The 276,205-nt window shown below is 49.5% G+C and overlaps 14 protein-coding genes, 3 non-coding genes and 2 pseudogenes across 32 annotated transcripts in view; 11 read left to right on the forward strand and 8 right to left on the reverse strand.

Annotated features, from left to right (window-relative positions):
• The first annotated feature begins 12,203 nt into the window (after positions 1 to 12,203).
• Positions 12,204 to 21,993, forward strand: LRRC23 (leucine rich repeat containing 23). Of its 3 annotated transcripts, none has more exons than XM_003944863.4 (8): positions 12,204 to 12,454; positions 13,074 to 13,248; positions 13,334 to 13,443; positions 13,893 to 14,146; positions 14,796 to 14,926; positions 17,285 to 17,421; positions 20,539 to 20,824; positions 21,649 to 21,993. In XM_003944863.4, exons 2-7 carry the CDS (start codon positions 13,123 to 13,125, stop codon positions 20,810 to 20,812), a joined length of 1,032 nt encoding a protein of 343 aa, XP_003944912.1. In that variant the 5' UTR covers positions 12,204 to 12,454; positions 13,074 to 13,122; the 3' UTR covers positions 20,813 to 20,824; positions 21,649 to 21,993. The 3 variants fall into 3 exon arrangements, with proteins under 3 accessions (XP_003944912.1, XP_010331178.1, XP_074259547.1); XM_074403446.1 differs by having other exon boundaries at positions 12,364 to 12,454; positions 21,363 to 21,691; XM_010332876.2 differs by lacking the exon at positions 21,649 to 21,993 and having other exon boundaries at positions 12,362 to 12,454; positions 18,618 to 20,611.
• A 254-nt stretch (positions 21,994 to 22,247) lies between these two features.
• Positions 22,248 to 31,277, forward strand: ENO2 (enolase 2). Of its 2 annotated transcripts, none has more exons than XM_039461716.2 (12): positions 22,248 to 22,418; positions 23,505 to 23,604; positions 24,035 to 24,130; positions 24,287 to 24,345; positions 24,653 to 24,722; positions 25,147 to 25,280; positions 25,507 to 25,729; positions 26,583 to 26,780; positions 28,899 to 29,100; positions 29,677 to 29,785; positions 29,962 to 30,020; positions 30,337 to 31,277. In XM_039461716.2, the coding sequence occupies exons 2-12, from the start codon at positions 23,520 to 23,522 to the stop codon at positions 30,404 to 30,406; spliced, it is 1,305 nt and encodes a 434-aa protein (XP_039317650.1). In that variant the 5' UTR covers positions 22,248 to 22,418; positions 23,505 to 23,519; the 3' UTR covers positions 30,407 to 31,277. The 2 variants fall into 2 exon arrangements, with proteins under 2 accessions (XP_039317650.1, XP_039317649.1); XM_039461715.2 differs by having other exon boundaries at positions 22,249 to 22,418; positions 23,508 to 23,604.
• Positions 31,278 to 35,176: 3,899 nt separating this feature from the next.
• On the forward strand, positions 35,177 to 49,927 carry ATN1 (atrophin 1). Of its 2 annotated transcripts, none has more exons than XM_039461718.2 (10): positions 35,177 to 35,786; positions 41,195 to 41,377; positions 41,527 to 41,664; positions 41,813 to 41,926; positions 42,921 to 44,911; positions 45,156 to 45,378; positions 45,757 to 46,453; positions 48,430 to 48,573; positions 48,925 to 49,105; positions 49,341 to 49,927. In XM_039461718.2, exons 2-10 carry the CDS (start codon positions 41,351 to 41,353, stop codon positions 49,372 to 49,374), a joined length of 3,549 nt encoding a protein of 1,182 aa, XP_039317652.1. In that variant the 5' UTR covers positions 35,177 to 35,786; positions 41,195 to 41,350; the 3' UTR covers positions 49,375 to 49,927. The 2 variants fall into 2 exon arrangements, with proteins under 2 accessions (XP_039317652.1, XP_039317651.1); XM_039461717.2 differs by having other exon boundaries at positions 35,178 to 35,786; positions 42,918 to 44,911.
• A 1,205-nt stretch (positions 49,928 to 51,132) lies between these two features.
• On the forward strand, positions 51,133 to 51,194 carry LOC120360811 (U7 small nuclear RNA). Its single transcript, XR_005577228.1, has one exon. It is a non-coding gene; the product is annotated as a U7 small nuclear RNA (small nuclear RNA).
• Positions 51,195 to 51,263: 69 nt separating this feature from the next.
• C7H12orf57 (chromosome 7 C12orf57 homolog) lies at positions 51,264 to 53,739 on the forward strand. Its single transcript, XM_003944885.4, has 3 exons — positions 51,264 to 51,524; positions 51,801 to 51,977; positions 53,501 to 53,739. Exons 1-3 carry the CDS (start codon positions 51,473 to 51,475, stop codon positions 53,650 to 53,652), a joined length of 381 nt encoding a protein of 126 aa, XP_003944934.1. The 5' UTR covers positions 51,264 to 51,472; the 3' UTR covers positions 53,653 to 53,739.
• Positions 52,447 to 52,555, forward strand: LOC120360799 (U6 spliceosomal RNA). Its single transcript, XR_005577218.1, has one exon. It is a non-coding gene; the product is annotated as a U6 spliceosomal RNA (small nuclear RNA).
• A 1,137-nt stretch (positions 53,740 to 54,876) lies between the features above and the next one.
• PTPN6 (protein tyrosine phosphatase non-receptor type 6) lies at positions 54,877 to 72,940 on the forward strand. Of its 4 annotated transcripts, none has more exons than XM_074403445.1 (16): positions 54,877 to 55,053; positions 63,224 to 63,346; positions 63,586 to 63,780; positions 66,308 to 66,497; positions 66,637 to 66,753; positions 66,859 to 66,972; positions 67,148 to 67,244; positions 67,636 to 67,715; positions 67,911 to 68,060; positions 69,093 to 69,224; positions 69,366 to 69,520; positions 71,618 to 71,685; positions 71,777 to 71,928; positions 72,025 to 72,116; positions 72,446 to 72,585; positions 72,750 to 72,940. In XM_074403445.1, the coding sequence occupies exons 1-15, from the start codon at positions 55,040 to 55,042 to the stop codon at positions 72,558 to 72,560; spliced, it is 1,794 nt and encodes a 597-aa protein (XP_074259546.1). In that variant the 5' UTR covers positions 54,877 to 55,039; the 3' UTR covers positions 72,561 to 72,585; positions 72,750 to 72,940. The 4 variants fall into 4 exon arrangements, with proteins under 4 accessions (XP_074259546.1, XP_074259545.1, XP_003944917.1 ...); XM_074403444.1 differs by having other exon boundaries at positions 54,878 to 55,053; positions 72,446 to 72,576; XM_003944868.4 differs by lacking the exon at positions 54,877 to 55,053 and adding an exon at positions 62,380 to 63,135.
• A 3,882-nt stretch (positions 72,941 to 76,822) lies between these two features.
• PHB2 (prohibitin 2) lies at positions 76,823 to 83,080 on the reverse strand. The gene is made up of 8 exons (XM_074403449.1): positions 82,767 to 83,080; positions 82,537 to 82,621; positions 81,838 to 81,917; positions 80,715 to 80,899; positions 80,029 to 80,158; positions 79,813 to 79,916; positions 79,307 to 79,384; positions 76,823 to 77,959 (listed from the first exon to the last, which is right to left on the reverse strand). Exons 1-8 carry the CDS (start codon positions 82,891 to 82,893, stop codon positions 77,879 to 77,881), a joined length of 870 nt encoding a protein of 289 aa, XP_074259550.1. The 5' UTR covers positions 82,894 to 83,080; the 3' UTR covers positions 76,823 to 77,878.
• On the reverse strand, positions 79,474 to 79,743 carry LOC120360822 (small nucleolar RNA U89). The gene has a single exon (XR_005577239.1). It is a non-coding gene; the product is annotated as a small nucleolar RNA U89 (small nucleolar RNA).
• Positions 82,586 to 87,060, forward strand: EMG1 (EMG1 N1-specific pseudouridine methyltransferase). Of its 2 annotated transcripts, none has more exons than XM_074403450.1 (6): positions 82,586 to 82,664; positions 85,447 to 85,548; positions 85,641 to 85,782; positions 86,177 to 86,235; positions 86,314 to 86,463; positions 86,776 to 87,060. In XM_074403450.1, exons 3-6 carry the CDS (start codon positions 85,650 to 85,652, stop codon positions 86,887 to 86,889), a joined length of 456 nt encoding a protein of 151 aa, XP_074259551.1. In that variant the 5' UTR covers positions 82,586 to 82,664; positions 85,447 to 85,548; positions 85,641 to 85,649; the 3' UTR covers positions 86,890 to 87,060. The 2 variants fall into 2 exon arrangements, with proteins under 2 accessions (XP_074259551.1, XP_003944932.1); XM_003944883.4 differs by lacking the exon at positions 82,586 to 82,664 and adding an exon at positions 83,138 to 83,441.
• A 207-nt stretch (positions 87,061 to 87,267) lies between these two features.
• Positions 87,268 to 133,786, reverse strand: LPCAT3 (lysophosphatidylcholine acyltransferase 3). 4 transcript variants are annotated; one of them, XM_003944876.4, is made up of 13 exons: positions 133,515 to 133,779; positions 95,403 to 95,510; positions 94,634 to 94,740; positions 93,447 to 93,540; positions 93,242 to 93,279; positions 92,614 to 92,792; positions 90,504 to 90,612; positions 89,663 to 89,749; positions 89,401 to 89,567; positions 88,676 to 88,823; positions 88,445 to 88,603; positions 88,214 to 88,342; positions 87,268 to 87,984 (listed from the first exon to the last, which is right to left on the reverse strand). In XM_003944876.4, the coding sequence occupies exons 1-12, from the start codon at positions 133,663 to 133,665 to the stop codon at positions 88,226 to 88,228; spliced, it is 1,464 nt and encodes a 487-aa protein (XP_003944925.1). In that variant the 5' UTR covers positions 133,666 to 133,779; the 3' UTR covers positions 87,268 to 87,984; positions 88,214 to 88,225. The 4 variants fall into 4 exon arrangements, with proteins under 4 accessions (XP_003944925.1, XP_074259549.1, XP_010331188.1 ...); XM_074403448.1 differs by having other exon boundaries at positions 88,214 to 88,603; positions 133,515 to 133,783; XM_010332886.3 differs by having other exon boundaries at positions 88,445 to 88,823; positions 133,515 to 133,781.
• Positions 133,787 to 162,794: 29,008 nt separating this feature from the next.
• LOC120360771 (large ribosomal subunit protein uL13-like) lies at positions 162,795 to 163,635 on the reverse strand (annotated as a pseudogene).
• A 17,487-nt stretch (positions 163,636 to 181,122) lies between these two features.
• On the forward strand, positions 181,123 to 192,716 carry C1S (complement C1s). Its single transcript, XM_003944878.3, has 12 exons — positions 181,123 to 181,296; positions 182,669 to 182,834; positions 183,511 to 183,718; positions 183,926 to 184,103; positions 185,211 to 185,336; positions 186,047 to 186,246; positions 186,786 to 186,939; positions 187,910 to 188,025; positions 188,445 to 188,523; positions 189,046 to 189,174; positions 190,185 to 190,259; positions 191,543 to 192,716. The coding sequence occupies exons 2-12, from the start codon at positions 182,830 to 182,832 to the stop codon at positions 192,337 to 192,339; spliced, it is 2,067 nt and encodes a 688-aa protein (XP_003944927.1). The 5' UTR covers positions 181,123 to 181,296; positions 182,669 to 182,829; the 3' UTR covers positions 192,340 to 192,716.
• Positions 192,717 to 205,814: 13,098 nt separating this feature from the next.
• On the reverse strand, positions 205,815 to 216,685 carry C1R (complement C1r). Of its 2 annotated transcripts, none has more exons than XM_003944871.3 (11): positions 216,513 to 216,685; positions 215,587 to 215,815; positions 214,194 to 214,386; positions 213,426 to 213,572; positions 213,131 to 213,327; positions 212,676 to 212,823; positions 212,447 to 212,568; positions 209,910 to 209,988; positions 209,392 to 209,547; positions 207,418 to 207,492; positions 205,815 to 206,701 (listed from the first exon to the last, which is right to left on the reverse strand). In XM_003944871.3, coding segments are annotated over exons 1-11 (2,127 nt in total). In that variant the 5' UTR covers positions 216,515 to 216,685; the 3' UTR covers positions 205,815 to 205,922. The 2 variants fall into 2 exon arrangements, with proteins under 2 accessions (XP_003944920.1, XP_003944921.3); XM_003944872.4 differs by lacking the exon at positions 216,513 to 216,685 and adding an exon at positions 215,908 to 216,031.
• Positions 216,686 to 219,376: 2,691 nt separating this feature from the next.
• C1RL (complement C1r subcomponent like) lies at positions 219,377 to 231,089 on the reverse strand. Of its 4 annotated transcripts, XM_074403451.1 has the most exons (8): positions 231,041 to 231,089; positions 230,655 to 230,934; positions 230,476 to 230,548; positions 229,329 to 229,557; positions 226,285 to 226,474; positions 223,447 to 223,572; positions 223,242 to 223,316; positions 219,377 to 221,459 (listed from the first exon to the last, which is right to left on the reverse strand). In XM_074403451.1, coding segments are annotated over exons 3-8 (1,395 nt in total). In that variant the 5' UTR covers positions 230,478 to 230,548; positions 230,655 to 230,934; positions 231,041 to 231,089; the 3' UTR covers positions 219,377 to 220,686. The 4 variants fall into 4 exon arrangements, with proteins under 4 accessions (XP_074259552.1, XP_039317712.1, XP_039317711.1 ...); XM_039461778.2 differs by having other exon boundaries at positions 230,655 to 231,080; XM_039461777.2 differs by lacking the exons at positions 230,476 to 230,548; positions 230,655 to 230,934; positions 231,041 to 231,089 and having other exon boundaries at positions 229,329 to 230,440.
• Positions 231,090 to 232,808: 1,719 nt separating this feature from the next.
• LOC120360774 (small ribosomal subunit protein eS28-like) lies at positions 232,809 to 233,207 on the reverse strand. Its single transcript, XM_039461709.2, has one exon. It carries the CDS (start codon positions 233,180 to 233,182, stop codon positions 232,973 to 232,975), a length of 210 nt encoding a protein of 69 aa, XP_039317643.1. The 5' UTR covers positions 233,183 to 233,207; the 3' UTR covers positions 232,809 to 232,972.
• An 8,485-nt stretch (positions 233,208 to 241,692) lies between these two features.
• Positions 241,693 to 241,787, forward strand: LOC120360805 (U6 spliceosomal RNA; annotated as a pseudogene).
• A 5,757-nt stretch (positions 241,788 to 247,544) lies between these two features.
• RBP5 (retinol binding protein 5) lies at positions 247,545 to 253,071 on the reverse strand. Its single transcript, XM_003944884.4, has 4 exons — positions 252,726 to 253,071; positions 252,263 to 252,441; positions 248,494 to 248,595; positions 247,545 to 248,032 (listed from the first exon to the last, which is right to left on the reverse strand). The coding sequence occupies exons 1-4, from the start codon at positions 252,796 to 252,798 to the stop codon at positions 247,979 to 247,981; spliced, it is 408 nt and encodes a 135-aa protein (XP_003944933.1). The 5' UTR covers positions 252,799 to 253,071; the 3' UTR covers positions 247,545 to 247,978.
• Positions 253,072 to 254,178: 1,107 nt separating this feature from the next.
• The window catches only part of CLSTN3 (calsyntenin 3), a 29,350-nt gene continuing 7,323 nt past the window's right edge, over positions 254,179 to 276,205 (forward strand). The window contains exons 1-16 of the mRNA XM_003944867.4: positions 254,179 to 254,754; positions 257,010 to 257,132; positions 257,575 to 257,770; positions 259,880 to 260,088; positions 260,359 to 260,508; positions 260,759 to 260,944; positions 261,376 to 261,657; positions 262,832 to 262,944; positions 266,424 to 266,586; positions 267,250 to 267,303; positions 268,008 to 268,165; positions 268,299 to 268,447; positions 273,098 to 273,324; positions 273,649 to 273,819; positions 274,958 to 275,103; positions 275,344 to 275,479. Coding sequence (XP_003944916.1) covers positions 254,691 to 254,754; positions 257,010 to 257,132; positions 257,575 to 257,770; positions 259,880 to 260,088; positions 260,359 to 260,508; positions 260,759 to 260,944; positions 261,376 to 261,657; positions 262,832 to 262,944; positions 266,424 to 266,586; positions 267,250 to 267,303; positions 268,008 to 268,165; positions 268,299 to 268,447; positions 273,098 to 273,324; positions 273,649 to 273,819; positions 274,958 to 275,103; positions 275,344 to 275,479 — 2,527 coding nt within the window. The 5' untranslated portion in view covers positions 254,179 to 254,690. The remainder of the gene's footprint in view (positions 254,755 to 257,009; positions 257,133 to 257,574; positions 257,771 to 259,879; positions 260,089 to 260,358; positions 260,509 to 260,758; positions 260,945 to 261,375; positions 261,658 to 262,831; positions 262,945 to 266,423; positions 266,587 to 267,249; positions 267,304 to 268,007; positions 268,166 to 268,298; positions 268,448 to 273,097; positions 273,325 to 273,648; positions 273,820 to 274,957; positions 275,104 to 275,343; positions 275,480 to 276,205) is intronic.

The raw sequence follows: 276,205 nt of genomic DNA on the forward strand, positions 1-276,205 counted from the left end.
AAATTAGCTGGGTGTGGTGGCTCACTCCTGTATTTTTAGTAGAGGCGGGGTTTCTCCATGTTGGCTAGTCTGGTCTTGAACTCCTGATCTCTGGTGATCTGCCTGTAGTCCCAGCTACATGGGAGGCAGAGGCAGGAGAATTGCTTAAATCCAGGAGGTGGAGGTTACGGTGAACCGGGATCGCACCACTCCTCTCTAGCCCAGTGACAGAGCGAGACCCTGTCTCAAACAAACAAACAAAAACAAGAAAAAGAAGGCCAGTTGTGGTGGCTCACACCTGTAATCCCAGCATTTTCAAAGGTTGAGGTAGGAGGGTCTCTTGATCCCAGGTATTGGGGAGTAGCCTGGGGAACACAGTGAGACCCCATCTCTAAAAAGAAGAATAAAAAAATTATCCGGGAATGGTGACATGCACCTGTGATCCTAGTTACTTGGGAAGCCAAGGCATTACTTGAGCCCAGGAGTTTGAGGCTTCAATGAGCCATGTTCATTGCAGCAAACTGTGCTCCAGTCTGAGTAACAAAGCAAGACCCCGTCTCAGGCCAGGCACAATGACTAACATCTGTAATCCCAGCACTTTGAGAGACTGAGGCAGATGGATTGCTTTAGACCAGGAATTTGAGATTAGCCTGGCCAACATGTCAAAACCCCGTCTCTACTAAAAATTTAAAAATAAATAAATGACCGAGCATCGTGGTGCGTGCCTGTAGTCCCAACTACTCAGGATGCTGAGGCACGAGAATTGCTTGATGGGAGTGGAGGTTGCAGTGAGCTGAGGTTGCACCACTGCACTCCAGCCTGGGCAACGGAGCGAGACCCTGCCTCAAAACAAACAAACAAAAAGACCCTGTCTCAAAAAGAAAAAAAAAAAAAAAGTAACACTTTTACACTGGTGGGAGTGTAAATTAGTTCAACCATTGTGGAAGACAGGGTGGTGATTCCTTAAGGACCTAGAAATAGAAATTCCATTTGACCCAGCAATCCCATTACTGGTTATATATCCAAAGGTTTATAAATCGTTCTACTGTAAGGACACATGCACACGAATGTTCACTGCAGCACTGTTTACAACAGCAAAGACCTGAAACCAACCCAAATGCCCATCGATGATAGACTGGACAGGCAAAATGTGGCACATATACACCATGGAATATTATGTAGTCATCAAAAACGATGAGTTCGGGCCAGGTGCGGTGGCTCACGCCTATAATCCCAGCACTTTGGGAGGCAGAGGCAGGTAGATCATGAGGTCAAGAGATTGAGACCATCCTGGTCAACAAGGTGAAACCCCGTCTCTACTAAAAATACAAAAAAAAGTAGCTGGGCATGATGGCGCAAGCCTGTAGTCCCAGCTACTCGGGAGGCTGAGGCAGGGGAATTGCTTGAACATGGGAGGCGGAGGTTGCAGTGAGCCGAGATCGCGCCATTGCACTCCAGCCTGGGTAACAAGAGCGAAACTCCGTCTCAAAAAAAAAAAAAAAAAAAAAAAAAAAAAAAAAGGCCGGGCGTGGTGGCTCAAGCCTGTAATCCCAGCACTTTGGGAGGCCGAGGCGGGTGGATCACGAGGTCGAGAGATGGAGACCATCCTGGTCAACATGGTGAAACCCCATCTCTACTAAAAAAATACAAAAAATTAGCTGGGCATGGTGGTGCGTGCCTGTAATCCCAGCTACTCGGGAGGCTGAGGCAGGAGAATTGCCTGAACCCAGGAGGCGGAGGTTGCGGTGAGCCGAGATCGTGCCATTGCACTCCAGCCTGGGTAACAAGAGCGAAACTTCATCTCAAAAAAAAAAAAAAAAAAAAAGAAAAAAATGATGAGTTCGTGTCCTTTGTAGGGACATGGATGAACCTGGAAACCATCATTCTCAGCAAGCTGACACAAGAGCAGAAAATCAAACACCGCATGTTCTCACTCATAGGCGGGTGTTGAACAATGAGAACACATGGACACAGGGAGGGGAGCACTACACACTGGGGTCTGTTGGGGGGAAATGGGGGAGGGACAGCGGGGGGTGGGGAATTGGGGAGAGAGAGCATGGGGAGAAATGCCAGATATAGGTGAAGGGAAGGAAGGCAGCAAATCACACTGCCATGTGTGTACCTATGCAACAATCTTGCATGTTCTTCACATGTACCCCAAAACCTAAAATGCAATTTAAAAAAAAGAAATAATAAGGTGGCAGAATATATGATATATAGAGAAAAATCAATACTAACATAAGATGAGATCGGGTGCATTCAGGGTGGTATGGCTGTAGACACTAAAATCAATTGTTATGACAGTGTGATGCTAGAGCAGAAATAGTTAGATATAGATCAATGGAAGATAATAGAGTCCAAAAATAAAACCATACATAGGATAAAGATGGCATTTCAAATCAGTAGAGAAGGATGGGATTAATGAAATGATGTAGAAAAAAATTGGCTCCCCTACCTCACACTATACACCCACCTATTCTAGATGTATTAAAGACTGAAAAATATTTAAATACCATCAAAATATTCAAGGGAATATTTTCATAACCTCAGAAAAAGGCTTTTGTGAGCCAGACCCACAATTCAGAAGCCTTATGGAAGAGACTGACAATTTGTACTGCACACAATGTCAAATTTCTATAGTGACACTCTATCAGCAAAGTGAGATGATGAGGTAGGAAAATATTTTCAACATGTATAAGAGACAAGAAGTTAATGTGTCTGTGTGGTGGTTTAAAAATACGTCCACGAATTCTGTGATACTCTTCTCTTCAAGAGGTAGACCTAATTCCCGTCCACTTGAGTGTGGATTGGATGTAGTGACTGACGTCTAAAGAATAGCATAAAGTGGTCACCTTTACACAGATTACTCAGAAGACAAAGGTGCTTTGGCTAAGCTGGTGGAAGCTATCCATTAATTAGAAAAGAAATGTTAAAAAAAAAAAAGAATAGCATGAAGTGGAAGTGATGGTATGTGACTTTGGAGACTCAGTTAAAGGCATAGTGGCTTTCATCTTGGTCTCTTTCTCTCTTGGATCACTTGCTCTGGGGGAAGCCAGCTGCCATGTTATGAGGGTACTCAGGCCCTATGGAGAAGTCCAGATGGTAAGGAACTGTCTTGCCAACAGCCATGTGAGTGAGCCATCTTGGAAGCAAATCCTCCAGCCCCGGCCAAGCCTTCAGAGAGCTGCAGCTCTAACCAACCGTTTGACTGCAACCCACTTGGGCCACTCTTGGATTCCTGACCCACAGAAACTGAGATAATAAATTTTTGCTGTTTTAAGCTGCTACATTTGGAGATAATTTGTTATTCAGCCTATAATATAGCACTTGGTTAGCTGGGCATGGTGGGGCCCGCCTGTAGTACCAGCTACTCAGGAGGCTGAGGTGGGAGGATTGCTTGAACCAGGAGGCCATGGGTGCAGTGAGCTATGATCACGCCACTGCACTGCAGCCTGAGTGACACAGTAGAGTCTGTCTCTAACAATAATAATAATGGTGTACCTATTTTCAAAAGTTTTTAAAGTCATGTTTATGGAGACAGCATGGTGGCTCACGCTTGTAATCTCAGCACTTTGGGAGGCCAAGGAAGGTGGATTATGAAGTCAGAGGTTCAAGACCAGCCTGGCCAAGATGGTGAAACCCATCTCCACTAAAAACACAAAATTAGCCAGCAAGGTGGTGGGTGTCTATAATACCAGCTACTCAGGAAGCCGAGGCAAATAATTGTTTGAACCTGGGTGGTGGTTGCAGTGAGCTGAGATCTCGCCACTGCACTCCAGCCTGGGTGACAGAGGGAGACTCTGTCTCAAAAAAAAAAAAAAAAAAAAAAGAAAGGTCATGTGTATTGAAGTATGAATTGACATTTAGTAAAATTCGCCCTGTTAGCTGGGCACAGTGGCTCACACCTGTAATCCTAGCACTTTGGGAGGCTGAGGTGGATGGATCACTTGAGGCCAGGAGTTCAAGAACAGCCTGGCCAAGATAGCAAAACCCCATCTCTACTAAAAATACAAAAAAATTAGCTGGGCATGGTGGCATGTGTCTGTAATCCCAGCTACTTGGGAAGCTGAGGACAGAGAATTGCTTGAACCTGGTAGGGAGGTTGCAGTGAGCCAAGATTGTGCCATTGCACTCCAGCCTGGGCAACGGAGCAAGATTCCGTCTCAAAAAATAAAAATAAAAAAATTACCCTGTTAAGTATAAACTCTGACAAATGCATAGTCATATCATAACCAAGACAGAGAACAATCGTAGAATCACTCTAACAGTTCCCTCAAGATCAAGATCAAGAAGTGAGCCTCTTCTTGATCCCAAGGAATTCATTGACCTGTTTTTCTGTCAAAATGGTCAAATCTAATCACTAAACTGATCTGCAGTACTATGAAAAAATTTGTAAGCATAGAAAACACACAAACCGGGCTGGGCGCGGTGGCTCAAGCCTGTAATCCCAGCACTTTGGGAGGCCGAGGTGGGTGGATCACGAGGTCAAGAGATCGAGACCATCCTGGTCAACATGGTGAAACCCCGTCTCTACTAAAAATACAAAAAATTAGCTGGGCATGGTGGCGCGTGCCTGTAATCCCAGCTACTCAGGAGGCTGAGGCAGGAGAATTTCCTGAACCCAGGAGGCGGAGGTTGCGGTGAGCCGAGATCACGCCATTGCACTCCAGCCTGGGTAACAAGACTGAAAATACGACTCAAAAAAAAAAAAAAAAGAAAGAAAGAAAAAAAAAGAAAACACACAAACCAACTTTTTTTAAATAAAAAAGTGAGATACTTAAAAAGTTTACCATAACCAACAAAATGAAAGTAGCTCCACATTTTACTACAGATGCACAGATATTCATCAAAGTCCACCATTGTCATATATCTGGCTCAACAGTAATATTTAAGAATATACTGGTTGGTTGTGGTGGCTTACACCTGTAATCCCAGCTACTCGGGAGACTGAGGCAGGAGAATTGCTTGAACCCAGGAGGCGGCGGTTGCAGTGAGCCAAAACTGGACTGTTGCACTCCAGCCTGGGCAACAAGAGTGAAACTCTGTCTCAAAAAAAAAAAAAAAAAAGAATAAAAGAAAAAAAAGAATATACTGTAAAATAACAATCTTTTTTTTTTTTTTTTTTTTTTTTTTTTCTTTTGAGACGGAGTTTCACTCTTGTTACCCAGGCTGGAGTGCAATGACGCGATCTCGGCTCACCACAACCTCCGCCTCCTGGGTTCAGGCAATTCTCCTGCCTCAGCCTCCTGAGTAGCTGGGATTACAGGCACGCGCCACCATGCCCAGCTAATTTTTTGTATTTTTAGTAGAGACGGGGTTTCACCATGTTGACCAGGTTGGTCTTGATCTCTTGACCTCGTGATCCACCCGCCTCAGCCTCCCAAAGTGCTGGGATTACAGGCTTGAGCCACCGCGCCCGGCTAAAATAACAATCTTAACAAGAGTCAAAATAATGTGATTTTTACTTTTTTTTTTTTTTTCTTTTGAGACAGGGTCTCGCTCTGTCATACAGGCTGGATGTGGTGCGATCTTGGCTCCCTGCAACCCTGTCTCTCAGCTTCAAGAGATTCTTGTACCTCAGCCACCTGAGTAGCTGGGATTACAGGCACATGCCACCACACTGGCTAAGTTTTGTATTTGTATTTATTTATTTATTGTTATTATTATTATTATTTTGAGATGGAGTCTAGCACTGTAGCCCCAGGTGGAGTGCAATGGCGCAATCTTGGCTCACTGCAACCTCCGCCTCCCGGGTTCAAGCGATTCTCCTGCCTCAGCCTCCTGAGTAGCTGGGATTATCTGCCACGACACCTGGCTAATTTTTTGTACTTGTAGTAGAGACAGGGTTTCACTATGTCAGCCAGGCTGATCTTGAACTCCTGTCCTTGTGATCCACCTGCCTTGCCCTCCCAAAGTGCTGAGATTACAGGCATGAGCCACTGTGGCCGGCCTATTTATTTATTTTTTGAGAAGGAGTCTTGCTCTGTTGCCCAGGCTGGAGTGCAGTGGGGCGCTCTTGGTTCACTGCAATCTCCACCTCCTGGGTTCAAGCGATTCTCCTGCCTCTCACCCTCTCCAGTAGCTGGAATTACAGGTGCATGCCAATATACCTGGATAATTTTTGTGTGTGTGTGTGTGTTTTTAGTAGACATGGGGTTTCACCATGTTGGCCAGACTGGTCTCTTAACTCCTGACCTTGTGATCTGCCCACCTTGGCCTCCCAAAGTGCTGGGATTACAGCCATGAGCCATCATGCCGGTTCAATTTTTGCATTTTTAGTAGAGAAGTGGCTTCACCATGTGGGCCAGGCTGGTCTCAAACTCCTGAACTCAAGTGATTGGCCTTCCTTGGTCTCACAAAGTGCTGGGATTATAGGTGTGAGCCACTGCACCCAGCCCTCAAGAACTATTTTTAAACATATTACAATTAGCAAAGTACACCCTTTGACCCAGAAATTCTACCTTCTAGGAATGTAGGCTGGGCATGGTGGCTCATGCCTGTCTGTAATCCCAGCACTTTGGGAAGCCGAGGTGGGCAGATGGCTTCAGCCCAGGAGTTCTAGACTAGGCTGGGCAACATGGAGAAACCCCCGTCTCTATAAAAAGCACAAAAATTAACCAGGGATGGTGACACATGCCTGTAGTCCCAGCTACCTGAGAGGCTGAGTTGGGAGGATCACCTGAGCTCAGGAGCTTGGAGCTGCAGTGAGCCATGATGATTGCACCCTGTACTCCAGCCTGGGAAAAGAAAAGAAAAAAGAATATATCCCACATAGTCATATTATTCAATGTGTGCTCCATGAATCAAGAGCATCAGTATCACTTGAGAGGATTACATTTCAATGAGATCCTCAAGCAATTTCTATACACATTAACATTTGAGGAATATTGTTCCAGAGTGCTCATGCAGGAGAGCAAAGATATATCTATGGGGATTTGAACAGTGTTATTTGTAATATTGACTTTTTTTTTTTTTTTTTTTTTTTTTGAGATGGAGTTTCGCTCTTGTTACCCAGGCTGGAGTGCAATGACGCGATCTCGGCTCACCGCAACCTCTGCCTCCTGGGCTCAGGCAATTCTCCTGCCTCAGCCTCCTGAGTAGCTGGGATTACAGGCACGCGCCACCATGCCCAGCTAATTTTTTGTATTTTTAGTAGAGACGGGGTTTCACCATGTTGACCAGGATGGTCTTGATCTCTTGACCTCGTGATCCGCCCGCCTCGGCCTCCCAAAGTGCTGGGATTACAGGCTTGAGCCACCGCGCCCGGCTGACTTTTTTTTTAAAAAAGTTAATATCCATCAATAAGGAACAGTTAAAAATCTAGCCAGGCTTGGTGGCACAGAGCTGTAGTCCCATCCACTTGAGAGGCTGAGGCAGATGGATGGCTTGAGCCCCGGAGTTTGAGGCTGTAGTGCACAATGATTGCGGGTAGGGGGCAGGGCCTCGACTTCGGATCAGATTCCAGACTGGCTGAAACAGGGAAGAGACACAGAAAGAAATTCTCTGTAAGACATGCCTGCCACAGTTTACCATTGCCATGGTGACATCCAGAAGTTACTGCCTTTTTCCATGATAACAACCTGGAAGTTACCACCCCTTCTCTGGAAATTTCCGAATAGCCTACCCTTAATTTGCATTTAATTAGCAGTCAATATAAATGTGACTGCAGAAGCTCCCCTGAGTTGCTGCTCTCCACACGCTGCCTACAGCGAGGGCTTGCTCTGTAGGAGCAGTCATGGAGCTGTAAAACTGCATCCTCAAGCTATTTCTTCTACCCCATGCTCAGGAAAGAACCACGAGTCTTATTGGGCTAATCGCAAATTTGGGAGCTCAACTGCCCGGCATCAATTGTCCCTGTGAAAAGCTATTGTACTCCAGTTGTTACCTTTTAGGGTAGTTGTCCAGGTTCTTGGAGTTTTGCACAAAGAATTGGACAAAACACACAAACAAAGCAAGGCAGTGAAAGCAGAGATCCCCTCCCCCGAGGCAGAGTCTTGCCCTGTTGCCCAGGCTGGAGTGCAATGGTTCGATCTCGGCTCACTGCAACCTCTGCCTCCCAGGTTCAAGCAATTCTCCTGTCTCAGCCTCCTGAGTGGCTGGGATTACAGGTGTGTGCCACCATGCTGGGCTAATTTTTTGTACTTTTAGTAGAGACGGGGTTTCACCATGTTGGCCAGGCTGGTCTCAAACTTCTTTTTTTTTGAGATGGAGTTTCACTCTTGTTACCCAGGCTGGAGTGCAATGGCGCAATCTCGGCTCACCGCAACCTCTGCCTCCTGGGTTCAAGCAATTCTCCTGCCTCAGCCTCCTGAGTAGCTGGGATCACAGGCATGTGCCACCATGCCCAGCTAATTTTTTGTATTTTTAGTAGAGACGGGGTTTCACCACATTGACCAGGATGGTCTCGATCTCTCGACCTTGTGATCCACCCGCCTCGGCCTCCCAAAGTGCTGGGGTTACAGGCTTGAGCCACCGTGCCCAGCCTAATCTAAAAATCTAATTAGATTTTTTTCTAATTATTAGATTCTAATATTTCATCTAATGAATAGATTTAAAAATCCAGCTGATGAACAATATTTAGGATTGATTCCACTTCTGTTTTAAAAAATGTATATCTGGCTGGGTGCGGTGGCTCACACCTGTAATCCCAGCACTTTGAGAGGCTGAGGAGGGTGGATCACGAGGTCAGGAGTTCAAGACCAGCCTGGCCAAGATGGTGAAACCCCATCTCTACTAAATATACAAAAATTAGCCAGGCGTAGTGGTGGGCGCCTGTAATTCCAGTTATTAGGGAGAGGCAGAGAATTGCTTGAACCCTGGAGGCAGAGGTTTCCGTGAGTTGAGATTGCACCACTGCACTCCAGCCTGGGAGACAGTGAGACTCTGTTGCAAAAAAAAAAAAATGAGACTGATGCTGAGGGAGTGTGTGGACTTCTGTGTTCCTTTACATATACTTCTCAATTATTTACTTTTTTTTTCACCTGGGTATAGGTGGGCTGAGGCTGAAAAGGGCGTCAGCCTATTATTTACATTTTTATATTAATTAAATATTACTTTTTTTTTTAGATGGATTTTCATTCCTGTTGCCCAGGCTGGAGTATAATGGTGTGATCTCAGCTCACTGAAATCTCTGCCTCCTGGGTGCAAGTGATTCTCCTGCCGCAGCCTCCCAAGTAGCTGGGATTACAGGCATGCGCCACCATGCCCGGCTAATTTTTTATTTTTAGTAGAGACAGGGTTTCTCCGTGTTGGTCAGGCTGGTCTTGAACTCCCGACCTCAGGTGATCCAGCCACCTCAGCCTCCCAAAGGGCTGGGATTACAGGGGTGAGGCACCATGCCTGACCGAAATATTACTTTTATAATTGAAAGAGACTCTATCTAGACCAACCAATGAGGGAAAAATATCAAGGATGTTGTGGAATATCTAGCTCTCATTACACACTGTAACTTCAGTCCTTGCCAACTAAACACAAAATAAAACCTTCAATGGCTCCCCACAGCTTTCGGATAAAGTCAAGATTCTTCAGTGTGATCCAAGTCTGTTTATTGCTTCTATCATATTCCCCCCACCCCACCTACTGTTCCAGCCAGCAGAACCACCTGCTTTCTTTGCCCAGGCATGGAGCTCTTTCTTCTCCAAGCCTTATCACAGGTGCCCCGAATACATAATATCATGCATATGCATGTTCTTTACAATGATCCCTAGCACTTAGTAAAACCTCTATAAATGTTGGGTAGCATTACTATAACATGTCTCATTATATTGAATTGCTTGTGTATTTAACCTTGTCACTGGACTGTACGCCCCTTGAAGATAAAAGACAAGGACTTCTGTGCTTACTGTCATGGAGTGCCAAGCATTTAGAGCTGTGGACAGATTAAGTGCTTAACAAAAGCGTAGCAGGGTGCAGTGGCTCATGCCTGTAATCCCAGCACTTTCGGAGGCCAAGGTGGGCGGATCGCTTGCGCCCAGGAGTTCGAGACTAGCCTGGGCAACACGGCAAAATCCCGCCTTTACAAAAACTACAAGAAAATTAGCTGGGCATGGTGGCGCACACTTGTAGTCCATCCTGGGTGGACAGAGGGAGACTGTTTCAAAAGAAAAATAAAAACAAAATAACAAAAGTATATGTTCAAGGAAACCTTCCTAACCCTTACATCACGCCTTTTCCTCCCATCTAATGTCTTCCTCTTTCTTCTTGGCCAAGGAAAATCATATCCATTTCTTTTGACTACATGAAACCACATGGATTTTTCCATTCTCCACACTGCAACAATACAATAACTTTCATTTGTTTAGCACACCTAACTCTTCAGAGTGCTTTCGGATTTATTATTTCTTTTTCCACATAACAACCCCAGTACCGAGGACACAGGCCAGGGGTGGGGAGGAGCAGGAAAATGTTTACTGAAGGTCAACTAAGTGCAAGGCGATTTACTCACATTATCTCTTTTAATTCCTTAACAATCCTTACAGGTGGACATTTTAATCCCCACTTCACAAGTGTGGAAATTAAACCCCAGTAGGATTACATAACCTGCTGAAGAACACACAGGTATTAAGTAGAGCTGGGTTTTGAAGCTGGTGTCTCTGACTTTGAAGTCCCTGCTGGTTCCATGACACCAAGTATACAGATTTGCCTATTAACCACATTCCTCCAAACTGGCCTGGGCAGGAGTTAATACATTCTGATTTCTTTGTGCTTTTCTTTTTTGAGATGGAGTCTCGCTCTGTCGCCAGTGGAGTGCCGTGGCACGATCTTGGTTCACTGCAACCTCCGCCTCCTGGGTTCAAGCGATTCTTCTGCCTTAGCCTCCCAAGTAGCTGGGACTACAGGCATGCGCCACCACATTCGGCTAATTTTTGTATTTTTAGTAGAGACAGGGTTTCACCATGTTGGCCAGGATGGTCTCGATCTCCTGACCTCATGATCCACCCACCTCGGCCTCCCAAAATGCTGCGATTACAGATGTGAGCCACCTTGCCCTGCTAATGCTTCCTGATTTCTTGCCCAGCACATCTTCCATCAGATCACTTTGGATTTTGTTTGTTGGTTTGTTTTTTTGTTTTTCGGAGACGAAGTCTCAACTCTGGAGTGCAGTGGCGTGATCTCAGCTCACTGCAACCTCCACCTCCCAGGTTCAAGCGATTCTCCTGCTTTAGTCTTTCAAGTACCTGGGATTACAGGCGCCCACGACCACACCCAGCTAATTTTTTCTATTTTTAGTAGAGACAGGAATTCACCATTTTGGCCAGGCTGGTCTCAAACTCCTGACTTGGTGATTTGCCCACCTCAGCATTCCAAAGTGCTGGGAACACAGGTATGAGCCACCACGCCCAGCCCACTTTGGATTGGATGTTATATAAAGTCTGTGGGCACAATTTAACAATTAATCAAATGGCATCTTACCTGGTTACCTGATTGTTTTAGTTACATTAGATTCCACAACAAGATTAACAACATCCGCCTTTGCCCAGGCAGGAATTGTGTCATCTTAACCTCCCTGAACCTCAGTATCTTCTTTCGAACGTCTGTCTCACAGGACTGTTGCGGAGATTAAATATCAGTTGTAAAGACGTTTGACCCAATGTCTCGCACAAACTCTCCAGCAGCAGTATGTATTGCATCTCAATCTCTTTTTCATATCCTTCAACAGGTCAGACAGCAGTGAGTGCCTGGGTCTGGCTGTGCCAGTTCCTGTGGATTATTAATATCACAACGTTGGATCAAGAGTATTTTAGTGGACAGATGTTGAATTTTCTGCCTTCCTGCCCACTAAAAGGTTTGCATCAAACCAGTCCAGGATAACTCATACTGGATCCCTGTCAGTTGATACAGTTAAGCTTATTCTACAGATGAGAGTCTTGGGTACGTTTAGCTAGTAAATGCAGTCTGCCAAGACTCCAACCCAGATAATTAGGCCTGGGCTCCTTCTGCTCCAAGTCACTCTCCAAAGGTCTACCTGAAAATAACGAATGAGCAGAAACTATAGGGGGAAGGGGAAAAGACCCCTTATCTTGGTGCTTCTTGTTCATCCTCGCCCCGCCTTTTTATCTTCTTGAGGATGTGTTTCTCCTGAATTCACAATACGTTTGCACTGAAGATGTTCGGTTCCTTTAGGTTCTCGAGTGACGTCATGGCTAGCCTCGCCCCCCTTCTCAGCCCTGCCCACTTTTTTTTGTCCTCCGCCAATTAGCGGCCCGACACCCTTTTCGCGCCTCATCCCGGTCCCCGGGATTGGGGAATTGGCCTCGTAACCAGGCAACTATTGATCAATCCCCTCCCCGGCGATCTGCGCCGTCAGTTAGTCGCCGCTCGGCTGTCCACGTTGGCAAGCGGCAGTAGCCAAGTGCCCCCCGGTTGCCATAGCAATAGTACACAACCCCTCCTTCCCCTTGCGCGCTTGCTCAACAGTCCTTCCCTCTCGGGACCAAGGGCCTGTCTGGAGCTCTTCTGGCTGAGCAGAACCAGGGTCTGAGCCCCTCTGCTCAGGGGAATTGAGTGGGAGGGTTGGGGACTGCGCTTTAGGCTAGTGTCAAGGAAATGGGCCCAGCTCCTACTAAGAGGAGAGAAGGAGGAGGAATTGGTAGGGAGGACTGGAGAGCGTGGCTTAAGTGGGAGGTGGGAATAGGGGAGAGGGAAGCCCAGGAAGCAGGGACACTGGGCTGCTGGAGGAGCCCAGTGTGAGGACAGGAAAGGCCTGGGGGTGTGGGGTGAGGATCCTCAGTGGAAAGTATGAAGTGGAGGTTGAGAGTCAAAATGAGATGTTCACAGGGATGAGGAAAGAAGCCTAGAGTTGGGTCAGGGGCGATGGGGTGAGGGAGAGTTGGTGGGTCAGGGGAGGTGGGTTTGATGGAGAGTTGGTGGGTCAGGGGCGATGGGGTGATGGAGAGTTGGTGGGTCAGGGGAGGTGGGTTTGATGGAGATTTGGTGGGTCAGGGGCGATGGGGTGATGGAGACATGGTGGATCAGGGGCGATGGGGTGATGGAGAGTTAGTGGGTCAGGGGAGATGGGGGTGATGGGAGTGGTTTGTTTCAATGACGATGAGGAGCTGAAGTCTTGGGAAAGCTGAGGAGACCTTCTTTCTCAGGAGGAGGACTGAGCTTATCTGACTCCAGAGCCTTCAGGAAGGAAGAAAGATGTCAGATGAAGATGATCTAGAAGACTTTGAGCCAGACCAGGACGATTTTGAGAAAGAAGACGACGAGAAGGAGACAGAGGAGGAGGAGGACTACAGAAAAGAGGAGGAAGAGTTCCCTGAGGAAGTGAGAGCCTGGACAAGGAGGGGTCCAAGGGCTGAGGGGCAAGGTTGGGCAGGGGAGAGATGCCTTACTCCACTTCCTCCTGCAGTGGCTGCCCAACCCCCTCTCGGAGGACATGATGAAAGAAGGGCTTTCTCTGCTCTGTAAGACGGGCACTGGGCTGGGTCATGCTTATGTCAAGCTGGAGGTTAAAGAGAGGTAAGTTTATGGCGGACCAGATGAGGACTGTGAGACTGTAGGGCCCCTATCTCCTTTCCCACTGCCATTCCTGAGTGTTCTGGCCGAGAGTTTGACCCTTCTCATGCCTAGTGGAAAGGGAAGGACAGAATTTACTTTTCAGGAGCTCTGAGACTTCCCCTGTCAAAGCTGACCCGGGAAATTGAAGGCTGAGAGTATATGGGGATTCCTGCTGGACTCCCTCATTTGTCTTTCAGAGTATGGTTCTCTGTCCTTCACAGACACAAGGTCTCTCTGCCCACTCTTAAGAACCCACCTACCTTCTCTTACCCTTCTCCCCTCCCATCGGTTGCCCATTCTTCTCCCCATTATAAGCCATCTCCATATTTCCTTCCGCCTTAGCAGCTCTGCCAGTTCTTGCTGGGTTCTTCACTCTAACCGTGGTTGCTTCTCCGCCTTCCATCGCCTAGGGACCTCACAGACATCTACTTGCTGCGCTCCTACATCCATCTGCGCTATGTGGATGTCTCTGAGAACCACCTGACAGACCTGTCTCCACTCAACCACCTCACCCACCTGCTCTGGCTCAAGGCTGATGGCAATCGGCTACGGAGTGCCCAGCTGAATGAACGGCCCTACCTGCAGACTGCTAGTTTTGCTTATAACCAGATTACTGACACTGAAGGCATCTCACATCCTCGTCTGGGAAGCTTGAATCTCAAGGGTGGGTCCTTAGGATGGGCCACACAAAATTCTTTCCTTCCTAACCTGCGGCCAACAGAAGTGGGCAGTATGATCCTTAGCTATGGCACATGGCCGTGTGCGTTCATTCATTCATTCATTCAGATACGCATTAGGATTCCTGATGACAGTTCTACATGCCAACCATATAGAAGTGAATAAGTCAAGGAACATCCCTAGTCTCATATAGCTCCTATTCTAGCTGGGGGAGACAGACAAGTAACAACAAACACAGTAAGTAAATTCATGTAGCGTGTTAAAAGGAGCCAAGTCCCTTGGAAAAAATAGATCAGAGTAAGAGGAATGGGGGACACAGGCGGTAATGCCAAATGGACTGGTTAGGACAAGCATCACTGAGACATTTGAGCAAAGACTTGAAGGAGAGGGAATTAGACTTTCCAACTGCTTCATTCACTCTTCAAAGGCCTGGGTGGAGATGTCCATCAGGACCCTGGACTACCACACCACTTGCCCCAGGGCTCTGGAGATGTTAAGACTGGAACTGTCCTTCCTCACTATGTACCCTGCTTTGAGGATGTCCAGGGTAGGATGATTTAGAGGCTCCCCAAATTCAGGCTCTCAGGCTGAACATTGGGAGTGGCCCTTTGAGCTCTTGAAACCCTCCTCTCCAGGGAACAGCATCCGCATGCTGACAGGTCTGGACCCCCAAAAGCTGATCAGCCTGCACACAGTGGAGCTTCGGGGGAACCAGCTGGAAAGCACCCTGGGAATCAACCTTCCTAAGCTGAAGAACCTCTACCTGGTAGCTCACTGGGCCATAGGGTGGTGTGGGGAAGAGGGCACTGTCCTGGGGGTGAGGATGTCTGGCTTCTTTTCTTTTCTTTTCTTCTTTTTCTTTTTCGAGACAGTCTTACTCTGTCGCCAGACTGGTGTGTAGTGGTGCAATCTCGGCTCACTGCAACTTCTGCTTTCCAGGGTCAGTGATTCTTCTGTCTCAGCCTCCCCAGTAGCTGGGACTACATGTGCCCGCCACCACACCCGGCAATTTTTTGTGTTTTAGTAGAGACAGGGTTTCACCATGTTGGCCAGGATGGTCTTGATCTCCTGACCTCGTGATCCACTCACCCTGGCCTCCCAAAATGCTGGGATTGCAGGTGTGAGCCACCGTGCCCGGCCAGGATGCCTGGTTTTCTAGTAGGCTCAGCTACTAACTTCATCATCATGATGCTAACTAGTATTATTATCAAGCCCATAGTTGGTGCCAGATGCTGTGGAGATACAGAGCCACCTAGCAGGGCTGATAATATATAATGTGTCGATAATACAGAGATAGTTTACTTTGTAATTAAGGTAGCAGCCAAATGGGCCATAACTGAGGTACCAACATCAGGCTATGGAAATGTTTTAGGAAAACTCTCCTCTCTAACTGGGTTTTTGCTTAGCTCTCTGACCACCACCACAATCATCAACATGAGACTTTCAGGACCAAAGGTGTGGGGGTTTCTCCCCATACACCAAGTAGTAGACACCGGCTGGATTACCTCAATTCAGTTCCGGCACCATCTATCCATCAGTTCCCAAGAGTGACCCCCACACCACCCACGGATACCAGCTACAAGTCCAAGTCTCTGGAACTTCTGACATATCAGCTTCAACTTGAAGCTGGTTCCCATGGATTTAATTAATTTGCTGGAGTAGCTTTTTACCAGTTTATTACAACGGCAAAGGATACCGATGAAGAGATGCGTAGGGCAAAGTATGGGGAAATGGGTGTGGTGCTCCATGCTCTTCCCGGATGCATCAGCCTCCAGGAGCTTGCCTACTTTCTTTCTTTCTTTCCTTTCTTTACTTCTTTTCTTTCTTTCTTTCTGGCGGACTCTTGCTTTGTCACCAGGCTGGAGTGCAGTGACATGATCTTGACTCACTGCAACCTGCGCCTCCCCGGTTCAGACGATTCCCCTACCTCAGCCTTCCGATTAGCTGGGACTATAGGCGCACACCACTACGCCTGGCTAATTTTTTGTGTATGTGTGTATTTTAGTAGAGATGGGGTTTCACCATGTTGGCCAGGATGGTCTGGATCTCCTGACCTCGTGATCTGCCTGCCTCGGTCTCCCAAAGTGCTGGGATTACAGGTGTGGGCCATGACACCTGGCTCCTCTAGGAGTTTTCACTACTCAGAAGCTCTCTGGATCCAGTCCTCTTGGGTTTTCATGGAAGCTTCAGGATGTTAGCATTCCTTCCCCAGGGGAACTGGGAGGTGCTCTCTGGGGAGGGTTTTAAGAACCACAATCAGAAAGAGGGGGAAAGATTAACGTCTTCCCTTGGGGCAGGTGAAAAGAGAGCAGGAGAAGGTTCCTGAGGCCTGCCCCTGAGGCCCAGCACACCCAACATCATAAGGAGACTGCAACAAGAGCTATGGGGGTTATAAGCTAGGGACTGTGGATGAAAACCTATACACACACACACACACACACACACACACACACACACACACAAGCCACAGAACCACTGAAATGTTTAGTCTTTTAGACTCTTTTTTTTTTTTTTTTTTGAGACAGAGTCTTGCTCTGTGGCCCAGGCTGGAGTACATGGTGCAGGCTCCTGGGTTCAAGTAATTTTTCTGCCTCAGCCTCCTGAGTAGCTGGGATTACAGGCACCCGCCACCACACCTGGCTAAATTTTGTATTTTTAGTAGAGACGGGGTTTCACCCTGCTGACCAGGCTGGTCTCGAACTCCTGACCTTGTGATCCCCCTGCCTCGGCCTCTGAAAGTGCTAGGATTACAGGCATGAGCCACCGCACCAGGCTAGTCTTTTAAACTCTTAAGCTTCATTATTCTGGGATGGTGCTGATGTCAATTCTCAGTGGTGGCATTGGGGGCTCCTGGGCCCGGTAGGGGGTGGGTTGGAGCATCCCCTCCATCCCAAGTGGCTTTGGTGGGATGAGTGGTAGGGGTTCCTGCTGACCTTTCTCTGGGATGGCAGCTTCTCCTGAACTTCTGTACTTTCTAAACTGATCTGCACTCACCCCACTCCCTTCTTCCACTCCTCCCGCTCTACCTCTTGGGTTTCCTCTTTTGCCTCATCTCATTCTGACCTCACTTTCTTCCCTATCCCTGCTCCCCTCTCAATCGACCCACGGTGTCCTGGGGGTCTAGGCCCAAAACTTGCTGAAGAAGGTGGAAGGCCTGGAGCACCTGAGCAATCTCACCACTCTGCATCTTCGAGATAACCAGATTGACAGTCTGAGTGGCTTCTCCAAGGAAATGAAATCCTTGCAGTACCTCAACCTGAGGTATGCACCCCCTCCAAGCCCCACCTTGCCTCTACCCCTGACCAGGTGCAGCTTTTGAGTCTGTGTTCCTCCCTGGCCCAATCCCCCAGTCCTAGCACACAGCCAGATCCTCACCTCATCCTCCTCTCTGATCCTCACCCCTGCCTCCCTTACTTCCTTCTGCACTGAGCCCAAATTGCAACACTAAATCCCTTATAGCTTGTGACCTCTGAATTCTTATTCATTATTGAAAATGTGCTATGTGCCAGGCCTTGTACTGTGTTTGGGGGACACTGAAAGGAATCAGAAGCCAGGCATGGTGGCTCATGCCTGTACTCCTAGCACTTTAGGAGGGAGGATCATTTGAGGCCAGGGGTTCAAGACCAGTCTGGGCAACATAGTGAGACCACGTCTCTACAAAAGTAAAAATAATGGCCGGGCATGGTGACTCATGCCTAGTAGTTCTCTAGCATTTTGGGAAGCCAAATTGGGCAGCCTGGGAGTTCATGACTAGTCTGAGCAACATTGCAAAATCCCATCTCTACCAAAAATACAAAAATTATCCAAGTGTGGTGGCAGGCACTTACAATCCCAGCTACTCAGAAGGCTTAGGCAGGAGGATATTGCTGGAACCTTGAGGTGGAGTTTGCAGTGAACTGAGATCACGCCACTGCACTCCACCCTGGGTGACAGAGCCAGACCCTGCCTCAAAAACAAAACAAACAAAAAATTAAAGTATTAAATTAAAAATAAAAGTTAACTGAGCCTGGTCGTGCACACCTGTGCTTTCAGCTACTCAGGAGGCTGAGGCAGGAGGATCACTTGAGCCTGGGAGTTCAAGGTTGCAGTGAGCCATGATCATGCCACTGCACTCCAGCTTGGGTGACAGAGTGAGCTGTCTCTGAAATAAATAAAGGAATCACAGTGATCCCTGTTCCTAAGGGGTTCACAGTCTGGTTCCAACTCTTTTTTCTTTGCTTTATCTCATGTAAGTTTCCACTGCCCTTCTCCATTTCCTGGGTCCCAATTCCCCTTCCCATTTCCTGCCCCTCTTCTCCTGAGCCCCACCTGTAAGGGATGGCCTTTTTACTGACATAAAACACAAGATGTGCTCAGATTTGAGGAGAGAAGGACATTTGTAAGAAAATCTTTTGGTAGAAAAGCACTGGAGATGAGCAACTTTTGTCTGATGGAGGATTTCATGTGTGTTTCTTTAGGCAAAGATGTAAGGAAACGGCCCCTTTCCTCAGTCAACAAGACCAGATTCTTGAGCCGGTAATGGAAAAAGCATCTCCGAGTAGGGAGAGGTGGTCGCATCTGGAAGCCCCAATTCTCATCCTGTCCCCCTAGGCAATCTCTCATTCATGAACTCTGCCACAGTGATCTGGTGGGGCATGTGTTGTGCCATGTTCCTGTTAATGGTCTAGACAGGCATGATGGACCCTTCCTGAGTGGCGATTAACTGGGGCTGTTTGAGAGTAAGTTGGGTGTGGATGTAGAGGGAGTGAGGGTGTCTTGATTGGGAGGTGCCTCTGGGGCTGGAGATGCTAAGCACCCTACAACAGAGTCCAGTACAAAGTGCCTGTAGCCTTCCTCACCTTTCCTGGTGAGAAACCTTCCTTTTCATAAAGGCTTACAGCCAGAACGTGAAAATAAAAGGCCAGACACGGCGACTCACACCTGTCATCCCAGCACTTTGGGAGGCCGAGGCAAGAGGACTGCTTGAGGCCAGGCGTTCAAGACCAGCCAGGGCAACATAGTGAGACCCAGTCTCTACAAAATATTTAAAAATTAGCCAAGTGTGGTGGCACACGCCTGGAGCTACTTAGGAAGCTGAGATGAGAGGATCGCTGGAGCCCACGTGTTGAAGGCTGCAGTGGGCTATATAATCATGCCACTGCACCCCCAACCTGGGTGACATAGTGAGACCCTGTCTTTTTTTTCTTTCTTTCTTTCTTTTTTTTTTCAAGATGGGGTTTCACCATGATGGCCAGGCTGGTCTTGAACTCTTTTTTTTTTTTTTTTTTTTTTTTTTTTTTTGAGACGGAGTTTCGCTCTTGTTACCCAGGCTGGAGTGCAATGGCACGATCTCGGCTCACCGCAACCTCCGCCTCCTGGGTTCAGGCAATTCTCCTGCCTCAGCCTCCTGAGTAGCTGGGATTACAGGCATGTGCCACCATGCCCAGCTAATTTTTTGTATTTTTAGTAGAGACGGGGTTTCACCATGTTGACCAGGATGGTCTCCATCTCTTGACCTCGTGATCCACCCGCCTCGGCCTCCCAAAGTGCTGGGATTACAGGCTTGAGCCACCGCGCCCGGCCCTGGTCTTGAACTCTTGACCTCAGGTGATCCACCCGCCTCGGCCTCCTAAAGTGCTAGGATTACAGGCATGAGCCACCGCGCCCAGCCGACCTTTTCTCAAAAAAATAATAAAAATAAATAAATACAGAGGATCATATTATGAGGCACATTAAGAGATACAGCTTATTCTTTATCTGGGAGGCTCCAACCCATCCCTAGCCCTAGGTTCCCTTTGCGGGGAGCCCCCACCCACCCTAAACTCCTGCTTAGATCCCAGTTCCTTGTCCACTGACCTAGCTCCTACAGGGTGGAGTACAGTGGCTCCAGCTAGGCTCACTGTAACCTAGAACTCCTGGGCTCAAGCGATCCCTCCTCCTCAGCCTCCCAAGTGGCAGGGACTACAGGTGTGTGCCACCACACCCAGATAATTGTTTTATTTTTATTTTTTGTAGAGATAGGATCTCACTGTGTTGCCGAGGCTGGGTCCTGCCTTCTACCCTCTGTTCAGGTGTGATTAATACAGAAAAAGACTCTCCCTGTGAGGAAAATTTGCCCCCTTCTCCCCAGCTAGTACAGTTCATGTATTCTCCAACATGAACACATTACAGAGTAGAATATGGCACTTAGGGATTCTTTGAAGGGCAGAAGTAGGAGCCGAGTGGGGTCGAACGGCACCTCTGCAGCACATCTGGCAAGGCTTGGCAGGCCAGTCCTCACAGTTAGTGTTTCTAGAAAAACTGGAACCCAGTAGGAGAGTCCCCTAGAGGCCCCCTTCTTAGCAACTGGCAACCAAAGCCCATTGTTCCTGTGTGAACCCCTCCTGATCACACTGGCAGGGGCAACTTGGTGGCCGACTTGGCGGAGCTGGCCAAGCTTCGAGACCTGCCCAAGCTGCGAGCCTTGGTGCTGCTGGATAACCCATGCACGGATGACACCAAGTACCGCCAGGAGGCCCTGGTGCAGATGCCCTACCTCGAACGTCTAGATAAGGAATTCTATGAGGAGGAGGAACGGGCTGAGGCTGATGAGATTCGGCAGAGGCTGAAGGAAAACCAGGAACAGGAGTCTGAACCCCAGCGTGATCTGGAACCGGAACAGTCTTTGATCTAGCCTCTAAAGATAGTAAGGAAGCCTGCGGGGAGGCAGTGGGAGGAGGTCAAGGGCTGGGCAGGTAGGGGAAGAAGCAAGAGGGGAGGAAGGCGTCAGACAAGCAGAACCCTTAAAGAGAGCAGGCTTAGGAGTCAAGGAGAGGAAAAGGGACCCCAGCGGCCTAGGACCAGCTGAGAAAGGGCTTAGGAAGCCAGAAGAGCAAGCAAAAAGAATTGGGGTGGCAGGCAGAGGAGTTGGTGGGGGGCGGGCAGCCATACCTGACACAGTGAAGTCTGCTGGGAAAGGACTGGTGTGGGTGCATAGTAGGGGCTGCAGGGGAGGGTTGGTGGTGTATGTAGCTGGGCCTAGGAGAGAAGGCAGGAGAGGAAGATGCTGCACTAAAAATCTGCAGCTAAAAATAGCAGGACACAGAGGTGGGGGAAGAAAAGAGGGCAGAGTGAGGCGGAAAGAGACTGAGAGAGGAGGATGGCCGCCAGGCGCTTCGCAGAGGGCACAGCTTTATTGACTTCTTTTTTTTTTTTTTTGATTCGAGCCTCTCTCTGCTTCCCAGGCTGAAGTACAGTGGCCTGATCTCGGCCCACTGCAACCTCCGCCTCCCAGGTTCAAGCATTCTCCTGCCTCAGCCTCCTGAGTAGCTGGGACTGGCCTGGATAATTTTTGTATTTTTAGTAGAAACAAAGTTTCACCATGTTAGCCAGCATGGTCTCGATCTCCTGGCTAACGTGGTGATCCACCTGCCTCTCCTGTGATCCACCTATCTCGGCTTCCCAGGGTGCTGAGATTACAGGCCTGAGCCACCCCTATCACCCCTATTTACTTCTGCCTTCTACCTCCAGGAGATCAAAGATGCTGGCCTTCAGACCTGATCAGATTCCCAGGGAGGCCAGCACATTCATACCTGCTCCAGGCGGACAGAGGATGCCTCTTTTTGCCCCAAAGTTGGAAATTCATCACAGCCTGAGGCCCAGGATCCCTCTCTGTACTGGTCCTCTGGGCAGTGTGGGCTGTAGAGTGGGGTGCCTAGGCCTGAGTACGGCCTGGAACGTAGGCCCAGGTTCGCCCTCGGGCAGGCGTGGGTGGGAGCCAAGCCCGCGTGGGCCACGGGGTGCTGGCAGGAGTGGCTGGAGAGGCCTGGAGGCGGCTGGGGTGTTTGGATTTCCAATAAAGAGGCGCGGTGATGCTCCTGTGTCTGACTGGGTTTGTGAGGCATTGAGGCTGCGCTGGGCTTCACTGGCACTGTGGGCCTTCGTACCCGGGCTACACGGGTGCGGCTCTGCCTGTTACTTTCGAGTGGGTCGGGCCATGGGTATGAGCGCGTGTGTGCGCGGGGGGCCAGGTCGTGGGTGCCCCCACCCTTCCCCATCCTCCCCCCTCCCCCACTCTACCCGCGTCGGTCCCCCACCGCGCTCGTACGTGCGCCTCCACCGGCAGCTCCTGACTCATCGGGGGCTCCGGGTCACATGCGCCTGCCCGGCCCTATAGGCGCCTCCCCTGCCCGCCGCCCGGGAGCCGCAGCCGCCGCCACTGCCACTCCCGCTCTCTCCGCGCTGCCGTCGCCACCGCCACCGCCACCGCCACCGCCACCGGCTGAGTCTGCAGTCCCGAGGTGAAGCCCCCGCCGGGCCCGGAGCCCCTGCCCCCTCTACTCGGTGCCGCTGCGCACCTCCCCGCATCTCTCGCCGCGTGCAGGCAGCTGCGCACCTGCTCTGTGGCCGGCGCCTGGGCGCCCTCCCTCCCGGGCCCTAGCGTTCTGGCCCTCTCCACCCTTGCCTGCCTCTCGCCCGGTGCTCCCCCTCACCTACGGTTCTGTCCATTGGTTTCTTAAGTTCGGAGTCCTCCCCAGCGGTGCATTTTTATCCTGGCGCGTACCTTTTGGTTTGCATTTGGGGAAATGTCTTCTCTCACCCTTCCTCAGCTCCTCCAGACTTTCCCTGGACTCCCCTCTCTACTGCTTTTCCCCACGCCGCCCCTCTCCGTTTGCGCTTCCTCCCCTCCGCTGCACGGGGGAGGGATGGAAGAAGTGGGGATCTATCGGGGCGCAGGGGACAGGCCCAGCTAGCCGCCACACCCCACCGGGTCTTATCCTCGTCGCTTCCCGCTGCAGCCCCCAGGGACTGCAGGGCCTTCCCCAGGACCCTCTCCCCCCACCGCCCCCCCATGCCCCCCCCAATGCCTCTACTTCGTGCGCCTTTCTCGGGAAGAGGAGGGACACACGTTTGGGAGAGAGTGGCACCTTGGGGAGGGGGCAGAGTTCTGGCAGCTGGGGTAAGTTGGGGAGGGATGGGGCTCTGGAAGAGAGGCCCAGGCAACCCATCCTCTTCCTGGCTCCCAGGAGAAATGCGAGCCTGGCAGCCATTCCGTTCTGAGGAGATCTGGGGGAACCCCACCGGCTGGCCAAGCTATAAAGAGGCGCGGGAACCACTGTCGTGCCCCTCCCCTCCCCACTGCAGTGTTCTCCCAGCCCCCCACTGCAGTGACCTCCCCTTCCTCACTGCATTGACCTTCTCCTCTTCCCAGGGGGGAGGGGGAATCCCTTCTACAGCCCTAGACTGCAGCCAGCGCCTCCCTTCCCACCCCCCACTCACTGCAGTAACCTCTTTCCCATCCCTCCCAGCCTCCTGCCCCGCCCATTGATCTCAGGCTCCACCCCTCTAAGCCTCTTATCTTTCTCCTTCCTTCCCTTCCACCCGAGGAGATCCCAGCCATCATGTCCATAGAGAAGATCTGGGCCCGGGAGATCCTGGACTCCCGCGGGAACCCCACAGTGGAGGTGGATCTCTATACTGCCAAAGGTAATGGGTGTGGCAGGGACCTTCCCACTGCCAGGCTGGGTTGGGCCCGGGGTTCAGGGGCCTTTTCTGATACCCAGGGGGATGGGGTGCTGGGCCAGGCTCACAAGCCTGGGTTGTGGGGGTTGGATCCTCCTTGTCCAGGGAGCCAGTGTAGGCGGGTGTGTGTTGGAATTGAGCGTGTGAGGCGTGCCCTGCCCCCGTGTGTCTGCCTGTGCACCTGCATGTGTGCAGAGGTGTGCTGCCCAGCATAGCTTCCCTTCCGCGGGCTCAGATGGGCGGATGTGGAGGCCACTCACAGTGTGCGTGCTGCGGCTGGGAGGTTAGGGAGCAGTGTAGGGGGAGAGCTAGATGTGGCAGGCAGGAGTTTAGAGCCGGAAGGCCCGGTCGCATAGTCCTCTTCACTCCCTCTCATTCCATATTCTTCCTTTAGGTCTTTTCCGGGCGGCAGTGCCCAGTGGAGCCTCTACGGGCATCTATGAGGCCCTGGAGCTAAGGGATGGGGACAAACAGCGTTACTTAGGCAAAGGTGAGGTCCTTTCTCTTTTCCAGACTCTCCCCCACCTCAGCCTTATCCCCCCACCTCACACCAGTCCCCAGTCCTCCTCTAGCATGCCTTCCCCTCCTCCCATCGTCCCTTCCGTCCCTCCTGGCCTGACCCAGTCCAGCCTCTTCCTCTCCCCAGGTGTCCTGAAGGCAGTGGACCACATCAACTCCACCATCGCGCCAGCCCTCATCAGCTCAGTGAGGCCCGCTCTTTGCTGGGGATAGCGGGGCCAGAGTTCTGGAAGGAATCCCGGAGCAGGGCAGGAGGAAAGGGAGAAAGAAGGCCCACTTTTAGGAATCACGGTTACAAGGGGAAGGGTGGGGAATAGCTTCCTTACTGCCCTCTGCTCCCACGGGGGCTCAGGCCCTCTCATCCAGGCAGGCCCCTGTCACAGGGACCTGGTTGGGCCCTGGCCAAATGTGAGCTTGGGTGTGAATGAGGGGACCCTCTGCCTTAGGGCTCAGCCTCCAGCCGGGCCCTGGGTGATGGAGGCTCTGCCCTCAGGGTCTCTCTGTGGTGGAGCAAGAGAAACTGGACAACCTGATGCTGGAGTTGGATGGGACCGAGAACAAATGTAAGCTGGGGCTGGGCGGCAGTGGGGAAGCGTCAGGGTGGGGCGGTGCGGAGCAGACAGAGAGCTGAAGGGCTGGTGCTGTAGGGGCTTCCTCAGGAATGACTGTCAGGGGCCTCCTCCTCCCAGAGCCAGGGCAAGGGGAGATGAGTTTAGCTGTAGAGGAGAGACCCACATTAGGCAGAAGGAAGACCTTTATAGCATACAGAGGAGGGGGCTGGCCTGAGAGAGTCTGTGGCCTCCTCCTCCCCACCCATTCTTCTCCCCTGCTGTTTTCTGGAGAGCATGGATGAGGGGTTGCTGGGGCAGGGGTGGGGAGGGAGGAGGGGGTCTCCTTTACTGGCTCCTTTTGGAGACTACAGATGGAGGCAGGAGCTAGAAGGAGAAGGGGACGTTGTGCTCAGCGCCTTCCTCTATAATCTCCCAGCCAAGTTTGGGGCCAATGCCATCCTGGGTGTGTCTCTGGCCGTGTGTAAGGCAGGGGCAGCCGAGCGGGAGCTGCCCCTATATCGCCACATTGCTCAGCTGGCCGGGAACTCAGACCTCATCCTGCCCGTGCCGGTGAGCACCGAGCCATGCCTGTGACTCTCCCAGGGGTGGGTGGGGGAGGGAGCATGCAACTCATGAGGAACGATGGGAGGAAAGTGAATTGGGGCAGGCAAAGAGGAAGGATGGGGACATGAGACTTAGTCCAGGAAGCTGGGGGAAGTTTGGGGTCTTGGGTTAACACTCCTGGGGCGGGCAGGGAGGAGCTCTTTGACCCTTCTGTCTTTCTGCGGTTCCCCAGGCCTTCAACGTGATCAATGGTGGCTCTCATGCTGGGAACAAGCTGGCCATGCAGGAGTTCATGATCCTCCCAGTGGGAGCCGAGAGCTTTCGGGATGCCATGCGACTGGGTGCAGAGGTCTACCATACACTCAAGGGAGTCATCAAGGACAAATACGGCAAGGATGCCACCAACGTGGGAGATGAAGGTGGCTTTGCCCCCAACATCCTGGAGAACAGTGAAGGTGAGGCCAAGAGTTCCACTCCCAGCTCTAAGCTACAATAGGGTAAGCTATTGTGGGACAGCAGAAAGGGCCACACACTTCACCAAGACCTGAGTAGGCGTGGAGGGTCCTCAGACTCTGCAGACTCCGGAAGGTTCCAGTTCCTAGAGTGGCTTGCAGAGGGCCTGCCAAATTCACATGCAGACCTAGGGGACAGTCTTTCACTTGCATTTCCAGATGTGTTAGCATCTGTTGTCACTGGAGCCCCTGGGAATACTGGGAGATGGTCTGGGTGATCTGGGAGTCATCCCATCATTCAGTTCTGTAGGCATCTCAGTTTGATGAGAGATCATAGTGTAGGGAATCCATTCGAAATCTATCCTGTCCCCACCCCAACCTCCTAGGCCTCTAGAATCCTTAATTTTTTTGTGACTTGGGAGAAACTGTATAAGAAATGGAAACAATATAGACAGTGTTTAAGAGTTAAGGTTCCGGTGCCAAATTACCTGGATTTATTTGAACCTTGACTTGTGGAGTTATTAGCTGGTGATCTTTCGTACTTAATTTATCCCTGGGAACAATAACAATCTCGCTCATGACATCAGTGTGAGGATTAAATGAAATCATATGTGTAAAATGCTTAGGTGACATGATGCCAATGAAAAGATAATAAATCTTATTAACAGAATTCCACCCTCTGTTCCTAGAAGATGGCCTCTCCTCCCAGACCTGGGGTTAAACCCAACAGCAGCCCCGACACACTCTTCTCCGGAACAGCCCTCCCACTCTGCCCTCACTGTCTTTCCTTTCCCTCCTCCTCCTCCTCGCCCATCCCTCCTGCTTGTACAATAATCTCCCTGTATTCCGTCCCCAGCCTTGGAGCTGGTGAAGGAAGCCATCGACAAGGCTGGCTACACAGAAAAGATCGTCATTGGCATGGATGTTGCTGCCTCAGAGTTCTATCGCGATGGCAAATATGACTTGGACTTCAAGTCTCCGGCTGATCCTTCCCGATACATCACTGGGGACCAGCTGGGGGCACTCTACCAGGACTTTGTCAGGGACTATCCTGGTGAGAGGAAGCGGTGTGAGGGGGAGGTCTGGGGGCAGGCAGGGACGTGTCCCAGCAACTCTGGCCATTATGGGGTGCTGACTCCGGCTCCAGGTGGAGGTGTCCTAAGGAGAACCTGAGAACCAGGGAGAGGGTGCAGGAGCCACCTGCAAAGACTGGGCTTTGTATGCAGTGTCAAAGTGCAGGTACCTGTGGCTAATCAGTTCTGCCTCAGATCCTGATGAAAGTCCTGGGTTCTGAAAGCTACTGGGGTTATGGGGTAGGCTCTGGAAGGAACCAGGAATGGTGAGAAGGTGACTGGATCTAGCAGAGGACTAGAACGTTTCAGTATCTTTGATTGATGAAATTGTGGGTGCTGGGACTGATGTATGAGTAGAAAGAAGGCTGAGGGGGAACTGAAATATTTTCTGCAAGTCTTCCCAGGGCCTCTACCCCAGGATGGAGGCAGTTGGTCTCCATCTTCCTGAAACAGAGCGGAAGAAAATAAACATAACTGCAGAATGAAGGATTTGGATTAGCACTGAGGAAGGGCTTTCTGGCAGTGAGAACAGGAAAATGCAAAAGCTAGGTTGTGAAGAAGGTTGTGAACCCTTGTTACTGGAAGGTTTGTTGGTTTGTTTTTAATTTAACTTTTTAAATTTTTGTAGAGGTGGGGTTTAGCCATGTTGCTCATGGCTGCTCTTGAATTCCTGAGCTCAAGTGATCTACCTGCATCAGCCTCCCAGAGTGCTGGGATTACAGGAGTGAGCTTCTGTACCCAGCCCATGGAAGTGGTGCAATTCCTGCTCACTGCAACCTCCATCTCCCAGGTTCAGGGGATTCTCTCAGCCTCCTAAGTAGCTGGAATTACAGGCGTGCACCACCACGCCTGGCTAATTTTTGTATTATTAGTAGAGATGAGGTTTCGCCATGTTGTCCAGGCTGGTCTCAAACTCCTGACCTCAGGTGATCCGCTTGCTTTGGCCTTCCAAAGTGCTGGGATTTCAGGTGTGAGCCACTGTGCTTGGCCTGTTTTTTTCTTTTTTGAGACAGAGTCTCGCTCTGGTGCCCAGGCTGGTGTGCAGTGTTCTGCCTCCCAGGTTCAAGTGATTCTCATGCCTCCACCTCCCCAGTAGCGGGGATTACAGGTGTGCACCACCATGCCAAGCTAATTTTTGTATTTTTAGTGGAAATGGAGTTTTACTATGTTGGCCAGGGAACGCCTGTCCTCAAGTAATCCATCCACTTCAGTCTCCCAAAGTGCTAGGATTACAGGCATGTGCCACCATGCCTGGCCTCTTCATGTAAGGCTTTATGAAATAAGAATCAGGGCCAGACGTGGTAGCTCATGCCCGTAATTCCAACACTTTGGGAGGCCAAGGCAAGTGGATCACAAAGTCAGGAGTTTGAGAACAGGCTGGCCAACATGGAGAAACCCCGTCTCTACTAAAAATACAAAAATTAGCCAGGCACAGTGGCAGGCACCTGTAATCTCAGCTACTTGGGAGGCTGGGCAGGAGAATTGCTTAAACCTGGGAGGCAGAGGTTGCCATGAGCCAAGATCACGCCACTGTACTCTATCTAGCCTGAGTGACAGAGCAAGACTCCTTCATGTCAAAAAATAAAATAAAATAAAAAAATCAGGAGCCAGGCGTGGTGGCCCATGCCTGTAATCCCATCACTTTGGGAGGCAGAAGCAGGAGGACTGCTTGAACCCAGGAGTTTGAGACCAGCCTGAGCAATACAGTGAGACTTCATCTCTATAAAAATTTAAAAAATTAGTTATCGTGCCACACACCTATAGTCCCAGCTACTCAGGAGGTTGAGGTGGCAGGATCACTTGAGTGGGGGAGGTGGAGGTTGCAGTGAGCCAAGATTGCCACTGCACTCCAGCCTGGATGACAGAGTGAGACTCTGTATCAAAAATAAACAACAGCAATAAAAAAAACAACTTAAGAATCAGATCAGTAGCAGAATGTAAGCCTACTGGGCAGGCTTAGATTCGGGGGATTTGTCTTAGCAAGGATGAACAGGTGTAGTTAACCAAAGGCCTGTTCATTTCAGGGAGTAAAGGGGTGTATTCCTGCCTGATGTAGAGACCAAGGGACTGTGAACACCCTCTCTGTGCTCTCTCTGCAGTGGTCTCCATTGAGGACCCATTTGACCAGGATGATTGGGCTGCCTGGTCCAAGTTCACAGCCAATGTAGGGATCCAGATCGTGGGTGACGACCTGACAGTGACCAACCCAAAGCGTATTGAGCGGGCGGTGGAAGAAAAGGCCTGCAACTGTCTGCTGCTCAAGGTCAACCAGATCGGCTCAGTCACTGAAGCCATCCAAGCGTGAGTGACTTCTGGCCTTGTCCTCAGTGCGCCCCGTTTCTATAAGACTCCTCTTGGCCGGGTGCAGTGGCTCACGCCTGTAATCCCAGCACTTTGGGAGGCCGAGGCGGGTGGATCACGAGGTCGAGAGATCGAGACCATCCTGGTCAACATGGTGAAACCCCGTCTCTACTAAAAATACAAAAAATTAGCTGGGCATGGTGGGGCATGCCTGTCCCAGCTACTCGGGAGGCTGAGGCAGGAAATTGCCTGAACCCAGGAGGCGGAGGTTGCGGTGAGCCGAGATCGCACCATTGCACTCCAGCCTGGGTAACAAGATCGAAGCTCCGTCTCAAAAAAAAAAAAAAAGCTCTTCTTGCAAGTGCTCTAGCCTAATTCTACCCAGGGATGCCAAAGAGAGCAGGGAACTGGGAATCATCATCACAGTTCTCTCACCTCTGCCCCTCCACACCTGAGTCTCTGCTCCCCTCCCAGATAGCTTTCCCCCAAGATGTTTCCTGATATAGACCAAGGCTGGGGCTGGGAAGAGAGTGCCCAGTGCGAGGGCTGCAGAATCAGTGCTGTGTGTGGATACAGGTGCAAGCTGGCCCAGGAGAACGGTTGGGGGGTCATGGTGAGTCATCGCTCAGGAGAGACTGAGGACACATTCATTGCCGACCTGGTGGTGGGGCTGTGCACAGGCCAGGTGAGTGGGGCAGCCTGGGGAGGGAAGGGAACTCTGTGGGATTGGTGGTTCTAGCTCACCCACCTGGTCCCTCCTTCCGGGTATTCGAGGGTGTCAGGGGAGTTCCAGAGAGCAGAAGTTTCCTCTCAGGGGTGAGAGGGCAGCCACTGAGCTGCAAATCCTTTTAAATGTTTCAGATCAAGACTGGCGCCCCGTGCCGTTCTGAACGTCTGGCTAAGTACAACCAGCTCATGAGGTGAGAGTCCCTGGGGAATGGGAGCCCCTGGCCCAGAGGGCTAAAGACCCCGTTTGCCTGCTGGACCATCTCTAGCACCCAGGGCCTGGATAATAGTTCATTCCCAGTTAATATTGGTTTTTGCTTTCTGGATTTACCGATGGCCTGATTGACAGATCCCAGAGATCACAGGGGAAAGCCAGGGAATGCTCAGCCTTGGGGCAGGACACAAAAGCAGGTGGTGGGGGCGGGGTGTTGGAGTCTGGGGGACCCCCAGAGAGAGAAGTAGGGTCCTCCTGCATCCCTGACCACTTCCTTTGTGGTTCATCTCTCTCAGAATTGAGGAAGAGCTGGGGGATGAAGCTCGCTTTGCCGGACATAACTTCCGTAATCCCAGTGTGCTGTGATTCTTCTGCTTCCCTGGAGACGTGGAACCTCTGTCTCATCCTCCTGGAACCTTGCTGTCCTGATCTGTGATAGTTCACCCTCTGAGATCCCCTGAGCCCCAGGGGGTCCAGAACTTCCCTGATTGACCTGCTGCGGCTGCTCCTTGGCTTACCCGACCTCTTGCTGTCTCTGCTCGCCCTCCTTTCTGGGCCCTACTCACTGGGGTTCCACACTTTCCCTCTTCCTTTTCTCTCTTCCCTCAAAAACGAGAAATGTGAATGAGGATTCTAAAGGGGGTCCATGGAAGAACGCTCAGCGTCTGTGATGGCATCAGGGTCGCCGTGTTGAGGTGTTAGTGCGGGACCACGTGTCCCTTGTGCTTTGCTCTTGTCCATGTGTTTTCTATGTTGCACATGAGCCATGACCTGTGTGCAGTGCTGGGGTGGAGGGGGGTGCTGGGTGTGATCGTGCCTGGCTAAGGCTTTCATGTATTTATTTGTTGTATTTATTTTTCATTCCTCCCGTTAATTCATCATTTCCCCATAACTCTATGGCCTAAAATTGGCCTGACTTGAGGGAACGATGTGTCTGTATTTCATGTGGCTGTAGATGCCAAGATGACTGGGGTGGGAGGTCTTGCTACAATGGGAAGGGTCATAGAAAGGGCCTGGACATCAGTTCCTTTGTGTGCACTCACCGAAACCTGCGTTGGTCCGGAGCGGAGGCTGTGCCTGGGGGAGTTTTCCTCTATACATCCCTCCCAACCCTGGTTTCCCTGTTCTTCCTCCAGCTGCACCAGAGCAACCTCTCACTCCCCATGCCACGTTCCACAGTTGCCACCACCTCTGTGGCATTGAAATGAACACCACCATTAAAGTCTGAATCCGTGCACTGTTGTCTGAGGAGTCTTACTCTAGTCCATATGAGGGGAGAGAAGATGGAGCACCTGGAAGCTGGTGAAACTGGATAGCAGAGCTGGGGAATCACAAAAAGAAGACAAACCGAACAAACAGGGCCAAGATGATGGCACTGCCTACCCTACTCTGGCTAGGTGGGGTACCTGTGGCCCCTGCTTTCTTAGCAGTAGGCTTGGCTCCCAGGCCCAGGTGAATTAAGGGGTTCAGGAGCCCCTAAAAGCATACAATAGTATGTGCGTGTGTGTGTATGTGCGCATTTTGGGGGAAAGGGGGTCTAAGGTGTTTTCATATCCAGAGGGCCTGTGGACTGGACCAGCTCCTGCACTGGGCCTCTGCCAACAAAATCCTGGCAGGTTCTGGAATGGAACAGGACTTCGTGGCCATCGACCACTGCACGATGGGAAAATGGGAGGGAAGAATGATTCTGGAGGTGGCATAGAGAAGGGCCTAAGGAAACAGAGTCCTCCCACAAACTGAAGATTTCAGGAACAAAAGTGCTTCGCAGACCCGTGGCTCGGTCAGACTAATAGTAGGGTTCCAGTACGGGGCTAGAGACCTTATTACTCCTTAGCTGTAGCTCGTTAACTCTTGTGAGACCTCAGCGTTGAGATGCTCAGCCTAGGTACCAGCTACGGGCACAAACCCCTTCCTCGAGGCCTGGATGCAAGGCTGCATCCCACAGGGAGGGTCTGCACATGGGCGATCTAGCCACTAGAGGGAGTGAGAGCTTTGCAGGACGCCATACTGGATGCCAAGCGGGAGGAATTTCAAGGCTGTCTCCTGTGGGCCTCCCACTCTGCTTCTGCTGTGGTCTGGTCCTGGCTCCCTCTGCCATCCTGCGCAGCTCGAGGGCTAAAAGAGGATTCTTAGATCTGTATGGACAGGCCCATTTCTTGCCCTCCTTCCTGGGTCCCTGACACCTCAGCCATTTTCAGTTCGAAGAGCTTCATGCCCCCTTTCCGTTTCTGTGCCTTTTAATTTCAGTGGGGGCATCTCATCTTTCCCTTTTCTCCTAGCTCCTGGCGTCCCTTTCTGCCTCCCTTGGGGTTTACCGTACTCTTGTCTGTGCCTCTCAGTTTTCTCTGAGGTCCATAGCCCATCCTACCTTAGTAACTCTGACTGACCCGGACTACTCTCGTTGGAGGCTAGTTCTTAACCTCTGTCCTTGCTTTCCTCCCTCCTCACCAGGTCGCCTTCTCTGACAGGCTGGGCCCCCACCCCCAAAGTACTGGGGTTGGATTGGGTTACAGCCAGCTCTGCCTGGGCCTCCCAGGCGTTTCTCTCCACTTTTCCTTTGTGCCGTTGCCTGGAGACCAGTGGGTTGTGGGGGGCTGAGCCAGAGAGAGAGAGAGCGAGCTGGGGTGAGGGATGGCAGGGGTGTGCCTGTGTGATGCTCCCTGCAGCTGGACTTTGAGCCTGGCCAACAGGTAGGGGAGGAGTGGGAGAGGGCAGACACTGGTTTCTTTTGTGACTCTCACCATGGCCTATCCCCACACATCCCTCAATTTTTCTTTTAAGTCTCCATCGTAGCCCATTTCTTAGTGATTGAAAAACAAGGGAGAAGAGCTCAGCCTGGAAGGGATTTGGAAAGGGCTTGGGCCAAGGCCCAGTGGGAGACTGAACCGAGTAGTACAGAAAGAGGAAATGAAATGGGGAGAGAATGTGAGGGGGAAGGGGGAATCCTGGAACAAAGCCGGGGGTGGGGAGAAGGAACAGGAGCTATCTTAGAGCAAGAGGAAAGGAGCTGGGGCGTCAAGGGAGACCAGGAGCTGGCCTGGTCTCAGAGAGGCCCTGGGAGGGGCAGGGAAGGTGTGCACGCAGTGGTAAAGTGAGTGCCAACCAATTCAAGGCACTTCAGAGTGATGACTCATTCCCAGGCCAAGGAAGTGTTCCCGCTCCGGTGCCCAGTTCCCCAGTGCTTTGGAATCTGTTTAGAGCTTTTGAGTATTCCCAGAACTTGGTTGAATCTGGCCCAAGGAACTGTGAGGCAAAACCTCCTGAGCTGCTCCAGAGCCAACCTCCTTCCTTCCCTGAAGGCAGGTGGGATCTTGTCAGTTCAGGGCCCACCCTTAGCCTCCAGCAAGACTGGCCCCACAAGTACCCGACCCCCACCCCAAATCTGGAGCGCTACTGAGGGCTCCCAATCCATACTCCAGCTCCAGCTCTTCCTGTTTGCCAGCTTGCCTCCCTCCCATTCTCTGGCCTTCCCAATTTCTGCTGCCAAAAAAATCACCCTGTGTCCTTTGTCCTGGGAGATGTTGCTGCTTGGTGTAGGGCCAGGAGGGAGCCCAGAAGGAACTGGTGGTGGACTGGCAGAGGTGCTGGCGGCAGACTGACTGCCAGAAGCTACCTGGAGAGAAGCGGAGGGAGAGGGAAGGGCTGGGAGGAGCCTGCAGTCTATAGTGGGGACTGTCTCTACCTTAGAACAAGTGGGATTGAGGAACAAGGACACCTAGGGATTTGGGTCCATATTAAGCTCAGTCCTCACCTGACTGCTTCCCTGTGACCCAGGGGATCTTCAGTGATGACTTTCAACACATTTGAGAAGGAAAATGGAGGTGCCACTAGATGGAAGGCTTGAGGATGGTGTCTCACTCCTCCAAGCTGTACCCCTTACCTACCCATGGGCTTGTCAGCACTCCCCGCCATCTGTCACTTCCTTCAACTGCCCTCCTTTCCAATCTCCATTTTCTTTTGTCGTCGTCGTTGTTGTTTTGAGATGGAGTCTTGCTATGTCACCCAGGCTGGAGTGCAGTGACAAGATCTCTGCTCACTGAAACCTCTGCCTCCCAGGTTCAAGGATTCTCTTGCCTCAGCCTCCCCAGTAGCTGGGATTACAGGCATGTGCCACCACGCCCGGCTAATTTTGTACGTTTAGCAGAGACGAGGTTTCACCATGTTGGCCAGGCTGGTCTCAAACTCCTGACAAGTGATCCGCCCACCTCAGCCTCCCAAAGTGCTGGGATCACAGGTGTCGGCAACCGCATCTAGCCCTATCTCTATTTTCTTTTCCAATCCATGATCTTTCCTCTTCCATACTGTGCCACCGAAGGCCTTGTTCAGCTTACATTCCCATCCAAACTTCTTATCCCCCATCTCCCATTCTGTCTGCTCAAGGAAAGCCTCCTCACCTATACTGAGAGCCCCACCCCCAGAATCCAGCCAGCCCCGTGTCTCCCACCCTCCTTTCCTGTCCAGAGCCCTCCTTTCTCACCCAGAACCCATTTCCCCTAGAATTGGCACCTGGGCCACCTCCTTCGTGCATTTTTAAGGTTCCTCGAGTCTCTTCCTCTCTCCTCACTGACATTTCTTCTGGAATTCTCTGTCTCTAGCTTTCTTTCAGGCTCCCACCCCCAATTCTTACATTTCTGATTCTTTTTCCAACACGAATTTCCCCCAAACGCCTTACTGTCTTCCAGAAGCCCCATCTTCCATACACGTCTTCATCTTTGCAATTTTGCTCCCTCTTTATGACCCCAAACTTCCATCTCATTCTCTCTGGTAACAGGCCCCAAACCCATCTGCCTCCATCTCTGCCAGAAACCCCTTCCCCCCAAGCTTCTCTCACTTCTCGCCAGGCACCCACAAAGCCCCCAGGCAGCTCCATCTTTCCAATCCAATCCCATTATCCCAGTCGCTACCCCAGGATCCCCAAAACTCCTCCCACTCCACCTCTGCCACAGACCCGGTCGCCCCCAAACTTCAGCCTCCCCTCATCTGCCCTCCCCACCCACCGCCCCTCCTACCCAGCCGTCTCCCGCGCCGGGCCCGCGGGCTCCCCACCTTCCGCCGCGGCGAGCCCGCCCCGCGCCCCGGCCCCCTCGGCCTCGGCCAACTCGCGCGGCGCCTCCCCCGCGCCGGCTCCCCTCCCCCTCGCGCTCGCCTCGCGCTCCCTCCCTCGCGCTCCCTCCCGGCCCCTCTCTCCTCCGTTCCTCCGCGCTCCCTCCTTCTCCCTCTTCCTCCCTTCTCCCATCCCCCCTCCCAGGCTCCCTCCCTCCGCCGTCCGCTTTCCTGTGTAGCCGCCGGACGCGTCGCCCAGCCCGTCCGCAGCCCCGCGCCGGGCCGGGGCCTCGGGCCGGGCCACCTCGGAGGGACCGCGGGCTCGGGGAGGGGCCGGAGGGGGGCGAGGGGCCGGCCGCCCGGGAAGGGGCGGGGGCCGCGGGCGAGGCGGCGAGGCGGCCGGGGGGCCCGGGATCGCGCGCGCGGGCGGGCGGCCCGGGGCGTTCCGGGCGGCCGGGGGGAGGCGGCGGCCCGGGGAGGCGGGAGCAGCGCGGGGATCCGGGTCTGCTCCGGGGGCCGGGCGGGGACGGGGGGGGATGGGGGCCGCCCTCCGGGGGTGTCGGGGCCGCCGCCGTCGTCGTCGCGGCTGCGACTGAAGCCGAGGAGAAGAGAGGGGGGCGGGGGAGCCGCCGCCGCCGCCCCCCGGAGGCGCCGGAGCCCGGAATCCCGCCCGCCGCCCGCCCGCCGCCCCGAGCCGGCCCAGGTAAGGTCTGCGGCCGCCCGGGCCCCGGGCCCGCGGGCTCCGGCCTGCGGCTCCCCGCCCCCACCCCGCCCGGTTCCCCCTCCCGCCGCCGCCGCCGCCGCCTCCTCCATTTGTTATTTTCCCAATCCCGTCCCCCCGCTGCGGGCTCTGCCTGGCCCGAGGCTGGGGGCTCGGGGGGTGGGGCCCGCCGAGCAGGGACCGGGGCCCGGGCTTTGGGAGGACCGGTAAGGTGGGGAAGGCGGGAGGGTTTCTGGAGGAGGGCTGCGGGGCCGGAGGGTGGCCGGGACCTGCGGACCCCGAAGAGGAGGAACGTCGAGGAGGGGGTTGGCGGAGGAAAACGGGGGATGCTGTGAGTGGGGTTTGGGGCGAAGGCAGAATGGATAGGAGAGATGGCAGCGAGGTGGGGCGTGAAGGCTCCAGGAAAAAGCTCCAAAGGCCCAGAACACGGGTTCCGTAGCCCGGGGTTGGGGGTGTTAGAATACACGAGAAGTGGGAAACGGGAAAGGGGTGTGGTAGGTGGAAAGAGAGGGATTGTGGCTGAGGAACCTGGGGAAACAGAGGCTTGGGCAAAGAGAGGTCCATCTTTGGGAAGAGCCGGAGGTTTTCCAGCGTGGAAGTGGGAAGGCCCTGTCTTTGTGACTCAGTTTTTATTCCCCTACTCCAGGTCACCTCTGACCCGATCAGACATAGTTACTTCTTGGAGAAGGGCACCGGGGCCCAGTATCGTGGGTTATCCCAAAACTAACGAGAGGGAAAACAGGAACACAGAAGGGGGAGTTGGGAAGAAAGGGTTTCTGGGAGGATGGAAACGAGAGAATTGAGCAACCTTAGAGGCACTCCAAGCAAGTTGCAGCCTCCACCTTCAAATTGCCTAGCATCTGTGGCCCCTGGAACTGTCATCTATATAGGGAGGCCTTAGTTACTGCTTTGAGCTCAAAGAGCCCCCTTTGTGCTTGAGCTTATTTCGACTAGGGCAGGTCCCTTTAAGCTCTCCCGAGGTGCTATAGGAGGGTAGGAGTTGCTTTGGCAACTGTGAGGGGTGGCTGCCAGATGGACCCCTGGAATGGTCTCTTGAGGGGCACCTTTTGCCACTGTGTTGCTATGGCAGTGATCCAGTGGGATGTCCAGTTTGTGGGGTGGCGGGGTTGGGGGGAGGCTTCAGAATGTTGATTGGACTTCAGCCTGTGGCTATGTCCTTGGGACTCTGGGCTGGGTTCTGTAAGATGTTTCTGGATCTGTTGGTGAATGGGAGTTTCCCCACGGTGTGCACCCTTTTATGTTGCAGTCTGTTGGAACAGGTAGATATGTCCCTTGCAGATCACAGGTGTTTCTTGGAGTCTGTCCACCTAGGCATGGTGGGAGGATGCAAATGCTCCTGTTCAAATTACACCATCTTTTGGCAGTTGGTTCTGACCTCTCCCTCCCTTACATTATTTTTTGTAGAGTTGTATTTTTGCGTCTTTGCACTTTTCTTTTTTTCTAAAACTTGAATTCCTCTTTGAGCCTCCCTTCTTGAGTAACCCTTTTCCTCCTTCCCTCAACTAACCTTTGGCCTTGTAGAAATGGCGGAGCTCTCAGGCCCATCCCAGGTGAGGGTGGCCCAGGGCAGAGGACTGTGAAACAGCCCATGCAGGGGAAATACTATGGAACAGGAGCCAGGAGACCTGGGTCTAGAACTGACTGGGCCTCTGTGACGCTGGGCAAGTCACTTCTCTTTGAATGTTGGGGCTTCATTGTTAGGAAGCGGTTAGGCCGGGCGCGGTGGCTCAAGCCTGTAATCCCAGCACTTTGGGAGGCCGAGGCGGGTGGATCACGAGGTCAAGAGATCGAGACCATCCCGGTCAACATAGTGAAACCCCGTCTCTACTAAAAATACAAAAAATTAGCTGGGCATGGTGGCGCGTGCCTGTAATCCCAGCTACTCAGGAGGCTGAGGCAGGAGAATTGCCTGAACCCAGGAGGCGGAGGTTGCAGTGAGCCGAGATCCGAGATCGTGCCATTGCACTCCAGCCTGGGTAACAAGAGGGAAACTCTGACTCAAAAAAAAAAAAAAAAAAAAAAAAGAGGAAGGGGTTATAGATGAGATGATCTCTGAGGCCCTTCTGAAGGTCCTGGATTCTCAGAAGGCTTAGGCCAGTGCATTGTTATCTGATGGTCTGGGCTGCATTGTTATCTAGGAGTTAACTTTGGACTGTTTTGTTAGTCTGGCAGGTCCAGAATAATGATGGGGGCTGGGCCAATAATCCTGAAATTTAGCCTTCGAGCCCTTCCCAGAGAGCTTGTGACTCACTGTATTCCTTCTGACGTTCCCATATTTCTCTCTTAATTTCTTTTCCTGTTCTTACTTAGGGGCTCTTTTTCTACTTCTCATTTCCCCCCGCAACCCAGTCTGGTTTTAATCATTTTCTTTTTGAAGGTAATGAAGGTGAATGTGCCTAGTGTGTGGTCAGATACAGAGTAGGTGCTCTGTAATACTAGTTACAGTGATTGCCGGCTAGGAGTGTAGGCTGATGCTAAAACATAACCCAGGTCTAGAAACACACCGTCCAACCCCAACTCCTTCCCTCCTCGGCCACTCCTTATCCCCAGGATTACTTGCTCTTTTATGACTGCTTTTCTCCTTCAAAGCTACTCATTGCTAGTTTTATCAGATTTCTGGTGATTAAAAAAGAAGGACATACTATAATTGCTGTGTTCTACAGGTACATTCCTGTGTTTCTCTGACCTTTGGGATCCCCTAGCCTAACTGACTTGGTGAACAGGTTCTGTGATGGGAAAGGGAGAGGGACACCCTTCTCTAGGAGGGCTGGCAAAGATACACCAGTCACAAATAGTCATTTTTGTTATGCTTTTTAAGATTGTTTTCCTCTTTTGCTATAGTGGGTGTTGTTCTTTTGAATTTTTTTTTTTTTTTTTTGGTTGATCGTATTTTAAAACCAGTCTACACAACAACAAAAAAATGTGGGAAAATAGCTGTAGTTGAAGAAAAAAAAAAAAAAGGCTGGGTGTGGTGGCTGACGCCTATAATCCCAGCACTTTTAGGAGGTCTAGGTGGGTGGATCATCTGAGGTCAGGGGTTCCAGACCAGCCTTGCCAACAAGGTGAAACACTGTCTCTACTAAAAATATAAACATTGGCCGGGCGCAGTGGCTTATGCCTGTAATCCCAGCACTTTGGGAGGGGGAGGTAGGTGGGTCAGGAGATGGAGACCATCCTGGCTAATACGGTGAAACCCCATCTCTCCTAAAAAATACAAAAAAATTAGCCGGGCGTGGTGGCATGCACCTGTAATCCCAGCTACTTGGGAGGCTGAGGCAGGAGAATCACTTGAACCTGGGAGCCAGAGGTTGTAGTGAGCTGAGATCACGCCACTGCGCTCCAGCCTGGGAGACAGAGCAGAACTCTGTCTCAATTTGAAAAAAAAAGGAAAAAAAAAATACAAAAATTAGCTGGGCATGGTGGTACATGCCTGTAATCCTAGCTACTTGGGAGGCTGAGGCAGGAGAATCACTTGAACCCTGGAAGTGGAGATTGCAGTGAACCGAGATCGATCTCCGGCCTGGGCAACAAGAGTGAAACTCTTGCCTCAAAAAAAAAAAAAAAAAAAAAAAAGACCAGTTTTTTGAGTAGAACATCAGTTGAAAGTTCAGAAGACATGCTCTGTCCCAGCAATTTTGTGATTCTAAGTAAATTGTGAAGTTTCCTGGAAAGATTAGACTCACCCCTTACTGCCTGCATCAGTATGGTTTCCGTGGAGGTGAGTGAGAATTATTGTGTTCCTTGGGAAAAATATACTATATAATATGGACGTGCTGTTTACCTAGCAGGCCTCCAACTCAGAATAGAATAGATGGGTAAGCTTAGTCTGTTCCTACTGGAGCTGGCAGCACTTAATTCAGGAAGAAAGACCTACTGAAGTTAGTGGGTTTAAAGGACATTCACAAGAAAAGCACACACATAACATCAGCAGAACATCATACATACATAACATCAGCAGAAAGGAAGAAAACAGTAAAAAAACTATTTTTGCTCTCAAAAGATCTTAGAGTCAGTAATATGGAGGGACTTGACAAAACGTGCAAATGAAAACAGCTGGCTATAGGGATATAGAGAAAGAGATACCTGCCTACCTACTGATAAATATGGATGGATTGGCTGTGAGGAGCTGTGAAACCCTGTCTAAACCAAGTAGGAGGACAGACATCAGAATTGGTAAATCTGTATTGTGTGCTCATGGTTATTTTGAGTCTTTAATCATTCCTGTGAAAGCCCTGACTTTTCCTCTAGCCTTAGGGATCTCAAGTACTAGAAAATGGGTCCTTTATGAGGCTCTAAAAAATGAAGTTCTACAATTTGGGGCTACCTAGGTTTAGTCTTGGGATTGGTAGGGCTGTATTCCTTTGTATTATAGAATGGGACATTCTTCTTCTACCTACTCTGATGTGAGAAAAGATTCTTTTCATATCCCTGTGACTGATCCAGGCCCTCTGAGAATTCTCCCTACCAACTTCTGAGGAGAATATAGCAAAGTGTAGAAGAAAGAGCATGGGCTTTGAAGTCACAGACATGGGTTTGATTCTCGTTGTCACTGGTTCCTCACTGTGTGAGGTTGGGCTAGTCACAATCACAATCTTTGAGCCTCAGTTCCCTCATTTATATAATGAGGGTAATAATGTTTACCTTTCAGGGTTGGTTGTAAATATTAAATGAAATCACGTATGTGAAGGGCTTGACGTAAAGTACTCAATAAATTAATACTTCAATGTCTTTTTTTTTTTTTTTTTTGAGACTGAGTCTCACTGTTTCCCAGACTGGAGTGCAATGGCATGATCTTGGCTCACTGTAACCTCTGTCTCCCAGGTTCAAGTGATTATAGGCGCACGGCACCATGGCTGGCTGGGTTTCACCATGTTGGCTTGGCTGGTCTTGAACTTCTGACCTCAAGTGATCTGGCCACCTTGGCCTCCCAAAGTGCTGGAATGACAGGCGTGAGCCATTGTGCCTAGCTTCACTTCTTTATGTTCCTGGTAGCTGGGATTATAGGCATAAACCACTATGCCCAGCTAATTTTTATATATTTGTAAGGCTCTGTGGAATGTGTATGTTCACAGATGTCCTTTAGGGATCATGAAAGGTAAAACAGTGTGATCTCCTGGATTGGGGCTTGTAGGTACATCTGAATTGTCTGCCCTCTACAGAGATGAAAGAGATTATACTTCGAGCAGAATCTCCCTCCCTCCTAGGTAGCTAAGGTCCATGGGGCAAGCCAGCAATGTCTTGTGGTATCTGTACCTCTTGGCCTAAAGGCTTAGGGCTGGGCCACTTGCTCAGTTCTCTGACAAGCACAATAGTATTCCCTTGTGACTCTGTTCTCCCAGTTGGAGACTGTGATGGTTTCCTTCTAACAGGTTTCAGTGAAGACAGATCCTGTTCCAGGTGCCTACACTGAAAACTTGGAGATCCTGCTTCCCAGACCACAGCTGTGGGGAACGTGGGGCGGAGCAGAGGAGTTTCTGTATTCAGCTGCCCAGGCAGAGGAGAATGGGGTCTCCACAGCCTGAAGAATGAAGACACGACAGAATAAAGACTCGGTGAGTAAGAGCTAAAATGAGAGACGAGAAAGATGAGGGGCGGGGCAGGCAAGCTAGTAAGAAGGGTCAGAGAAGAACAAATGATGTGCACCATACAGTTAGGGGCAATGTAAAGAACAGTGTTACCTGCCTCCTTCCTCCTCCCGCAGATGTCAATGAGGAGTGGACGGAAGAAAGAGGCCCCTGGGCCCCGGGAAGAACTGAGATCGAGGGGCCGGGCCTCTCCTGGAGGGGTCAGCACGTCCAGCAGTGATGGCAAAGCTGAGAAGTCCAGGCAGACAGCCAAGGTATTCTGTCCTCAGGTCTTCCCACAGGATGCCCAGGCACTGGGGCTGAGGGTGTGTGTGCTGTAGGGAAACTTCCTGTTTGGCAGAGGGTAACGACGGCGCCTGGGAGGTAGAGAAGAGACCGGCATTTTCTCTTTCTCTCTAACAGAAGGCCCGAGTAGAGGAAGCCTCCACCCCAAAGGTCAACAAGCAGGGCCGGAGTGAGGAGATCTCAGAGAGTGAAAGTGAGGAGACCAGCGCACCAAAAAAGACCAAAACGGAGGTGAGACACCCTTGCAGCCATTCTCAGTCATCTTGTGACCGTTCTGTTCTCAGACCTCCTTATGTTCACTATTCCCACCTTGATCTCTCCTGGGATATAAGAGAAAGGCCAGATCCTAGTGTTTATTAGAGCAGTTTTTTCTATAATATAGCACAGATAAGGCTGGACAGATCCTTAAAGCTTTGACAGACCACCAGATGACCAGGCAGGGCCAAAGTGGACCAGAAGAGTTGGGGGATTCTAGCCTCTGGGTGAGAAGTCTCAGTGGGAGGAAAAATAAATCTTAAGGAAAATGCAGAAGTGATCTTTCTTTTTTGTTGTTTTGTTTTTGTTTTTGTTTTTGAGACAGTTTTGCTCTGTTGCCCAGGGTGGAGTACAGTGGCACCATCTCAGCTCACTGCAACCTCTACCTCCCCGGTTCAAGCAATTGTTGTGCCTCAGCCTCCTGAGTAGCTGGGATTATAGGCATAAGCCACCATGCCCGGCTAATTTTTGTATTTTTAGTAGAGACAGGTTTTGCCATGTTGGCCAGTCTGGTCTGGAACTCGTGGCCTCAAGTGATCTGCCTGCCTCGGCCTCCCAAAGTGTTGGGATTACAGGTGTGAACCTCTGCCTGACCAGAAGTGGTCTAAGAACCAAGGGCTTAGCGGATGGAGGATGTTTGGTTAAAGAGGTGGTTATGAGAGAGTGGAAGACAGATTTGGAGTCTGATGTGGGTAGAGACAAGGTGCTTGAGATGGACCCTTGAGGAAGGAATAGAGTTTTACAGGAAGGAAACAAGACTGGCTGCTAGGGAGCAGTCAAAAATGTGAGGAAAGTGGGAAATCCCCAGGTGGCAAGAGGTGGGCTTGAGCAAGAGGACTCACCACATCACAGTCCAACAGTGTGCCGTGAGGGGAAGTGATTTTATGCCAGAAAGGCCCCAAATCTCAGGGATGCAGGAAAGGGAAAGAAAAAAAAATGAGCCCCCCCGCCCCCGCCTTTTCTGCAGCAGGAGCTCCCTCGGCCACAGTCTCCCTCTGATCTGGATAGCTTGGATGGGCGGAGCCTCAATGATGATGGCAGCAGCGACCCTAGGGATATTGACCAGGACAACCGAAGCACATCCCCCAGCATCTACAGCCCTGGAAGTGTGGAGAATGACTCCGACTCATCTTCTGGCCTGTCCCAGGGCCCAGCCCGCCCCTACCACCCACCTCCACTCTTTCCTCCTTCCCCTCCGCCATCAGACAGCACCCCTCGACAGCCAGAGGCTGGCTTTGACCCCCATCCTTCTGTGACACCCACTGGATATCATGCTCCCATGGAGCCCCCCACATCTCGAATGTTCCAGGCTCCTCCTGGGGCCCCTCCCCCTCACCCACAGCTCTATCCTGGGGGCACTGGTGGAGGAGTTTTGTCTGGACCCCCAATGGGTCCCAAGGGGGGCGGGACTGCCTCATCAGTGGGGGGCCCTAATGGGGGTAAGCAGCACCCACCACCCACTACTCCCATTTCAGTATCAAGCTCTGGAGCTAGTGGTGCTCCCCCAACAAAGCCACCTAACACTCCAGTGGGTGGTGGGAACCTGCCTTCTGCTCCACCACCAGCCAACTTCCCCCATGTGACACCAAACCTGCCTCCCCCACCTGCCCTGAGACCCCTCAACAATGCATCAGCCTCTCCCCCTGGCCTGGGAGCCCAACCACTACCTGGGCATCTGCCCTCTCCCCATGCCATGGGGCAGGGTATGGGTGGACTTCCTCCCGGCCCAGAGAAGGGCCCAACTCTGGCTCCTTCACCCCACTCTCTGCCCCCTGCTTCCTCTTCTTCTGCCCCAGCACCCCCTATGAGGTTTCCTTACTCATCCTCTAGTAGTAGCTCTGCAGCAGCCTCCTCTTCCAGTTCTTCCTCTTCTTCCTCTGCCTCCCCATACCCAGCTTCCCAGGCATTGCCCAGTTACCCCCACTCTTTCCCTCCCCCAACAAGCCTCTCTGTCTCCAGTCAGCCCCCCAAGTATACTCAGCCTTCTCTCCCATCCCAGGCTGTGTGGAGCCAGGGTCCCCCACCCCCTCCTCCCTATGGCCGTCTCTTAGCCAACAGCAGTGCCCATCCAGGCCCCTTCCCTCCCTCTACTGGGGCCCAGTCCACTGCCCACCCACCAGCTTCAACACATCACCATCACCACCAGCAGCAACAGCAGCAGCAACAGCAGCAGCATCACGGAAACTCTGCGCCCCCTCCACCTGGAGCATTTCCCCACCCCCTGGAGGGCGGTAGCTCCCATCACGCACACGCTTATGCCATGTCTCCCTCCCTGGGGTCTCTGAGGCCCTACCCACCAGGGCCAGCACACCTGCCCCCACCTCACAGCCAGGTGTCCTACAGCCAAGCAGGCCCCAATGGCCCTGCAGTCTCTTCCTCTTCCAACTCTTCCTCTTCCACTTCTCAAGGGTCCTACCCATGTTCACACCCCTCCCCTTCCCAGGGCCCTCAGGGGGCGCCCTACCCCTTCCCACCGGTGCCTACCGTCACCACCTCTTCGGCTACCCTTTCCACGGTCATTGCCACCGTGGCTTCCTCGCCAGCAGGCTACAAAACAGCCTCCCCACCCGGGCCCCCACCGTACGGAAAGAGAGCCCCGTCTCCAGGGACCTACAAGACAACCACCCCACCCGGATACAAGCCTGGGTCGCCGCCCTCCTTCCGAACGGGGACCCCACCGGGCTATCGAGGCACCTCGCCACCTGCAGGCCCAGGGACCTTCAAGCCAGGCTCGCCCACCGTGGGACCTGGGGCCCTGCCACCTGCGGGGCCCTCAGGCGTGCCGTCTTTGCCACCACCACCTGCGGCCCCTGCCGCAGGGCCGCCCCTGAGCGCCACACAGATCAAACAGGAGCCGGCTGAAGAGTATGAGACCCCCGAGAGCCCGGTGCCCCCAGCCCGCAGCCCCTCGCCCCCTCCCAAGGTGGTAGATGTGCCCAGCCATGCCAGTCAGTCTGCCAGGTGAGCGGCCAGCTGGGGCGGAGGTGGGCCTGGCAGGGGGACGACAATGCAGTGACGGAGTGGCAGGGAGTGGCCTTGCGCTGGTGTAGTGTTTTAGAAAACGCGGCCCGTGAGGCTGGCGACAGCTCAGTCTGCGGGGGTGGTTTTGAGGCGGGGAATGCAAGCGCTGGCTGGGGCTGGGGCACCGCGGGCTCAACTGGGCATCTCGCACCGGCTGAGCGCGCGCTGCTTCCACGCCCGGCAGGTTCAACAAACACCTGGATCGCGGTTTCAACTCGTGCGCGCGCAGCGACCTGTACTTCGTGCCGCTGGAGGGCTCCAAGCTGGCCAAGAAAAGGGCAGACCTGGTGGAGAAGGTGCGGCGCGAGGCCGAGCAGCGCGCGCGCGAAGAAAAGGAGCGCGAGCGCGAGCGGGAACGCGAGAAGGAGCGCGAGCGCGAGAAGGAGCGCGAGCTCGAACGCAGCGTGGTGAGTACGTCACGGCCTGCGCCAGCGCCTCCTTTCACTCCTTTACGCTGCGCTGCGCCGCGGGGCTGGGGCTGGGTGGGTGGCGAGTTGTATCGCCACCTGTCGGAGGGGAGGTACCACTGTAGCGCTGGAAATGAAGCCTAAAAGGATTTCGGCGAGAGTACTCCGCGTTCCTGGGTTGGGGGGGAAGGCGTGCACAGATGGGTCCAAAGAAGAGCAAATGTCCGGGAGGAGGGTCGCAGAGTTCTAGGTAGGCAGAGTTTTAGTGAGGTGAGGCGAGCATTTTGGCATTCAGCTGTCAGACAAATGGGCAGCTTGAAACCAGCCACTTCTTTCCAAAAGTGCCGCTTTGACTCCACTTTTCCCTGTACCCCGCAGAAATTGGCTCAGGAGGGCCGTGCTCCGGTGGAATGCCCATCTCTGGGCCCAGTGCCCCATCGCCCTCCATTTGAACCGGGCAGTGCAGTGGCTACAGTGCCCCCCTACCTGGGTCCGGACACTCCGGCCCTGCGCACTCTCAGTGAATATGCCCGGCCTCATGTCATGTCTCCTGGCAATCGCAACCATCCATTCTACGTGCCCCTGGGGGCAGTGGACCCGGGCCTACTGGGTTACAACGTCCCGGCCCTGTACAGCAGTGATCCAGCTGCCCGGGAGAGGGAACGGGAAGCCCGTGAACGAGACCTCCGTGACCGACTCAAGCCTGGCTTCGAGGTGAAGCCTAGTGAGCTGGAACCCCTGCACGGGGTCCCTGGGCCAGGCTTGGATCCCTTTCCCCGACATGGGGGCCTAGCTCTGCAGCCTGGCCCACCGGGCCTGCACCCTTTCCCTTTTCATCCGAGCCTGGGCCCCCTGGAGCGAGAACGTCTAGCTCTGGCAGCTGGGCCAGCCCTGCGGCCTGACATGTCCTATGCTGAGCGGCTGGCAGCTGAGAGGCAGCACGCAGAAAGGGTGGCGGCCCTGGGCAATGACCCACTGGCCCGACTGCAGATGCTCAATGTGACTCCCCATCACCACCAGCACTCCCATATCCACTCGCACCTGCACCTGCACCAGCAAGATGCTATCCATGCAGGTGAGACCCCTCCTTCCTTGCCCTGCCCTGCGGGACCACCTTCCCTGCTGTCATGACTGGGCTCTTCTCTTCTGGCCAAGACTTCCCTCCCCTAGCCTGGCATGAATCTTTCCTAACAGTGCTGCCCTGATATTTGCCTTCCTGACATTCTCTCAGCCTTCTCTCCTGGCATCACCTGGCCACAGAGCCTGTATTCCCCACGCCCCAGTCTTCTCTGTAGTCTAGTATCCTACCTGTGACAGGCCCAGGTGGGAGCCTTTGAAGGACACACCTTTTTATCCTCACAGCCCCATTACCCCAAGCCCTTCACAAACCTGTTACGTTTTTTGAGACATGATCTCACTCTGTCACCCAGGTTGGAGTGCAATGGCACAATCACGGCTCACTGCAGCCTCGACTTGCAGGCATAAGTATCCTCCTACCTCAGCCTCTGGAGTAGCTGGGACCACAGGCGCGTGCCACCAAGCCTGGCTAGTTTTTGTATTTTTGGTAGAGATGGGGTTTTGCCATCTTGGCCAGGCTGGTCTCAAATTCTTGAGCTCAAAGCGATCTACCCATATCAGTCTCCCGAAGTCCTGGGATTATAGACGTGAACCACCACGCCAGACCCACAAACCTATTTTCTCATTTCTTTGCATTCAATTTTTTTTATTTTTATTTTTTTGCCATTCGCTCCTTTCTTCCCAGTGGGAGGTCTTTCGTGTTCTTCTCCGTCTCTAGATCTGTAACTTTCTGGAAAGGGCCCTGCAGCTTTGGATTTGGGTGTCATCAGTGATAATGAGCTTTACTTACTGTCCTTTCACTGTATTTTTTTTTTCTTTTTTCTTTTTTTTGAGATGGAGTTTCGCTCATTACCCAGGATGGAGTGCAAAGGCACGATCTCGGCTCACCACAACCTCCGCCTCCTGGGTTCGGGCAATTCTCCTGCCTCAGCCTCCCGAGTAGCTCGAGTTTACAGGCGTGCACCACCATGCCCAGCTAATTTTTTGTATTTTTAGTAGAGACGGGGTTTCACCATGTTGACCAGGATGGTCTTCGATCTCTTGACCTCATGATCCACCTGCCTCGGCCTCCCAAAGTGCTGAGGCCACCGCACCCGGCCTTCACCGTATTTCTTTCTTTTTTTTTTTTTTTGAGACGGAGTTTCGCTCTTGTTACCCAGGCTGGAGTGCAATGGCACGATCTCGGCTCACCGCGACCTCCGCCTCCTGGGTTCAGGCAATTCTCCTGCCTCAGCCTCCTGAGTAGCTGGGATTACAGGCACGCGCCACCATGCCCAGCTAATTTTTTGTATTTTTAGTAGAGACGGGGTTTCACCATGTTGACCAGGATGGTCTCGATCTCTTGACCTCGTCATCCACCCGCCTCGGCCTCCCAAAGTGCTGGGATTACAGGCTTGAGCCACCGCGCCCAGCTCACCGTATTTCTTATAGTCGGTTGTCGACCTAGCCTTACAGTCATATTTATTCCAGGCCCCTTGTGTGCTTTCTCCTCTTAATCTCTCTTCCTTTTTTTTTAAATTTGAGATGGAGTCTCGTTCTGTTACCCAGGCTAGAGTGCAGTGGCATGATCTTGCTCACTGCAGCTTCCACCTCCCAGGTTCAAGCGGTTCTTTTGCTTCAGCCACTCGAGGATCTGGGATTACAGGCCTGAGCCACTGCACCTGGCTTCTTCCTGTCTTATTTCCTAAAATTCTATCTTCTACCTCCTTTAAGCAGTGTGTCTCTCCCTCTCTCTCCCCTCAGACCCTTCTGGTGACTGTAATCTCCTGTCCTCTGTCATCCATATGTCCTTACTCCAGTAGGGCTCAGCCTGTCCTACCCCCAGGCCTCTAGTTCTTCCACTCGGCCTTTGTTCCACTTTGGAGCTCCTTGTGTTTGTCCGTCTCACTTCCCAGGCTTGGAGCCCTTCACCCAAATGCATGGTTTTCCCTAAACCTGCCTTCTGGTGACGCCTTCCTCTTCTCTGCCCTCCAGCCTCTGCCTCGGTGCACCCTCTCATTGACCCCCTGGCCTCAGGGTCTCACCTTACCCGGATCCCCTATCCAGCTGGGACTCTCCCTAACCCCCTTCTTCCTCACCCTCTGCACGAGAACGAAGTTCTTCGTCACCAGCTTTTTGGTAAGAATGGAGGTTGGGGTAGGGAAGCTCTAATGAGAAGAGGATAGAAAGGAGGTCTTTGGGTGGGGGCATGGGCCTAGCTGGGCTTGGGGAGGGATGAGGAGGTGCCTAGAGGAGCTGGGCATGAGACTAGGAAAGCTGAAGCTCTGCCCAAGAGAAGCACAAGTTTTAGCGTCAGGCTAAGAAGTTCGAATCCCAGTTCCACTCTGCCACTGGCAACTTGGAAAACTCGTTGTGCTACCTAACTTTTTAGTTCATTACCTTTGTATGTAAAGGGGCTGGCTCTGCCCTGGTCCAGAGCAGGTACTTGGTATCCATCGGTCTTGTGCCCCTTGCCCTTCCTGCTCACAGCTGCCCCTTACCGGGACCTGCCGGCCTCCCTTTCCGCCCCGATGTCAGCAGCTCATCAGCTGCAGGCCATGCACGCACAGTCAGCTGAGCTGCAGCGCTTGGCGCTGGAACAGCAGCAGTGGCTGCACGCCCATCACCCGCTGCACAGTGTGCCGCTGCCTGCCCAGGAGGACTACTACAGGTACTCCAGGGGGCCCAGCCCAGGGGACAGGGGCTCATCCGGGGCGCCTCAGCCCAGGGAACAGGAGCCCAGGGAGCCTGGGGGGTGGGGGGTGGGGGCTGTGGCATGGTGTAGCTGGGCACCGTGCTCCTAGGGGAGGGAAACCTTCCTCTCCCAACCCCTTGGGTAAGAGGGAGCAACGTCAGGGTTGGTCTCAAGTCTCTTACCTCTCTGCTATGCACCGCCCCTTCCCTAGTCACCTGAAGAAGGAAAGCGACAAGCCACTGTAGAAGTTGCGATCAAGAGAGCACCACGGCTCCTACGTTGGACCTTGGAGCACCTCCCCGCTCCCCCCCACCCCACCCTTGGCCTGCCACCGAGAGCCAAGAGGGTGCTGCTCAGTTGCTGGACAGAGGGAGGGAGGGACGGAGGGACGGACAGACAGACAGACAGAAGGCCAAGGCCAGGCCCGGTGTGGTGGGTGTGGTGTGCAGAGGTGGGGAGGTGGTGAAGGTGGGGACTGAAAGTGCACAGAATCTTGGACCAGGTCTCTCTTACTTGTCCCCCCTGCTTTTCTCCTCCCCCATGCCCAACCCCCGTGGCCGCCGCCCCTCCCCCGCCCCGTTGGTGTGATGATTTCATCTGTTAGATGTGGCTGTTTTGCGTAGCATCGTGTGCCACCCGTGCCCCCCCAGTCCCTGTGTGCGCGCCCCCTCTGCAATGTATGCCCCTTGCCCTTTCCCCACATTAATAATTTATATATATAAATATCTATATGACGCTCTTAAAAAAACATCCCAACCAAAACCAACCAAACAAAACATCCTCACAACTCCCCAGGAACATGGCTGTGACTGGTTCTTTGCCGGACGTCGGGGTGAGGCTGGAATTCAGTTTAGCAGTGCCTAAAGAGAACTACGTAGCCAGGGTCTGGCAGGGAATTGGGAAGGGACCCGACCTCCCTAGGGAACTTGGTGTGGGGGCCGGAAAGAATTGGAGAGGGGATCTCTCAAGAGCCCAGAGCCTTGACTCAGCTGGAGGTGGTACGCCACGGGTGCTCGTGCTGCCTCCTGCCCCAAGGCTGGGAAGTCAAGATACTGGAGGCCTCGGCCGGGACCCTGGCTCATGCCTGTAATCCCAGCACGCTGGGAGGCCGAGGCGGGTGGATTGCTTGAGCCCAGGAGTTGGAAACCAGTTTGGGCAACAGAGAAACCCCGTCTTAAAAAAACAAGTCCGCCAGGCCTTGTGGCGCACATGTGGTCCCAGCTACTGGGGAGGCTGAGGTGGGAGCATCACCTGCGGGTCGAGGCTGCAGTGACTCATGGTCGCGCCACTGGACTCCAGCCTGGGCGACAGAGCAAGGCCCTGTCTCGAAACAAAAGAAACCCCAACCAGCCAAACCCTGGAGGCCGCAGACAGGCCCACCTCTGACGTGGTCAGGCGTAGGCGGCTATTCAGACGTTCCCGTTACGGGTCTTACTGCGGGGAGTCACCGGGCTCCTCTGGAACAAAGGCTTGAGCCCTGACTCCTTTCCGTGGAATACTTGAACGAAACGGTTATGAAGCGGGGGTGGGGGAGCTGGTTTCAGTAGGTCCCGGCGATTAGTACCTGGCAGCATTAACCATCCTACAGCTGGAGAGGGGAGCGGGTGATAATCTCGAGAGCCTGGGAGGGAAGGGAAATCGGGCCGGGCGTTACGCTCCGCCGCCCATCCGTAGGCAAGGCCATTTTGGGAGCGCGCGAGGACGCCTGCTGCCGCGGGCTTTCACAGCGGAATCCAGGTCTCCGGCTTCACCAGCGAAGGGGCTGCGACGGCCTCTTTTCTCAGCCAATCAGCATCGACTTCATTTGCATAGGCGGATAGCAAATGTTCGGGAATCTAGAATGATTTAAGTAAGTTCCTTAGAATAGTACTTTTTCCTAGTGAAAGTCACAACATGCATCGTCGTTTATACAGTAACGGGAACAAGAAAAACGCCACCGGAGCTCACCCTCACCAATTGTGGAGTTCCTGCATATCCCACCTTCTCTCCGGGCGCATGCCTAGCAGTGTTACAGCTCTTTTAGAATTTGTCTAGCAGGCTTTCCGGTTCCTGCCGGAAAGCCCTTTCACGCGGTCCGTTGGTAACAATAGAGTGCTTTGCGTGCGCATGCGCGTGGGCAGTTGTCGCTGTGCTTGCACGCCCGTGTGTAGTGCGCAATTGGCCCCGGCCCCAAAGCTTGCTGTAGTTCTCGAGTGCGGAGGTTCGGGCCGGCTGGAGGGCTTCCGGCTGCGCCTGATGCTGCTTCCTTTCCGGTCTCACTCGCTTTGGGGACTGTGCTAGGACGTGGCTCCTTCTTCCTGAGCGTTCCATTACTTCCCCTACACTTGCAGCCTCTACCTCCCTATGGCGTCCGCCTCGGCCCAGCCTGCGGCTCTGAGCGCTGAGCAGGCGAAGGGTGAGGAACAGCCTAGTCAAGGCGTGGGCTGCCGGACCCGGGAGGAAGCGGGCGGAGGATGTAGGGCGACAAACCTGGCCGTATTTGCCGGGGAAACGGGGTAGGGGTCGCCGGGTACCGTCCTGCTCTTTTAAGTGGGGCGCTTGCCCCCAGCTCGGGATCTTACTGGGTTACCTGCAACCTCAATCCACTAATTCCCTGCGTTCTCCGCTGGGCCCGCTGCCCCTGCTCCCACGCATGCCCGGGACGCCTCCCTGGGATGCTCCGGGCGCGCAGTGGTCCTGGCGGAGGTGATCCAGGCGTTCTCTGCCCCGGAGAATGCAGTGCGTATGGACGAGGCTCGGGATAACGCATGCAACGACATGGGTAAGATGCTGCAATTCGTGCTGCCAGTGGCCACGCAGATCCAGCAGGAGGTTATCAAAGCCTATGGCTTCAGCTGCGACGGGGAAGGTGGGTCAGACGCGGGCAGGCGGTAGGTTGGGGTCGGGAGAGGGCGCGGATCTGTGGACCCCTGAGCGGTTGTCCCCTTTCTCGCCACACGGAGGCAGCCACAGTCTGACTAACCGTGTTGGCATTCAGAGCCCGGGCTCTACCCTGTTTGTGCCTCCGAGTTGCATTTTGCACAGTAGAAGTCCCGTATCCGTTATCCGAAATGCTGGGGACCAGAAGTGTTTCGGGTTTTTTCAGATTTCTAATATTTACATATACATGAGCTGTCTTGGGGGATGGGACCCAAATCTGGACACGAAATTGTTTTGTTTCATATACACACACCTTAAGCGCACAGCCTGTAGGTAATTTTATGTAGTAGTCTGAATAGTGGCTCACGCCTGTAATCCCAACACTTTGGGAGGCCGAGGTGGGCGGATCATCTGAGGTCGGGAGTTCAAGACCGTCTCTACTAAAATTACGGTCTTGGGTGCTCGCTTCGGCAGCACATACACTAATATTGGAACGATACAGAGACGATTAGCATGATCCCTGCGCAAGGATGACACGCAAAAATTCGTGAAGCGTTCCATATATATATATAATTTAAATTACGGTCTTGGAGAAACCCCGTCTCTACTAAAAATATATAAATTAGCCAGCTATGGTGGCACATGCTTGTAATCCCAGCTACTCGGGGGCCTAAGGCAGGAGAATTGCTTGAACCCGGGAGGCAGAGGTTGCCGTGAACCAAGATCGTGCCATTGCCCTCCCACCTGGGCAACAAGAGGGAAACTCTGTCTCAAAAAAAAAAAAAAAAAAAAAGTCTGAATAATTTTGTCCATGAAACAAAAGTTTTGACTGCGTTTTACTACAGTCAGCTCCACCCCCACCGTGAAGTCAGGTGTGTAATTTTCCATTTGTGGCCTCACATTGGCACTCAGATGATTTCAGATTTTGGATTTTCTAATTAAGGATCATCAACCTGTGCTGTCAATCACATTATCATTCCATTTTGTGAAGAGGGAGCAAACTCTAATGGTGCAGACTAGTCGTAGCAGAGCTGGACTTAGACGCTGTTCTGCCACCTTTGAGTGAGATGTCTGCAGTCCCTCCAGGGTGCTTCAGCTAGTTTCTGTTCAGGGGTTGGTGGTTAAATTTTTGGTGAGATCCTGGTGTTCCCCAAAGGTGTTGACTGAGGCAGCTCTGCTGCCCCATAGCATTCCTGTATTCCAGCTACAGACGTGGGATCTCGTGGGTGTTCATACTTGGGGTTCTTGTGACGAAACTGCTAGAACTGTTCACTTGAGGGCGAGAAGCACACTGCTTTGGGACATCTTCATTCACTGCACCCCATCCAGTTGTGCCCAACGTAGAACAAGAAGTTGATCCAAACGACATGGGGCAGAGTCCTGCACGTGCTGTTTTGCAAACAGCTGCCCTGCCAGTGGGGAAGCAGCTCAAGCTCAGACTACCACCCCCTCCACCTATCTTAGGCATGCTGGTCCTTAGGAGACGCATTGACCCCTCATTCCCTCTTGCAGGTGTTCTCAAGTTTGCCCGCTTGGTCAAATCCTACGAAGCCCAGGATCCTGAGATTGCCAGCCTGTCAGGCAAGCTGAAGGCACTGTTCCTGCCACCCATGACGCTGCCACCCCATGGACCTGCTGCTGGTGGCAGCGTGGCTGCCTCCTGAGAGTAGTTGGCCCTCTCTTGTGCCACTGCCAGGGAAGGAAAGGCCTTGATGTTCCAGACAATAATAAACGTGTCTGCGACTCTGTGACTTAGCCTTCGTGTCAGTCTTTTTTTTTTTTTTTTGAGACAAGTCTCACTCTGTCACCCAGGCTGGAGTGCAGTGGCGCGATCTCAGCTCACTGCAACCTCTGCCTCCCAGGTTCAAGCGATTCTCTTGCCTCAGCCTCCTGAGTGGCTGGGACTACAGGCGCGTGCCACTGCGCCCAGCTAATTTTTGTATTTTTTTTTTTTTTTTGAGACGGTGTTTCGCTCTTTTTACCCAGGCTGGAGTGCAATGGTGCGATCTCGGCTCACCGCAACCTCCGCCTCCTGGGTTCAGACAATTCTCCTGCCTCAGCCTCCGGAGTAGCTGGGATTACAGGCACACGCCACCATGCCCAGCTAATTTTTTGCACCTTTAGTAGAGACGGGGTTTCACCATGTTGACCAGGATGGTCTCGATCTCTTGACCTCGTGATCCACCCGCCTTGGCCTCCCAAAGTGCCGGGATTACAGGCTTGAGCCACCGTGCCCGGCCAATTTTTGTATTTTTAGTAGAGACGGGGTGTCAACATCTTGGCCAGGCTGGTCTTGAACTCCTGACCTTATGATCCACCTGCCTCGGCCTCCCAAAGTGCTGGGATTACACTGTGCCCGTGTCAGTCTTTTGTGCACCTGACAACCCCCACCTCTCCTTCCCAGATTCACTCTGCCTGTCCAGGCCGCATCCCCCTGAACAGCTCTTTCCTATACTCCTGGCTGGGCCTAACCTTGCTCCAGTGAGGGCTGAGGCTCCTCCCCTTTCCCCAGGGCAGAGTAAGAGGTTGGACTGGGCCCCTCGGCGCCCTGGGTGGGTGGGCCTGCACAGGGCGCACCTCCTTCTCTGAGGAATTGGGCTGTCAGGGCTTTTCTCGGGCCCTCTGGTTTGCGCCTACTGAGAGATTTCCCCCATTGGTTGTTCTTCCCTCAGCCAGGGTTACTTCCTGGTCTTGGCCCCTACCCAACCTCCCGCCGCCTGTCAGCTTGAGCTCCAGGTGGCTCCTCCTCTCCCGAGGGAAGGCAGCCCTGGACCTGCAGGAGGGACTGCTGGACCCGGCACTGGGGCTGCAGGGAAGCTGGCTGCTGTGGGCGGTCTCAGGCCAGCCCCGCCCCACCTGTCCTTTTCCAGGAGACTATTAGTCCAGGGTTTGTCCCTGCGGTGCCATTGGCCTGGCAGGCTGGATTGAGGAGGAAGTGGCTGATTTCTGAGCGGTTCTTCCTCACCTGGCTTGGGCCAAGGTGCACAGCTGTGCCACCGGCTCAGCCCCGCCCCCTGAGGCCCTCTGCCTTGACTTCATCCCTCCAGAGAGATGCTGTCCCGTGGGTAAGTCGGTGCACCACCTGGGTCCCAGTCTCCTGTTCGTTTTGGAGGAAGGGAGGCCTTGTTCATGCTCACTGCAACAAGTGTGTGAGCCTGAGTGCGATCTGCCGCTGCCCTGCCCTGCGCCTGCTTCCTGTCCCTATGAACCTTCCCTTCCTGCAAGGTGTGAGGACCCCGGGCTCATTCGTGCCCCTCTGCCCCCTCTTTAACATTTTCCCCTGACAAGTGTGTATCTGTTCTCTCCATTGCATTTCTACCTCCAGCCTCTGGGCTCCTGCTTCTGCCTCCTGCTTGGGACCTGTCCCCTTGGGTAGCTCACATCACCTCAAACATAGCAGCAGTCAGAGGCCGCCCGCGAAGGCCTCCCTTGCCCAGCCAACTTCCCTGCTCTTCCCAGCATCTGACTTTGGTCCCATCTTCTTTCCGTTTCCTTTCACTTCCCTTTCCTTTGTATGATTCATTCAACAGATACGTGCTGAGCATCTATTGCGCACAGGGTGCTGTTTAAGATGCTGGTAATACTGGAGTGGACAGGACAGACATGGTCCCTGCTTTCACGGAGCTTATGTTCCAGTGGGAGGTTACAGACCGAACAAGTAACCCAATAAATTGGATCATTTCAGAGTCTCAGAAGTGTTATGCAGAAAATGAAACAGCCTCAGCTGGGTGTGGTGGTCCACGCCTGTGATCCCAGCACTTTGGGAGGCTGAAGAGAGAGGATTGCTCGAGGCCAGGAATTTGAGACCAGCCTGTCCAATATAGTGAGACCCTGTCTCTACAAAAAATAAGCTGGGTGTGGTGGCACACGTCTGTGTTTCCAGCTATGGAGAGGCTGAGGTGAGAGGCTTGCTTGAGCCCAGGAGGTCAAGGCCGCAGGGAGTGGTGATTGTACCACTGCACACCAGCCTGGGCAACAGAGTGAGACCTTGTCTCAAAGAAAAAAAAAAAAAAGAAGAAAATGAACCAGCTTCATGTGCTAGCAAGTGACTGCGTGTGCAGGTGACGTTACTAGCTGGAGGGATCAGGGAGGGCTTCTTGAGGAGGTGACATTTGACCTGAGACCTGGATGAGGAGGAAGAGGAGTGGAGAAAGAGAGAGAGGGAGGGAGAAAGGAAGGAAAGCGAGAGAGAGAAGGAAGGAAGAAGAAAGAAAAGACTGATACGGTGATCGAGAGTCCAGCATCTCTGGGCAGAGGAGATGGAGCGCACAAAGCTCTAATGTGGGAGCAAACAAAAAAAGGACAGTGTGCCGTGAAGCAGTGACAGAGGACCCTAGAGGAGCAGAGGCGGGGCCAGGGCAGGTTAGACTCTGTTGGACCTGGGATGGTGAAAGTGAAAACCTGGCTGGGCGAGGTGGCAAACACATGTGATCCCAGCAGTTTGGGAGGCTGAGGTGGGAGGATTGCTTGAGCTCAGTGATTTGAAACCAGCCTGGGCAACATAGAGAGATGCCATCTCTATTTAAAAATATATATATTTGGCCGGGCGCAGTGGCTCAAGCCTGTAATCCCAGGACTATGGGAGGCCGAGCTGTGTGGATCATGAGGTCAAGAGATCGAGACCATCCTGGCCAACATAGTGAAACCCTGTCTCTACTAAAAATATAAAAAATTAGCTGGGCATGGTGGCGCTTGCCTGTAATCCCAGCTATTCATGAGGCTGAGGCAGGAGAATTGCCTGAACCCGGGAGGCGGAGGTTGCGGTGAGCCGAGATCGCGCCATTGCACTCCAGCCTGGGTAACAAGAGCGAAACTCCGTCTCAAAAAAAAAAAAAAAAAAAAAAAAAAAAATCCAAGCACTTTGGAGGCCAAGGCGGGTGCATCACCTGAGGTTGGGAGTTCAAGAACAGCCTGACCAACATGGTGAAACCCCGTTTTGAAAAATAAAAAATAAACAAATAAAAAAAATATATATATAGGGTATGATGGCCCAAGCCATCATAGTCCCAGCAGTTTGGGAGGTGGGAGGATCACTTGAGCTCAGGAGTTTAAGAACACTCTGGGAAACACAGGGAGACCTCATTACTACTGCTACTACTACTAATAAATAGCCGGGTATGGTGACACACACCTGTGGTCTCAGCTCCTTGGGAGGGTGAGGCAGGAGGATCACCGGAGCCCAGGAGGTTAAGGCTGAAGTGAGCTGTGATTGTGACACTGTACTCCAGCCTGGATGACAGAGCAAGATTCTGTCTCAAAAAAAGAGAGAAAGGAGAGAAAGGAAGAAGAAAGAGAGAGAAAGGAAGAAAGAAAGAAAAAGAAGAAAAGAAAAGAAGAAGGAAGGGAGGGAGGGAGGGGCCAGGTGCAGTGGCTCACGATGTCCCAGTACTTTGGGAGGTCGAGGCAGGCAGATCACAAGGTCAAGAGATTGAGACCATCCTGGCCAACATGGTGAAACTAAAAATACAAAAATTAGCTGGATGTGGTGGCATGTGCCTGTAGTCCCAGCTATTCAGGAGGCTGAGGCAGGAGAATTGCTTGAACCAGGGAGGCAGAGGTTTTGGTGAGCCAAGAGCCAAGATTGTGCCCCTGCACTCCAGCCTCGTGACAGAGTGAGACTCTGTCTCAAAATTTAAAAAAATGAAAGGAAGAAAAAGTGACAGCCTGCTTATAGAGTACTGGCGAGATTGTGGGTGTGTGGCTCCCCAGCCCTACTGATTCTTGCTTCTCACACTCACCTCTGCTCCTGCCCCAGTGCGCATCTTGTCACTGTCTGCCCCACCGCCGGGGTTCCTACTGAGTCTTCTGGTCCTGAATCCCTTCCACGGCCATTTTCCTCCCAGGTAGCTTGGCCAGGCCTCCCCTTGTGCAGATTCCGTCCTTGGTTTCTCAGCCTGGCCTTGAATGACCCTCTGCAGCAGGGTCCCAACCTCTCAGAGCAACTTCGCTCCAGCCACACAGCTCTGCTCACAGCCAGGCACTGCGCACATGAGCTCTGTGAGCGCCACCTCTTTGCCTTGACACGTGCTGCCTCTGGGGGAGCACTTCTCCCTCCGCCTTCCATCACGGGCTGTGGCAGTGCCCATCCCGTCTGCCCCCTGATGCCGTCTGCAGCGGTGTGGTTGGTGGTGGAAAGGGCACCAGGCTCTGGCATCTCACAGCCTTGTTTTACCCGCCTTCCCATTCACTAGCTTGTGACCTTGGCCAGTTGCTTAACATCTATGAGTCTTAGTTTCTGTTTCTAAAATTGGGTAGATAACACCTACTAAGTAGGGTTGGCCTGAGGATTAATAGCATGATGTAAAAGCTGTTGGCACTGAAACCATGCCACTTAACAAGCTTCTCACATGCGCGGGTATTTGGGAAATACTGTTAAGTTCATTTGTCCGGCGGTGATACTGAGGCTCAGAGAAGTTAAAAAACTTTCTACAGGTTATTTTGCCTGGTTTGCTCTTCCAGACCGCATATCTTCTTCTTGTATCACCATTGATCTTGATCTTTACGATTCTTTTTTTTTTTTTTTGCAGATGAAGTTTCACTATGTTAGCCAGGCTGGTCTTGAACTCCTGACTTCAGGTGATCCCACCCACCTTGGCCTCCCAAAGTGCTGGGATTATAGGCATGAGCCACCGTGCCCAGCCCAATCTCTACGATTCTTAATTTTTTTTTTGGTTTTTTTTTTTTTTGAGACGGAGTTTCGCTCTTGTTACCCAGGCTGGAGTGCAATGGCGCGATCTCGGCTCACCGCAACCTCCGCCTCCCGGGTTCAGGCAATTCTCCAATTCTCCTGCCTCAGCCTCATGAGTAGCTGGGATTATAGGCACACGCCACCATGCCCAGCTAATTTTTTGTATTTTTAGTAGAGACGGGGTTTCACCATGTTAACCAGGATGGTCTCGATCTCTTGACCTCGTGATCCACCTGCCTCGGCCTCCCAAAGTGCTGGGATTACAGGCTTGAGCCACCGCGCCCGGCCGATTCTTAATTTTTAAAAAATTATTTAATTAATTTATTGTTATTATTATATTTTGAGAAGTCTTTCTCTGTTGTCCAGGCTGGAGTGCAGCTGTGCAATCTCAGCTCACCGCAACTTCTCCCGCCTCTGCCTCCCGAGTAGCTGGGATTACAGGCACCCACCACCATGCCTGGCTAATTTTGTTTTTTGTTGTTATTTTTGAAAAGGAATTTCACTCTTGTTGTCAAGGCTGGAGTGCAATGGTGTGATCTCGGCTCACTGCAACCTCTGCCTCCCGGGTTCTCCTGCCTCAGCCTCCTGAGTAGCTGGGATTACAGGCCTGCACCACCATGCTCGGCTAATTTTTTGTATTTTTAGTAGAGACGGAAATGCTGGCCAGGCTGGTTTCGAACTCCTGACCTTGTGATCCGCCTGCCTCGGCCTCCCAAAGTGCTGCAATTACAGGCGTGAGCCACTGAGCCCGGCCAGCCTAGTTAGTTTCTTCTGGGTGCTTAGTTAGTTCCTTCCCACTGAGTGGGTTTAAACCCTGGAAGGAGAATGTCTTGGGGCCATGGTGCAGTGGGCATTTGCTGCTGAGCATGGACCTGAAACTTCGTGTGTGGTTAAAATTGTGTGTCCATGCGTGGGGATGTGCACCGGCCCAGATATGTGTGTAGGTGGACGTGGATGAAGTACGTGTGGTGTGACTGTGTGTGTGCACCCTGGCCTGTGTATGACAAGCAGGCTTTGTGTGTAGGACCAGGAAGCTGTACTGTGGCCACGTGTGTGCCTGTGGGCTGACGAGTTTGTTTGTCGGACACTGCTCAGTGCCGGGCAACACGCTGGGCTCTGAACACTCAGAGATGAGGGAGAGTGCGCCAGCGTGCGCTCCACGCTGCAGACAGCATTGTGTGTGCTTTTCCTGCTCCTTGACATGGGGTGGGGGTTCAGTGGAGTTCCAGGTCTCCAGGGTGGTGTCCAAGCTGCAGGGGTAGTCAAAGGTGGACCATGTAATAAATATACCAGGCAGATTCCCCAGGGCACCAGTGAGAGAAGAAAACCAGAAACTAACAGAACAACAACAACAACAACAAAAAAAAAAAAAAAAAAAAAAAAAAAAAAAAAAAAGGAGAAGAAGAAAAAATAGAAAAGCCTTTTATTGGGGAAAAATTTGGATATTTTATGTTTCTAAAAATGATAAAGTTATGGGAAAATTAGACTTGTTGGGCTTAAAATTTTGTTTATTTATTTTTTTAGACAGAGCCTCACTCTGTTGCCCAGGCTGGAGTGCAGTGGCACGATCTCGGCTCACTGCAACCTCTGCCTCCTGGGTACAAGTGATTCTCCTGCCTCAGCCTCTCTAGTAGCTGGGATAACAGACGCCCACCACCACGCCCAGCTAATTTCTGTATTTTTAGTAGAGATGGGGTTTCACCATGTTGGCCAGGCTTGTCTCGAACTCCTGACCTCACGTGATCTGCCCACCTCAGGCTCCCAAAGTGCTGGGATTACAGGTGTGAGTCACCGTGCCCAGCTATTTTTTCTTCTTTTTTTTTTTTTTTTGAGACGGAGTTTCGCTCTTGTTACCCAGGCTGGAGTGCAATGGCGCGATCTCGGCTCACCGCAACCTCCGCCTCCTGGGCTCAGGCAATTCTCCTGCCTCAGCCTCCTGAGTAGCTGGGATTACAGGCTCGTGCCACCATGCCCAGCTAATTTTTTGTATCTTTAGTAGAGACGGGGTTTCACCATGTTGACCAGGATGGTCTCGATCTCTCGACCTCGTGATCCACCCGCCTCAGCCTCCCAAAGTGCTGGGATTACAGGCATGAGCCACCGCGCCTGGCTTATTTTTTCTTCTTTTAATTGAAGCATAACATGCGTAATATTCATAAATATTAAGCACAGAACCTGACTGACTTCATGTTTATACACACCCATGCAAAAAGCATCCAGGTAGAGACAAAGAGCCTTCCCTGCACCCTAAAATTTCCCCAGAAATTGCTCCCAGTTAGCATATTTATTTTTATAAAGGTAATGCATGCCCATCATATAACATTGAAAAAGATGGCCAGGCACAGTGGCTTATGCCTGTAATCCCAGCACTTTGGGAGGCCGAGGCAGTCAGATCACGAGGTCAGGAGTTTGAGACCATTCTGGCCAACATGGTGAAAACCCGTCTCTACTAAAAATACAAAAATTAGCTGTCATTGGTGGTGTGTGCCTGTAGTCCCAGCTACTCAGGAGGCTGGGGCAGGAGAATCGCTTGAACTCAGAAGGTGAAGGTTGCAGTGAGCTAAGATCGCACCACTGCACTCCAGCCTGGTGGCAGAGCAAGACTTCATCGAAAGAGAGACAGAGAGAAAGAGAGAAAGAAAGAAAGTTTTTTTTTTTTTTTTTTTTTTTTTTTTTTTTTTTTTTTGAGACGGAGTTTCGCCCTTGTTACCCAGGCTGGAGTGCAATGGCACGATCTCGGCTCACCGCAACCTCCTTCTCCTGGGCTCAGGCAATTCTCCTGCCTCAGCCTCCTGAGTAGCTGGGATTACAGGCACGTGCCACCATGCCCAGCTAATTTTTTGCACTTTTAGTAGAGACGGGGTTTCACCATGTTGACCAGGATGGTCTCGATCTCTCGACCTCGTGATCCACCCGCCTCGGCCTCCCAAAGTGCTGGGATTACAGGCTTGAGCCACTGCACCCGGCAGAAAGTTAGTTTTATTTTGAATTACAAGCAGGGAGCATCATATACCTTAGTGTTTAGGGCCTCTCAGGTCAGCCAGCCCTGAGAAAATCAGCCATGGCGAGGCCCTTCGCCCCCAGCCTCCAGTCCCGAGCCCCAAGGAGACAGGCCCCCTGGTCAGAGTCCCAGGGCAGGGCAGAGGCCTAGGGACAAGAATTAGAAAGGACCCAAGTCTGACGGGGCTGCTCAGGGTCATTTTGCCCATGCCTTTGCCACAGTGGCATGGACAAACCGCGTTATGTTGCTTAGAGGAGGGCACCCGTCTCTCTTGCAAGCGTTGACAAGGTCTTAACTATTAATATTCCGCTCTCATGGCAGCCCCTTTGGACAAGGAGGCTCTCAATCTCTGTTCTTTGAAGCCCTGAGGACTGGTGTATAGGAGTTAGAAGCATCGGCTTTGGGCCTGGCGTGGTGGCTCAAGCCTATAATCCCAGCACTTTGGGAGGCCGAGGCGGGTGGATCAGGAGGTCAGGAGATCGAGACCATCCTGGTCAACATGGTGAAACCCCATCTCTACTAAAAATATAAAACATTAGCTGGGCATGGTGGCGTGTGCCTGTAATCCCAGCTACTCAGGAGGCTGAGGCAGGAGAATTGCCTGAACCCAGGAGGCGGAGGTTGCGGTGAGCCGAGATCGCGCCATTGCACTCCAGCCTGGGTAACAAGAGCGAAACTCCGTCTCAAAAAAAAAAAAAAAAAAAAAAGAAGCGTCGGCTTTGGAACCGGACTGCCTGGGTTTGAATCCTAGCACTGCAGCTGACTCACTGATGGACTCAGGCAATGCCTTGAACTCCCTGGGCTTCAGGTTCCTTGTCTGTCAAATGAGGAGAAAGAGAGCCCCTGTTTCGTAGGGCTGTGGTGAGAAACCAATCAGACGAGGCACGTGAACGCCATTATAGCACAGCAGTATCCAGAAGGACTCACTCGATGACAGCTGTCACCGCCATCATTGTTATTAGTGTGGGCCAGGGAGGACCGTGTCAAAGCGGCAGGTGGAGGAGGAAGAGGTGCCATGTGACCGTGTAGGTTCACATGCGTGAAGTATGATCTGGGCCTTTAGTGTGCAAGCACATATGTGTCCTTACTGCATGTGGTGTCACATACGTGCAGGGTCATGCTCCTGAGCCTTTGATTGCAGACGTGTGGGAAGTGGGCCCCGTCCCCACCCCCAGTGCCACCATGCTCTGCTTCTCTTCCCTTGCTCTACTCTAAAACGAGAAGTACAAGTGAGTTCCCCCAAGGGGTCGGCCGCGCCTCTTCCTGTCCCCGCCCTGCTGGCTGCCCTAGGCCAGTGGAGTGGCAGCTCCAGAACGGGGACCACCGGGGCCGGTGAGGCAGCTTGGCACTGGGAGCCAGGCCTGAGGCTTAGTCCACGAGTTCTCTGCCTGCCCAGACTAGCTGCACCACCTCATTCCCTGCGCCCCCTCCCTCTCCGGAAGCCCCCAGGATGGTGAGGTAAGGGCCTGCCACCCTCAGTAGGCAGGAGGCAAGGGTGCCCGGTGCCCACGGGACCCCTCCTCACTGCCCTGCCTGGGCCACTCAGGTGGTTTCACCGAGACCTCAGTGGGCTGGATGCAGAGACCCTGCTCAAGGGCCGAGGCGTCCATGGCAGCTTCCTGGCTCGGCCCAGTCGCAAGAACCAGGGTGACTTCTCGCTCTCTGTCAGGTAGGTGGCCCTCCCCAGCGTTTGGCTGCTCTCTTGTGCTGTCCGGGCCCTGAACCACACATTCGGGTTCCCTGCAGCCCCCATGCCCGGTCTGTGCCCTCGCGCCCCGCCCCCCGCGCTCCCCGTCCCTGTCTGTGCCCACCCATGCCCATGTGTGCCCTCACCCAGGACCTCCGCCGATCCCTGCCCTCCTGCCTCTACTCCTGCACCTACTGGCCTCACCGCCTGGTGCCCCGCAGGGTGGGGGATCAGGTGACCCATATTCGGATCCAGAACTCAGGGGATTTCTACGACCTGTATGGAGGGGAGAAGTTTGCCACGCTGACGGAGCTGGTGGAGTACTACACTCAGCAGCAGGGCGTCCTGCAGGATCGCGACGGCACCATCATCCACCTCAAGTACCCGCTGAACTGCTCCGACCCCACTAGTGAGAGGTGAGCGCTCTGCACCCTGCCTCTCCCAAGCCAGGGCAAGCCGGCTCCCACCCCCAGTGGCCCGGGAGGCAGGGAGCCTGGCACCCAGCACCGCCTGTCCTCCCTCCTCTTCCCTCCCCGCACCGGCTGGGGCTCTCAGCGTCCTTCCCCTGCAGCCTGGCATCTCAGAACTGAACCTACCACCCTTTCCACCTAACCCTGAGGAAGCCAGAGAAGGCTGCCTTGCCCTACTCCAGGGGCCCTGGCCACTGCAACCCAGGTCCCACTGGAGACAGGGAGGCTACCACTGGCAGCTGGCATGCCGTGCGGGCCACCTCTGTTGTTAGAAAGTTCTTCCTCCTGTGGAAGCGAGAGTGCTCTCCTTCCTCTTCCCCTCTCCCGTGGCCAGCATGCGTTAGGGGCTGACACTAGGGATGAGGATGGGGACGAACGCTTGCCAGACACTTGACGCCTTATCTCAGCCACCCAGCAGCCGTGGAGCGTTCACATGTGGAAAGGGGCTTGCACTGTCCTGAGCACAAACACCCCAGGCATTTCCTTCCTGTCCCCTCTGCTCAAAGGTGTGGTCCCCAGAGCTGGGAAGGCCACTGCCCCTGTGGGCTCCCAAAGGCATGGGCAGGGGCCGGGGGCTCTGAAATCTCCTCAGGACACCCTGGCTCCTTTCAACGCCAGATCCTCTTAGAGTAAAGGGTGGTGGAATACACAAGGGGGTTTTCACATGGACCCCTGGGGCCGAGCCCACCTGCCCTTGCCCGGCGCTCGCGGATGGGCTGTTGAAGTGATGGGGACCTTGCTTCCGCCAGCTTGCAGCCTTTCTGGGATTCGGGCCTCCAAACTGCCGTCAGTATTTTTGGTGAAGTCACTGACTGAAACTTAGAGCTGAATGAGGTTGCGGAACTGCCCTGTGGCCCGCCTGGGAAACCTCCTTTCCCTGGTCAGCTTCCCGCCCGGCCTTCCTCCTCTCCATGAGCCTCACGTGGCTGGCTCCGTGTCTGCCCCTTGCCCTTCCCCTTCCCCACCGCAACACTCAGGGGGCCTCTGAAGCTCCTGTCCTTTCTCCTTGCCTCGAGCCAGGAGGAAGAGGATGGGCTGACCAGTGCCTAGAGAGGGAGAGAGGAGCAGGGCCCCAACAGGCCCCTGCAGAGGAGGCTGAGACCCGGGTTCAAAGAGAAGAGAGAAGAGAGACAGGGAGCGGAGGGCGGTGCTGGGGCGGGAGGTGAAGAGGTTAAGACCGGGGAAGCCACCCTGGAGGCCCTTTTGGGTAACCCATCCCAGGAGCCAGTGTCTCCCCTGAGCCTGGGAGTGTGAGAGGCTCTGTCTCGCCGGTTCTGTCTTGTCTGTGGCGCCTCCTTCTCTGCGGGAATTTGCATCTGTCCCTCGGTGGCTCTGTGCTTCCTGTGGTCAGCCTGACATTTGCATGGAGACTTCCTCATCCTGGGGCCTAAGGGAAGGGGCTCAGCCCCCTCCCCGCTGCCTGGGGTCCTAGCCTGTCCCCAAGTGGTGGGCTGAAGCAGCCCGGTAAGGTCTGGAGGTTCTGGGGGCGGGGTGTCTGTTGGCTGGAGTCACCTCTGGGCAGGGGTGAGATGGGTCGGGACAGGCTGGTCCTCCCCTCCTTCCCCCCAACCCTGCGGTTGGAAAATTTGCCCCTCCTCCCCTGGCCCCTGGGCTGAGGAAACCTCACAACCTCACTTCTCACTCTCTCCCCAGAAGGAGTTTTGTGTTTTTTCCATCACGTGGTTTCCTGTGGGGCTGGGCATTGTGGGGCTACAGTTTCCTCCTGAGAAAGGGGTGTGCTTTGGGGAAAGGGCCTAGTTCTGCTTTCTGCCCCGACAGCCCCTTTGAATCCCTTTGAACCCCTTTGAACCCTGGGCTCCCCTTCAGTGACATCATCCAGGGCACCCCCAGAGCCCCCACACCACTTTTTCCCCAGTGGGGTTGTCTTCCCCGCCTCCCTGGGGAAGCGCACCCTGTCTGCCTTCCCTGTGACTTGTGTCTCTGTCCGTCTCCCGCCTGTGATGTGGCCTCGATCTGCGTTTCTTTGTCTCAGGTCTCTGCCTGGCACAGCCCTATGCATCATGGAGACTCTTCCTTAGTTTCTCTCCTTTAAATATTTTGAATATCGACAGCCTTTCTGCCTTTCAGAGGTGGGCTCTGGGTTCAAAGCCTGGTTAGAACTCTGGAGGCCAGGACCGCTTAAGCCTGGGAGGTCAAGGCTGCAGGGAGCTGTGACCGCACCACTGCCTCTGGCCCGGGCAGCAGAGCTCTGGAGTCAGTCAAGGGCCCTAGGCCACTGTGCAACAGCTCAGCACGAGTGTCCTCCTCTGAGACGGGGGTAATATCATACCTCCCTCTCAGCTTGTTTGGGAGAGAGTAATGGACCTAAGTGTGGTGGTGGATTTGGAAGCATCTAGGACAGTGCCTGGCGCCCAGTAGGCGCTGGATTTCCTGCCTCCGCCCCGTGAATGTCTCTGCTCAGCACCTTCCCCTGTGGCCCGGGTCTCACCAGCCCTGACGCTGCCTCCTCTAGGTGGTACCATGGTCACATGTCTGGAGGGCAGGCAGAGACACTGCTTCAGGCCAAGGGCGAGCCTTGGACGTTTCTTGTGCGTGAGAGCCTCAGCCAGCCTGGAGACTTTGTGCTGTCCGTGCTCAGTGACCAGCCCAAGGCTGGCCCAGGCTCCCCGCTCAGGGTCACCCACATCAAGGTCATGTGTGAGGTAAGGCTGCCAGGCGGTGGGGGAGCCTGTTGAGGCTGCCGTCTGTGCCCACAGTGTGGGCGGTGGGGAGGATCTGCCTGGGGCCCAGGGAGGGAGACTCGGGCCCTGTGAGTGGCCTTATTTGGCACCCCCTCCCCAGGGTGGACGCTACACGGTGGGTGGTTCAGAGACCTTTGATAGCCTCACGGACCTGGTGGAGCATTTCAAGAAGACGGGGATTGAGGAGGCCTCAGGCGCCTTTGTCTACCTGCGGCAGGTGAGGGGTGGGCCCAGCTGCCTTCTCCCTGCCCCTGAGCCGCCCCCTAGACGTGAGCTTCTGGGATCTCTTGAGTTGCTGACTTCTCCCCGTCCCCCACTGCAGCCGTACTACGCCACGAGGGTGAATGCGGCCGACATTGAGAACCGAGTCTTGGAACTGAACAAGAAGCAGGAGTCCGAGGACACAGCCAAGGCTGGCTTCTGGGAGGAGTTTGAGGTGCTCGGTGGGGACCCGCAGGACTGGGGCAGTTGAGGCCGGGGCAGGCGGCATGGGGCCCCCAGCGGATACTTCCCCCTCCTCGCTTACCTCTGCTCCTGACCCACCCCGCGTGAGCTCCCCTGATGGATGCCGTCTCCAGGAGCTGATGCTCATTTCCCCGCCCACGTTTCAGAGTCTGCAGAAGCAGGAGGTGAAGAACTTGCACCAGCGCCTGGAAGGACAGCGGCCAGAGAACAAGGGCAAGAACCGCTACAAGAACATTCTCCCTTGTGAGCACCCAGGCCGCCCTCACCCAGGAGACCGCCCCTACCCCAGCCACCTCCCTTCATCTTACAGGTCTCCACCCTCCACTCCGGGGGGGCCCCTCTCCCCACACCCGCCAACAGAGCCTCCCCCTTCTGCAAAAGGCCTCTTCTCCTCCCAGAGGGGCCTCTCACCAGCAGCAGGCAGGTTCCCCTGCTCCCAACCTCCTTCTCGCGAACCCCCTCCGTCCCTCCATGCAGAGGACCCCCGAACCCTGCTGCCCGCAGCCCCCCCCAAGCCTCTCCCACAAGCTTCTGAGACCAGAATGGCCTGTTAGCTCAGGAGGGTGGTCTGACCCAGGCGTGGGGAGTCCCTGGCTGATCCAGGCCGTCTCGCCTCCTCTCCACCCACTCCCAGTTGACCACAGCCGAGTGATCCTGCAGGGACGTGACAGTAGCATCCCTGGGTCTGACTACATCAATGCAAACTACATCAAGGTCAGTGGCGTGGGTCCTGTGGGAGGAGAGGCTGGGCCCTGGGAATTCCCTGTCTGGTGAGGACCCCAGATCCAGAGACACCTGGGCAGCGCCGGAGCTGGCTTCCTGCATGGATGGAGGTGGCAGGGATTCAGGGCCCGTGCCGGGCCGAGGAGCTCACTGTCTTGGGGTGCATCTCTCCACGCTTGCACACAGAACCAGCTGCTAGGCCCTGATGAGAACACTAAGACCTATATCGCCAGCCAGGGCTGTCTGGAGGCCACGGTCAACGACTTCTGGCAGATGGCGTGGCAGGAGAACACCCGTGTCATCGTCATGACCACCCGAGAGGTGGAGAAAGGCCGGGTAGGGCACCCCACCCCGCCCCCACATCCCTCCCCAGTGCGTGTGGTCACACCATTAAGTCAAAGAACCATCAGATGCCAGGGCGAAAAGGGATCTCAGGGGTGAGGGGCCGGCCCTTGTTGGGAAACTGAGGCAAAGTCTTGACTGCACAATGTGACCCCTGTATCCCTGCATCCATCCCTGGGTTCTCCTGAGCTCCAGACCCAGGTTTTAGGCTGCCCTCCTTCCTTCTGCCCCTTCCCCACCTGTCTGCATCCAGGCCCCTCCTGTCCTCCCTGCCCCTTACCCTGCGGAACCCCCTGCACAGCACCCTCTGTGCTGCTGTTGAAGTGATCGCATTGGTGACACAAACTGAGTCAAGTTCCTTCCTCTCTGAAATCCCTTCCATGGCTCCTGGTCACCTTTGGGATAAAGTCGCACTGTGAGGCCTGGCATTGAAGGCCTGGTGGCTTCCCTCTGTCCCCTACGATTCCCTTTAAGGTTCACCGCCCCCAGCAGCCCCGGCTCTTTCGGGTTCCCAGCCTCTCTCTGCACAAGCTCCTTTTCTGCTAGGATATGGCTTTCTCCCCACACTATCTCTGCCTGGCAGATCCCTTGTTTTGAAGACACAGCCCAAGTGCTACCTGCCCCCTCTGTGAATCCACGTCCCGTTTCCTCCATGGCCGAGAGGGATAATTCGGCTTTCTCAGCCACGCTCTCAGTGCGTGTCTCCCCGCGCTCACCTGTCTCTGTGAGCTACTCCAGGCACAGGGCACAGATGGGGCCTTATTTGTGTCTGTGACTGCAGCCTGGTTTGCACAGCTTCAGGAACCACGCCTGCCCTGGTGACGTTTGTTGAATGTCAAATGGACGTCCCAGTAAAGTGCTGGCCAGGCCTCGTCACCTGTTGGTGGCTGCTCCGAGAGGGGATCCCAGGTCTCTTGCCTCTCGGCCAGCTCGTCTGTCCGTCTGACGAACGTGTGGGCCGGTGCCCTGGGATGGGCCACAGTGCCCTGCTCTGTGCCTCATCCCCACCCGACGCTGTCTTTCTAGAGCAAATGTGTCCCCTACTGGCCCGAGGTGGGCACTCAGCGCGTTTATGGGCCCTACTCTGTGACCAACTGCAGGGAGCACGACACGCCCGAATATAAACTCCGCAGCTTACAGGTCTCCCCACTGGACAATGTGAGCAGCCCCCACTCCCTGCCCTGCTCTGGGAGTCCCTCGCTGGACTTGTTCTCCTGTCTGGTTGGGTGGTTGGGTGGGGTGAGGCAGGTAGGGTGTTCCGAGGGAGCAGGGGGCATTGACCCTATGTCCTTGGCTCAGGGGGACCTGGTTCGGGAGATCTGGCACTACCAGTACCTGAGCTGGCCCGACCATGGGGTCCCCAGTGAGCCCGGGGGCGTCCTCAGCTTCCTGGACCAGATCAACCAGCGGCAGGAGACCCTGCCCCACGCGGGCCCCATCATCGTGCACTGCAGGTGAGAATGAGGATCCTGCTGGCAGCAGTGACCGCCAAGGAGCAAACGCGGCTGAGTGCCATGAGCTGTTAGAGGCAACATACACATCAGCACACACGTCTGTTGCCTTCCGCTCACCCCCGGCTTCTTCTGGGTACCCTCATGGCTCCAGACCCCAGGCTGGAACGTGGCTGGACCCAGTCCCATTTTGGCCCTGTGCCTGCGGGTGTCTTCCTCAGAGCCTTCCCCAGATGTGCCATCTCGCCCAACCCAAATACAGAGGAGGAACCCGGGCCCCAGCTGCTGGCCAGGCCCCAGCTAGTCAGGGTGAGGTGGGGCTAGGCCTGGGTCCCAGCTGCCCTGCTATCTCTCGAGGTCCCACTCTGCTGGTTTCTTCTCTCCTCCCAGGAATATCCACTGGGCCTGCGCTCCCCATTCCTCCTCTTTTTCCATCTGTAGCCCCAGGGTTTAGGCTTCTTCCTGATTCTGCCCTCTCTCCCTCTTTCCCTGGTAGTTCCCCATCCTGGCTGTTTGGGGATGGGCGATGCCTTTCTGGGGGGTACACATAGCTCCTCTATCTACCTTCGTGTTTGTGATCAGGAGACCCCTATAAGGTGCAGAGGTGGGGCTGCGAGGAGCAGGGGTCCCACCGATGAGCCCACCATGCCGGCCTGGCCTCAGTCAAACAGAGGCGGCGGGTGCAGGGCCCCTCCGCTCACCAGCTGTGTGATCTTGGACAAATTGCTTAACTTTTCTGACCCTCAGCTTCCTCATCTGTAAAACCAGGATCCTGTAAAACCAGGATCTCAGGGTTGTCGTGAGACCCTATCGCTGTGGCTGGAATTCCATCAGCCCTCAAACACCGGCACTGCTACTGGTTTAGTACTCATGCCAGAGAATGGGGGAAACACTCCCTCCATGGAACCCAGGCCTTTGGGGGCCTCTGGCTTCCTCCTCTTCCCCCCAGCAGCTGTTGGTTCATGGGACAGGGCCAGTTGGCTGAATCTAGAGCTGCCCCTGATGGGCTGTCTCGGGGCCGCAGCTCTGTCCTCTGCTCTCTCAGGGACAGGTCTATCCCCGAGAGCTACCCTTCTGCTCACCCACCGAACGTACATTCACACACTTCTTGAAAGCCCCATGGCCTTTATTTAGACGTTACAGGAAGGAAGTGGGTGAAGAGGGGTTATTTTTGACAATCCGGGTTTGAAATTAGACAGCGCGACTCAGGGCACCAGCCTGATGGGCCCAGCTGAGGGTGGGCCTGGGGTCTCCCTAGGGTCTGCTTGCCCAGGGGTGGGAAGGAGAGAAACTTCCTACTGCACTGCTCCTCTGAGTCCCTGATCCGGCGCCCCTGCACCCTGTCTCTGGGCTGCCCTTTCCCAGCTGTCAGGGTTTGAAGAAAAAGGGAAGTAAACCCCTGCAGAGAGAAGCTCCATAACTTTTTTTTTTTTTTTTTGAGACAGAGTCTCTTGTTGCCCAGGCTAGAGTGCAGTGGCATGATCTCGGCTCACTGCAACCTCCGCCTCCCAGGTTTAAGTGATTCTCCTGCCTCAGCCTCCTGAGTAGCTGGGATTACAGGTGCACGCCACCACCCCCAGCTAATTTTTGTATTTTCAGTAGAGACGAGGTTTCACCATGTTGGTCAGGCTGGTCTCGAACTCCTGACCTCTTATCTATCTGCCTCGGCCTCCCAAAGTGCTGGGATTACAGGTGTGAGCTACCACACCCAGCTGGAGCTCCCTAACTCTTGAAGGAAGAGGCGGGGAGGGATCAGGGTGCCTGGGAGCCAGCAGGACAGTGGTAGGATTTGGGGGTCCCATGTCTTTCGGGGTGGAGGCAGCCGCTCACCAGGAGTGAGGATTCGGTGCAGGGAGTGGAGGAGGGAAGGATGGTGGCAGCTGGGAAGCTGGCATCAGCACTGCAGAGCCAGAAGCGGAGCGCACCCACAGAGTCGGGCAAATCTTCACTGTCACTTGCCCAGTGATGCTGGGCACATTCCCTTCTGTTACTGGAGGCTCAGGCTGCTCCTGCAGTGCCCGGGGGTGGAGCTGAACACTGGTCACCCCCCTTCCCAGGAAGGGTTTGACTGGCCTCTGATGGCACCCCGTCTCTCCTCAGCGCGGGCATTGGCCGCACAGGTACCATCATAGTCATCGACATGCTCATGGAGAACATCTCCACCAAGGGTGAGGGGCACCTGGGGGCTTGGGGGCGGGGGTGAGCAGCCCCTTGGTGTCTACCTGTGCCTGGGCCTGAGGTTTGACTGCCCCCACCCAGGCCTGGACTGTGACATTGACATCCAGAAGACCATCCAGATGGTGCGGGCCCAGCGCTCGGGCATGGTGCAGACGGAGGCGCAGTACAAGTTCATCTACGTGGCCATCGCCCAGTTCATTGAAACCACCAAGAAGAAGCTGGAGGTCCTGCAGGTGCGTGCAGAGCAGGGCCTAGGGGGCTGCAGCGGGGGACGGGTACCACCTGGCCCTGCTGGGACCGCCGCCCTCCTACTATCCCTCTGCCCACAGTCGCAGAAGGGCCAGGAGTCAGAGTACGGGAACATCACCTACCCCCCAGCCATGAAGAACGCCCATGCCAAGGCCTCCCGCACGTCATCCAAGTGAGTGGCCCTGGCTGCCACCTCCTGGCATCCACCCCTTTGTCCCGCCCAGCCCGATCGTCGATTTCTGGAGAGGACAAGTGTTGCAGCTGGAGGGACCTGGCTTCCAAGTTCAAGCTTGGTTCTCACCCCTTCTGTGCACACGCGGGCCTCTGCGAGGCGGCCGCAGCGCACTCGCGTATGAGAGGTGGCCTCTGACCTCAAAGAACTTGGAGTCTAGCGCAGGGACAGTGGCTGGGCCGCCTGTGAGATGGGGCAGCCGGAGGGGGCTGCCACTGCCGGGTCCCCCGTGCTGTCTCCTGACCTGTGCCCCCCGCACCCTGCTGCAGACACAAGGAAGACGTGTATGAGAACCTGCAGGGGAAGAACAAGCGCGAGGAGAAGGTGAAGAAGCAGCGGTCAGCAGACAAGGAGAAGAGCAAGGGCTCCCTCAAGAGGAAGTGAGCGGCGCCGAGCTCAGGTGGCCGCGGTGCGGGGCTGTCCTCCCTGCCCTGCCCGGTGTCCTCGGCCCCGCTGCCTTCCCTGGGTGGATGGGGTGGCTGCAGCCTCACTCTGCCCTTCCCAGCTGCCCCAGACCTTGTCCCCCTCCGGGTTCCAGCCACCCTCTCACTCCCTAACTCCTTCTCTTGGCAGCCTCAGCTCAGACCCTGCGGAAGCCTCCCACCGCGGACAGACCCACAACCTGAACCTAGGAGCGCCCCATTCTGTTGTAATTTAAATGGCTGCATCCCTCACCCCTCTCCCTGATCCTGTATATAGCCCAGCCAGGCCCCAGTCAGGGCCAGCCCTTCTCCTTTTGTAAATAAAGGCCTGGGATTACTGTGTGTCGCCTCTAACCCAGCGCTTTGCTTGCCCCGGGAGTGGGCTCCGCCTCCCGTCAGACGGCCGTGGGTCCGGACTCCGCCTCACACGTGGGAGGGTGGCTGTGGGCAAAGCTTCCCAGTCTCCTTTAAAATGGAGGGCGATCATAACAGGGTGGCTGTGAAAAGCACAAGATGACGGCTGGTGATAAGACGGGCACAGTGACTCATCACACACTTGCCATGTGCCCAGGCATGGAGAGGCTACACGTTAGATCAGTCTAGGCACTTTGGTCATTCTCATTTTACAGTGCAGGAAACTGAGGCACAGAGAGACTAAGTAACTTGGTCACTTGCCCGAGGTCACAGGACTATGCAGCAGTGAAGCTGGGATTTGAACCCAGGCCTTCTGAGCCCAGAGCCTATACTCCTTACTCGGGAGTTGCAGCTGCCGCCCTCAGGGGTCCCCCATCACACTCCCCTGATGCTGACTTCCAGATCCCAGCTAAGAAGAGTAGTTAACAGCCAGAAGCACAGACCTGAGGCCAGCCACATTGTGTCCCCTCGGGCGGGAACGGGGACTGCAGACTGGCTCTCAGTGCACCCGGGAGCAGGCTGCGGCTGCCCATGTCCTCCGGGGCAGAGTTTGAAGAGCTGGCAGACTTGAAGGTTGCTTTGTTTTCTGGTCCCCTGTTCCTCCCCCCGTGCTGTGTCGGGAGTGGGGTTTCTCCTTCGTTTGAAACACTCGTCTCCTGGGGAGTGGAGCCGGTGCGAGCCATCCCTCAGGAAGGGCCGGCACGCACTCCTGGAAAGGCTGAGGCCGTACAGGTCTGGAAGCCCAGAGGCTGGGCAAGCATTATTCAGCAAATCCTTCTTAGAGAGCCCCTGGCACCACTGCCATTCACAGCCCCCTGGCCTCCTGGAACTTAGGGGGCTGGTCAGGGAGACAGATTCACAACACCGATCACCTGCATCAAATAATGGCAGGCCGGTATTAAGAAGGAAGCCAACAAAGACCAGGAGAGAGAGTAGCTAGGGACTGAGCAACACAATAGCTCCCTGGGGCTGTGGCCCTGGGGCGTGGGTGGGGCAACCTGTCGGGCTCAGGGCCCCTCTCCCAGCAACGCCCTTTCCATCCCAGCCGCACAAAGGCAAGTCCCACCTCCTCTAACCGCCCTTGGGCTACCTGCCCTTGGGGTGGGACTTGGACTCCGGTGAGGCTGTGCTGTGAGATGGGTCCGGGAGCAGTTTGGTCGGGAGAGCAGTAAGGGGTTAAGGCGGTAGGGGGGCAGCCTATGGAGATCGTTCCCTCTGCAGGCCCCCACTGAGGGGCAGGGCTGAGGCTCCAGGCCGGCTGGGGTCTCTGGAGAGCGGTGGGTACCTCCACACTAGGGGCACCCTGCTGGGACCCACCTGCCCTTCACAGGCCTGGCGGGGCCTCCTCCTGCCCCTGTCGCTCAGGGGACCCTAGCACAGGCCGGGCGCTGCGGCAACAGTCCCACTGCTGACCTCAGGGCTCTCTCTGGCCTTCCAGCTCCACTGTGGGCAGGGTCTGAGGTCACAGAGGAGGGGGCTAGGCCTGAAGGCAGCAGATGCTGTGGGGAGGGGACCCGAGGACAGCCCCTCCTTTTGTTCCTCTGGAGACAGGGGTGAGAATAGGCAGGTAGGAAAAAAGAGGCCCTGGGAGAGGGTGGGAGGCCTATCGGGGTGGCGAGGCCTTAGAGGAGGTGCCTGTGACTGACACTGGGAGGGAAGGGGTTAAGGCGGTGGGGGGGCAGCCTATGGCAGGAGGACACACCTGTGCGCAGGGCGGCGGGCGGGGCCCAGGTAAGGAGCCTGCGCTGCCGGGCGGGCGGAGAAGGAAGGAGGAAGAGAGGACGCCGGGCGGGCTCTAGGCCGTTGAATCTGGAGCCTCAAAGCCCCTTCGTCTCCCTGGCACCCACTCTCTGGGGGCAGGCGGGCCTGGTGACAGGTAAAGGCCACCAGGGGAGGGGTCCTGGGCTGAGCTAGGGACTGCAGAGGGTGGATGAGGGTGGGTGAGTCGGTGCGTGCTGCGGGCAGGGGCAGACTTCGGGGGTGGAGGAAGGTGGCTTGGGGTGGGGGGCGCCGACAGTGGAGGGGCTGCAGAAGGCTTGGGCCGCAGCCTGGGCCTATCGACCAGCGACCCAGGGTGGGGCTGGTGGCGGGCAGCAGGCTCACCCGGAAGTGTCCCCAGGGACTCGGGTGGTGGGGGGGATGGGAGCAGGGATCTGCAGCTTCTCCGCAGGGGACCTGGGCCTGAAGCTTCCTGACCCAAGGTGGGCAGGCTGGGTGGGGGCCCTCGTCTTACCCAGCAGTGTTTGGGTGCGGTTGGGAGTCTCTAATACTGCCGGGTAATGATGGAGGCCCCTGTCCCTGTGTCAGCGACATCCACCGAGTCAGGTCCCCAAGCCTTAGCTGGCTGCAGCCCCCTCCCCACTTCCCACGCCCCTCAGCAGCCCCTAGTCTGCGGCGGCGAGCGCGGCACCAGGGGTGGCTCTCGTTGGCTGGCTGCCACTCAGGGACACAATGGGCCCCGGCCCCTCCTCCCACCCAGTGCGATTTGTCACCTAGTGGATCCAGAACCCACAGTCGACCTTGAGCTTGGGATTGGCTCGCCCCCTCTCAGGAGGCCTCACCTGGCCTGTGGCCAGGGTCCCTGCAGCAGCTGGAGCATTCTCGCCGTAGCTCTCCATTGGCCGGCCCTGGGTCCATCTTCCAGTACAGTGTTGGATGGTCTAATTGTGAAGCTCCTAACACTGTCTGGTAAAGATGGCCCCCGGGTCGGTTCTTTCGGCAGTCTTTCAGGGAGCCCTGAAGACCATGGAGGCCTACTGACCAACGACCTCTGACCTTTACCCCTCCGGATGGGGGATGGGTCACTAGGCAAAGGGGAACAATGGGAAGGAGACAAAATGGCTGCCTCTACAGCTGCAGCAAGATTTGGAAACACTGGTTCCCCAGGCACCTCCACTGACTTCCCGCCTTGGGAATGTGAAATAAATAAAGTGTGACTAGGAACATGAGGAAGATTGATCCAGGTCACTTGAGCCGTCTTTTGTCCTATTGTTGATCTTAGCCGCACAGTAACTCAGGACTGGGGCTGCGGCATCGGCTTCGTCTTTCGTGATACTCAACCCTAAGCAGAGAAAAACATCCTAAAAATCGAAGCAGATTAACTCAGTCCCTCTGTTCAGATCCACCTGCGGCCCTATCTGCATTTGGTAGTTCCTGTACATACTTTGCCTCTGGGTTTCGTCTTAGAGTTCTAAACTTTCCTTGTCTCCCCGGAGGAATGGGAAATGGGCAATAGTGGGAGACTCAGGTATAAACGGTGACTTTGTTTCTTTGGTGCTTGAGACTCAGGAAGGGCTGTCTTGGTAAGAAGTGTCAGCTTATCTATGGGCTCAACAGGCACCTGTTCTGTTGGCCCCAGAGTGACAACCCCACCTCCACAGAGAGCCCTACTAGCAAGTAGCTCCTCACGCCTGGTGACAAATGGAGTCTGGTGGCCTACATCAGGCCGTGCGATCCACTGGGCTTCTAGGCACAGGCAGGCTCCCCAGAGCCACATGGAACCCTGCTACCAAGGAAGCAGATCCTGTTGGGGTCATCAGATTTTTAATCTGGCTCAGCAAAGCCACAGCTGCTCCCGCCCTAAAACGATGGGTGATGTGGGAGAATGGAGGGTGGGGTGAAGAGTGCAGCTGGGCCTCTAGCCCCCAGGGCCAGCCTTCCCGGCTTAGGTCGCTTTGGAGCCCAGGCCCTGCTTCCCCTTAGCTGCCCCAGCCAGAGTCTCTTGCGCCCTCTGCTGGCAGACACAGACAGCCCCAGTAGTGCCTATGTGACTGCGCATGCGTGCTGCTCATGACCATGTGAAGCCTTGACTTGAGCTTAAGTAATAAAAATTTATTGAGAATTCCTGGGTTGGTGGTATCTCCTCCCAGCCTCGAGGGAGGGAACAACACTGTAGGAAATCACAGAAATCACACGCTGTCCCCGGCCGACAGAGGGAGGAGGAAAGTAACTCCCCAGAAAAGGGGCTGGTCTTCAGTCTTCCTTAATCCAAGAGGGGTTTGGGGGATGGGTGCGGGGGACCATCGCATGATACTGGGGTGGGGTAGGGCTGTGCTGGACCCCAGGCTGGCTCCTCAAAAATAGGAGAAGCAGACCCACTTCCTCTGGGGATGGAGTTCTCGGTGCCTAGGCTCATTTCTTACCCTTGATGAGGCTGTCACTGTAGGAAAGACAGATGACATTATTAGGGACATAAATGTGAGAGGCAGGACGCTGGGCCATTCCCTCAACGACCCTCCTGCCCCATTGAGGGTTTGTCTGTGGGGAGGTGGGAAAGGCAGCGGGGTAGAAGGCAGATATTGGGAGAAGGTGGCCTGCAGGACCCCACAGGAACAAGGACACAGCAACAACTTACCTTCCTCTGTGGTGCCAGATCACCAGATGAACAGGAAACAGAGAAGAGAAATGCACATGTTAATTGACAGCTTCAGGCCCCACTCAGCTCTGAACCCTCCTTTGCTCCCAGGAGAAAAGACAAACAGGACTGGCAGCCAGGAATCTCAGGCTCATGAAAGGAGGCGGTGTGTTCTCATGGCCACTGCTATTTCTCGTCTCCTTCCCTAACATCCCTCCATGCATCTGAGCAGTTTTAGGGCTCTTGAGTAAGAAAACTGAGTACCACCTTTCATCACTTCTCGGGTAGATAAAAACTTTACGATTAAAGTGCTTCTTATGTGAATAATCCTATTCGATCTCATAAACTCAATCCTGTGCGATGCAGGATCAAAACCGCCAACCACTCCCTTTTCTCATTTTGGTTCAGTGTCTCGCAGAGCCTTATGAACAGCTGTGGCAGGCTCCAGAGCCCAAGAACGAGACTCAAGTCCCACGCTCTCCTTGTGACGCCCCACTGTGTGGCCGTATCTCTCACCGGGTGAAACTTTCATCCTGTAGGTTCAGCACAAGGTTGTCAGCAGTGAGATAGATGCGATTCTGTGATGTGGCGATCTACAGGGCGGGAGAGAAGACAGATGCTTACGTTAAGCAAAGACCTCAATTCCGATCCTTGCAATTCAGTAGCCACTTAATGGAACACATGTGGGCTGGGGCAGGGATACAGCCATGAATAAAACATGGTTTCTGCTCTTGTTCAGGGATCCAGAGTGGTGAGCAGCAGCTATGATTCTTAGCACCATAAAAGAGGCAAGAACAAAAGGTTAGGGAACTCAGAGGAATCATTCTTGATGAGGGGAAAAGATGCAGAGAAGCAGATTTTTTTTTTTTCACGACAGTATTGCTCTGTCACCGAGGCTAGAGTATAGTGGCACCATCTCAGCTCACTACAACCTCTGCCTCCCAGGTTCAAGTGATTCTCCTGCCACAGCATCCTAAGTAGCTAGCTGGGATTACAGCTGCATGCCACCACGCCTGGCTCATTTTTTTGGTGTACTTTTAGTAGAGATAGGGTTTCACCACGTTGGCCAGGGTGGTCTTGCGCTCCTGACCTCAGGTTATGTGCCGGCCTTGGCCTCCCAAACTGCTGGGATTACAGGCATGAGCCACTGCACCCAGCTAGAGATGCCAATCTGAGTAGAAACCCGAATAAGCAAGATTCGAATTCCCTCACTTCCATGTGCCTTAACTGAAAGCACTTTCTTTTTTTTTTTTTTTTTTTTTTTTTTTTTTTTTTTTCTTTTTTTTTTTTGAGATGGAGTTTCGCTCTTGTTACCCAGGCTGGAGTGCAATGGCGCGATCTCGGCTCACCGCAACCTCCGCCTCCTGGGTTCAGGCAATTCTCCTGCCTCAGCCTCCTGAGTAGCTGGGATTACAGGCACGCGCCACCATGTCCAGCTAATTTTTTGTATTTTTAGTAGAGACGGGGTTTCACCATGTTGACCAGGATGGTCTCGATCTCTCGACCTCGTGATCCACCCGCCTCGGCCTCCCAAAGTGCTGGGATTACAGGCTTGAGCCACCGCGCCCGGCCTAATTAACTGATTTTTTTTTTTTTTTTTTGAGACGGAGTTTCGCTCTTGTTACCCAGGCTGGAGTGCAATGGCGCGATCTCGGCTCACTGCAACCTCCGCCTCCTGGGTTCAGGCAATTCTCCTGCCTCAGCCTCCTCAGTAGCTGGGATTACAGGCACGCGCCACCACGCCCAGCTAATTTTTTGTATTTTTAGTAGAGACGGGGTTTCACCATGTTGACCAGGATGGTCTCGATCTCTCGACCTCGTGATCCACCCGCCTCGGCCTCCCAAAGTGCTGGGATTACAGGTTTGAGCCACCGCGCCCGGCAACTGAAAGCACTTTCTCTCACAAAGCAGCCCATCAGAGATGCCGGGCTGACACTCACCGTCTTGGAGATATTCTGGGCTGCCCGGATCTTGCGAAGTTTGATGTAGCCAGGGTTCTTGCTCAGAGCTTCTCCAAGGTGAGTTAGAGTTAAGGTTCACACAAGGGCAGGCCTCAATCCCTGGCCCCATCCTTACCACACTCCCTTGCTGCAGTCCTCCTCTGGGCTGTCAGATCCAAGGTTGCGCTCAGGTGACTTGTGCCCAGCTCTACCTTGGACCCCACCTGTGGGCCTCCCTGTAGGCTGCTGCCAGGAACTGGGGGCAGCAGCGGAAATGAAGGCAAGGCCAGCAATGCTATTGATCTGGCCTTACAGTGGGGAGTCAGGCCTCAGCTACCCCCACCAAGATTTCAGATCTCATCTGTAGTCCCCACCCCCGAGAAGGAGCCAAGGGCTGGAGGGCACGGAATCGCATTCGCCTTAGTCTCATCAGCCTGCCCATGAAGGAGGATGGGGAACGCAGGTGCCCTAGGGGCTGGGCTGAGATCTCTCCAGCAGAAAGATATCATCTTGGCTGCCTCGGCCTCACCCTCGGCCTGCACGATCTTCTGCCGCTGTTCCTGCTTCGCTTTTTCTACCAAGAACTGGGCCCGCTGGGCCTCCTGCTGGGCTGTGGTGGGAGAAAGACAGGTAGACCCAGTCCTGGGTCAGGAGCCCCCTTCATGGAGTCTCTCCTCCTCCTGCACCTTGGAAGCCCTCGCCCCAGTGCTCCTGCGACTCACCCACTTGTTTGGCTTCTACAGCAGCTGTGTACTCTCGGCTAAAGCTCAGCTCTGTGATGGCTACATCATCCAGGATGAGGCTGAAATCCTTGGCCCTCTCTGTCAGCTCCCGGCGGATCAGCAGGGATACCTGGGGGGAAGGGTTAGGAGGGAAAGGGCAGGGTGATTTGAGGGGACTGGAGAACTGAAAGGAAGGTTGTGTTGTGTGATCATCTGAACACCAGATCCTCTGAGAATGGCAGAAAACTCATCAACCCTTCCTCAGTGCTTTACCACAACATCTGAGTTGGAAGGGACTTGATTCAATCATTTCATGCAACAGATGAGACATCTTAGAGAGATGACAGGACTGTTACAGCTCACAGTGACCCCTAATCCTTCACTCTCCCCAATACAACACGAATTGCATTATCTTCCTGTTGGGCAAACCTGTAACATAAGCCTCTGCTGAAACAGGTGCAGGAAAAGCCAAGACTTGGCCATTTCCCTCCATGCTTCCTAACACCGAGTGCTATCGAGTTCTAACGCTGGCTCTCCTTATTTCACAGCGGCAATTAGCACAGCTTTTAGGTGGAAATGGCAGTAGGGTGACAATCCGTTGCTAATAAGCTGCCTTTCCTAATTCCCAATACCCTGGACCTAGGAGGGAAAGGCTGACACCATGCAGACGGTGGTGGAAGTCAGACCTGGGCGCGCTGGGTGATGAGCTGTGAGGCATTGAACTTGGCCACCACACTCTTGAGCACCTCGTTGACAATGGACGGCAACACTCGTTCCTCGTAGTCTAGCCCTAGGCGCTGGTACATGCTAGGAAGCTCCTGAGCATTGGGTCGAGACAGCACTCGCAGGGAGATATTCACCATCTGCAGGTCTGAGATTGAGGTCAGCAGTGGCTGGTCAAGGCCAAACACCCTTTCCCAAGCACTTTCTCCTCCATGTGCCTCCCTCTATGCCCTGTGCAATGAGGTACAGCCTGGCACTACCCTAGGGGGAGGAGAGTTAATCAGGTTGACACAAGGAAGACGTGACACAGCACGGATGAAATGCATCTTCACCTACTGTGAATCCTTGAACTGCAACCCTGTCACCAGCAGAGCTGACCCCTCTTTTCCCCTCTGTACTCTGTGCAACCTCTAAAGTGGGTGCTTTTATGTTGTACCATAATCATGTTTCCTGTAAGGATTTGGGGGACAAGAGCGTGTTCTATGAATCTTTTATTCCCAGCGCCCAGCCTAGTAAAATGAGTAAGTGACCAGCACTAGGTATAGTACAAAGAAGTACGTTATGGCCGGGCGCGGTGGCTCATGCCTGCAATCCCAGCACTTTGGGAGGCCGAGGCGGGTGGATCACGAGGTTAAGAGATCGAGACCATCCTGGTCAACATGGTGAAACCCTGTCTCTACTAAAAATACAAAAAATTAGCTGGGCATGGTGGCACGTGCCTGTAATCCCAGCTACTCAGGAGGCTGAGGCAGGAGAATTGCTTGAACCCAGGAGGCGGAGATCGCACCATTGCACTCCAGCCTGGGTAACGAGCGAAACTCCGTTTCAAAAAAAAAAACAACGTACATTACAGGTTACTGGTGAGCTACCTAACTCAGTGGGTGTGTGTGTGTATGTGTGGGTGAGAAGGAGGAAGAGGTCCGGGGAACTCAAAGCACAGCTTCTATGTATGGTCTAGGAGAACAGGTGAACTAGTCAAGAGTGGAGACAAACTTCTCCAGAACAGAATGTACTAGTGGATGCAACAGCAGATATAATTCTTTGATCATCCCACCTGCCATGTGATTACCAAGTGCTCAGACCTACCTTTGGAGCCTGTTGGGGAGGAGATTTTTCGAGGTCTGGCCCGAATGTCATAGATAATGGGGTACTGGAACCAGGGGATCCTGGAGGGGACAGAAATAGGTTTTAAGAGGCTGCAGTGGCTCACGCCTGTAATCCCAGCACTTTGGGAGGCCGAGGAGGGCAGATCATTTGAGGTCAGGAGTTCGAGACCAGCCTGACCTACGTAGTGAAACCCCGTCTCTACTAAAATACAAAAATTAGCCGGGCGTGGTGGTGGGCACCTGTAATCCCACCTACTCGTGAGGCTGAGGCAGGAGAATCATTTGAACCCAGGAGGCGGAGGCTGCAGTGAGCAGAGATGGCGCCACTGCACTCCAGCCTGGGCGATAGAGCAAGACTCCCTCTCAAGGGGCAGGTGGTGGTGGGGAGGGGAGAAAAAAAAGAGAGACCACAGTTTCACTAGCTTTGCCCGGTTTCCCCTCACCACGTGTTTTTTGGCCTGCTCCTCCCCATGACCACAGACAAGGAGAGATTCTCTTGGCCCTCTGGAAAGCAACAGTTTATGTACGGCTGGAGGTTGGCGCAGCACCCACTGTCCTGGGAGCCGGGATGAGGAGGGAAAAGAGCAGCGCTGAATCCCGTTGCACGTCCGACTATAGCCACTGCTGGGTCGGCGTCAAAGGTGAAAGGTCAGGGTCGGTCGGCTCTGGCCGCCATTACCTGAAGTGAAGGCCCTCGGCCAGGATAGTGTCCTGCTGCACTCCACCGATCCGATTGAAGAAGATGGCTCTGTGCCCGCCTTCCACTGTGGGGAGAGGGGTGGAGATCAGGCCAGGCCGCTGCTCAGAGTAAGTGCCGGACTCCGGTGGGGCGCGGGGACCGGGTAAGACACGGCAAGGGGTTTGCGGGAGGGACTGGAAGGGTCCGGCGAGCGGGCGAAGGTGGCTCACCGGTGAACACGGATTCGCGGACCCCATAGGCCACGGCGCCGGCCCCCAGCAGCAGCTTCAGCGCGGTGCCCATGCCCCGGGGCCCGGCGGGCAGCCGTCCCGCCAAGTCCTTCAAGTTCTGGGCCATGTCTAATCTTGAGGCTGGAGGCACCAGAAGTGAGAAGGGGGTGCCGGCCCGCCTCCACCCGCCTCCAGCTTAGGTACTGCACCCTTCACACGAGGGTTCGGACCCGTAATGCTGGGGAAAGAAAGGGCACCGGAAGTGCGCTCCCTTCCAAACCCTCCCCCTGAGCCCACTACGGACCCAAACTTCGCGCACAGGAATCGCGCGTCCGGAAGTTCCGCCCCTTTCTGGAAGGCTGCCCTCCCAGGGAGGGCAGCGCAAGACAGCAAGTCATCGCCATTTCCAAGCCCACTTTCAAAATGGCAGCCGGAAGGAAATTTGTGATTAAAACCCGCGGGGTTCTGCTTCACGAGTGCTAGCGCAACTTCCGGTCTGGTTGCAAGATGGCCGCGCCCAGTGGTGGATTCAAGCCTCGTGAACGAAGCGGTGGGGAGCAGGCTGACGACTGGGATGCTGTGGCCCCCAAGCGGCCCCGAGTCGGGGCAGGAAACAAGATCGGAGGCCGTAGGCTTATTGTGGTGCTGGAAGGGGCCAGTCTGGAGACAGTCAAGGTAGTTTGGGAAAGGAAGTGGAGAACTAGTAAATCGCAGGTTGGGACTCCGTGGAATGAGGGTGAGGGGCTCAGAGTGGATGGAGAAAGCAGAAAGGGGTGAAAAATGCTTTGGAGAAAGGTGGCTTGGTTGGCTGTCTGTTGATTTGATATCCTGGGATGGTAATACTCATTTTCTTTCTTTATTTTTTTTGAGACGGAGTCTCGCTCTGTCGCCTAGGCTGAAATGCAGTGGCGCGATGTCGGCTAACTGCATCCTCCACCTCCCGGTTCAGGCGATTCTCCTGCCCTAGCCTCCTGAGTAGCTGGGAGTGTAGGCGCACGCCACCACCATGCCAGGCTAATTTTTTTGTATTTTTGGTAGAGACGGGGGTTTCACTATGTTGGCCACTGTGGTGTCGATCTCCTGATCTCGTGATCCGTCCGCCTCGGCCTCCCAAAGTCCTGGGATTACAGGCGTGAGCCACTGCACCCAGCCTTTTTTTTTTTTTTTTTTTTTTTGAGACAGGGTCTTGCCCTGTCACCCAGGCAGGAGTGCAGTCGTGCAGTCTCCTCCGTCTCCAGGGCTCGAGCCATCCTTCTACCTCAGCCTCCCAAGAGGCTGAGACTACAGGCGTGCGCCACCATGCCCAGCTAGTTTTTGTATTTTTCGTATAGACGAGGTTTCACCATGTTGCCCAGGCTGGTCTTGAACTCCTGACCTTAAGTGATCTGCCTGCCTCAGCCTCCTAAAGCGCTGGTATTACAGGTGTGAGCCACCATGTCCCACCCTCATGCCAATCTTAAAACTGGGAGTGCGCCGGGCGCGGTGGCTCAAGCCTGTAATCCCAGCACTTTGGGAGGCCGAGGCGGGTGGATCACGAGGTCGAGAGATCGAGACCATCCTGGTCAACATGGTGAAACCCCGTCTCTACTAAAAGTGCAAAAAATTAGCTGGGCATGGTGGCACGTGCCTGTAATCCCAGCTACTCAGGAGGCTGAGGCAGGAGAATTGCCTGACCCCAGGAGGCGGAGGTTGCGGTGAGCCGAGATCGCGCCGAGCCGAGATCGCGCCATTGCACTCCAGTCTGGGTAACAAGGGCGAAACTCCGTCTCAAGAAAAAAACAAAACAAAAAACAACAACAAAAAAAAACTGGGAGTAACCCCTCATTTTACTTCTGAGAGTTTTTTTTTTTTAATTGCCTCCTGCATCATTAGTATTTTCACACTTCTTCCTGTTCAGATTTGCAGCTCTTCACTTAGTGCCATGTTTGATGTAAACAAATTGAGGGTAGTTACTATATTTTGGACAGTACATACATACTGCTCCTGCGATAAACACAGCATTCAGCCTTGCTCACTAACTACTAACTCCTGCTTGGTTCCAGGATGTCTCATTAGCTTTGCCTAACAGCCACAGGCTTTAAAAGTAAATCCAGAGCCGGGCGTGGTGGCTCAAGCCTGTAGTCCCAGCACTTTGGGAGGCTGAGGCGGGTGGATCACGAGGTCAAGAGATGGAGACTATCCTGGTCAACATGGTGAAACCCCGTTTCTACTAAAAGTACAAAAAATTAGCTGGGCATGGTGGCGCATGCCTGTAATCCCAGCTACTCAGGAGGCTGAGGCAGGAGAATTGCCTGAACCCAGGAGGTGGAGGTTGCGGTGAGCTGAGATCGCGCCATTGAACTCCAGCCTGGGTAACAAGAGCGAAACTCCGTCTCAAAAAAAAAAAAGTAAATCCAGTGTATTGGTAGATAATGTGAAGTCAAAGGTTGTGCCCTTCCTCCTGTTTCCCTCTAAGACCCATTTACTGGGGAGTGCAAATATAGCTGCACAGTAATCTCCTGAAGGACTTGCTGGGCCCCACCTCAAGTGTTTCTGGTTTAGTAGGTCTAGAGTGGGCCTGAGAATTTGCCTAACAAGTTTCCAGGTGCAAGTGCTGCTGGTGGTTTGGGTACCACACTTAAAGAATCACAGGGCTAGGTAACAAAGCTTATGCTGTTCTTTGGTCATGTCCCCTGTTCAGGTAGGGAAGACATACGAGCTACTCAACTGTGACAAGCACAAGTCTATATTGTTGAAGAATGGACGGGACCCCGGGGAAGTGCGGCCAGACATAGCCCACCAGGTAACTCCAGGGACAACGCTCACAACTGTTTGAGTCTCTGTATGGAAGGGTCTCTTCAGCCTTAACCATGCCTTGGTTTCTGCTTTGGTCAGAGCTTGCTGATGCTGATGGATAGTCCCCTGAACCGAGCTGGCTTGCTGCAGGTTTATATCCACACACAGAAGAATGTTCTGATTGAAGTGAACCCCCAGACCCGAATTCCCAGAACCTTTGACCGCTTTTGTGGCCTCATGGGTAAGAAGCCTTAGAACAAAGTTCAGAATGAACTTGGAGGTAGAGAAGAAGGGAGGAAGAGGAAAAGGGAGAACTAAATGTGGGCTTTTTTAAAGGGTGGAGATGGGAGGACATGATTAATACTAGGACAAGGACTCCTATTATTTTTGTTTATGGAAACTCCACTCTCCTGTTGTCGCAGTAGCTTCCCTGCGGAGTGAAAATGGGAGTCTGAACCTATCACTGTACAGCTAGCCATATGCCTGGCAGCTCTTCGTTCCTGACATTTCAGGAGTCCAGTCTGGATATAAAGCACACAGGGAACCCATCTTACCTATGGGGTTTTCCTTGTTCGATGACTGGACAGAAGGCCTGTGGTCTCCATCTAGCTCTGAACTCTTATTCTCCTTTCTAGTTCAGCTTTTACACAAGCTCAGTGTCCGAGCCGCTGATGGTCCCCAGAAGCTTTTGAAGGTGAGGTATTGAAATCTACTAGTTCAAGGTTGGTTCTGGGAATGTTTCTGAGGCTGACTTTTCTCTTTTTTACTTTAGGTAATTAAGAATCCAGTATCAGATCACTTTCCAGTTGGATGTATGAAAGTTGGCACTTCTTTTTCCATCCCGGTTGTCAGTGATGTGCGTGAGCTAGTGCCCAGCAGTGACCCTGTTGTTTTTGTGGTGGGGGCCTTTGCCCATGGTAAGGTAAGGTCTGGGCTCAACCCTGAGATTCTTGGTAGAGCTGTACTTAAGAATTCCCAGAGCAATAGGCATTTTAGCAATGCTTACAATGAGCTAGAAGACACATGACGGTTCCATACCCTACCCCAGGGTGCATCCTGAGGACTGCTGCCATGTTTGTGATAGTCACAGTTAGGACCTTCTTCATCCTTTGTAGGAGTTTGATATTACACAGCACAGCTCAAACATTAGGTTAGCTATAGTTTTCCTGCCCTAAGGAAGGGTCGAACAGCTGCTGAGTGACAGAGTTGGCTGACAAAACTGTTCTCTCCTTAGGTCAGTGTGGAGTATACAGAGAAGATGGTGTCCATCAGCAACTATCCTCTTTCTGCTGCCCTCACCTGTGCAAAACTTACCACAGCCTTTGAGGAAGTATGGGGGGTCATTTGACAGTAGTAGAACGTGTTCTGAAACCAGAAACTGTTGATGTCACATCCTTTGACCCGGGTCTGAGCTGACTGCTGGAAGATGATCTTTCTGCACTGAGACTGTGGAGTTTGGGGAGCCAAGGCTGTCCACTTGCTATTTGTTTATCCTATGAATACTGCTCTTGCAAACCTGGTTGTTTCGGGGATTCCTAAAGTATCTAACGGTGTAAAACTGTTTGTTCCCCTGGGACTTCAGGGACAGACATGAGGTTACACAGTTAGTTTGGTTCCATGCTTTGAAGGCAGGCTTTAGCTCCTAGATTGCTGTGTTCTGAAGGAGAGAACCCTGATTATCAGCCATGGCAGGGATGGAGAACTGTGAAAGAGCAGTCAGGAATGCTGGTGGTGAAAAACTGAACAAACAGAAGTGATTTTATCTAATACAGTTTCAAGGTAGAAAAAGTGGAGCAGGCAGGGCCTTGCACCCCTCTCCACCCCCCCATGGGGGGGGTGGCGGTAGCGGCACATATACAATCATAGTAAATTGGCAGAAGAAAAACACAACAGATTCCTGGCTAGAGGGGGAGAGATAAGGCAACCGTGCATGGGGGAGCCAGAGGGGAGATGTAGGTCCCTCCGCTCCTCCCACAAGAGTTTCCCCTTTGGGCCAGGCGCCGTGGCTCACGCCTATAATCCCAGCACTTTGGGAGGCTGAGGTGGGCAGATCACTTGAGGTCAGGAGTTCAAGAGCAGCCTGGCCAACATGGTGAAACCCCATTTCTACTGAAAATACGAAAAGTAGCTGGGCATGGTGGCGCGTGCCTGTATTCCCAGCTACTCGGGAGGCTGAGGCAGGAAAATCGCTTGAACCCGGGAGGTGGAGGTTGCAGTGAGCTGAGATCATGCCACTGCACTCCAGCCTGGGCGAAAGAGCGAGACGCCGTCTCCAAAAAAAGTTTCCCCTTTGGCCCCAAATGAAGACTTGGCTGGCAGCAGAGGCACAGCTGGAAGCATCAGATCTTCCGCCTCCCTGGCTTTTCCGTTCTCTGTGCTCTGGGGCGAAGGAGTGCTGTGAAAGGGAGACAAGTAGTTTCTGCACCAGTCCCGCATAGGCCACCTGCAAGAAGAGATGTGATTGGAAGGCTGGTCAGTTACTCCCCTAGTCCCTGGTCTGCAGCCTTTCCAGATGTTTCCTAGCATGCTTCAGTAAATCACAGTAGTCAGTGTCCCTACTGTGTCCCTTAGTAGCCAGGCTCATCCTTGTAGTGCACCCAAATGCCTAATACTACTTTTTTCCAGTCTGTTCTATTCTGTAACCTGGTAGTAGCTTAGCTGTGTTTACTTACCAGGGAAATGGATTATTCCATCTTCTTTAACTTCTCTTTCCTTGGCACCATTGCTTTGTGAACATAAGGCAATATGAATAGTAGGCTTAAGAAGAAGATGTGACCAAGGAAATAGACGGATTTATACACCTGTGGAGAGAGAGGCCACTGAAGTAGACCGGCCTGGAGCATCCCTCGCTGCCCAAGGCTGCAGTCAGACCCTCCCAACCTCGCAGGTAGGCCTTCACTTGCCTTAAGCCATTTGTCCCACGTGAAGAGGCAGAAGGCAGTCATGGAGTAACCCATAAAAAGCCAGTGGATGGTCTGTTGCACCAAATAGTAGAAGGGCTGGAGGACAGTAATGGCGGCCAGGTTGCTCAGGGTGGGGCTCTCTTGAATGAGCCTGGCAGCCTGGGGAAGGAAGAGAAGCTCATCAGCGTCTTGTCCCTCATATTCCCCTTCACCCCCACCCTGGAGGCCTACCTGTCTTTCCACAATAACAATGAGGAATTCCATCTGGAAGCAGACCAGGTATCCTGAGTGCAGGCCATGCCAGAGGGCCAGGAATAGCAACGAGAGACCCTGAGAGAGTTCTTTCTTTCCAAGGAACTTGAGTCGTTTGAAGAAGTAGCTGGAGAAAAGGGCGGGTGGGGTGACCCTCAAACTGACTGGTTCTTGCATCCTGCCACCTGCCTCTGGGTCCTCACACCCTGAGGATCGGAGTGGAGTGCTGGTGGGCTCCCACGTGTAGCCCCCCCAGGGGTATGGAGGCAGTGCTGATTAATTTTAGACATGAAAGGCAGACTCAAGGCGAAGCTGGAAGCAGGAGCCACTTGGTTCAGCAGCAGACTGAGTGCTGATACTCAGCTCAGTGGTGAACCAGACTCCCCTCAAGCTGCCCACACTCTAGTGGTGGGGACAAACAAGTAGAGCTGTTTATAAACAGGGCAGTGGAGGATGCAAGTCCAGCGGCAGAGCTGGAGTAACACTCAGGGCACAAGGCACTTTTATATCTTGCCTTTTTTTCAAATAAGACAGGAACAGTTTGGAGGAGGGGAGTAGGGGTGGGGGTTAAAGTCAGTGTGAGTGATGGGGTTCTGCCCAGGTGGGAAAGATGCATAGGGGTGACATGGTACCCCTCTGCCCTTCAATCTGGGAAGACAGTGGAAGGAAGGAACCAGGGTCCAGGCTCCCCTCCAGCAGCTCACCGGGACACCCAGGCGTTGGTGTTGATGTTGAATGAGGCAATGGTGCCAGTGAAGCGGGGGTTTGTTTCAAAGAGCCACACCTTCATGTTGGCACAGGCATCCCACTTTGCCTTGCCCTTTTCTTCAAAGCCATTGAAGCCCAGCCCCGTCAAAATGCATACTCCTTCCTGAGAGGGAATAGGTCAGTTAGGGCTCCTGCCACTCCCCACCCCGGCCCCCACAGCTTGTCTAAATAGGACCCTGTTTCAACTTTTCTACTTACTGTGACCAGCCAACAGGTGACGTATTTGTACAGCACAAACTTGCCCCAGATCAGCATGTACATGCAGCGGAACCAGAAGGGATGGTTCTTGGGAGAAGAAAGCACAGCGCATTAGGGATACCGCAGGACAAGGCCGTTTGTCTTAGCACTTCCTTTTCACACTTGTGGCTGGCTACTTCATATCTGCCTAAGTCCTGCTGCCAGATGCCCCCGTCTGGCCTGATGGCCTTCACAACAGGCAGAGATGAGTAAGCGGAGGGCCTGGAGAATATCCATTCGCCTTTCCCTTGGAGAGTCCCAAGGGCAGCACTGTTTAACTGCTCTAGTGTTTGCCTTTGTTGGCAATGTTTTTGGAATGAGCATTTGGAATGTTAAGTACGGAGGGGCCCACACTGGATTTTAATTTAAAGAGAGAAGCCTGCCCAGAATGATCTCTTTCAAGCCTTTCCAGCACTTCCCCTCTTCCCTTGGTTTCTCTGAATTCCCTAGAAACGCCCAAATTTATCAGTCAAGAAAAGAAAATAGGCTGGAGAATCAGAAGCTGCTGTGCTCTCAGGGGTCACGTGGATGTGATAAGGCAAGCTAGGAGCGGCTCCTAGAGAAGGCAAGGGGTGCTAAATGTGCGCCTGGCACCGCCCTGTGCCTGCGAAGGTTCGTTCAGTGCTGGCTGATGAATGTGTTCCGGCCCGGCTGGCATTGACACCAACTCACCGATCTAGAGCAAAACCAATATGCATTTGTAGACGATATTTCCTACTTCTCTGCTATCTATAGGGATCCTTGCCTGTCCATTTTCTAGCTCTGGTGCAGTCATGCTGCTGCTACTTTAGGAGACACTCACGTCATAGTCTTCGGTGAGGAGATAGTCTTCTGTTATGTGGGGGCTGAGCAGAGTGTAACCCACCAAGTAGACAAGGCCCAGACTCAGGCGCTTGAGAGCGGGAATGGTGCTGGAAAGGAAGGAGTAGAGGTCCTGGTCACAGAGAGCAGAGGCTATTCCCTTCACCCTCTGACCTTTAGTTATGGAGAGGAGTGTTTGGGGGTGCGGTTGTCCACCAGGAATGGGATGAGAAGCTCTGCTGCCCAAAGTGTTTCCTGTTTCAGGGAAAGATCTCTATGGCTGGCTATAAGGAATGGGGACTGCAAACCTCTTAAGAGTTGGCCGGGCGTAGTGACTCATGCCTATAATCCCAGCACTTTGGGAGGCTGAGGTGGGTGGATCACAAGGTCAAGAGATCGAGATCATCCTGGTCAAATGGTGAAACCCCGTCTCTACTAAACATACAAAGTATTAGCCGAGCGTGGTGGCACATGCCTGTAGTCCCAGCTACTCAGGAGGCTGAGGCAGGAGAATTGCTTGAACCCAGGAGGCAAAGGTTGCGGTGAGCCAAGATTGTGCCATTGCACTCCAGGGTGGGTAACAAGAGTGAAACTCCGTCTCAAAAAAAAAAAAAGAGTTGTGGGCAGGCCAGGGCAGCAGGCAGTGGACCAATTTGGTGTTTCCCCTTCAGGATGCTACTGATCTCAAGATCTCACCAGGTTTCACAATCTCCACTGGGACTAAAACCCAGTGGATGTAAGATAATAAAAGTAACCACTTTGAATCTGCGCCTTCATTTCTTGGTTGAATTGATGCTGAAACACAGGATGGACAAGTTCTCAGTGAAGGAATTTTGGCAATTAAACAATTTTTTTTTTTTACCTTTTTTCCTTTTTTATTTTCTAGAGACAGGGTCTTGCTCTGCCACTCAGGCTGCAGTACAGAGGCACAGTCATTGCCCACTGCAGCCTTGAACTCCTGGGCTCATGCAATCTTCCGGTCTCACCTTCCTGAGTAGCTAGGACTATAGGCATGTACCATCTTGCCTGTATAATTTTTTTAATTTTGATTTTTTGTAGAGATGGGGGTATCACTATGTTGCCCAGGCTGGGCTTGAACTCCTGGCCTCAAGTGATCCTCCTGCCTTGGCATCCCAGAATGTTGGGATTACAGGTATGAGCCACTGTACCCTCCTACATTTCCTACTGATAAATAAATATTTTTGAGATAGGATTTTGCTATGTATCCCAGAAGGAAGTGCAGTGGTGTGATCAAAGCTCACTGCAGCCTTGACCCACCTTGCCTGAGCTCAAGCAATCCTCCCACTTCAGCCTCCTAAGTAGCTGGGACTACAGATGCATGCCACTATGCCTGCTAATTTTTTTTTTTTTTTTTGAGACAGAGTTTCACTCTGGTTACCCAGGCTGGAGTGCAATGGCGCGATCTCGGCTCACCGCAACCTCCGCCTCCTGGGTTCAGGCAATTCTGCCTCAGCCTCCTGAGTAGCTGGGATTACAGGCACGCGCCACCATGCCCCGCTACTTTTTTGTACTTTTAGTAGAGACAGGGTTTCACCATGTTGACCAGGATGCTCTCGATCTCTTGACCTCGTGATCCACCGGCCTCGGCCTCCCAAAGTGCTGGGATTACAGGCGTGAGCCACCACACCCGGCCAATTTTGTAGTTTTTGTAGAGACAGGGTCTCTCCATGTTGCCCAAGCTGGTCTAGAACTCCTGGCTCAAGCGATCCTCCTACCTTAACCTCCCAAAGTGCTGGGATTATAGAGGTGAGACCACTGTGCCTAGCCTCTATCTCTATCTCTATCTCGCTTACATATATTTCATATATATATGAAAATGGGCTTTAAAGGCAGAAATGTGACTGGTTCAGGCAAACCCCTGTGGCATAAACATGGATTTTTATGTTTCTAACAGTATCAGAATAGATAGCTGGAAGAACCCTAAGCTAAAAAGGACCCACTCCTGGCACAGAGCACCTGTTACAACAGTCCAGGCCTGTGTGACACAGGTCTCTATGCCAGGGCCAGGCTGGAGAATGCAGCTTTCAGAAGAGTCCCTTCAGAGTGAGTGAGATACCTACATGGACATCTGGGCCAAGAGGGGCAATTACCTGTTTGGTATCCTTCCTGGTACGTCAGTCAGCTGTCCCTGCACCAGCTTCATGTAGTGGTTCATTGAGAACTGGGGCCCTACCAAGAAGGCTCCATAGAAGTAGGAGAAACCAGCAACTTCCAGCAGGGAAGGGACACCCCGTATGGCATATTTCTGTTGCTCAGAGGACAAGGAATTCTATGCCAAGAAGAGAATGCATGGTTCAGGATAGCCTTGAATCTCCCCCCAAGAGCCAGTTTGAGTGTTCCCCACCCTGGTGCCCCACTGACTGGGGTTCTTCAAATAGCCTTCTCTTTGGGGGATGACAAAGAGTTGCTTCTTGTGGAAATGGGTGTGTGTGTGTGTGTGTGTGTGTGTGTGTGTGTGTGTGTGTAACAATAACAGCTGGTTGTTGCTGCTTTAGCAAATGCCTTGCTGGCACTGATCTCTGGACTTTGTGCAAGAGCTGGGTCCTGGGCAGATTAGACTTGTTGATCCTTGCTCAGTGCTATCCGAAAGGGAGATCGCACAGGCTGGGGAATGAGGGAGAGGCTCTGCTCTGGAATTTGGGTTCAGTCTTTTGTTAACAGCCTTTTTCTTCCCTTTCATTAAGTCTTGAACCTCTCTGTGGATGAATGGGTACTTACCTGGTCTTTCCCTCCGTCAAAGTAGTCAACAGCCAAACCTGAGCAGAGAGAGAACGGGTGGGTAGGGTGGTGGGAGAGGGCACTGAGGGCGTGGCCTGTGGACTGAGTGCAGCCCCAAGTGTACGGCGGGGGGTGCCGAGGAAGTTTTTGGCGAGACTGGGGAGGGACCTACACGTGAGGAAGGCAGGCAGTGACCATCACTCACCGATCAGCTTCAAAGTGAGAACACAGTGTGGCATTGTCCACTTGATGTCGTAGTTGTCAGTGGCTGTGTAATAATATCCAGCCAGAAGGTAGACCTAGGAGAGGTGGAAGTTTTTATTCTACCATCACTACTGTTTCTTTTCCCTGCTCTGAAATTCAATGTTCTCTTTCCTTTTTCCTTTCTCCTCATCCCATCACTAAAAGCCTTAATAAATTCCTACAGATGAGGTGCTGAGAACGTATAATGGGAAGAGAGTTGCTCAAGGCTTCTCAGCAAAATGAGGACTAAACTGAGAAGAGAATTTGGATGCTGGGACCACAGGTACATGCCACCTCACCCGGCCAATTTTTATTTTTTTGTTTGTTTCACCATGTTGCCCAGGCTGGAGGGCTAATTTTTTTTTTTTTTTTTTTTTTTTTTTTTGTAGAGATGGGGTTTCACAGGTTGCCCAGTCTAGTCTCAAACTCCTGGGCTCAAGCAATCTGCCTGCCTTATCCTCCCAAGGTGCTGGGGTTACAGGTGTGAGCCACTGTGCACGGCCTATGCTTAGCTTCTTTAACTCATTCTGTTGCTTTTCTGTCTTGCTTTGAAGTGACTCTCCTCCTGGATAGCGGGCTAAATCAAAGACCTAATGACACAGTATGCAAAGGCTTAGGTGGTAGCCCTTCCTTGAGGCAGGCAAACAGTTACCATTACAATCTGTGGATGGAACACTTGGGGCTGATGATAAACCACCTACCCGAAGTCATACTGCTAGGTGCTGGGGGAGGGGTTAGAAATTAGGTCTGCTAATTTCTTTCTTTTTTTTATTTGAGACGGAGTCTCGCTCTCTTGCCCAGGCTAGAGTGCAGTGGTGCCATGTCGGCTTATGGCAGCCTCCGCCTCCTGGGTTCAAGCGATTCTCCTGCCTCAGCCTCCCAAGTAGCTGGGATTATAGGCACGGGCCACCACGCCCAGCTAATTTTTGTATTTTTAGTAGAGACGGGGTTTCACCATGTTGGTCAGGCTGGTCTCGAACTCCTGACCTCATGATCCTCCCAAAGGCATCCCAAAGTTCTCACATTACAGGCGTGAGCCACTGCGCCTGGCCTTAGGTCTGCTAATTTCTACACCATAGTTCCCTGCCTACGCCTGTCCCCTGAACTGCTGTTAGCTGTAGCCTGAACTGCTAAGGGAAAGAAGTTTACCATCTGGAAGCAAAAGGTAGTGAGGACGGCAGTGATGGTGCGGCCCATTAGTCGAAGGATGAGGAACTGAAGCACAATACATAGCAGGGAATGGTAGAGCTGGTTTCCTGGATGCAAGAAGAGAGAATTTAGCCTGGTTTTTACACTCTCACCGGTCCTGAGACTTCCAATCACAGCATAGTATATAAAGGAAAAACATTGGCATCAGGATCTTATTTTCAGAATAACATCATGTTTTGGAGGAGAAGATGGAAATTAATTGGATAAATATAAGAGATTATTCGGGTGCTATTGTATTTCTTTTCTTTCCTTCTTTCTTTTTTTTTTTTAGAGACGAGACTTGCTCTGTCATCCAGGCTTGAGTGCAGTAGCTCAATCATAGCTCACTACAGCCTTGAAATTCCGGGCAAGTACCACCACACCCAGCTTGTTACTGTGTTTTTGAATGTCTGAAGTGAAGAATGAATCTAAGTGGGGATTGCTTGGATTGGTCATTCAGTTACATCCATATCAGAGAGAAACTGAGGATTCTTTGTTGATGGGGTCTGGCAAGGGTAACCACCCTCAAAATGTTTTTATCTGACAGAAGAATGTACATGAAAGGGAAAAAGGAAAAGTTAAGCTGTGTTTCTGTCCATACAACCCTCTTTGCAAGCAGGAACATTATAACTTTCCTACCCATCAGATTCTCTCAAGAAAATTTTGTTCAAGTCTGTTCCTTCCCAGGTTCCCTCTAATTGCAGTGTCACTGCTAACTTAGTTTACTCACCAAAGTTAAAATAAGCAATTGAGAGGCCTGTAAAGGTATGGAAGAGGTGGATGAGGTAGCTCTCCTTGTAGAAAAGGTAATGTCGATAAAACAAAGCAAAGGGGTAACCTAGGTGGGGAGAAAGATAAGAAGAGGGTTATTTGTGCCTGATGCTGTCCCAGTTTGGTTTGGAAGTTTATCTGGCATGAAACGGGCCCAGAGAGAGAAAACGCACACACACACACACACACACACACACACACACACACACACTCTCTCTCTCTCTCTCTCTCTCTCTCTCTCTCTCTCTCTCTCTCTCTATGATGGCAACAGAGAAGACAATAACAGTATCCCCAAGAACCAAAAGTTTCTTTATAAATACAGATTTTGAACTGAAGATATTAATATTTGACTGAGGCAATATAAAGCTGGGTCCTAAGACTAGGTTTCATTTATAGCCTATGAACTATTGCCAGCAATTTTCTCTTACGTGAATTTAAAAAAAAGTGATACAAGGAAACCAGGCATGGTGGCTCCCACGTATAATCCCAGTACGCTGGGAGGCTGGGGCAAGAGGATTGCTTGAGTCGAGGAGTTTGACACCAGCCTGAGCAACATAGCGAGACCTCGTCATTTTTAAAAAACAAGATATGAAGATTTGAGGGTGCCCATCTATGCTCCAGAAACACTAATTTACATTTTGTGATCTATCTTGCTAGCACAGGATTATCAGATGAGGACAAATGTAAATTAGTAACAGGCTAAATCCTGGGATTGCTGACTGCATATATAGCAGTTATAAGATGTGTGGAGATACTCCTCACAGTCTGTAATCTGGGCATCAGCCAAGCTATAAAATCTGTTTAAGCATACTGGAAAAATGTCTTCTATAAAGCCATGATTCAGAGTATAGTCCAAAGGCCATGGTTACCATAGAGGATCTCCTGATGGGTCATGAACTGATTATACACGGCTGGGGTTGCTTACTGAATTAAAAACCGTCAATAGCTGGGCGTGGTGGTTCACGCCTGTAATCCCAGCACTTTGGGAGGCTGAGGCGGGTGGATCACAAGGTCGAGAGATCGAGACCATCCTGGTCAACATGGTGAAACCCCGTCTCTACTAAAAATGCAAAAATTAGCTGGGCATGGTGGTGCATGCCTGTAATCCCAGCTACTCAGGAGGCTGAGGCAGGAGAATTGCTTGAACCCAGGAGGCGGAGGTTGCGGTGAGCCGAGATCGCGCCATTGCACTCCAGCCTGGGTAACGAGCGAAACTCCATCCCAAAAAAAAAAAAAAAAAAAAAAAAAAAAAACCGTCAATAACATTTGGTATTCCTAAACTAAAATGAGCGTATTCCGTGGTTTTACTGCAGACTCACCTTCAGTGTTCTATCTAGAGGTCTGGCTGCCATGCCTGGCAACATTCCCACAGCGCTAGTGCATATGTGGAGGATGGGAGTCTCCCAACAGCTTTTTGGAAAGACATTCTGCCTATTCTTTCATTGATTATTCTCTTGAGTTGGTCATGGTTTATACTTTCTGCAATTCTTGCTTTTATTTTTGTTTATTTTGAGACAGGGTCTTGTTCTGTCACCCAGGCTGGAATGCAGTAGCATGCTCATAGCTCACTACAGCCTTGATCTCCTGGGCTCAAGCAATCTTTCCACCTCAGCCTCCTGAGTAGTTGGGACCACAAGTGGCTGCCACCATGCCTGGCTAATTATTTTGTAATTTTTGTGGACATGGGATCTCACTATGTTGCCCAGGCTTGTCCTGAACTCCTAGGGTCAAGCAATCCTCCTGCCTTGGCCTCCCAAAGTGTTGGGATTACAGGTGTGAGCCACTGTGCCTAATGAGTTGCTGTGATTCTTGCTTTCAAATTATGTAAGTGCAGTGTTTATCACTGGCAATATGGTTTACTGTGAGTTTGGTTAACTCAAAAATGCTTAGAATATTATCATACAGAAATAAATTGCTCAATTATTTGTTAAATAAGCAAATGCATATTATGTTATATCTTGGTTTATGTCCTTCTAGTAATTGTCCCCCCATACATCAAAAAAAACCAAAAAACCAAAAACAGAAACAATACACAAAAAACAAACAAACAAAAAAAAACCAACTGGCTGGGCGCCGTGGTTCACACCTGTAATCCTAGCACTTTGGGAGGCCAAGGCAGGCGGATCATGAGGTCAGGAGTTCAAGACCAGCCTGGTAAAACCCTGTCTCTACTAAAAATACAAAAAAACCAAAACCAAAACCAAAAAACTGTACTGGTTGGGTACGGTGGCTCACACCTGTAAACCCAGCACTTTGGGAGGCTTAGGCAGGTGGATCATTTGAGGTCAGGAGTTCAAGACCAGCCTGGCCAACATGGTAAACCTTGTCTCTACCAAAAATATAAAAAATTAGCCGAGTGTGGTTGCAGGCGCCTGTAATCCCAGCTACTCAGGAGGCTGAAGTAGGAAAATTGCTTGAATCCAGGAGGCTGAGGTTGCAGTGAGCTGAGATCATGCCTGGGCGACAGAGTGAGACTGTGACTCAAATCAACCAAACAAAAAAACTGTACTGATGTGTGTCCTACTTTCCCCACATGACAGTATATGTACCATTTGATCTTCTTGTGCCAGGATCAATTGGTGGATTTTTTTTTTTTTTTTTTTTTTGAGACGGAGTTTTGTTCTTTTTGCCCAGGCTGAAGTGCAATGGCACAGTCTCGGCTCATGGCAACCTCCGCCCCTGGGTTTTAAGGGATTTTCCTGCCTCAGCCTCCTGAGTAGCTAGGATTATAGGTGCCCACCACCATCCCTGGCTAATTTTTGTGTTTTTAGTAGAGATGGGGTTTCACCATGTCGGACAGGCTGGTCTCGAACTCCTGATCTCAGGTGGTCCACCTATCTTGGCCTCCCAAAGCGCTAGGATTACAGGTGTGAGCTGCCACGCCCGGGCAACTGGTGTTTTTTTAAATTACTGTTCCCATAATGGACTAGGCTCTTAATTAAATTTATAGCTTCATACAAGTACAGTTGAACCTTGACCAACGTGGTTTTGAACAGCATGGGTCCCCTTCCACTTCCTTCTGCCTCTGCCACGCTGAGATGGCAACCCTTTCCCTTTCTCCTCCTCCTCGCCTGCTCAACCTGAAGATGATGAGAAGGAAGACTTTCATGCTGATCTACTTCCACTGAATGAAGACTAAATATATTTTCTCTTCCTTATAATTTTAATAGCATTTTCTTTTCTCTAGTTTACTTTATGGTAAGAAATACAGTATATAATACATACAACATACAAAATATATGTTAATCAACTTGTTTATGCTATTGGTAAGTCTTCTATAAGTAGCTAAGTTTTTGGAGAGTCAAAAGTTACATGTGTGGGCCAGGTGTTGTGGCTCACACTTGTAATTCCTCAGTTTGGGAGGCTGAGGCAGGTAGGTCACCTGAGGGCAGGAGTTCAAGACAAGCCTGGCCAACATAGTGAAACCCCGTCTCTACTAAAAATATAAAAATTAGACAGGCATGGTGGCGGGTGCCTGTAATCCCAGCTACTTGGGAGGCTGAGGTAGGAGAATTGCTTGAACCCAGGAGGTGGAGGTTGCAGTGAGCTGAGATTATACACCATTGCTCTCCATCCTGGGCAGTGACAATGACTCTCAAAAAAAAAAAAAAAGTTATATGAGGATTTTTGACTGTACAAGGGGTGGGCTCCCCTAGGCCCTGCGCTGTTCAAGGGTCAACTGCAGTTTATTTTAGATATCTTGTGGATTACTGGCTCATGTATTCATTCACCAAGTGTTTAGTAAATGCTGGTATATGCCAAGCATTCTGTTTATGAAGCATGTAATTGGGGAGGAGGTGACATATGATGGTTCATTTTCTTTTCTTTTTTTTTTGAGACAGAGTCTCACTCCGTCACCAGGCGCCAGGCTGGAGTGCAGTGGCGTGACCTCAGCTCGCTGCAACCGCTGCAACCTCCGCCTCCTGGGTTCAGGCAATTCTCATACCTCAGCCTCCCGAGTAGCTGGGATTACAGGCACCCGCCACCACGCCTGGCTAATTTTTGTATTTTTAGTAGAGATGGGGTTTCACTATGTTGGCCAGGATGGTCTTGATCTCTTGACCTTGTGATCCGCCCGCCTCGGCCTCCCAAAGTGCTGGGATTACAGACGTGAGCCACCGCGCCTGGCCTGATGGTTCATTTTCTAGCTGGCTGAGATCATGGGATATAGCATCGTTAGCTCAAGGGAGGGGGAGACATCTATGACCCTTTCAGGCAGATGAATGAGCAGATAAATAGAATCAAGTCTTGTACATTTCACATGGGGAAAAATTTGGCAGAGACAGAATACCAGGTTAGCAGCAAATATTGCTAAGAACCAGAGCCAGGAACTAGAAAGTATGTAGACTAAAAGCCAGTGCCTTCGATCTTTTGCTTTTTTTTTTTTTTTTAGTAACAGGGTATAAATGAATAAAAATATAATATAAGAGCTGGGCGCGGTGGCTCAAGCCTGTAATCCCAGCACTTTGGGAGGCCGAGGCGGGTGGATCACGAGGTCAAGAGATCGAGACCATCCAGGTCAACATGGTGAAACCCTGTCTCTACTAAAATACAAAAAATTAGCTGGGCATGGTGGCGCGTGCCTGTAATCCCAGCTACTCAGGAGGCTGAGGCAGGAGAATTGCCTGAACCCAGGAGGCGGAGGTTGCGGTGAGCCGAGATCGCGCCATTGCACTCCAGCCTGGGTAACAAGAGCGAAACTCCGTCTCAAAAAAAAAAAAAAAAAAAAAAATAATAATAATATAAGACAGAGTAGATCCTAATTACCTAGAGCACTCATAAATAAGTCCTAGATAGCTAAGTTTGCCTCTTTAAGCATGAAACCCCTTAACTATTTGGAATGTTTGAAATTAAAAAACACCACACATATTACTCTGCCTCCTTATGTTGAATCTAATCAATCATTTTCTAGATGTCTGGATGATAGCTATTCTAGAGTAAAGTCATCATGGCTTTATGACCTTCTGAGGTATGTGAAATTGTCTGCCTGACTCTATAAAGGCCTATACTATCCTGAGTTCTTGTGTCCATTTCTTCTAGCCTGCCTGTCCCTTTCCTAGCTACTCTGGGGTAAACGGTCACCTCTTCAGCTTCCGGAGTACCTGCCAATAGTTCTCTCCCTATTCCTAATTCACTGCAGGCCTTAGAACCCATAACCTTATTTTGAAGCTGTAAAAAAAAGATTTAAGACAAAAGCAAGGGGCTTGGGTGCTTTCCTTATGGACTTAGTGCATAGGCCTAGTCACATCTGTTCTGGCCACTTAGAGGCCTTGTGTGCTATTTCTTGTTTCCAGCTGCGTTTTGGGGGAGGGGAGGCTACTGAGTTCCAAACAGGTGAAGTATTGCACATTAGCAAACACATGATAAGAAGGTGGAGGAATTGGGAGAAAAATAAAAAGAATGCAGCAGGCTAGGTTACCAGGAACATTAAGACAGTTAACAGAGAACAGCAAAGCCTGGAAGGAAGCCTCTGTGAAGGAGGAACTGAGCTGGGGTGAGTTGCTGTGACAACCCAGGCTGATTTTGAGTATGTAAACACCAAACCTTGCTCTTGGCTGCCACTCAGCTCAGCGGGCTTTGGAGCCTGGCTGCCCAGCCACCCCTTCAGGGATGTGCAGTTTTTAGGGAGGGTGTGGCCACACAAGATGTTTCTGAGTCTGAATGCATTTTGTGCGAGCCAGTGCTTAGTATGGTGGCTACAGTTACCTGAAGAAACTATAAAAAAGGACAGAAGCCCCTCCTGTTCACCCTCCCACTCATCAGAGCCGGCTTCTGTGGATCTGAGTGGGAAGGAGCTCCACTTTTAACAGCATGACACACGGTTCTGACGGCCCCACTAACATCTGAATGTAGGCCGCCGTACCCAGTCCTGAGGATAAAATTCTGAGCTTGGAGATTGAGGGTTGATGCCTTCCCTTTGTCAGCACCAGACCAGTCTGTGAGAACCCAGAGGTTTGTAAGAACGTGTGTGGCAGCACTTTACTGCTCCTTCTTTCTGACTGTTTAAAGCAGGGCCTTCAGAAACTTACTAGCAGATGAAGGATGAAGACCTTCGATACACTCCAAACCTGAGGCTCTCCTACTAGAATGGGAGCTCTACAAGCCCTAATGCTGGGGGGATTTAAAATGCTGTGGTATTTCAAGCAGCTGCGGGGATACACTTCATCTGGCCCTCTTCAGGGGTTGTAATCAAGCACCTGGAGTGGACAGAACTGTATTCTTCAGTCTCCAGACTTCACTCAGTTCCAAGTGCTGTCTGTGTCAGGGACCAGATCTATCACAACCTGCATTGCTAGCAGGAACGTTTTCTTATTTCCTGTACAATAGTTGTGAGGTTTCATCTGAAGAAAGAGAAATGTGTCGTTTCCAATAAGTCTGGTAAATCTGGCTAAGAGTGGTGGCTCACGCCGGTAATCCCAGCGCTTTGGGAGGCTGAGGCAGGAGAATCACTTGAACCCAGGAGTGTGAGACCAGCCTGGGTAACACAGCAAGACTATGTCTCTACAAAAAAATAAATAAATAAATAACTAGGTGGGGTGGCATGTGCCTGTAGTCCCAGCTACTTGAGAGGCTGAGGCAGGAGGATCACCTGACCCTGGGAGACAGAAGCTACAATGAGCTATGATAGCACTACTGCACTCCAGCCTGGGCAGCAAAGTGAGACCTTGTCTCAAAAAAAAGCTGGGCGCGGTGGCTCAAGCCTGTAATCCTAGCACTTTTGGAGGCTGAGGCGGGTGGATCACGAGGTCAAGAGATCGAGACCATCCTGGTCAACATGGTGAAACTCCGTCTCTACTAAAAATACAAAAAATTAGCTGGGCATGGTGGCGCGTGCCTGTAATCCCAGCTACTCAGGAGGCTGAGGCAGGAGAATTGCCTGAACCCAGGAGGCGGAGGATGCGGTGAGCCGAGATCGTGCCATTGCACTCCAGCCTGGGTAACAAGAGCAAAACTCCGTCTCACAAAAAAAAAAAAAAAAAAAAAAAAAAATTGAGCATCCCAAACAACTTTTGTTAATGTGGGTACTATATATCAATGTCTACTATGTTAGAAAATAAGACTAGCTGGCATGGTGGTGCATGCCTGTAGTCCCAGCTACACAGGAGGCTGAGGTGGGAGGATCACTTGAGCCCAGGAGTTCTGGGCTGTAGTGCGCTATGCCAATCAGGTGTCCGCACTAAGTTTGGCATCATATGGTGACCTCCTGGGAGCGGGGGGTTACCAGGTTGCCTAAGGAGGGGTGAACCGGCCCAGGTTGGAAATGGAGCAGGTCAAAACTCCCGTGCTGATCAGTAGTGGGATCACGCCTGTGAATAGCCACTGCATTCTAGCCTGGGCAACATAGTGAGATCCTGTCTCTTAAAAAAAAAAAAAGAAAAAAAAGAAAGAAAATAAGACTAAAGAGGCCGGGCGTGGTGGCTCAGGCCTGTAATCCCAGAACTTTGGGAGGCCAAGGTGGGTGGATCACCTGAGGTCAGGAGTTTGAGGCCAGCCTGGCCAACATGGTGAAACCCTGTCTTTACTAAAAATACAAAAATCAGCCGGATATGGTGGCAGGCGCCTGTGATTCCAGCTACTTGGGAGGTTGATGCATGAGAATCTCTTGAACCCAGGAGGCAGGGGTTGCAGTGAGCCAAGATCATGCCACTGCATGCCAGCCTGGGCAACAGAGAAAGACTCTGTATCACACACACACAAAAAGAAAATAAAACTAAAAAGTAAATTAAAATATATGATGAATTGAGTAAAAATATTAATAGTAAAACTACTATACATTACTATAACTTACTTTAAACGAAAACCACTATATTTTCCAAAACAATCGAAGAAAGCCATCTAATGAGAAGAATGGCATTGTTTTACATTTTCATAAATTGATGGCCTCTGTCTGACTTAATAGTAGATGGCTGGATTCTCAAATCTGTGTCTGCATTTAATCTGTTGTAACATGTTAGTTTGGTTAAAATATACAAAGAAAATCCGACTTTATGCAGATACTTAGAGAAAATATCAGCATTTTCACATAATTTTGGACATTCTTTTTAGTACCACACCAAAACTCAACAAGTTTCTTAACAGTTAGAAACTTTTGTTATAATAAAATCCATTGGTCTCTCTTGGGCTTTGAATGGATATTTTACCATGCATGACTTTGCAATATCACACGTGGGTCATTTGGAAAATACTGGTTCACTGTTGTTAGGCACATCTTCCAAATAACATATTTCATTAGAATACATATCAAAAAATCGTATTCCTTAAATTTCACCATTGATTTTAGCAGAAGTCTTTATATATTGGGAAATGGTCAAGCTCATAGAGTGGATACAAGTTTTCCAAAAAAAATTTTTTTTTTTTGAGACGGAGTTTCACTCTTGTTACCCAGGCTGGAGTGCAATGGCGCGATCTCGGCTCCCCGCAACCTCCGCCTCCTGGATTCAGGCAGTTCTCCTGCCTCAGCCTCCTGAGTAGCTGGGATTACAGGCACGCGCCACCATGCCCAGCTAATTTTTTGTATTTTTAGTAGAGACGGGGTTTCACCATGTTGACCAGGATGGTCTCGATCTCTTGACCTCGTGATCCACCCTCCTCGGCCTCCCAAAGTGCTGGGATTACCGGCTTGAGGCACCGTGCCTGGCCTAAGTTTTCCAAAATTCTAATTTTCACTTGAAAGTATGTTATCACTGGCTACAAATATTGTCACTTGTTTACCTTGAAGTGACAGCCTCACTTCATCCATTATCAAGAGACTGTCTGCCAGATGCCTACGTTCTAAATAACCATAGTTTGTCCATTATTCTTTCAAGTAAAAATGGTGGCTGGTAGGAAAAGGAAGCTGCTAAACCAACATGCAACTCAATAATCGCCCAGTGCTTTTCCTCGTGACAACCATTGTACTCTACCAGTGTGCAGCAGAAGTGGCTTGTGCATAATTCCCATTTCTTCAAACAAGGTTAAAAGATATACTTAGGACCAGGAATGGTGGCTCACGCCTCCTAGTACTTTGAGAGGCTGAGACGGGGGGGATCACTTGAGGTCAAGAGTTCCAGACCAGCCTGGCCAACATGGTGAAAACCTGTCTCTACTAAAAATACAAAAATTAACCAGGTGTGGTGGTTTACACCAGTTTAAAAAAAAAGATTTACTCAGTGACTGACATTTGATAAAATTAACATTATTTATCTTAGGCAACAGGATAAACCCCCATCTCTAAAAACAAAACAAAACAAAACAAAACAAAACCAACCACCAAAAATTAGCTAGGTGTACTAGTGCACGCCTGTAGCCTCAGCTACTGGGGAGGCTGAGGTAGGATCACCTGAGCCCAGGAAGTCGAGGCGGCAGTGAGCTGTGATGGCCCCACTGCACTCCAGCCTGGGCGAGGCCCTGACTCAAAAAAATTACCACTTCATCAAGGATTCTTTTGTTTTTTGAGACGGAGTTTCGCTCGTTACCCAGGCTGGAGTGCAATGGCACGATCTCGGCTCACCTCAACCTCCGCCTCCTGGGTTCAGGCAATTCTCCTGCCACAGCCTCCTGAGTAGCTGGGATTACAGGCACGCGCCACCATGCCCAGCTGATTTTTTGTATTTTTAGTAGAGACAAGGTTTCACCATGTTGACCAGGATGCTCTCGATCTCTTGACCTCGTGATCCACCCGCCTCGGCCTCCCAAAGTGCTGGGATTACAGGCTTGAGCCACTGTGCCCGGCCTCATCAAGGATTCTTAAGTGAAACTGGCTTTTTTTCTTTCTTTCTTTTGAGATGCAGTCTCATTCTTATCACCCAGGCTGGAGTACAATGGCACAATCTCGGCTCGCTGCAACCTCCACCTCCTGGGATCAAGCAATTCTCCTGCCTCAGCCTCCTGAGTAGCTGGTATTACAGGCACACGCCACCATGCCCAGCTAATTTTTGTATTTTTAGTAGAGACGGGGTTTCACCATGTTGACCAGGATGGTCTCGATCTCTTGACCTCGTGATCCACCCGCCTCGGCCTCCCAAAGTGCTGGGATTACAGGCTTGAGCCACTGTGCCCGGCCTCATCAAGGATTCTTAAGTGAAACTGGCTTTTTTTCTTTCTTTCTTTTGAGATGCAGTCTCATTCTTATCACCCAGGCTGAAGTACAATGGCACAATCTCGGCTCGCTGCAACCTCCACCTCCTGGGTTCAAGCAATTCTCCTGTCTCAGCCTCCTGAGTAGCTGGGATTACAGGCACACGCCACCATGCCCAGCTAATTTTTGTATTTTTAGTAGAGACGGGGTTTCACCATGTTGACCAGGATGGTCTCGATCTCTTGACCTCGTGATCTACCCGCCTCGGCCTCCCAAAGTGCTGGGATTACAGGCTTGAGCCACCGTGCCCGGCCTTTTTTTTTTTTTTAAAGATGGGGTTTCACCATGTTGGTCAGGCTGGTCTTGAACTCCTGACCTCAGGTGATCCACCCGCTTTGGCCTCCAAAGTGCTTGGATTACAGGTGTGAGCCATCACGCCCGGCCTGCTTCACTGGTTTTGAATACAGTTATCTCTTGGTGTCCATGAAGGATTGGTTCCAGTACTCCCAGCAGATACCACAGATGCTAAGTCCCTTATATGATATGGTGTAGTACTGCATGTAATCTCTGCACATCTTTACATATACTTTAAATCATCTATGGATTATTCATAATACCTAATATAGTGTAAATGCTATGCAAATAGCTGCTATATGGCCTATTATTTTTTATTATTGTATTATTATTTGGTTTAGAATCCATGGATGTGGAACCCACAAATATGGAGGGCTGACTATATACAGTTGGCTAGATTTTTTTCTACAATTCACCAAAAAATTCACCCTTTAAAGTGGAAAGTGTAATTTTTTTAGTATATTCAAAAGGTTGTGCAACCATCCCCACTATCTATCTAATTTCAGAATATTCTCATCACCTCAAGTAGAACCCCATACACATTAGCAATCATTTCCCATTCTCTCTTAACTCCCAGAGCTTGGCAATCATTAATCTGTCTGTATAGATTTACCTATTTTAGGTGTTTCATATAAATAGAGTCATGCAAAATGTAGACTTTTGTGTCTGGCTTATTTCACTTAGCATGTTTTCAGGTTGATCCATGTTGTAGCATGTATTGGTACTTCATTCCTTTTTATGGCTGAATCATATTCCTTTGTAGGGATACTCTGTATTTTCTTTTACCAGTTAAATATTTTTTTATGGACAGGTCTTAAGATGTTGTCTAGGCTGTTCTTGAATTCCTGAACTCAAGTGATCCATTCACCTCAGCCTCCTAAAGTGCTGGGATTACAGGCCTGAGCACCACACCCAGCCTGGATACTCTGCATATAATCTATCCATTCATCAGTTGACAAACAATTGGGTTGTTTTTGGACATTATGAAGAATGCTGCTACAAACATTTATGTAGTTTTGAAGACACAGGGTCTCACTATGTTGCCTAGGCTGGTCTTGAACTCCTGGCCTCAATCGATCCTCCTGCTTTTTCCTCCCAGAGTGCTGGAATTACAGGTATGAGCCCACGTAAAAGTTTTTGTGCAAACATATGTTTCCAATTCTCTTGGGTATATACCTAGGAATGGATCTCCTGGATCTTTTTTTCTTTCCCCTTTGAGACAGAGTCTCATTCTGTTGTTCAGGCTGAAGTGTGGTGGCACAATCTCGGCTCAGTGCAACCTCTGCTTCCAGAGTTCAAGTGATTCTCCTGCCTCAGTCTCCCAAGTAGCTGGTTTTACAGGTGTGTGCCAACATGCACAGGTAATTTTTATATTTTCAGTAAATATGGGGTTCTTCATGTTGGCCAGGCTGGTCTCAAACTCCTGACCTCAAGTGATCCACCTGCCTTGGTCTCCCAAAGTGCTAGGATTATAGGCATGAGCCATGGGTCTGTTGCCCATGCTGGAGGACAGTTGCGTGCTCACAGCTCACTGCAGCCTCAACTTTCTAGGTTCAGGCAGTTCTCCCACCTGAGCCTCCCTAGTGGCTGGGACTACAGATGTGGACAAGACTAGCTAATTTCTTTGTAGAGTGGAATTTTACCATGTTGCCCAGGCTAGTCTTGAACTCCTGAGCTCAAGCAATCTGCCTGCCTTGGCCTCCCAAAGTGTTGAGAGTATGGGCATCAGCCACTGCTTGGCCAACGTTCCCTCTTACTCTTTGTGTTTACTTTTGGCATGAGTTGGCTGACTACAATTTGAATAGACCCATCTTTCTGTCTCTTTCACCAAAGGCATTTTTTCTTGCTCTGACATATTGCTGACCTCCATGATCTAGTTTTGGCCCTCCACTATTCTTGCTACACAGCTTCTTTGGAAACTCCATCTACTCTCATGTAACTTAAGATGTTCCTTATGCCAAAGACAGATCACGTCTTTAGTTCTAACCTCTTTAAGTTTCAGTTCCACATTTCCCACTTCCTTGCTGGACAGTTTTAATTTGATATTTCATTACCATCTCCAACTCTGTATAACTAAAGCATAAATTTCTCCCTATAATCAGCCTTCTCTGGGCTTTGCTTTTTTTTTTTTTTTTTTTTTTTTTTTTAAACAGTGGTACCATTCATTCTCCAGGTCACACAACATTCAAAAATGTGTTTTCCTGGCCTGAAGTGGTAGTTCACATCTGTAATCCCAGAGCTTTGAGAGGCCAAGGTGGGCGGATCACGAGGTCAGGAGTTCGAGAGCAGCCTGACCAACATGGGGAAGCCCCTTCTCTAATAAAAGTACAAAATTAGCTGGGCATGGTGGAGCGTGCCTGTAATCCTAGCTACTTGGGAGGCTGAGGCAGGAGAATCGCTTGAACCCAGGAAGTGGAGCTTGCAGTGAGCCAAGATTGTGCCACGGCACTCTAGCCTGGGCGACAGAGCGAGACTGTCTCAAAGAAAAAATCTGTTCCATCCTGGCTAACATAGTGAGACCTTGTCTCTACTAAAAGTACAAAAATTAGCTGGGCATGGTGGTGTGTCCCTGTAATCCCAGCTACTCAGGAGGCTGAGGCAGGAGAATCACTTGAACCGGGGAGGTGGAGGTTGCAGCGACCTGAGATCATCACACCATTGCATGCCAGTCTGGTGACAGAGCAAGACTCCATCTCAAAAAAAAAAAAAAAAAAAAAGGAAAAAAGTGTTCTCCTTTATATTGGTTCTCTATATCTGGTCATCAAATCCTGTTGATTCCTCCTTTCGAGTCTCTATCACCATGACCACCACCACTCTTTTTTTCTGTGCCGATGTGCAGTGAAGCCCCTTATGGCTCTCACGCTTAAATCCTTGCAGTGGCCTCCTACCTGATCTTCACCTGTACCACGTCTTCCCAGCGGTCCTGTACTGAGGTCATCTTCCTTTAGCTCCTGCTCAGAAACCATCAACAGCTCCCAGGTGACTTCAATTCTACTTTCAAAATAAATCCAAAAACTGACCACTTCTCTTCGCCTCTACTGCTTCCCTGGTCTGAGTTGCCACCATCTCTGATTATTATTATTAATATATCATTATTACCCATGGGCGGTATCATTTTATATGCATAGTTGCCTCCTGACCCTTCTGGCCCTTTCTGCCTTTGCCTCCCTTCAGTCTAGCCTTAATGAAGCGTCTACGGGGTTCCCTTCAGCTTAAGTCAGCGCGTCACTCCTCTGCTCAAAGTTCTCTCAAGGCCTCCATTCTCACGCGGAGCAAAAGCCTGAGCGCAGCAGCAGCCACAGGTTCTGTCCCTCTGCCCGGGCCCCAAGGTCCTCTGACTCATCTCTCAATCTGGCCACCCCCATCCTGCTCTAGCCCCAAAGCTCTCCTTTCCTGGAATGTTCAGCAGGTCTGGTCTTGGTGCCTTCACCTGATGAGTTCCTCGCCTAGAAGGCTTTTTCCACAGATAAGCTCAAGTCCTTCCTACACCTCAGGTCTTTTGTAAAATGTCACCTTATCATTGAGGACTTCCCTAATTATCTTATCTAGAACTGCATACAACACTACCCCTCCCCACCCTGCAACCCTCCACTTCTTGGTCTTTCCTGCTTTTTCTATTTTTTCTCTCAGTACTTACTATCTTTTGACATACTGTATATTTTACTTTTCAGTCTTTGAAAGCAGGGATTGTCATCTACTTTAGTCCCTACTGTACCCCAGTGCCTAGTACAGTTCCTGGTACACAAAATTTCTCAAAAAGGATTAGTTGAATGGCTGAAAGAATGAAAGATTCGAGAACAAGTGCTCTGTATGTTAGGCAGTCAATACAATATTTATTAAGCACCGACTATGTGGTTAGCATTGCATTAGGCATTAGAAAGAATATGGTAGAATTTTAAGAGGTGCTTTCTTTTTTTTTTTAAAAGATGGGGTTTCACTGTGATGGCCAGGCTGGTCTTGAACTCCTGACCTCAGGTGATCCACCCACCTCGGCCTCCCAAAGTGTTAGGATTACAGGCGTGAGCCACTGCGCCCGGCCTTTTTTTTTTTTTAAAGACGGAGTTTCACCATGTTGGTCAGGCTGGTCTTGAACTCCTGACCTCAGGTGATCCGCCCGCCTTGGCCTCCCAGAGTGCTGGGATTACAGGCATGAGCCACTGCACCCGGCCAAGAGGTGCTTTCTAAAGGAGGAAAATTAAATGATGATGTTCTATGCTAAGTGCTAACTGTATGGAATAGCCAATGTTGTAGAGGTTAGAGAAAAGAGAAATCAATCTCGACCACAGTAGTCGGGAGGGAGGAGCAGTTCATGAACAGAGAAGAGAAGATGGCATTCCTAGGGAGGATAATGTTGTAAAGACACAGAGGTAGGTAAGAGCATGGAGCATTCACTCTTAAGAGACTCGGCTAACTTCAAGAGGGCAAAAATACTGTAACAAAATGGATGGGAAAATGAAAAACCAGGCAGAGTCTGAAACTGATAAACGGAGGGAAAAATCAATTGACCAGATGTAGGAGAAGGAAAAGGACAAATTAAAGATGTTTATGCCACTGACAAAATGGTCTTCAGGTCTTCAAACCTTTTTGCTGGTGTAGCTCCTAAAAGAATTTGGAAAACTATATATATCCTCCTTCCACATTTTAAAGTTGCCATCTGACCTTATGTTTTTCTTTCCTTATTTTTAAATTTTCTTGAGACAGTATCTCACTCTGTAGCCCAGGCTGGCATGCAGTGGCACAATCACAGCTCACTTTCTGTCTCGACTTACTGGGCTCAAGTGATCCTCCTGCCTTAGCCTCTCAAGTAGCTAGGACTATAGGTATGTGCCACCATGGCCCCAAAATGACAGCAAATTTTGTGTGCATGTGTGTGTGTTTCAAGACACAGTCTCACTCTGTCACTCAGGCTGGAATGCAGTGGTGCAATCTTGGCTCACTGCAACCTCTGCCTCAGCCTCCCAAATAGCAGGGATTACAGCTGTGTGTCACCATGTAGGGCTGATTTTTGTATTTTTAGTAGAGACAGGGTTTTACCATGTTGGCCAGGCTGGTCTGGAACTCCTGTGATCCGCCTGCCTCAGCCTCCTGAAGTGCTGGGCATGAGCCACCATGCCCACCCAGTGTAAGTGTACGTGTTTTGAGACAGGGTCTTGCTTTGTAGCACAGGCTGGAGGGCGGTGGCGCAGTCATGGCTCACCGCAGCCTTGACCTCCCAGGCTCAAGGCTGATCTCTCAAAGTGATCTCCCCACCTCAGACTCCTGAGTAGCTGAGACCACAGGAGCATGCTACTATGCCCAGATAATTTTTAAATTTTTTGTAAAAATGGGGTCTTGCCATATTGCCTAGGCTGGTCTTTAACTCCTGGACTCAAGCAGTCCTCCCACCTCAGCCTCACAAAGTGTTGGGATTACAGATGTAAGCCACTGTGTTTGGCCGTGTGTGCTTTTTAATGTCTATTGAAGGTGTGTTTTAAATGCATACAGCAGATGTCTGCCATGCAATCCAAATGGCAAACCAATCAGCTGGATCAGTCTTACAACACACCTGGCCTGTCACTCAATTTTTCTATTCTTTCACCAATATGGAAATTTCTTATGTTAGAGAACTTACAGAGAAAAAGAAGACAAAAAAAAAAAAAAAAAAATAGGAAGGAGAGTTAAGCCCTGTCTGACATTTTCTACTTAAGTAATGAGTAACTGATTAGGCTCAGTGCTTAGAATTTCATTACTGACCCACTCTGCCAGCTGGAAGAGCACGTGGAGATCACGCACATTTAGGTGGGGATCACGCACATTTAGGTGGGGATGTAGCCAATTTGGTCCTTTCTGTTCACTAGATTAAGCCTTGCTGCCAGTAAGGGCAGGAGCCAATAGACCTTCCACACTCCAGCAATCCTGTACACCTTGAGCTGAGTCACATGCTGAACAGTTACTCATGAATGCAGATTCTTACAACTGAAGAATCACCTACTCCAAACCCTTCAGTAGGTAGACAAGAAACTAAGGCCCAAAGGACATAGCCAACATGCCCAAGGTTAATAGGGCAGAGCTCAAATTAGAATTCACATCACCTCATTTCCATTCTACTGTTCTTGCCACAGGCCTTGGCATCTGGCAGTGCCCTGGAAGTGAATCACTAATAACCAGCTGTGGCCTCTTCTAAAGGTTCAGCTCTATTATTCTTTGATTTCCAGATAACAATCCATGCTCCAGCACCTGTTTATAGACATAAGCACACCCATTTTTATGTTTGCTTATCTTCCTATTGAAAAATATTTTAAAAGTTCATTTTAATGCTAAATTTAGGTGTACCTTCTTTGTTAATCTAATTCTTGAGCACTCTGTCCCCTTCAGCAGTTCATGTCTGAAAGTTACCTCCACCTGAATAGCTCAAGCATTTTGACAGCTGTGATACAGGACTCAAGGAAACTGGGGCAAGTGATCAAAAACGTCCTGGGGGCCGGGCACGGTGGCTCACGCCTGTAATCCCAGCACTTTGGGAGGCCGAGGCGGGTGGATCACGAGGTCAAGAGATTGAGACCATCCTGGTCAACATGATGAAACCCCGTCTCTACTAAAAATACAAAAAATTAGCTGGGCATGGTGGCGTGTGCCTGTAATCCCACCTACTCAGGAGGCTGAGGCAGGAGAATTGCCTGAACCCAGGAGGCGGAGGTTGTGGTGAGCCGAGATCACGCCATTGCACTCCAGCCTGGGTAACAAAAGTGAAACTCCGTCTCAAAAAAAAAAAAAAAAAAAAAACGTCCTGGAAAGAATAGAGAGCGCATTTTAAAGGCAAGCTAGTGGGCGGTTGTTACTTGTGAGAAAGAAAAAAAAAGGGTTAGGTTAAGAAATGTTAGTTTTTTACTCTCTCAACCCCACTGAAACTCGAACTGTCCCAAAGGCCTACCAAAAGTAATTCTTTAATTTCCCCATTAAGCTGAGAAGTAAGCTGAGAAGTGGTCTTACTAAGCGGTCTTAGTAAGCAAGACTAGTGCTAGTGATTGACGTTATACACACATGTTGGCTGAGTGGTGAAACCTGCTGCAAAAACTAAAATTTATTCTATAAAAAGGTATAGACAGAAAGAACATTAAAGCTAAAAGAGGGCCGGGCGCGGTGGCTCACGCCTGTAATCCCAGCACTTTGGGAGGCCGAGGCGGGTGGATCACGAGGTCAAGAGATCGAGACCACCCTGGTCAACATGGTGAAACCCCGTCTCTACTAAAAATACAAAACATTAGTTGGGCATGGTGGCGCATGCCTGTAATCCCAGCTACTCAGGAGGCTGAGGCAGGAGAATTGCCTGAACCCAGGAGGCGGAGGTTGCAGTGAGCCGAGATTGCGCCATTGCACTCCAGCCTGGGTAACAAGAGCGAAACTCTGTCTCAAAAAAAAAAAAAAAAAAGCTAAAAGAGGCCATTGACTGTCATTTCTTTGTTTTAGCAGAACAGGGGCAACAGATGTTTATACTGACTTTGAGGCACTTTAAGATATCTAAATGTCTTTACTAGCATTAAAGATAAGATAAAATCACACTCCAGTTGCCCATACTCTGGGCATCTTATCATATTTTAATTCTTTGTAAATTAGTAAATCCCCTGGCGGCAACATCTAGCCAGATTATCTGGGCTTTTGAGACAGCATCTTATCTCGATCTGTTGCTCAGGCTAGAGTGCAGTAGTGAGATCTGGGCTTACTGAAAGCTCTGCCTCCCAGATTCAAGAGATTCTTCTGCCTCGGCTTCCCAAGTAGCTGGGACTACAGGTGTGTACCACTATGCGTGGCTAATTTTTGTATTTTCTGTAGAGACAGGGTTTTATGTTGGCCAGGCTGGTCTTGAGCCCCTGACCTCAGGTGATCCGCCCAGCTTCAGCCTTCCAAAGTGCTGGGAGATTATAGGCATGAGCCACCATGCCAGGCCTACTTACATAGTTTAAACCTCAATTTCTTCATCTGTGAAATTGGGAAAATACCAGCTATTTTGCAGGGTTATAGTGCAGCTTAAAATAAATGAAAATATTTGCAAAAGCAGCATACATGTACTTCCTTCAGACCACTTAAAATACTTATGCATGTCCAAATATTTTATATAAGCATATCTACACCTAACTTCTTAAAAATTGAGTATTCTTTTAATGGATTTTTAAGATATAAAATCTCAGGCTCAGAAATTTGAGCCACCTAGGGGTGAGAAATTTTGGCCTTTGCCTGCTTCAAACTGACTTAAAATCTATAGAAAGTCAAAAATAAAGGTCTGTAAATGTACCCAGTACTCCCAGGAAGAAGCATATTTACCAGGAAGCTAAAAAAGCTTCAGTTTCACTCCCCTTCCAAGGCTCTGGGGGGTGGGGTGGGGGCGGGAGCTAGCAACGTGCTCACATGGTCATATATTTTTGTAAAACTTATAGAAGATATTTTTGTATTCTTTTTCTTAAAGAAGGTATCCAAGATTGTATAAGCTTCAGGTCCCAAAAATCCTAGATTATTTAAAACCGTAATCAGCCACTACCCCAACAAAATTAGGCATTTGCCTGAAAATTCTGCGGCTACTCCCAAAATTCCTCGAGTAGGGGCTTCATCCAAGGTGTTCCTAATAATAGGCAGTCCTCAGATTAGTTCCGGTGGGGTTTGGGGGAGGGGTGGTTTGGCGCAGCGTTGGTGTCGGTAGGATCCTGGCTGGCAGAGGCTGAGGCAGGCCTCAAGAGGGCTGGGATGTGAGGTGCAAGGGGTGATACTTCAGAACCAAATTTTGAAGAGGAGAAGGGGCAGCAAGACTGTGAGTCTGGACTTTGTGATACACTGTCATCCCTAGCTCAGTGTGCGTGGTTAGGAAGAATCACAGAGCACAGGACCCCTCTTCCTGTCTCGGTAACATTTTTTTGTACACTGGTTGAAACCCAGTGTTCAAGAGACTGCATGATATTGGAAGAGAAGGGGAGGAGAAAAAGAGCCCACGAGGCAAGAACAGAATGCAGCCAGAATTAGGGCAGGCATGGGAAGGAAGGGAGTGAGATGTGGGAGTCGGGGGGAGTTGAGGTAACCTGCATTTTATATGTTAGAGCTATGTATTTTAGATGCAGGGGCAACTGTTTCGGTCTAGGAGTGCAAAGGATTGGAGAAGCGATCTAGCACAACTGTTTCTCACTTGGGAAAACTGAAGCCCCTCAGAGGCACAGAGGGAGGAGTGGGGAGCAGCTGGCCGGGACTCCGCCCCCAGCTTCTCTTCTCAGGTTGTCCCATTGCTTCTGATCTTTCTCTCCTGCCCTGTTACTGTTTCCTCCTGCTCTTGCTCTTATATACACTCCAAGTTTTACCCCCATTTTTTATGCTTATGGGATTGTACACTTTCTGGCTCTCTCTCAAATAAATCCAATCAGTATGTGGTACCCCGTCTCCTCCCACTTCATTTGTGGCCCTGGTTTGCAGCGGACAAAAGGTTGCAGCGCTTCTCTTCTAACAACCTAATCTGGACTGGGTTGCTCAAAGCTTGCCCTGCCACACTGCCAAGTGACTAATCAGCATCATGACAATTTCTCTCTTATCTTTAGAATTGCCAAATCTAATCTCTGTAAATACAAACATGGTGAGACTTTTTCTCAGGTGTTTCGGCAAATGAAACAATAAACTCTTACCCTGCTAAGATTCTAAAAATAACCATGAGAACACTCCTAATTGTCCTATGAATTTGAATAGGTGTAGCTGTTGGGCTCTCTCGCCCTTTTTCTATCTATCCCTTCAAAAGAAAACAGAAGTTTAAATTCTATGAAAATATTTTTCTGGCTCATGCCTGTAATCCCAGCACGTTGGAAGGCCGAGGTGGGTGGATCACAAGATCAGGACTTTGAGACCCGCCTGGCCAACATGGTGAAACCCCATCTCTACTAAAAATACAAAACTTAGCCGGTTGTGGTGGAGGGTGCCTGTAATCCCAGCTACACAGGAGGCTGTGGCAGGAGAATCGCTTGAAATCGGAAGGCGGAGGTTGCAGTGAGCCGAGATTGCGGCACTGCACTCCAGCCTGGGCAACAGAGCCAAACTCCATCTCAAAACAAACAAACAAACAATTTTCTGGGGCTGTTTATGCAATGCACTCTATTACATACCAACATATATTTGTAGCATTTTTTTCCTTCAGAGTATGAAGAAATAAGTAAAAATGGGCAAAGCACAAATGACAAATATTGGATTTTGTTAAGCCCTATGTGTCACTTTAAGAACTTGAAACTAGCTCAAATAAAAACCATTTTATTTGGTTATTAAAATGAGACTTAAAAACTTAAAACAAGATTTTAAGTTATCTACAATCTTATCCTACAGAAGATTTTAAGGGCAATGTACAAAAGCTCTTCCTTCTCTCTGAAGAATATTATTGAGTGCTTTGGGTGTAGGGTGGGTTTTGTTTTTTTTTTAACTTATGTTTGACTCAATTAAGCAAAAATATTGTTTCATGTCTCCCTGAACGGAATACATTCTACTATCCATTGTTTTTCTTTTCTTTTCTTTTTTTTTTTTTAAAGACAGGGGTTCACCATGTTGGTCAAGCTGGTCTTGAACTCCCAACCTCAGGTGATCCGCCCACCTTGGCCTCCAAAGTGCTTGGATTACAGGTGTGAACCCCCATGCCCAGCCCTATCCATTGTTTTTCAATGTTCACTGATTTATTTTAGTAGAGCTTGGGTCTCACTGTGTTGTCCAGGTTGGGTTTCCAATTTTTATGTCTACAGTGTGCTAAATACAACTGAGTCTTTCATAAGCCATTTTCCCCGCTTCTGTACATTGTACTGAACTCAACCTGTATCATGCATAAGAATTACCTAGGACGCTTATTAAAAATGCAGATTCCTAATTCCTGAAGGGAGGTCATGCCTTGGCGTCTTACTTAGAGAATTAGTGCTACATGGAAAGTATGAGAGACTGGTTCATATCAAAGAATATTGTCAACTTCTTTACTATATTTGTTAACACAGAAAAATTGTTTTGTGGCTAAAAAAATCGTTTTACTACTACTAAGCTTCATCATTAGTAGATGGAGTTTTTTTTAAAGGGCCGTTTTTCACAAAGAAAAATTTGTTTTGTCTTTTAACACTTTGGAACTGTTACTTCATATGTTATCCAGGGCAGAGAACAACAGCTGGCTTCTCTCAAACCTGCTCTGGAGTCTCAGACTAGCAGCTGACAATTTTGGGGAACTTTCTTTAAGCCTGACATTATAAACACTTTGTATATATTAACTCAATCCTCAAAACAACCTCATGAGTAGGTATCCTTATCTTACAGAAGAGGAAGGTAAGCACAGACAGGGTTAGTGACTTACCTAGGGTCACAATGCTGGAAGGTAGCCAAGCTGGAATTTGAACCCAAGACAGCGTGTTTTCTTTTTTCTTTTTTTAACCACTCTGCTCTTTTACCTCTCTAGTATTCAGTATTCATATCAGCACCTTAGCCTACCCCAGATTACCATAAATCTCATACATCTATGTATACACACATACCCAGGGTCCTTCATGAAATCTGAAACTATGGGTGTCCAATTTGACTTTACAGAACCTTCTACCTCTCCTGGCTGATAGTATCTCTTTCTCATTTCACAAATCAAACTTCCTATAATACTGCCTTAAACATGCCACCCTCTGCTCAAAATACTCTGGTGGCTTCCTACTATCTATAAGATGAAAGCCAACTTCCTTAGCTTGCCATTCAAGGCCCTTCACAATCTGTCTTTCCAGTCTTACTGTTTATTCTATCCCTACTTGAACCCAAAGCATTTTTCTCTTTGATCATGCATAGTACTGCTTTCTTTTTTTTTTTCATGATTTTTTGTATGTATGTATATATATATATATATATATATATATATATATGTTACATTATGTTATTTTTACATCCTGTTCAATATATTTTTTAAAATTGTCCTTTAGGTTCTGGGGTACATGTGCAGATCATACAGGACTGTTGCATAGTTACATACCTGGCAATGTGGTTTGCTGCCTCCATTCCCGCCCCCCCCCCGCCCCCCCCGTCACCTATATCTCGCATTTCTCCCCATGTTATCCCTCCCCACCTTCCCCAACTTTCTTCTTTTTTTAAGTGTACAATTCAGTGGATTTTTTAGTATATTCAGTGTTATGCAACCATCTCCACTATCTAATGCCAGAACATTTTCATCTCTGCGATCTAATGCCAGAACATTAGAAGCCCTGTACCTCATAGAGGTCATTCCCAATTCACCCTTCCTCTTATCCTCTAGCAACCACTGATCTATTTCCTGTCTTTATGAATTAGCTTATTCTGGGTACTTTATATAAATGATTATGTGGCCATTGGTGTCTGGCTTGTTTCATGTAACGAGTTTTCAAGGTTCATCTGTGCTGCAGTATGCATCAGGATTTCATTCTTTTTTATGGCTGAATAACATTCCATTGTATGGATATAACATTTTGTTTATTCAATTTGTCCCAGTTGGTGGATAACTGGGTCGTTTCCACTTTTTGGCTATTATAATAAAGCTATGAACATTTGTGTACACGTTTCTGTGTGAATGTATGCTTTCAGTTCCCTTGGGTATAACCCTAGGTGTGGAATTGCTGGGTCATATGTAACTGTGAATTTTTTTTTTCTTTTTTTCTACTACTGTAATGAAATTTTTCTTGGCAAACTGTGAACTTTTTGAGGTACTGCCAAACTGTTTTCCACAAGTGGCTGCACCATTTTACATTCCCACCAGCAACATATGAGGGTTCCAATTTCTCTACATTTTCACCAACACCTGTTTGTGTGTGTGTTTTTGAGTACTGCCATCCTAGTAGGTGTGAAATTGATATGTCATTGTGGTTTTGATTTGCATTTCCTTAATGACTGAAGATGCTGAACAGCTTTTCACATACTTATTGGCCATGTATATGTCTTTTTTTTTTTTAAGAGAACTGTCTATTCATATCCTTTGCCCATTTTAAAATTGGGTTGTCTTTTTATTGTTGAGTTCTAAAAAAAAAAAAAAAAAAGCCAGGCGTGGTGGTTCACGCCTGTAATCCTAGCACTTTGGGAAGCCTAGGTGGGTGGATCACCTGAGGTCAGGAGTTCAAGACCAGCCTGGCCATCACGGAGAAACCCATCTTTAATAAAAAAAAAAAAAGAAAAAAAGAATTCTTTAAACATCTGAATACTAGACTCACATGATTTACAAATGTTTTCTCCTATTCTGTGGGATAGTTTTTCACTTTCTTTATAGTGTCCCTGATGCACAAAAGCTTTTAATTTTGGTGAAGTCTGTTTTATCACTGACCATACCAGCTGGAAATCAACTTTTTTCTACATCAGCATCTTATTATTACTTGATGATTTGGGGAGAATTTTGCAAAATATAAAAATACCATATATGGCTAACGCCCTTTAGGCCTTAGCCCACCTGCACCCATGTGTAGAAGAAAAAAAAAACCATGTATTTTAGAATACAATAAAATATACATAAAAATTTTGATATACAACAAGAGGGCCAAGACTTGAAGAAATCTGGAGCTTCTGGTGAGATGATGACCAAGGTCCCAATGATTACTGTTAGGATCTTAACGTACTTAGTGGAAAGGTTGAGAGGTGCTGGCCTACGGCAGGCACTCCTACAGTACGATGGAACCGACATTGGTCAGTTGACTTGGGAAGTTGACCATATGTGTTTTTGTTTGTTTTCTCCCAGGCTATACTACAGTGGCATGATTTTGGCTCCCTAAAACCTGTCTCCCAGGTTCAAGCAATTCTCCTGCCTCAGCCTCCCAAGTACCTGGGATTATAGGTGTGCACCACCACACCCAACTAATTTTTGTACTTTTAGTAGAGACGGGCTTTCATCATGTTGCCCAGGCTGGTCTCAAACTCCTGACCTCAAATGATCCACCCTACCTTGGCCTCCTAAAGTGTTGGGATTACAGGTGTGAGCCATGGTGCCTGGCCAATGGTATATGTTTTGAAAATAAAGGTATGCTATCTAGGAGTTCCCATATTTTGCTATTATTTCCTATTCTTTCAGAGCATCAATAATCAAGGAAGAATTAAAAATGAAGTCAAATTATCCTTTAGCTGAAGAATGGGGATTTCCAGTAGCTCTTAGGGTTCAGTATTTTTGCTCAGGGCCCCATATGTTTGTACTCCAACTTTATTCAATCTTCCACTTCTCTCTGAGGGATATAATGTAGGAACTTTATGGGCACTATTCCAGTTGACCTCTGCTGGCTTATAAACAGTAGTTTGATATTTAGGGACAGTAATCCAGAGTGGTGTCCAAGTCCATCTGAGTTTAGAATTGCTACCACAGCAGAAATTGGAAACCTCAGGAGTTATAAGCCATTTACCACATCTAATGTGGCACTTCTTCTTAAAGCATATACAAATATATAGAGACCAGAACTTTAACCTTCTGGGATCTAACATCTTCCTAAGATTTGCATACAATATGTAAACATGAATTTTCTATTTTTTTTTATAGCAAATTCTTAATTGCCTGCAAAATTACCATCTCAGTATATATTATTTTAGGTAGCAGATATGACCATTTAGAGTTTTCTTATAAAAATGCCATAGCAACATGAATACTCAGTGCTGAAAACATCTTTAGTTGACAAAAGCTTTTTTTTTTTTTTTTTTTTTTTGAGACAGTCTTGCTCTGTCACCCAGGCTAAGTGCTGTTGCTCGATTTTGGCTCACTGCAGCCTCCACCTCCCAGGTTCAAGTGATTCTCCTCCTCAGCCTCCCGAGTAGCTGGGATTACAGGCATCTGCCACCACACCCGGCTAATTTTTGTTTTCTCCCAGGCTATACTACAGTGACATGATCTTGGCTCCCTGAAACTAAGAGACAGGGTTTCACCATGTTGGTCAGGCTGGTCTTGAATTCCCGACCTTAGGTGATCTGCCTGCCTCAGCCTCCTAAGGTGCTGGGATTATAGGCATGAGCCACTGTGCCCAGCTGTAAAAAAAGCTTTTTATTTTTATTTATTTACTATTTTATTTTATTTTGTTTTTTAAATATTTTTTAAAAATTTTGAATTTCAAAATAAAAAATAAATTTTTAAAATCAATTTACATTAATTAACTTTTTAAAATAAAGATGGGGTTTCACCACGTTGGTCAGGCTGGTCTTGAACTCCCGACCTCAGGTGATCTGCCCGCCTTGGCCTCCAAAGTGCTTGGATTACAGGCGTGAGCCACCACACCCAGGCTATTTTATTTTTTTTTGAGATGGGCCTTCACCATGTTGGTCAGGCTGGTCTTGAACTCCTGACGTTGTGATCCGCCCGGCCTCCCAAAGTGCTGGGATTACAGGTGTGAGCCACCACACCCAGCCGACAAAAGCTTTTTATTTTTAATTTAAACTTAGCCTATAGGTTAAAGTGAGGCATTTAAATAGCCTACTTGATGATTTCATGTGAGCCAAGAACAAAACCTGGGTCTGATAATATACCTACTCTCTGACAAATTGTCCCTACAATTATAATGCAATTACATTTCTATGAGAAGCCTCTATCACTAACAATTATTATACACTTGGTTCTTATATAGAATACTTCATTCAAGATGTCCAGAGCTTGGCCAGGCGCTGTGGCTCATGCCTGTAATCCCAACACTTTAGGAAGCTGAGGCAGGCAGATCATGAGGTCAAGAGATCGAGACCATCCCTGAGCAACATGGTGAAACCCCATGTATACAAAAAAAAAAAAAAAAAAAAGTCTAAGCTTCATGTATCTCATTTATCTTCAAAGCTTCTGCTTGAAAAGGGAGGAACTTACAGAACCAGCCCATTTTAAGCCAAAATTCTTATCCAGAAATTAATTACTTACCCTTTTTTTTTAGTGTGTTACTCTTCACACCCCCTTCCTGTTTTGAAAGCAGGGAGAAATAAAGATGCATACAGTATCTCTTGAACTATACAAATTATAGATAAGCTTTTTTTTTTTTTTTTTTTTTGAGACGGAGTTTCGCTCTTGTTACCCAGGCTGGAGTGCAATGGCACGATCTTGGTTCACTGCAACCTCCACCTCCTGGGTTCAGGCAATTCTCCTGCCTCAGCCTCCTGAGTAGCTGGGATTACAGGCATGTGCCACCAAGCCCAGCTAATTTTTTGTATTTTTAGTAGAGACGGGGTTTCATCATGTTGACCAGGATGGTCTCGATCTCTCGACCTCGTGATCCACTCGCCTCGGCATCCCAAAGTGCTGGGATTACAGGCTTGAGCCACCGCGCCCGGCCCTAGATAAGCTTTAAAGGTCTGTAGGAAGCTATTACTGTTTCACCAAAAGAACTCCAAGTGGGCCCTAAATCTCCTGGTCCTTGACTTCAGCAACTGCTAGGAAAATGTCCACACACACACACACACTCCTACCTTAAAAACTCTGCTTAAGAAGGATAGTTTGCTTTGATATTAGACCTGCTTTCCCTGGCAGCTGCAACTAGGGCACCTAATTTTTGTTAAAACTACAAGTCACAGTTTATTACTTACGTTAAGTAATGTAAGGAGATCAATCAGGAGAATGCTATATTGCTCAAGGTGGCTGATGTAACACAAAAAAAGATGGAGCTATTAGTCCAATAACCGTATGAAAAAAACTCCTAGCCAGGCGCGGTGGCTCATAGCCAGGTAATCCCAGTTTGGGAGGCCGAGGTGGGCGAATCATCTGGGGTCAGGAGTTCGAGATCAACTTGGCCAACATGGTGAAACCCTGTCTCTACTAAAAATACAAAAATTAGCCGGGTATGGTGGTGCATGCCTGTAATCCCAGCTACTAGGGAGGCTGAGGCAGAATTGCTTGAACTTGGGAGGTGGAGGTTGCAGTGAGCTGAGATTGCGCCATTGCACTCCAGCCAGGGCAACAGAGGGAGACTCTGTCTAAAAACAAAACAACAACAAAAAACTCCTTTGTATCTGACCTTCTAATCAAAAGTGTGAAACTGATGGTGTATGCAATGATAATGATCATGATAATGAACATAATAACAATGTGATTCAATAATAATATTTGAAGAATAAGGAGATGTCTACAAATGGGAAAAACTAAACCCTATAAAGAATCTGAGTTTTGTTTATTCCGAAGAATACAAGATACAATATTTCTTTTTGTTTTTTTTTTGGGACAGAGTCTCCTCTGTTGCCCAGGCTGGAGTGCAGTGGTGCGATCTCAGCTCACTGCAACCTCTGCCTCCTGGGTTGAAGTGATTCTCCTGTCTCAGCCTCCCGAGTAGCTGGGATTACAGGCACGTGCTACTATGCCAGGCTAATTTTTGTATTTTTAGTAGAGATGGGGTTTCATCATGTTGACCAGGATGGTCTTGATCTCTTGACCTCGTGATCCACCCGCCTCGGCCTCTCAAAGTGCTGGGATTATAGGCATGAGCCACCGCGCCCGGCCCAAGAATTTACATTTCTAACAGGCTCCCATGAGATACAGATGCTGTTGGTCACAAGACTATACTTTGCCTCTCCTTGGAAAGGGAGAAAATAAATATTTATTGAGAGGAAAGGGAAGAACAATTATTTAAGATGATCTTGGATCAGGCATGGTTAAGTGTTTACATAGTTTATCTTATTTAGTCCTCATAGCATCCTAATGAGCAACAGTTCTCAAAGTTTTCCAGACCAAAGGAGAATGAACACATCACAAAAGAATATGCCTGAACAGTCTTCTAGAAATAGAAAACTTCTTGATGACTGTATTACTTAAAAAATTCATATAAGTTTTGTATTGTTTCAAAATACTGCTAATAGTAACGAATGAAATATAAATCTAGGCCAGGCGTGGTAGCTCACGCCTTTAATCCCAGCACTTTGGGAGGCCGAGGCGGGCAAATCACCTGGAGTCGGGAGTTCGGGACTAGCCTGGCCAACATGGTGAAAAGCTGTTTCTTCTAAAAATACCAAAAATCAGCTGGGCATAGTGGCAGATGCCTGGAATCCCAGCTACTCAGGAGGCTGAGACAGGAGAATTGTTTGAACCCAGGAGGCAGAGGTTAAAGTAAGCCAAGAGTGTGCCATTGCACTACAGCCTGGGCAACAAGAGCAAAACTCCGTCTCAAAAAAAAAAAAAAAGATAGTATATGTATACATATATATATATAAATCTAAAATTTTTTTATCAGATAAATTGCTTAACTCTTAATTGCAGTTCTTTAGTAAAATTGGCCTGTGGGAATATGAAGAAATGGATGGTTAAGTTTGGTAATGAGCCTGTCTTGAAACAGCTAGTACATATTTATTTAATCCAGCAAGCTCTAGGATCCATCAAGACCAAGGCCAGAAGATCTCTAAAGAATGCACATATTGCCGGGTGCGGTGGCTCAAGCCTGTAATCCCAGCACTTTGGGAGGCCGAGGCGGGTGGATCACGAGGTCAAGAGATCGAGACCATCCTGGTCAACATGGTGAAACCCCGTCTCTACTAAAAATACTAAAAAATTAGCTGGGCATGGTGGCGTGTGCCTGTAATCCCAGCTACTCAGGAGGCTGAGGCAGGAGAATTGCCTGAACCCAGGAGGCGGACGTTGCGGTGAGCCGAGATCGCACCATTGCACTCCAGCCTGGGCAACAAGAGCGAAACTCTGTCTCAAAAAAAAAAAAAAAAAAAAAAAAAAAAGAATGCACATATTATTACCTTACTCTGTCACCGACCCCCACCTACCTAAAAGACCTGTCATGGTTTTCTCTACTGCCCTTTTATGATCTTCTATTGTTCTAGCTAAAGAGAACTACTTGCTGTTTCTCAGATTTTTACTTCTTTTCCCTTAGATTCAGGTACAGACAGGATCTCATTCTTCCTGATCTCCACATTACTCTTTGCAGCTGAAAAGCTCCTCTTCTTTCATCTCTACCTGACTAGAATCTTACCATCCCCTTTAAGGCCCAGCTAAAATGCCACTTTCTTTCAGAAGAGCAAATACCATTATTGATTGATTGAGGAGACAAGGGTCTCACTCCTGTTGCCCAGGCTGGAGTGTGGTGGTGTGATCACTGTTCACTGCAACCTTGACTTCTGGGACTCCGGTGCATCCTGTCACCTCAGCTTCCTGAGTAGCTGGGACTACAGACACATGCTACCATGCCCAGCTAATCCAAATATCATTTTTAAAAGGCGACTGGAATGGACACCTCAAATGAGCTCCAATGGCTGCTCAGACATACTTTCACGTCCGTGATTACATAATTTTTTTTTTGTAAATTAGCTTGTGCAAATAATCTTGTGGGCCCTAACTTATACATGCTTCTGCAAAGAAACATGTTTAACAATAAAGTTATATTGGAATTCAAAACATAATGTTTTCTGGAATGTAAGACATTGGGGTATACATAAAAAGTGGTTGGAAAAATATATATATATTTATTTTTAGAGATGAGGTCTCCTTCTGTCATGTAGGTTGAAATGCAGTGGCATTATCATAGCTCACTGCAGTCTCAAATTCCTAGGCTCAAATGATCCTCCCACCTTGGTCTCCTGAGTAGCTGGGACTAAAGGTACATGCTATCATGTTTGGCTAATTAAAAAAAAAAATTTTTTTTTTTTTTTTTTTTTTTTTTTTTTTTTTGAGACAGAATCTTGCTCTGTTGCCCAGGCTGGAGTGCAGAGGTGTGATCTTGGCTCACTGCAGCCTCAAATTCCTGAGTAGAAGGGAGGACCCAGGCTCTGGTGATCCTTCCACATCAGCCTCCCAAGCAGCAGGGACTACAAACACATGCCATCAAGGCCAGCTAATTTTGTTCACTTTTTGTAGCGATGAGGTATCATTATGTTGCCCAGACTGGTCTTAAACTCCTAGACTCAAGTGATCCTCTTGCTTTGGCCTCCCAAAGTGCTGGGGTTACAGGCATGATGTGCCTGACATGGAAAATTGTATTTAAAAGAAATTCTTGGCCAGGGGCAGTGGCTCATGTCTGTAATCTCAGCTTTTGGGAGGCTGAGATGGGTGGATTGCTTGAGCTCAGGAGTTCGAGACTATCCTGGGCAACAATGGTAAAACCCTGTTTCTATAAAATTTTTTAAAAAATATTAGCTACTTAGGAGGCTGAGACCGGAGAATTGCTTGGGTCAGGGAAGCAGAGATTGCAGTGAGCTGAGATTGCACCTCTGCACTCCAGCCTCAGCCACAGAGTGAGATCCTGTCTCAAAAAAAAGAAAAAAAAGAAAAAAAAGAAAAGAAGGCTGGGCGCGGTGGCTCAAGTCTGTAATCCCAGCACTTTGGGAGGCCGAGGCAGGTGGATCACGAGGTCAAGAGATTGAGAACATCCTGGTCAACATGGTGAAACCCCATCTCTACTAAAAATACAAAAAACTAGCTGGGCACGGTGGCGCATGCCTATAATCCCAGCTACTCAGGAGGCTGAGGGAGGAGAATTGCCTGAACCCAGGAGGCGGAGGTTGCGGTGAGCCGAGATTGCACTCCAGCCTGGGTAACAAGAGCGAAACTCTGTCTCAAAAAAAAAAAAAAAAAAAAAGAAAAGAAATTCCTAAACAGGAAGGTTTAGATTCTGATGAAATTTGTGGCTATGAACAAGAATAAAGTCTAAAAATCTAGAAGTAATATACCTAGACTTTTGGAATTGGGAGGGTCCTTCAAAGTCATCTGGGGCAATCTCCCTATTTTATATTAGTAGAATTTTTGGACTCTGCTTTGTATTATGGCCAGGAGTCTCTTTGTTTCGTTAATGCTCTTTATTTTCATCTAACTTACCTTTGGTCTCTTTATATTGTGATTCCAGTGGTACCTGAAGAAAGCTTTTTGCACTGAATAATGCATTTTTTTCTGAAGGACCAGATCTGACTTTGGTCCAAAGGGAACTAAACTGCAGGACCTCCTTTGATTTTAAAGGTCACTAACTTTAGTGATGCTAATTCCGAACCTCTGAGGAATGAATTCTTACCCCCAGCTGCAATTTTTGATCAGTCTAACAGCCAAGCCACCATGATGGCCAAGACTAGGGAACACTCACACTAAGCAGGGTGGCCATCTGCTCCATTTGGCTAGCTCTAGCTTTGGACACTGAGAGGTGGCTCATGTGCTCATTGCATCAGAGAAAAGGACACTGACAGTATTTATCTTTTCCACCCCCACCTGCTCCTCCCAATCTCAGTAGTAAAGAGCAAGAACTCTAGAAGCAGGCAGAACTGAGTGACTTTAAGTAAATTTGCTCAATGTTTGTAGGCCCGACTTTCCTATCTGTACAGGGAGATCTTAACAGTACTATAATTACCTCATGGATAATTGGCAGGTTTAGGTGGGGAATTGTCTATTGACCATTTAGGACAATGTCTGGTACACAGAAAATCCTTAAATGCCAGCTATTACTATTATTGAGGGGTAGCATTGCACTTCAGCATTAACATATCCAATCAATGTCAATAAGATCCTCTTTTCTGTATAAGCTTTTCCATGGCATTTCATTCCTCCCTACCCCCGCCCCTGAGGCAGTTGTGATACCAACACTGTCTCCTAAAACTCTGTCTTTAATCCGCCTTCTTCACTGAGCTCAAGACCAGGGCACACAACTCCCAAGATACCTGGAAGTGCCCTTGGAACCTAAAGTAAATCCCAAACTAGATCATTTCCTGGCACTGAGCAACAGCTGATCCTCCTCTTGACCTCTGGCATTGGTCAAAGATACCCTTATCTTTCCAGCTACTCAGGCAGGAGGATGGAGTCTCTTTTAAATTACTACTTTACCCTCCAGTTAATAAGTTGCCAAGTCATTCATTCATACATTCACCTATTCAACAAATATTTATCAAGTCTTTTCTACAAGTACTGTGTTAAACTCTGGGTACACCGTGGTAAACAAAACTTCCATGGTTTCTGGCCTTATCTACAAATATATAATTACAAAGTGTAATATATACTTGGAAGGAAATTCTAGTCAGTATGAGAATGTGTAAGAGGGGATATAATTTAAAGTGAGAATCAGGAAGGAACTCTCAGAGGAAGATGAAAAGGAGTCCGTCAGGTGACTAAAGGGCACTCCAGGCAGCAGGTGAGCTTGTGCAAAGGCTCTGAGGTAGGGGAGGCTTCATGCCTTTCCTGAGGAACTGAACAAAGGCCATATGGCTAAAACGTTGTCAGCTTGCTTGGGACAAGGCTGGGGCAGCAGGCAGGGGCTTACCAGCCATGTATGGAAGCCCCTGAAGGGTTCTGAGCAGGAGAGGCACAGGATCGGATCGCTCTGGCTGCTTTTGGAGAGTGGACTGAGGGGGCAAGAAAAGAATTAGAGACCAGTCAGGAGGCTACTCGGGTGGTTCCGATGACAGATGGCTGGTGGCTGTGGTGACAGAGAATAGTAGATGGATCTGAGACACAATCTAGGGTCATATTGATAGGACTGGGTGACTAGGATGCGGGAAGTGAGTGAAGAAAGGTGACAAAGCTGATTCTTGGGTTTCAGGCACCAAGAGGTTAGGTATTCCTAGAATATCTCACGGGAGAGTCCTACTTTCTCCTCTCAGGGCAGCCGCCCTGCCTCCAAGCCATTATAACTTCCTCTCTAGATCACCTCCTTCTCCTTAGTTTCCCTACTACTTGTCTATGCTGACTTCAAATCACCCCAGGCTGTATTATCTTATTAATGACAGCTCCAGTGTATTATTTCCATTCAAAAAATCTCCAGTGTTCTCTATCACCTACCTGAGTACAAACTCTTTACCCTGGCTTTAAAGGCCCTCCAACCTAGAGTTCCAGCCTGATTTTCCATCACTTCTCTAAAGTCCTGTTTTAGTCAAACTCGACTATTTACCGTTCCTAGGCCGTGTTGCAACATTCACACCTCAGTGCCTCTGCTCAAGCTATTCCTTAAGTCTTACTGCCGGGCGCGGTGGCTCAAGCCTGTAATCCCAGCACTTTGGGAGGCGGGTGGATCACGAGGTCAAGAGATCGAGACCATCCTGGTCAACATGGTGAAATCCCGTCTCTACTAAAAATACAAAAATTAGCTGGGCATGGTGGTGCGTGCCTGTAATCCCAGCTACTCAGGAGGCTGAGGCAGGAGAATTGCCTGAACCCGGGAGGCGGAGGTTGTGGTGAGCCGAGATCGCGCCATTGCACTCCAGCCTGGGTAGCAAGAGCGTAACTCCGTCTCAAAAAAACAAACAAAAAAAAGTCTTACTAACTCATTCTACTGAAACTCATTTTCAAGTGAAATATCTCATCTTTACATCTCATAAAGCTCTGTACCTCTCTTATGGCACTTAAAATGTATTAGGGTTATTAGTGTACTTATCTCATGCCCATTTCTGCACCCTAACAGACCATAATACCATTATATGCGGGGCTCCGGGACTCATACTACACCCACTGCTCTTGCCCTTGCAGGGTTAAGAATCCTGCTTTACCAGCAGTAGGTGCATGTAACTGAACTTATTTGAACAATTCATGGTATTAGTTACATTAAGGAGTGATGAGATCCAGCTTGTTGAAGGGGAGGTGTTTTCTGGTAGTATCTGCCAGCACCAGGGCTCATAGCAAAATTCCTCTTCATCCTTCCATCAAACTCCTTGCAATTGTACACGACACAAACATAAATACACTCCCTTAATAGTCTTCTCACTGCTCAAAATATTCCAGTGCAGCAGTCCACATAGACTTTTTTTGTTTAGACAGAGTCTTGCTCTGTCACCCAGGCTGGAGTGCAATGGCACAGTCTAGGCTCACTGCAACCTCTGCCTTCCGCGTTTAAGCGATTCTTCTGCCTTTGCCTCCCGAGTAGCTGGGACTACAGGGACGTGCCACCACACACACATAATTTTTGTATTTTTAGTAGAGACCGAGTTTTACCATGTTGGCCAGGCTGGTCTCAAACTCCTGACCTTGTGATCCTCCCGCCTCGGCCTCCCAAAGTGCTGGGATTACAGCGTGAGCCACCGTGACCTGCAGTAAACTTACTTTTTCTTTGAAGTATTGAATATTAAAAATTGCAGTCTCTAGATCTTTCAAACTGTTGTAGCTCATTAATAGGTCATGAAATCAACTTAGTGGGTTATAATTAAGGGCAAACATTCTTTCCTGAAACTTGTTTCAAATATGTATATACGCATACACGTTTGTATGTTCTGGGTCACAACATAAAACATATTTCTTACTGTGAGTCTTAGTCAAAAAGGTTTGAAAGCTAGTGCTTTAGTGCTCTGCGTTCTACCCCAAGATCAGCACACAGAACTGAAGTAGAAAAAGTTTTAAGATGTTAAATGGTAATTAGACTATCTAATTAAAACGTACACTTTAAAATGTGAATGATAGACTTAACTCTTCCCTTGGGGTATTTGCATTTAGGGAGGTGTTTTTAACCTGAATTAATCTAACCAGTAGAAAGTGAACCAGAAATCATTTTGGACTAGAGGCTTTCTCGGTACCTCCAGCAAGGATTTCCTCCAGTATCCCAGTTTCCTGAGAGAGCTGGGTTCAGGAACCAGGAACTCCACCGCTGAAAGGTTACTGGTTTCTAGGTTACAATACACAAAGTGGTAACAACCTTTGTAAGGGAACCATATTTACAACCAAAATGCACTCCTACCATGCACACATGAAGCTTATCAATTTATAGTTACATGTATGTATTTAATCTATGCCTACTAGAAATATAATCCTACCTGTCCACATGAATGAGCTATACCTAATACGAGGCAAACTGAAGCCCCAGGTTGATCGGAAAATGAGAAATACTATGAGTTACTGAAGGCAATAGTGTATGTGAGATAGGAAGGGAAGATGTGGGAAATGGTAGAATGAGCGAGGGGGCTTGGGAGTGTGGTAGATGCATTACACCAAGTGTTTATTACTTTGATGATTGGTGGTAATGAGAGAAGATGAGAGGAGTGAAATATGCAGAAAACAATTTCCTAGTCAGCTGTATGCCCTGTGACAGTACACAGCAATAGCCCAGCAGGAGTGCACAGGCAGTATATGATTATGTCAACACACAAAAGTTGAAGTCCAAGTCCTAATTCCAGCCCTAACTCCATTTAACAGATTGCCCCTTATAACTGGTTGCTACTTGTGTTACATTCTCAATTTATTGTTGAGAAACCAACAGTTTCCTAACTAATGAATGTAATACTTTTTTTTTTTTTTTTTAGAAAGGGTCTTGCTCTATCCTTCAGGCTGGAGTGCAGTGTAGCCTCGAACTCTCAGGCCCCAGTGATCCTCACACCTCAACCTTGGGAGTAGCTGGGACCAAAGGCATAGCATGAGCCACCACAACCAGCTCATTTTTTAAATTAAAAATTTTTTTTTTTTTTTTTTTCCTGAGACAGGCTTGCTCTGTCACCCAGGCTGGAGTGCAGTGGCACTAACTCAGCTCATTGCAACCTCCACCTCCCGGGTTCAAGTGATTCTCTTGCCTCAGCCTCCCAAGTAGCTGGGATTGCCGGTGCCCACCACCACGCCCAGCTAATTTTTATATTTTTAGAAAAGATGGGGTTTCACCATGTTGGCCAGGATGGTCTCAAACTCCTGACCTCAAGCAATCTGCCTGCCTTGACCTCTTGAAATGCTGGGATTACAGGTATGAGCCACTGCGTGCCGGCCTAATTTCTTTCCGTTTTGTGTAGAGACAAATAAAATGTTGCCCAGGCTGGCCTCAAGCGATCCTCCCACCTGGGCCTTCCAAAGTGTTGGGTTTATAAGCATGAGCTGCTGCGCCCTGTCAAATGTAAATGCCAATTACAATGCCAACAAATAACTGAGTCAGAAGCAGGATGAAAGAGTAGCAAGTTCACCGGGCGCGGTGGCTCAAGCCTGTAATCCCAGCACTTTGGGAGGCCAAGGCGGGTGGATCACAAGGTCAAGAGATCGAGACCATCCTGGTCAACATGGTGAAACCCCGTCTCTACTCAAAATACAAAAAATTAGCTGGGCATGGTGGCGCGTGCCTGTAATCCCAGCTACTCAGGAGGCGGAGGCAGGAGAATTGCCTGAACCCAGGAGGCAGAGGTTGCGGTGAGCCGAGATCGCGCCACTGCACTCCAGCCTGGGTAACAAGAGCGAAACTCCGTCTCAAAAAAAAAAAAAAAAGAGTAGCAAGTTCAAAGCTGGTTAGTGCAAATAATCCCAGATTGGGTTGCCGATAAATCTGGATGATGTCTGGGTGACACTGAGCAAATTGCACAGCCTCAGTTCCATTCCATCTTTAAAATTTTGCAATTCTACAGAGGAGGAAAAAGGTGATCTTTATTTGGAAGAAAGGAAGATATTGATTTGATATGTAACAGGCAAGTAACAATGCTATTAGGCAAGGTTGTTTAAATATGAATTAATGCCTATCCCATTATCTAGATTAGCTTAACACTCTATGGTGATATTATATGTCAGTGTTTCTACCGAATACTGGATAAATGCCAAACTTCTCTCTGGCATTTAAGGCTTTTCCATATCTCCCCAACTTTAACTCAAACTTCTTAGGGTTCAGACCTCTAACCCTCTGCTCTGGCCCCTGTTCTATTTCCTTATCACCACTTTCACTTTTGCTTAATCCTTCCCACCCACCCTCTCCTAAAGTTCTATAACCTTCATAAAACCTTCCAACTTCTTAAATTGTGTGTGTGTGTGTATGTGTGTGTGTGTGTGTGTATATATGTGTGTATATATACACATATATACACACATATATACACATATATACATATATACACACACACACACACACATACACACACACACACACACACAGGTATTTCCTGAGCTTGGCCTTCCTACAGGACTTTACAGCAATCCTATGTGGTAGGCACTGTTGTCCTCATTTCATAGATAAGGAAATTAGGCCCAGAGAGTTTATGTGGCCTGCCTAGAGTTCTTCAGTTTGTGAGCAGCAGCAAGGCTGGGTCTGATTTGTTTGCCTTCAAAGCCCATACTTTTTTCCATTGTACTATGCTGCCTCCGTGTATTAAACCATGGAGTGAGGATGCGGTTAAAAAAAGCCTATAAACCAGTTATAATACAGCTTGTTGTGGCATAAATTCAGATACACCACATCCTTTGAACCACACATGTAATAAATGCTTGGAATAGCATGGATCATTTTTAAAGAGCTTGTTAGTCCTGTTTCCCAAGTCCAGCATTAAAACGATATTCCAGGGTAAATGACAGGTAGGTGGCTTGGAAAATAAAAATGCAACATGGTGTAAGAAGAAAACAGTAGGAACGGGACAGAAAAGAGACGGAAGTATAATATAAGCTGGCAATAAACAAAACAGACACTCGGAATATTAAGTATGAAAAGGCTGAAAGGGCCAAAATTCCTAAGTTAGGGGCCCTATGACTACCGATGAGATGAGCGCGTGTGCGGGGTGGTTGTTAATGACAGAGCAGGACACATGGACAGAGAGCGGAACTCAAGAGAGCGACAAATAAAGACAGGTCGTGAGAGCAAGAGTAGAGCCTGGCATGAGAGGGCGGGGGCCCGACTGAGGGGCCAGAGGGCACGACAGGGGTTGAAGAGAAAGGGAAAGAGCTTTAGAGGGCACAGCGCCCCACACTCGAGACAGGACTTCTGTCTTCCCTCAGTAGCTGTTGATGTGCTTCAGGATTCACATCCGCACCCAGCACAGCCCTCCCGGGTGGCTCCGGGAAAAGGGGGAGGTCCTGTCCCCATTCCTCCCCTAGTCCCCGAGGACTCTGCGAGGGGCGGAAGGAGGCAGGAGGGTCCTTACCCAGGAAGATGGAGATGATCAGCCGCAGCGCCTGTTCTGACGCGCCCAGGGCCGTCGCCAACTTGCTAAGGCTCAGCTCCTGGAAACCCGCCTGCAGAACCCCCACCAGCGCCACCACAGTCGTCTGGTCCCCCTCGGCTGAGGACGCCATCTTAACTCCGGGCGCCCCACAGGGACCCCCCAGCAACGCGCGCCCCGAATGCGGGCAAAACGCTATCGCTTCACCCCTAATTCCGGCTCGGGGCCCGCCCGCGGCGTGCGCATTGGCTAGAGGCCCGCCCCTCTGCGCCAGCTCACTCTGTTATTGGCCGACCCGCGCGGAGGGCGGGGCCTAGGGCGGCAAGGTAGAAAGAGGGCGGGTCTGAAGGTTTGTAAGGCAAAGGTGACTACTGCCGCGAACGCACATGGGGCAGGCGGAGGGCAGGGCGGGGCGTGGCGTCGGGACCCGGAGCTGCCACTGGAAAGGTCTGAGCCGGTGGCTGGGCGACCGTTCAACTCCGTTCGAAGTGCTCCGGGGAGGAGCCCTCTGGGGCGGGCGTCCGGCCGGCTTGTTCGCTGCCTTCCCATTGGCTGAGGAGGGAGCAGGCGAGAGTCTGAACGCGGCGGGGCCGCCCGCGCTGGGGTTACTCTCGGTCGCCGGCGCTGGGGTTACTGGGGCATGTAACGGGGAGGCGGGAAGGTCCGCGCCGCCCCTAGCGCGCCTCCTAACGGCGCCTCCCGGCCCGTTCTTAAATTCTTAGGCTGTTAAGACTGGTCGCCTTCACTGCCGGAGGTTCGGGGAAAGCCCGGTGCCCCAGGAACATTCCATTCCTTGTCTGCTCCTTTTATATCATGGACCCCTTTTCCATACAATTTCCTGTAGTAAAACGTGACCTTCCCCCTCGAGAGGCGATGAAATTAAGATGTGGCTATTTAACACTTAATATTTTAATTAAAAATTCAAATAGTTTTGCACTGAGTAATACATGTCTATGATAAAAGTTCTAACAGTAGAAATGTAAAACAGAAGAGTCCTATCTTCTGGCTTTCCAGTCTCATTCCTGCAAGTAATCCTGATCAGATTACGAAAAAAAAAAAAAAAAAGGTGTAGAGCACTTAACCATGTGCGAGGTACTGTGCTGGGCTTGGGAATAGAATCAGGAGCCCAGAGCCACCAGTGGGAGGATGCACAAATAACAGCAACAATGAACGTGTTATTGCAAATGAAGGTAAGTGCTCTGAAGTAGAGTCAAGGTTCTGTGAGAGTATGTAACAAAGGAATACTAAGAGCTTACTGCAATTACTCTTAGCTGCAATAATTTGTGGCGCATTCTTGTAAAATTACAGCGTATACTTCCATAGCACTTGCACTTTATAAAGCGCTTTAATCCATATTATTTCGCTTGCTTTGGCTGTGCAACAGAATATTTATTATGATGATGTCCCCTTATAGACACAAAGGCTTGGAGAAATTAAGGAACTGGAGAAGTTCCTTTGCAAGTAATCCGCAGACAGAATTTAAACCTAGGTCTGTCAAATTCCCTACCCCTACTCCCTTTTTGGGCAAAATTTTAAAAAAAATTTCATTCACACAGAAAAGTAGAGAATAATATGACTTTGTCAGGTTAGGAAACAAACATCACGTATACATTTGAAAAGCTGGTATAGCCCTTCCTTAGGCATTTCCCTCCTTCCTTTCTCTTTCTCTTTCTCTTCCTTTCCTTTCTGTTTGCTCTTTGCCTACCTCTTTGCCGACTTTGCTATTTATCAATCCCATACCTATTTTTTTTTAACAAGTAATATAAATTTAATTAAAGGATGTGGAAAAAGTCATACAGGCACACTAAAAATGAATTGGAATCCAGCATCTGACACTGATTAACATATTTAGCAGATTAGATGAGACCTAAATTTCTGTAAACAACATTGAAAAACAGAGGTGTTTTTTGTTTGTTTTTTTTGTTTTTTTGAGACAGAGTTTCGCTCTTGTTACCCAGGCTGGAGTGCAATGGCATGATCTCGGCTTACCGCAACCTCCACCTCCGGGGTTCAGGCAATTCTCCTGCCTCACTCAGCCTCCTGAGTAGCTGGGATTACAGGCACGCACCACCATGCCCAGCTAATTTTTTATATTTTTAGTAGAGACGGGGTTTCACCATGTTGACCAGGATGGTCTCGATCTCTTGACCTCGTGATCCACCCGCCTTGGCCTCCCAAAGCGCTGGGATTACAGGCTTGAGCCACCGTGCCCGGCTTTTTATTTTATTTTATTTTATTTTATTTTTTTATAAAGACGGTGTTTCACCATGTTGGTCAGGCTGGTCTTGAACTCCCGACCTCAGGTGATCCACCTGCCTTGGCCTCCAAAGTGCTTGGATTACAGGCGTAAGCCACCACGCCCGGCTTCATTCAGGGTAAATGTCCTCTACAGGTGTACCGTTTTTAAATCTATTATATCATATTTTTACTATACCTTTTATATGTTTAGATGTGTTTAGAGACACACAAATAGTTATCATTACAATTGAATTACAATTGTCCACAATATTCATTACAATAACATGCTGTGCAAGTTTTTAACCCAGGAGCAATAGGCTATATACCCTTGTAAACTGAAAGTAGAATTGGAAGCCCACACTAACTGACGGAATGGACCCTCTCCTGGCAAAGGGGACTCCAGAGTAAACTTGAAAACTGAGTTCTTGGGCATGATGGGAAGAGGTCAGGCACGCCTCCCTATGCTCAACCCTCCCTCCCTAACCAGTTTAGGCTTTCTAATCTAAGGGCTGATCAGAAACCAGCCTTTTCAAAAGACTCCACCAGCGATATCAACCAACTGCCTGATATTGCCTCTCTTTTTTTTGCCTGATAAGAGACCCTTGACTGGCCTGTTTACAGAGAATGCACAGTGAGGGTTTTCCTGTCCTCTGCTTCACCTTTTGATGCCAGAGGGCCAAAAACTCTACCCTTAGATCACGATATTGCCACTGTTTTTTGAACAAGGGGCCCACGGAGAAGCATGAAGCTCAATGGCGCATGAGTGTGTTTCTCCTTTCATAAAACCCATCACTCCTTTAACTTATTAAATATGTATATTTGGCCACCCCACTCAGCATAAATTTCTCTTCCCTTTGCCCCTCCCTTAAAGTGTCTGTTTCTGGCTTCTGTCTGGAGGCTATGCTTCCCAGCCTGTCAGAATGGCTGCCCTGTAGGCTACAACCCTTTATGAGAAATAAAGCTCTCTCTTTTTTAGATTTATGAACCTCATCACCGTGACATACCTGGGGACGTTGAGCCCCTAAATTCTGATGGATCTTTGCCAGTTAAAAAGTTCTCCCCAGGGCCGGGCGTGGTGGCTCACGCCTGTAATCCCAGCACTTTGGGAGGCCGAGGCGGGTGGATCACGAGATCAGGAGATCAAGACCATCCTTGTCAACATGGTGAAACCCTGTCTTTACTAAAAATACAAAAAATTAGCTGGGCTTGGTGGTGCGTGCCTGTAATCCCAGCTACTCAGGAGGCTGAGGCAGGAGAATTGCCTGAACCCAGGAGGCAGAGGTTGCGGTGAGCCGAGATCATGCCATTGCACTCCAGCCTGGGTAATAAGAGCAAAACTCTGTCTCAAAAAAAAAAAAGTTCTCCCCATTCCCAGAGGAAGCATCCTACCTGAGAGGACTAACCTTGCATTACCTGAGACACTGTAATGGCCTCCCTGAGACAGTTGCCGAGCAGGACAAAGCTGGTGCTCCTCAGGACCCTTCCCCACTCTTTGCTTCTAGACCTGTAACTAGACTCAAATCCCAGCATGCTCCTAAGGTTAGGGACAAAGTGTGACCCATGAGGACGTGTGCAACACTCCAAAAGAACAGCTTAAGAGTTCTAAGTTATACAGACAGAAATTTTGGGAACATGTATGGGAATAGATATTGAAGGTGTGGGATAACGGTGGGAGGAACATAAAACTGGATCTGGCCAAATTTATTTGTATGGGCTTACTAAGTAGAGGTTCTACATTTAATGTGGCACCTCAGAGAGTTAGGAAGGGCTCTAAAAATTTGTCTAGCTATTTAGCTGAGACATGGACCAAAGGTGGGTCATAATGAGTAAATTAGAAATTCCAAACATGCCTTGGTTTAATGTAGAGGATGATATTCAAAGGCTTAGCAAGATTGGAAACTTAGAGGGATTGTCATTCAGAAACTATTTACCCACACTGGAAGGATCCAGAAGACCTATCTTTCACCATTATTGTGAGAAATAAATCTGTGGCCAGGCATGATGGGTCATGCCTGTAATCCCAGCACTTTGTGAAGTCCAGGTGGGAGGATAGCTTGAGGCCAGGCGTTCAAGAGCACTGTGGGCAGCATAGTGAGACCCTCTCTCTACAAAAATTAAAAAAGCAAAACATGGCCAGGCACACTTGTAATCCCACCACTTTGGGAGGCTAAGGTTCGCGGATCACCTGAGGTCAGGAGTTCAAGACCAGCCTGGCCAACATGGTGAAACCCCTTCTCTACAAAAATACAAAAAAAAAAAAAAAAAAAAAAATTAGCCGGGCATGATGGTGGGTGCCTATAATTCCAGTTACTAGGGAGACTGAGGCAGGAGAATCACTTGAATTCGGGAGCCAGAGGTTGCAGTGAGCCAAGATTGCATTATTACACTCCAGCCTGGGTGACAGAGCGAGACTTTGTCTCAAAAAAACCAAAACAAAACAACAAAAAAAAAGTTGGGCATGGCTGTGAACCTCAAATATCTGAGATGGTCTCAGTTAACTGAGAAAATTTATTTTGCTAAGGTTGAGGACTGCACCCATAACACAGCCTCAGGAAGTCCTGACCACGTATGTGCAAGGTGGTCAGGGCACAGCTTGGTTTTATACACCTTAGGGAAACATGAGAATCAATATGTGTAAGAAGTACATTGGTTCTGTCCAGAAAGGTGGAGACAGCTCAAAGCAGGGAGAGGGCTTCCAGGTCATAGGTAGGTAAGAGACAAATGGTTGCATTTTTTTTTTTTTTTTTTTTTTGAGATGGAGTCTCCTTCTTGTCACCTAGGCTGGAGTGCAATGGAGCAGTCTTGGCTCACTGCAACCTCTGCCTCCCAGGTTCAAGGGATTCTGCTACCTCAGCCTCCCAAGTAGCTGGGACTACAGGTACCTACCACCATGCCCAGCTAATTTTTGTAGTTTTTTTTTTTTAAGTAAAGACCGGTTTTTACCGTATTAATCCGGCTGGTCTTAAACTCCTGACCTCGTGATCTGCCTGCCTCAGCCTCCCAAAACAATGGGATTACAAGCATGAGCAACCACACCCGGCATTTTTTTTTTTTTTTTTTTTTTTTGAGGTGGAGTCTTGCTCTGTCGCCCAGGCTGAAGTGCAGTGGTACAATCTTGGCTCACTGCAACCTCCGCCTCCCAGGTTCAAGCAATTCTCCTGCCTCAGCCTCCCAAGTAGCTGGGATTACAAGCACCCACCACCATGCCTGGCTAATTTTTGTATTTTTAGTAGAGACGGGTTTTCACTATGTTGGCCTTGCTGGTCTCAAACTCCTGATCTCAGGTGATCCACCTTCCTCCCAAAGTGCTGAGATCATGGGCATGGGCTACCACACCTAGCCAGGATCTGCAAGGTTTTTTTTTGGCTAGTCAAGTGAAGCAGTGGGAGTAGAGAAGAAACAAAGAAATCTGTAACTGGTTGTGATCAGTTAGTTGTAAACACCACTGCGCTCGGACCAGCTGATCAGCAATGTTTTAAGCAAAAAGTCTTAGTTCAGTTCATGCAGTTAATTCCTGTTCTGCTTGATATTCATTAATGTTTTAGCTTCCAATCAGTCCTGAGAGATTTTCCTCTATTCCAATGTCACAATCTCCAAAGTTATAAAAAATCCATATACAAGGCTGGGCGTGGTGGTTCACGCCTGTAATCCCAGCACTTTGGGAGGTTGAGGGGATCAGATCACAAGGTCAGAAGATCAAGACATCCTGGCTAACATGGTGAAACCCTGTCTTAAAAAAATCTTTTTTTTTATTAAAAAAAAATCTACATACTAGAGTACCTGTTAGAGTTTTATAGGTGATTATAAAACCACCTTGTAAAGGGGATCAAAACAATACAACAATTGTCCATAGATGATAAAAAAGTCAAAGACGCATTGATAAGGAAATTTGTTACTTCTGTGGCACACAATAATTTTAACATAATAATTTTGATTATTACTGATAATGTACACAGTCATATTAGAATTACAGGAGTTTCCCACAATTTTGGAACACATACCAATAACATATTTAGTCCAAAGAAAACCAAACACCATTTTATATTTGATGATACTTTTTATATAATTTTTGTACCAAATTAGCCAAATTATGTCATTTTTGGAATTTAGGGAAACTCAGTATCTTAAAGGAATAATTAGGTCAGAAAAAGACATAACTTATAATTTGATTTTGGAAAGTTTGTCAAATATCAAAGGTTTACAACAATTGATATCACAATATAGGATCACAGGTCATTGTAAAATAAGTCACTTATTTAACCAAAATGTTAACTGAAGGATTTCAAAAAAAAGATGAAAACCTTCATTCTTTGAGAGAGGAAACAATTTTCCAAACAATAAGCCTTAATGAAAACAACATGAAGCCAATTAAATTTGTTTTTCAAAATTTTATAAATGATCTATATAACTGTAATCTTTTAAACCAACTCAGTAGGAGGTGGGGCTCCTGCCTGTTCCTGGCCTCCACTGGCTCCACGGAGTGCACAGCCCTGGACTCACCTTTCCCACTGCAGCTGACATTTCTGCAATGGCTGCTCCAGATGGGCCAGTGCCACCATCACTGCTACATTACATTTGTCTCCCATATTGCCCCATGACTTCATGGGGAGTTCCCTGTGATCAGTTGACAGAAGGGAAGACTTGGGCCTGGTTCTGCATGACTGTATGCACCACCCAAGAGTGCTGCAGCACTACAACCCCTTTCTGTGACATCCTTGAAGGACAGTGATGAAGGAAAATACTCTCAGTGGACAGAACTTGTATTTTTAAATGTTTTACTAAGAGACAAGGTCTCCAGTCTCTTTGTTCTAGGCTGCAGACGTGAGATGATGAAGGGAAAGTCATTGTTTTGAAAGTGTTAGGATAAGGCACACATGTTGTCATTGCTGTGGCTCTAAGGCCTATCACCTTCAGAAGTCTACCTGTGACAAATGTGACTACCCTGCCAAGTGCAAGAGAAAGAATAACTGGAGTGCAAAGTCTGAAAGACAAAATATCAGTGTGACTGATTGAATGAAGCACCTAAAAATTGTATACCACAGATTCAAGCATGGATTCCATGGAGGAACAACATCTAAACCCAAGAGAGCAGCTGTTACAGCAACCAGTTCATCTTAACAATTTCAATAATCTGTCACTATTATTGTCACTACTACTATTTGTCAATAAATGTTATGGTTTAACAAAATCTAAAAAAGAAATAAAAAGAGATGGGATCTCACTTTGTTACATGACCAACAGGTTCATATGCCTCCTGCACAGTAACAGGCCAATTATGCTGAGACAGCAGGGATGCAGCAGAGAAAACATTTAATTATCATGGGCATCCAGACGAGGAGCTGGAAGGAGATCCTCAAATTCATCTCCCCACTGGAGTTCTGAGTTGGCGTTTTTAAGGGGATTGTGGGGGATGAGGGGGCTGGAGAATTGGGATCATTGATTGGCCAGCACAAGAGAGAGAAAATAATCACGATGTGAAAACTGCATTCTTCAGTGAGTTGACTCCTCATGGGGTCCTTCAGATCAGCTGAGTCAGTGGGGTCCTTCAGACCAGCTCAGTTACTGGGGTCTATTAGGCCAGCCAAGTCAGTGGGGTCCTTCAGATCAGCTGGTGTTAGTGGGATACTTCGGATCAGCTGGTATCAGTGAGGTCCTTCAGATCCATTGGAGTCAGTGGGGTCCTTTAGACCAGCTGAATGAATAGTATTTTTCAGACCAGTTGAGTCAGTGGGTTGAGTTAGTGGGGCCCTTCAAACCAAGTTAGTCAGTGGAATCTTTCAGATCAGCTGGTGTCCATGGGGTTCTCAGCTGAGCCAGTAGTTTCCTCAGTATGTGGGACCTGACGGAATATCTCAAAGGGTCTTTTTTTTTTTTTTTTAGGCAGGGTCTCACTATATTGCCCAGGCTGGTCTTGAAGTCCTGGCCTCAACCAGTGCTTCCACCTCAGCCTCCCAAAGTGCTAGGATTATAGGCATGAGCCACTAAACCCAGCCTCAAAGGGAAATCTTCATGTTTCATAATGTTTAGGCATTATCTATAGGATAGTTTAGGAGACTAATTTAAGGTCAACATGATTTTAGGACAATAGGCACCAAATAACCATGAAGAAGTAGGTCAGGGAGCAAGCTGACCTAGTGATTAATGCTGAGTGTGCTGCAAGCTGGGTTTATTTTCATTTATCCCCCATCTTCTTCCCTGGTTAATTAAAAAAAAAATTTAAGGGCAGTGTCAGCTATGTTTATAGGGTGGTGTTGAGCTCCTGGGCTCGAGCAATCCTTTTGCCTTACCATCCTGAGTTGCTGGCATTACAGGCATGCACCACACACGTGGCCCAGTGGGCAGAAGGTTAAGCAGTGCACCTGTCCATTCACTTTTCTTGAAAGGATAAATGCCAGATGTGCAAGCATATTCTGATTCATGTTCTGTGGTCAATGGTTTGGATGGATGATCAGGGACTTGGAAGAAACATGATTGGTTAATTGGTGACAAGGAAATTTGGGGAAGAGGTATGTGGATAGACCTCTTGAGTGGGAAAATTATGAAGATATTTGTGTCCCATGTGAATGCTTACCAGAGGGTGTTCTCAGAAGTTATTCATTAAAATAATAAATTGAGGCCGGGCGCGGTGGCTCAAGCCTGTAATCCCAGCACTCTGGGAGGCCGAGGTGGGTGAATCACGAGGTCAAGAGATCGAGATCATCCTGGTCAACATGGTGAAACCCCGTCTCTACTAAAAATACAAAAAATTAGCTGGGCATGGTGGCGCGTGCCTGTAATCCCAGCTACTCAGGAGGCTGAGGCAGGAGAATTGCCTGAACCCAGGAGGCGGAGGTTGTGGTGAGCCGAGATCACGCCATTGCACTCCAGCCTGGGTAACAAGAGTGAAACTCTGTCTCAAAAATAAATAAATAACTAAATAAATAAATAAATAAAATAAAATAATAAATCGATTGAATAACCCATTCTGTAGATACCAGTTAGCCTCATTCTCTAGGAACCCCTGCCACTGACCAGTGGGCTTATGAATAAAGTGGCCATGGTGGCCAGGATGGACATTATGCATGGACTTAGTAACATGGCCTTCCACTCACCAAGGCTGCCCTGGCTACAGCCACTGCTGAATGCCCAGTCTGCCAGCAGCCCAGACCAACACAGAGTCCCTGATATGGCCTCATTCCCCAGCATGATCAGCCAGCTCCTGGGGGCACATTGATTACATTAGACTATTTTCATCTTGGAAGAAGCAGTATTTTGTTCTCTTTGGAACAGAAATTTACTCTGGGTAACAATTTTCCATGCTTGCACACACTGCTTCTGCCAAAATTACCATTTGTGGGCTTAAAGAATGCCTTATCCATTGTCATGATATTCCACTCAGCATAGCTTCTGATTTAGAAACTCATTTTTCAGCAAAAAAAGCATAGCACAGAGCCCATCCTCATGGAATTCACTGGTCTTACCATGTTCCATGAACCAATAGGCTTGATAAGATGATAGGATTATTTGAAGATGCAGTTACAGCATCAGCTAGATGGCAATATATTGTGGGACTGCAGCAATATGTTCTCCAGGGGACTAAATGTGCTCTGAATGAGCATCCATCATATGGTGCTATTTCTCCCATAGCCAAGATTCACTGGCCCAGGAATCAAGCGGTAGAAAAGGGAGTCGCACCACTCACTATTATCCCTAGTGACCCACTAGCAAAATTTTTGCTTTCCGTTTCTGAAACTTTATGCTATGCTGGTCTACTGGTTTTAGTTCCAAAGGGAACAATTCTCCCACCCAGAGACATTACAATAATTCAATTGAACTGGATCTTAAGAGTGCCACTCAGTCACATCAGACTCCTTATACCTCTGAATCAACAGGCAAAGAAGGGAATTACTGTGCTGGTTGGTGATTGATCCGGTCTACCAAGGGGAAATTGGACTTCTACTTCACAATGAAGGTAATGAGGAGTATGCCTGGAATACAGAAGACCCCTGAGAGCATCTCTTAGTATTGTCATGCCTGTGATTAATGTCGATGGAAAACTACAACAGCTCAATCCGAGCAGGACTTCTAATGGCCCAGACCCAGCAGGAATAAAGGTTTGGTTCACTCTACCAGCTAAAGAAACACAACCAGCTGAGTGAGGTGCCTGCTGAAGGCAAAGGAAACACAGAATAGGTAGTGGAAAAAGGTAGCTATAAATATCAGCTATGACCACATGACCACTTACAGAAATGAAGACTGTAATCATCATAAGTACTCCTCCTTTTTAAAAAATTGATTTTTAGTTTTTAAATTGTTGTTATTAATAGAGATGGGGTATCACCATTTTGCCCAGGCTGGTCTCGGATATACTCCTTCTTATTTTGTAATGAATATATATATAATATCCAGGCCGGGCGTGGTGGCTCAAGCCTGTAATCCCAGCACTCTGGGAGGCCAAGGCAGGTGGATCACGAGGTCAAGAGATCCAGACCATCCTGGTCAACATGGTGAAACCCCGTCTCTACTCAAAATACAAAAAATTAGCTGGGCATGGTGGCGCATGCCTGTAATCCCAGCTACTCAGGAGGCTGAGGCAGGAGAATTGCCTGAACCCAGGAGGCGGAGGTTGTGGTGAGCCGAGATCGCGCCATTGCACTCCAGCCTGGGTAACAAGAACGAAACTCTGTCTCGAGAAGAAAAAAAAAAATCCTTGTTTTCTTTTCTCTCTTATTTCCTTTCTTGTAACATAAAATGTATTGACTCTATAGCAAAGTACTTAATTATTTTAAATTTTACATACTAGTGGTTAAGTTTTGAGATATCAAGAATAATAATAAACATCATTTAAGGATTTGCCTTCTCTTCTCAGGAAGAGGTAATGCATTTTCAGTTGTATGGAGAATGATTGTATCATGTTGCGTAAAATTATGACCTTGTCACTGGTTTTTATCATTATTATTATTATTTTTGAGACAGAGTCTTTCCCTGTCGTCCAGGCTGGAGTGTAATGGCATGATCTCGGCTCACTGCAACCTCCATCTCCCGGGTTCAAACAATTCTCCTTCCTCAGCCTCCCTAGTAGCTGGGATTACAGGTGCCCGCCACCACGCCCAGCTAATTTTTTATTTTTAGTAGAGATGGGGTTTCACCATGTTGGCCAGGCTAGTCTCAAACTCCTGACCTCGTGATCCGCTCCCCTCTTGAGGGGATGTCCCCTCGGCCTCCCAAAGTGCTGGCATTACAGACATGAGCCACCACACTGGGCTGGGATTGTTTTGATCTGGAGAATAAGAATGGTTTCAGAAGATACATGTGGGTGCCAAGTTGACAAGGGGTGGACTGGTGATAGTTAATTTTATGTGCCAACTTGACTGGGCCATGGGATGCCAAGATATTTGGTTAAACATATTCTGAATATAACCGTGAAGGTGTTTCTGGATGAGATTAGCATTGGAATTGCTAGACTAAGTAAAGCAGATTGTCCTCCCCAGAGTGAGTGGGGTTCATCCAGTGCACTGAAGGGCTGACTAGAGCAAAATTCCAACTAAGGGAAAATTCACATTCTCTCTTTGAGCTAAGATTCTGGTTTTCGATTCAGAATCAGAATAAAACTTACAGCATTTGATTTCCTGGTTCTAAGGCTTTCGGACTCATACTAGAGTCCTATATATATGAGGGGTCTTAAAAAGTTCATTAAAAATGCATATTATGAAAAAAACTGTGCATGGATTTAAAAAAATTTTGGCCTCAAAATAAATTCTTACTAACTTTATTATAACATGTCTGAACAGGATCTAGTTTGAGACACTAAGAAGGATAAGAAATCAGTTTGAGGGGGAGAGAGATCCAAGATGGCTGATCACTAGCAGCTCGGGATTGTAGCTCCCAGTGAAAGCGCAAAGAATGAGAGGACGCCACACCTTCACATGAATTCTTGTTGCGCACGCACCAGGAGATTCCCAGCGGAGGAGCCCCACGGGTCGCCAGCGCGACTCTTGTGACCAGCGAGGCGGTTTTGCCGGCGCCTTGGAGCGTTGGTTCTTGGTGCAGAGTCAGAAAAGCACCATCAATCTTAACACCGCTGATTTAGTCAGCACAGTGGGTTGCTCAGATTTCGGCGCTGAGAATCAATAAGTTGGACGTCTACTCAGAAACCCAATTACAAAGACGGTAATTATAAAGACCACATGGATAAATCTACAACGAAGGGAAGAAAACAGCCAAAAAAAGCTGACAATACCCAAGATCAGAACGCCTCTCCCTCAGCAGGGGATCCCAGTTCCTCATCAGCAACGGAACAAGGCTTGATGGAGAACGAGTGTGTTCCAATTACAGAAGCAGGCTTCAAAATGTGGATAATGAGAAACTTCTGTGAATTAAAAGAACTTGTTCTAACACAATCCAGAGAAACTAAGCACTTTGAAAAAAGGTTTGACGAAATGTTAACGAGAATACACAATATAGAGAGGAATATAAGTGAATTGATGGAGCTGAAAAACACAATACGAGAACTTCGTGAAGTATGCACAAGTTTTAACAGCCGAATTGATCAAGCAGAAGAAAGGATATCAGAGGTCGAAGACCAACTCAATGAAATAAAACAAGAAGACAAGATTAGAGAAAAAAGGATAAAAAGGAACGAGCAAAGTCTCCAAGAAATATGGGACTATGTGAAAAGACCTAATCTACGCTTGATAGGTGTACCTGAATGTGACCAAGAGAATCAATCCAAGCTGGAAAATACGCTTCAGGATATTATTCAGGAAAATTTTCCCAACCTAGTAAGGCAGGATAATATTCAACTCCAGGTAATACAGAGAACACCACAAAGATATTCCTCAAGAAGAGCAACTCCAAGGCACATAATCATCAGATTTACCAGGGTTGAAATGAAGGAGAAAATACTAAGGGCAGCCAGAGAGAAAGGTCAGGCTACCCACAAAGGGAAGCCTATCAGACTTACAGCAGATCTCTCAGCAGAAACCCTACAAGCCAGAAGAGAGTGGGGACCAATATTCAACATACTTAAAGAAAAGAACTTTCAACCCAGAATTTCACATCCAGCCAAGCTAAGCTTCATAAGTGAAGGAAAAGTAAAGTTTTTTGTAAACAAGCAAGCACTCAGAGATTTCATCACCACCAGGCCTGCTTTACAAGAGCTTCTGAAAGAACCACTACACATAGAAAGGAACAAACAGTATCAGCCTTTCTAAAAAATACCAAAAAGAGCATCAATATAATGAAGAATTTACATCAACTAATGGACAAAATAGCCAGCTAATATTAAATGGCAATATTAAACTCACATATATCATTGTTAATTCTAAATTTAAATTGACTAAATCCCCCAATCCAAAGACAGACACAATTTAGATAAAAAACTAAAACCCATCAGTATGCTGCATCCAGACCCATCTCACATTCAAGGATACACAAAGACTCAAAACAAGGGATGGAGAAAGATTTACCAATCAAACAGAGAGCTAAAATAAATAAATAAAAAGCAGAAGTTACAATTTTTGCCTCTGATAAAATAGTTGTTAAAGCAACAAAGATCAAAAGAAGCAAAGAAGGACAGTATATAATGATAAAAGGATCAATGCAACAACAAGAAGAGCTAAAGATCCTAAATATGTACGCGCCCAATACAGGAATACCCAGACATATAAGACTAATAAAGAGACTTAGACTCCCACACAATAATAGTCGGAGACTTCAACATTAATATTAGACAGATCAATGAGACAGAAAATTAACAACGATATCCAGGACTTGAACTCAGATCTCGAACAAGTAAACGTAATTAATATTTATAGAACTCTCCACTTTAAATATACAAAATATACAATCTTATCAGTACCACATCATATCAACTTAGAAGTTTAAACGAAATGTTGGTTGGCTCCTTGTTTGTTATTCTCTTCCCTCATTTTCTTTTATGTCTCCATTATTAAGGACAATTATAGGCATACCCATATTTAGACTGCATTCTAGCCCGGGCAATAAAGCAATACCCCCATTCTCTCTCCCCCTTCCTCTTTCTCTTTCTTCCTCTTCTTTATTCTTTTTATTATTCTTTTTTTCTTTCTCAAAAAAAAAAAAAAAAAGAAAAAAAAAAAAGAAAAGAAATAAGTTTGAAAAGAGCCCCTTGCTCTGTGGCTGGGGAGTGCTGGAGGTTAGCTTCCTCTAAGCCACTGAGCTCTCAGGTCACCGAAGGTGGCCTTATCTGCAGAGACTTCTGGTGCCAAGCAGGCCAGCCCCTTCAGGGAGAATGGTGGAAAGCCCCATGGGTGTCCTGGGGAGACAGAGCTGGAGCCACCTTCCAGCTGAACCACAGTAAGTATTCGTAGCTGGGGGCGTAAATGCCCTCCAGAGGCTGCAGCTGTATACCCAAGGGTCCCAGCTGGTCCCTGTGCAGACTCAGTTGACGGGGTTAGGGGATGTCACAGATGGGGGCATAGGCGGTGTGTAGCCCTGACTCGGCTTTCTGGTTGCATCCTATTCTAGTGTTGATGTTTGAAGTCACGTGGACCTGGCCTGCCTTTCAAGGCTGATGAGGGCATTTGAGGGCAGTTGTGTGCTCCTGGCCTGGGGCTGTGCCTCTGTGGCCCTGTGCACCGTGTGTGTGTGTGTGTGTGTGTGTGTGTGTGTGTGTGTTGGTGGGGGAGGGGAGATGCCCTAGTTGTACACTGCACTCTGCTGCCCAGTGCACTGAGGAGGCTCCTGCAACGCAGCAGCGAGTCTTACACAGACTGAACTGCCCTTCCCCTGCCAGGCTTAGGCGGATCGGCAGGCTTTCTTGGTTATTCTGTGGCAGTCGGGACAGTCAGCCGCACCCCACCCAGGAATCCAGGGCTGCTGGTCAGGAGCTGGGGAGGGGCCCAGCTGGCCTGGGTCTGTTTGCATTTGGGCTTTCTTGGGGTTGCCGGCGGGGCTGGGGAGTGGCGGGAAAGGCAGGCTGGCCGTTCACCTTGGAGATGCGCCTTCCCTGGTGATCGTGTTTGCAGGGTGAGTCTGTGTGCCACGATGATCAAGGACAAAGGATATTTTATAATTCACTTCCTAGTTCTTGTGAGTGTGGTTTCTGACCTTTTCTGTGGCCTGTTGATTATAAGGCGCACCCCGATGTTAGAGACGGTAAAATGAGAGAGTGCACCTCAGCATCAGTGAGATAGACTGTCACCATCTGACACTCTATGGATGTATTAATACAACTTGGTGTTGTTCAGAGCCCCCGTAAATGGCAGTAACATTAGTAAGAAATTGTAGGCGGCCTGGGCAGAGCCCAAGTCCCCTTCCCTGAAGCGCATCCACCTGGCTATTCAGGGGCCTGCCTCCCTCACTCCCCTCCACTCTCTCCATTCCTTCTTCCCAAATTCCATCAGCGCGGCTTCCCACCTGAACTTTTTCCATCTTCTGCAGAAGCAGATGTTCCCACAAGGGACATGGGAGGTGCCCAGGATGGGTCTCCAGCATAGGGTCCAGCCTTCTGGCCTCGGGTTGATCCCGGGTGGCACTGTCAGCTGGAGGCCACGAGAGCTGCCTTGGACGTTGGGGCCGGTGTGCAGCGGCCACTCACTCAGGGAGCGCGGTTGCAGCCGTCACGTCCCCCATTGCTCATCCTGAGCCCTGCTCCGAGCTGCACCTTCTGGTTACGTGTTCTAGATGCAAGGCTTTTGTACATGAGTGGTTTGTAAACATTCCGTCCCAGTCCGTAGCTTATCTTTTTACATCCTCTTAATGAGGGTTTTGCAGAGAAAATTTTTTTTTCTTTTTCTTTTTAATTTTGGTGAAGTCTGATTTATTGATTTTTTTTCTTTTTAATTTTAAGGATCTGCTTTTGGGGTCATGGTTAAGAATTCCTCAATGACTTCCAGGTCCCAAAGATTTTCTGCTATGTTTTCTTATTAAAGTTTTATAGTTTTACATTTGACATTTAAATAGATGATCCATTTGAGTTCATTTTTTTGGTGAGGTTTAGGTTGTTTTGTTTTTTGTTTTTGAGACGGGGTCTCACTCTGTCATCCAGGCTGGAGTGCAGTGGTATGATTATAGCTCACTGCAGCCTCTAACTCCCAGGCTCAAGCAATCCTCACTCCTCAGCCTCGTGAGTAGCTGGAAGTACAGGTGTGTGCCACCATGCTCGGCTAATTTTCAAAGTTTTTTGCAGAGACTTGTGTGTGTGTGTGGGTCTCACCGTGTTGCTCAGGCTGGTCTCAACTCCTGGTCTCAAGCAATCCTCCCACCTCAGCCTCCCAAGCAGCTGGGAATACAGGCGTCTGTCATCATACCCAGCCTGTTTTTATTTTATAATAGATTTTATTTTTTAGAGCTGTATTAGGTTCACTGCAAAACTGAGCAGATGATAGAGATCCCACAGACCTCCTCATACACATGTATAGCCTCCCCCATTATCAACATCCTCTATCCCAAGTAGTGTGTTTGTTACAATAATTGACCCTACGTGGCCACATCATGATCACCCGAAGTCCACAGTTTACATGGGTGTCCCTCTTGGTGTGGCACGCTCTGTGTGTGTGTGTGTGTGTTTTTCCTTTGAGGCAGAGTCTCCCTCAGTTGCCCAGGCTGGAGTGCACTGGTGCGATCTTACTTCACTGCAGCTGTCGCCTCCCGGATTCAAGCGATTCTCCCATCTCAGCCTCCAGAGTAGCTGGGATTGCAGGTGCCTGCCACTACGCCCAGCTAATTTTTCTATTTTTAGTAGAGATGGGGTTTCGCCATGTTGGCCAGGCTGGTCTTGAACTCCTGACCTCAGGTGTTCTGCCCACTTCAGCCTCCCAGAGTCCTGGGATTACAGGCGTGAGCCACTGTGCCCGGCTGTGGGTTTTGATAAATGAATATCCACTGTGCATCCACCATTATAGCACCACACTCAGCAGTTTTACTGCCCCAAGAAGGTCCTGTGCTCCATCCATTCATCCCTCCCTCCTGACCACCACTGATCCTTTTCCTGTCTCCATGGTGCTGCCTGTTCTAGAGCATCATGTGGTGGGAATTCTATGGTATGCAGCCTTTTCAGCTGGCTTCTTTCACTTAGCAGCATGTTAAACTTTCTCATGTCTTTTCACAGTACGACAGTGCATTTCTTTTTAGTTCTGAGTGGATGGACTGTCTGGATGGACTATGGTTATCCTCTCACCTACTGAAGGGCATTTTGGTTGCTTCCAATCTGTGGCAGTTATGAATAAAGCTGCTCTAAAAAAAAAAAAAAAAAAAAGCTGGGCATGGTGGCTTCCACCTGTAATCCCAGCACTATGGGAGGCTGAGGTGGGCAGATCACTTGAGGTCCGGAGTTTAAGACCAGCCTGACCAACATCGAGAAACCCTGTCTCTACTAAAAATACAAAATTATCTGGGCATGGTGGCACATGCCTGTAATCCCAGCTACTTGGGAGGCTGAGGCAGGAGAATTGCTTGAACCTGGGAGGTGGAGGTTGCGGTGAGCCAAGATCGGACCATTGCACTCCAGCCTGGGTAACAAGAGCAAAACTCCATCTCAAAAAAAAAAAAAAAAAAAAGGAAAAAGAAAATAAAGGAGTTCTATCAGAGCAACATGAATTCTGCTAAAACTGAAGAAAGAACAAGCATCAAACTCATGGTGAAGTTTGGGTAGAAGAATGGTGAAATCACTGATGCTTTATAAAAAGTTTATGGGAGCAATATCCAAAAGAAATCAGAAATTTATAAATGGATAACTCATTTTAAGATGGGACAAGGCCAGGTGCGGTGTCATGTGCCTGTAGTCCCAGCTACTCGGGAGGCTGAGGTGGGAGGATCCCTTGAGCCCAGGAGTTCTGGGCTGTAGTGTGCTATGCCGATCGGGTGTCTGCACTAAGTTCGGCATCAATATAGTGACCTCCTGGGAGCAGGGGACTACCAGGTTGCCTGAGGAGGGGTGAATCCGCCCAGGTTGGAAACAGAGCAGGTCAAAACTCCTGTGCTGATCAGTAGTGGGATCACGCCCGTGGAGACCCACTGCACTCTAGCCTGGGCAACATAGTGAGACCCCCGTCTCTTTAAAAAGGAATAAATAGAGATCCAAGATGGCTGATCACTAGCAGCTCGGGATTGTAGCTCCCAGTGAAAGCGCAAAGAACGAGAGGACGCCACACTTTCAGATGAATTCTTGTTGCTCACGCACCAGAAGATTCCCAGCGGAGGAGCCCCACGGGTCGCCAGCGCGACTCTTGTGACCGGCGAGGCGGTTTTGCCGGTGCCTCGGAGCGTTGGTTCTTGGTGCAGAGTCAGAAAAGCACCATCAATCTTAACGCCGCTGATTTAGTCAGCACAGTGGGTTGCTCAGATTTCGGTGCTGAGAATCAATAAGTCGGACGTCCACTCAGAAACCCAATTACAAAGACGGTAAATATAAAGACCACAGATGGATAAATCTACAACGAAGGGAAGAAAACAGCCAAAAAAGGCTGAGAATACCCAAGACCAGAACGCCTCTTCCTCAGCAGGGGATCCCAGTTCCTCATCAGCAACGGAACAAGGCTTGATGGAGAACGAGTGTGTTCCAATTACAGAAGCAGGCTTCAAAATGTGGATAATGAGAAACTTCTGTGAATTAAAAGAACTTGTTCTAACCCAATCCAAAGAAACTAAGAACTTTGAAAAAAGGTTTGACGAAATGTTAACAAGAATACACAATATAGAGAGGAATATAAGTGAATTGATGGAGCTGAAAAACACAATACGAGAACTTCGTGAAGTATGCACAAGTTTTAACAGCCGAATTGATCAAGCAGAAGAAAGGATATCAGAGGTCGAAGACCAACTCAATGAAATAAAACAAGAAGACAAGATTAGAGAAAAAAGGATAAAAAGGAACGAGCAAAGTCTCCAAGAAATATGGGACTATGTGAAAAGACCTAATCTACGCTTGATAGGTGTACCTGAATGTGACCAAGAGAATCAATCCAAGCTGGAAAATACGCTTCAGGATATTATTCAGGAAAACTTTCCCAACCTAGCAAGACAGGACAATATTCAACTCCAGGTAATACAGCGAACACCACAAAGATATTCCTCAAGAAGACCAACCCCAAGGCACATAATCATCAGATTTACCAGGGTTGAAATGAAGGAGAAAATACTAAGGGCAGCCAGAGAGAAAGGTCAGGTTACCCACAAAGGGAAGCTTGTCAGACTTACAGCAGATCTCTCAGCAGAAACCCTACAAGCCAGAAGAGAGTGGGGGCCAATATTCAACATCCTTAAAGAAAAGAACTTTCAACCAAGAATTTCACATCCAGCCAAACTAAGCTTCATAAGTGAAGGAAAAATAAACTTTTTTGTGAACAAGCAAGCACTCAGAGAATTCATCACCACCAGGCCTCCTTTACAAGAGCTTCTGAAAGAACCACTACACATAGAAAGGAACAAACAGTATCAGCCTTTCTAAAAAATAAAGAGTAAAAAAGTAAAAGAGCATCAATATAATGAAGTAAAGAGCTTCAATATAATGAAGAATTTACATCAACGAATGGGCCTAAAACCCATTGGTATGCTGCATCCAGATCCATCTCACATGCAAGGATACACAAAGACTCAAAACAAAGGGATGGAGAAAGATTTACCAAGCAAACGGAGAGCAAAAATAAATAAATAAACAAAAAGCAGAAGTTACAAATTTTGCCTCTGATAAAATAGTCTTTAAAGCAACAAAGATCAAAAGAAGCAAAGAAGGACATTATATAATGATAAAAGGATCAATGCAACAACAAGAAAAGCTAAAGATCCTAAATATATATGCACCCAATACGGGAATACCCAGACATACAAGACTTATAAAGACTTCAACATTAATATTAGACAGATCAATGAGACAGAAAATTAACAACGATATCCAGGACTTGAACTCAGATCTGGAACAAGCAAACTTAATTAACATTTACAGAACTCTCCACTTTAAATACACAAAATATACACTCTTATTAGTACCACATCATATCAACTTACAAGTTTAAATGAAATATTAGTTGGCTCCTTGTTTGTTATTTTCTTCCCTAATTTTTTTTTCATGTCTCCATTATTAAGCACAACTATAGGCATACCCATATTTAGACTGAATTCTAGCCCGGGCAATAAAGCAATACCCCCATTCTCTCTCCCTCTTCCTCTTTCTTCCTCTTCTTTATTAAAAAAAAAATAAATAAATAAAAGAAAATAAAAAGAAAATAAAATAAAAAATAAAAAGATGGGACAAGGTGATGTTGAAGATGAAGCCCTCAGCAGCAAACCATCCACATCAAATTTTTTTTTTTTTTTTTGAGACAGAGTCTCACTCTGTCACCAGGTGCCAGGCTGGAGTGCAGTGGTGCGATCCTGGCTCACTGCAACCTCCGCCTCCCGGGTTCAAGCAATTCTTCTGCCTCAGCCTCCTGAGTAGCTGGGACTACAGGTGTATGCCACCAAGCCCAGCTAATTTTTGTATTTTTTAGTAGAGACAGGGTTTCACCATGTTGGCCAGGATGGTCTCGATCTCTTGACCTTGTGATCCGCCCACCTCAGCCTCCCAAAGTGCTGGGATTACAGGCGTGAGCCACCATGCCTGGCCCCACATCCATTTTTGAGGAAAAAATTCATCTTGTTCATGCCCTAATTGATGAGAACCAATATGCCCAATAGCCAATACTACAGACATCTCAATTGATTCAGCTTTCACAATGCTGACTGAAAAATGGAAGGTGAGCAAACTTTCCTCTTAATGGGTGCCAAACTGTTGCACCAAGATCAGCTGCAGAAAACAGCAGAGCTTTCAATGGAAATTTTAAACAAGTGTGATCAATATCCTGAAGCATTTCTTTGAAGAATTGAGATGAAACATGCCTTTACCAGTAAAATCCTGAAGACCAAGCACAATAAAAGCAATGTCTTTACTTATAATACCTACTACAAAACAAACAAACAAAAACAGAAACCAAAAAACCAATGTCTCCCAAGGAGTGGAAGTGGTTCAGTATAATCCAAGGGTGGAGTTTTCAGCCCTCTCATATCAAAAGATGAAGCAGAGGAGGTGAAAGCCCTCACTGTGCATTCTCCATAGAATGGCCAGAGCTACTTTGTGGTCAGTGGACTTTTATCAGGCAAAGAAGCAAGGGGTTGGTTGATATGTGTCTGGTTTTCCTTCCTTTTTTTGTTTTGTTTTTGTTTTTTTTTTGATGGAGTCTCACTCTGTTGCCCAGGCTAGAGTGCAGTGGCGCAATTTCTGCTCACTGCAACCTCTGCCTCTCAAGTTCAAGTGATTCTCCTGCTTCAGCCTCCCGAGTAGCTGGGACTACAGGAGTGTGTCACCCAGACGGCCAGCGGCTTCAAGCAGAGGCCCTACAGCGTGGCCATGCCGGCCTTCTCCCAGGGTCTGGAAGACTATGGATCGAGGTCCATGAGCAGGAATCCCTTTGCCCACGTCCAGCTGAAGCCGACGGTGACCAACGACAGGTCTGCCCCCCTCCTCAGCTGACAGCCACGTCTGCAGCGCTGCCCACCCGGCAGCCTTCCCCCCACCCTCCCATGTAGCCTGTTCCGTCATCACTGTGCATCCTGTTTAGGGAGCACCCAGCCCCTGCTGCCTGGCCTGCCCTACTTGAGCCTAGTCTGGGCTGGGTCCCAGCTGTTCTGGGGACAGCCAGGCAGAGTGGGGCATAGGCCCCTGAGAGGCCGGGACCCATTGGCTGCGCTGCCCAGGGCCGAGGGGCTGCCTCTTGAGGGTACACACCTCTGGTCACATGGCCCTGGAGCCCTGGGCTGCCCCTGGGTCTGGGGAGGCTGTTCGGCCAGCTGGTGGCTGGGGGCGGGGAGCCTGGCTGCCATGCTGCTTCCTCTGCTTAATAAACAGGCTGCCCCTCCTGGAAAAAAAAAAAAAAAAAAAAAAAACCAGCTAATTTTTTATTTTTAGTAGAGACGGGGTTTCACCATGTTGGCCAGGTTGGTCTCGAACTCCTGACCTCAGGTGATCTGCCTGCCTTGGCCTCCCAAAATGCTGGCATTACAGGAATGAGCCACCGCGCAGGGCAGATTTTTTTTTAGTGGGGAGGGGGGCTCCCTCCTCTCCCTTCTTCCTCTTCCTCTTCTTCTATTATTATTATTGTTATTTTTGAGACCGAGTCTTGCTCTGTTACCCAGGCTGGAGTGCAGTGGCATGATTTCAGCTCAGTGCAACCTCTGCCTCCTGGGCTTAAGTGATTCTCCTCCTGCCTCAGCCTCCTGAATAGCTGAGATTACAGGTGTGCACCACCACGCCCAGCTAATTTTTGTATTTCTAGTAGAGACAGGGTTTTACCGTGTTGGTCAGGCTTGTCTCGAACTCCTGACCTTGTGATCTACCTGTCTCAACCCCAAAGTGCTAGGATTACGGGTGTGAGCCATCGTGTCTGGCTGTTTTATTTTCTTTTCTTTTTGAGACTTGGTCTTGCTCTGTCACATAGTCTGGAGTGCAGTCGGGTGCTCATAACTTACTACAGCCTCAAACTCTCAGGCTCAAGTGGTTCTACAACTTCAGTCACCTGAGTAGTTGGGACTACAGGTGTGTGCCACCATGCATGGCTAATTAAAACAATTTTTAAAATGTGGGAGTAGATGCTGGGTGTTGCTATGTTGCTTACGCTGGTCTTGAACTTGTGACCTCAAGTAATCCTCCTGCCTCAGCCTCCCAAACTGCTGCCTGGCCCTGAGAACTCAGTTTTCAAGGTTACTTTGGAGTCCCCCTGGCCAACAGATGGTCCCTTCTGTCAGTTGGAGGGCTTATCATTTTATTTTTAATTTACAGTGTTTTTGTACTGAATACTGTAGGCAATTGTACCACAATTATAATGGTAAGTAGTTGTATATCTAAACATAGAAAAGGTACAGTAAAAATATAGTATGAAACAGCCGGTCAAGGTGGCTTGCTCCTGTAATCTCAGCCCTTCAGGAAGCTGAGGCGGGAGAATAGCTTGAGGCCAGGAGTTTGAGACCAGCCTGGGCAACGTAGGGAGACCTCATCTCTACAAAAAAATTATAATACTAAAAAATGGTAAAAAAATGATACACCTGTGTAGGACACTTGCCCTGAATGGAGTTTTCAGTACTGGAAGTTGCTCTGGGTTAGTCAGTAAGTGGAGAGTGAATGTAAAGTCCTAGGACATTACTGAGTAGTACAGTAAATGTTATAAACACTGTATGCATAGGCTACACTAAATTTATAAAAAGTATTTTTCTTTACATAATAATGACTTAGCATACATAAACTACTATAACTTTTTTATTTTATACACTTCTAATTTTTTTCAACTTTTGGCCTCTTTTATAATAATAGCTTAAAACACAGACATTGAATGGCTGTACAAAAATATATTCTTTCTTCATATCCTTGTCCCTTTTTTTTTTAACTTTTAGGATTTTTTTCAAGTTTTTTTTTTTTTTTTTTTTTTTTTTTAAATCTAGGATACAAACACTCACATTAGCCATTGAGGGTCAAGATCATCAATATCGGCAGGCTCGGTGGCTCGCGCCTGTAATCCTAGCACTTTGGGAGGCCGAGGTGGGTGGATCACCTGAGGTCAGGAGTTCACGATCAGCCTGGCCATCATGGTGAAACCCCACCTTAAAAAAAAAAGAGAAGAAAAAAGAAAAAGAAAAAGAAAAAAAAAATCCTCAATATCACTGTCTTCTTTCTACCACCACATCTTGTTCCACTGGGAGGTCTTTGGGGGCAATAACATGTATAGAGCTGTCATCTCTTTATGATAACAATACCTTCTTCGGAAATACTTCCTGAAGGACCTGCCTGAGGCTGTTTTACAGTTAATTTAAAAAACTATATGGCCAGGCCCAGTGGCTCATGCCTGTAATCCCAGCACTTTGGGAGGCCGAGGCAGGTGGATCACCTGAGGTCGGGAGTTCGAGACCAGACTGACCAACATGGAGAAATCCCGTCTCTACTAAAAATATAAAATTAGCTGGGTGTGGTGGTGCATGCCGGTAATCCCGGCTACTTGGGAGGCTGAGGCAGGAGAATCGCTTGAACCGGGGAGGCAGAGGTTGCGAGTTGAGATTGTGCCACTGCACTCCAGGCTAGGCAACAGAGTGAGACTATGTCTCAATGAATAAAATAAAATAACAATAAAATATAGTATAGTAAATACATAAACGAGTAATATTGTTATTTATTATCATCTAGGATTGTGTACTGTACATAATTATATGTGCTAGACTTTTATACAACTGGGAGCACTAGGTTTATTCATACCAGCATCAACATAACCACATGAGTTATGCATGACTTTATGACATTAGGATGGCTAAGGTGCCACTAGGTGATAAGAATTTTTCAGCTCCGGCCGGGTGTGGTGGCTCACGCCTGTAATCCAAGCACTTTGGAGGCCAAGGTCGGGAGTTCAAGATCAGCCTGACAAACATGGTGAAACCCTGTCTTCAAAACAAAACAAAACAAAAAAAACAAGAATTTTTCAGCTCCATGATAACCTTATGGAACTAACACTATATATGTGGTCTTTCATTGACCAACATGTAATTATGCAGTGTATAATAACATGTATAATAATAAATCGGGGAAGGGCATAGTGGCTCATATCTATAATCCTGGGGCTTAGGGAGGCTGAGACAGGAGGATTGCTTGAGACCAGGAGTGTGGGACCAGCTGGGGCAAGACGGTGAGACCTTGTCTCTAAGGAAAAATAAGGAGAAATTAGGCAGGCTTGGTGGTACATGCCTGTAGTCTAGCTACTTTGGAGGCTGAGAGGCAGCAGGATGACTTGAGTCCAGCAGTTTGAAGTTACAATGAGTCACTGCACTCTAGGTTGGGCAACAGAGTGAGACCCTATCTTTAAAAACATGTCAGAAGGGAAAGAAAAAAAGAAATTGGCTCACGAAATCATGGAACTATAGGGGTCAAGAAGCCCCAAGATTTGCAGTCAGAAAACTGGAGAACAGGGAAAGCTGATGGTGTAAGTTCTAGTTCAAAAGTCCAAAGGCAGGAGAGTACTGATGTTCCAGCATGAAGCTAGGCAGAGATGAATTCTCCTTCACTTAACCTTTTGCTCTATTCCTGTCTTTGGTGGTTTGGATGAACCTCACCCACACGGGAGAGGGCAATCTGCTTTACTCAGTCTACTGATTCAAATGTGAATCTCATCCAGAAACACTCTCATAGACCCACTGAGAATAGTGTTTGGCCAAATATCTGAGCACCCCATGGCCCAGTCAAGCCGTAAAGTTAACCATTTTAGTTTATTTTTTCTGATTTGCCAATTTTGCAAACTAACAGTTGACATTGCCAGAGGAAGATGAGGAAATTAACTCTCTCTCTTTTTTTTTCCTGAGACAGAGTCTCGCTCTGCCACCCAGGCTGGAGTGCGATAGTGTAATCTCGGCTCACTGCAACCTCTGCCTCCCAGGATCAAGCCATTCTCCTGCCTCAGCCTCCTGAGTAGCTGGGATTACAGATGCCCGCCACCAAGCCCGGCTAATTTGTTGTATTTTTAGTACAGACGGGGTTTTGCCGTGTTGGCCAGACTGGTCTCAAACTCCTGACCTCAGGTGATCCACCTGCCTTGGCCTCCCAAAGTGCTGGGACTACAGGTGTGAGCCACCATACCCCGCAAGTGTTATATTCCCATACATTTTGAAAATTCAATTGGGAATGTTTTCTGTTACCTTTTAAATGAGCAACACTTTGCCTAATTCTTGGGGTGTATTTTTTCCCACTTACTCAGAACTCTGCAAACATTCCCCCTTTGCCTTTTAACTCTGAGTGTTGCTGTGAGTAAGCCTGACACCTAATTTTTTTTTTTTTTTTTTTCAGATGGGGTCTCGCTCCCATTGTGCAGGCTGGAGTGCATTGGCGCAATCTCGGCTCACTGCACCCTTACCTCCTGGGTTCAAGTGATCAAGGGATTCTCATTCCTCAGCCTTCAGTCAAGCACTACCATGCCCAGCTAATTTTTTTTTTTTTTTGAGACGGGGTTTCACTCTTGTTGCCCATGCTGGAGCACCCACCACCATGCCTGGCTAATTTTTGTATTTTTAGTAGAGACAGGGTTTCATCATGTTGGCCAGGCTGATCCTGAACTCCTGACCTCAGGTGATCCACCCGCTTTGGCCTCCCAAAGTGCTGGGATTACAGGTGTGAGCCACTGCGCCCCGACTCAGCTATATCTTGGAATACTTTCCCATTCCAGTTGTTATATATATATTTTCAAAACACAAATAATGTATCTGTTGTATCTCCTTGATATTTTCGTCAGGGTTTCTGCAGTCACTTTTATCTCTCTGCACTTTCCCATTTTGTTTTGGGTGATTTTTTTTCCAAGACTGTCCTCTATGTGCTGTCTGTGTTTTCATAGTATGTATTTGACTTCTGGCAGTTTCTATAATGAAGTTTTCATTTTTATGGTGGCTTTCCTGTTATTTCCAATTTCTCAGTTAAGTTTCTACCACATGACTTTTTTCTCTCTTTTTAAAAATATGTATCTGTTATTTTCCCATGTATCTTTTTTGAAAAAGTCCATGCTTTCTTTTTTTTTTTCTTTTCTTTTTTTTTTTTTTAGATGGAGTTTTCGCTCTTGTTACCCAGGCTGGAGTGCAATGGTGCGATCTCGGCTCACCACAACCTCCGCCTCCTGGGTTCAGGTAATTCTCCTGCCTCAGCCTCCTGAGTAGCTGGGATTACAGGCATAAGCCACCATGCCCAGCTAATTTTTTGTATTTTTAGTAGAGACAGGGTTTCACCGTGTTGACCAGGATGGTCTCGATCTCTCGACCTCGTGATCCACCCGCCTCAGCCTCCCAAAGTGCTGGGATTACAGGCTTGAGCCACCGCGCCCGGCTCATGCTTTCTTTAACTTTTGCAAGTATAGAAAAAATATGTCTGACATCTTTCTTCTGCTTGCTGGAATAACTTTCTAAAAATAGACTTTATTTTCATAGGACAGTTTTAGATTTACAGAAAAATTGAGCATACAGTACAGAGTATTCCCATATAGCTCCTACTCAGTTTTCCATTATTAATGCTTTCATTAGGATGGAACATTTGTTACAATCATGGAAGTGATAATGACACATTGCTATTAACTAAAGTCCATAATTAATTCAGATTTCCTTAGTTTTCACCTAATGTCATTTTTCTGTTTAGAGCCTCATCCAGAACACCGCAGTACATTTAGTTTCATGTCTCCTAGGCTCCTCTTGGCTGTTACAGTTTCTCAGACTTCCCTCGATTTTGATGACTTTGAAGTTCTTGAGGAGCACTGGTCAAGAACATTATAGGATGCCCCCTGCTGGTATTTGTCAGATGTTTTTCTCATGATTATACGAGGATTACAGGTTTTGAGGAGAAAGATCACAGAGGTGAATGTCATTCTCATCACATTGTATCAGCATGATTTATGACTGTTGATGCTGACCTTTGATCACCTGTCTGAGGTTGTATTTATCAGATCCCCACTGTAAGTTTGCTCCCCCTCCCTTCCATACTGCAGTCTTAGGAAGGAAATCATATGCAGCCCATGCTTAAGGAGTGGAGAGTTATGCTCCCTGTCCTTTACCGTGCGACAGCTACATAATTTATTTGGAATTCTACAGAGAATGCTGGGGTAATTTTTTCTGAAGTGTTTTTTGATCATCTGTCTTTTGTTTGCTATTATCTCCCTTTTCCTTGGGGAATGTTTTTTGTTCATACTGTAGTATTATTTCAGACTGGTTTGTTTAATTTGCCAATTAGCTTACAAATAATTTGGAGGAAGGTATGAAGGATTTTTTTAGAGGGAATTGGCAGTTCTGACTCAATCATGTTGTATCTAACCAAGAACTAAGTTGACATTTCCTCTACTAGATTACTTCTCTCTCCCTCTTTTTTGCATCCCCTTTCCTCCATGACACTTTTTGGAAAAGCACCTCAGCTCCCTGTGGCTGTCAGGGCTTATAGATAGATTTCACTTAGATATTACTGTTTAATTACCTGTATTCTGGCCAGGCGCGGTGGCACATCTGTAATCTCAGCACTTTGGAAGACCAAGGTGGATGGATCACGAGATCAAGAGATTGAGACAGTCCTGGCCAACATGGTGAAACCCTGTTTCTATTAAAAATACAAAAATTAGCTGGTTTGTGTTGGTGAGCACCTGTAATCCCAGCTCCTCAAGAGGCTGAGGCAGAAGAATCACTTGAACTCAGGAGGTGGAGGTTGCAGTGAGCCGAGATCACGCCATTGCACTCCAGCCTGGGTGATAGAGCAAGACTCCATCTCAAAAAAAAAAAAAAAATTATCTGTATTCAAGTATTCAACTGACTCAGCAGCGATAAAATTGGTTGTGTGGGCCCTCCCTCCTCCCTTTGCCTCCTTCCAGCAATTTTCTCCAGTCTGGAATGGGGAAAATAAAGGGAGACATCCACACTGCCCTGTCATCAGCCCTACTGTGCACACTGGGGCCTCGTTGAAGGGCGTTCTCTGCTTCTTCCATGACCCTCCCAAGCCCCTAGTTTTCATTGTCTAGTAAAGGATTCTTAATTCCTTTTACTAGGTCACCTGGAACAGAGCAGGATCTACTCCAGGTGACCTCCCCTGTTTTGGTTCCAGTTTTCATTATATTTGGCAGATATTTCTTATGGTCAATGATCTGGGCTGTAGCTGTTTTCTATTTTCAGTGCAGATAAAGTCTTCTTTTTTATTCCTCATTTTACTTTTTTTTTTTTTTTTTTTTTTTTTTTTTTTTTTTTTTTTCTTTAAAAGTAATTTATTTGACTGTGATCACAAAACACAGGTGAGGAACATGGGCATTGCTTGTAACCCCCGAGTTGCCCATCTTCCCAGTCTATGCTTCTATAAATACCCTTTGTACAACAGCAAGCCATGCTGTTCCCAAGCACGTGCACATTCTAACCGCTGCAGAGTATAGTGCATGACCAGGTGAAAGTTAGACGCCCCACTCACAACTAAGGCCCCTGCAATTAGTCTTCCGGACCCTTCTGCTAATAGTAACTGGTTGCTGTTCCTATCGCTCATAGATAAAGGACACCTGCACAATTCTGAGTACTTTCAAGTAACCTCGGCAGGCAGTGACTAGACCTTTCCTTGCTCCGAGCTTCCTATGTCCCAGGTTGCCTGTAGCACCCGGACTGCAGCTGCCCCTGGGTCCCGCACATTCCAGGGCAACGATGGAGGAAGGCAGGCCAGGCCAAGCATGAGGAATTAACTGTCTTTATCGGGCTCAGACCAGGAGTCCATGGGTCTTGAGGACCTCTGCGTATTTGTCGACTTTCTTCTCCACGTTCTTCTCGGCCTGTTTCCGTAGCCTCATGAGCTGTTTCTTCTTCCCGTAGTGGATCTTGGCTTTCTCCTTCCTCTTCTCCTCCAGGGTGGTTGTCACTGCCTGGTACTTCCAGCCAACCTCGTGAGCCAGGCGCCCCAGATAGGCAAACTTCCCTGTAGGCTTCAGACGCGCGACCTTGAGGGCCGCAGGAACCACCATCCGCTTTTTCTTGTCGTAGGGCGGTGGGACGCCGTCAAACACCTTGAGGCTGTCCAAGGCGACCTGGCCTCGCTTGGTCTTGCGGAGCAGCATGCCTCGCACCGTCCGCCGGAAGAAGCGGCTGGGTGCCCGGAAGTGGTGGGGTCCCGGAAGTCGTGGGGTCCCGGAAGTGGCAGGGGCCTCGGGAAGGGTTGGTGTTCATCCGCTTTCAGAGGAAAGCCAGGTTCTTCCACTTTTTTCTGTAGAAATTGCCAGAAATGTTGATGCCCTCGCAGCGAACGACCACCACCTTCTGGCCCAGCAGTACCTGCTTAGCCACGATGGCTGCCAGGCGGCCCAGGAGATGGCCTCGACCATTGAGCACCAGGACCTGCACCTCTGCCATCTTTGGGAGCCACCCGGGAGAAGCCATTTTACTGTTAATTTTGGTGTATTCAAGAAAGGAATCAGTAAACATACCTTTACTGTACCATTTTTTTTTTAAACAGTTTCACTTTTGTCACCCAGGCTAGAGGGCAATGGCACGATCTCGGCTCACTGGAACCTCCACTTCCTGGGTTCAAGCAATTCTCCTGCCTCAGTCTCCTGAGTAGCTGGGATTATAGGCGTCTGCCACCATATCCAGCTAATTTTTGTATTTTTAGTAGAGATGGGGTTTCACCATGTTGGCCAGGCTGATCTTGAACTCCTGACCTCGTGATCTGTTCACCCTGGCCTCCCAAAGGGCTGGGATTACAGGTGTAAGCCACCGTGCTTGGCCTACTGTAATATCTTTTATGGGAACTGCTTATCTTTAATCTCTGCTTTCCCCAGCTTTGCTAGTGTGACTTGCTCTTGATTTTCCTCTTACTCTTGTGCTGTTTCTCAGGCTCCTTTTCCAGCTCCTCCACCTGCCTGTAAATTCTGATATTCCCCAGGACTCTCTCTCACTGGCCCCTCTCCCTGCCCACCCCACCCCTATTCTATTTCAAGCCCTCACTTGACTTTTGGGCCTACAGAGGCCAGGCAGATAGTGTGATTAACTGAAGTGAAGTATCATTTGTTTCTCTTCTCACTATTAACCTTGGCAGAGTCATTTATTTTTTCATATGGTGCCTTCAATAGAAGCTTTTTTCATAACAATCTTGTAGGAATAGTTTTTATTTCCATAAAGATACAGGTTCTCTTCAACTTTTAATCTTGTTTATGGTTTTTCACTTTTGACAGATGCAGGCCATAAACATAATTCTCTTTACTCTTTTGCTACAAAAAGCACAGTGACAAATGATAACTGTTGACCTCAGAGTCAGGGATTACAGGGAGTGGTGGAGAGTATGAAAAACTTTATGGAGCATGCTCTGTGTAGAACTTCACACTAGATACTGTTTTCTTCAAAAGAAAATGGAAATTGGAGGGGGTGTGTGTGTATAACTTTCTGTTTTTAATGTTGGCAACTAATTATACTGTGTAGCAAAAGAAAAGATGTGGACTCAACCCAGGTGCCCATTGACAGTGAACTGGATAAAGAAAATGTGGGACATATATACTATGGAATACTATGCAGTCATCAAAAAGAATGAAATCATGTCCTTTGCATCAGTGTGGATGCAGCTGGAGGCCATTATCCTAAGTAATTCACACAGAAACTGAAAACCAGGTTCTCATTTATAAGTGGGAGCTAAGCAATGGGTAAACATGGACATAAAGACGGCAACAACAGACACTGCGGATGCGTTAGGCCGTTATTCTTTTTTCTTTCTTTTTGAGACAGAGTCTCATTCTGTCACCCAGGCTGGAATGCAGTGGTGTGATGTTGGCTTATTGCAACCTCCTCCTCCCAGGTTCAAGCAATTCTTCTGCCTCAGCCTCCTGAGTAGCTGAGATTACGGGTGCCTGCCATCACGCCTGGCTAATTTTTGTAGTTTTGGTAGAGACAGGGTTTCACCACGTTGGGCAGGCTGGTCTCAAACTCCTGACCTCAGGTGATCTACCCACCTTGGCCTCCCAAAGTGCTGTGATTACCGGCATGAGCCACCACTCCTGGCCGTGTTAGGCCATTCTTTTTTTTTTTTTTTTTTTTGAGACGGAGTTTCGCTCTTGTTACCCAGGCTGGAGTGCAATGGCACGATCTCGGCTCACTGCAACCTCCGCCTCCTGGGTTCAGGCAATTCTCCTGCCTCAGCCTCCTGAGTAGCTGGGATTGCAGGCACACACCGCCATGTCCAGCTAATTTTTTGTATTTTTAGTAGAGATGGGGTTTCACCATGATGACCAGGTTGGTCTCGATCTCTTGACCTCGTGATCCACCCGCCTCGGCCTCCCAAAGTGCTGGGATTACAGGCTTGAGCCACCGTGCCCGGCATTAGGCCATTCTTGAATTGCTATAAAGTAATACCTGAGACTGGATAATTTATAAAGAAAAGAAGTTTAATTGGCTCATGGCTCTACAGGCTGTACAGGCATGGTGCTGGTATCTGCCCAGATTCTGGGGAGGGCTCAGGGAACTTTTACCCATGGCAGAAGATGAAGCAGGAGCGGGCATGTCACATGGCCAGAGCAGGGGCCAGAGAGTGAGAGTGGGAAGTGCCACACACTTTTCAAAAACCAGAGCTTGCCTTTCACTCCATTTGTCATGTAGGGTCACAGCTGCAAGAGCCTGAAGCCTGCGACCCGGTTCTTAGGCCCACCATGGACAGTGTGCAAACCCAAGAGAACAGGATTGCATACCCATTGCAGAGTGCTGAAGACGTTCACCTCAACCCTGAAGAATTCATGTCTGGATCCCAGGCCATATGTAACAATGCAGGAATCGTGTCACTGAAGACTCAGAAAGGCATTGGGAGCACTTTCACACTGCCTTGTGCTACCTAAAAAGAGTAACCAAAAATAAAAGGAAGTGTTTTCCTTTTCTACATTCTTTCGTCACTCTACACTGCTGTGCAGTTTGAGTCCTCGTGGGCTTCTGCGTGACGTCCCTCCAGGGGATGGCACTGCTCGGGTGTTCTGGTCCTCACTGTAGGGTGTGTGAGGTGCTGGGTACTAGCAGACGGACATGTTTATGAACGTGAGGCTGGGCAGCCTAAGTGAGTAGAAGAAGACAGCCAGAGAAACGTTAACAGAACCCCATGTGCACCCACAGGCTGGGAAAATATGCGTTATACTTGGGGTTTGTTGAAGAGGCCACTAGCTGCTCATCAAATCCTAGTTTTCTCATGTTTCTGGGCACTTTCCCTGTGGTTAGGTGCAGCCTGTGGTTGAGTTCCAACCAAGTGAATATGAGTAGAAGTTACGTGTGCCACATGTGGGCCTGGCCCGTACAAACCTCCTACTCTGTGACCGTTCATGTTGTTTTCTCACCGTGACCCTGGGAGGAATTCTTTTTTTTTTTTTTTTTTCCTGGAGACGGAGTTTCGCTCTTGTTACCCAGGCTGGAGTGCAATGGCGCAATCTCGGCTCACCGCAACCTCCGCCTCCTGGGTTCAAACAATTCTCCTGCCTCAGCCTCCTGAGTAGCTGGGATTACAGGCATGCGCCACCATGCCCAGCTGATTTTTGCATTTTTAGTAGAGACAGGGTTTCACCATGTTGACCAGGATGGTCTCGATTTCTCGACCTCGTGATCCACCCGCCTCAGCCTCCCAAAGTGCTGGGATTACAGGCGTGAGCTACCGCGCCTGGCTGGAGGAATTCATTTTTAAGAATTATCTCTCAGCCGGGTGCGGCGGCTCAAGCCTGTAATCCCAGCACTTTGGGAGGCCGAGGCGGGTGGATCACGAGGTCAAGAGATCGAGACCATCCTGGTCAACGTGGTGAAACCCTGTCTCTACTAAAAATACAAAAAATTAGCTGGGCATGGTGGCGCGTGCCTGTAGTCCCAGCTACTCAGGAGGCGGAGGCAGGAGAATTTCCTGAACCCAGGAGGCGGAGGTTGCGGTGAGCCGAGATCGCGCCATTGCACTCCAGCCTGGGCAACAAGAGCGAAACTCCGTCTCAAAAAAAAAAAAAAAAAAAAAAAAAAAAAAAATTATCTCTCATAGCTGGGCGTGGTGGCTCACGCCTGTGATCCCAGCACTTTGGGAGGCTGAGGCGGGCGGATCACCTGAGGTCAGAAGTTCGAGACCAGCCTTACCAATATGGTGAAACCCCGTCTTTAAAAAAAAACAGAAAAGAGGCCGTGCGCGGTGGCTGAAGCCTGTAATCCCAGCACTTTGGGAGGCCAAGGTGGGTGGATCACGAGGTCAACAGACCGAGACCATCCTGGTCAACATGGTGAAACCCCATCTCTACTAAAAATACAAAAAATTAGCTGGATATGCTGGTGCATGCCTGTAATCCCAGCTACTCAGAAGGCTGAGGCAGGAGAATTGCCTGAACCCAGGAGGTGGAGGTTGCGGTGAGCCGAGATTGCGCCATTGCACTCCAGCCCGGGTAACAAGAGCGAAACTCAGTCTCAAAAAAAAAAAGAAAAAAAAAAAAGAATTATCTCTCATGGTTCTTGGGTGTTCACAAGCTCAGAGAGGTGATTCTCACTTAGACTGTCTTCTGCAGCGGCAGTCAGAAGGGGCTAGAGTCATCTTGAGAAAGTCTTCACTCAGATGTCTGGTGCTGAATTAATGTTGATTGACAGCTGCACCCTCAGTGGGGGCCCAACCAGAACCCCAGGACATGGCCTGGGCTTCCCCACAGCATGGGATCTGGGTTCCAAGAGTGAGCGTCTCGAGGGGACTGGACAGATGCAGGATCGCCTTTTCTTGCTTGCTTGCTTGCTTTTCTTTCTTTCTCTTTCTTTTTTTCTTTTTCTTTCTTTCTTTTTTTTGAGACAGAGTCTCACTCTGTTACCCAGCCTGGAGTGGAGTGGTGTAATCTTGGCTCAGGACAATCTCTGCCTCCTGGGTTCAGGCCATTCTCCTGCCTCAGCCTCCCAGGTAGCTGGGATTACAGGTGCCCGCAACCGTGTCCAGCTAATTTTTTATATTTTTAGTAAAGATGGGGTTTTGCCATGTTGGTCAGGCTGGTCTTGAACTCCTGAGCTCAGGTGACTCAACTGCCTTGGCCTCCCACAGTGCTGGGATTACAGGCATGAGTCACCGCACCTGGCCAGGATCCCCTCCCCTCCCCTCCTCTCCCCTTTCCTTCTTTTACCTATCAAGCTAGGAAGTCTAAGGATTGTCTTTTCTTTTTCTTTTTTTTTTTTTTTTTTTTTTTTTTTTTTTTTTTTTTCTTTTTAGGCGGAGTTTCGCTTTTGTTACCCAGGCTGGAGTGCAATGGCGCGATCTCGGCTCACCGCAACCTCCGCCTCCTGGGTTCAGGCGATTCTCCTGCCTCAGCCTCCTGAGTAGCTGGGATTACAGGCACGCGCCACCATGCCCAGCTAATGTTTTGTATTTTTAGTAGAGACGGAGTTTCACCATGTTGACCAGGATGGTCTCGGTCTGTTGACCTCGTGATCCACCCGCCTCGGCCTCCCAAAGTGCTGGGATTACAGGCTTGCGCCACCGCGCCCGGCCCTTTTTTTTTTTTTTGCATTTCAGGTTTTGGGGTACATGTGAAAAACATGCAAGATTGTTGCACAGGTACACACATGGCAGTGTGATTTGCTGCCTTCCTCCCCTTCACCTATATCTGGCATTTCTCCCCATGCTATCTCTCCCCAACTCCCCACCTCTCGCTGTCCCTCCCCTATTTCCCCCCAACAGACCCCAGTGTGTGATGTTCCCCTCTGTGTCCATGTGTCCATAAGAAAAGGATTGCCTTTCCTAATCTAACTTTGGAAGTCAAACAGAGTCCACGGTACTCTCCATTGGTTGTAGCAATCACAAATTCCCAAGCCACATTCAAGGGAAGAGGTGACATAGATCCCAACTCTTAATGGGAGGAGGATCAAAGAATTTTGGGACATGTTTATTATTTTAAAAACTTTTGTTTTAGGTTCAAGGGTACATATGCAGTTTTGTTATATAGGTAAACTTGTGTCGCAGGGGTTAGTTATACAGTTTATTTCATCACTGAGTTACTAAGCCTAGTATCCAATAGTTATTTTTTCTGCTGCTCTCCTTCCTCCCATCTCCACCCTCAAATAGGCTCCAGTGTCTGTTCCCCTGTTTGAGTCCATGTGTTCTCTTCATTTAGCTCTCACTTACATGTGGTATTTGGTTTTCTGCTCCTGTGTTAGTTTGCTAAGGATAATGGTCTCTAGCTCTAACCATGTTCCTACAAAAGACATGATCTGATTCTTTTTTATGGCTACATCAATTTAGGTTGATTCCGTGTCTTTGCTATTGTGAATAGTGCTGCAATGAACATATGTGTGCATGTGTCTTTATGGTAGAACTATTTATATTCCTCTGGGTATATACCCAGCAATGGGATTGCTGGATTGAATGGTAGTTCTCTTTTTTTTATTTTTGAGACAGAGTCTCCCTTCGTTGCCCAGGCCAGAGTGCAGTGGCATGATCTCAGCTCACCACAGCCTCTGCCTCCCAGATTCTAAGAGATTCTCCTGCCTCGGCCTCTGGAGTAGCTGGGATTATAGAAGGCACCACCACGCCTGGCTAATTTTGTAGTTTTAGTAGGGACAGGGTTTCAGCATGCTGGCCAGGCTGGTCTCGAACTCCTGACCTCAAGTGATCCTCTTGTCTTTGCCTCCTAAAGTGTTGGGATTACAGACGCGAGCCACTGTGCCTGGCCAGTAGTCTTCTTTTTAGCTCTCTGAAAAATTGCCACACTGCCTTCCACAGTGGTTGAACTAGTTTACGCTCCCACCAACGGTGTATAAGCCTTCTCTTTTTTTCTGCAAACTTGCCAGCATCTGTTATTTTTTTGACTTTTCTTGAGACAGAGTCTTACACTGTCACCCAGGCTGGAGCGCAGTGGCATAACCTCTGCTGGGATTACAGGCGCTTGCCACCACACCGGGCTAATTTTTTTTTTTTTTTTTTTTTTTAGTAGAGATGGGGTTTCACCATGTGGGCCAGGCTGGTCTTAAACTCCTGACCTCAAGTGATCTGTCTGCCCTGACCTCCCGCAATGTTGGGATTACAGTTGTGAGCCACTGTGCCTGGCCTACTTTTTTAGTAATAGCCATTCTGACTGGTGTGAGATAGTATCTCATTGTGGTTTTGATTTGCATTTCTCTAAAGATCAGTGATATTGAGCTTTTCCTCATATGTTGTTCTGCCATGCATGTGTCTTCTTTTGAAAAGTGTCTATTCATGTCCTTTGCCCACTTTTTAATGGGGTTGTATTTATTGCTTATAAATTTAAGTTCATTATAGATGTTGGATATTAGAACTTTGTCAGATGAATGGTTTGCAAAAATTTTCTCCCATTCTTTAGGTTATGTGTTTAGTGATAGTATTTTTTTGCTGTATGGAAGCTCTTAAGTTTAATTAGATCCCATGCGTCAATTTTTGCTTTTGTTGTGATTGCTTTTGGCATCTTGTCATGAAAATTTTGCCAGCTCATGTGTCCAGAATGTTATTGCCTAGGTTGTCTTCCAGGGTTTTGGGTTTTATCTTTAAGTCTTTAATCCATTTTAAGTTGATTTTTGTAAATGGTGTGAGGAAGTTTTAATCTTCTGCATATGGCTAGCTAGTTATCCCAGCATCATTTATTGAATAGGGAGTTATTTTTGCATTGCTTGTTTTTGTCAGCTTTGTCCAAGATCAGATGGTTGTAGATTTGTGGACTTATTGCTGGGCTTTTTATTCTGTTCCACTGGTCTACGTGTCTGTTTTTGTACCAGTACCATGCTGTTTTGGTTACTGTTACCCTGTAATATAGTTTGAAGTTGGGTAACATGGTGCCTCCTGCTTTGTTCTTTTTGCTTAGGGTTGCCTTGGCTATTTGGGCTTGTTTGGGGGTTCACATGAATTTTAAAATAGTATTTTCTAATTCTCTACAGAATGTCATTGATAGTTTGGTAGGAATAGCATTGACTCTGTAAATTGGTTTGGGAAGTATGGCCATTTTAATGATATTGAGTCCTTCTATCCATAAGAATGGAATGATTTTTCATTTGTCTGTGTCATCTCTGATTTTTTAGAGCAGTATTTTATAATTCTCATTGAAGAGATCTTTCACCTTCCTGGTTAGCTATATGCATTCCTAGGTATTATGTTCTTTTTGTGGCAATTATGAATGGGATTGCATTCTGATTTGGCTCTCAGCTTGGCTGTTGTGTGTGTAGAGATGCTGGTGATTTTCATATGTTGATTTTGTATCCTGAAACTTTGCTGAAGTTATTTATAAGCCTAAGGAGTTTTGGGCTAAGACTATGGGGTTTTCTAGATATAGAATAATATCATCTGCAAACAGGGGTAGTTTGACTTCCTCTCTTTCTATCTGGATGCCCTTTATTTCTTTCTCTTCCCTGATTGCTCTGGCCAGGACTTCCAATACTATGTTGAATAGGAGTGGGGAGAGAGGGCATCCTTGTCTTGTGCCAGTTTTTAAGGGGAATGCTTCCAACTTTTGCTCATTCAGTATGATGTTGGTTGTAGGTTTGTCAGAGGTGGCTCTTATTATTATTATTATTATTATTTTTGAGACGGAGTTTCACTCTTGTTACCCAGGCTGGAGTGCAATGGCGCGATCTCGGCTCACCGTAACCTCCGCCTCCTGGGTTCAAGCAATTCTCCTGCCTCAGCCTTCCGAGTAGCTGGGATTACAGGCACGCGCCACCACGCCCAGCTAATTTTTGTATTTTTAGTAGAGACGGGGTTTCACCATGTTGACCAGGATGGTCTCGATCTCATGAGCTCATGATCCACCCGCCTCGGCCTCCCAAAGTGCTGGGATTACAGGCGTGAGCCACCGTGCCTGGCGGCTCTTATTATTTTAAGATATGTTCCTTTGAAGTATGTTTGTAGTTTATTGAGAGTTGTTTTTTTAACATGATGTTGAATTTTATCAAAAGCCTTTTCTACATCTATTGAGATGATCATGTGGTTTTTGTTTTTAATTCTATTTATGTGATGAATCACATTTATTGATTTGTGTATGTTGAACCAACCTTGCATTCTAGGGATAAAGCCCACTTAATCATGGTGGATAAGCTTTTTGATGTGCTGCTAGACTCAGTTTGCAAGGATTTTGTTGAGGATTTTTGCATTGATGTTCATCAAGTATAGTTTCCTTTCTCCTTTCCTGAAGTTTTCCTTTTTTTCTTGAGTATCTGTCAGGTACTGCTATCAGGATTATGCTGATTGCGTAGAATGAATTGGGGAGGAGTCCCTCCGTCTCAGTTTTTTGGGTTAGTTTCAGTAGGCATGGTACTAGCTCTTTTTAATACATCTGGTAGAATTTGGCTATGAATCCATCTGGTCCTGAGCAATTCTGTAGTTGGTAGATGTTTATTACTGATTCAATTTTGCAGTTCGTTATTGGTCTGTTCAGGCAATCAGTTTCTTCCTGGTTTAGTCTTGGGAGGGTTTATGTGTCCAGGAATTTATTAATCTTTTCTAGGTTTTGTAGTTGGTGTGTATAGAGACGTTTGTACTAGTTTTTGCTGGTCGTTTGTATTTCTGTGGTGTCAGTGGTAACATTCCCTTTGTTATTTCTTTTTTCTTTTTTTCTTTTTTTTTTTAGAGATGGAGTTTCACTCTTGTTACCCAGGCTGGAGTGCAATGGTGTGATCTTGGCTCACCGCAACCTCTGCCTCCTGGGTTCAGGCAATTCTCCTGCCTCAGCCTCCTGAGTAGCTGGGACTACAGGCACGCGCCACCATGCCCAGCTAATTTTGTGTATTTTTAGTAGAGATGGGGTTTCACCATGTTGACCAGGATGGTCTCGATCTCTTGACCTCGTGATCCACCCGCCTTGGCCTCCCAAAGTGCTGGGATTACAGGCGTGAGCCACCGCACCCGGCTCCCTTTGTTATTTCTAATTGTGTTTATTTGAATCTTCTCTCTTTTTTTCTTTATTAGTAGCCTATCTTAATTAAAAAAAAAAAAAAAAACAAAACAAAACTAAAAAAACCTCCTGGATTCATTGATCCTTGAATGGTTTTTGATTTCTCAATCTCCTTCCGTTCAGCTCTGATTTTGGTTATTTCTTGTCCTCTGCTGGCTTTGGGTTGGTCTGCTCTTGCTTCTCTAGGTCTTTCAGTTGTGATGCTAAGTTGTTAATTTGAGATCTTTCTAACTTTTTATTGTGGGCATTTAGTGTTGTAAGTTTCCCTCTTAACATTACCTTACCTGTGTCCCAGAGATTCTGGTATGTGGTATCTTTGTTCTCATTTGTTTTAAAGAACTCTTAATATTTCCCTTAATTTTATTATTTATCCAAAAGTCATTCAGGAGCAGGTTGTTTAATTCCATGATTTTGAGCAACTCTTTAAAAGTCTTGGTTTCTATTTTTTATTGCATCATGGTCTGAGAGTGTGTTTGTTATGATTTCAGTCCTTTGCCATTTGCTTAGAATTGTTTTGTGTCTGACTGTGTGGTCAGTTTTAGGGTACATTCTATGTGGCAATAAGATGAATATATATTTTGTTGTTTTTGGGTGGAGAGTTCTGTAGCGATCTATCAGATCCATTTGGTCCAATGCTGAGTTTAGGTCCTGAATATCTTTGTTAATTTCCTGCTTTGATGATCTGTCTGATACTGTCAGTGGAGTGTTGAAACCTCTAATTATTATTTTGTGTAAGTCCCTTTGTAGGTCTCTAAGAACTTGCTTTATGAATCTAAGTGCTCCTGTGTTGGGTGCATTTATATTTAGGATACTTATGTCCTCTGGTTGAATTGAACACTTTACCAGTATGTAATGCCCTGGTCTTTTGATCATCGTTGGTTTAAAGTATATTTTGTCTGAAATTAGGATAGCAAACCCTGAATTTTTTTCTGATTTCCATTTGCTTGATAAATTTTTCTCCATCACACTTGGGGATTACAATTCAAGATGAGATTTGCGTGGAGACACAAAGCCTAACCATATCAGTGAGTTTCAAGGTGATACATTTATTGTAGATAGGTTTGCTAGTATGGCCTGTACCCTTAAGGTCATCCTAATTTGTTATTGAAATTAAAAGGGTGTTATTGAAATGAAAGCCTGGGTGTGGTGGCTCAACCGCAACCCTAGCACTTTGGGAGGCCAAGGAGGGAGGATCACTTGAGCCCAGGAGTTCCAGACCAGCCTGGGCAATATAGTGAGATCCTGTTTTTGCTGTTCTTTTTTTTTTTTGAGACGGAGTTTCGTTCTTGTTGCCCAGGCTGGAGTGCAATGGCGCGATCTCGGCTCACCGCAACCTCCGCCTCCTGGGTTCAGGCAATTCTCCTGCCTCAGCCTCCTGAGTAGCTGGGATTACAGGCACGCATCACCATGCCCAGCTGATTTTTTGTATTTTTAGTAGAGATGGGGTTTCACCATGTTGACCAGGATGGTCTCAATCTCTTGACTTCGTGATCCACCTGCCTCGGCCTCCCAAAGTGCTGGGATTACAGGTGTGAACCACCGCGCCCGGCTTACTGTTCTTTTTATATCATAGACACTGCTAGAGTTCTGACTGGGGAGAGCTCACCAACTAACAGGGCACTGAGGAGGCCACAGCTTGGGGCTCATGGGGACAAGGTTAGGAGATGGTATTGAGAGGGCGGGTGGATTTAAAAGTTCCACATGGGAGAATCCCCATATGGCAAATACAGAATGCCCAATTAACCTTTTTCTACATGATTTCTTCCAATGGTGTTTAAGTTCACAGGGCATAGACATTTTTTTCACAGGGCATAGACATTTCACAGGGCATAGACATTTCTCTCTTGTGGCCCAGGCTGGAGTGTAGTGGTGTGATCACGGCTCACTGCAGCCTTGACATCCAGGGCTTAAGTGATCCCCCCATTTCAGCCTCCTGAGTAGCTGGTACTATAGGCATACACTAGCATGCATGGTTTATTTTTATTTTTTTATTTTTTTATTTTTTTTGGTGGAAACAGGATCTCCCTATGTTGTCCAGGCTGGTCTCAAACTCCTGGACTCAAGCAATTCTCCTGCTTTGGCCTCCCAAAGTGTTGGGATTACAGGCATGAGCCACCACACCTGGCCCACACTACATGGATTCTGAACAATTGGCATAAATTGGCCTCAAGGTAAGGTTTTAAACTAAGCTTAAGCTTTTCTTTTTTTTTTTTTTTATATTTTTAAATTTTTTTTAGAGATGAGGTCTCCCTATGTTGCTCAGGCTGAAGTGCAGTGGCTATTCACAGGCGCGATCCCACTACTGATCAGCACGGGAGTTTTGACCTGCTCCGTTTCCGACCAGGGCCGGTTCACCCCTCCTTAGGCAACCTGGTGGTCCCCTGCTCCCGGGAGGTCACCATATTGATGCTGAACTTGGTGCAGACAACCAATTGGCATAGCGCACTACAGCCCAGAACTCCTGGGCTTAAGTGATCCTCCAGCCTCAGCCTCCCGTGTAGCTGGTACTACAGGCACGTGCCACCGTACCTGGCAGCTTAAGCTTTTCTCTTACCCTCAGATGCTGTTGAATTTCTTCTTCAGATTTTGGTGACATTAAGTGCTGGTTTCTGGAAATATAATTGTAATTTTGCCTGGGATGGTTATTTTGAGATCTGGGGATAGCTCATTTTCTAAATTTTGTGGTTGTGGGGCTGGCATCACAATATCCTTGTGGCTTATTAACTCTTCGGAATTTTAAAAACTGAGGCTCACGGAAGGCTTGCCTCAGAACTCAGTCTTTGAAGTCTTGGAGGAACTAACCTGTTCCAGCCCAGGCTGCAGCTACTAAAGGGAACACAGCTCTGCCCAGGGACTGGAGGGTTTCCCTCTAGCTGAGATTAAACAGAACACAAATTGCAACTGATGGTTTTGTGACTTTAACAGAGAAACTTTGGGCTTCAATTACTTTTGACTTTAATGTCGTAGTTTTAGTTTCCAGTGGGATTTGAACTTTAATTTCGGAGGAGTTTGATAATGGGAGGGTTATTTGTTGTTCAAATTTGAGACAGTTCTTTATTGTTGACATTTCAGTGTTGGAGCTCCTTAATACCATCATTTAATCTCGTGTGTACCTCCAGTAGCTACTTAGATAGCATGGCTGAATCAAATTTTGTTTTATTTTATTTATTTATTTTTGAGACAGTCTCACTCTGTAGCGCAGACTGGAGTGCAGTGGTGTGATCATAGCTCCTTGCAGCCTCAAAATCTTGGGCTCAAGTGATCCTCCTCACTTAGCCTCCTGAGTAGCTGGGACTACAAGTGTGTGCCACGATGCCTGACTAATTTTTTGACTTTCTATAGGGATGAAATCTCGCTATTTGCCCAGGCTGGTCTTGAACTCCTGGCGTCAAGTGATTCTCCCCCTTTGGTCTACCAAAGTGCTGGGATTACAGCACTTTGGCATGGGCCCCTATGCGTGACCAATGAAATTTGAGATGGGAAATAAAGTACCTAGGCTGAAGTGGAGTGCTGTGGTCATAGCTCATTGCAGCCTTGAACTCCTGGGCACAAGCAATCCTCCCATCTCTCAGCCTCCTGAGTAGCTGGGACTACAGGCACACTTCACCATGCCTGACTAACTTAAATTTTTTGTAGAGGCGGGGGTGTCCCTGTGTTCACCAGGCTGGTCTTGAACTCCTAGCTTCAAGCGATCCTCCTGCCTCAACCTTCTGAGTTGCTGGGATTACAGGTGTGAGCCACTGCTTCTGGCAATGTATTTCAATTTAATGGCGAAATTGCAGAAGTGAACATAAAACACAGGTGAGGGTAGTAGAGAGTCTAACTTTTCTGGCAAGATCAGACAGTGTTGCGTTCCAAGGAAAAGGAGAAGGAGCCCTGGACACATTGATAAGGCGCCCTCTTTTCCTCGCTATTAATTGAAGCAGGCTCTTGATGGGGAGGAAGCTGCTGCTACTGCTGCTGTGTTTGGTGTTTGGAGAAGAAGCTGATAAGGTTTGTTATTTGCTAAAAGCTTGCTGAGTACCTGGTATATGCTGAATGCTTAGCATGCATTATTTTGTTTAATCTTGGCCACAATGGGCCCTGAGAGTGATAGCTGTGTCTGAAGTAGGTGCTATTATTCCCATTTTACACCTGATGAAACTGGAGCTCAGAGAGGCAAAGTGACTTTTTCAATGTTACGTGGCTAAAAGCAGGTCGTGAGTAGTTTGAATTCGTTTTGGCACATTCGATCAACCAGTCCTCGGGTACTCACTGAGCGTTTTGTATCAGCCATTATTTTTAGTTGCAAGCAGCAGAAACCCACTCTGGCTGAGTTTAGCAGAAGGAGAATTTATTTTTTTTATTTTTTAATTTTTTATTTTTTTGAGACAGATTTTCACTCTTGTTACCCAGGCTGGAGTGCAATGGCGCGATCTCGGCTTACCGCAACCTCTGCCTCCTGGGTTCAGGCAATTCTCCTGCCTCAGCCTCCTGAGTAGCTGGGATTACAGGCACGCACCACCATGCCCAGCTAATTTTTTGTATTTTTAGTAGAGACGGGGTTTCACCATGTTGACCAGGATGGTCTCGATCTCTTGACCTTGTGATCCACCCGCCTCGGCCTCCCAAAGTGCTGGGATTACAGGCTTGAGCCACCGCGCCCGGCCAGAAGGGGAATTTATTAAAGGGATCTTGGATTGCTCACAGAAATGCCAGCAGAGCTGCAGAGCCATGTGTGGAAGCTTCGCAGCAGGGATGATGGTCAGAACCCGGCTGCCTCTGCTGCCTTCTTTGGCAGTGCCCTGAATGCTCACCTTGCAGTACTTACCCACTGGGCTGGTTGCTGCTGCAAATTCTACCTCCTCTGTGATTTTGCTGGGGCCACACTGCCCCTACAGGCTCTAGGATCCCTGCCTCCTGGCATTACTGCCTCTGGATTCAAAGCCTGGGCCTCTGATGAATGGAATGTGTGTGCATGTGAAACTGCTTTTGCAAAGAGGATGATAGTGAGGGAAGTCCAGCATGGGTGACTCCATCTTTCCTCTACCCTCACAGCCTGGCTGTCCTCACTCATTCCTGGGCACTGGCCAAGCTAACCATGGGAAGTTTAGTTTAAACCATTTAGTTTACAGTTTAACTCTGAAGCAAAGATGATTATAGTCTCTCCCTAAAATGAACCCTCTCCTTGCTCAGGGACCTGCCTTTGTAAGACTCAAGGAAAGACCGCAGATGAGGATTATGCCAGGGGCTTGAATTTTGCTAAGATATGGGTGTAGCTAAACAATGATCAGCCATTGACCCCTAGCTTGCCTTTCTATAATCCCTCGCTGCCCAGGAGTCATGCGGCCAGAGGTCATAGATCTTGGACCTCTCTCCAGTTGCTCCTACAGATAACATCACTATTGTAAAACTGAACATTGGTCTTTTGAGATATTTTTGAGACTTTTGCATTTTGAAATGACTCATGACTCCACTGGTCCTGTGGCCCCCACCAAGAGGTGGATGTAGCGCACAGGTCTGTTTTCCACACGCCTATGATTTTATCTCCAGTCAATCAGTAACACCCATTCTCTGCCCCCTGCCCACCAAATTCTCCATGAGAACCCTGGCCTTTGAGTTCTTGGGGAGACTGATTTGAGTAATAAACTCCCATCCTTTCACTTGGCTAGCTCTGTGTTATTAAGCTTTCTCTGCTGCAATACCACAGTCTCAGTGGATTGGTTTTCTGTACACAGCAGGCAGGAAGAACATTTTGGGTGATCACAGATTGGCCTGCTCCAGAGCTGCTGGGGGTAGGGGTGACACACTTCTTGCACCTGAGTCTTTTCTCTTGGTAGGTCAGCTCTGCTCCCAAGATTGATACGATGGGGACCTCCCTGAATGTGGCAAAGCGGTTTGAATGCTGGGCAGCCAGGGGAGCAACAGACAGTTGCATGCACATCTGTGGTCTGCATGACACTGTTAGACACGGTGGACAACACCAAGATGCATCAGACCCAGCACCTGCCTTCTGAGACCTTATGGGCTCATTATTCTTTTCCTTTTAACATGTACATTTATTTATTTTTTTTTTTTATTTTATTTTTTTGAGACAGAGTCTCACTCTGTTGCTAGGCGCCTGGCTGGAACGCAGTGGTGCAACCTCGGCTCACTGCAACCTCCACCTCCTGGGTTCAAGCAATTCTCCTGCCTCAGTCTCCCGAGTAGCTGGGACTACAGGCACATGCCACCACGCCAGCTAATTTTTGTGTTTTTAGTAGAGACAGGATTTCACCCTGTTGGCCAGGATGGTCTTGATCTTTTGACCTCGTGATCAGCCTGCCTCGGCCTCCCAAAGTGCTGGGATTATAAGCGTGAGCCACTGTGCCCGGCCCGACATGTACATTTATTAGGTACCATAGTGTGCAAAGCTTGTTCACTCTAATTGCTTCATTAGGTCCACATGACAGCCATGTAGGCTAGGCAGAACTGATATGATTTCTGTTTTATATTTGAAGAAACTAGATCTGTCAATAGTGAGCCAGGTTAAAAAAAAAAAATAGAAACTAGGAAGTTAGGTGATTCGACTGAGGCCTCACTGCTGCTGAGGAGCAGAGCTAGGACACGAGCCTGTCTTCTGACTCCAGGCCCAGTGCTGAGCCAACTAAAGGAGCATAAAGGGGGACCTGAGATCAGGGAAGGCTCTGTGCAGTGGCACTGCCCCTCAGTCCCTTGCCTGCATTTCTAAACTCCAAAGAACTCTGAAGACAAAGTCTCTCTCTCTTTCTCTCTCTCTCTCTTTTTTTTTTTTTTTTAGAATGGGATCTCATTCTGTTGCCCAGGCTGCAGTGCAGTGGTGCCCTCTGCAGCCTCGATCTCCTGGGCACAAGTGATCCTCTTGCCTCAGCCTCCTGGTTATTGTTTTTTGTTTGTTTGTTTCCAAGTTTGGCATTAAAACTCAATTTGGCAGCAAAACCTGACCTGAACTGATGTAATTTGTAATTTTTTTTTTTTTTTTTTTTTTTTTTTGAGACGGAGTTTCGCTCTTGTTACCCAGGCTGGAGTGCAATGGCGCGATCTCGGCTCACTGCAACCTCCGCCTCCTGGGTTCAGGCAATTCTCCTGCCTCAGCCTCCTGAGTAGCTGGGATTACAGGCACGTGCCACCATGCCCAGCTAATTTTTTGTATTTTTAGTAGAGACGGGGTTTCACCATGTTGACCAGGATGGTCTCGATCTCTCGACCTCGTGATCCACCCACCTCGGCCTCCCAAAGTGCTGGGATTACAGGCTTGAGCCACCGTGCCCGGCCTAATTTGTAATTTTTAGTTATCCGCTTACCATAAGGTCAATGTGTTTAGCTGCAGAAATCTTACTGTTTGTTAATAGGGGGTTATCCCGGTCCCTAAAGGGAGGGGGAGGAGGAGGAGGAGGTATTACCTAATATTGGACTACATAGCCTTAAAAAAATCTATAAAATTTCAAAACACAGCTGGCCCCAAGGGTTATGGATGAGGGACTCTGGGTTGGGTCTGAAAGGTGGCTTGGTTGGGGGGTAGAATTTTGATGTTTGGAAGGGATGTTATGAAGACGAAGCCTCACACCATACCAGCTTGGGTCTATGTGTAAGTCATTATCAACCGTTACATATGCTTTAAAGCAGGGATGACTTGCATTTCTGATAATTACTTTCCCTTAATTCATGATCCACACACATTTGGAGGGTTGGACTTTCTGGGTTTGGTTTTTTCCCCTAGTATCAATCCCTGCCTTTTCCCACAAATCACCTGACTTCTCCGAAAACTCAGAAACACACCCTTTGGCTGAAAAAAAAGTATTAAGCAATCAGTGAAATTCCCCATTCCTCCTTTCACCCCTGGAGCCCTGGAGTGAGGCCTCTCAGGCCTGGGAGGAGGACGCTGCCCTTGTTTCAAAAGCAGAGGGAGCTCCAAGATCAAGGCTGAGTTATTCTTTCCCTGTGTCATGGTCTCCCAGCCCCCTCTGTTTAGATCAGGGAATTTCAGACATGCACACTTGGGTAGGGAATCTTATGAACACAACCCGGACAGGGAGGCCGGCTGGAGGTTCCTGCAGAGGCAGCATCAAGGCCCTGTGCTGCTGTCCCTGGGGGCCGGAGGGGTTGCCCAGCATGCCCATGGGCAGGAGAGAGGGGACTGACCCACTTGCTCCTACCGGCTTCTGAAGGTAAAATCCTTACAAACAAAGAGCAGAGCTTTGATGGAGGAAAAAAGAAAGGCAGAAAACTTCACGTAGGAGGGCTTGGGGCAGTGATAGAGGGCTGACAAAGGCAGCAGTAAAAAAGGCAGAATATAGACAACCTATTTCTCTTAGGCTCACCCCATCCACCCCTGCTTCACGCTCTTACCTACCACGATTTTCAGGGTTAAAGCAATTTTAGCAAGACTTTATCAGCTTGAATTTTCAGTAATGGGGAGGGGAGAAACAAACCCCAAACAAATTCTGGAGAATGAATGTAGGAAGTTTTTATGTTCCTTGTCATTTGGCTGTCCCTTTTCTCCTTCCCCATGCAACCCTGTCTTAATGGGGCAGCACTTCCTTCTCAGACCGCTTGTCCCAAGGTCCTTGCCTTTCCCTAGTGAAAGAAGCTTCTGCCTCCATCCGTGGGCATTGGGAGCATCAGCAGAGATGCATGCAAGGATAAACAGCAGGCAGGGCTGCTTGAGGAGATAGGGGGATCATGGGTAAAGAAGAGGGGCTGTAAGGGGTCACGGTTGAAGCAGAGGGGCTGTAAGGGGTCACGGTTGAAGCAGAGGGGCTGTAAGGGATCACGGTTGAAGAAGAGGGGCTGTAAGGGATCACGGTTGAAGCAGAGGGGCTGTAAGGGGTCACGGTTGAAGCAGAGGAGCTGTAAGGGGTCATGGTTAAAGAAGAGGGGCTATAATGGGTCATGGTTGAAAAAGACGGGCTGTAAGGGGTCACGGTTGAAGCAGAGGGGCTGTAAGGGGTCACGGTTGAAGAAGAGGGGTTGTAAGGGGTCACGGTTGAAGAAGAGGGGCTGTAAGGGGTCACGGTTGAAGAAGAGGGGCTGTAAGGGGTCACGGTTGAAGCAGAGGGGCTGTAAGGGGTCACGGTTGAAGAAGAGGGGCTGTAAGGGGTCACGGTTGAAGCAGAGGGGCTGTAAGGGGTCATGGTTAAAGAAGAGGGGCTGTAAGGGGTCATGGTTGAAGCAGAGGGGCTGTAAGGGGTCATGGTTGAAGAAGAGGGGCTGTCCTAGATGAATGGTCGTGATGCCTGAAGACTCCTGAAAACCTGGGTGGAAATGGGAACATTGTTCTTGAGGGCAGGAGAGAGACTGATACTGTAGGGGTAGGGCTGGTGGAGGACAACAGAGGAAGAGGAACACTGGGAGAAAGTACTCGATTCCTTTGGAGAAAAATTAGGAGAAAGTCCAGAGAAGTAGCGAGGGAAGGATACAATTTTAGTTACAGTCTAGAAAGTCAGTTCGAGTTGGACTAGGGAGGGTGTGAGGGGCCTAGTGCCATGCAGTGATGGTGGTGATATAGCTCTGTTTAACCTGTGTGTTATCTCTATGAAGGTGACACCGAGCCTTAGGTGACGCTCCACCACCAAAGAAGGTGCCTGTGTTTGTCAGGCAAACACAGCCAGGCCTGCCGCCCCTTAGGCTCCAAAGTCCAGAGGTGCAGAAAGCCAGGACCAAGAGACAGGTAGCTCACCAGGCTGGACAAATCACCAGAGATGTGGTAAGTGATCAAGGGTCTCCAGAGATTACACAGGCTTCATTCCCTTTATCTTTTCAAGAAAAGGGCTTATGGGCCAGGCACTCCCAGCACTTTGGGAGGCTGAGGCAGGAGGATTACTTGAGTTCAGGACTTTGAGACCAGTCTGGGCAACATAAAGAGACCCTGTCTCCCAAAAAAAAAAAAAAAAAAAAAAAATTAGGCCGGGCATGGTGGCTCACGCCTGTAATCCAAGCACTTTGGAGGCCAAGGCAGGCGGATCACCTGAGGTTGGGAGTTCAATACCAGCCTGACTAACATGGTGAAACCCCGTCTTTAAAAAAAAAAAAAAATTACCCAAGCATGGTGGGTGTTGCCTGTGGTCCCAGCTACTCAAAAGGCTGAGGCGGTAGAATCACCTGAGTCCGGGAGGTTGAGGCTACGGTGAGCCGAGTTCGCACCATTGCACTCCAGCCTGGACGACAGAGTGAGACTCTGTCTCAAAAAAAGAAAAGGGCTCCTCTGTGAAGCCTGGGCTTTGGTTTGACCTGGGCCTTTCCTTTTTTCCGACATAAGATTCTCCCCCACAGCCTATTGACTGTCTTTTGCCTCTGACAAATGAAGCGTTCTCTCCCAGGTTGCTGGCGCTTGGGACACCTGCCAATCTATGCCTCTTTTTTTTTTTTTTTTTTTTTTTCAGGTGCATTGTTCTGTTTTCCCTTTTGGCATGGGTTTATGCCGAGCCTACCATGTATGGGGAGATCCTGTCCCCTAACTATCCTCAGGCATACCCCAATGAGGTAGAGAAATCTTGGGACATAGAAGTTCCTGAAGGGCATGGGATTCACCTCTACTTCACCCATCTGGACATAGAGCTGTCAGAGAACTGTGCGTACGACTCAGTGCAGGTATGTTATAAACACAGAAAGCATAGAGATGGAAGACTAGGGCTAAGGTGGTGGAGTAAGGATGTGGGAGGGAGTGCCACAGGCACTCAGGGAACTGGAGTCAAATAGTCCGAGGGGCAAAAATGTTCTACTCTCTCTGTCCTTTCTCTTGTCTCCATAGCAAAATATTCCCCCTCCCTAGGTTTTTCTTTTTGATTCTTCTCTTAGATAATGTCGGGAGGCATTGAAGAAGGGAGGCTCTGTGGACAGAGGACCAGTAACAATCCCCACTCTCCAATTGTGGAAGAGTTCCAAGTCCCATACAACAAACTCCAGGTGATCTTTAGGTCAGACTTTTCCAATGAAGAGCGTTTTACGGGGTTTGCTGCGTACTATGTTGCCACAGGTAAGGCTCACCCTTCTGCACTGACCCAGCTAAAAGATTAGAACATGGGAAATCCACTGAGCAACACATCGAATGGGGATTCTGTCTATAGCTGTTATAAAAAGTGTTGACTTGGCCTGGGTCCCTCCATAAATCACTTTCATGAAATTCAAATGCATGATCATATCTTAGTGGCGATGATGACCATGGTAATAACACACATAATTAACAGTAATTTATTGAGAGCCACTATAAACTGGGTATATATCAGGGATTTTTTTCCTATTTTAACATAATCTTTACTTCAGCCCTTCAAGATAGGTATTATTTCCTCCATATAAAAATGAAGAAAATAAGGACTAGGAAAGTTAATAACTTGCCAAGAATTGCAAAAGGAATACGTGGTATTTAAACCCATTCAATATATGGCATTCAAACCTTCAAATTCTGGGTACTTCTGTATCTCCAGGTCACAGTGAAGCTAGGACATCTCATAAAGCCAGACTATTGTTTAGATTTGCTAGAAGGACCAACATCATATAAAGCAATATGAATGAATATACTGATTCCTCCCTGCAGAAGGTATCGTCATGAGGTTTACCTTGCAGAGTGTTGTCCCTGGAGCTAAAACGCTCTGTTCATGAGAAAAGTCAAGGATCTCTGGCACTGCTCCCTAGGCTGGGCATGGTGGCTCATGCCTGTAATCCCAGCACTTTGGGAGGCTGAGGCTGGTGGATTACTTGAGGCCAAGAGTTCAAGACCAGCCTGGCCAACATGGTGAAACCCTGTTTCTACTAAAATTACAAAAAGTTAACCCGGCATGGTGGCATGTGCTTATGTTCCCAGCTCCTCGGGAGGTGGAGGCATGAGACTTGCTTGAACCTGGGAGGTGGAGGTTGCAGTGAGACGAGATCACACCACTGCACTCCAACCTGGTGTGGGACTCAACTCTGGAATCATATGTCAGGAGAGCAATATCAAATAAGACCAGCCTGGAATGTGATCCCTTGAGGGATCTTTAAGCAATAGGCCTTTCCTACTTTTTCTTACTCTTGTGGCTTTGGGTCTAACCTCATTCTCCCTTCTTGGTGTTTGTTCTTGACCTCAGCCTTTCTCTACTCTTTGTAGACATAAACGAATGCACAGATTTTGCCGATGTCCCTTGTAGCCACTTCTGCAACAACTTCATTGGTGGTTACTTCTGCTCCTGCCCCCCGGAATACTTCCTCCATGATGACATGAAGACTTGTGGAGGTGAGCTTGGCATCAAGAGTGTTGCGTGTTGCCTGGGATTTGGAATGGCTGAGATGGCAGAAAGGGCTCTGTCCACCCTTCCGACTTCGATTGGGCCCAGCCTTCATGTGGCACTTACTCTTTTATTTAGATTTTTAAATTTATTATTTATGTATTATTTTTAAGAATTTTAATAGTTTTGGGGTACTGGTGGTTACATGGATGAGTTCTTTAGTGGTCAATTCTGAGATTTTAGTGCACCTGTTACCCGAGCAGTATGCACTATACCCAGTGTGTAGTTTTTTATCCCTCACCCCCTTCCAACCTCCCCCTACACTGAGTCCCCAGAGTCCGTTATATCACTGTGTATTGGCATTTATTCTTAGTTACTCATAAGCTGAGATGAAGCCACAAGAGGGAAGGAAGATAAGGCTACAGGACAAAGTTAGTTAATTGGAGAAGAGAGATAGATGGCTGTAATGAGTCTACCGGGGACTGTTCATAACCAGGAAGGGCTCCATCCTAAGCAAAGTGATGGATACCTAATAGACGTTGGGTATTTCTGCTGATATCGATTGCATGTGTAATTGCTCGATCCCTCCAGTTAGGGCAGAGATCCCAGGTTAGTTTGAATGGAAGACTGTCAGCTTCTGAGAGAAGGAATCATAGAATAGGACGGGAATTTTGCTTGACTTTGTATTTGATTCTCCCTTTCTCTTTTTCTCTCTTAGTTAATTGCAGTGGGGATGTATTCACCGCACTGATTGGGGAGATTGCAAGTCCCAATTATCCCAATCCATATCCAGAGAACTCAAGGTGTGAATACCAGATCCGGTTGGAGGAAGGGTTCCGAGTCGTGGTGACTGTGCGGAGAGAAGATTTTGACGTGGAAGCAGCTGACTCAGAGGGAAACTGCCCGGACAGTTTAGTTGTGCGTGATGGTTGATTAATACGCACACCTTCAACTTACACAAAGAGATCTCTCTCTGAAGACAATAATTTTTCTTTCTTTTTTTTTTTGAGACAGGGTCTTGCTCTGTTGCTCAAGCTGGAGTGCGGTGGTGTAATCACAGCTCACTGTAGCCTTGACCTCTTGAGCTCAAGCAAGCCTCCCACTTCAGCCTCCTGAGTAGCTAGGACCACAGGCATGCATCACCATACCAAACTAATATTATTATTATTATTATTAATTTTTTTTTTTTTTTACAGAGATGGGGTTTTGCTATGTCACTCAGGCTGGCCTGAAACTCCCAGCCTCAAGCAATGCTCCCACCTCCCCAAGTGCTGAGATTATAGGCGTGAGCCACTGCACCCAGCCTGAAGACAAAATTATCTTTTCTCCTGCCCCTTATTTCCCTTCTTCTTATCTGATGTGACATTTAACGTCTCTCTTATTTTTATCCCCCACTTCCCCCATTTTACCTCTTTCCTTTAGTTCTTTCCCTCTTCTGATTTCATCATTTTGTTCAGTTTGTTGCAGGAGATCAGCAATTTGGTCCTTACTGTGGTCATGGGTTCCCTGGACCACTAAATATTGAAACTAGGAGTAATGCTCTTGATATCATCTTCCAAACTGATCTAACAGGACAAGAAAAGGGCTGGAAACTTCGCTACCATGGAGATCGTGAGTAACCTAGAAGTGCCTTTTGGCTGGTGATAGCAAAGTCCCCAGACAATGTGGGATCAAAGCAAGTAGATGATCCAGGCACAGAGGTATGCACCTGTGATCTCAGCTATGGGGGGAGGCTGAGGCAGGAGGATCTCTTGAGCCCAGAAGTAGGAGTTTGAGTCTAGTCTGGGCAGCAAAGCAAAACCTTGTCTCTAAAACAAAACAAAGCAACAACAATAGTAATAATAATAATTATTATTAATAGTTAATAATAATAATCTTTTATCTGAATAATAGTAATAATAATAATCTTTTATTTTTTTATTTTTTATTTTTTTTTTTGAGACAGAGTTTCGCTCTTGTTACCCAGGCTGGAGTGCAATGGCGCGATCTCGGCTCACCGCAACCTCCGCCTCCTGGGTTCAGGCAATTCTCCTGCCTCAGCCTCCTGAGTAGCTGGGATTACAGGCACGCGCCACCATGCCCAGCTAATTTTTTGTATTTTTAGTAGAGACGGGGTTTCACCATGTTGACCAGGTTGGTCTCGATCTCTTGACCTCGTGATCCACCCGCCTCGGCCTCCCAAAGTGCTGGGATTACAGTCTTGAGCCACCGCGCCCGGCCTAATCTTTTATTTTTACTATTGTTGTTGCTTTGCTTTGTTTTAGAGACAAGGTTTCTCTATCAGATTGTTGCTCTGATAGAATCCTGAGATACTTCACTTCCTCAGGAAAATCTAAACCAGTCAATGGTTGCTGGAAGTGTCTCAACCTCTAGTAATCCTTTAACTAGACCTGAGCGTGCACAGCTTGGGGGTGGTTAGTTGGTAATGCTATATTATTTTAGACATCTGCTGTATTGGAATGCTAATCATCAGGATTCAGGACAACTGGACGATTTTAGAACGTGAGAATGATGTAAATAGAATGAGAGTCCTCAACTATTTAGTAATTTTATTTCCTGTCCCAATTTCTGTTCTTTCAAGCAATCCCCTGTCCTAAAGAAGACACTCCCAATTCTGTTTGGGAGCCCGCGAAGGCAAAATACGTGTTTAGAGATGTGGTACGGATAACCTGTCTGGATGGGTTCGAAGTTGTGGAGGTAAAGTACCATCTTGGCTTCTCCCCAGTCCCTGGCCCCAGATCAGGATTTGTACTGAAACTGTCCAGTGGTTCACCTAACGTACGTGTGTGATCGGGCCATAACAACTTTCCTGCAAACACAACAGCTCAACATCTGTGGTTCTCCCTTGTGAGTCATGGAGCTCCCTGGCCAGCTTGGCACGCTTTCTGCCTTCAGTCTTCCTGGGGAACGGAAGCTGACACATACTGTTTTCATACGGGGCAAAGCTGTCTGTCAGCCTCAGCTCCTGGGTTCTTTGGGTCAGTCTGCTAAGGTGTTCCCAAGCTTCTTGTGGTGAGGACTCTTCATTGACCCCAAGCCAGAGATCAATTCCAGTTTTGATGTTGGCTTCCCATATTTCTCTTCGTAAATTACTGTTGATGTTTATTATTCTCCAGGGGCGTGTTGGTGCAACATCTTACCATTCGACTTGTCAAAGCAATGGAAAGTGGAGTAATTCCAAACTGAAATGTCAACGTACGTGTCTCTTCAAAGTGGAAGTCTTTCTTTTTCCCTCAGAGAGAATGGAAAGATCAACACATCAAAATTCAAATGCATGGTTTCCTCTTAGGCATGTGAGAGAGTGGGCTGAGTTTTTGAAGGGAAGCCAGTCACGGAGGCTTTTCTAGTCCCAGCCCCGGATCTGGTCTCAGGCCAACTAGACTGGCAGGTTTCTTTCCAAGAAAGGGGCTGTGAGATAGGTCAAGTGAATAGCCCCATGTAGGGGCATTTGTGGCTTCCACTGCGGCCTTCACCCCGTCACTGAGAACCAGGCTCTTCCCTATGGCTTTGGTGGGGGCATCTGAATTGGTATCTCAGTGGGGCAGGGAGCTGAGTGATGCCAGTTGGGGAGGATGGCCACAGAGTCTGGAGTGGGGAGCTTCATCCCAAGTGTACCTGTGGATTTGGAGTAGGGAAGCAGTGAGGATGAAGCTGGCCCCATGACTCTTGCATGGAGGTGGCTGTCCTGACCACCGCTCTCCTTCCTTCATCTGATAGCTGTGGACTGTGGTGTTCCGGAACCCATTAAGAATGGTAAAGTCGAAGACCCACGGAGCACTCTGTTTGGTTCAGTCACCCGCTACACTTGTGAAGAGCCATATTACTACATGGAAAATGAAGGAGGTGGTAGGTTTCTTCTACTGGAGAAGAGAGAGAGAAAGAGTGAGAAGGTGTTGGAGGGTGAAGAGCATAATCTGTCTGTGTCGGAGAGAGTTTGGAGACAAATGAAAGCGATAGGACAGACATTGCTCATCCCTTTGGCTTCGTCCAAGGATACAGTTTCCATATGGGGCAGGGCACGTTCAGGGTTGCATCATTCACTGGGAATCATAGAGGTCACCAACTCAGTTTCACAGCTACAAACAGGAATTCCCCTGCAGCATCCATTTCGTGGGACTTCCCAGCTTTTGACCAATTATTTAATGAAAAACCCACAGGAGCAATGCCTCCAGCTTCAAGCCACCAAGCGTCACCGACTGGCTTTCTTGATGTAGAGGTTGGGTCATGCTAGATGATTCGCTCCTTCTTTTTTTTTTTTTTTGAGGCGGAGTTTTACTCCTGTTACCCAGGCTGGAGTGCAATGGCGCGATCTCGGCTCACCGCAACCTCCGCCTCCTGGGTTCAGGCAATTCTCCTGCCTCAGCCTCCTGAGTAGCTGGGATTACAGACACGTGCCACCATGCCCAGCTAATTTTTGTATTTTTAGTGGAGACGGGTTTTCACCATGTTGACCAGGATGGTCTCCATCTCTTGACCTCGTGATCCACCCGCCTCGGCCTCCCAAAGTGCTGGGATTACAGGCTTGAGCCACCGCGCCCGGCCCGGGTCATGCTAGATGAAGGGCTGGATGAGACATTGTAGGTTTTCTGCATTGCTTTTTATTTTATTTCCCGACTTTCCCAATGCCCTCTTTCCTTCTGCTTTGGAGATGTTCCATTTATCTTCCCTGGCAGGCTAGCGGCCTGAGGGATTGTTTGGAGGAAGATATTTTTTTCTGGCTGATTTAATCTGATTTCCTACTCGAATCCCAGAAGAGCTGAGGCTCTGAAGGAATGGGGCAGAGTATTGGGGGTGGGGGGAATGGAGGAGGGAAGATGTGACATTGAGTGTGGCCCATGCTCCCTTTGCTATTCCAGGGGAGTATCACTGTGCTGGTAACGGGAGCTGGGTGAACGAGGTGCTGGGTGCAGAGCTGCCGAAATGTGTTCCAGGTAAGGAAGTCTGAGGCTTGGGGAGAGATGATAGCCACAGGTGGATGGGAGTCACCTGTGATCCTCTTGGGAAAGGACTGAACAGTGATCTGCCAGAGTCCAGCTCAGTGAGGTGGCAGTAGCACTGTGCCGTGGGCCGCCAGGGCCGTAGGGAACCCCCTCAGCTACAGTGAAGCCAGGCCGACTGGAAGGAAACAGAGCGTCAGCCAGCGACAGTTGGTGTCTGGTATTGTAGATACAGCAAGAAGATACAGAACTGCTAAAAACAGGGCCTGAGAGCTGAGAGTGAGGAATCAACACTCAGAAACAAGACTAGTTAAAAAGCATAGTTATTATATTAAAGGTTTATATGGCAACAAGAAACAGAGGAATTCAGGGAACGAGGAAGGATCAGAGTTGGGTAGCAGAAGGCTGGGGCAAATCCAGTTGGATAAGAACCATCCTGGGTGTTACTGAGAGCTAAAGACTGAGCTGATTTGTTGTATTTGTTTTCTCATTCGCATCCTTGTGACAGCCCTGTGAGCTAGGTGTCACTGGTCTTATTTGACGGGTGAGTGGGTGGGGTGCAGGTTCACAGAGTCAGCAAGTGGTAAAGGCAGGCTTTGTGCCCAGGACTAAGTCCACAGCCCATTGTGCTCAACTCGGAGTCCATCCAGGCTGTCTAGTAAGGGATTTAGGTAAGCAGCGTCACTTGAATTCAGTTATACTGGGTAATGGCGCCAGTCACTGGGAGTGAGAGGTCAAGGCCAAAGGAGGGCCCCCTCTCTACTTCCTAGGCTGACCTGTGGGTTACTGGGAGGGACTCAGGTGCAACTAGGAACCTAGTGAAGAAGGTGATTAAAATTCGATCTGGGCATCTGAAGAAGGCAGAAAGCTTGCCTCCTCCACCATCTGCATGAGAAAAGGGTTTCTAGCACTGGCTCTTGGTTGCGCACTGCCTCACGTGCCGCGTCAGGAGGGGCAAGGGGGACCCTTGCCTCCAGTGGAGCTGTGAGTCACACTGTGGATAGTGTGAGGCACTAATGCATCTGGACTCAGTGATTCATACACTGCCTCCATTTAACTCAGCTCTCCCATGAGCCTGCTTATGACATCAGCAAAGTGGGATGTTTAGGAAAGTCCAGAGTGAGTCAGGTATTGAGATTGTTGACCAAATAGGGCTGACTATTTTGCACTAGGGGATCCTGCAACCTGGCAGTTAAAATTATTTGAGCGCTTGCAGGATTTGCAGGAAGCCAGCATCATTTCTTGTTCCTTCCCCATCTTATTTTATTCATTCCTAGTCTGTGGAGTCCCCAGTGAACCCTTTGCAGAAGAACAGAGGATAATTGGAGGATCCGATGCAAATATTAAAAGCTTCCCCTGGCAAGTCTTCTTTATCAACCCATGGGCTGGTGGAGCTCTCATTGATGAGTACTGGGTGTTGACGGCTGCTCATGTCGTGGAGGGAAACCAGGAACCAACAATGTATGTTGGGTCCACCTCAGTGCAGACCTCAAAGCTGGCAAAATCCCAGATGCTCACTACTGAGCGTGTGTTTATTCATCCGGGATGGAAAATGCTGGAAGTCCCAGAAGCACGAACAAATTTTGATAACGATATTGCACTGGTGCAGCTGAAAGATCCAGTGAAAATGGGACCCAGCGTCTCCCCCATCTGCCTACCAGGGACCTCTTCCGAATACAGCCTCGTGGTTGGGGACCTGGGACTGATCTCAGGCTGGGGCCGAACAGAGAAGAGAGATCGCGCTGTTCGCCTCAAGGCGGCAAGATTACCTGTAGCTTCTTTAACAAGGTGCAAAGAAGTGAAAGTGGAAAACCCCAGAGCAGATGCAGGGGCCTATGTTTTCACTTCTAACATGATCTGTGCTGGAGGAGAGAAGGGCATGGATAGCTGTAAGGGGGACAGTGGTGGGGCCTTTGCCGTGCGGGATCCCAATGACAAGACCAAATTCTACGCAGCTGGCCTGGTGTCCTGGGGGCCCCAGTGTGGAACCTATGGGCTCTACACACGGGTAAAGAACTATGTCGACTGGATAAAGAAGACTATGCGGGAAAATAGCACCCCCAGTAAGGACTAATCCAGATCCATCCCACCAGCTTCTCCAAGGAGGGTGACCAAGGCATTGCCTTCTGTTTCTTATGATATTCTCACCATTTCATCATGACTGAAGGAAGACATAAGAGAATGCTTTAAATAGAACTTGATTGTTGAGACACTTGGCTGGAGAGTTTGATCATAGAATTATGTTGGTCATTCATTCGTGGTCTGACTCCTTGGGGTCTTTTCCCCGGAGTACCTATTATAGATAACACTGTGGGTGGGGCACTCCTGTCTTGTGCTATTCCACAGGGATACCTTAATTATTTGTTTCTTCTTTACCTGTTCAGAATTCCATTTACTTTATCATTCTCATTATCCACTGTCTATGTACAATAAAGCATGTTTATAAGCAAATTTTGGTTGATTTACCTAATTCCACACCAAAACCTCAGAATTATAGAAGGGGAGTGGCATGAGAAGGCTGCCGTGTCTCTGAAACTCTGAAACTGGGAATCTAGCAACTAATATTTAATTGCCATGAAAACAGGAAATTCAGCTTTTCTTCTCTCTTCCAACTGAGATTTACTGAATATTGTGGATTAGTATGAACATCGCCAGTACAAGGCACCATAGTCTGCTTTTGAAAGTCATTAATACTTACCTGACCCAAAAAAAAAAGTAAGAAAAAATAAAAAAAGAAACGGAATAAATCTCATTGGGTACATAGCTCACAGCTGTAATCCGAATACTTTGGGAGGCTGGGGTGAGAGGATTGCTTGAGCCCAGGGGTTCAAGACCAGTGTAAGCAACATAGGGAGATCCTGTCTCTACAAAAAATAAAAAATATAAAAATTAGCTAGGCATGGTGGTGTATGACTTGGTCCCAGCTACTCAGGAGGCTAAGGTGGAAGGATAGCTTGTGCCCAGGAGGTCAAGGCTGCAGTGAGCTGGGGCAATGCCACTGTACTCCAGCCTGGGCAGGCAGAGTGAGGGACTGTCTCAAATAAAATAAAATAAAAAATTCCCACCTCATTCAGAAGTCCACGTACTACAGTTTAAGTTGGTTGTTGAAGATCTTCTTTAAATTGTTTCAAGATGTCAACCGAAAGTTAATTTTTCTTTAATGCTTATTTGTATAATGCAATATTATGACCAAAAAAAAAAAAAAAAGAAAGAAAGAAAAAGAAAAACTAAAGAAATTCAGCATGCTCTTGTCTGCTTTCCTGGTGGTTTTGATCAATTTGTGACAATGTCTTCATGAGATTGAACTCTGTACCAAGATGACACAGCAGAAAATCCCAGTGAGGAGAAGAAAATGTTCTTCCTCCCCAAAGAATGATTAGTGATGAGAAATGACTACAGAATAGAGACTTAGCATTTTATAAAGTGAGGACAGGAGAACTAAACTATCCTAGGACGGCGGTTGCCCTAACAGAGTGTCTTAGGAAAGTGGAGATCTGAGAATAAGAGCGGAGGGAAAATCTGACCTGTTCGATGTGATATGTGGCTCTCAGGAGGGCAATTTTTACCAGAAGCCAAAAAGGTTTGTTTGGGTCCATCAAGAATGAACTTTGATCTTCCATAGACCATGAGGGCTATATTCAACAGTTGACCTTAGCCTGGAGGGTAAACATGATGAGGAAACCAGTGGAACTCCAATTGAAGGGCCTGAAGAATTGAAGGGAGTTACAGCAGGGAGTGCCTGGAAGGATTCTATTGTCAACCAAACCGCATACAGTCACTGTGTTACTCCTGAACTGTATACCTCATAGCCACCTCCCCATACTTCCTGTCATTTCAGGGGCAATGGAATTGACAGTGTGTCCTGGGTGAGAGTGTTTGGGTGAGAGAAGGAGGATTCTTCTAGAGACCAAAAGGTGTTGGAGAAATATTGAGATTTAGAAACATGATCTATATAGAGATAGTTTTCTTTTTTTATATTTCGGGTAATAGCAAAAAAATTAACCTGCAATCTGACAAGTAACAGGAAAAGGAAGTTCATCCCTCTCAGAGAGAATCACTCACCTATTTGGGCTCTGCCCTTGCCGATGGGCTGAGGTTTTGGTGAAGAATTTCCCTCTTTGCTGCTGTCTTTACAGCATGACAGGTATGGGTTTTGCATCGTTGACTGCGCTGCGAGGTCATTACTCTGGATGAATGGCAGGGAGAAGATCTAAACGAATCGTCATCAGAGACTTCAGAGCTGGGAGGAGCTCATCACCAGGTTCTAGAGGAGCTAGAAAATCATTCATTGTGTTAAAGGGTATCCATCATAGTACCTGTAGGGTCCGGCCCTCCAGGGCTCTGTGAGCCCCTCCCTGCTGGTGCAGAGACGAGAAACTGTAGAAATAAGACACAAGACACAGAGATAGAGAAAAGAGAGTTTGGGCCCAGGGGTCCACTGCTACCCAAATCACAGAGACCAGCAGTGGTCCCGAGTGTTTGCACATTCTGACTTTTACTGAGTACAAAGCTGGGGGCAGGGAAGATAGGGTGTAGGTAGGGCATGACCTTGGTGGTTGGTGACTGCGGGCAAGGCGTGGCTGTGATAGGGTCAAGTACATCATGTGTCAAACAGGTAGGGGCTCAGGAATTTTCTGAGCCGAGATGAGGCAAGGGGCACCTTTTCCATACTTGTCACAAAAACATTAAGATTTACGTTACTTTTACTGATTAATTCTTGCAAGAAAAAAGGAACCAGGTGCAGAAGCGGATCATGAGGTTGACATGGAACGTGACCGCTGAAGCACAGCGTCACACAGAGACAGTTAAGCCCCCGGATGTCTGTGGGCCTGCCTGACAGCCGCCAGGCCCACCGCCAGAGCTCGGAGGAGGGGAATTTTCTCCTAACTCCCCCGAGGATGGAGACGTCTTGGCCATCTTGAACATCCCCTTCCCTAGCTGGCTAAACAGCGGGGGCTTTCCCAGCGCTGGCGCCCTCCAGCAGCCCTTACAGGGGCGTGACAGAGGGCTTAAATCAGAGGACTTAAATCATCTTTTTTTTTTTTTTGAGACGGAGTTTTGCTCTTGTTACCCAGGCTGGAGTGCAATGGCACGATCTCGGCTCACCGCATCCTCCGCCTCCTGGGTCCAGGCAATTCTTCTGCCTCAGCCTCCTGAGTAGCTGGGATTACAGGCACGTGCCACCATGCCCAGCTAATTTTTTGTATTTTTAGTAGAGATGGGGGTTTCACCATGTTGGCCAGGATGGTCTCGATCTCTCGACCTCGTGATCCACCCGCCTTGGCCTCCCAAAGTGCTGGGATTACAGGCATGAGCTACTGTGCCCGGCCTAAATCATCTTACCTTAGAGTCATTCATTTCACAATGCCACCCCAGGTTCACACTTCAGACCTGAGAGGCATGAGTAAAAGAATTACGATCACTTATGAATCACTAAGATCACCTATGAATAACTAATAACCCCTACAGTTATATTTCTAGTTACTTTCTTCTTTCTTATTTATATGGAAATAGGCTGAGGCCTTTGGTTCCTGCCTCGGCATTACAGGATCTCCCCACTACAGTACGTTGCAAGTCACTTGGGAACATATGTCTGCTTCATCTGAAACTCAGGAAAAGATTTAGCTTTTTTTTTTTTTTTTTTTTTTTTAAGATGGGGTTTTACCATATCGGTCAGGCTGGTCTCGAACTCCTGACCTCAGGAGATCCGCCCACCTCGGCTTCCCAAAGTGCTGGGATTACAGGCGTGAGCCACCGTGCCCAGCTAAAGATTTAGCTTCTTAAGGAGGTGAATTGTCACTTTTCTTTGGTCAGAAGAAAATGGACTGGTGGGTCAGCAATTCATGCCAGGGAGGAAAGACAGTGTCCAGAGGTCAAGAGGACTTAAAGCAAAGGAATCTGCTCGGCACTGGACCAGCCCAGAAGGAGCTAGAAGGGATCCTGGGAATATAAATATTCCTTTACAGTGACGGCTAGAATCAGAAACATACTCTGTGGAAATATGACTTTTTTCCTGCATATTGGTTATTATTTTTAAAATTAAAACTATGAGGCTGGGCGTTGTGGCTCATGCCTGTAATCCCAGCATTTTGGGATGCCAAGGCTGGTGAATCACCTGAGGTCAGGAGTTCGAGACCAGCCTGGCCAACATGGTAAAACCCCGTCTCTACTAAAAGTACAAAAATTAGCTGGGTGTGGTGGTATGTGCCTGTAATCCCAGCTACTTGGGAGGCTGAGGCAGGAGAATCACTTGAACCTGGGATTGCAGAGGCGAGATGGCACTACTGTACTCTAGCCTGGGAAACAGAGTGAGATTCCATCTCTCTCACTCTCTGTCACTCATACACACACACACACACACACACACACACACGTATGAGAAAACTTTATTTAATCTTGATCAGATCCACAAACATTGCCATGGTTTTTAAAATAATGATTTAACAAACCCTTTTTCTTTTGACATAGTCACAGGAAGTTGCAAAGAGAGTACAGAGAGGTGCTGGGTACTCTTCGCCAGTTTCCGCTAATGGCTACCTCTTGGGTAACTACAGTACAATATCTAAACCAGGAAACTTATTGGTACAATGTGCACGCATTGGAGAGTCACGTAAGCACCTCTGCAGTCAAGATATGAAACAATTCCATCACTACAAAGATTTCCCTCATGCCACCTTTTTGTAATCATACCCTTTTCTTTTTTATTTTCTCTTACAATTGTAAAAAGACACGTTGCAAAGATCCAGCTTCTCTCAGTTGTGCTAAGATGAAATTGATTTTGGGTGTGTCCACCCTTGAGCCAGAGAAAGGCGGAGTTGGGACACATTGGGGGAGATGAACTTGCGACAACAGGAACCGCCATGGGGGAACCCCCCCAAAGCAAAACCTACAGGGAAAATCTCTGATGGACCTTATCTCCTGAGGATGCAGCATCTGTTTTAAAAATATCTCTCGCCTGTAATCCCAAGATTTTGGGAGGCCGAGGCAGGTGGATTGTGAGGTCAGAAGTTTCAGAGCAGCCTGACAAACATGGTAAAACCTGTCTGTATTAAAAATACAAAAGTTAGCTGGACGTGGTGGCGCGCTCCTTTGATCCCTGCTACCAGGAGGCCGAGGCAGGAGAATCGCTTGAACCTGGGAGGCGGAGGTTGCAGTGAACTGAGATCATGCTGCTGCACTCCAGCCTGGGCAACAGAACGAGACCCCATCTCAAACAAAAACGCAAACAAAACTCTCTTCCTCTACAAAGGACTGCGAAGGACACAGAAGACCCGTAGCTGCCAGGAAGGAGCTCATTCTGATTGTAACCATTGTATTCGCCTCATCTCCAAATGGGCTGTTTGTATCTATCTCCCTTTAGGTTTAATGTGAAAGCAAATTATTGCTTTTATCTTCGTTGCCTATGACTAAGTGTAAAATATTTTTGGCATAATATGCTCAGGATTTTCTGGGCGTCTGCCTGATCATGGATAACATGAAAATGTTTCCTGATCTCTCTTTGACAGAAAGCAAGGAGAACTTAAGGTTTCCAACAGAAAAAATAAAAGAGGATGGTTAGAATAAAAATTCACAGAAATAAAAATCAACAGAACAAAAAGTCACTGAAGCAGGGATGAAAGCCAAAAAGCACCTGAGCACCTCGTTGGGGGAGAAGTCAGGAGAGCAGAGAAGTGGAATCCTGGGGCCACTGTGGGTGGGTGCTTTCAGACCCGAGCAGGAACGAAGACCCCAGAGGGAGAGTGCGATCTGCTCACAGGGCCAAGCAGAGGCCTGTTGTGTAGGACAGGGCCGAACCCAAGCAGCTCAGAGACAACAAGACAGACATCCCCTGAGGAGAGATTTTGGAAAACGTTGATCACCTAGGCTGGACCTAGATGAACTTTACCTGCTCTATCACATAATTGTGATACAGTTTATGGAGATTTTTTCCCCAGCAATTTATGAGGCTGCCTGCGTTTGCGTTAAGTGGCCCTAAGCCTCTCAGGTCTCCCTTCCTGGTCCTTGGTGGCTTGTCCCCTTTTTGGTGTCCTGTGCTGTCTTCACTGTCATCGTCGATTCTCTGAAAATGTGACTTTCTTTTGTGCGTGTCTGTCATTTTCCTTCCTTCCTTCCTTCCTCTCTATTTCTCTTTCTCTCTTTTCTTCCTTCCTCTCTCTTTATTTCTCTTTCTTTCTCTCCTTACTCCCTGCCTCCCTCCCTCCCTCCTTCCTTCCTTCCTCCGTTTCTCTCTCTGCAACAGTGTTTCACTCTGTTTCCCAGGCTGGAGTACAGTGGCATAATGACAGCTCACTGCAGCCCCGAACTCCTGGGCTCAAGGGATCCTCCTACCTCAGCCTCCTGAGACAATGAGACGACAGGCATGCACCACCACACCTGGCTAATTTTAAAAGTTTTTGTAGACACAGGGCCTTGCTATGTTGCCCAGGCTGGGCCTTGAACTCTCGGCCTCAAGCAATCCTTTCTCCTTGGCCTCCCAAAGTGCTGGGATTGTAGGCATGAACCATCATATCTGGCTGTTCTTTGGTTTCAGTATGCTCACCTGACAAAACCCTGCCTCCTCTATGCCTAAACTGGTACAGCTGCCAGTGGCTGGAAGACACACACGCTCACACAACTGTTTCAAAATAGGTGAGACTGTCTCACAAAAGAACAACTGTCTCCCTTTTAATTATTGGCCATGAGTCTCAAATGAACCCTTCATGTTCTCAGGCAATCGCAATTCCCTAATCCGCTCTAAATCCCACTGTCCTAGATGACTATTTCATTTCTTCTCTCTTCTCACACTCCTGAAATTCTCCATCCTCATTCTCAGCTGATGACCTTACTTTCTACCTCACCGGGACGTATGAAGCCTAGAAGAGAGTTTCTGCCACCACCACATCTACTGCAATCCTGGCATGTGTTCCCCTACGCTCAGCTGAGCTGTGTGTTATCTTATCCACTGGCGACTTATCCACGCTTCCAACTGGATTCCATTCCGCCCACCCCTACCTACCATCACCATTTCCCTCCCTACTGTGTAATGCCCATCAGTATATAAACATGGGCATTCCTCTAAACTGAAAGCAGGTTCTCTGGACCACACTTGCTCCAACAGTTTTCCCTATTCATTTGTTGCAGTTTGCAGCAAATTATTTAAAATAATTGATTGTAGCCTCTCTCTAGTTTCTATTCTCCCTCTCTCTCTCCCGCTCTGACAAACCCTGTTATTCCGCCCTACTGTGTGCTTTTCTGGACCAATGACTTTGACATTGCTCCGTCCAAGGATGGATCCTCAGTCACCATCTCCACCTTCAAGCACTTTCTTTCCTTGGCTTCTGCGTACTGAACTCCCCAGGTTTTCCTCCTACCTCAGTGGCCGCGGTCCTGATCAGCCTGGGCCCTACAACAGAGGCCAGACTCCCCTGCATTCTCTTCCCAATGCCCTGTGGGGGATGATGGTTTTCAGGCTGGCTGGTGGCATCAGGCACTGTTCCCGGGCCTGCTGATTGCCGGGTGGCATTCCGTCCGCCGATGTTACCGGGATTCTCCCCATCCTCAGGTAGTTTCCTCTCACATGTGAGTGCTGAGCTGTACTCAGCTGAATACTTGTGGGATCCTCTGCAGACCTCTGGCCATCTCTCTGTGTAGCTTTCTCCTCCCCGATCCTCAGTTCTGTGACCTCCAGGGGCTTGGTCTCCTGGACCTGGGGCTGTGTCTCCTCAAGTCGGGGAGCTGACGGAGTCCTACCCGGATGTCTCCTTCCAGCGACTCAGCCTGGAAACTCTCTCAAGGCAGTAAATGGGACCCAGTCTCTCGGGGATCATCGTGTTTTCTGCTCCGATGTCCAGTGTCTCAAAAACCTTTATTTCATATGTTTTGCTCTTTTTGGTTGCTGTTTGGGTCAGGAGGGAGTGTAAATCTTCTCCGTCTTGGGCCTAATCTAGTAGGCATCTGAAAATCAGCCTGCTCCAAACAGAACCTATCAGACCCGCTCCTCTTGTACTCATCCCCATCAAGCCCACGTCACTTTTCTTATCCCTCCGCTTCCAGTGTCTACTCCATCAGGGAACCCTTCGGCTCTTCTTTAAGTTTTATCCATCATCCGCCTGCTTCTCATCACTTCCACCGCGCCCCTGCTCTGAGCCACCGTCACTTCTTGCCTGGATGACTATAATTGCCACCTAACTGGTCCCTTTGATGCCCTTTATTAGCTATAGACTTGTCTTCAAATCAGAAACCAGAGTGAGTCTTTTAACACGTGCGAATGGAGCACTCTGCGCAGAACACGGCGTTGGCTGTCTGCGCATTCTCTGATGGGTCAGGTAGCTTCTCGCTTCACGGCCCTTGGCTTCTTCCTGGAATGTTCTTTCCCTAGGTCTCTGAATGTCTAACTTCCTCCAATCTTTGATACATGTCAACTTTTTCAGTGAGGCTACTCCTTTAAAATTTAAAAATTCTTATTTTCTATATATACTTTTGAGACAGGGTCTTGCTCTGTTGCCCAGGCTGGAGTGCAGTGGCACAATCATTGCTCACTGGAGCCTCAAATTCCTGGGCTCAAGTATTTCTCCTGCTTCAGCCTTCCGAGTAGCTAGGACCACAGGCACACATCACCATGCCCAGCTAATTTTTAATTTTTTGTAGCAGTGGAATCTCACTGTGTTGCCCAGGTTGGTCTTCTTTCAAGTTTCTTTTTTATCTATTTATCTTTATTACATCTGATGTCACCAATTTGTTCTGACCAGGTTGGTCTTGAACTCCTGAGCTCAGACGATTCTCCAACCTTGGCATCCCAAAGTGCTTGGGTTACAGGTGTGAGCCACTGCTTCCAGCCTAATTTTTTTTTTTTTTTTAAAGAGCACTGTCTATTTTTTGACTAGATGAAATACCTACATGTTTAAATATTTGAAAGCTCAAAAGAGCATACAATGATAACTTTTCCTGTGCCCCCCAGAGGCCACCAATATTTTTTGTACACCTTTCCAGTGATCTTTTATACATATGTAAATGGTATATGCCTACTTCTATGTATACAAATAGTAGCATTTTATTTTATTTCATTTATTTTTGAGACAGAGCCTTGCTGTGTTGCCCAGGTTGAAATACAGTGGTGTGATCATAGTTCACTGCAGCTTTATTTTTTTATTTTTTTATTTTTATTTTTATTTTGAGACGGAGTTTCGCTCTTGTTACCCAGGCTGGAGTGCAATGGCAAGATCTCGGCTCACTGCAACCTCCGCCTCCTAGGTTCAGGCAATTCTCCTGCCTCAGCCTCCTGAGTAGCTGGGATTACAGGCATGTGCCACCATGCCCAGCTAATTTTTTGTATTTTTAGTAGAGACGGGGTTTCACCATGTTGACCAGGACGGTCTCGATCTGTTGACCTCGTGATCCACCCGCCTCGGCCTCCCAAAGTGCTGGGATTACAGGTGTGAGCCACCGCGCCCTGCCGGTTCACTGCAGCTTTGATCTCTCAGGCTCAAGCCATCCTCCCACCTCAGTCTCCCAAGTAGCTGGGACTACAGGTGTGTGCCCCCATGCCCGGCTACATATGGAAATGGTAGTGTATTATACACACTATTCTGCATCTTACTTTTTTTCACTTACCATGCTGCCTGTATTAAAGATTGAATGGTTACATTGTATTTCGTTATTTGGAGATTCCATACTTTACCTGAAACTTCAGTACCAGGTACCTTTCAGAATGCAAGATCCTAATATTTTGTTATTATGAACAATGCTGCAATGACTAACCTACATGTGTCATTTATTTCATACGTGAGAAAATGTGGGCTAGATTCCTAGAAGTGGATTGGTGAGTGGAAAGGCATATGTATTTGTAATTTTGGTTATCTGTTACCAAATTGCTCTCTGTAGGGTTTGTACCAATATACATTCCAAAAAACTGTGTGAGACTGACTCTTTCTCTACCTTTTCAACAACATGGTATATTATTTTTTGCCAATCTTATAGGTAAAAGATGACATTTTATTTATTAAAATATTTTCCTTATTATGAGTAAAGTTAAGCCCCAAAGCCTCAAAGCAATTTATATTTTCTTTTCTGTGAATTGTCTATTCACAGATCATTGGTCTTGTCTGTATTTTCCTATTCCAGTGCACTTTGAGAATAAGATACAAATGAGTTTGGGTCAGGGTAGGGGGAATTAGAAGGTCAGAGGAATCATCTAACTCTATTGGGGACTCCTCTGATTATTAAAATAAGAATAAGAGGGCTGGGCATGGTGGCTCATGCCTGTAATCCCAGCACTTTGGGAGGTTGAGGCGGGCAGATTACTTGAGTTCAGGAGTTCAAGTCAGCCTGGCCAACATGGTGAAACACTGTTTCTACTAAAAGTACAAAAAAAAAAAAAATTAGCTGGGTATAATGATGGGCACTCTGTAATCCCAGCTACTTGGGAGGCTGAGGCAGGAGAATCACTTGAACCTGGGAGGTGGAGGTTGCAGTGAGCCGAGATCAGGCTACTGCACTCCAGCCTGGGTGACAGAGCAAGACTCTGTCTCAAAAAAAAAAAAAAAAAAAAAAGATAAAGGAATAAGGGACCCAGAATCTTAGTTTCCAGGAACTTTAGAGATAATATGGTTCAGGCCAAGCTTGGTCTGAGATCAGGCGTTCGAGACCAGCCTGGTCAACATGGCAAAACTCCATCTCTGCTAAAAATACAAAAATCAGCCAGATGTGGTGGTGCATGCCTGTATTCTCAGCTACTTGGGAGGCTGAGGCAGGAATTGCTTGAACCCGGTAGGCAGAGATTGCAGTGAGCTGAGACCTTGTCACTGCCCTACAGCCTGGGCAGCAGAGCAAGACTCCATCTCAGAAAAAAAGAAAAAAAGGAATAATATGGCTTAGTGGCTTTTTGTTTATTTGTTTCATTTTTACTACCCTCATCTCCAATCCACTCCACTCCACTCCAGTCCTTGGTAGAATGCTGAAGGTGCTTCACTTCTGAAAACATTTCGAATCATTAAAAACCTGCAATAGGCCAGATGCAGTGGCTCATGCCTGTGATCTCAGCACTATGGAGAAACCCCGTCTCTACTAAAAATACAAAATTAGCCGGGAGTGGTGGCGCATGCCTGTAATCCCAGCTACACAGCAGGCTGAAGCAGGAGAATCACTTGAACCTGGGAAGTGGAGGTTGTGGTGAGTCGAAATTGTGCCATTGCACTCCAGCCTGAGCAACAAGAGCAAAACTCTGTCTCAAGCAAACAAACCAAAAACAACAACAACAACAACAAAAACCAAACCTAAAATAAATGTATACTCCGTAAGTGTATTACACACCATTTCTGTATGCTTTTGTGTAGGCTGTGGGAAAAGTTTCTTCTGTCATTTCTGCCTGTGCAGGTCCACATTCCTGAAATCCAAATGATCTAAAAACGGGAAGTGCTTTTGTAATTACGGCAGCAAAACTTATTTAATAGCAAAATCTGACCTGAATGGAGGGATAGCTAGAGTTGTTTTTTTTTTTTTTTTAATCTCACTGATTATGAATATTTACACTTTTTTGCAAAGAATTGTTCATCTATTTTATTACAGGGTGCTGCTCTGGCCCCTGCTGGGGATATCCTATAATAGAGTGTATTACATTCTGAAATCTATAGAATCTTGAATATTGAACAGTACTTGACCCTGAGGGTGTCAAATATGGGATTGTGGACCTGCATTTGGGTTTATAAACTAACTCATCATCACTTTGGTCAGGCATGGTAGCATATGCCTGTAATCCCAGCCACTTGGGAGGCTGAGGCATGAGAATCCCTTGAACCTGGGAGGCGGAGGCTGCAGTGAGCTGAGATTGAGCCACTGCACTCCAGCCTGGGCAACAGAATGAGACTCTGTCTAAAAAAAAAAAAAAAAAGTTAAAGAAACACTCATCACTTGGGAATGTTTTAACTCTGCTGGTCTTCTTAAGTTCAGGCCTGTGTGTGCTGGGTCATGTAAAATTGTTTAAACAAGTCTGGAACAGTCAATTGTGCAACAGCATTGTGATACTGTTCTATTGCAAGTACTTAATAATGTTTAATACAAGCTCTGGGTCCTTTTCTGATCTTTAAAGGTATCTTAAAGAATACAAGTGATGGCTGGGCGCGGTGGCTCAAGCCTGTAATCCCAGCACTTTGGGAGGCCGAGGCGGGTGGATCACGAGGTCAAGAGATCGAGACCATCCTGGTCAACAAGGTGAAACCCCATCTCTACTAAAAGTACAAAACATTAGCTGGGCATGGTGGCACGTGCCTGTAATCCCAGCTACTCAGGAGGCTGAGACAGGAGAATTGCCTGAACCCAGGAGGTAGAGGTTGCGGTGAGCTGAGATTGCGCCATTGCACTCCAGCCTGGATAACAAGAGCGAAACTCCGTCTCAAAAAAAAAAAAGTGATTTAACAATATTGTTCGTGATTCAACTTGGAAAGGAAAATTTCAGGGCGGGGGGGAGAAAATCAAACAAAAAAACTTCATAGCACTCTTTGCCTAAGGAATATTTAGAGATTGGAAGCTGAGCTGTTAAAAAAAAAAAAAAAAAAAAGCTGTTATAGGCCAGGTGCAGTGGCTCACGCCTGTAATCCCAGCACTTTGGGAGGCCAAGGCAGGCGGATCACTTGAGGTCAGGAGTTTGAGACCAGCCTGGCCACTAAAAATAAAAAATAATAATAACAAAAAAAAGAGCTGGGCAGTGGTGATAGGTGCCTGTAATTCCAGCTACCCAAGAGGCTGAGGTAAGAGAATTGCTTGAACCTAGAGGCAGAGGTTGCAGATAGCCAAGATTACGTTGCTACGCTCCAGCCTGGGTGACAGAGTGAGGCTCTGTCTTGAAAAAAAAAAAAAAAAAAAAGCTGTTATATTTACAACTATGCTTGTGGGAAATCAGGATTTTCTTTATATTGTACAATCAAAACAAAACACAGATATTTATTGCTATCCATAACCCTAATTGTAAAGGTGTGCATAAACTTAATTGTTCTTGTTGCTTTCTTAAGTATTTTAAATATGACCTTCCTTACAAAAAATTTTTATATAAATTAAATACAACTTTTTTTTTTTTTTTTTTTTTTGGAGACAGAGTTTCGCTCTTGTTACCCAGGCTGGAGTGTGATGGCGCGATCTCGGCTCACCGCAACCTCCGCCTCCTGGGTTCAGGCAATTCTCCTGCCTCAGCCTCCTGAGTAGCTGGGATTACAGGCACGCGCCACCATGCCCAGCTAATTTTTTGTATTTTTAGTAGAGACGGGGTTTCACTATGTTGACCGGGATGGTCTCGATCTCTTGACCTCGTGATCCACCCGTCTCGGCCTCCCAAAGTGCTGGGATTACAGGCTTGAGCCACCGCGCCCGGCCTAAATACAACTTTTGACTCATTTTGCACACTGGTGTTTCTCATAAAATTGTATTTGGAAAAATACAATGGCATAAAAGTGGAAAGGAAAGTGACAACTAGAGATTGATAACTGTATCCTCTGCAATCCTTGCAAGAAAGAAGGGTGCCCTTTGGGTTGTTTCAGGTAAAGTACCTCAATGGGACTATAGGAAAGAGAATTTCACACGGGGTCTTTCTGCATCAGTAATTTTAATAGAGACTGTTAGTAGTTATCAACAACTGGTCAGATTTTTTTCCCCCCCACCGCTCTCTGGATTCAGACCTAGCGAATTCTGGGCTCAGTCCTCCTCCTTCTCCTCCTCCATCTCTTTCTTGATCCAGTCCACGTAGTTGATCACTTTGGTGTAGAAGCCATAGCCCCTGCTGCAGCCGATGCCCCAGGACACGATGCCTGTGGCCACCCAGCGATCAGTGTTCTGGTCCCTTACTGCAAAAACGCCCCCGCTATCCCCCTGGCAGGCATCCTGCTTTAGAGATGGGTCCCCAGCACAGAACATGTTTTGAGAGAACACATCCATCCTATTCTTTCTCCGGAGCCAGGTCTCACAGGTCTGTCGATTAGCTACGGGCAGACGGACATACTTGAGGTCGTGAGCAATCTTCTCCTCCATGACCCCAAAGCCACTGACATAGCCCATTAAGCCCAGGTCATAGTAGGTCTCGTTGTCCGGGAGGCAGATGGGGAGGAGGTTGGGACCCAGGGTGACACTATTTTCCAGCTCCAGCAGGGCAATGTCCCCCTCAAAATTGTTGGATTCATCCTGACGGTAGTCGGGGTGGACGCTGACCCTGCGGATGGGGTGATTTGCCAGCTTCATGATCTCTTCCACGTTTGTGTGGCCCAGGAACACATCCAAGGAGGCGTTGCTTTGCTCATTGTGCTGCTTGGGGTAGAGGGTGTGGGCAGCCGTGAGGATCCAGCGGTCGCCCAGCAGGGCCCCACCCCCGCGCCCGTGGATATTGGTGAACGCCTGCCAGGGGAAGTTGCCCATCTTGGCTTTTGCCCCTCCGATGATGCGCTGCGTCTGTTCCACGGGGTTCACGGGCTTCCCACACACTGAGGGTGAGACAGGGAAGACAAGGCCAGTCAGCTCCAGGTCCCACTCTCTCCCCTCTGCGGCCAGCCGGCTCCCCACTGGCTCTCTCTTCCTGGCTCCTGGCTCTTTTTCTCCTCCCATCCTCACACCTCCTTCACTGGCCTATTGAGAGACTCTTCTCCTCGTTCTTGTTTATTTATTATTGATTACTTATTTTTTGAGAGTCCTTGCTCTGTTGCCCAGGCTGGAGCGAAGTGGCAGCAATATCAGCTCACTGCAACTTCCGCTTCCGGGTTCAAGCAATTCTTGTGCCTCAGCCACCCAAGTAGCTGGGACTCAGGCATGCGCCACCACACTTGGCTAAGTTTTGTATTTAGTAGAGACGGGGGTTTCACCCTGTTGGCCAGGCTGGTCTCGAACGCCTGACTTCAGGTGATCTGCCTGCTCGGCCTCCCAAGGTGCTGGGATTACAGGTGTGAGCCACCAGGACCAGCTCCTTGTTCTTGCTTATTTCTTCCTGGAGTGTCTCCTGTTGTTTTTATGCTCCGATTTCCCATCTGCTTAGTGAAAATGCCAGCATTTCGGGACGGAATCTAGCACTCTGTCCCTCTCTCCCTTTCTCCTGGCGTGTTCCCCTCTCCTCTCCTTCGCTGTCTCCTTTCTCTGGGTCATGCTGCTTCTGAGGCCCTGCAGGCTGCAAAAGACCTTAAGGATGGCCCCAGAGGTTTCCACTCACCTGGCAAACACCGAGGAATCTTCTCTCCCTTCTGTTCATTCTTCCAAACGCCCTGTGCTGTGCAGGTATACACCCCTGAGGGCAGAGGAGGCAAGAATCAAGTTGGGAGGTGATGGGTAAGAAAACTAGGTTGCAGAAGCCAGCGAGTACTGAATGTGCTCAGTGGGGAGAGGGGCGGGGAGGGGCCAACATGACAAGGGTCGAAGGTCAAAGACTCAACTCTAGAAGGAAAGAATTTCAAGTGTTCAGAGGCTCTAGATATATATTTTGTTTTAATGTCAAGTAAAAAAAAATCAGAATGCTTAACTATTAATGTTTGCTGTGATCCCTGTTTGTGAAGTAGACATAAAACCAGAAGGAATATATCAACATCTTATCAGTGATTGCATCTTGGTGGTGGAATCATAGACAATAATTGTAGCTACAGCTTCTGATCGCAGAAAATGTGCTATGCTTGTTGCTAAGCACTTTATCTGCATGATCTCATTTAAGCACTACCGTGACACTTGCAGGTGTGTGTTATTATTCTCATTTTGTGGATGAAGAAACCTGAGCTTAAGTAATTTGCACAGGGTCACGTAACTTCTAAGTGCCAGAACCAAGGTGCAAGCGGTTGTTCGACTCCAAAGCCCAGCTCTTAACGAATACCACTTATAATCTAGATTTTTTCCCCCTTTTTTGTTGTGTTTCAAACCTATAATACATGTGATTTCTTATATTTAAAAAAAAAAAGTCTGAAAAATACTCACTAATGAGTAAGAGTCATTTAGTAAAACTAAGCACAAAAAATCATAACCAGATTGAGATGGGAGAATGGAGGGGGAAATTTCATTGACTTAGTCATAGTGGTCACGATGGTGGTGAAGACTGAGGTGTCGGTGTTGGTGGTGATGGTGGTGTTGATGTTGGTAATGGTGGTGGTGATTGTGGTGCTGGTGGTGACAGTGGTGTTGTTAATGGTGGTATTGTTCATGGTGGTAGTGGTGGTGGTATTAGTGGTGATGATGGTGCTGGTAATGGTGTTGGTGGTGATGGTGTTGGTGTTGGTAATGGTGGGGGTGATTGTGGTGCTGGTGTTGGTGGTGACAGTGGTGTTGTTAATGGTGGTATTGTTCATGGTGGTAGTGGTGATGGTGCTGGTAATAGTGTTGGTGGTGATGGTGGTGTTGGTGTTGGTAATGGTGGTGGTGATTGCGGTGCTGGTGTTGGTGGTGGCAGTGGTGTTGTTAATGGTGGTATTGTTAATGGTGGTAGTGGTGATGGTGGTATTGGTGGTATGATGGTGTTGGTAATGGCGGTAGTGATGATGGTGTTGGTAGTGGTGATTGTGGTATGATGGTGTTGGTGATGGCGGTAGTGATGATGGTGTTGGTAGTGATGGTGGTGTTGGTGTTGGCATTGGTGGTGGTGGTAACAGTGGTATTGGTAATGGTGTTAGTAATGGTGGTGGTGATAATGGTAGTGGTGATGGTGGTGTTGGTAATGGTGATAGTGATACAGTGATGGTGGTGTGAGTGTTGGTGGTGACGATGGTGTTGGTGATGCTAGTGTTGGTGGTGGTGCTGGTGGTGGTGTTGGTGCTGATGGTGGTGATAATGGTAGTGGTGATGGTGGTATTGGTAATGGTGTTGACTGTAGTGATGACGGTGATGGTGGTGATTGTGCTGGTGTTGATGCTGTTGGTAGAGATGCTGGTGTTGTTACAGGTAGTGGGGGTGTGGTGGAGGCAATGGTGGTAGTGGGGATGATGTGGTGACAGCAAGCTGTATATGAGATTTGAACCTTTTCTTTGCATCAGCTCAGATGCCTCCTTCTTCAAACATACTAGGTTCCTCTATGCAGTATAATTTAGGCCCCTGAAGCCAGTGCCCTGACAGATACCTTCATATGTATTCCCTAGGGTCTACTGGGAGAAGTCTCAGAGGATGTCCCAAGGGGTGGAAGGAGGAAATTTCCATTTGCGTTGGTCCCTACCTTGCTCGGACTCGCTGCTGCCGGCTCTGGTCTGCATCTTGTAATACGGCTCCTTGCAGTAGTACTGGATACGGGCCTTGTAGGTGTTCACCCCCATTGTGGTGGTGTAACGGAAGGCACCATTAGGCAGGTTTCGGGGCTGCCCACAGTCCTTGACTTGGAGAGAACACAAGGCCTGGTGAGAGCTGAGAAGGACTGTGCTGGAACTTCAGTGAGGGGGATGTGAGTTGTCTACTTGCAGAGCAGCCTGAGAACCTTAGAAAATACAGTCAGTGGGGAGGGCACTTGCAATGGACAGGAGTTGGATGGAGTGGAATTCAGTTCTGGGTAGAGCCCATCCATCCTGCTGAGAAGAGGGCTCACTGATTCCCGAGATGGGCCACAGGCATCAAAGGACAAGTCAGGGGGAGGGTCTCTTAAAAAGAGGCTTAGTCTGGACCCCTCTTTCTTTCTTGACCCAGGTCCTCAAGGCTGGAGGTAGGGGGTCCCCAGGGTCACATCCCTGAACTGTAACTTACTCTTGCATCTGGGCATGGGACGATGCCATGTGCCATCATCCTGGCAGACAGCTGTGAAGGAGTGCAGCACCTGGTTCCCCTGTTGGGCAGAGAATAGAGATGCCATCAGTGCCAAGAGGCAATGCAGCTCGCCTTCCTGTCCTCCCCACATGGGAGCGGAAGGCAATACAAAGACACGTCTCAGGCTCTCAGACCCTCGGCTCCCCCATGGATGTGGCTCCTTCTCCCTTCTCCCTGAGTGACCGACAGGAGCACTGAGCCACACCGTAGCAAGTCAGAGCAGGGCTAATTGACAGACAGGATCGTCCTCTTTCTAGATTGCAGCCTATTCCCACTGAGGTCCAATTGAATCCCACAATTTGTAATTTAAAAAAATCACAAGCCACTGTTGGAGTGTTTTCTGTATGGAAACAAAAGCCTGTGGTCCAGGGCAGAACCGTGTTTCTCTCACTGGTGTCCCCGGCCTCCAGGCCTGCACCCCTTGATCTCTCCTGGGTTGCAGTTTTCCTAAGGACAAAGGTCTTCCCTAAAATACTAGTGCCACCTCGCCCCTTTGAAAGGTGCTGGAGACGCTGATGTATGTGAAGCGCTGTTGCTGCTGAGCAGGGACAAGACTGGGAAACGGCACTCTCTGAAATGAAAAGTTACTGGACAGTATCAGTGAGGTTTATTAAGACCAAAAATCAGCCAGGTGTGGTGGCTCACGCCTGTAATCCCAGCACTTTGCGGGGGCCGAGGCAGGCAGATTACTTGAGGCCAGGAGTTCGAGACCAGTCTGGGCAACATGGAGAAGCCCCATCTCTACTAAAAATGCAAAAATTAGCCAGCCATGGTGGCACACGCCTATAATCCCAGCTACTCGGGTGGCTGAGGGACCTGAGTAGCTTGCCCCGGGAGAATCGTTTGAATCTGGGAGGCGGAGTTTACAGTGAGCTCAGATCGTGCCACTGCCTGGGTGACAGAGCAAGACTCTTGTCTCAAAAACAAAGCAAAAAGACAAAAAATCATTCCATAGGGTTAGCCCTGGAAAAGGTTGCAAGAGAATGTGTCTGCTGGGCGCGGTGGCTCAAGCCTGTAATCTCAGCAGTTTGGGAGGCCAAGGCGGGTGGATCACGAGGTCAAGAGATCGAGACCATCCTGGTCAACATGGTAAAACCCCATCTCTACTAAAAATACAAAAAAAACCTCGCTGGGCATGGCGGCGCGTGCCTATAATCCCAGCTACTCAGGAGGCTGAGGCAGGAGAATTGCCTGAACCCAGGAGGCGGAGGTTGCGGTGAGCCGAGATCGCGCCATTGCACTCCAGCCTGGGTAACGAGAGCGAAACTCTGTCTCAAAAAAAAAAAAAAAAAAAAAAAAAAAAAATAGAATGTGTCTGAGAACGAGAATGTCTGAGTAAAGTGTAGATAATGAGAGAAATGATGTGCCTTGCTTTAAATTCTATGATGTGAACGACAAAGGCAAAAATGAGGGCAGTGGGTGGCGCGGGCAAGGGAGGGTTGTAATATGAGCAAAGAGGTTGTTAGTCTCCAGTCTTCTGGACCTAGGACACCCACCCAATCCTCCTGGTGGAGCTGGAAGCACCTTGGAGTAAAGAGCAATGCATCAGGTGAACTCGATTTGATGCAACATTCAAATGTGAGCTCCACAAAGGCTGTGTGACTATGTGGGTTTCTTTTTACTGAGCCTCTCACATCTAGGACAGTGCCTGACAGTAGACACTTTAAATGTGCATTAAATGAATTAACTATGAATTAAGGACGTATCAAAGGTCTCTTGTCTGATTCAGATTAAGTCTTCCCAGTGGACCTACTGAACAAGGTTGGGATGTCCAGTCATGGGTCTCCGTCCAGAGAAACAGAGACTTTTTAGTTCACCAGCTTTTGTGAGATGAATCAATGGATAAAAGCACATTCCTTCCTGAATCTGCAAAGCTGAGGACAGGATGGTGGGCCCAGGGTGAGAGCACCAACATGTGTGAAAGAGCCCTGGAGCAGGAGGCAGGAGATTTGGGTCCTAGTCCCTGTCGTCCAAAATCACTGTGAAGCTGATGAGTCATTACACCTCTGCCCTTACTTTTCACCTCCTTCAGCTCTCTTGAGTTATTGGACTAGGGCAATAGTTATGAAACTTGGCTGCACATTAGAATCACCTGGGTACCTTCAAATAGTCCTGATGCCCACCCAGGCTGCACTCCAGACCAATGGAATCAGAGTCTCCGCTGGGGGCCCCTGGCCTCAGTATTTATTAATTTGTTTATTTTTATTTTTTAGGGACAAAGTCTTGCTATATTGCTCAGGTTGGAGTGCAGGGGCTATTCACAGTGGCCTTGAATGACTGGGCTCCAGCAATCTTCCAGGATTTTTAAACTCTGTTTTAAGTGGGCAGCCAGTTTGAGAGCTGGTGGACCAGGGGACTCATTTAGCTGAAACATCTATGACTCCAGCTGGGATGAGGCTAAGTCCTCTGTGGACACATCATCTGAATTCCTCCTGGGATACTGGGCCAGCTGTCTCCCCTTGGCCCTGGGCTCTCACCTCTATGAGCTGGTAGCCTTGCTTGCAGGTAGCAATGAAGTAGTCACGGAACTGGTACTGAATTTGCAGGTTCTGGATGATGGTGAACTCGTCTAGGGTCTTGGGTTGGGGGCACTTGATGACTATTGGGGAGACCAGAGGACATATTTATTTCAGAGCCACTTGTCCTTCCTTCTTCCCACCGCTTCCCCATTGCTGGCCATCGAGGGAGGCCCCCAGGCAGCCTTACTTTCAGTGGTATAGTGCAGCTTCCAGCCCCGGCTGTCCCCCGACTCATCTGTGAAGAACAGCAGGTCCACAGCATTGCTGCTGGTGTCAAGGTCGGGGGGCCTTTGCTTCCCACAGAACTCGCCAATATTCTTTCCGTTGGCATAGATCTAGTAGGGGAGAGGGGAGGATATTTTTTTCAGCTTGGACATTTTTACACAGGGCCAACTGGGTGGTAGCCTGGTGGCCAGGGTGGTCGTGGTGGTGATGAAATCCTGCCTTATGTGTGTTTTCAGGGGAAGGTGAAAAGGGATCCCCACGACCCACTTCTAGCTGTGTGGGAACTTGCCCAGACCATGGGTGATGTTGGCCGTTCCTGCCCCAGCTGGCCAGGGGATCCAGGAGGAAGTTAGGACAAGGGGAGCCAAGGGCGGACGGAAGGGGAGGAAGGGGTCCTTCGGGGTAGGATGGCTGTACCTGGAGCTGGTCATAGGGGCAGTGGACTTGCTGGTGGTCATCAATTTCGAAAGGCTCCAGGAACTTGAGGTGCAGGGTGAGGCCCCGCTCTACCCGGATGCTGTAGTTGCAGCGCAGGTCAGGGGGGTAGGGCTGGGGGTACCCCAGGCTGGAGAGGTAGCCCGACGCCTCCGTGTACAGCTCGCTGCTGCACTCAGCTGTGAGAGCAGAGCCGCAGGACATCAGGGGGGCGCTCCGGCTGGCCAAAAAAGCCCTGGCCCAACCCCTGCCTCCCTGCTACACCGCTGTGGCTCACCCTGGCAGGAATGCCTGTCCTTCTGAAGCTCGTAGCCTGGATGGCAGGAACAGAAGTAGCCACCAATGTAGTTGTGACACAGGTGCTGGCATCGGTGCTGGGGATCCTCCTCCCCTGCTTCGCTCTGGGAAGCACATTCATCGAGGTCTGGAAGGCATTCAGGAGGGCGGGTGAAGCTACTGCTGGGAGACTTGGGTGGTGGCTCTGAACTCAGGGAGGTCAGTCACCAGAGGCCTAGAGACCACCCGGACCTCCAGGCCTCTCCAATGCTCTCTGGGGACTGCTCCATGGTGACAGAGCCCAGGTTGACGGGCCTCTTTAGGAAAAGCTCTCTTGAGCGGAGGAACAAGGAAAGCCAGGCTTTCCAATTTTTTTTTTTTTTTTTTTTTTTTTTGAGACAGTCTCGCTCTATCGCCAGGCTGGAGGGCAGTGGCGGATCCCAGCTCACTGCAACTTCTGTTTTCTGGTTTCGAGGAATTCCCCTGCCTCAGCCTCCCGAGTAGCTGGGACTGCAGGCGCCCACCACCATGCCCGGCTAATTTTTTGTACTTTTAGTAGAGACGGGGTTTCACTATGTTGGCCAGGATGGTCTCGATCTCTTGACCCTGTGATCCACCCGCCTCAGCCTCCCAAAGTGCTGGGATTACAGGCTTTGAGCCACTGCGCCCGGCCAGATTTTCTGCTTTTTTGGATTCAAGATTCTCTTTCTTGGCCCCCATTCAGTTTGGCTGAAGTCAGAGAAAAGGAATCCCTAGGAGGGCTACTCACCCACAGCTTGGTAGTAAGCCATGAAGCCCTTGTAGAACATGATGGTCCCATTCTCCTCATTGGAGAAGTCCGTGTGGAAGGTCAGCAGCATCTTGTTCCCTTGCGACATAAATTCCTTCTTTCCCGGGGGGTTGCCCGGTGGAGAACCCAGTTGCCCGCAGAACCTCCCCAGGTTTTTCTTATCAGCAGAGATCTGGTGGAGGGAGGACAGGGGTAGAAGGAGACCTGTTGGGGAGTGGCACTCCATGTGGTGGCTCAGTGACGGTCCTCCCTGTCTCGAATTTTTAGGGCCTGCAGAGTAAATCATGCACCACAACAGCTCCGACTCGGTCGCTACCTGCTGGGCTCGGCTGCTGCCGCCTTCCCCATGTGACTTTCAACTGTTGCCTGAGTCTCCCACTAACTCACTCTTGGCGTGCTGTCCTGCACTGGGTACCTCGCCCCTTCCCTGTTTTCTGCTCCTCTGGCAGGTTTCAGCTCCTTCTCCATCCCCACCACCTCCTGTGGCCTGTTCCCCTGGGGTCCTGGTTGTCTCTACCCAGCCTTTACTTACCCTCCCCTCATTCCCAGAGCCTGGACTGGAGACAGCTCTGCTTTTTTTTTCTGCTTTCCATTTCTCCCTCGGTCTAATCAAACCATTCGTACTTCAAGTGCTTTCTGACGCCCTTGGCTGAACACGGGCCCCGAAGCCCACCAGTCTCAGCATCAGCCGTGTCGCCTAGTCCCTCATCTTTCCTCCTCACAGCCTCCTCAACCTCTCCCTGCCCTGCCACCAAACGCCCTCCCCCAACACTGCACACGTGCCAAGTCCTCTGGGTGGGGAAGATGCGCCATTTTCCCGTTATTTGTGCATAACTTCCAGGGGTCTCCTGGGAATGGTTTGGACCTTTGCAGGCTCTGCTTGAGCCCTGAATCTCATTTTTACTGGATATAGAAAGACGGGCCCTGGAAGGTACCCTTGGTTGTCACAGAGGTGAGGGTTCTGAGCCCGATGTCCTTGCTGAAGGCTACTCCTGTGTTGCCAGAGCACACATTTCTCCTCCTCACGTCCCTGTTCCTGCTGAGGCGGGCAGCCACGGCGATCTTCTCCTTGGAGACAAGGGAGCTGAGACAGAGTGGTTTCCCAAAGACTCTCAGCTGGATGGCAGAAGGGGAAGGTTTTCCTGACTCCTGCATGGGTCCTGTGCCCCTCTTCTCTGTGCTTCGCCCTTCAGTGCTCACCTCTACACTAGTGGGTGTCGCATCCATGGCATCCCCTGGCTCTCAGAGATGCGGTCAGCCACCAGCTCTTGCAGGGCTGGGCTGTGTCGGGGGTGTGCATGCCATGCAGAGTGATCCCAGATCCCAGAGGGCCCCGCTTTGTCTCGCCTCTGCCCACCCACCCTGCCCCTACCTTGACATAGTCATAGAAGCAGCCTTCAGAAGGCTCCAGGTCAAACTGCCAGAAGACGAGCTTCACCCTGTATCCCGTGGGGACTGTGATCACAGTGGTCGTTTCAAAGTTGTTAGGGTAAGGCTTGGGGAACAGAGGGGAAGTCACCTCCCCAAAGAACTTCTGAGGGATGTGAATGGAGCCTCCTGCCCTGCAGAACAGGGCCGGCACCAGGAGGTACCAGAGCCACCTGCCAAAACAAAAGAGAGCGTCTGGAGCTGGAGGGGTTCAGCACTCTTGCCATGTGGGCAGCGGCCGTGGCAGAGGATGAGATGGTCATACCGCTGGGCATTCTCCTCTCTGCCCATTCTGGACCTCACAGGCATGTTCTCTGCAGGGGCGGGTGGTGGGGGGAGGGCAGCCTCTGCAGCTGCTGTATCAGTGTCCCTCCCCAGGGCAGTGTCCAGTCCAGAGGCCACCCCACTCCCCTCATACTCCCTCCCCAGCCTCCTCCCCTGCCTGGCCACATCCCTCCCCTCCCCTTCCAGGAATAGGACTGGCTTGAGGCCAGTTAATGAGGGGTGAGGGTTTCCAGTCATGGCTCTCTGAAAGGGGTCCCAAAGGCTCAGCAAGAGTGTCCGGGAGAAGCCATCGGTGGAGTGTGGGGTACATGCACAGGGGGTTCCCTACTGGCTAGGCGGTCCCCTCCTCTAGCTGCTCCCTGCCATGAGCCCGGAGGGAAGAAAGGGCGATGGCATGAGCCTCTATGCACAAGGTCGTTAGGAGGAGGGATGGGCGTGTTTTGTGTGTGTCCACGCGTGTGCACAGTGGGACTGACGAGGCGTGTGGGGAGGGAAGGGTGTTCCTGTCTCCCTGAATTGCCTCCCATGCCCTGGCTTCTCCCCTGGCTTCTCCTTCCCACCTGGGTGCCCATCACCCTTACTCACATGTCTCAAGGCCGATGTGGAGTCCTGGGCTCTTCCGACAGCCTCTTCATGCACTGTGTGCAGAGGGAGGCCGTGGTTGTGCGCAGCAGGGATGGGAGGGTTTTCTGTGGAGTGGAGGGGGGGACCATTCCCGGAGGAATGCTGGAGGGAATGAACTATTTGCATAAACAAAAGATCTGAGTTTCCACTTTAATTTAGTTTTGGTTTTGAAATCCCTGTTGGTGGTGCCACCTGCTGGTCCATATGGGGAAGGGCTAAGGAGACGGGAGTCTTTTTTATTTTATTTTATTTTATTTTATTAATTAATTTATTTTTTAAGATGGGGTTTCACCATGATGGCCAGGCTGGTCTTGAACTCCTGACCTCAGGTGATCCACCCACCTTGGCCTCCCAAAGTGCTAGGATTACAGGCGTGAGCCACCGCGCCCGGCTGAATTTTTAGGGCCGGCTAGCTCAGAGTTGGAGGCCCAGACGCCTCAGCCTCTAAATCTGATTAGCTTCTCCTTTCCTTCAAGACTTTCCTCGCGGAGGGCTGCTGCTGTGTTTACAAGGTTTCTACCGAAGCAGTGGGAGACCCCAGGTTGTGGGGGATTCTCTTTTCTGGACTGTTCTTTTCCTCTGTCCTGGTTCTTCCTGCCCTCATTCAGCCCACAGCCCTGGTCCAAGAATGGCTCGGGTTTCCCTGACCAGGAGGAAGCCCCAGGAACACTGGGGCAGAGGAGGGTACGTGGGAGCGGGCAGAGGAGAGTGGAGCTTGGTTGCCTTGGGGCCCTGGCCTGCTTTAGCCGTGAATGACATTTGGACATAGAATAGGGATGGCCATGTCAGGGCAACCCTAAAGCAGCCCTGGGTTTGAGACCCTCTGGGGCAGCTGTGGAGGGAGTAAAATGACCCCTTCTCCTCAGCATCTGCTCAACACAACTGCCAGGGCTGCGGCTGTGGAGCAAGAGGGACTTGGTTTTTCTGAGATGAAGCCAGGCCCCTGGGAGGGAGGAGGGGCCCTCTTCGCTTCTGTCCATCAGGCCATAGTGTCCTGCTTTAAAATTGTGCTCTTGGCCGGGTGTGGTGGCTCATGCCTGTGATCCTGGCACTTTGTGAGGCCAGGGTGGGAAGATCTCTTGAGTTCGAGACCCGCCTGGGTAACATAGCGAGACCTCATCTTTAAACATTAAAATAAATAAAAAACAATGTTACTGTTTTTGGCAGCTTTTCTTCATCAGGTCTCCACGGCACCAGCTATCCGAAGGCACTTCATCACACGGGGGGCTCGGGCCGCAACGCAGGTCCCTGCGTTCTCAAGCCTTTGTAAGCGGTTCTGCTTGTTTCCCTCATGAGATCAATCCCTCCAACCTCCACCCTTCTGCCCCCACCTCCATTTATCCATTTATGGGCTACCTGTTTAACGTGCAAGGCACTTTCCCGGGCAATAGATTGCAAGAATTCACAGAGCTGATGCAGTTCCCCATCAGGCAGCGACCAAGTCGTCAGTAGTTAGACAGCAGGCATGCAGAAGGTGCAAGATCAACCAAAGCTTGGAGGGTTTCTCCGGCAGGCCTGTGTGTCAGAGCTGAGCACTGACCCAGATGGAGGGCTGATCTGGGACCAGACCAGGGTGTGATCCATAGCCTTGTTAGGTCAGAAAAGACAAAAGATAGCGGAGAAGGAAAAGGACCAGATGAGGGGACGAGAAGGAAGAGGCATCTCGTCTAGCAAACTGCACATTAATATCCTAGCAGTGTGTGTGTGTGTGTGTGCATGCGTGTGCACACACTACATGTTCACAATGGGGGCAGAGGGAACAGGGAAGGAGGTAGTCTCAGCTGAAGCTCTTTCGACCATCCTAAGGATTCTCAGTTCTGACTTGGCATTGTGCAGCAATGCTTGGAGCACGGCAAACCTGGACGTCATTAGCTCAGTCCCAGCCCTGTCCCCACTCTGCCCAACCACTGAAAATAACCTTTACTCACGAATTTTTGTTATGTCCTTGGCTTATACAAAGAAGGAAAATAACGCCACATGGATGTCGCTGCATTTGTTTTAAAACAAGTATTGAGGACATTGTCTGTTACGGTGTTTGCTCCTTTTAGGATTTGATTCTTGGGAAAAAGAAGTTTCTCTCTTAAAGTAGCAGTAGGTTTTCCTCTGTGGATATGTCTCTATCTCCAGCTCATCTGTCTCTATCAGCTCTATCTGTAACCTGCCTCTACCTCTGTATCTCCAGCTCCAAGTCTATATCTCTATCTCTAGACCTAGAGACGGTGGCGAAGATGTAGAGATACACATCTAGACATACACGTATAAATATAGGTATATATATATATATATATATATATATATATATATATTGCCTTGGCAAGGAGAAACTCATCATTTTTTCAATCATAAAAATAAGTAAAATAGAATAAGAATGTTTCATGCTCATTAAACAAAATTTAGCAAATAGAGAATAGTGGAAAACCAAACGGCCAAAATCTTATCAACTAAAACTACCTCTGTTGAGTATTTTGACAGTATTATTATATTTTTGGAGATGGGGTTTCACTATGTTGCTTAGGCTGGCCTTGAGCTCCTGGGCTCAAATGATCCTCCTGCATCGGCCTCCTGAGTGGTTGGGACTATAGGTGTGCATCACTGTACCCACCTTTTGGGAATATTTTTAATAATCTTTTGTACTGTGTTTAGGTGTAAAACACACAAGTAACCACATGTAGCTACAACCTTGAATCCTGCTATTTTTTTTAAGAGATAAATTTAACCTGTGACCATACAGCAACTTGACTCTTGATGCTAACAAATTATCTCTCTTCTCTCTTTTATGGTATTTATTTTCTATGTCCATTGAACAGTTGTATTTTATTTGTGTCTTTCACTTTAAATCACCTCCAATATTTTTTTTTTTTTTTTTTTTTTTTTTTTTAGATGGAGTCTTGCTCTGTCACCAGGCTGGAGTGCAGTGGTACCATCTTAGCTCACTGCAACCTCCGCCTCCTGAGTTCAAGCCATTCTCCTGCCTCAGCCTCCTGAGTAGCTGAAACTACAGGTGCACACTACCATGCCCAGCTAATTTTTGTATTTTTAATAGATACAGGGTTTCACCATGTTGGCCAGGATGGTGTTGATCTCATGACCTTGTGATCCGCCCGCTTTGGCCTCCCAAAGTGCTGGGATTACAGGCGTGAGCCACCGCGCCCGGCCCATCACCTCCGATGTGTACTAAAAATGAAAGAGTTGGTCCTCTCAGGTGGAACAGTTCTCTTGATGATGGGGGCACAGATGGGGTGTCCGCAGGAACTTCAGTCCAGTGCTGGGCTCATGTGGCTTCTGCAGGAGATGGGGCTAGCAGGAAAGGGTGAGCCAGAGGATGCCATTTTTACAGAAGCAGGAATTCCCAGGGAGGGACAATGGTAAGGATGTGGGGACTGGGAGGCAGAGCGGGTGGCACAGCAGATCTGAGGAGAGCTAAGTATCGCGGCACACTGGGAAGAGCAGCCTCTGCAGTCACACACCAGCTGTGGGACCCAGGAAAGTCCCTTTATCCCCAGAGGCTCAGTTTCCTCTTTTGTCAAGCATGGCTGATAACCCATCCTTTGCCAATATGGTATGAGGATTATGTGAAATAGCAGGTGAAGCATCTGGCATACAGAGGACATAAAATTTAAAAAGGAACTATTTCTGTAATTGCATCTTGGAGCTGTGGAAGGTGGTGAAGCCAACAGCTTGACTATGTGAAGGTCAGCTAAAGGGTCTCAGGAATGTTTCAGAAATAAAATGCAATGAAAACCCCTTTCTCCATACTCAGCGGGTGAGACGGTGACTCTTCCAGAGGTGAGTATAAAAGCTGTGTCAACAGATGAAGAAGAGGAAGGGGATGCCAAGGACATTCAAGGTGAAAGTTGCTGAGACGCACAGGGCTTCCGTGGGCATAGTGCGAGCGGACAGGGAGGTAGCGGGTGAGGAGCAGCGGTCTGTGGGACCGTGCTTCCTGTCCGGATGGTGCAGGCTTGCAGGGTGGGGGTTTCTCTTGCACTGGGGCTTGCTGCATCAGTGATGTGAATAGGATTTCCCTGCCTCCCACCACTTCCGGCCCCTGCCGCAGGGTTCAGTCCTCACTCCTGGCCCTCTCTTGACTGAGGCCTCCGCTGTGCTGGCCCGTCCCTGCTCAAGTGCACCACGGTCAGTTCTTGCCATTCATCACCCCCTTGATCCAGTCCACATAGCTGAGCACTTTGGTGTAGAAGTCGTACCCCTTGCCACACCCTATGCCCCAGGACACAATGCCCGTGGCTACCCAGTGATGGGCACGATCGTCCCATACCACATAGACGCTACCACTGTCCCCCTGACAGACACTGTGCCTCTGCGTCTCGTCCCCAACACAGAACATACTGTCAGAAAACACCTCGGGCCTCTGTCTCTTTTGGAGCCAGGCCTTGCAGGTCTCCCTGGGAGCTACAGGCAGCCTTGAGTATTTCAGCTCAGTAGTTAGCCAGCCCATCTCCATGCCAAACCCACTGACGTAGCCCGACACGCCGCTGTGGTAGAGGGTCTCCTTGTCAGGCAGGCAGACCGGGAGGACGTTGGGGCCCAGCGGGACGCTGTGCTGCAGCTCCAGGAGGGCGATGTCCCCGTTGAAGTTGTGGGACTCGTTGTGATGGTAGTCGGGGTGCACAATGACACGGTGCACAGGGTGGTTCCCCAGTTTCAGCATCTCATCTATGGATGTGTGGCCCAGGAACACATTCACACTCCGGTTCTTCCTGGGAGAAGCACTGTCCTTGGGGTAGATGGTGTGGGCAGCAGTGAGGATCCATCTGTCGCCCAGTAGGGCGCCGCCCCCACGGCCATGGATACTGGTGAACGCTTGCCAGGGAAAGTTGCCCAGCTTAGCTCTGGAAGAACCGAGGGTTGTCTGATTCTGGTCAATGGGGGTGACTGGCCGTCCACAGACTGGGAGAGAGGAGGGGCAGGGGTGACAGTCAGTAGCTGCATCTAGGCACACTGATTAAAGACCCACTTCTCTGAAGCTGTGGTAGAGGATGTGTGAAGAGGCTCCAGGTGTGGCTCTGCATGGGATCAGGACTCTTTTTTTTTTTTTTTGAGACTGATTCTCACTCTTGTTGCCCAGACTAAAGTGCAGTGGTGTGATCTCAGCTCACCACAACTTCTGCCTCCCGGGCTTAAGCGATTCTCCTGCCTCAGCCTCCTGAGTAGCTGGGATTACAGGCACGCGCTACCATGCCCAGCTAATTTTTTTTTGTATTCTTAGTAGAGATGGGGTTTCACTATGTTGGCCAGACTGGTCTCGAACTCCTGCACTCAGGTGATCCACCCACCTCAGCCTCCCAAGGTGCTGGGATTACAGGTGTGAGCCACCGCACCTGGGTGAGATCAGGACTCTTATACTGGGGCCGACTCACAGTGTAGACCATGTGGGCAGACAAGGGCAAGGAATCAATGCCAACTGTATGGGGCACCCATCCTGCATGGGACTTGGGACAGTGGACTGAGGGTAGAGAGCACCGATGAGCACACGTTTGGTGGTGGTTCTGCAGGGCTCTCCTTCCTGCCTCCTCAGAGGCATTAAAGGGGTTCCTTCGGACCATCCTGGGCCCCCATACTACAGGGAGAGTCTGTTTCAGTGCTTCCTGCCTAGTTTTGCATCACTTCCTCATTTGTAACATCTCCCACTACCATCTGCCCTTCAACCCATCCCCAAAGCACTACAAGCCTTCAGGCGAACCCTAGAGATTTCCATGGATCAGGTTGGGTTAGGAAGGCAATGGTTTCATTCAAAAGCGTGGATCTCAAAAATGGTGGATTTGAAGCCTCAGGTATTGCTGGTGAGATGTGAAATGGTAAAATGGTGCTGCCACTGTTGAAGACAGTTTGGTGGTTCCTCAAAAAGTTAAACAGAATTATTACACAATCCAGCAGGTCTACTCCTAGGTATATACTCAATAGATTTGGAAATGTATGTTGATACAAAAACTTGTGCACAAATGCACATAGGAGCATCATTTGTAATCGCCACGAAGTAGAAACAGCCTAAATGTCCATCAGTTGATGAATGGACATTCAAAATGGTACATCCATAGGAAGGAATATTATATAGCCGTAAAAATGATACTTCAGCTTGCTGGGCTCTTTCTCCTTTCCTAGTCCACCTCATTAACTTCCTTCATGCTTTCCTCAGATATATCTTGACCCCTGAAGAATGAGGAACGAGCTCCCTGCCTCTTCTTTTCTGGGCCTTCTCGATTACCCCATTCTTCCTCACCTTCTGCTTCTTTTTTTTTTTTTTCATTTTTTCTTTTCTTTTCTTTTTTTTTTTTTTTTTTGAGACGGAGTTTCGCTCTTGTTACCCAGGCTGGAGTGCAATGGCGCAATCTCGGCTCACCGCAACCTCCGCCTCCTGGGTTCAGGCAATTCTCCTGCCTCAGCCTCCTGAGTAGCTGGGATTACAGGCACGTGCCACCATGCCCAGCTAATTTTTTGTATCTTTAGTAGAGACGGGGTTTCACCATGTTGACCAGGATGGTCTCGATCTCTTGACCTCGTGATCCACCCGCCTCGGCCTCCCAAAGTGCTGGGATTACAGGCTTGAGCCACCGCGCCCGGCCACCTTCTGCTTCTTATCTTCCTTTCTATTCTAAGGCTTCCCTTTAACCTGTGTGTCCTGTAGGTCCCAGTTGCAGCTGAGACTTGGGGTGCTGGCAGGTGGCTACTCACCAGGCATACACTGAAGAACCTCCTCCCCATCCTGTGTGTCCTTCCGGGTCCCTGGGGTGGTGTTGCTGAGTGCCCCTGAGGCGCGAAATGAGGAGAGCAAAGAAATAGGCTCAGAGTTGAAGCTGTTGGTTAACAAAGTAGGTGCTCAGTGGGTGTCTGGGCGGCAGTGAGTGATGGAAGCTCCCCCTTGGCAGGTGCGGCTCACCTGCTGCCGTGGTCTGGTAATAGGGCTCCTGGCAGTGGTTCTGGACCTTGGCGGGGTTGTCTCCAGGTGTGTTGATGGCTTCAGAACTCCTGCTGGCCTGGCTGATGGGCTGACTGCAGTTCGAAGCTATAGGAAAACAGCACCCAGCACAGACTTGCAAAATGGCAACCCAGGGGCTGAATCTGGCCCATGGCTATATTTGGTTTGACTTGCATAGTGTTTTTGTTTGTTTGTTTGTTTGTTTTTGGAGACGGAGTTTCGCTCGTTACCCAGGCTGGCGTGCAATGGTGCGATCTCGGCTCACCATAACCTCCGCCTCCTGGGTTCAGGCAATTCTCCTGCCTCAGCCTCCTGAGTAGCTGGGATTACAGTCACGCGCCACCATGCCCAGCTAATTTTTTGTAATTTTAGTAGAGACGGGGTTTCACCATGTTGACCAGGATGGTCTCGATCTCTTGACCTTGTGATCCACCCGCCTTGGCCTCCCAAAGTGCTGGGATTACAGGCGTGAGCCACCGCGCCTGGCTTTTTAAAATTTTTTTTATTTTTTTAACATTTGAGCTAATTTTCACTGATCAGATTGTCAATACTCAGAGAGTTTGAAGGTAACTGTGACAAGCAGGGTATGGGAAACAGGCGCTTCCAAACATGGTTAGTAGGTGTGTAAATTAGCAAAACATTTTTGGAGAAAATTTTAGCAATATCAAAATTTTAAATGCAATTTTTTTTTGAGATGTTTTGCTCTTGTTGCCCAGGCTGGAGTGCAGTGGCACGATCTCAGCTCACTACAACCTCCGCCTCCCAGGTTCAAGCGATTCTCCTGCCTCTGCCTCTCAAGTAGTTGGGATTACAGGCATGCACCACCATACCCGGCTAATTTTGTATTTTTAGTAGAGACAGGGTTTCGCCATGTTGGACAGGCTGGTTTCGAACTCCTGACCTCAAGTGATCCACCCACCTTGGCTTTCCAAAGTGCTGGGATTACAGGCATGAGCCACTATGCCCAGCTGAAAATGCAAATATTTTTTAACTTACTACTCCATTTCTAAAAATTTAGCCTAAAGATATTCTCACACATGCTCAAAGATGTAAATGCAAGGGTATGCACAGTAGACCGTGTGTGGCAGCAAAGTATTTATCAGGAGGGCTGATCAAATACATTATGAAACATCAATCAAAGGGATGTTATATGATCATTAAAAATAATGAGTTTGCCGGGCGCGGTAGCTCACGCCTGTAATCCCAGCACTTTGGGAGGCCGAGGCAGGCAGATCACCTGAGGTCAAGAGTTTGAGACCAGCCTGGCCAACATGGTGAAACCACGTCTTTACTAACAATGCAAAAGTTAGCCCGGTGTAGTGGCATGCCTATAATCTCAGCTTCTCAGGAGGCTGAGGCAAGAGAATCGCTTGAACCCAGGAGGCGGAGGTTGCCGTGAGCAGAGACTGAGCCACTGAATGCCAGCCTGGGTGACAGAGGGAGACTCAGTCTCTAATAATAATAATAATAATAATAATAATAATAATAATAATGTTAATGCTGACCATATGGAATGGATGATCTTTAAGATATATTATTCAGTGAAAAAATGCCAAGTTTAGAACACTTGTAATACAGACACACACAATTTATCCTCTTCCTAGGAAGAATACCTAGGAAATGGAGAACACAGTTGTTTCTGGGGAGGGCAGCCAGGAGTTCAGAGCCAGAGACCAGAGGATGACTTAGTTTTTAGCATACTAAAAAATGACATTTTATCATGTGCCCCTCCCTCCTTCCCTCCCTCCCTCCCTTCCTTCCTTCCCTACCTTCCTTCTTTTACTTTCTCTTCTTCCTTTCTTGCCTTCCTTCCTTCCTTCTCTTCCCCCCCCTTCCTTCCCTCCCTCTCTCCCTCCCTTCCTCTCTCTTTCCTCTCTTTGCTTTCTTCTTGTCTCACTTTGCCACCCAGGCTAGAGTGCGGTGGCATGATTATGGCTGACTGCAGCCTCAAACTCCCTGGCTCAAGCAATCCTTCCCCTCAGCTCCCCTAGCAGCTGGGACTACAGGCGTGCACTACCACACCTGGCAAATTTTGTGGAAACAGGGTCTCGCTATGTTGCCCATGCTGGTCTCCAACTACTGGCCTCAAGTGATCTTCTAGCCTTGGCCTCCCAGAGTGCTGGGATTACAGGCATGAGCCACTGCATCCCGTCAGTATTCATCTTTCAAAAACAAAACTGAGTCATCATTTGAAAATTTATAATCACTTAAAAATCTGGATTTTTGGCATCTCTTTAAAAATGACATGATCTGCCAACACTGGGCCTGTATATCTGTGTGGAAGTAACTGCTGGGGCTGAGCAATGGCTGTCTCCCTCTCTTTTTTTTTTTTTTAGAGACAGGGTCTTGCTATGTTGCCCAGTGGCTATTCACAGGTGCCATCCCACTACTGATCAGCACAGGAGTTTTGACCTGCTCCGTTTCTGACCGACCTGGGCCAGTTCACCCCTCCTTAGGCAAGCTGGTGGTTCCCGCTTCCGGGAGGTCACCATATTGATGCCGAACTTAGCGCGGACACCCGATCGGCATAGCACACTACAGCCCAGAACTCCTGGACTCAAGAGATCCTCCAGCCTCAGCCTCCCCAGTAGCTGGGACTACAGGCACGGGCCACCATGCCCGACATGGCTGTCTCTTAATAGGGTTGCTCACCAGCAGGGGCAGGGCTGGGGTCCAGCCCAGGTGTCCCTGAGTCCCCAACCTCAGCTGTCACTCAAGCTTCTACTTAAGTCTTGAAGATACCAGGGTCATGGCTGGGGACAGAGGCTCCGTCCCTGCACCCCCAGGAGAGACACTCACCCACAGCTTGGTAGAGGGCCAGGAAGCCCTTGTGGAGGTGGGCAGTCTTGTTCTCCATGGAAGGCTGTGTGCGGAAGGTCAGCCGCAAACTCCTCCCTGAGGATACAAACTCCCTCTGACCAGGGGGCCTGCCCAGAGGTGAGCCCTGCTGACCACAGAACTGGCTTGGATCCGACCCGCTGGCTGAGATCTGAAAGTGGGAGGGGGGCGAGGCTGCAGGCAGGTGTGGTGTGAATCTGCGCTGCTGGTGTCACGGGGACACAAGCCCCTCTGGGCTTAGAAGGCACCTCACAGAGGCTTCCTCCACTAGCTTCTGGTTCCATTGTTGACTCCTGAGTTTCTTCCAGACATAATCACATACTACAATGTTTCTTTAGCCTACCATAATTACTTCAAAAACCCACTATATTTTCCTTCTTTTAAGAAGTTCCTTGGGAACCCCAGGGTTCCCATAAGAGTCACTGGATTATAACTTGTAAGAAGGCAAGCACTACTTCTGACTTTCTCACCACTGAGTTCCTGATGCTCAGAATATTACCTATAGTACCACAGCTTTGACTCAATGAACACAGGCAGAAGCCCCTCCCATCCAGCTTCTCCATCCCCAAGCCCCGCCCCATCACCTTCCACTTGCTTCTCTGAATAACTTTCCGTGGCCAACATCTGTGAAGCAGTAAGATCCGCTGCAGAGACTGAGTCTCTGGGGTTCCTGCCTTTTCCTGCTTTCCTTCTTTTGGGATGCCCCTCCTCTTATCCCAGGGACTTTGTAAACGAAGCCCTCAAATGTATGAAAACCTGAGGACACAGGTGACCATAGTCCAGGTACACTGGATGATGATGATGATGATGATGATGGTAAGTTCTTAGGCAGGTTGTCTCTTTCAATGCCCTTTTGACTGTCTCACCTCTGCTCAAATCCCTTCCTGTGGGTTCCTCAAGTCAAAGAAGGGGAGGCCTGGAGGGAGTTCCTGGGCCATACTTCCTGCTTTATCTCTGTTCCAGGCACGTAGCTCACTGCTTGGCTCATTTTATATCTGGCTTTCACACTGATCCACATATCCTGGGTTTTTGCTAGCTCTCCATTCCCTCATTCTCCACAAATTCCAAATTCTTTCAAGACTTCATCCAGACCATGTCATTATGATCACAGAAACTGGGTAAAAGTTGCAATGAAGACAATTTCTCAATCACCCCAAATGCCTTGCTGAGCAAAAGAAAAACAATCACCACCCTTCCCACCAAAGAAAAACCCACTCCATGTAATTATTGACTCCTGGGAAACCCAAAAGTTGGAGAAGAAAGAAAATACAATTATCATATGCCATGTGCTCAGATGTGAACATTTTACAGTGATAATAGTGTAAATAATTAATAAAGATTTAACTAAAAATGATATAATATAGGTAAACTGGCAGAATGGGGAAAGGAAGAGTGGGTGGTGAAGACAGAAGACAGATAAAGCTAGTCCTTATCTTCTATACTGTAGTTACATGTTAATAGAAAACGTGTAAAAATGAAAGATAAATAAGCATGTTACTTCCACATATGAAGTTAAAGAGCAGATGAAGCAGCTACATGAAATGGAAAAAGACGGCCCCTGAGGAGCAGCACTCAGGGGTGTGGAGAAGCAGCTTGGAGACTGTGGTTATTCATAAGCCTTTTTAAAAACCTTTTTTTTTTTTTTTTTTTGAGTCAGTGTCTCACTCTGTCACCGAGGCTGGAGTGCAGTAATTAGAGCTCATTGCAGCCTCTACCTCCCAGGCTCAAGTGATCCTCTCACTTCAGTGTCCCTGATAGCAGGGACCACAGGTGTGTGCCACCACACTCGGCTAATTTTGAAATTTTTTTTGTAGAGATGGGGTCTTGCTATGTTGCCCATGCTGGTCTCAAATGATCCTTTCGCCTCAGCCTCCCAAAGTGCTGGGAATACAGACATGATCTACTGTGCCCAGCCTGAGAAAACTTTAATTAAAAAAAAAGAAAGTGTTACAACTATTATGCACCCATAATAATTAAAAATTTAAAAATAAAGTTCAGAAAATTATGTGCATGTCATTTTGTTATAAATAAAATTTAAATCAAAAGCTAATGTGGTCTTTATAGTTTTTTTTATTACTTATTTACTTATTTTTGAGATGGGGTCTTGCTATGTTCCTTAGGCTGGCCTTGAACTCCTGGGCTCCAGCCCTCTGTCTCCTGAGTAGCTGGGACTACAGGGCCTGCATCACTACATCAAGTACTGTTTTTAAAATGTCCTTATTCTGACTAAGGCTTTGGCCTTAGAAGGTTTGTGACAGCTCTTCTAAGGTGAGTGCAAATGGTGCCTTAATCTTTTGTTATTATTTGTGCCCAGCTTCCTCACGTGACAGAGCAGGCACTCAACAAATACATGTTTTGTGTTTTTTTTTTTGTTTGTTTGTTTGTTTGTTTTTTTTTGAGACGTTGTTTCACTCTTTTTGCCCAGGCTGGAGTGCGATGGCCTGATCTCCGCTCTCCACAACCTCGGCCTCCTGCATTCAAGTAATTCTCCTGCCTCAGTCTCTAGAGTAGCTGGGATTACAGGTGTGCCCCACCACACTCGGCTACTTTTGTATTTTTAGTAGAGACGGGGTTTCTCCATATTAGTCAGGCTGGTCTCGAACTCCTGACCTCATAATCTGCCCGCCTTGACCTCCCAAAGTGCTGGGATTACAGGTGTGAGCCACCGCGCCCCACCGTGATGACACCTTTTTAACAACCCATGTGAGAGTCCCTGCCCTGGCTCCATAGATTTGCAAAATTTGTGTGTCCTTTCATGAGTCTTCCAAATGCAGGGCCTACCTGCTGCCCTCTTTGCTCTGTGGGGCCCAGATGGTCCTGGAGGCGCTGGTGGGAGGCTGTGTCCCGGGGCCCACCATTGCTCCCCGGGTAAGCCGAGTCCCACTGCCCCTAAATGGAAAATTCATCCCTCCTCCCGATGGGTGATTCAGGGCACCGCCACTTCCCACAACTCCAGGAGTGTCCCTGGCCACAGTCCGGGCAGGACCCCCTCATCCCCAGCTCACTGTGACAGAGTCCCCTGCACAGTCCTGGGACGGCTCCAGGTCGAAGTCCTGGAAGACGAGCCTCACAGCAAAGCCCTCTGGAGCCTGGATGTCCGCGGTGTTCTCTTGGCCCTTGTGATACGGCTCTGGGTACCCAGGAGAAGTCAGCTGCTGGGGTAGCTGCTGGGCCAAGAGGTCGGAGCCCCGGGTGGGGCAAGCCTGGAGGACTCCCCAGAGGAGCAGCCACCACCTGGGAGTGGGGAGGGCAAGGTGGGGCCGCGCAGCTAAGGTCGGGAAGCCTGTGGGAGTGGGAGCAGCCGCTACCGCAGGGACTGAGGGGCCCGGGAAGGAAGGGCCAGGCCTCCCTGGTTCCCCTTTCTCACCGCAGTCCCCAGCGCTGTGGGTTTTCCTTCCTCCGAAGACATCACCTTTGCTCATATACCAGGAGAGCCTCATCCAAAGGAGGGGGCTGCCTTCTGCTTCAGCAGACCCACCCCACCCGCGATCCGAGGGCGCAACGGCGGGGCGAGGGAGGGTCCCCCGCAAATATGCGCCCAACACCCCCACCCCAGGGAAGGTGCCAGAGTCCACAGGCAAATTCCAGTTTCCCCATGGAATATCTGCTGTGCTGCTGCTGGTGGTGGTGGTGTGTGTCTGTGTGGTATGTGTGTGTGTGTGGTGTATGGGTGTGTGTGTCTGGGGTGTATGTGTGTGTATGTGTGGTGTGTGTATGTGTGGTGTATGTGTGTGTATGGTGTATGTGTGTACGTGTGGTGTATGGGTGTGTGTGTGTGGGGTGTATGTATGTGTGTATGTGTGTGTGTATGTGTGTGTATGTGGTGTATGTATGTGTGTATGTGTGTGTATGTGTGGGATGTGTGTGTATGTGTGGTGTGTGTATGTGTGGTGTATGTGTGTGTATGGTGTATGTGTGTACGTGTGGTGTATGGGTGTGTGTGTGGGGGGTGTATGTATGTGTGTATGTGTGTGTGTATGTGTGTGTATGTGGTGTATGTATGTGTGTATGTGTGTGTATGTGTGGGATGTGTGTGTATGTGTGGTGTGTGTATGTGTGGTACGGTGGGGGGAGGAGAGTCCGCGCCCACACCCCTCCTCCCTCCCTTTCCCCCTCCCCCCTCCCCTCACCCCCCGCCGTTCCCACGCTCACATCGCGCCCAGACCCTGCGGAGCGAGGGCGTCTCCGGCCGCGGTCCGCGCGCTCTGGTCCGGGCGTTCGGGGCCTGCGAGGGAACCGGCCCAGGTCAGGAACCGAAGGTGACGGCCCCGTGGTGGGGGGGGGGGGTTCCCGGAAACGCGCCGAGCAGCTCCGCGGTTCCCCTTCCTCACCCTCCGGGCTCGGCGCCACCTGCCGTCGGACTCGGGAACAGCGGCCCCCGCCGCCTGGGGGAAGCACGTCCGAAGACCTCGCCGGCCCTCCGAGGTTAGGTGGGAGGGCGCCGACGCAACTCTTTTTTTTTCGATTTTATTTTAAAGAGACGGGGTCTTGCTATGTTGCCCAGGCTGGAGTGCAGTGGCTGTTCACAGGCGCGATCCCACTACTGCTCCGCACCGGTGTTTTGACCTGCTCCGTTTCCGACCTGGGCCGGGTCACACCTCCTTAGGCAACCTGGGGGTCCCGGGAGGTCACCCTATTGATGCCTGGCTCAGTGCGGACACCCGATCGGCACAGCGCCCTGCAGCCCAGAACCCCTGCGCCCGAGCGATGCTCCCACCTCAGCCTCGGGAGTCGCTGGGACTGAAGGCACGCGCCACCGCGCCCGGCTCCTCTTCTGTGCTGTTTAACATCAATGTCTGCCGTGTGTGTAGGACGGCTCCCTGTGAGTCATGGCTGCTGCCTTCAGCCAGTCATGCCTCTCCCTCTTCCACCTTCCCATGCACCGACGTTACCTGAGGAGCCTCTCTCCTGCGGAGTTGAAGCTTTGGATTCTCGAGCTTGCACTTTCTCTTCCTCTCCTTCCTCACCAAGCATGGGTGGGGACCTGTGCTTACCTGATCTTCTGAATCTACCCCCAACCTCCGGACGCTGCTTGTCCAGCAAGGTCAGGGCTGGGGTCGAGCCCAGGTGTCCCTCAGTCCCCAGTCACCACTCAAGTCATCACTCAAACTTCTTTAGGCAAATGCTAGAGGCCATGTTTGCTCTCACTGCTCCCCCAGGAAGGACACTCACCCACAGCTGAGTGGAGGCCAGGAAGCCCTTGTGGAGGTGGGTGGTCCTGTCCTCAGAGGAGGCAGGTGTGTGGAAGGTCTTACGCTGTGCGCACACACACGCACACACACACACACACCCCTTTCAGAGAAGAATGTATTGCTTCCTCCATGCTGCATTTTGCATGTAGTAATCTGGCTCCTGACAATTGCAGCAAGTTACAGACCTAAACAGGGTACGTTCTGGATCTTTGGTTTTTCTAGACTACAGAGATTCAGTAGAGCCACAGTTCATGGCTAACGAGGAGATGATAAGAGAGTGATGGCCAGGATGGATGCAATGCCTCAGGTACAGCCTTGAGATCAAGCTTTCCCTGTCTGCCAAAGCCCAGCCCCAACTACACCTGGGGATGGTCTCCCATATCCATCTTTTGACGCATGGGCCCCTCTGACGAGAACTTCTCTCCTCCCCTGAGACCACTGAAGCCTGCCCTCTCCTAGAACTCTTGGGGTCACCTGGAGCACCTTGGGAGCCAGAGATGCAGCCAAAGAGTGAACAATGGCACCATCCCAGGACCCATGTGTTAGGAAGAAACCAGCCAAGGCTCAGATCAGGACTGGGTAGTCCACCCCTCATTTCCCTTCAGAGCATTCTTTCTTTCTTTCTTTTTTTGAGACGGAGTTTTGCTCTGTAGCCCAGGCTGGAGTGTAGTGGCGTGATTTCGGCTCACTGCAACCTCCACCTCTCTGGTCCCAGTTCAAGAAATTCTCCTGCTTCAGCCTCCGGAGAAGCTGGGATTACAGGCACGAGCCACGATGCCCAGCTAATATTTTTGTATTTTTAGTAGAGACAGGGTTTCACCATGTTGGCCAAGCTGGTCTTGAGCTCCTGACCTCGTGATCTACCCGCCTCGGCCTCTCAAAGTGCTGGGATTACAGGCATGAGCCACTGCACCCTGCCAGAGCATTATTTCCTTGTTCGCTAAGAGGAGCAGGAACTGGAAAACCCAGGACAGCCCATCTGAGAAGACTTTCTTGGAGATGAGCTGGAGGAGGGAGGAGGACGATCATCTCCGTAGTTACCCCCCATATGAGAGCTTTGGAAAGAGCATCCAGGACAGGTAGCATGACCGACTGTTTTGATTTTGCATGGGACTGAGGGGTTTCCCAGGACATGAGGCTTTCAGTTTTATTTATTTATTTATTTTTTAAATTAAATAGAGACAGGGTTTCACCATGTTGGCCAGGCTGATCTCAAACTCCTGACCTCAAGTGATCCAAAGTGCTGGGATTACAGGCATGAGCCACCGTGTCCGGCCTATGCTTTCGTTTTTTGTTTTTTGTTTTTGTTTTTGTTTTTAACTTGTATCACAAAGACTTTATTTACAGGTCCATCTCATTTTACGTGTGGCAGCATAAAATAAAGGACCAGATCGTGACACACCATTTCCGTCTCAAGTGGTTGAATCCAACATCCAAAACCCAGCAAGCAGCCAAACTCAGCGCAACCTCCGGGCCTCTCTCTCGGACTCCAACAGGGTAAGCAAGTCACCCTCGCGCACGGGGCCTTTTACGTTGCGGATGATGGAGCGGCTCGTGCCGTCCGTAAATTCCACGCGCACCTGCGTGCACTGTTCCTGAGAACCGGTCCTGCCCAGGACTTTGGTGACCCTGGCCAACTTGATAGGCTGCACACGGCTGGTATCCATAATGACGGCTCGGCAGCGGTCTGGCGGAGAGTGCTTTCGGTTTTAAAATGAGAGAAGTTCTGGGCAAGCCAGGACTGGTGGTCACCCCAAATGGATAAAGGGAAAGTGCTGGAGGGAGGCTGGGTGGGAGAGAGGACAGGGAGGCTGTGACACACCTGTGGTCCCAGGTGACCGGGCAGTTCAGGCCTGGATGTGTTTTGGGGAATCCAGCACTCTGAGTATGAGGGCCCACCTTGGTCCCACCTAGGCGGCGTGGCTGCAGCGTGAGCTGGAGTCACGGGCAAGGGGAGGAATGGTTTGTGATGCGGGACTGGAGGAGGGAGGAGTTGCTGGCTCCGTGCACAGCTGGTCGCTGCAGGCCCTATGGGCTGGGGCTGAGCTGTGCCCCGCTGTGGTCCCCTAAACTGGGACCTCGTGTCTAGCTGGCAAAGTGGTCAATAAAAAAAAAAAAAGGGCATGCCTTAGCGCATCATAGTCAAACTACTAAAAGCTGAAGACAAAGAGAAAATATATTCTTTTTCTATGAATCCCATCCTAAAGAACAATGTTTTCAGTCACTGTTTTCTCATCAAAAACTGTATAGACCAGAGACGAATAGCTTTAAAATGCTGAGGGAAAAAAATGTCAACTCAGACTTGTTTTTCTAGTAAAAGTATTCTTCCAGAATGAAGATGAAATAAAGCTATTTGCAGATAAAAGAAAACAGTGATTTTTTGTTACCGGTAGACCTCCCCTGTGAGAAGCGCTGAAGAAAGCTCTTTAGGACGGGTACGACGGTTCACACTTATAATCCCAGCACTTTGGGAGGCCAAGGCGGGAGGATTGCTCGAGCCCGGAAGATGGAGGCTGCAGTGAGCCATGATGGTGCCACTGCACTCCAGCTTGGGTGACAGAGTGCGACCCTGTCTCAAAAAAAAAAAAAAAAAAAAAAAAAAAGTTCTTCAGAGGGAAGCGAAATGAAACCAGCTAGAAGAGCCAAGCTGCAGGCTGGATTAAAAAGAATGGTCAGCCAGGCGCGGTGGCTCAGGCCTGTAATCCCAGCACTTTGGGAGGCTGAGGCGGGCGGATTACAAGGTCAAGAGATCGAGACCATCCTGGTCAACATGGTGAAACCCCGTCTCTACTAAAAATACAAAAAACTAGCTGGGTATGGTGGCACGTGCCTGTAATCCCAGCTACTCAGGAGGTTGAGGCAGGAGAATTGCCTGAACCCAGGAGGCGGAGGTTGCGGTGAGCCGAGATCGCGCCATTGCACTCCAGCCTGGGTAACAAGAGCGAAACTCCGTCTCAAAAAAAAAAAAAAGAAAAAAAAAGAATGGTCAATTTGAAGGTAAATATAAAATACAATTTTCTTTTGATGTCCTTAAAATGTGTAAATCTGTTTCAGGCAAAAATTATAACATTGTATTGTGAGGTTTATAACATATGTAGATGTAACATATATGAAGACTATAGTAGAAAGCGGGGGTCCCCAACCCTGGGCCATGGACGGGTATTCCAGTACCCGTGAGTGGTGAGTGGTGAGTGAGCAAGCAAGGCTTCCTCTGTATTTGCAGCTGCTCCCCATCAATGGCGTTACCACCTGAGCTCCGCCTCCTGTCAGAGCAGCATCAGCATTAGATTCTCACAGGACACGAACTGTGCTGTGAACTGTGCATGTGAGGCATCGAGGTTGTGCGCTCCTTGTGAGAATCTAATGCCTGGTCATCTGTCACCGTCTCCCATTACTCCCAGATGGGACCATCTAGTTGCAGGAAGACCCGCTCAGGGCTCTCGATTCTACATTATGGTGAGTTGTATAATTATTAATATTTCATTATATTTTACAATAATAATAGAAACAAAACACCCAATAAATGCAATGTGCTTGAATCATCCTGAAACCATCTCCCTCTGGCCCCCATCCTGGTTTGTGGGAAAATGGTCTTCCATGAAATGAGTCCCTTTGTGCCAAAAAGGGTGGGGACTGCTGGTGGGTCTCCCCCGGTGGTCGGGGAAGACCCAGAGTCCCTAAGATCCTTTCACGGGGTCTGTGAGGTGATAAAATGACTTTCACAACAATACTCAATGTTATTGCGTTTCCCCCCTCATTCTCTCACAGTGTAAGTGGACTTACAGAGGCTACGTGATGCACGATGATTCATCTACAGCAACAAATGGGAGGTGTGGGGTGCAGAGTTTGCAAACGGTTGCCCCAGGCTGACCACCAGGAGGAAAAAAGGCAAAGAAGTATAGCTGAAAGGCCGATGTAGAAATGACAATGGATGTCTGAATTTGGGGGCACTTATTTCTAATAGAATAACCTATTAGAAATCATCATCCTGGTTTGTCAAGGACTGAGGGTTTCCTAGGACGTGACCTTTTCAACACGAAAACCCGTGAAGTTCCCTGGCACACCAGGACAGTCGGTCACCTTGTTTCTAATGCTTCAATCATTAACTTCGACTCATTTTCCCTTACCCAGGTGTGAATCCCTAAAGAGCACGGGCCGATTCTGCTCTGTGTTAAGGCCCTCAAATGCAGCTGGCATGCTAAGTAAAGGAGGCAAGCTACCAAATTGTAAGGATACCATGTTTACAAATACAGAAAGCACTTGCAAGAAAAATCTAAAATAACTGCTTCCTATTAGAGTATGGGGTGGTGAATGATTTAAACTATATTTCTCTGTTTAGTAAAACTTCTATAATATTATTTGATAACTTTAATAGTTACAAAATAAATGTATCTGAAATTATAATCGTGACCAAATGGTCCTTTCTAAGCCCGACAGGATTAGAGAATGAGGTGATGGATCCTTAGGCATCTTTAATCCACATGATTAATGAAGAAGTTTTTGTCCTTAGATATCAACGTAGGCCAGGCCTGGATCTTTTCCATCTTAGAGAGCTGGGCAAACAGGGTTGGGGTGCTCCAGTGACTGTTTTTGGTTTTCGTTTTGAAAATCGTGTTGGTGCTGCCCCCTACTGTCCCGAAAGGGGACAGGCAGTACAACAGAAAGTGCCTTGGGGCTTTCTGGCCAGTTTCTCTGCAGCCTTCATCAGCCTCCAGCGTTTAGAGAGGAGCTTGCCCTCTCTTGGAACTCAGACAGCCACAGGAGAGCCCAGGCAGAGGAGGCTGGGGCAGCAGGAGCCATTCCTGTCCACAGCTTCCCTGTCTTATCTCTAGATCCCTTGCCCTGGGCTGGGACACATGTGCCGGCCTCCGGGTGTGGAGGGAGATACAGGAGCGAGGTGAAGAGCGGCAGGGGTGATGAGGAGGCCGAGTCAGCCAGGCTGGGACCCTGTGCTTCTGTCTTGCATGGCCAGTGGAGATGCGGACATCGCAGGGCAAAGGGGTGATCCTGATGAGACTATGGTTTGTCCTGCACACTCCACCCCCTCAAGTTGTCTCAGGCTTACAAGTCAGGGCTTTGACTTCTATGCCTTAGGGACACCTGGCCAGTGGCTAGCGCAGCCCCAGAGGAGTGTCAGCCACTAGGCTTCGCCCTTAAGCCCACTCTCCCTACTCTGCTAGTATCTAAAATCTCAATCAGTCATGCCCCTTCCCAGCTTAAAACTTGTCAATGACGGCGCCTCCTGATCCACGAGACGAAGCCCCAGCCAGTTGCTTGTGTGGTAGTTTCTTCCTTCATCGTCGGGCTCTGTGTGGCTTTCTGGCCTCGCTCTCCACTGCTCCAGCCTTGCATGTGAGTTCCCATCACGGTCATGATTTTATGGCTTGCGTTCGCGTGTGTGACTCCCTTACTAATGACATATTCTTCAGTCATCAGGGTATCATGCTGATGAAAGGGGCAGGCTCCTGTGCCAGACTCAGCAGGTTTAAGCCCAGGCTCTACCACTGAGCAGGGTAGATTTGGTGACCAGGGCCAGATTGTGTAATTTCTCTGTGCCTCTAAACATCCTCATCTGAAGAACAAGGATGAGGACAATGGTACCCACACCAGAGATTTGTTGTGAGGGTTAAATGAGTCAATAGCCAACATTGCTTAGGACGGTGTCTGGCATTTGGCAAACAAGCAATATCATTACTTGCTCAGGAAGGCAGACTGTCACAGCAGAATGGTTAGGTCACTGCTTCTCAACAAGGAGCAGTTTTGCTCCCCAGGGGATATTTGACAGTAGCTAGAGACGGTTTTTTCATTGCCGGCATCTGGTGGGTAGAGACCAGCGATGCTGCTAAGCACCCTACAATGGACAAGGTGGCCCCTCCCGCAACACAATGTTATCTGGCCACCAGTGTCAATAGCGGCGAGGTTGAGAAACTGAGGGTTGAGTAGTCAGGCTCCAGTCTGTCTGTGTTCAAATCCCACCTCTGCCTTTGTATAACCTTTGGCAAATTACTTAAATTCTCTGTTCCTTAGTTTTCTTAACTGTAGAATGGGGACAATAACATGCGCTTGGGTTCTTGAGAGGAGTCAGTGGCTGGTGTGTAGTAATCATGCCTTGGAGGCCGGCCATGTTTACTTCCCTCTCCCCCGGGTCCTCTCCTCTGGGAAGCCCTCTTTGACTCAGAGAGATCACTTCCCGGTGCTCTTGAACTCTCGATGCATGATAACCTCCTGCTGCATGTCTGTCTTTCCCACAGGGCTGTGGGCTCCTTGAGGGAGGGACTTTGTCCTGCAGCTTGCAGCAGCCCGTGGGATGCACATGTGTAGGCGCCCACCTGTGTCTGTGGGGTGAGTTCCTGGGATGGGGCAGATTAGAGAGCATGCACCAGGTTTTGGAGTTCCCAAGGTGTGCAGGGAGGAAGAGAAGCAGGTGGTAGACAGGTGCATCTGGGAACTGGGGTTGGGTTAGAGGTTGAGGGTCTGAACACAGCCCTGTCCCGTTTACTATTCCCTAGTGAGAAGTCTGATCATTGCCATGTGGCCACGCTCCTCACTGTTGGTGCCTGGTTGTAGAGAGCAGCTCTGTGAGTGGAAGAAGGCGCCTGCCCTGGAGAGCGCCTGGCTGGTCCTCACCTGGGGCCTATCATTTAGTAACAGGGCTTTTGGAAGTGGTAGCAGATCTGGGCCTGCTGGGCATTCTGCTTCTCCTGGGTGGCAGCAGAAGTCCCCAGGAGGCAGGCTGGGGACTGCCCAAAGGCTCTGACTCTCGGGAAGAGCACAGTGGAAGAGAAGGCCCTTATACCACCTTCGCTGGTGTGCTCATCCATTCTCACACTGGGGTACAGAACTACCCGCGTTGGGGTAATTTATGAAGAAAAGAAGTTTCATTGACTCACAGTTCTGCAGGCTCAACAGGAAGCATGACTGGGAGGCCTCAGGAAACTTACAATCATGGCAGAACGTGAAGGGGAAGGAAGTACTTCTTCACATGGCAGCAGGAGAGAGAGAGAGAGGAGGCAGGTGCTATGCACTTCTAAACAACCAGATCTCGGGAGAATTCCTTCGGGAGACAGCGCTAGGGGAATGCTGCTAATTACAATTCCACATGCGATTTGGGTGAGGTCATAACGCCAAATCATATCAGCTAGTATCCTTCTTTTTCTAGACTTTAGATTTGGCTAAACCTGATGGCTTCTGCACAAAGCCTTCTTCCATCCACACCTCTCCATCTCACTCACCCTCTTTTCGGCAAAGAACCCTCTGGCTGCAGTATCACGGTGGTGGTCCTGAGAGAGGTAGGGAAGACCCAGAGGCTCCTTACGCTGGGAGAGCTAACTGACCATCCAGGGGTGGCTCTTTCCTGTCTGGTGTGTCTAGAACACCATCTCTCCCTTATGACTGTGGGCTTCAGGGCCCTGCTGCTCTGGTCCTCCACAGAACTTGTCAATCAGCTTCCCACCAGCTAAGATCCGCTGCTGTCTGAGATAGCCTCCCTGCATCTGGTCACTCACGCTGTCTAATGGCGTGAGGCGCATTGAGTTATATTCTGATGTCTTTGTCCTTTTGAAGCCACAGAGTAAGGTCACACAACTGTGAAAGGAGCAGGTATCATCTGAATGTGCTGGGCATTCCTTTTAACTATTACCTAGGGGAGAGGCAGTCCTGGGAGAGGCAGTCCTCAGACAGGACTCAGGCAGGTGGGCCTCAAAGAGGAGAAGGAGCAGGCAGCTGCCCTACTCTGAACTTCACTCTCTGGAGTCACGTAAGGCGGACACTGAGCTGTGGGTGCTGAGTGGTCTGGGCTTAGAGTTAGGATGGGAGGGCCCTGAGCACTGGAAGTGGAGTCATGCCTTTTTGTGGCTGGGCCCATTTTTACTGCCCTGTCATCTACTGCCTCCACTCCCCAACTCCATTCTTTTGCCCACTTAGCGAATATTGAGGCTGTGGTCATCGGATGTGGTCATTTGCAATGAAATTCCAAGTTGAGACTATGTTTCACTTCTCTGTCCGGTTGTGAAAGATCACCGCCACTCTTCGCAGTTTAAAACAGCGGGTATGTCCCGTTTCACACAGTTTCTGTGGCTCAGGAATCCAGCAGCGGCTGAGACAGGTAGTTTGGGTTCAGGGTCTCTCACAAGGCTTCCGTCCAGGTGAGGGCTGCAGCCCTCCGAAGGTGGGACTGGGGCTGGAGGTCTGCTTCCAGACGGCTCACTCACGCGGCTGTGGGCACGAGGTCTCAGTTTCCTGCCACACGGCCCTCCTCATAGGACACTTGAGTGTCCTCGAGGCATAGCAGCTGGCTCTCCCCAGAGTGACCCAAGATGGAAAGAGCAAGGCAGAGGCAACAGTGTCTTTTATAAGCCAGCCTTGGCAGTGACATCGCGTCACTTCTGCGTTACTCTATTGGACACACAGACAACCCTGTGTGATGTGGGAGGAGACATCACAAGGACAGAAATACCAGGAAGCAGGGATGGTTGGTGACCGTCTCGGACACTGGTTCTCATAGAAGTAGATGTATTATTTTTGTATGCGGACGGTCAGCTAGCAGGATGTTATTTTTGCTGGGTATGGTTGTATTTCAGGTGCACTTACCTAAATCCGGAGTACCTTTGGGGGCTCTGACCCTCTCCTCCTCCACCTTGAGATCTGAAGAGGCTGCTCGTTCATCCCACCCAGAAGTGGGACTGGGCAGATCAAAGCATGACCTACAGGAGGCCACCAAATAGGGGCAGGGCTGTGGGAAGAGAGCGCAGGTTTAAAAAGAACCAAGAAGCTGTTGAAAAGAAAAGCGGATGGGCAGGAAAGAGAAGTCCCAGATAGAATGCGCTGCAGCCTAGGGAAGGCTGCCCACAGTGTGCCTCCTGACACTGGAAGACGAGGTCCCCACCAGCAGGTTGCCCAAAAGAACAAGTTCAGAGCCCGGAGATCCCAGTTCCACATCTCCCACGCCCCGTGGGCTCTGTGTGGACTTTCATCCTGAAACAAAACCCTTTAGTAAAGGGCTTTTTAACTTCACTGAGTCTGTGCTGTGCTTGCCAATAGCAGGGCGGTTCTGTTACTGCTCTGTCCCTTCCTTCAACACGTTTACGGCTGAGGCTGCATTTGTGCCTCAGATAATCGAGGTGTGTATTACTCTCTGTTCCATTTCCTTTTATTTCCTCTAAGACGAATAAACTCTCATTCCAGAGGCCCACCTTGTCCCACCTGGGCTTCTCAGAATAAAAGGAGTGGTGGGGAGACAGGCTGGGGCGGGGGCTTTGCCACCTGGCTGCCCCTTCCCCTGTGGGTTCTTGCTCCAGCGGGGACCCAGAAGGTGGCATTAGGGTGACAATAGTTTCCTTACAGCTGTGTCAAGGATATGAGCGAGCCCTCTTCTTTTTTTTTTTTTTTTTTTTTTTTGAGACGGAGTTTGGCTCTTGTTACCCAGGCTGGAGTGCAATGGCGCGATCTCGGCTCACCGCAACCTCCGCCTCCTGGGTTCAGGCAATTCTCCTGCCTCAGCCTCCTGAGTAGCTGGGATTACAGGCACGCGCCACCATGCCCAGCTGATTTTTTGTATTTTTAGTAGAGACGGGGTTTCACCATGTTGACCAGGATGGTCTCGATCGCTCGACCTCGCGATCCACCCGCCTCGGCCTCCCAAAGTGCTGGGATTACAGGCGTGAGCCACCGAGCCCGGCTTGAGGGAGCCTCTTCTGAAAACAGCTGGGAAGGGAGAGGAGTCCAAGGAGAGGAGCGGAGTTGGAAGGCAGGACAGGACAGAAGGTGAATCAGTACCAGGCCTGGGAGGGAGCGCAGGCACACAGACGTGAACGGAATCGCCTGAGGTCACATGACTCCTCCAGCCATGCCTTTAGTTCTGCACTGTGCCCCCTGCCCGGCTCAGGGAAGACTCCGCAGCGGTTGTTCTGTGCACAGAGCGGGAAAGGAAGCTTCTGGCTCTCAGCAAGCCTACGCAACAGCAGATGGGGAGGCCACACAATAGGCACATGCCTTATTGGGCCCCCCACACAGTACGTTGAGGAAGCAAATGCAAGACAGAATCAGGCGGGATACGCACACTCGTGTGGAAGAAAACCTAGACCCTCCATCTGCGACTTGTCTGTAGGGCAGCGGTGTGGGCACCAACTGAGGCATGAACGGAGGGGAAGCTGGAGCTCCGCTAGTGTAGAAAGATGATGCGATGTGCTCGCTTCAGCAGGAACGGTACAGAGAAGATGAGCATGGCCCCTGTGCAAGGATGACACACAAATTCATGAAGTGTTCCATATTTAAAAAAAAAAAGGCCGGGCGCGGTGGCTCACGCCTGTAATCCCAGCACTTTGGGAGGCCGAGGCGGGTGGATCACGAGGTCGAGAGATCGAGACCATCCTGGTCAACATGGTGAAACCCCGTCTCTCCAAAAAAAATACAAAAAATTAGCTGGGCATGGTGGCGCGTGCCTGTAATCCCAGCTACTCAGGAGGCTGAGGCAGGAGAATTGCCTGAACCCAGGAGGCGGAGGTCGCGGTGAGCCGAGATCGCGCCATTGCACTCTAGCCTGGGTAACAAGAGCGAAACTCCGTCTCAAAAAAAAAAAAACAAAACACAAAAAATCCCCAAAACAAAACAAAACAAAAAAAACAGAAGAAAAAAGAAGAAGGAGACGAAGAAGAAGGCCAGGTGTGGTAAATCACGCCTTTAATCCTAGCACTTTGGGAGGCCGAGGCGGGTGGATCACTAGGTCAGGAGATAGAGACCGTCCTGGCTAACACGGTGAAACCCCGTCTCTACAGAAAATACAAAAAACTAGCCGGGCGTGGTGGCGCCTGTGATCCCACCTACTTGGGAGGCTGAGACAGGAGAATCACTTGAACCCAGGAGGCGGAGGTTGCAGTGAGCCAAGATCACACCACTGCACTCCAGCCTGGATGACAAGAGTGAGACTCCATCTCAAAAAAAAAAAAAATAAAAAAAATAAAAAAAATAAAAGAGGAAGAAGAAGAAAGCTAGTGGGATACCCTGCAGGAGACCAGGGCCAGAAGGGTGGAGGCCTCTCAGGACGAGGGAAGCGAGAGGAGGCTCAGCGAGAGGAAGCTCCAGGGCGGGGTGAGGGTGCTGGTTCCTGTATTCATTCAGCTGTCTTGGGGATGAGGGGAACGGCTGGGAGGGTCAAGGGAGAGGGGCAGTACCTGCAGCTGGTGACTGGGGGAGTCCAGGCCTGGGATTCGGCCCCTGCTGCGAATGCCCGGCACCTTGAATGAGATAGCTGCAGTACGTACCATGGGGATGGGGGAGTCCCAAGGGCTGGGGGTCGGGGAGGAGCTGATGACTATGCAGCAGCCATGGCTGCAGTAGCACTGGGCTGGGCAGCTGCCCCCAAATCAGCCCTTTCCCCGGCATCGCAGCCTTCTCTCCGTGGGTGGGAAGGCTAGAGTGGCTGTTACAGCAGGGGCTCTGGAGGGGAATGCCGTCCCAGGGAGCCCGTGCATTCTGCTCTGGGGATGGGCTTGGGGTGCAATGAGAGACTCTGGGTTTGGACCCCATAGGGAGGAGACTCCCCTCATCCCCGTCACCCCCAGATGATTTACCTGCCTGGACGGTAAGAGGATGGCTGCACTAGCCCCCATTCTCTGGTATGTGTCACATACACTTCGGTGTAAATGTCACTACGTAACCTCAAGAATAGTGGCCCTTGATGCTTTGTCCTTAATATACAGGCTTTGCTTTTAGTTAAGAGAATTCCCATCAGCAGGTGAAAAGGCAGGGAATGGTGCAAGTCATGGTAGCCAGCGTCTGTCAGCGTGTGCTCCGCTCCGGGTCCTCTGCTGAGTGTGCGTGGAGTCTCCACAAAATTCCCAGCAGGAAGGAAGTACTCTTGGTGTTGCCTTGCGGGCTGGCCAATGTGGCTTATTTGCCGAAGGCTGGCGACTTGTATATACTCCCACGGCTGATAGCTGGTGGCAGTTCACGCCTGGCCACGACGCAGTGCCCCCCCCCCCCATTTTGGGTGCCATTTTACGTTCCTCTAGAGCCTCTGAGGCAAGTGATTTGTCCACGAACCCAATGGCCTGGCTATGCTGGTGACCCTCTGCTTGGGCCCTGCCCGCGGGGAGCAGAACAGAGGCTCTGAGAGCTGCCCCCTCTCCCTGGTGGCCAGAGTAAAATGACTACAGATGAAAGGGAGCTTGGAAAAGGGTGGGCTAGGGCGAGGCAGGAGGCCCACCCCCAGCTAGGCAGTGGGCCAGGAAGCCCTTGAGAAAGATGGAGGTCCCTCTTGTCTTTGCTGGAAGGGCAAGTGTGGAAGGTCAGCTCCATTTCATCCCCCGGGACCTAAGTGACCTCTAGTAGGGGTGCGCATTCAGCATGGAGCACAAGTGTCCACAGAGCAATGTTGTCCTGTTGGCTGAGGCCTGGGGCGGGGTCCGGGTGGGCCTGGAGAGTGTGATTATGGCCCCTGGGCCGGCAGGGTTCTCTGGATACTGGTTGCACCTGGCCTCAGAGGCCTTGCCTGCCACCATTGTTTCTTTCTTTCTGTCCTCCATGCAAACTCAGGTCAGTGATATCAGAGTCCTTCACGGGGCCCCTGGACTTGCCCACCAGGTCTCCTCTTGCCCTTCACCTCCTGCTGTACCTACAAGGTCTCCCCGATTCTTACCTGCCCATAATCATGGACGCAGCCCCAGGATGGTCAGGGTGAGTTCCCAGGGACCCTGACAGCATGGGTGCTCTTAAGACCGAGGACATTACGCCAGGGAGAGGGGGCCAGGAGAGACTTCCCAGAAAGCTGGTTGGGGGTTATGAAAGTGGCCTCATGGCTGAGTGCGGTGGCTCACGCCTGTAATCCCAGCACTTTGGAAGGCTGAGGCAGGCAGATTGCTTGAGGTCAGGAATTTGAGACCAGCCTGGCCAACATGGTGAAACCCTGTCTCTACTAAAAATACAAAAAATTACCCGGGCGTGGTGGCACGCGCCTGTAGTCCCAGCTACTCTGGAGGCTGAGGCACAAGAATCACTTGAACCTAGGAGGCTGAGATTGCACCTTTGCACTCCAGCCTAGGCGACAGAGCAAGATTCTGTCTCAAAAAAAAAAAAAAGTGGTCCCAGGCCAGGTGGGAGCAGCAGGCTCCAGGGAAGGGGTGCATCCTGGGAAAGAGCAGGGAGGCGGCTGCTGGAGGGGTGGGGAGGGAAGGGGCCCCCATCCTCATCTCCATCCTCTGCACACTGGGGATACCAGGCCTCTTACTTGGAGTACTTAAACCTAGACCAGATGTGGTTCTTTCATCTTAGGGAGTGACATTAGGGTGGGGGAAGGGGACCAAAATGGCCACGCCTCTGCTGTCTCTTGGGATCCTAGGATTTGTGGTGGCTTCTAGGGATTCCCTGCTGCCAATCAGTGGTCCAGCCACGTTACAGGATCGGGCTCCTGGCTGGGATGGCCTTTGTGCTTTAGAGTTGAGGCACTTCCTGCTTCTGTCTGAGCTCCTTGTCAACATACAGGTCTGGGCACGTAGGAGTTGGGGGCATGCAGGAGGTGGTGGCCGAGGGGAGAGGCGGGCACTTGGGGAGTCCAAGGCTAGACTGTGTTGCTCTGCCTCCTCCTGGGACCCCAAGCAGGATGGAGCCCAAATCCTTGGGCAGCACGTGGTCCTCTGCTTCACAGGACGCACACTGAACCCATCCTGTAAAATCCACTTTTGCTCAGTTTGTTTTAGGGAGAGGGCTCTGAATTGACCTTTGGTCTTTGTAGACTCTCAGGGACCATCTGGAGTTCCAGCCAGAATCTGCGTCTGGCAGAGTGGGAGAGGGGCAGGGGCCTGCATTGGGGTGACTTGGAGAGCCGGCGTTCCGTCTCATATGGGAATAAACACTGTGGACTCCTGATCATATCCTGGGGGTTAAGACTCTGGCCAAGCAAGTCAACTCCACAGCTTTGCGTGTCTCCGGGAGGGCCTGGTGTGGGACCCACCGCTCTGTGGCCCCGGCCCCTCCCCTGCCCTGTCTCACTCCCATCTTGCTCCCTCTGGGAACTAGGATGGAGCCTGATCTGAATGAGGGGTAAGGGTCTTGTGAGGACGAGGACATGGGTTGGGAGTGTGGGGTGTGTGTGTGTGTGTGTGTGTGTGTGTGTGGGGTGGGAATGGAATATCCGAGAAGGTGATGGAGGGGATTGAATTCGGAGGATCCCTGGCTTCCACTGCGGTGCATAGCGCCCCCTGCTGCCCACACGGGAAACAGCGGCTCCAGCTTCCCACAGCGGCCCCCTCCCCTCTGCAGGTCGGGCTCCCACCCTCTGAAACAGGGTAGTCCTTCCCTGATGCCTGTGTTCCCTTGGGGGTCTCCAGGTCTTTTGGTGGGGTCTGGCCCCTGGAGATGTGTGGCCGAGTGGAGGATGGGGACCTTCAGCGGCCATGATCTGGACGCCCACGTCACGGGGAGTTTTGAGGGATTGAGCCCACTTTAGCTTGGGCCATAAAATCACCATGGTAAGAAGTGTCAAACTTTGGGAGAAAAATAAAGAATATTTAGAAAAATGCACCATGGGGGCCTACAAGCTCCTGAGTCAGGCCCTCTGCCAATACTCCAGTGACCACCACGGTTCCTGAAGGGCATGGAGGACTGTCCTGTGGGAAGAGGCTTGGACATGCACCGTGAACTCAAGAGCAAGGACACTGTTGACCTGGAGATGTGGGCGGTGGGTGAGTACAGACGGAGCATCTTCCTGTGCCTTGGAAAGGGGCAAGGTGGGTTCCAGCAGCCCCCGCCTTCTGCTGGGTGGCTCTTGGAAGAAGGGGCTCTCCATTCTACTGGGGACATCTGCAGAGAGGGTGGGCAGGGAATAAGATATTCCGTTCAACTCGGAGTTCCTTTTTTTTTTTTTTTCTTTTCTATTCCAAATTCATTCCAGAGTGTGTGGTAGGATCAGTATCGCAAGCCTAGTTCTTGGCCAGAGCCCTACTGACTGTCTTGTGTGCATGGGGGGCCCAGCCATTGCAGGAAGAGGGGGCAAGAGTCTTCATCTGATGAGGGCCAGGGACTTTCCAACTCCCTCAACCCTCCCCCCAGGCTCTGTTCCCGCCCTCACATTGAGCCCTCTTCTCTCTGACACTTGCCCCTCCAGGGACTTTTATTCTGAAAGAGCCAAGGCCCCTGGAGGTGGAGAGGAGGCCAGGGGCTGGAGCTGGCCTAGACCTGAGCCAGCTCCACCCTTCTGGGCTGTTTTCCAAAGCAGTGACTCTGGGACCCTTGCTGTCCTCAGCTCTCCTCTTTATCCCCTGTTTCCAGCCCTGCTGGCCTTGGAGCAGAAGGTCCCTATAGCCAGGCCTGCTGGGCTTCTTCCTCCTGTGCCTCACACCCCCGTATCCCTGTCTTTTTTTTTTTTTTTTTTTTTTTTTTTTTTTGAGACGGAGTTTCACTCTTGTTACCCAGGCTGGAGTGCAATGGCGCGATCTCGGCTCACCGCAACCTCACCTCGCATCCTTCGTCTACTTCCTTTTTTTTTTTTTTTTTTTAAGACGGGGTTTCACCATGTTGGTCAGGCTGGTCTTGAACTCCTGACCTCAGGTGATCCGCCCGCCTTGGCCTCCAAAGTACTTGGATGACAGGCGTGAGCCACCATGTCCCGCCAAATGCAAGACAATTTTTTTTTTTTTTAAAAAGACGGGGTTTCACCATGTTGGCCAGGCTGGTATTGAACTCCCGACCTCAGGTGATCCCCCTGCCTTAGCCTCCAAAGTGCTTGGATTACAGGTGTGAGCCATCTACTTCCTTTTTAATCTGGCTTTCTTGCTGCCTGCCCTTCCCAAAGCAGACACAGAGGCCAGGTCACCATTTAGAAACTCCCAGCCTCCCCCAGCATTGGACAAAGGTCTTACCCCACCCCATCCCTCTTTCCCAACACATAGGATGCGATTGTCACATAGCCAGCTGCCTTCAGATGTCAGAACCATGGAGTCTGTTGTACCCTGTGCAGGTGGGGCTATGTCTTGAGTCTGGTTTTGTTGAGCACATGAAGCTTTCTCGAGAATAAGGACAAACAAATGGACAAAAAGACTCTGCCGTGGGTCCTGTTTAAACTCTTGAAACCCAGTCACAGTTTTCCAGAGGTCCATCAGGATACAATTTTCACGAATCACCAAATGCCCAAAGCTTAGTTGTTTCTTAGAAGGAAAAGAAGAGCTCAAATGGACAGGAGAGAGCGGGGATTGGTTGTTCTCAGGGGCCACTTCCCTCTGCCTGCTTCTTTCATCCAGGAGGCCAGAACTTGATCTGGAAGTGGGGTCACTATTGGGCAGTGGAGTGTGAGAAAGGACTTTGGCCTGGGGGCTGCAAGTTACAGATTAACACGGGGAGGGGAAAGAAGGGACCAGTGAGGGGAGGTGGCCGGAGGAAGGGACAGCTGACCTGGCACCATCTGGGCTTGAAGGGGGCATGACGGGAGGGCCTGTGGGCCGGGCGCTGTCTGGAGGGGCTCGGCTCCTCTCCGGCTATCTGACCTTCCTGAAGACCTGCTGGCACACTGCATCCCTTGCAGTCAGTTCCTGGGGAGAGAGGGGAAATGAGGAGGAGAGAGAAAGAGGGCTTTTGCCAGCCGGAGCCCCTTTCTCAAGGTCCTTGACCTGCATTTACTCCTTCCGGATACAGCGGCTCGAGTGTTTGATGTATGGGCAATTGTATCATTGTTCCACATCCTCAACTTTCCACCCCGCAGGAAGGAGGGTGGCTGGAGCAGGGGATGTGAAGTGGCTGCAACCTCCATCTCTCCAGTGATGATTTATGGGCATTCGTCTGAGTCGTCGTCAGGGCCCACCTTGGCCACACCGTTTCTTCCTCTCCCCACTCCTCCCGAGGCTTCTGTTTTCCCTCCTTGGTTACTTCCCGGGACAGGGAGTGGGGCTGAGCTGGGGGTGGAGTTGCGGACCTCTCTGATTTGGACAAGGGGATGCCTCCTAGCTGAAGGCCCTTCTCCCAGATGCCCAGCCCCCACCACCAACCCATTTACCAGATACAGCATCTCTCCCTCCAGCCAGTGTCTCCAGCCCCGGTTGGGGACCTCCCCTTTCTGCACACACACCAGCTGCTCCTCCTCCCAGGTTACTATGGTCTACAGGGGAAAGGGAATAAAGAAATGTTAGGAGGCAGGACACCCAAAATGCTTCCCAACTCACTCTGACTGGGCTTCCCCTTTTACTCCAGCAGATACTGTCCGCTCCACTCCCTCCACTGAGCGAGAAGGTTGCTCTGATTCAGCAGGACTCTCTTTTCCCACTTTTTTTTTTTTTTTTTTGAGACAAAGTCTTGCTTTGTTACTCAGGCTGGAGTGCAGTGGCAAGATCTTGGCTCACTGCAACCTCCGCCTGCTGGGTTCAAGTGAGTCCCATGCCTCAACCACCCGAGCAGCTGGGATTACAGGTGTGCACCACCATGCCTGGCTAATTTTTGTATTTTCAGTAGAGACAAGATTTCTCCATGTTGGCCAGGCTGAGCTCGAACTCCTAAACTCAGTGATCCACCCACCAGGCTTCCTAAAGTGCTGTGACTATATTTGTGAGCCATCACGCCCAGCTTCCCACTCCTAAAGGCCACCGAGAGGGCCCAAAGTTCTCTACAGTGATCTTGGGGGAGACCAGGAGTGGCAGCAGGATAAGCAGAGGTGAAATTGGGGAGGGCGTTGATGAAGAATGGAGACTTTTTCCTCTGGATACCTCTGGCTGACCTATAGGGACTTTTGGGAAAAAAGAGATTGGTTGGGAGTCCTACCAGGTAATCTCATTTCTCCTCTTTCTCAGTTTCGAGGACAGTTGAAGTATCCTTAGAAATAAAGGGTCAACCCCCCTGGGCCTGGGCATTCCAATCAATCTTTATTGAGTTCTACCTAGGCACAGGCCATAAACAGGGAGCTCAGAGTATTGCACAGAGGGAGGATCAGTAAATAGGTAACTGTGACACCAGGCAAGAGTGAGGGAGGGGAGTGGGGCAGGCAGAGTGAAATCTTTACGGAAGTTAGGAGTTAATTAGATTGGAGAGAATGGGGAATTTCTAGCAAGGAAAGAAACAGCTAGAAATAGCAGTAAAAGAGAAGGGCAATTAGTTCTGAAGGGCTCTAACCTAGAATGTTATGCAGGCAACTGAAGAGCTGATTCACAGAGACCCTTGTATGCCGAGCTGAGTTTAATAGATAATGTAATGTAATAGATCAGCACTGAAAAGGTTTAAGTCAGAGTGACGTGATCACGTTTGTATTTGAGGTAGACCCTGTGGCTATTGCATGCAGATTAGAGGAGGGTTAAGACTGAGAACTAGCTGGGTGTCGAGCCTTACGCCCATAATCCCAGCATTTGGGAAGCCAAGATGGGAGAATCACTTGAAGTCAACAGTTAGAGACCAGCCTGGGTAACACATGAGACCCCATCTCTACCAAAAAATACTAATTTAGGGCACCAGGTGAGAAATGAAGGACTGGATTGGGGTGGTGATAGAGGAAGGTTAGGAGGGAACACAGGAGAGCCATTTAAAAGAGTGATGCTCAACAGAAATAAAATGGGTCAGGAGCTGTATTAGAAAAGTAAAGAAAGCCTGTAATCTGGGCACTTTGGGAGGCCGAGGTGGGTGGATCACCTGAGGTCAGGAGTTCAAGACCAGCCTGGCCATCGTGGTGAAACCCCATCCAAAAAAAAAAAAAAAAGTAAAGAATATGTTTTAGTTAACCGAAAATATTCAAAATATTATGATTTCAGCATGAGAACAATATAAACATTTCTGACATGCTTTATGTTCTTTTTATTTGGCATTGTCTGAAAGTCCACTTACAGCAGAGCTAGATTTGGACTAGTTACACTTCAAGTGTTCAATGGCCATCTGAAGTTGGCAGCTGCCATGCTGGGTAGTGCAGAAAAGATACAAAGATTTCTTGGCCAACTGGATGTGGGGTGTGGTGTGTGGTGTGTGTGTGTGTGTGTGTGTGTGTGTGTGTGTGTGTTGGGAGCCCAGAAGTGAGGAAACAAGAGATATTCACCATGACTCTCAGGTCTCTGTCCTGGCTGTTTATTGCAATTAGTAGAGATAGTAGATATAAAAGTGGAGTAGGTTTGGATAGGAAGACAGAGAATTTGGGTTTGATGTTGGGCATTCAAATGGAAATTGGTTCCAGGACTCCCACCCTACAAAATCTGCTGAATATGCTGACTAAAATGGCTTAGTATCTGTAGAGAACCTATGTATATCCTCCTGTATACTTTATTATTATTATTATTTTGAGACAGAATCTTGCTCTGTCACCCAGGCTAGAGTGCAATGGCATGATCTTGGCTCACTGCAACCTCAGGCTCCCGGGTTCAAGCAATTCTCTTGCCTCAGTCTCCCAAGTAGCTGGGGTTACAGGTGTGCGACACCACGCCCGGCTAATTTTTGGTATTTTTAGCACACCATGTTGGCCAGGCTGGTCTTGAATTCCTGACCTCAAGTGATCGGTCTGCCTTGGCCTCTCAAAGTGCTGGGATTGTGGGTGTGAACCACCATGCCCAGCCTTTTCCCATATGCTTTAAATGGTGTCTAGATGACTAATAATACTTAATGCAATGTAAATGTTCTGTAAGTAGTTGTTATACTTTATTGTTTTTATTTGTATCATTTTGTATTTTTTATTTATTTTTATTTTTCCCAAATATTTTCCATTTGCAGTTGGCTGAAGCTGTGGATGCAGAACCCATGAATACGGAGGGCCAACTGCATTTTGCAGGCAGTTGGAAACATTGCCCTGGAGCTCAGGAGATGGCTCTGGCTGGAGAGTACATGCCAAGGGCGGCCTATAGATGGAGGCAGAAGGCATGGGTGTAGATGGTTTAGCCTGTGGAGCGTTTTGTGATGGCTAAGTATGCAGACAAAAGGGAGAAGACATTAGGAACAAAACTCTGGGGCGGGGGAGAAACTCCGGTTTAAAGGATGAATAGGACCTGTAAAGGAGACAAGAAGGAGGCCAGGCGCAGTGGCTCACGCCTGTAATCCTAGCACTTTGGGAGGCCGAGGTGGGTGGATCACCTGAGGTCAGGAGTTCAAGACCAGCCTGGCCATCGTGGTGAAACCCTATCTTTTTTTTTTTTTTTTGAGGCGGAGTTTCGCTCTTGTTACCCAGGCTGGAGTGCAATGGTGCGATCTCGGCTCACCGCAACCTCTGCCTCCTGGGTTCAGGCAATTCTCCTGCCTCAGCCTCCTGAGTAGCTGGGATTACAGGCACGCGCCACCATGCCCAGCTAATTTTTTTTGTATTTTTAGTAGAGACGGGGTTTCACCATGATGACCAGGATGGTCTCGATCTCTCGACCTCGTGATCCACCCGCCTCGGCCTCCCAAAGTGCTGGGATTACAGGCTTGAGCCACTGCGCCCGGCGAAACCCTATCTTTAAAAAAAAAAAAAAAAAAAGAGACAAGAAGGAATATGTACGAAGTAGAAAGAAATGCAGGAGAGTGAAGTTAGTGAGGCTTAAGTAAGAGAGACTCTGGGTGAGCAACAGCGTCACAGGCTGGAGGGTGAGCAAATGGTTGCTCTTCGGTCTGGGTTGGCCTGTTTTTTGCCCTTTCGGCTGGTGATAAGAGGGGGCAGGGAAGAAGCAGGAGAGACGGGAAGCACCAGGACCTGTTAGCTCCAGAGACTGGTATCCTGGGGGCCGCACTGCCTGCTCTGGCTCGGGGAGGTCACTTGGTTTTGCCCCATATTGTTAGGAGTCTCCTGTGATCCCTCCTTCCGGTCTGCCCCCTAGCCAGGGGAACCGTACCTGGCATTTTCGTCCATCGATGCTCCTGAGGTCCTCCTCAAATGCCTCTCCCACGTTGAACTGCACAGTGTAATTTCGGAAGGTGCTGAGGGTCTTCACTGTCATGTGGTTGCCCTGGTGGTGGATCTCCTTGTCCGGCTTCAGCAGCACAGCGATCTTCCGCAGAGCCAAGCTGATGTCTGTGGGGGCTGCCTCTTAGCAGGGATGCTGCCGGCCAGCCAGGAGCTCCCCTGCCTGCAGCAGCCCCTCAGGGCTATAAGTTTCCCTTCTTGGGATTTGGGACTGTGGATTCACCCCCTCCTAGCAATGCCTGGTTAGAAAGGAATCCCAGGTCGGGCGCCAGCTGCCTGAGCCATCCCCCAGTGTCCAACCCCGGGCATTCCCTCTTCTCCAGGGGCCTAAGAGGCAGGAAGGGCGAGGGAAGAAAGGAAGTGACCGGGGTCTGGGAGGGCGAGGCCATTACTTAGGGCTTGCAGGTAGTCCTCCATGTTCTTTTGCGAGACAAAGCAGTAGTAGCCAGTGAGGTTGGGAGGCATCGTGCAGATCAAGGTTTCAGGAGAATACAGGAGGCAGGGTGAGGAAGAAGGGGCTGTTGTCTGGCAGGTGAGGCTGAGAGACTCAGGCCAGCCCCCCGACAGAGACAGGATGAGTAAAGGCCTGGTTACCAGGGCTTTTATAGAGATGGAGTCCTGTTGCGATAAGAGTCCCTGCCGGACTTCCTCCCTCCCCCCTCCCAATGATGAGTTTGGGACTGGTGTCTGCAGCCTGAAGGAGGGGCAGGGATTTGGCAAAGTTGTGCAGGACCTTGGCTTTTCCTGAGTAAGGAACCTGGGGCGGGATCTGGGGTTGTCAGTCACCCAAAACCCGAGCCATCCAAAGGTCACTTTTGGGCTTCACCTCATTTTTGGCAGGCTTGGGAACCGTCCCAGGGCTTGAGGGGCAGTCTCTCCTGGGAGGCACCTGAGGCTGGTCTGGCTGTGTGAGGTGGAGATAAGTTCGAACAATATCCTGAGGTCCTGGGACTGAGTGATGTTGGAAGGTGTGAGGGAAGGCGGTGAGGACAGCCAGCTGGCCGGGAGCCACCGTGAGGAGCAGCACCCTGTAGCCCTGGCCCCCCTAGCTCCCTCAGGCAGTGTGCTCAACTGCGACCCTAAAGTGGCATTCCAGACTCTTGGTCCTATAGAGCCATTAGGAGGCAGGCAGAGAAACTGCTCTTCCTAGGCAGAGGGGGCTGTCAGCAGCCCGAGGGGTGCTGAGTTCAGGGTGCTGAGTTCAAAGTCAGGAGCAGACAGCCAGAGAGGAGTTTGTTGGCTCTACTGGAGAATTTTATTCTCTTTGGCTTGGGACGCAGAGGGTTTTCTCTCTCTTTGAGTCGTCGATGAGACCATAACCTCCAGTCCCCAGCCTATGCTTTCCAGATGTATTTCTGTGGGGGTGGGGTGGGGGCGCCTACATAATCGTGTGCCCCGCCCCCAGCTGCCCCCTTCTCTCTCGAACCTGCCATCGTCCCAGGCTTCAGAATCCACTGGGCTTGGTTCATCATGGTTTAAGGTGAAATTCGGGGCGAGGGAGGCAGGGCAGGTAGGCAGGAAGAGGCGGCCCATTCCGACAGGTGCGCGCGCGAGGGGTGCAGGACGTCCGACCGCTCCTCGCGTCCCAGAGCCCCGCTACCGCCCTGCGGACCGCCCTGTGGCCTCCTCGCAGACCTAGGCTACACACGCCAGGGGTTCTCAGGCTCAGACTGAGGGTTTTACTTCACCGTTCCCACAGGGCACGCAGCAGGGACCTGTGCACGGAAGAGGCTGTGAAAAGAGGTTAATGCAGAGTTGGGGGGCGGGGTGACGCGATGCCACCCCTCCGGGCCGCCCTCGGGTCCCGCTGACGTCTCTCTTCCCCACCCCCTGGCTTCTGGCTTCTTTCTCCCCACGTCCCTCTTCTTTCCCACCCGCGCCGTGGCTCTCCAGCTTCCTCCCCAGCCCCCGCAGTTCCTCGGCTCCCCCAAATTGCAGCCAGGGGAAGGAGCCCTGAAGCTCTCCAGCCCCGACGCCCCAGTCCCATTGGCTCCCTCCCCCGCTGCAGCACCTGGTCCCCCCCCAGCCACCTGATTGGCCGGCGGCCCCGTCAGTCCTGGCCCGGCTGTGCTGACGTCATCCTGCAGTAGCGGGGTTCGGGTGGGAGTGAGAGATTGAAGACGCTGGGCTCGGGGGGAACGCGAAGCCGCCGCAAGTCCCCCGCCTCAGCCACCCGGATTGGGGTCTGCCCAGGTCCGCTCTATGGACTAGCGTGGGCCGCAGGCTCCTCTCTGTCCCTGCCCTGCTGTCCCCCGCTCCAAGGGGAGCCCCTGTATCCCTCCCGCAAGGTGGAACCCGCAGGCTGGAGGCTCCCACGGGAGGCAGCCGCTTGGCCCTGCCCTGCCCCGCGCCGCGCCATGACCCTCCTGCTGCTGCCCCTCCTGCTGGCCTGTCTGCTCGCCTCCTGCTCCTGTAACAAAGGTGAGTGAGGTGGGGGTGGAGGCCCTGAAAGAGGGGCGTCGGGCAGCGCCGGGCAGGGCGGCGGGGCTCCCTGGCACCTGACAGGTGTCCGCTCCTCCCCATCCGTGTTCTCAGACCTGCTCCGTCTCCTCTCGCTCTCTTCCCCCCCGCCACATCTTCCTCTCTGGTCCGTCTCTACCCATGCGCGTCTCTTGTGGGTCGTCTTGCTCCCATTTGGTCTCCATTCCCGTCCTGGGGTCTCTATTTCTCCCCTCCCCCAATTTCTGCACGCCGGTAGCGACCTCGGGTCTGGGAAGGACTGTCGGGGGTTGGGGGGGGGGGCTGTACGTCTCCCAGTGGCTCTCCCATTCCCTGGCGCATGCTGAGGGTGTGTGGCGATCCATCTGCTTCGCCTCCATCCCATCCTGGGGAGAAACTATGTGCTGCCGCTCGGCGATTCGGAGCACGCATGTTCCTGCGTGTGCCTCTGCATTCATACCCTCACCCTGCATCAGCTGGGCTGCGGGTTCCCGGAGCTGCCCTCTCTGGCAGACGGCGGATCCATTCCGCTGGGCGGGGCTGTCGGAGGGGCGCAGAGGGAGGGCGGGACGGAGGGCTTGGGGGCAGAGGGCTCAGGTGGGTGGGAACGGTGCAGAACGGCAGGAAAGGGCAGAAGTGGGTGTGTGGGGGGCGCTGGATGAGTAGTGTGAGGGAAAGCTGAGAAGAAGGCCGGAGATGCGGCTTGGGAGGGGGGTGAGGAGGGGCTGGAAAAGGGTAAAGGTGGAGGCAGAAAAAAGAGGGAGGAATGAGAGGAAAATCAGGAAAAGAGAGTCAAGGAGGAGCCCGGGAGCCTAGGAGTGAAAGGGAGCAAAGGCAGAGGCCGCAGGGGGCCAGGAGGAGAGGAGACTGAGGCTGAGACTCAGGGAGACAAGCAGGGTGGGAGCGGGCTGTGCAGAAGGCGCCCGGCCCTGCCCTTCCGTCGCGCTCTCCTGCTCTCCCCCATCTCTGACCTCAGCCTCGCCTCTTAGCCTCCTGTGCACCATCTTGTGGCTTTTTCCTCAGCATTCAGGAAGGGGTTATGGTGGTCATCAGTAAGAAAGCCTTCCCGAGCCAAAGGCTTGCTGGGGTGTGGTTGGAGGAGAGAATGGAAATCAGGGTTTCTTGCTCACTGTGAGGTGCTGGGAATGAGGTTCCCTTTGGTGACTCAGTTTCCCTCTGCATCATGGGTGTACTTTGGGAGCCTGGGTGTTGCCATGGTGGGATTAGATAGGGCAAGCCTGGAGGCTGGGGTGGGGGGCTATGGGGAAGGGGAGGGAACATGCTTCCCCACAGCCCCTCACCAGGCTGAATCTGGTAGAAGATGGGGCAATCTGGAGTCTGCTGAGTCCCACATCCATTCTGAATTGGCTGGTGTTGAAGGTAGATAAGAACTGGGATTACGTTCTGTATGAAAAGTGGGTTTCATGGAATCTGGTCTGACGGTCTTGTGGAGGACATGGAAATGTGCTGGTTTTGAATGTGTTCTCTTGGGTGTGGGGGTGGGAATCAGGGAGGGGATTTGTCATGTTTCTGGGCCAGCCCAATAATCCCTTAGGATGACGGCTCTGCTGGGTCCAGTCGCTCGGCTTTGATTCCTCTGCTCCTTTCCTGTCCCTCTCTGCCCCCTCCCTCTGTCCTACATAGCTTCTCTTCTCTCCTTTCTCCCCATCCTGAGCTCCGGGAGAATGGCCCCAAGCTGGGGCTTGGCTGGGAGAAGGGCAGAGTGACGGGATCAGGACTGAAATGAGTTGGGGACGAGGATAAGCAATCAGGATCTCAGGAAACTTCTAGATCTTTTTCTAGATCTTTTTCTAGTCTCAATGCTGCCCTTAATCTATCCCTTCCCTTTCCCGGGGCCTTCTCACGGCCCACCACTGCTCCCTGAAGTTCCCAGTCTCCATTCTCTAGCTCATGAAACCCCTAAAGAATATCCTCCACTTTCTGACCGTGGTTCCCAGGGAGGTGGTGGTCCCCTCCTCCTCACCCCCAGGGCAGGTTGTTTCCATGCAAACTGTCTACCCTGCTCTAGGAGACGGCTGTGACCTCCTGCAGACTCTCTGACTCCTTTAGTAGCTGATTTCTTGTCCTCAGCGACCCGCCTCCTGCAAGGTGCTCCTATAGGGGGTAGAAAGGGTGATGGTGCCGGGGTGTGAGTTGTCTGGGTCAATAAGGGGTTATTGGGGGAGCAGAGGCCCTGCTTACAGGCGCTTCATCTCCTCTTCCTGGGGCGGGGCCAGCCAACAAGCACAAGCCATGGATCGAGGCAGAGTACCAGGGCATTGTCATGGAGAATGATAACACGGTCCTGCTGAACCCACCACTCTTTGCCTTGGACAAGGATGCCCCGCTGCACTATGCAGGTAATTCAGGTTGGGGGTTGGCAAGGCAGTGTAGGACAGAGAAAAGCGGGGGAGGGGGCCAAGAACAAGGGAGGGAGGGAAGGGCCTGGGAGGGATGAGAAAGAAAGGGAAGAGGCCTCAGAAAAATGAAGGCAGACTCAAGGAAAGGAATGGCCTCCACTGAAGAATGGAGATTGAGTCGAGGAAGATAGAAAAGGACATGGGCAGCCAAGGGTTAAACACATCATGATTTTTCCAGATCTCAGGCCTGGAGGCTCTGGGAGGTGCTGCTCAGGGAAGCTGGGCTTGGAGTTGTGTGTTTGATAATTAATGCTTTTATGCCTACCGGAGAAGGGACCGCGCTTCCTTTGGGAGGAAAGGTGGAGCCGGACCCCAGGTGGGGAGGCTGAGGGTGGGGAAGGAGACACAGCAGCCTCACTCCTCCCCTTCTCCCTTTTGCCAGGTGAGATCTGTGGCTTCCGGCTCCATGGGTCTGGGGTGCCCTTTGAGGCTGTGATCCTTGACAAGGCAACAGGAGAGGGGCTGATCCGTGCCAAGGAGCCTGTGGACTGCGAGGCCCAGAAGGAACACACCTTCACCATCCAGGCCTACGACTGTGGCGAGGGCCCGGACGGGGCCAACACCAAGAAGTCCCACAAGTGAGGAAGCGCTTGTCTCCTGCCCCGTGTGCTACAGGGTCCTATTCCCTGCCCCCAAGCCCACCATCCTCTGTCCGTGCAGTCACCGAACATCCACCCTGACCCGCTGCTGTTCCTAGGACTTAGGGAGCCCCATCCCCTGCTGGTCCTAGGATTTAGGGACCTTCAGGCAAGGGGGCAGAAACATATAGCAGAGTTCAGTGGGTCTAATCTTGGCTTTGCCTCCCATAACCTTGGGAGTCAAGGTCTCCCCTTTCTGGACTTGCTTTTTCTTATCTGTAAAATATGGTGACACCTACTTCATCAGGTTGCTGTGAAGATTGGAGACGGTTGTGTTGAAAGCAGGCACACAGTCAAGGGCTCAGTACATGGGCGTTATCATGAGGAGGAGAGCAAGAAGGAAGAGGATGAACACACTCAGCAGACATCCAGATTCTTTTCCACTGCCCCCTCCAGTCTATTTGCAGTGTGTACCACACACACGATCCCTAACATACACATATAGCTCTAGGTGAGGGTGGGCAGGGAATGGTTGTAGCAAGAAAGAGGCGCGGGTCTGGGACACCTACGCCTGTCGCCAGCTGACTTGTTATTTGAGAATAAGAAAGATCTTCAGTCAGGATTCCTGGGCCACTAAGAGGCACTAGAGATAAAATGCTCTTTGTGACTCAGTTTCCCATTTGAAGATAGGACCCTTGTCTCTAGGGCCTGGGAGCCTGGGTCTTGGCTTGGGGCAGGGCTCAGCATGAAGGGCCTTGACCCAGCTCTGCTTGCCCTGGTGGATGACTAGGGAGGGGCCACACCTGACATGAATGTGCAGGTGAGGCAGCGCTGCCCATACGTGCTGTTCAGACATGTCAGATGACTTGCGACCTTTGCACGGATGCCGCTTTCCTTCTTATAGCTGGTTTTAATTTGCTTTTTACATTGCATCTTCCTTGGTTATCCCCCTGGATCTGACTGTTGTGAAGGAAGACCCTGCTGGATTTTAGGCTGTATCCCTCCTCTTGGCACCCCAAACCCGAAGTCATCAAAATCAGCTCCTGAGGACACCTGGGGCTTGTTCTTCATCCCTTACATCAGTTGGGGCCCTCTCCCTGGTGTTGTCTTCTCCCTGGCGTGACTTTGATGCAGCCTGATGCCCTGTGGGGCAGGGAGGAGCATGCTGACTGCCCAGTGTCATGGATAGATGGGCAGGCTTCCTCCTGCTCTGGCTCCCAGTCGGGAGTCTTGCTTGCTCCTCTCTGGCATATGGGTGAACCGTATCGAGGCTGTACCTTAGTGTGCTGCATGGAGGTTATGGTTCGGTGTACTGTAATGAGGCTGTACCTTGGTGTGCCGCATGGAGGTTATAGCTTGGTGTACCGTATGGAGGCTGTACCTCGGTGTGCCGCATGGAGGTTATAGCTCGGTGTGCCGTATCGAGGCTGTACCTCGGTGTGCAGTATCGAGGCTGTACCTCGGTGTGCCGTATCGAGGCTGTACCTCGGTGTGCCGTATTGAGGTTGTACCTCGGTGTGCAGTATTGAGGTTGTACCTCGATGTGCAGTATCGAGGCTGTACCTCGCTGTGCCGTATTGAGGTTGTACCTCGGTGTGCAGTATCGAGGCTGTACCTCGGTGTGCAGTATCGAGGCTGTACCTCGGTGTGCAGTATCGAGGCTGTTCCTTGCTGTACCGTATCGAGGCTGTACCTCGGTGTGCAGTATCGAGGCTGTACCTCGGTGTGCAGTATCGAGGCTGTACCTTGCTGTACTGTATCGAGGCTGTACCTCGATGTACTGTATTGAGGCTGTACCTCAGTGTGCAGTACCTCGGTGTGCCGTATCGAGGCTGTACCTCGGTGTGCCACATGGAGGTTATAGCTCGGTGTACCTTATTGAGGCTGTTCCTTGCTGTACCGTATTGAGGCTGTACCTCGGTGTGCAGTATCGAGGCTGTACCTCGGTGTGCCGTATTGAGGCTGTACCTTGCTGTACCATATTGAGGTTGTACCTCGGTGTGTCATGTCAAGGCTGTACCTCAGTGTGCTGTATCGAGGCTGTATCTTGATGTACAGTATCGAGGCTGGCTGATGTGTCCTCATCCCTCCTCCCCTCGGTATGTGCAGGGCCACCGTGCATGTGCGGGTCAATGATGTGAATGAGTTTGCCCCGGTGTTTGTGGAGCGGCTGTACCGTGCGGCTGTGACGGAGGGGAAGCTATATGATCGCATCCTGCGGGTGGAAGCCATTGACGGCGACTGCTCCCCTCAGTACAGCCAGATCTGCTACTATGAGATTCTCACACCCAACACCCCTTTCCTCATTGACAATGACGGTGAGTTGGCCCTGGCTTCCCTGGCTGTCCATGTGCACCCACCTCCCTCAGGGCGACCCCGGGCTGCACTCTCCACTTCTGCCCCTCAGACCCTCCTCTCACCCTTCTTCCTGAATGGAGCCTTCTCCTCCCAGACGCCTTCCTCCCTGCATCCTGCTGCCTGACCTGCCTGGTGCCCGATGGACGCACACATCCTCTCCTTGCTGTCCTGGGCTTTCTCCAGTGCTCTGATGCTCTGTCCTCCTGACACCCCCCCCCCCCCCGCACCAGGGAACATTGAGAACACAGAGAAGCTGCAGTACAGTGGTGAGAGGCTCTATAAGTTCACAGTGACGGCTTATGACTGCGGGAAGAAGCGGGCGGCGGAGGACGCCGAGGTGCAGATTCAGGTGAAGCCCACCTGTAAACCCAGCTGGCAAGGTGAGAGCTCGGCGCTGAGCCCCATCTTATGAATTATCCTCTTCCTTGGTCCCTCCTTCCGTCCCTTCTGACAATCATGGGGGCTAGGCTAGGGCTTGGAGGATACTGGGGAAGACTTGCTGCTGTCTACTCTGGCCGGCCATCTGCCAAGAGTCCCAAACTGTCCATGGACATGGCAAGAGAAGCATGGACAGGGGAGGCTGCTTAACCCTTCTCTCTCCCTGTCACCCTCTCTGCCTCACCCATGCAGGCTGGAACAAAAGGATCGAATATGCACCAGGCGCCGGGAGCTTGGCTTTGTTCCCTGGTATCCGCCTGGAGACTTGTGATGAACCGCTCTGGAACATTCAGGCCACCATAGAGCTGCAGACCAGCCATGTGGCCAAGGGCTGCGACCGTGACAACTACTCTGAGCGGGCACTGCGGAAACTATGTGGTGCGTGTGCCCCCAACACTGCCTGAGGCCCATCGCTTCCCATCCAGCCTCTGTCCAAACTTCTCCAAGGCTCTGCCTTACATCACCTCTGGCCATCCACAGGTGTTTAACCACAGAGGTTGTGACGTGTGGTTAGCTTTTGTGGCCCAAAGGCAGGTAAATATGTCTTTGGCAAAGGTGCATAATTGTCACACCAGTCACCAGATGCATGGTGGAACAATGGCAGGAAGAGATGAGGAGCTGGAGGATGGGTTAACTGGAGATACTCTTAAAGAGAGTTCATGCCTCTCTTGTCTTTGAATGGCCACAAGAGGCAGCAAGACGTGCTGTAGGAAATCTTTTCCCATCAGTCCCTCTTTCCCTGCCTCCTGCCCGTTTCACCATCTGCTGCTCCTTGGCTCTGACACTTGTGCCTCCCGGGGCTCCCACAGGTGCTGCCACTGGGGAGGTGGATCTGTTGCCCATGCCCGGCCCCAATGCCAACTGGACGGCGGGGCTCTCGGTGCAATACAGCCAGGACAGCAGCCTGATCTACTGGTTCAATGGCACCCAGGCAGTGCAAGTGCCCCTGGGTGGTCCCAGTGGGCTGGGGTCTGGGCCCCAGGACAGCCTCAGTGACCACTTCACCCTGTCCTTCTGGATGAAGCATGGGGTGACTCCCAACAAGGGCAAGAAGGAAGAGGAAACCATCGTCTGTAACACTGTCCAGAATGGTAAGCCTCCTCTCCAGGCACCGGCAGAGAGGAAAACTGGCTTCCTGTCCTGCCTCTGTCACTGCCCAGTGTGTGACTGTGGACCGGTCACATCCCCTCTCCTCATTTGTGATGTGCAAGTGCCAGGTTTGATACGCCTTGATTCTGTGCCTCATCCCCCACGTGACGTGTGGGGTCCTACTGCTGTAGGGTGCAGTGCGACTCCGCTGCTTCTCTCCTTTCAGCTGCTCAGTCAACTTCTCTGTGTCCCACCATGTGGTAGGCTGCCCGCCCCCCATTTCTACTCCGATTAAAGCCCCTCCATTGCAATGGGAAAGCCTGGGTAATGGTGTGCCCCGTTTTGTCACCATCCCATCCTGGTACTGGTTGGCCCCATCTCTGAGTCCTGTTCTTCCCTCATCTGCAGGGCTCACTCCACTGGAGAAGGCTCAGTCTTGACCTGTTCTTCCGTTTCTAGCCACTTCTCCGACCTCATTTTTCTTGACCTTGAAAAGAGATGTCGACCTCGACAACTCTTTTGAAAAGAGTTGCCAGCCGGGCGTGGTGGCTCAAGCCTGTAATCCCAGTACTTTGGGAGGCCGAGGCGGGTGGATCATGAGGTCAAGATCGAGACCATCCTGGTCAACATGGTGAAACCCCGTCTCTACTAAAAATACAAAAAATTAGCTGGGCATGGTGGCGCGTGCCTGTAATCCCAGCTACTCAGGAGGCTGAGGCAGGAGAATTGCCTGAACCCAGGAGGCGGAGGTTGCGGTGAGCCGAGATCGCGCCATTGCACTCCAGCCTGGGTAACAAGAGCGAAACTCTGTCTCAAAAAAAAAAAAAAAGAAAGAAAAGAGTTGTCACCCATGATGTCTGTATTAATGACAGCACTGATGAAGAGCTGGTGGGGGAGTGGGCCAGCTGATGTCCCTCCCCCTGCCAGCCAGGGTGCCTAAGTGATAACCCTGAGTTATCACTTGGATGGGAGTGTGTGTGTGTGTGTGTGTGTGTGTGCATGTGTGTTTGTGCGTGTGTGTGTGCGTGTGTGTGTCTGTGAGACAGAGAGAGATTGCTAGAGAATGAGGGAATGAGAGAGGATTAAGAGAATCCAGTGTCCTCTCCTTCCTGCTGCTTTGAACTTGCTCTGGCCTCGGCCTCTGAACTTGACCTCGTTCCCTTCCTGTTCCTTCAGAGGACGGCTTCTCTCACTACTCGCTGACTGTCCACGGCTGCAGGATTGCCTTCCTCTACTGGCCCCTGCTTGAGAGTGCCCGCCCAGTCAAATTCCTCTGGAAGCTGGAGCAGGTGAGGCCAGAGCCGGGCTCCTAGGAGGCCTGGGTAGATGTGACTAGCTTTTACGAAAGGTCCTCCTCTGGACAGGGTCAACATTTTCTGGGTTCCCCCTTGCCCTCTTTGCTTCTCCACTTTCAGCCCCTGACCGACCATTCTACCCCCAGGTCCTCCTGTTTCCTTTTCCCAATGCTTGTCCCCTGCAGAAAGCAGTCCTGGATTAAAAAAAATAACAATCATGAGGAACCAATGACTACTAACACCAAACTCAACCAAGCATCTATTTGCCCCTTGTTTTAGTCCATCTCTCTCTTATTTAGGACTTTAACAGTACACATCCCTGACTCTCAGGCAGTTAGTCTGTTGTAATCCAGACAATAAGTCATTCTAAGGTACATAGGTTGGGTTTGAGTCCTGCCCAGGGAATTTACTAGCTATGAAATCTTGGTTAATATGTGTAAACATCAGGGTTAAAAAAAAAAAACCCGCTAAATAGGGATAAAAAGAATTCTATATCCCAGAGTCATTAGGACTAAATGATGTAATAGGCCCTTGTAGACTGAAAGGTACTCTCTCTGTTTATGTTAATTCTCACTACGATCAGCCACGATTGTGGAGGGCTAAAAAAAAATGGACGAAATATTTAAAATCCTCTCTTGAGTCAGCAGTTGCAGCCTCTTCATTATCTATTCTCCAGGCTGACCGCAAGGACCAGTGAGGACTAATTTGAGTTTCCATCTCCTCCTATTTCTCTTGCAAGTCCTGGTGGAGTAGCTGAGTAAGCAAATGGCGAGAGAGAAAAAAGAAAAAAAAAAGCAGTAGAAGAGAGAAACAGAAGTGCCTAGAGAATGTATAAACCAGTAACCGAGGGCTGTTTACCACAGTTCAGCTGCCTGTGGGACCCCTAAAGAGGCAGTCTGCCATTTGCTGCTTCTCAGTTTCCCCTCCACATTGCAAATATTGGTAACGTTACCCTTGCTGTCTTTCTTTACTTCACCCTCATTTAATCAGTCAGTATCTATTAAATACAACTAAGTCTCTGTCATTCAGCTAGGTTCTGGGGAGAGAATGAATGAAACGACATCTTTGTCGTCATTGAACTCACATTTTAGTTGGGGAGATAGACTTTTAAAAAGTAAATAGACATATAGAATGATACATTGTGATAAATGCTCCAAAAGAAGCAAGGGAGGGATGGGGTAGAGCATGGGGGCGGCAGGGAGAGGCAAACCCACTTTTGATTGGATGCTGTTGGGGGGACCTGACTGAGATGAAATTTAAGCCTAGTGCTAAAGGATGAGAAATAACTGGCTGTGGGAAGAGAGTAGGGAGGTTCCAGGAAGAGGGAAGAGCAGATGCAAAGGCCCTGAGGCAGGAAAGAGCTCTGCATGTTCCAGGCATGGAGAGAGGGTCCCTGAGGTTGGAGTACAGCGAACAAGACGGGATAAATTGCAGAGATGGGCAGTGATCAGGTTGTACAATGGACTCAGCAGCGTTAGTTTAGATTTTTGTCCTATGAGAGATGGGAAGTGGTTTTTTTTTTTTTTTTTTTGGCGGAGTTTTGCTCTTGTTGCCCAGGTTGGAGTGCAATGACGTGATCTTGACTCTCTGCAACATCCACCTCCCTGGTCCAAGCGGTTCTCCTGCCTCAGCCTCTCGAGTAGCTGAGATTACAGGTGCCTGCCACCATAGCTGGCTAATTTTTTGTATTTTTAGTAGAGATGGGGTTTCACCATATTGGCCAGGCTGGTCTTGAACTCCTGACCTGAGGTGATTTGCCCACCTTGGCCTCCCAAAGTGCTGAAATTACAGACGTGAGTCACTTTGCCTGGCAGGAAGTGTTTTTTTGAAGGATTTAAAGCAGAGGAATGACCTAATCAGATTTCCTTTTTTTTTTTTTGAGACGGAGTCTCACTGTCACCAGGCTGGAGTGCAGTGGCATGATCTCAGCTCACTGAAACCTCCTTTTGGGTTCAAGCAATTCTCCTGCCTCAGCCTCCCAAGTAGTTGGGACTACAGGCGTGTACCACCATGCCCAACTAATTTCTGTGTTTTTAGTAGAGGCTGGGTTTCACCATGTTGGCCAGGATGGTCTCGATCTCTTGACCTTGTGATTTGTCCCCCTTGGCCTCCTAAAGCACTGGGATTACAGCCATGAGCCACCGCGCCTGGCCAGATTCACATTTTAACACGGTGCCCTTGACAACTGTTGGATGGATGTATTGAAGAAATTTAATGGTGGAAGTAGATGGGACTGTTGCAGCAGCCTGCATGAAAGGGGTTGGGGACATGACGGATGTGTGGCCATGGAGATGGAGAGACTTGCACAGAAACCTGCAGCTTGTAGCCCTGTTTGGACCTGGCATCAACAGCACCTGCTGATGGATGGGATGTGGAGGTTGAGGGAAAGGAAAGATCAAAGTTCTCTCCTACATCATCCACTTGATGAGCTGGATAGATGATGGAGCATTTACACTGCCTGAGGAGCCACGGAGGGAGTCGGGAAAGGGCATGGACTTGCATCTTACACGTGTTAAATGTGAGATACTTGTGCAGCATCCAAGTGGAGAACCCGGTATTCAGAGGAGAGTTCTGGGCTGGAGATGTAGATTTCAGAGTTACCAGTGTATAAATATGGTACCCAACCCCATGGCAACAGATGAGGTGACTTTTAGGAAAACAGTGTAGAGAGGAAAGAGAAGAGGGCCTAGGTCTGAGCCTTCAGGGACCCCAACATTTGGAACTGGATGAGGCAGAGTATTTTCTGCCCCTTTTTACTCTGACCATCTCCCATTCCATCTGGGCTAGCCCTAGGAGAGACTGCAAAGGGAAGCAATATTTATTTTAGTGCTTAATGTTGGGTTAGAAGCTACCGTAGAGATAATCTGTAATCCCAGCTACTTGGGAGGCTGAGAGGATCACTGGAGCCCAGGAGTTTGAGACCAGCCTAGGCAACACAGTGCAAGCTCATCTCTAAAAAAAAAAAAAAAAAAATTAGCTGGATATGGTGGCACATTACCTGCAGCCCAGCTATTCTGGAGGCTGAGGTGGGAGCATCGCTTGAGCCTAGGAGTTTGAGGCTTCAGTGAACTATGATTGTGCTACTGCATTCCAGCGTCGGGGACGGAAGGAAACTCTGTCTCTTACAAAAAGAAACTACCTTAGAGTTTCCAGTGCCTTACATACATACGTAATACAGAAGTTTCGGGGGAAATTTATTCATGACAGTGTGTTACTCCTCTTAGGGATAGTTATAGCTTTCAAGATCTACCTGAAGTGTGGGATCTTTGGTACTAGGTTGGTTGCCTGATAGATGTGGGACAAGGATGTTATTCCTTGAGCTGAATAGGTGGCAAAGCACTAGTAAGCCCTGTTGGAGGAACTGGGAATATGAGGGAATGTCCCCTCTCTCCCAGGAGATGGGGCAGTGCCTGGGGTTAGCTCTCTGAAGAGGAATTACCTGAGAGGCTCTTGTCCCTACGCTACCCACCCAGGTCTGTGATGATGAGTGGCACCACTACGCTCTGAACCTCGAGTTCCCCACAGTCACACTGTACGCTGATGGCATCTCCTTCGACCCTGCCCTCATCCATGACAATGGCCTCATCCACCCACCCCGAAGGGAGCCTGCTCTCATGATTGGGGCCTGCTGGGCTGGTAAGTCCCTCTGAGTGTCTCACTGAAGACTCCAGTGGTTTAGGATTTGGGAAGGGAGGTGGGCTGGTGAGGAGCAATGGCAGTTTGACCCTGTGGCTGAGGCTGCCTCATGTGTCTCTCGGCCGTTGGGCAGGGTGACTCTGAAGATCTCCATGGGAGGGGACCGCAGCCTCCCTCCCGTATCTCCCACTAATCCAGTGGGTCACCACCCCTGACTTGGAGGAATTACTTCCCAGGCATCCCCAGACTCTCTCTGTAACTCCAGCCAGTTTCCGCTTCGTTTCATCAAAGTGATGATGACTTTTCAAGGAGAGTAGCCTCTTAGAGTGTCCTCAGTCTTCCAACTTTTAAGCCATTAAAAAAAACTTTTCTCCTCTTGGGAGCGTGTGTGTGCACATGCATGTGTGTGTGCATGTGCCTGTCTTACCAGAGCCCACGTGTTTCCTCGGCAGCACATCATATTTGGGTATTTGACTACAACAGAGGCTGGAGAGGTCGGGACATGACAAAAGAAGGGTTGGAGCTGAGCTGAGAGGTTGCAGGTTACACATGGGCAGGTTCAGAGTTCCACGTGGGCATGAGAATATTCATGGAGATGAGAGGAAGATGTCTTAATCTCTCCACATCCCTGAGATCACCACCACTTTTTTTTTTTGTCCCCAGAGGAGAAGAGCAAAGAGAAGGAAAAGGGAGACAACAGTACAGACACCACCCAAGGTACTCCGTGTGTAAGAACTGGAGACCAGAGACTTCTCATCCCCACTTTCTGTTCTGAGATCCCTTTTCCACCCCAAATCCTACCCAGCCTGCAACAGCCTCCCCGGCCACCAGGGGGCAGAGCCTCCGAGAAATACAGCAAGGCAGGGGCTCCTGGAGTGGTAAAGCCAGAGGCAGCTGGGCTGGGTTCTGGGTGTCCCGTCCTGCCCGCAGAATGAAGAACGGGGCTCTCTCGCTGGCTTTCCACGTGGCAGAGGGGAGGTGGCAGGAGTCAGACACGCAGGAGGGGAAGGTCTGGGCATCTGTGAAGCTCGCTCACATCCATCCTGGTCTCCCTGCATGTCCCTGGAAAGACGTCCTGTCCTGCCGCCTCCCCCATTCTCCTGGTTTTTCCTCTTTCCTCCTGTTGGTCCTGTTTCCTTCTCTTCCTCCCTCTCATCTCTGCTTCTACTTTTCGCCCTTTTTCTTCTCCCCCTGGCTTCATTCTGTCTTCTGTTGTCTCCTTTCCCTGCCTTCTCCAGCCTCCCTGTATCTTCACTTCTCCCTCACCTCTCACTCTCTCTTTTTTTTTTCTCACATTTTTCCCATTTGTTTTCTTTCTCAACTCTTCTGCTTTTTCTCTCCTTTCCCTTTCTCTCAGCCTTCGTCCTTCTCCATCCTCCTTTCTTCTCACCTCCCGCCCTGCTCCTGTGTTCCTGCCCTAGGAGACCCCTTGCCGATCCACCACTACTTCCATGGCTACCTGGCTGGTTTCAGCGTGCGCTCAGGTCGCCTGGAGAGCCGCGAGGTCATCGAGTGCCTCTATGCATGTCGGGAGGGGCTGGACTATAGGGATTTCGAGAGCCTGGGCAAAGGCATGAAGGTATCGTCCCGTCCTCCAGCCCCGTTCTCCCTGGCATGCCCCCTGCCCCCACCCTTATCCCGCCCCTCTACCTCTGCCCCCTTCCTCTTCCACCTCCTGGCCCTGCTCTCAGCTGTCTGTGTCTGGGGCCCAGGTCCACGTGAACCCCTCACAGTCCCTGCTCACCCTGGAGGGGGATGATGTGGAGACCTTCAACCATGCCCTGCAGCATGTGGCTTACATGAACACTCTGCGCTTTGCCACGCCTGGCGTCAGGCCCCTGCGCCTCACCACTGCGGTCAAGTGAGTGTTGGGTGGGGCAGGGCAAATCATCCAGCAGAGCCAGACAGTGTCACAGCTCCTTGGCCTAAGGCGTCACCTAGGGCTAGCCATACCGCTCTCGTTTTTATGGATGAGGAGATTGGGTCCTCCAATGGAGAGGGTTGACCGCTGAAGGTCACATAGCAGTCAATATGGGTAGAAGAGTCTGGACTCCTGCCTGCTTTTGTAAATAGTTTTATTGGAACACAGCAGTGCCCGTGCATTTGCATATGTCTATGGCCACTTTCACACTGTGATGGCAGATCTGAGTAGTTGGGACAGAGATCATATGGCCCCCAAACAAAATATTTACCGTCTAATCCTTCACGGAAAAAGTTCGCTGACCTCTGAATTCATAGTGAGTGACTTTTGGAGTCTTTAAAAGGAGAATTGTAGATTATTTCAAGCTTTGAGTATATATGACATGTTTAAAAATACAGATAAACTGAGAGGCAATGAAAGGATGATAGTGAAGAACACTGAGTCTATTGCTAGCTTTTTAGCACTGAGCAATGCTGTTAAGTATTGATAGCAATACTGTCTAACTTGTGGAATTGCTATGATTACATGATATGATCTGGATCAAATGCCTAGCAGACAACTTATGCCGCTTAAATGTTGGTTTTTATTACAAGAAGACATTTTCACCCCTTATTGTGGTTTAAGAGCGGGTTTAGGAGATATTGCCATCTAGTGGGTGAATTACATGATTTAGGAGTCAGGATTTTTGTGTTCTAGTCTTGCTACGCCTCTCCCCGATTCTGCCTCAGATTCTCTGTGAGCTATATGAAGATAAACATCTCTAACTTCGCCCCTGTCCTGGGAGGGGTGGGTTTAGAGGGGAAAGGGTGCTAAGCCCTAGAGTATGACTGGGCGTGATTATCAGGCCTCACGCTTAGAGCTTCAGGTGTAGAGCTGAAGATCAGAGGCAGATGAGGTCACGTGGGCACCATGTCCCAGTCAGAGCTCCAGTTTATAAAGAGCTGTCATCCAGTTATGAAAGGCTTAATCCCTCAAAAGCCAAGGCATTGCCTCATACCCTCCAATGCTCAGGAGCCATGTCAGAAGGCAGGGCTCTGGTTTTTGGCCCAGGGTGGAGCTCTGCAAGGGGAGTTCCTGCAGGGGGAGGAGTTGACATTCTCTTTGCTGACTGGCTCATCTGAATTCCTCCTCTCTTCTTCATGCCCAGGATAGAGGTTCATCCAAGGGCTTGGAACCTGCCTTTGGTCCCTTTAGTAGAGGGAAGGGGCCTTGTTGTTTTCTCTGTGAGGTTAAGAAAGAGAGTTTTCATTTCTCCATTTCTAAGGTTACTACATGGTTGGTGTTGTGGTAATACTTCCCCGAGGTCATGGGAGAAAATATAGAGGTGTGTGTGTGTGTGTGTGTGTGTGTGTGTGTGTGTACAAGCATGTGTACGCAACAGAGACAGATACCTCCCTTTCCCTGATGCATTTCCTTGCCCCTGCCCATGTGGCATCCATAGCTTCCAGTTTTCAGTTCTTGGATCTCCATCTATTTAAAGCCAAATTTATGCAAGTACTTGGTCAAGGCCTAAATGCAGGTTTTCCTTAATTTTTTTTTTTTAAATATCTTCCTTGGAAAGCCCATCTACTGGTGGCATTGACCCCTGAACAGATGGACACCACATCTTTTTCTCCAGTTTTGTTCTCTTTCCACAACTCTTGACCTTCCACCTCTATCTAGAAGTTCCGCGAGCATCTCAACCGAATGAGCTCATGCTGAAATAATCAGCTGCAATGCTCAAACCAGCTCCTCCCCCTGAGCTCTCTCTGTAATGGCGTCTCTGTCCTTGCAGTCATCCAGAGCTTGAAACCTCTGAGTCATCTTTGATTCCTTCCTATCCTCCACTCCTCATCAGTTGCCAAGTTACCTGGACCCTGCCTCTGTGCTGGGTGTCTGGAATCTGTCTCCTGTTTCTTTTGCTGCTGTTAACTGTTCTAGCCCAGGTTTTATGACCTCTTATCTGGCCCATTGCCTCCTAACTAGCTGACCTATCTCTAGTCTTCTAATTTTATTTTTCCTCCACTCTGAGGCTGGGTGAGTGATCTTAAGTTGAGTTTTCATCATCACGCTTCCCTGATGAAAAAGATGTCCATGGCTTCCTCTTGCCCACTGCATAAAAATGTCAAATGTGCTAGGCGCAGGGGCTCACACCTGTAATCCCAGCTCTTTGGGAGGCCAAGGCGGGAGGATCACTTGAGGCCAGAAGTTCAAGACCAGACAGGACGATCAACAGGCTGCATGCCTATCGTCCCAGCTACTCAGGAGGCTGAGGTGGGAGAATCGCTTGAGCCCAGGAGTTCGAGGCTGCAGTGAGTTGTGATCGCACCACTGCACACCAGCCTGGGCAACAGAGTGGGACCCTGTCTCTAAAAAATTAGAGAGGGAAAAAAAGCCACATCTTACCATGGCATTTAAAGCCACCAGTCGTCTGGCTCCTCCTGGTTGTTTCTGCCTCTTATTCCCCTACTCTCCTTAGTAAGCCTCTTGCCATCCACTGTGGGTCAGTTCTACTCTCCTTCAAAGGCTAGCTCAGCTGCTACTTTCTCTGATCATTCCTACCTTCCTTTTCCAAACACCTTCCTCTTATCCTCCCCAGAAATAACCTCTCCCTCCCGTGAACTCTTGTGATGGTTTGTTTGTTCCACTCATATGGCGATGACCATATTTGCCTTTGTTTTAATGTTTGTGCGCCATGTCTAATCTCTCTACCAGACCGTTAGTGCCTTTGGGTCGGGCCTCCTATTCACCTTGGGATTCTGAGAGCAGCAGCCCAGCCCAGCATTGCTCATTGCAGGGAGGATGTCTGTTGGAACCTGTGCCTTCAGGATCATCTGGGATTGTTTCCCAAGGAGCTTTGCCCTAGGCCTATCTGTATGACAGTGCAGATTGTAGTAGGCCCTGCTCCGTGTGGCACAGGAACTCAGCACATTGTGGGCATTGGTAACTCCAGGGGCTCTGTGCTCATCATGCCTGCTGAGATTATGCCTTCTCCCTTTTGGCTCCAGCAGTCAAGCTGGGCATGCTCAGTAACACTAATAATCACAGTCCTCTCTGCAAAATCGTTTCCATTAGCACCAGCATATGGATCCGAGTCCCTGCTCCTGCATCACTAACTCCACTGTGGAGTTTGCCTGTTCAAGTGGGGCAACTTCTTTATAGATACATTTCCCGTGGTGCAAACCCAGGCCCCAAATGGTGCCTGTGGTTTAGTGGAAAAATCAGTGGACTAGGGTCTTGTGTGGTGGTGCATGCCTGTGGTCCCAGCTACTCAGGGGGCTGAGGCAGGAGATTGCTCGAACCCAGGCGGTGGAGTTTGCAGCGAGCTGAGATGGTGCTACTGCATTGCAGCCTGAGCGTCAGAATGAGACTCTGCCTCAAAAAAAAAAAAAAGGATCAGTGGACTTGGAAGGAGAAGAATGGTTTAAGCCTTGACTTTGACATATAATTTCTTTTGTGGCCCAGATGCTTCAGCTTTGGTTTCTTTCTTTTCCTTTTCTTTTTCTCTCTTTTCTTTTTTTTGGAGACAGGGTCGCCCAGGCTGGAGTGCAGTGGCATGATCTCATCAACTCACTGCAACCTCCGCCTCCCTGGGCTCAAGTGTTTCTCCCACCTCAGCCTCCTGAGTAGCTGGGACTACAGGAGCCCACCACCACACCTGGATAATTTTTGTGTTTTTTTTGTAGAGCCGGGGTTTCACAGTGTTGCCCAGGCTGGTCTTGAACTAAGCTCAAGGGATCCTCCTGCCTCAGCCTTCCAAAGTGCTGGGATTATAGGCATGAGCCACCATGCCCGGCCTGAGTTTTGGTTTCTTATCCCTATTTTGCAGCACAAAAATGAGGTTATAATAAAATAATATGGGAAAAATGCTTCGTAAACTAGCAAGGGCTATAGATTGTGAGGTGTTGTATTGCTGGTAAAAGGTGGGGCTGACAGTGATCTTGGGAGCGTCACTCCTGAGCAGCTATGCTGTTGTTTGGTCTGGCTCGGCGGAGTCCTCTAGGGTAGCTTGTCCTGCTGCCTGGATTCTCGAGCTTCATGGGACAGTGGATCTAGGTCCAAGGTGGTCAGACGATCTCACCTACCAAAGTGTGTTTCCCCAATATTGAAGAGAATGGAAGACACACCAAAGAGGAGGACATCCTCTGATAGACGTCCACACTCTACTTTTATTGTTGGATAATTTGGGCACATATGTGCCGGAGAGTGTACTGATCCCATGTATTTTTAAACTTCTGGGTAAAGAACTATGTGTGTATATGTAAATGTTTGCCAGTTCCATTTGTTATATTTTTCATTGGAATAGGATTTATAGGTACTCCATAATCCTGGGGTAGGGCATTGATGGTGTGATCACACCCACAGGTTGGGGTTACCTGACCTGTCCTTGACATTTCCTTGGTGACATTCTACTAGGGAAGGCTGTGTCTCCCTTCAACTGCTGTGGGGGTTGGGGTGCAGGGACATGACCCCCTTTCTTCCCCTGCCACTCCCTGACATGAGATGCTCTATGATAGACGTAGAGGCTGGGGTGGGGAAGTGAAACAGAATGCAGGTTTTCAGGGAGGAAGTGTCGGGGTCACATGCTGCTTCTCCTCCTTTCTCACGTAGGTGCTTCAGTGAAGAGTCCTGTGTCTCAATCCCTGAAGTGGAGGGCTACGTGGTGGTCCTTCAGCCCGATGCTCCCCAGATCCTGCTGAGTGGCACTGCCCATTTTGCCCGCCCAGCTGTGGACTTTGAGGGACCTGAGGGGGTCCCTTTGTTCCCTGATCTTCAAATCACCTGCTCCATCTCTCACCAGGTGGAGGCCAAAAAGGATGAGAGCTGGCAGGGCACAGGTAAGGACGACTCTGGGGAGTAACACCATCCAGAGAACCAGCCAGTGTCTGGAGCCAGAGTGTGGGAGAACTCTTGGGGATGGAAGCAGAAAGCGACTCCATCCTGTGTTTGTTTGACTGAACAACTTACCTTTAAGAAGGAGAGCAAGTGGGAAACCCGTGGGTGGAAGTGAATTGTTGCATAATGATATTCTTGAAAATGACGCTGCCTTCCCTTTCCCTGACCCTGGAAAGGGAGGGAGAGTGGTGATGAAGTGATGGCTGGGTCTCAGAGCCCCTGTGGGCCCTTTGGCTCTGACCCAGACCCTACTCTCTCCAACCCAGTGACAGATACACGCATGTCGGATGAGATTGTGCACAACCTGGACGGCTGTGAAATCTCTCTGGCGGGGGATGACCTGGACCCTGAGCGGGAAAGCCTGCTCCTGGACACAAGCTCCCTACAGCAGCGAGGGCTGCAGCTCACCAACACGTCCGCCTACCTCACCATTGCTGGTCAGTGGGGCCTCAGGGCCTGTCCTCTGTGTGTGCCTTTCCCCGTAAGTAAGCACCTGGGAAGCCCACAGGGTCCTCCCTCCCATCCAGGGATGTGGACAAGTGCCGTTTTGCATTTTCTCTGCCTGGAAGATCCTCTGGCTTCCAGATTGTCCCTAGGGGAGGTATGCCGGGTTTAGGCTCTGAACGTTTCTCTTTCTGCTCCTGTCCCTAGCCTAGCTCACCTCCGCTTCTGGTCCCACTCCTGTTTCCATTCAGGCTTCTCACCTTCCTTTCCTCCTTTGGCCAGCTTTCTAACCCTCTAGCCGTTTGTTGCTGGTCACCTGTGTCTTATAGCTCACTAATCTCACGCGCACACCAGAGCTTTACAACAAGTGCTTAACTCTTAGTGGGAGTGATGATTTGGTAGTTTCCAAAGGAAGCCAGGAGGGAGAATGGAGAAGATAGAGATAACCAGTTCCCTCCTTTTTCCACTCCTCTCCAGGGCTCACTGAGGACTTCTGTGTTTCCCCCTTTCTCAGATTCCCTCCTGCTTGCCATCTCCCTTTCGGTCTTTCAGGATATCTTTTTTTTTTTTTTTTTTTTTTTTTTTTTTTCCTTTTGAGACGGAGTCTCGCTCTGTCACCCAGGCTGGAGTGCAATGAAACGATCTTGGCTCATTGCAACCTCTGCCTTTCTGAGTTCAAGCGATTCTCCTGCCTCGGTCTCCTTAGTAGCTGGGACTTCAAGTGCCCGCCACCATGCCTAGCTAATTTTTTTATTTTTAGTAGAGATGGGGTTTCAGCATATGGCCAGGCTGCTCTCGAACCCCTGACCTTGTGATCCGCACACCTCTGTCTCCCAAAGTGCTGGGATTACGGGTGTGAGCCACCGTGCCTGGCCCAAGATGTCTTTACATCCTTCTTTCCATTTCTCCTCAGAAGCTACAGAACAGGAAATGGAGCCTTGGTCTCTCCATGCTAGTTAGGCAGAGTGGGCGGGGAGGGAGAGGAGCTTCTCTTCCTTTGACTTCAGTTCGCCCCTCTGCAGAGATAGGGCTGACCCTCTTTACAGCTTGTGTGGTGTCAGCTGGTGGGAGTCCAGGAGAGAGGGTTCTGCCTCCACTGGCCCCTGCCCTGAGGTGCTTCCTCATCTCCAGGGGTGGAGAGCATCACTGTGTATGAGGAGATCCTGAGGCAGGCTCGTTATCGGCTGCGACACGGGGCTGCCCTCTATGCCAGGAAATTCCGGCTTTCCTGCTCAGAAATGAATGGCCGTTACTCCAGCAATGAATTCATCGTGGAGGTACCCAGAAAGTCTCTCCTTCTGCAGTTACCCACCCCTGGAAAGGAGCCGGGGTGGCGTGGACTCAAAATGTTAGTGTGTGGGCATGGACATGGCAGCATGGAAGGCTGCGGGACCTTGCAATGGGTGGAGATGGGAAGGAGATGGGAGCAATAGTTAGGAGATGGGGCTGGGCTCTAGAGAGGTGGGGTAGGACCTGGGGAGAAGCATGTGTGCCCATGGAGCCCTCCCTCTGCCCAGGTGAATGTCCTGCACAGCATGAACCGGGTTGCCCATCCGAGCCACGTGCTCAGCTCCCAGCAGTTCCTGCACCGTGGTCACCAGCCCCCACCTGAGATGGCTGGACACAGCCTGGCCAGCTCCCACCGAAACTCCAGTACGTAAGCCTGGGTGGGGCTGGACAGGGAGGGGTGGGTGGCAGGGGAGTGGGTTGGAACAGGTATCCTCCCCCTCCACCTCTGGGAGCGGACAAGTGGAGTGGAGCAATGGGTTCTTTTCCCTGCAGTACCTGCCTCAGTTGACAGCTGTGGACCAATTCCTCTTTCTCTTTGGATCATTCACTTTCCCTTGTGAAGAACATGAGTCTTGTGTCATTTTGGGGTGCATATGCTTGGAGCCATTAAGTCAATGTGGGTTTAGGTGTCTTTGTTATTCCTGATGATGTCTCCCTCCCCAGCCCCAAGCAATATCAAATTAGCCCTGGACCAGGAATTCTCTGTGGTGAAGCTATCAAGTAGTTACTAAGCACATAGTAGGTGCTTAGTAAATAACTTGATATTACTTAGTAAATAGTTGATATGTGCTAGCACTGTCTGTAAATGATATACATGATTTATACGATAGATACAGTCCTTATCCCCAAGGAGAGAATTGGTACTATTACTTGTCTAATTGTGTGCTATGTGCACAGTCACAAGATTATTTCTAAAACAAAATATGCAAATATGCAAAGCATTACGTTCAGATGGAGTACTGCCCTTTGAAAGCAATTTGGCCAGGGTCCCAAAGGTCCCCAGTCATGGTCCTTTACAAAGGGTGCAATTTTATCTTCTACTTTTGAGTTGCATAATTATAGAAAAACTAGAAAATATCAATAAAAAAA

This window comes from Saimiri boliviensis, chromosome 7 (genome assembly GCF_048565385.1).
Source record: "Saimiri boliviensis isolate mSaiBol1 chromosome 7, mSaiBol1.pri, whole genome shotgun sequence".
In the NCBI taxonomy this organism is placed as follows: Eukaryota; Metazoa; Chordata; class Mammalia; order Primates; family Cebidae; genus Saimiri; species Saimiri boliviensis.

Coding starts and splice junctions, on each gene's coding strand:
- LOC120360774 (XM_039461709.2), bottom strand. CDS start 233,182: ATGGATACCAGCCGTGTGCAGCCTATCAAGTTGGCCAGGGTCACCAAA.
- PHB2 (XM_074403449.1), bottom strand. CDS start 82,893: ATGGCCCAGAACTTGAAGGACTTGGCGGGACGGCTGCCCGCCGGGCCC. Junction 82,622..82,766: donor CCGCGAATCCGTGTTCACCG/GTGAGCCACCTT, acceptor CTCTCCCCACAG/TGGAAGGCGGGCACAGAGCC. Junction 80,159..80,714: donor TCATCACCCAGCGCGCCCAG/GTCTGACTTCCA, acceptor CCTTCCCCCCAG/GTATCCCTGCTGATCCGCCG.
- C1RL (XM_039461777.2), bottom strand. CDS start 229,763: ATGAGGCTCTCCTGGTATATGAGCAAAGGTGATGTCTTCGGAGGAAGG. Junction 226,475..229,328: donor GTGCAGGGGACTCTGTCACA/GTGAGCTGGGGA, acceptor TCCCACTTTCAG/ATCTCAGCCAGCGGGTCGGA. Junction 223,317..223,446: donor TTACCAGACCACGGCAGCAG/GTGAGCCGCACC, acceptor TTCGCGCCTCAG/GGGCACTCAGCAACACCACC.
- EMG1 (XM_003944883.4), top strand. CDS start 83,274: ATGGCCGCGCCCAGTGGTGGATTCAAGCCTCGTGAACGAAGCGGTGGG. Junction 85,549..85,640: donor GGCCAGACATAGCCCACCAG/GTAACTCCAGGG, acceptor TGCTTTGGTCAG/AGCTTGCTGATGCTGATGGA. Junction 86,236..86,313: donor GTCCCCAGAAGCTTTTGAAG/GTGAGGTATTGA, acceptor TTTTTACTTTAG/GTAATTAAGAATCCAGTATC.
- ATN1 (XM_039461717.2), top strand. CDS start 41,351: ATGAAGACACGACAGAATAAAGACTCG. Junction 41,378..41,526: donor CACGACAGAATAAAGACTCG/GTGAGTAAGAGC, acceptor CTCCTCCCGCAG/ATGTCAATGAGGAGTGGACG. Junction 45,379..45,756: donor GCGAGCTCGAACGCAGCGTG/GTGAGTACGTCA, acceptor TGTACCCCGCAG/AAATTGGCTCAGGAGGGCCG.
- C1S (XM_003944878.3), top strand. Junction 186,247..186,785: donor ACTGCCCGGACAGTTTAGTT/GTGCGTGATGGT, acceptor CATTTTGTTCAG/TTTGTTGCAGGAGATCAGCA. Junction 188,026..188,444: donor ATGGGTTCGAAGTTGTGGAG/GTAAAGTACCAT, acceptor ATTATTCTCCAG/GGGCGTGTTGGTGCAACATC.
- C1R (XM_003944872.4), bottom strand. CDS start 215,951: ATGCCTGTGAGGTCCAGAATGGGCAGAGAGGAGAATGCCCAGCG. Junction 213,573..214,193: donor GGCTTACTACCAAGCTGTGG/GTGAGTAGCCCT, acceptor AATGCCTTCCAG/ACCTCGATGAATGTGCTTCC. Junction 206,702..207,417: donor GATTCCTCGGTGTTTGCCAG/GTGAGTGGAAAC, acceptor TCTCACCCTCAG/TGTGTGGGAAGCCCGTGAAC.
- LPCAT3 (XM_074403447.1), bottom strand. CDS start 133,665: ATGGCGTCCTCAGCCGAGGGGGACCAGACGACTGTGGTGGCGCTGGTG. Junction 95,511..133,514: donor GATCATCTCCATCTTCCTGG/GTAAGGACCCTC, acceptor CTCCCCACCTAG/GTTACCCCTTTGCTTTGTTT. Junction 89,750..90,503: donor TCCTCACCGAAGACTATGAC/GTGAGTGTCTCC, acceptor TCTTCTCCCAAG/AACCATCCCTTCTGGTTCCG.
- LRRC23 (XM_003944863.4), top strand. CDS start 13,123: ATGTCAGATGAAGATGATCTAGAAGACTTTGAGCCAGACCAGGACGAT. Junction 13,249..13,333: donor AGGAAGAGTTCCCTGAGGAA/GTGAGAGCCTGG, acceptor TTCCTCCTGCAG/TGGCTGCCCAACCCCCTCTC. Junction 14,927..17,284: donor AGCTGAAGAACCTCTACCTG/GTAGCTCACTGG, acceptor CTGGGGGTCTAG/GCCCAAAACTTGCTGAAGAA.
- C7H12orf57 (XM_003944885.4), top strand. CDS start 51,473: ATGGCGTCCGCCTCGGCCCAGCCTGCGGCTCTGAGCGCTGAGCAGGCG. Junction 51,525..51,800: donor GAGCGCTGAGCAGGCGAAGG/GTGAGGAACAGC, acceptor CCGGGCGCGCAG/TGGTCCTGGCGGAGGTGATC. Junction 51,978..53,500: donor CTTCAGCTGCGACGGGGAAG/GTGGGTCAGACG, acceptor TCCCTCTTGCAG/GTGTTCTCAAGTTTGCCCGC.
- ENO2 (XM_039461716.2), top strand. CDS start 23,520: ATGTCCATAGAGAAGATCTGGGCCCGGGAGATCCTGGACTCCCGCGGG. Junction 23,605..24,034: donor GGATCTCTATACTGCCAAAG/GTAATGGGTGTG, acceptor TTCTTCCTTTAG/GTCTTTTCCGGGCGGCAGTG. Junction 25,730..26,582: donor CATCCTGGAGAACAGTGAAG/GTGAGGCCAAGA, acceptor TTCCGTCCCCAG/CCTTGGAGCTGGTGAAGGAA.
- RBP5 (XM_003944884.4), bottom strand. CDS start 252,798: ATGCCTCCCAACCTCACTGGCTACTACTGCTTTGTCTCGCAAAAGAAC. Junction 252,442..252,725: donor GGACTACCTGCAAGCCCTAA/GTAATGGCCTCG, acceptor CAGCCCCCACAG/ACATCAGCTTGGCTCTGCGG. Junction 248,033..248,493: donor AGGGAGAGATGCTGTATCTG/GTAAATGGGTTG, acceptor CTCTCTCCCCAG/GAACTGACTGCAAGGGATGC.
- PTPN6 (XM_074403445.1), top strand. Junction 66,498..66,636: donor ACATCAAGGTCATGTGTGAG/GTAAGGCTGCCA, acceptor CCCCCTCCCCAG/GGTGGACGCTACACGGTGGG. Junction 68,061..69,092: donor GAGAGGTGGAGAAAGGCCGG/GTAGGGCACCCC, acceptor CTGTCTTTCTAG/AGCAAATGTGTCCCCTACTG.